Consider the following 226,629-nt stretch of genomic DNA (forward strand, 5'->3'; position numbering starts at 1 on the left):
GATATTCCAGTGGGAATGGAGAAAGGGGTGGGGAGGAGTTCAATTGGTGTTTCAGGCCCTCAAAAGGGTCCTCAGCCCCTCCCTCTCTATTTACTGGGTTTTGGAACCCATGTCCCTTATCTAACAAGTGCGACTTAGTTGATAGCAAGTCCCTCCATCATAAAATGCCAAGTAAGGTTCTACTGCCCTTGATTCAAATAATCAGGGTAACACCACTATTCTTCCTGCCCCAATAACAGAGAAACTGGGGATCCCACAGCAGTCAAAGTGATCATTTGGGCTGCCGGGGGCTCAGGCTAGGCCAGGTGGGTGTGCCTATGCAAACAAGATCAGCCCCTGAAGTTCTTTTCCACAACTCACCAAAATTCACCACCAGATGTCAGGGTAGAGTTCATCCTGACTCTGCTTACACTTCTTTTGTTGTGTGTTTGTACAGCACCTAGCACAATGGGATGTTGTCCCAGGACTGGGACTCTTGGGTGCTACACCAATGCAAATATTCATGTCTTTGGGATAGTAGAGACTGGCCTGGCAGTCCTTGAATACACAGGCAGCATGTGACCCACCGACAGTGGGAGGCTAACCCTGAACCTCACCCCTTCTGCCTGAGGCCCTGCCCCTTCCATACCCCCCACTGGAGCCCAGAGCTCCCCCAGCTCTGGAGTGCTGGGAGGGAGAGTTGCATGGACCCAGCCCCCCACTCCATGCTGGAGTGCTGCGAGGGTGAATCATAGAATATCAGTGTTGGAAGGGACCTCATAAGGTCATCTAGTCCAACCCCCTGCTCAAAGCAGGACCAATCCCCAACTAAATCATCCCAGCCAGGGCTTTGTCAAGGAGATTCCACCACCTCCCTATGTAATCCATCCCAGTGCTTCACCATCCTCCTAGTAAGGTGTGTGGTGTGGCCACAGCCCCAGACCACCAGGAGGGTGCAAAGACCCCCACCAGCCCTGGAGCACCAGGAGGGCAAGGCCCCAGCCAGAGCCAGGGCCACCACACAGGGGGAGCTACAGAGTGGGATCCAGAAAGAGGCCTGGTGGGCGGAGCATGGGTGAGGTCACACCTGCTTGTTTGGAGAGGTACAGCCTCTCCAAGCCCATGATACCTACTGCACATACTTGAATAGCTGACAAAGATACAAGGAAAACCAAATATTTACTGGCAAGCCTGCCTTTCTTTTTAACTTTGATATTCAGCTTTTATTGAAGAAACATATCTGGTGTCGTTGCACAATTATGTAAGCAAAAGAATCCTATTTCTGCTAACAAAAACATATAGACTCATCTTTAGCTTTTATTCTTTCACTCTCCCAGGGATGAGAAAATTGTAATGGGGTCATTTACTTAGGGCCAAAAAAATAAATCCAATGCTCACTTACACCCCAGTAATCGTGACATCAGTAGTGCCTCAGTGAGCAACACATCCCTTAAACTGTAAATGTTTAGTAAAGTTGCATTAGTTTTATTTGTTATTTTAGTGAATTCATGGCACATTCTTACTGTTTGATGATTATAATAGATCTTGATTGAATTATTAAGGAAAACTTTCAAATAAAACATCAAAGAATCCTTTTCTGCTATCAATTTCTTCTACAGTCATGGGATGTATCAATCCTCAGGACTACTGTCCCCATCAGAATACTAACTCCACTAGCTTTATTTCTAAATGTACTGTACAAAAGAATGTTCATCTGACCTAGCCTTTTAGTTTTGTTCTTTTTCTTTCAAGACCATGAAATGAGTATCTCATAAATATGCAAAACTAGATTGCTTTTCTTGCATGTATCTGAAATAAGGTCATCTACTTCTGCCTTGCCTTTCAGTAGTACTTTACAAATTGTGACAAAGCTCTGTCCTTGTCTCCACGGGTCCTGTGTTTCCTGACAGATTTCAGAGGCTCACTGTGACCCTCCACTTAACCTCTCTCTCTCTAGAGAGAAGGGTCACGGTGTACTGACCCATTTTCATCATAAGCCAGCAAGGGAGGTGAGGAGAAGCTATCCTCCCTTGCACAGTCTCTATTGTCTCAGAGACTAGTCAAGGGGGGAGCCCAGGCCCACCCTCTACTCTGGGCTCCAGCCCAGGGACCCTGATAGTATCAGCTATAGTAGCTGACCTTTTAGGAACAGGACACATACAATACCCTGAGCTACTTCCCCACAGCAGCCCCCACTTCCTCAAGCTCCACTTCACCCTTACCTCAGGGCCTCCTTCCTTGTGCCTGATATGGTATGCACAGCTCAGTCTCTCCAACAGCACAACTTCTCACAGCTCCTGGCATGCATGCTCACCTGAGTGACTGGGAGACTTAATTAGTTTCAGCCAGCCCCTGTTTGGCTTCAGGTGTCCCAATCAACCTAACATCCTCCCTGCCTTCCGGAAAGAACTTGATTGCCCCAGGTGTCTTAACTGACCTGGAGCAGTTGCCATTTGCTTATCCTGGTAACAGGGATTTGTTTAACCTGGGGCTAATATCTGTTTCCCACTACTTTTCTATAGCCATCTGGCCTTGCCTCATCACAAAACATTTTCAGCCTCTCAGCACCCCTTTGTATTATGATTCCCATTTTACATATGAGAACACTCAGATACTTCTGAAAATTGAGGAAATGATTTGCCCAAGGTCACTGAGTGAGTCCATGGCAGAATTGGGCATACAGACCAGAATCTCTGACTTCTAGTCCCATATTATAATTATTAGGACACATTTCCTCTTTGTACTACAAATTACTGGTTTTTCTCACTGTGTGCCATCAGAATGGCAGTGGTTCTCTAATTATACCCACATTATAGAATAGTGAGAGTGATCCTCACTTCCACACAAGGCGGAGATCTGACAGTCAAACTAGAATCCAGGTCTCCTGATGGCCAGTCCTGTACTCTATCCATTACCTAATGCTGCTTCCATAGGTTTCAGTGGAGTTGTGCCTCCTTATATCAGGGTGAAAACAAGCCTTAAAAATGCAAATTGAATATTATGCAATAAAAATCAGAGAAAAGTTAATGGCCTTTAATCAAAGACATTCTCATGCTACTCTAAATAAGCAGTTTCAAGATCACAATGTCATCATCTCTCCCACCAAATGGATTTAGAATAAGCAGGTTTTTTTTTCTTTGCTTTGAATTTTATACTTATTTTCAAATTAGATAAAATAGTAGACTCCTACTCCAGTAATAAAATATTCCTTAAAACACAACACTAATATTTAGATGTGATAAATCTAAACTTGTAAAAGAAATTTATATAGCTCCTTGGGGGGTTGGCCCTAATCATGATGAGAGATTGAGGCAAATTCAAAACCAAAAAAAAAAGTGGGGGAGGGGGAAGAGAGAGAGAGACATCACATGATGGTAATTGGAGGGATAAGAAAAGGACTCTCAATTATTCTATAATCACAAGAAATAGATAGTGGATTGTGATAAATTAACTTGACAAATGGGAGAGGCCAGGCTATCAGAAAGAAGAAAGATTAGTTGTAAGAAATAAAATAAAATAAAATAAAAAACATGCTTTCATTCATCATGAAAAATAAAACCAAGAACAGGTACAGGATCACTTTTGCAGAGTGACATACAAAAATGTATAGCTTACTATTAACATGATTGATGAACTTGTAAAATTATATATATAAACTTGTTCCCTTCTTTGCCATCTGCTAGATAATTTGCTCCAGGAATTGGTGTAAATTTTCTAAAGCCTAAGTCTACACTAGAAAATGTTTGCTAGTATAATGATATAGGTACAGCTATACTGGCAAACCCTCCTAGTGTAGATGCAGATTTATAGCAGCAAAAAAGCGTTTTTTTGCCAAAGAAGTTTATACCAGTCCCTGAACAAACTAAGCTATATAGGGAAAAACACTTTTTTTTGCTGGTATAATTGCATCTAGACTTGGGCTTTTACAGTATAAAAATGTGGTAAAACATCCCTAACTAACATTGCCATATTGCCAAAAGTTTTACAGGACCTTCAGAGGTCAGAAGCAGCATTTTTTCCAGCAGAATGGATACATTTGCTTGGCTTTTACATTATTTTATATTAAGAAAATTTGGCAAGGGAGCCCTCTTATTATTGTTACGGGCAATAGTTTAAATGCATCACTTGAAGCTCTCCATTTGGCAGTGTTGAGGAGTCACAAAAAGAAATTAATCCCCTGTAAAAATGCAGTGCTCAAACTTTAAGATGTTTCAAGACATGTTTAGATATTCTGAAAAGTCAAACTTTCTTTTGACTCCTGCTTTGCCCCACCTCTCTACAGCATTGTTTATGTAAAATCTTGAAACAACTTTTCTTTCCTTTGTGATCAGAAATTGTTTACCCCCCCCTCCTTTTTCCTTGTAGATCTTACTGCTGTCCTTATAAAATAGCTAATTTATATTATCAGATGCCCATGGTCATGCAGTGTTTCAAGTATACAATATTAATTATATAATACAAACTGTATCTAGAATTTCAAAAATCTTTGTGTTTCAGTTTGCAACATTTCTGCAAGGCATTTTTTCAAAGAAATGTTCCTGATTTCATTTGCCCAGCAGACCATAAATAATCTTTTTTCTTCTACCACTGAAATACTGACTTTATCTTTTAACCTTCATATTTCTTGGCTGAGCTTTTGGAATCTCTCATGTCAGAAATTTAAAACTATTGTTTCTCTCTCACATGATACGTTGTGCATTTTTGCTGCTGGCTTTTTTGGTTGTTAGTTATTTCAACTAGTCTCAGTCTTCTCAGATCTTGACAAATTATCCCAGTTACATTGATGTGCTTGACAATGTCAGTCCTGCGGCTGAACCATTCATATTTTCATTCCATCAGTTGTCAAGAAGACCATGGTGTCTCATTGTTCATTGGTCTTTCCATTTTTGCTGTTTTGTGGTACAAAAAGATTCCATAGAGACAGGGCCCATGCAAGGAAGTTTTGCTCCCTAGGCAAAACTTCCACCTTACACTCCCCACCCAGCTAACCCCGCCCCCCCACGGCAACTAACTCAGCCCCGCACCCGGGGAGCCCCCCCACAGCAGCTACCCCTCCCAACACCACGACAGCTAATCCCTCTCCACCTCTTCCCCCCACGGCAGCTAACCCTGCCTGAGGAGACCTCCCTCCAGCCCCCCCACGGCAGCTAACCCTGCCTGAGGAGACCTTCCTCCAGCCCCGCCATGGCAGCTAACCCTGCCTGGGAAGACCTCCCCCCACGGAAGCTAACCCTGCCTGGGTTTTCCCCCAGATGTGGAACAATCATTGGCGCAGGGTTGTTAGGATTGGCTGTGTTCTGTTGCTTAGCCTTTTCTAATTCCAGGGCCTTACAGGTTTGTCAGTTTACAGTCCAGGGAGATGATACTGAGTGGCCTGAAGGTGTCTACTATGAAAGGAAAAAAAACGGTGGCGTGGAAGAGGTGAACCTCTCAACCACCCTGGAACATCTGCAGCGACAACAAATCAAGGAGCTGTGCACTAGCTTCGCCCCATTGTTCTCAGCTACCCCAGGACGGACTGAACGGGCATACCACTCCATTAACACAGGTAATGCTCACCCCATTAGAACACCACCCTACTGGGTGTCTCCTCACGCCTAAGCTGCTATAGAACGGAAGATTCAGAACATGCTACAGATGGGTATAATACGCTCATCTACCAGTGCATGGGCATCTCCAGTGGTTCTGGTACCCAAACCAGATGGGGAAATAACGCTTTTGCGTGGACTACCGTAAGCTAAATGCGGTAACTCGTCCAAACAACTCTCCAATGCCACGCACCGATGAGCTATTGGAAAAGTTGGGACGTGCCCAATTCATATCTACAATAGATTTAACCAAGGGGTACTGGCAAGTACCGCTAGAAAAGCCTGCCAAGGAAAGGTCAGCATTCATCACCCATGTGGGGGTGTATGAATTTAATGTACTTCCTTTCGGGCTGCAAAATGCATCCGCCACCTTCCAGAGGCTGGAAGATGTTCTAGTAGCAGGACTGGGTGAATATGCAGTTGCCTACCTCGATGATGTGGCCATTTTTTCTGACACCTGGCCCGAACACCTAGAACACCTGAAAAAGGTCTTTGAGCACATCAGGCAGGCCGGACTAACTGTTAAGGTCAAAAAGTGTCAAATAGGCCAAAACAGAGTAACTTACCTGGAACACCAGGTGGGTCGAGGAACCATAAACCCCCTACAGGCCAAGGTGGATGCTACAGGCCAAGGTGGATGCTATCCAAAAGTGGCCTGTCCCAAAGTCAAAGAAACAGGTTCAATCCTTCTTAGGCTTGGCCGGGTACTACAGGCGATTTGTACCACACTACAGCCAAATCGCTGCCCCACTGACCGACCTAACCAAAAAGACCCAGCCGAATGCAGTTAAGTGGACTGATGAGTGTAAAAAAGCCTTTACCCAACTTAACGAAACGCTCATGTCTGACCCTGTGCTAATGGCCCCGGACTTTGACAAGCCGTTCCTAGTAACCATGGATGCATCTGAGCGTGGTATAGGAGCAGTTCTCATGCAGGAAGGACCGGGTCACAACTTCCATCCTGTCGTGTTTCTCAGCAAGAAACTGTCTAAAAGAGAAAGCCACTGGTCAGTCAGTGAAAAGGAATGCTATGCCATTGTGTACGCCCTGGAAAAGCTACGCCCATATGTTTGGGGACGGCGGTTCCAGCTACAAACTGACCATGCTGCGCTAAAGTGGCTTCATACTGCCAAGGGGAACAACAAAAAACTTCTTCATTGGAGTTTAGCTCTCCAAAATTTTGATTTTAAAATTCAGCACATTTCAGGAGCTTCTAACAAAGTAGCTAATGCACTCTCTCGTGAAAGTTTCCCAGAATCCAGTAGTTAAAAAGTGTTCTTAAAATGTAAAAGTCTGTTAGTTATATACTTAGTGGTATATGTAAAGGTGCATGTATTGTATTAATCTGTTTATTTTAAAGTTCTAGGAGGAAATTGCCGCCAGTGAGGTTCCCCACTGTCTGCGATTTGGGGGGCGTGTCATAAACAGATAGCTAAGGGTTAATGTTCTTTTACCTGTAAAGGGTTAACAAAGGGAACCAAACACCTGACCAGAGGACCAATCAGGAAACAAGACTTTTTCAAATCTGGGTGGAGGGAAGTTTTGGGTGTGAGTCCTTTGTTCTTGGTCTGTTCTCTTTCTGGGCTCTGAGAGTGACCACAGGAATTTCGAGGCTTTCTAATCTTCTGTTTCCAAGTTGTAAGTACAAGGATAGTAAGACAATAGGTTTATATTGTTTTTTTTGTATTTACATGTGTGTAGTTGCTGGAATGTGTTAAATTGTATTCTTTTTGGATAAGGCTGTTTATTCATTTTTTCTTTTAAGCAATTGACCCTGTATATTGTCACCTTGATACAGAGACCATTTTATGTCTTTTTCTTTCTTTTTATATAAAACTTTCTTTTTAAGACCTGTTGGATTTTTTTTTAGTGGGGGCTCAAAGGGATTGAGTCTGCAGCTCACCAGGGAATTGGTGGGAGGAAGAAGACAGGGGGAAAGGGAAAATCTCTTTGCGTTAGATTTACTAAGCCTGACTTTGCATACCTCTGGGTGAGGGGAGAGAGAGATTTGATCTCTCGGTACTTGTGTTTCAAGGACTTGAAGCAGGGAGTATCCTAGGGTCCCCAGGGCGGGGAAATCTGGGATGAGGTAAAGAGGGGGAAGGGAAATGGGTTATTTCCCTTTGTGGTGAGACTCAGGGCATCTGAGTCTTGGGGGTTCCCCAGGGAAGGTTTTGGGGAGACCAGAGTGAGCCAGACACTGGAATTTTTCTGGCTGGTGGCAGTGATATCAGATCCAAGCTGGTAATTAAGTTTGGAGGTTTCATGCTAGCTTCTCATGTTCTGAACTCTAAAGTTCAGATCTGAGTAGGAGAGTTGTGACACCATGGTGTCTCATTGTTCATTGGTCTTTCCATTTTTGCTGTTTTGTGGTACAAAAAGATTCTATAGAGACAGGGCCCATGCAAGGAAGTTTTGCTCCCTAGGCAAAACTTCCACCTTGCACCCCCCACCCAGCTAACACCGCCCCCCCACGGCAACTAACTCAGCCCCGCACCCAGGGAGCCCCCCCACAGCAGCTACCCCTCCCAACACCATGACAGCTAATCCCTCTCCACCCCTTCCCCCCACGGCAGCTAACCCTGCCTGGGGAGACGTCACCCCACGGAAGCTAACCCTGCCTGGGTTTTCCCCCATCCAGCTCACCTCGGCTCCACCTCCTCCACTGAGCATGCTAATTCTCTTCCCCGCCCAGGCGTGTGGTGCCGACTGGAGAAGACTTAGAGCGGGGGCTGTGTGTTCAGTGGAGGAGGCAGAGTGGAGGTGAGCTGGGACAGGAAGCTGTTACCCTGTGCGCCTTCCCCCCCACCCCGTTACTGCGGGCAGCCCTCCCCATGCGCCCCCCCAGCTCACCTCCACTCCACCTCCTCACCTGAGGGGACTTTTAGGTGCCCCCAATCACTAGGCGCCCTAGGCGGCAGCCTAGTTTGCCTAAATGGTTGCACCGGCCCTGCATAGAGATAAGCAAGGTTACATATAAGGCAAAGAAGCTATAACTTTAAAGTATCAGAGGGGTAGCCATGTTAGTCTGGATCTGTAAAAGCAGCAAAGAATCCTGTGGCACCTTATAGACTAACAGAGGTATTGGAGCATGAGCTTTCATGGGTGAATACCCACTTCGGCAGATGCATGTAGTGGAAATTTCCAGAGGCAGGTATAAATATACAAGCAAGAGTGAGTCAGGCTAGAGATAACAAGGTTAGTTCAATCAGGGAGGATGAGGCCCTCTTCTAGCAGTTGAGGTGTGAACACCAAGAGAGGAGAATCTGCTTTTGTAGTTGGCAAGCCATTCACAGTCTTTGTTTAATCCTGAGCTGGTGGTGTCAAATTTGCAGATGAACTGAAGCTCAGCAGTTTCTCTTTGAAGTCTGGTCCTGAAGTTTTTTTGCTGCAGGTTGGCTACCTTTAAATCTGCTATTGTGTATCCAGGGAGATTGAAGTGTTCTCTTACAGGTTTTTGTATATTGCCTTTCCAAATAAATTCCTAACATGCATCTGAGGAAGTGGGTATTCATCCATGAAAACGCATGCTCCAATACGTCTGGTAGTCTATAAGGTGCCACAGGATTCTTTGCTTCTATAACTTTATAGACTCTTTAGACTTTTGGCCACACCAGCTCTTCAAATTTGGCTGTCTAGTTAATGGCTCTCTCTCTGTCAGACACAAACAAGATGATTTGCATGGTTCAATTGACTCAGACATGTGTGCCAGATGGTCAGGTTACTGCAGTGCTGTAGTAGGAAGGCGTTGCACTATTAAAGGTGCATCACTTTGATGAGAGGCTAAAAACTGTGTCCCACTTCAATCAATTTCTAATGGCTGTCTGGTTCTCAATGGCACATTAGTCCCAGGAAACAGTGCCAGCTTTGAGATTCTTGAGCCTCCAGGTCAGCAGCGCACAGAACTAAGTTTTCTAAAACACATTCAGATGCAGATTGATTTACATCTTGTTTTACAGAAGACAGCCTGAAGACAGGACAGGTGGATGTACAGATAGCAGGGAAATGTTTATCAAGGGTGCTCTTAGTGGCAGCCAGAGGCAGTTACTGAAGAATGATGCAAGGCAACGTGAGCAAGCTAAGAAAATGTTTTCTGCACCATTGGAGAAAATCCAAAGAATGCTCACTTTAGTCTGAACATAGGAACAGCCATTACTGGGTCAGACCAGACCATCTAGCCCAGTGTCTTGTTTTCTGACAGTGGCCAATACCAGATGCCCCAGAGGGAATGAACAGAACAGGTAATCATCAGGTGATCCACTGGTGGCCACTGTGACGGGTTAGATTACAGACCCCCCCTTGGGAGTTGGCACCTGCTGTGCCAAGACTACCTCTGCTCCTGCTTTCCCTGCCAGCTCGGGATCCCAGCACCCTGTCTTACTGAGCCAGACACGCCCGTCTGCTCCAACATAGACCCAGAGTCTGAATTACTTGCCCCAAACAGCTGCAGACTTAACTAAAAGCAGCTTACAGAAGTGTTCTTATCTTTAACACTCAGATGCCTAACACCCAATGGGGTCTAAACCCAAATAAATCCATTTTACCCTGTATAAAACTTATACAGGAGAAACTCAAATTGTTCACCCTCTGTAACACTGATAGAGAGATATGCATAGCTGTTTGCACCCCAGATATTAATACATACTCTGGGTTAATTAATAAGTAAAAAGTTATTTTATTAAATACAGAAAGTAGGATTTAAGTGGTTCTAAGTAGTAACAGACAGAACAAAGTAAGTTACCAAGCAAAATAAAATAAAACACGCAAATCTAAGCCTAATTCAGTAATATAATTGACTACAGATAATATCTCACCCTGAAAGATGTTTCAATAAGTTTCTTTCAGAGATTGGATGCCTTCCTAGTCTGGGCACATTCCTTTCCCTTGGTATAGCCTTTGTTCCAGCACAGGTGGTAGCTAGGGGATTCCTCATGATGGCTCTCCTTTTTTGTTCTGTTCATCCATTTATATATCTTTTGCATAAGGCAGGAATCCTTTGTCCTCTCTGGGTTCCCACCCCTCCTTCTCAATGGAAAGACACCAGGTTAAAGATGGATGCCAGTTCAGGTGACATGATCACATGTCACCATAAGACTTCATTACCCATTTGCCAGCACACACGTATACAGGAAGACTTACAGGTAAAACAAAGCCATCTGCAGTCAATTGTCCTGGTTGATGGGAGTCATCAAGATTCCAAACCACCACTAATGGCCCACACTTTGCATAATTACAATAGGCCCTTAGAGTTATATTTCATATTTCTAGTTTCAGATACAAGAGTAGTTCATTTATACAAATAGGATGATTACACTCAGTAGATAAGATTTGTACTGATACCTTACAAGAGACCTTTTGCATGAAACATATTCCAGTTATATTAGCATATTTTCATAAAATCATATAGAGTGCAAAGTCACAAATTTCATCTGCCATTTTGTTGCCCAGTCATGATTAATTTTGTTTAGTTAATTGCATGAGTTAACCATGATTAATTGATAGCCCTATGAAATTGACATCATATTGAGAAGACTGTGGGCGGTTCCTTCAGAACTACTGTTTCAGGCTACCTACAGACATTCCCACGTATGACTTATAGACAGATTTTATTATCTAATTATTTTTTATTCCCTTATTGTGGGCCTGGGAATGTTAGGCCTGGGACCATGACTGAGGAATGTAGTATTATGACTTGAGTCTTAGATTCTGCAATGAATTCCATGCATGTGTAATCTGGAAAATGAGTCTCTGAATAGATTTAGGGAAAACATAATGATGGTAAAGGCTTTATTAACATGAATTTGGACTGGCTGCATTACTACTAGTGTGGTACCACATAAATATATATATATATTTTTAAAAGGGTATAAAATTGATTTTTGTTGCAACAAAATAAAAATAATAAAAAATAGTCATGCGATACACACAACATAGAACAGAAGACACACACATGACATACAGGACAAACTTACAATGAAAAACAAATGGCACCAGAATTCTACCCTTTTGGCCCTGTCATTGGGACGGGTCAGCCTGTTCCTTGTTAACTGTGTGGAGTGTACAAGTATGCAAATGTTCCGATACCTGGTGTCCAGTACCTTTTAGGTGTGTCTCTTTTTGCAGTATCAGCCCTTTCCTTGCCAGCTTCTGTGAGCAGGGCCTGCCTCTGGCTCAAAGCTTAACTTTGCTTTATGTTAGCAAAGTCTTGACCATTACTTTAGTTCAGGCCTTAGGCCTCATACTAGGCCTCTGATACCAAGGTTTATGTCTCAGGATCTTCTCTTAATACATATTCCTCCACCAATAAAGCCAGGGTCACTTAGCACTGAATAGTCCTAATGTACAGGCCTTGGAAGGAGGATGGGCACTCTGTAAATATCTAAGATAGACTGACAGCTAGGGAGAACAAGTAGAAAATTAATAGACTTTAGAACCCACTAAAAGTTACTTAAAATAGTTTTTCCTCTAGATATTGTCACAAACAATATTACATTCTGATATGCTGGCACTTTCCAAGGCTAGAAACAAGTGCTGTGTTTCCACTTGAGAATTTCTCCTTTCTGTTAAATACATCAGTTTCCATATGTTATAAGATCCTGATCCTTAAATAAGTCACTGTCCCAGGAAGGAATATTGTCCCCATTTTGGTTCTCAGACTAGGTCATTTAGGGGATCATTTCTCTGCAGTTTGTTTTGTTTTTAAGATATCAATTGGAAGGTTCTCAGCAGAGCTGGTCAAAACATTTCAAAAAATTTTAACAAGAAAAGGAACAATGTTTTGTGAAACTTTTAATGAAATATCTCCCCATTTTTGAACCAGCTCAAGTTCTTAGTCTGGTCATGAGAGCAGATTACTGGGCAGAGAGGGGCCTAGTTGATAAAATATGCATAGTAAATGCAATTTAATCACATCTCTACCCCATAAGTGTGTGTGAGTGTATGTATAGCATAAGAATGGCCCTACTGAGTCAGACCAAGGGCCCATCTAGCCCAGTATCCTGTTTGCCAACAGTGGCCAATGCTAGATGCCCCAGAGGGAATGGACAGAATAGGTAATCATCAAGTGATCCATCCCCTGTCGCTCATTCACAGCTTCTGTCAAACAGAGACTAAGGACACCATTCCTGCCCATCCTGGCTAATAGCCATTAATGGACCTATCCTCCATGAACTTATCTAGTTCTTTTTTGAAGCCTGTTATGGTCTTGGCCTTCACAACATCCTCTGGCAAGGAGTTCCACAGGCTGACTGCATTGTATGAAGACATACTTTCTTTTATTTGTTTTAAATCTACAGCCTATTAATTTCATTACCGTACTCTGTTAGACATAGTGTGCATGCTACTATGTTACTCAAACATCTTATTGACTTTCTGTATCTTTATGTATGAAATTGCCATGTTTTCCATGTTCTTTACACTCTTTTTTCCTCAATCTAGTTGCTAACATTTGACTTTCACATTATTAGTTTGTTAGTCTCAGCCAGGAAAGTCCACTTCACCTTTTTATCTTAGGTTTTTATTTATTTCTGTACTCTGTACAAAATCCCCAGCTCTAAGCAGATCCTGGAATGCTCATTTTTCAGCAGCTCCTGCCGAGCACTATGTGAAGTAGAAAGTAGACTCTTCTGTTAGACTGGCCTGACACAGAAATAAAGCAGATTTTGTCTGTCTGAAGTGAGCAAACATGGTGGGTAAGTCAAGAACATATCTAAACGTCAACTGCACTCAAGCAGTACCTTGGCAATTACTTTTCCTCAGACCAGAGGGATGCTGGCTCAAGTGCTTACATTTGCATTAAAGGTTTATCTGTTTAAGGGCCTGATCTGACAATGTGCTGAGTGTTCATAGCGCTCACTAAAACTAGCGACTGCAGAATGTGTTCTGTACTTTGCAAAAGTGATATCCTCTCAAGGGACGTAGGGAGCACAATACACCAAGTCTGGTCTCAACAGCTTCTTCTTCATTAACTTGCAAAATGATCCCCAGGGACTAGGCACAACTCCCCTGGAATACATGTTTGTGCAGTATCCTAGAATAACTATCCTGAACCCCCAGAAAACAACATCCCTGCCTGTCAAAATTCAACAAAAATTCCTTGATAGGAAAATCCACAGCTCAGTATAGTAACTAGAACTCTAACTAGAGGTGCAGGGTAGACTATGCAACCTTGTGTTGTAAAAAAAAAAAGGGGGGGGCGGGAATTCTGCCCCAAGTCACTCCCCTACACTCTATCTACCTACAGATTCAAGTGGACAGAGGGGTTTGTGATGTCTCATGGAATGGCTGCAGACTGGAGTAGATGTTCCCAGCGTAACCAAGAGAGGTGGAAGTTCCACTGGCCCCCTAGTACTAAGAGATAGAGTCCCTTGAGAGGTGCCCTCCAGTACCTGCCCTAACAGGAGGTTTTTAAGGTTAGGCTTGACAAAGCCCTGGCTGGGATGATTAAGTTGGGAATTGGTCCTGCTTGAGCAGGGGGTTGGACTAGACGACCTCCTGAGGTCCCTTCCAACCCTGATATTCTATATGTAACCCTTCTGCCCCTCTGAGTTGGCAGCAACAAGGGCCGGGTTCAGTATCCAGGGGTTTAATTTCAATAACACAATGCAAAACAGGCTCGAGCCCCCACCCAGTGACCTGGGACAATTACATACCCCCCCTCCCGGGCTCCTCTAGGAGGCAATACTTCCCCACTTGCAAACATGGAGTGTGAATGTAGCAAAATCCTTTTAATAAAGGAGGGAAACAATGCGGCATCACATTGGAGAAACACCACAAACAGGATTATAATACAAACCATAAGCAAAAAACCCACTTCCAAGTACATTTGGCAATATCCTTTGCCCCTTAGGGTCTTAAGTCCAATCACCCAAAGTCCAACAACCTGAAAGTCTCTGGTTAGTTCCACCCCAGAGTTCAAAAGTTTATCTGCAGAGTTTTAACCCCCCCCCGCCTGGGTGGAAATGGGGGGGGCACACATAGGGTGTTAAGGGGCACCTTATGTGGGCCAGGGCCAACTGCTCCGCCTCTCCGTGGAGTTCTGCTGCAGCCTTCACCACGACCAGCTCCACTACACCAGCTGTGCCACTCCTCCAGCCGACCCGTGAGCCACTCCAGCCGTCCCCACAAACCACTCCACTCCGCTCACTGTTCCATGGGCTGCTCCAACATGCTGCAAACTGCTCCGCTCTGCCAGCGGCTTAGCGATAGCTCTTTAGGCTCCCCCACTAGTTAACACAGCACTCAGTGATCTCAGCTCAATAAGCTTAGCTCTTTTAGTGATTTCAGCTCTTAGTGATTTCAGCTTGTAGTAGGGGAGCCCCGGTGCTGGTGCACCATTGTCCCAACATGAATTCAGCTCAGCAGCCTCTAGATGGACTCCTAATAGAATCAAAATTAGCTCTACTCTTCAACAGTGGAGAGAGGAGGATGTGCAATTGGTGTTCCAGGCCCTCAAAAGGGGCCCATCCCATCAGGTACACACACCAGTCCCCAACCTCCCTGATTTCAATGGGTTTTGGCACCCATGTCCCTTGTCTAGCAAGTGCTACTTAATTGATGTTGAGACATCTGTCATAAAGCAGTCTCATAGCTCCTCATTCACATAATCAGAGTGACAACACTTTATTTCTCCTGCCCCAATAACAAAGAAATTGGGGATCCCAGAGCTGTCAAAATAACCATCCTAGGTGCTGTGGGCTATGCTAGGTGGGGTGGGTGTGCCAATGCAAATACTTAAAATTCCTTTCCACACTCCCCATAACTCACCACCAGATGTCAGGGTAGAGCTCATCCTGACTGATAACATCTGATTCTATGACTCTACCTCCTCCAACTCTGAATGTGGGTGAATTACAGAAACAGAAGCATCTATTGATCCAGAGATGAGGAGTCCTTTGAACCTGACTCAGGTTCCTTGCCTCCTCCTTGGGCACGTGGATGATCTATATAAGCCATCTCACGAGGGAATCTCCTAAGCAAAGTGATAGGAAAGTGGGCCAATAGCTTTTAAGATCATGCCAGGCAACAACTTCGGCATTCCCACAAAATTGTGAATAAAAACGCATATTCCAGGAGACAGAAAGCAAGTACCCTGTTGACAATTGTGATTGTGTTTCATCTCTTTTTGATGTTGACACACTTGTTTCTCCCAGCAAAGTTTCAAGAAACTCCAATATTGTCCACATATCAGCAGTTCCACAGGCGATACACCGTTGTGGCATGAGGGATTGTTCTATAATTACTCAAGAACCAAGATACCCTGGTCTTCAGCAACCCCTCAGTAATGTTCCTGAGTCCTTTCTCAGAGAGTGCTGTTCAGTCCTTTACCAGCTATTCATGGATAGGTGGTAGGGAGCAGATATTATATGTTTGAGCAAAAAGGCCTGGAATTCCTCACTGGTAAAGGCACTAGCATTGTCTGAGACCATGGTCTCAGGCAGTCCCTGTGTGCTAAACGTGAACTGAAGTGCCTCAGTAGTTATAGACAAGGTAGCTACTCTGACTGGCATGGACTTCCATCCACTTGTTGTGGTGGATGCACATTCCAAGGAACAATGACCCAAGAAATGGTCCAGCATAGTTGATGCGTAGTCTGATCCAAGGCCTTCCTGGCTATTCTCATGGTAATAAGTCTGCTACTGGGGGCAATTTTCATAACAATTGGCATGTGGCACAGCCCAGTACCACTTGCGCACTCTCTCTCTCAGCTTGGCTGCCAGATATAACTTCTGTCCAGAGATTTCATTTGGGTTGCCACACAGTGAGCTCCGTGCAGTTCCTCCAGTATTAACTTTCTTGCCTTGGGAGGTATTATGATTCATGATCTCCAGACTAGAGCCCCCACTTTGGAAACTTAGTTCGCCTGTGACAATAAGGATGAATGTCTGAAGATACCATCAACTTGGGCCATCCATGTTGTACAAAATGAGACACTTGGGACAGAACAGGATCTCAGTTAGTCCACTGAGCAATCTGCTTAGCTGTTAGTGGAGCTTCTCCTACTCTGCCTAAAGCTAGAACTATTTCCAGAGATACAAGGGTGTCTTTTGTTACTTTATCCCCCAGAAGCCAATTGAGGCTGTCTGCATTAGCAATTGCCCATCCAGACTTATCGATAAGGTGATACGAGTAGGCTGTTAGCAATAGAGGTTTGGAACGGGTCCCAAATGAGGAGAGATTAAAGAGGCTAGAACTTTTCAGCTTGGAAAAGAGGAGACTAAGGGGGGATATGATAGAGGCATATAAAATCATGAGTGATGTGGAGAAAGTGAATAAGGAAAAGTTATTTACTTGTTCCCATAACATAAGAACTAGGGGCCACCAAATGAAATTAATGGGCAGAAGGTTTAAAACAAATAAAAGGAAGTTCTTCTTCACACAGCGCACAGTCAACTTGCCTGAGGTGGTTGTGAAGGCTAGGACTATAACAGGGTTTAAAAGAGAACTGGATAAATTCATGGAGGTTAAGTACATTAATGGCTATTAGTCAGGATGGGTAAGGAACGGTGTCTCTACCCTCTGTTTGTCAGAGGGTGGTGATGGATGGCAGGAGAGAGATCATTGCCTGTTAGCTTCACTCCTTCTGGGTTACCTGGCATTGGCCACTGTCAGTAGACAGGATGCTGGATGGACCTTTGGTCTGACCCAGTACAACCATTCTTATCTTCTTATGTTACGTTCTAATAATACCCAATTTGCAGGCATGCAGGAGCCAAAGGGGTAAAAGCTTTGGCCTTCCTCAGAAGTGGCTTATGGTCACTTATTATAATGAATAAGAGATGCTGGTGGACTGAAAAGACAATATCCAAGCTTTCCTTGTCTAATGGGGAACACTGTTGTTCTGCAAATGGTAAGGAGTGTGAGGCATAACAAACTGGCCTGCCAGTCCCATCTTCCATTCAATGCAAAATTACTGCGCACACACCTTAGGGTGTAGTGTCAAGTAAGTAACAGGGCACACTTGGGGTCAAAATGCACCAGGAATTTGGCTGACTTCAGAAGCTCTTTGATTTCTTTGAAGGCAATCTCGTAATCCTTACTCCAGTGCCACTCTGCCCCTTTTTTGAGCAAAGCATGAAGGGGGGAAAGCTATGTTAACAGATTTGCAATGAATCATCCATAGTAGTTTTAAAGGCCAAAGTACGCCTGGAGCTCACTCATATTTTCTGGAACCAGGGCTTCTTTGGTGACTTTAAGTCTTCTCTTTTAGTGGTTGCAGTCCTTTCCCTAAAACATAATGTCCTAAATAAACCACCTTCTTGGCCATAAAAACATACTTTCAGCACTTGAGTCACAACCTTACTTCCCTTAACCCTTGTAGGACTTCATCTAGGTTCTGGAGATGGTCTACTGACTGTCGTGTTGCAAGAACATTTTCTAGATATACTACGATATGGAGCAATCCAGCCAATAACCCTTCCATGACCCTTTGGAAGATAAGACAAGCAAAGTAAATTCTGAATGGTAAGCAGGTGTACCAACAGAGTCCCTTACATGTATTGATAGTGACCACAGTTTTCAAGTCTTCATTCAGGACTAACTGTTGGTAAGCACATCTAGTTTGGTAGAACAAGACTCCACCTGCAAGCTTGTTGTAAAGATCTTCTATATAATATGAGAAATGGGATAGTGCTCTAAGTGGGTAGCCTGGTTAGCAGTTTGTTTGTAATTGCCGGTCAGCTTTTACTACAGGTAATCCCAGAGCAGCCCATTCAGAGAACTTCCCTGGCCAGATAATCCCCCGAGTGTCTAAATGCCACAGTTTCTCTTCTACCCTGGCTTGCAGAGCATAAGGAATGGGGTGGCCTTGCAAAATCGAGAGCATGCAGTGGTATCTACCTGTATTTTCACCTGGAGATTCTAGAGCTCTCACAGCTCCTCTATAAATACTTGCTCATGTTTTTCCAAAAGGTCAATGACTGATCTTGTGCTTATGTGATATGAAGGTCCCAGAAGTCTTTTCCAGTCCAAGTTCAAGGTGGAGATTCACTTCCATCCAAAAAGGTTTGGCCCTTTGTCAGCTACTACAAAGAGAGGCAGATGAGCCCTCTGTGGTCCTTGACTTCCACCCTCCCCATTGAAGGATTTGAGTATTGCTTGGGTAAGGGATTAAAGTCAAGCTGGGACATGCATCAGAGGTAATTTTGTAGGTCTCTTGCCTCCAAAACTGTAGCCACTGCCCTGCATCAAGCTCCATTTTCACATTCTGCCCATTCAGCTGAAGCTTGACTAGGATTGGTTCCTTACAGGAGTCAGTCTGATTCAAGATAGCGTATACCTCATCTTACTACTCCTCCTCTGATTCAAAGTACCCAGCTGATGCTTCTTTCACATGGTACATCCTATTCCCCCCTTGTGTTCCAGGTATCCCCATATTATGTGCCTCTAGTTCTGCAGCACCTAGCCAAATGCCCCTTCTTTTACAATAACACTGAATCTTTATGCCTGCACACTGTGTGACAATGATCCCCCTCCCCACATATTGGTAGCATTCTCTATTCCCTTTAGCAATAGTGGGTCACCTTCATAGTGCGGCTCAACTGTCCCTTTCCTATCCTCCAACTTGTTGATTCACTTGGCAGGGATTTGTGAAAGGTTGTGGCTGCCTCTGGTAGCCATCTCTAGTGCCACAGCAATATCCATGGCCATTTGGGGTTTTAGAGTGGGCTTTGCCAGAATCCTTCACTGCATATTTTCATTATTGATGCCAGAGACAATGTAGTTGCACAACATATCCTCCAAACCATTTCCAAATTCCAAACTTTGGGCTGCCAGCTGGCATAGATGTGCCATAAACTGTGAGACAGATTAATAAGGCACTCTGATGCAGGAGTTAGATTTAAACCACAAGACACTAATGGATGGTTTTATAATGATCTGTCACTGCATCAAATGTCACCATTCCGGGACTTCTTGGCTCCAGGAAATCAATAATCAGTTCATAGTTCTCAGCCCACAACTCTGAGGTGGATTTGTTATGTCCATTACGACAATAAGTAACAGCAGATGCATTCTATGTAACATGTCCATGTTTCCTTCTGACTGAGGTTCAAATTCCCCACCCTGCTGTGGCATGCCATTCCCTTGCGTGGCTGAAAAACCCAGAGTCTGCACCTCCACGCTTCCTTGGATTCTCACACTGGTTTTGCAGGACAGCTAGGCCCCTTCTCTCCTCTCAGGAAAACAGCCGTCCCAGGAAGCAGCTTTTCAGGAGCACCACAATCCAGGTAAAGTGCTTTGCACCTGTCAGCCAGTATACTCTCATCACCAATATGTTACAGCTGCTCAGGGGGTGTGCAGGGAGAACACCACACCAGGCCTGGTCTCAACAACTGCTTCTTTATTGATGCACAGAATGACCCATAAGGACCAGGAAAAACTCCCCACTAACTATCCTGAATGCCCAAGATACAAAAAAAAGGCACTCAGCACTTTACAGTACTTGACAATGGGCTAAAATGCCACAGATTACATCAGGTAAGTATTCCATGGGATGAAATATTATAGATCTTAAACAATGAACCATTTTCATTATCTTCTGTCTCTCCTGGTTTCTATGAATATGATCGTGACATTATCCCTACCCAGTGAAGCAGAATTAATCAGGACTCCTGCAACCCCAAACCAATCAGCAGTACCACATTTTACAACACATCATGCATTAGAGTTAATTCTGCTCCCAGCATCTCATTTCCACCCCCTACATGCAATGTCAGGGGTCAGCTGACAGATAGAGGCAGAAGAGTAGTGCCTGTGTGCATGGTGCCCTCACTGACACTAGCTTGTCATAATGAGTGTTGGGTAATCCTAGAGAAGGTTACACTTCTAACAGCTCAGACAAATTATTTTCTTGGAAAGAGGTACATCAGTCAAGGAAATCACATCTCCATCAATGGTCAAGGAACAAGATTTCATACTTGCAGTACATCAGAACTACTATGTTCTAGATTACCTGATCAATAAGGATTTTCTAAGATAGTTAACACTAATTTTTAATTTTGGATTGGGATGGTGATAGAAAAGTCTTTTGTGGGGCTTGTGCAGTTAATCTTAAAATATTCTTTATTCTTCTATTAAAAGTGATGGCAAATCCTTGTTTCATTTTGATCTTTTGACTAAATTTGTAAAGTACAAACAGACCTTGTACTTCTCTCTTCCTATTCCCTTTCCTCATAGATCATCTTGTTCAATTCCCATTAATCAAAAATCTGAAATAAGGTGTTTCATAGGAGTGAAAGGTCTTGCTCTCAGAGAATTAGTTTCATTTCTTCTAACTAGAATTGTATATTCTAATCTTTGAGTCTTAAGGGATCTCACAGTTTCTTTTACATACTCGCAAGGGCTTTTAAAAACATATCTATCACATGATGTAATACAGCTGTAAATGCCTGGTTGCTTCCTTTTCTATAGCTGGTAAAACATTATCTCTGATCATTTCACTACAGCCACTAAGGGACAGGGATAATTCCGCTGTGGTGGTTTCAATAGGAAGCAAGTTACGCCTTTTCTTCCAAAAATCTGAATAAACCAGCAGGTCACCATAACTCCTCCCTTTATTATTATAAGATACAAGAGATTTAATTAGATCATTTAGATATAAATCATCGACCTTAGATTAGATTTAAGGACATTCCAAGTGGCTGCTAATATTTCTTCTTTCTTAATGAAATCGTGCATACACTAACACAGAACATGCAATATAATGAGACAAATCCTCTCCTGTGTTAAGGTGTGCTGGATGCTAGAGATGGGGGAAACCATTATGCAGTTGGTTACAGTTCCCCGATTCTCTCCTTGTGCAACTCCAGACCATTCTTTGGCATATGTCAAAAGACTGTCCACCGGCTAACAACTACAAGAGTACATTGGTGCTTTGGCCATACTCTACCCTACTCCAGCCTCAAACCACACACACACACACACACACACACCCCGCAGAAGATGGAGGCGACACAGGAACCAATTACATTCATTTTATTCTGACTGAAAATTCCTCCAGGGGAGGGGAATTTTCAGATGGCCAGAGGCAGCCACTATCCATCCCTCTTTGTGCTGCCAAGCAATGCAAAGGGGCTAGACTGGAGGAGAGAATGGGGTCCGTTATTTGTCTTGCTTCTATTCAATTCTACACATTAAATGTAATTGCATCTATCTCTTTCTCTTGTAATCTCCATACACAACATGCTCGCATTTATTCCATTGTCTGATAACTTTAACAATCCTACTTCTCAACACAGGGGTCTTTAAAAAACTGAAACAAATTATTTAGAAATGATACCAAAATGAAGTTACTTACTTTTTGGCCCTTTTTATAAATTCTCTCATCTAAATATCGAGTGCATGTTTTATGAAAAAGTAGTGATCCTTGAACTGATTTCTGTGTATGATTAAAAAGTAAACCACTTTATGTTTTTGTTTTGAAAGGGGAAGAAAACAATCCATATGGCTTGCCCACCCTCTCCCCTCAGCATGGTCCCTAAATTCCATTTTCCATTCACTATCTTGACAAGGTCTGATAGAATATGTTTTTATAATCAGGGATTCTTCTGCCCCGCCCCCCTCAATTTGTTCAGCTTGCATCAGTTACTATGGACTACTGGCAACTTTTGTGCACCCTCCACAGCTGCTATTCCAGCTCTACCTAAGGTCCAAACTAAGGGTATGGCTACACTTGCAGCTGTAGAGCGCTGTGAGTTAAACCCGCCTTTGTACAGCTGAGTAGGGAAAGCGCTGCAGTCAGGAGCGGGGCCATGGTTTTTGGCGCCCTAGGCGGGGGTCCTTCCGCGCTCCCGGTTGTTGGCGGCAATTCTGTGGCAGGGGGGTCCTTCCGCTGCTCCTGGTCTTTGGGGCACTTTGGCAGCAGGTCCCGGAGCAAGTGAAGGACCCCTCGCTGCCGAATTGCCGCCGAGGGTGGCAAAATTCCACCCCCTCAAATCCTAGTGCCCTAGGCGACCGCCTAGGTCACCTAAATGGAAGCGCCGGCCCTGGCTGCAGTCTGTCCACACTGACAGCTGCCAGCGCACTGTCGTGGCCACATTTGCAGCTGCATTGGGAGCGGTGCATTATAGGCAGATATCCCAGCATTCAAGTGGCTGCAATGTGCTTTTCAAATGGGGGTGGTGGGGTGGCGTGTGACAGAGAATGGGGGGGAGAGAGTGTGGGTTTTTGGAGTGCTGAGAGTGTGTCAGCATGTTGTCTTGTAAGATCAGACCCCACTCCTTCCCCCGCCTCTCTCTCACTCACTGAAAGCAAACAGCAGCTGTTTCTTTTTTCCCCCTCATAGACCAGATAAGCAGCCGCTCGCCAAAACAGACCCCAACCTCTCTCCCCACCCCCTGCTGCCTCTCTCTTCAAGCAAACTTTAGCTGTTGGCACTCCAAATAGAGCCCCCCACCTGCCTCTCACTCATTCAAAGTAAATAGTAGCTGTGTTTGTTTTTTTGACAAGCAACCCCCGAAATGGAGCTTTGAAAGGGCACTTCCTCCTCTGGAGTTCACAACAAAACAAGAGAGGACACTTCAGTTAAAAGGATTATGGGGAGTTTCCAGAGGTCAATCAGTGCGTAATAACATTACTCCCCATTTACACTGGAGCAGCAGCTTCTCAGCCCACATGCAATAGCTATTATTCCTCTTGGGGAGGTGGAGTACCAGCAGTGCTGTAGCCGCGGAGACACAGCGCTCTACGTGCCTTGCCAGTGTGGATGGGGAGTGAGGTACAGCACTTTGGGAGGCTTTACTGCACTGTAACTCGCAGGTGTAGCCAAGGCCTAAGCTGATAATGTTTAAACAGAGAACATTTGGAAGGTAGGAAAACATGAAGAGTATTTTTAAAAGTAGTATTTCTCTAAGCACATTATTTCCTGCTCTGTGCATGAAGCGTTCATGGGGGGGTACAATTCAAGGCAGTGTACTGCACTCTAATGAAACCTGCGAACACTTAACAGAAAGCACAGAAAAAGTCAAGTGATTAATGAAAAAGTGAGGTGAGGAAAACTTAAAATTTCAATATCTCCAGAAACCAAAGAATGGTGGTTTTGCTTAGCACTGATTATAATGTACTTTCATCAAATTTCCCCTTGCAGCGCTTTCACAAATAGGCCAGCACTTGCCTGAGGTTACTTCCTCACAAGGATTCCTTTATATGGCACAAAATAAGATATTCACATAGGTTAGAGATGCACTGACCACTATTCAAAAAATAAATAGCCTAGTTAGTTCATGGAAATACCAGGCACACAGCTTACTCCTGCTATCAGAGTAGTAAAAGTCACTACTTGGACTTAAGCTGAATATTTTTGTTGGATACACATCAGCTTTAGTTTTCATGTTTTTCAGCAACCAACAGCTTCCTCATGTTCTTTGGAAGAAAAAATATATATATGGTCTATTGTGTTTTGATACTAATGAGACCAGCTCTGATTTCTAGGAGAAATCATGTAATTCTAAAAACTCTGAAGAAAAAATAAATATCATTAGAGTAAGATTCAGAATCCAGACTGAAATGGTTTTACAAGTAATGAGGGGAAAGTTAATGTATTTGTTTGAACAGGATGCTATGTAGACAGACGAGTTTAAACCATTCCCCCCTCTGCTTAAGACTTGTCATGCCGGAATGAATTGGAGACATCAGTTTGCAAACTGATACTTGGAGCTATTTAAAATGAATGACACGCTCTCAACATATTATTTGATGTTATTTTTAAAATCATAGGTTCCAGTCCTGCATCAGGTGTTGTGCCTTTTCCAAGCATTGATGCCAATGGGAGTTGAAAGTGCAAAACACTCATTGGGCCATGCAAGAATAAAATGGCAGTAGTAGCACCTTCTATAGAAAGAACAGAATTTGGCCAATCTGTACACAGATACCAGCTGCTCAGTCTCAGGCACAGTGGATGCTCTCTCTAAGGCATCGGGTGCTAGGCACCATCAGAGACGGGACACTGGACTCGAGACCACAGATCTGACCCAGTATGACAATTCCTACTGTCCCGGTGTTGCAGGGAAGAATTCAGTAACAGTGTCATAGTGGAACAGTAACAAAATCATAGAGGGAAAGTTCCACTGAGCTTTGCATTGAACAGGCCTTCCTTACATTAAAAAAATTCTCTTGCCAAAAATCTCTCACACAACTTGAGTTCTCTGAGAAACCCTCAAGAACTCTGATGTGTTTATGTCCAGATACCACTCACTACAGAAGTGTGGTCTCAGTTATTTATTTTACTTAAAAATGAGCTGGTATAAGGAGACAGACAGTCCTAATCCCAAAGATCTGACAGTGTCAGTGGGGCTCCTGGGGTGGGGATGAGGTGGGCAGTGATGGCACTCTTCCAAGCTCTGCCCACAGAGTAAGCTCCCACAACAGGAGACAGGACTCACAATAGAGATTGTGTTGTTGCTGAAAATATGATCACATGCTCTGTGGGCTCCTTGAGCTCATTTTCCCTTTACTGGGGTCCAGATACACCCATGGGTTCAACTGGACTGCTTGGCTGCCTTGTCGGCAAGGCTTGGATACACAGGCGGCTAGTGAAAATATTCTCTGTGATGGGGGAGAGGGGGAAGATAGGAAGGGGAGGGGAGATCACTGTGTATGTTATGGCCTGGTGTGGAGAAGAGGAAGTTGGAGAGGGAGTTCACCGTGCACTCACCCCAAAGCAGTGGCTCCTGACCTGCTCGGCTGGGCCTGGCTTTCCACTCTGGCTGGTAGCTCTTGCCATTTGCAGATTTGTTGTGGTGAGCTCCACCAGATTGAGGGGTGGCACCCACTAGCCATCTGACCACCCCAAGATGACAAGGAGGGGGCCGGGAGAGGCGAGGGAAAAGATAAACCCCACATAACACTCTAAAGTGAAGATGGGATGCTGATGCCAAGGGGGGCCCTTTGGGGGGCTTCCTGGGGGAGCCATAGGGGACTGGAGCAATTGAAGAAGTGGGGGGTTGGTGCTGCCAGGAATTGAGGGCAGGTTTTAAAAGATGGATGTAATGGGGAGTGGGGCTTGGAGGAATGGTGAGCAGAGGGCAGGGGAGGGCTTGGGGAAGGGTTTTGGCAGCATGATTTATGAGGCATTTATTTGGGAGGTTGGGTGATGAGAGGGGTTTATTTGTGATGTGTATTTATGTGACAGGAGTTGGTGTGGTGGAGAAGTGGGATGGGTGGAGGGCTGTGGCTGACAAAGTTTGGTGACGTTGGGGTTTATTTGGGGAGGGGGAGAAGCTTGGGTGTGTTTATCTGGGGATGAAGTAGAGGGGGCTAAATGGGTGTAAGCGGGGGCTGTGGGAATGGCAGGTTGCGTGGCTATAGCAGAGAGGTTGGATGGGGGGTGGTGGAAGGGCAGGGTCGGGGGTGGGGCTGGGAGCACAGGGAGCTGTGTCCTGGTGGCCACAACTGGCTTCCCCCCCCTTTTGAGCCCCTTCCCCCTCTTCTGTCCTCCGTCTCGCTCATCTCCCTTTCTGGCATCAGCCCCACTGACGGGCACCACCGACAGAACTGGCTTGCTGGGTGCACTCAGGACAGACTCTGCCCCCAGCACGACGCTGGGGCTCTGCAGACTTGCCTTGATGCTGGGCTCAGAGGACTTTCCCCGCTCATCCTGCTGCTGGGCAGCCAGGAGGCGCAGCACGGAGTTGATGGTGGTGCTGCTGGAGGCAGGGCTGCATCTGCAGAGCGGGATTGCACATGCAGGTGGCAGGACCTGAGCCCCCCTCTAGCCCTAGCCTGCCACTCTCTATGCTTGTACATGTCACTGAGCTTCTTCACTTGTTTATGGGGGCCCTCTTGCCCCTCTGGGCTCTGATAGGCTTCTTCTTGATTGGAAGGGGTGGAGAAAAGTGGCAGCTTTCTCAAGTCCATCTAGAGGTGCCAAAATGAGATGCCACTTGCAGTAGATTGTGCAGATTTTCATAGTATAGCTCTCCTTTCTTATGCGCTTTGATGAGCAATGAAAGAGTTATACTTGAAGTGACAGTGTAATTATCACTGGGTATTTAGGTTGCCTGAACCTCAGCTCTGGTGGAATGAACCCTAATCTGTACAGGTGGGTCAAAATGGGTTACCCTGTAACATGTCTTAATATAATCTGGGACCTATTGTGACAGTCTGAGTGGAGATTCGTTAGTCCTTCATTCTGTCAGTATGCATTAGGGAAAAGTTTTGGAGAATTCCTGAATGACTTTGATCAGTCCAGATAGTAAGAAAGAAACTTGATAATATCCAAGGTGTGAAGTTTAGCTCCTCCAAAGTGGAGTGAGGCTTGGGGAAACATACAGCTAAATGGATAATCTGATTAGGATAAAAATCAGAAATTAGTAACCTTAGATAAGGGCATCAAATCACTTAGTCTTTTTGGAATACTATATAAAGTAGTCCCACCATAAGGGTTTAAATCTCTCCTATCATTCTGGCTAAGGTTATGGCCACTAAGAAGGCAGTCTTCATAAATAAGTGGTACAAAGAGCAAACCACCAAAGGGTCAAAAGGAGGCTCCATCAAACTTGTTAAAACAATACTGAGGTCCCAGAAGTGCAGGGTCTCTGCTTCGTGGGAAAACATGAATGAGATCTTTGAGAAATCTAGCCACTGTTGGCTGAGACAACCGTCTGGCCCTCCCAATGGAGGATAGTGATCAGAGACAGGTGCCAGATGCACTCTAAGGGAGCTGATGGAGACGGCCAAATACTTTAAAGTGAGCAGGTAGTCCAGGGATGGCAGCCATCAGTGCTTCCAAGAGAGACAGATGATTCCCCAATGCCCAGATAGAGAGCCTCTTCCATTTAGCAGCACAGGTAAGAGAGGTGGAATCCTTTCTGTTGCAAGCTAGGATATATTGAACTAGTAAAGATCAGGATCTATCAGAAGATGTTAGCTAGCCAGCATCCAGGTTGTGAGGTCAGGGGGTTTGGGTCTGGGTGCAGGATTTGTCCCCTTCAATTGCAAGATGACATCTGGGAGTGTTGAGAGTGTAAGTGGGGGCCATGTTAATAGGTTTATGAGATCAGCAAATTAAAACTGTATGGGCCATGCCATCATTTGAGCTGCAACCTGTTTGATCTTGAGAGAATTAGAGAGTAAGCATACATGAGTCCAGATACCCATGGGATCAGAAACACATCTGACTGGAAGCTGGAACTGGATCCTCCTCTGGAACAGAACCTATGGTGGTTGGACACAAACAGATCTAAACTCAGGCACCCACAACCTGGGAAAGATGTCTTGCAGAATGGAGTCTGAGTGCGGTCCTTTGTGGTTGTCTGAGTATTAATGACTGAGATGGCACCCTAAGGTGTTCTGTAGGCTACAAAGGTGCAGGAGCCCATTGGAGTGACACTGATTGATGCACTTTCTCCAGGGGGATCACTTCCTGATACAGCAACAAGTTCCTCCCTGTTTGCTGATATAGTACATTGCAGTGGTGTGTCCATGAGCAGCTGTACTGTGGCACCTCAAAGAGCCAGGAGGAAAGTTATGCAGAACAGCCCTCAATCAGGATGAGAAAAAAATAGATTTCAGAGAAACACATACCAGGCCAAAAGCGTGATGCTATATATCAGTTCCAGGATTTCTGACTGACAATGCTTATTTAGGGCCTAATATGGGAAGGTGATGAGCATTTCCTACACCAGGAATAGGAAACAACCTCAGCACCCATTGACTTTAATTGGAGTTGAGCAAATACTCAGCAGGAGTAGGCCCAGAAAAGTACAAGGGACAACTTCAATTGATTTAGAATTGTCACAGCTGCATTGGCTTCAATTTACAACAACTGAAGCTCTGCTCTGAATTCATTATGATGGGTGGGAATCTAGAATTTTAATGGATTGCTGTCTTTATGGTATTTTGATTATTTACTCACTTCACCTTTGCCCCTTAAATGGGTCAGTCATTAAAAAAAAAGCACATTTTAGGACAAACAAACATAAAAAGATCTTTTACAGAGAGTCTTCCGGTGAGTGTGACATAGAACAGGACAGCGGACGGTAAGCCATTGTGTATGTTGAGGAAGTCTAAGAATAAAGATTATAGGAAAACAGTCCTACCTTTCTTTACAAGGCCTTGATTTACATCCCTGAAATCTCAAATTTTGCTATTACAATGAAGTCCTGTTGCAGACAGAGCTGGCTTTTTATCACCACTTAAAATCTAATTAATCCGTATTGAAGCACAAAGATTTCTGTTGTTATTTTAGGGTGAGGGGTCATAGAGCCTTCTTTGTTCATCCTCAGACTTGTAATCATCAGGCATTGGGATATAATTTTACCAAGCAAATTGGAAGGTAACAGATCAAATCTTTATCAGAAAGCCTAACTCATGGTTTAGCAGAGTCCTTCATCCTTTACATGAAACATTATATTCATGAAGAACAAAAAAGTGCTTCAGAGTTTTCAAAGGGTTAATATCTAAGCTTATATTCAGGGCACAAAGAACTAAGATCATCATAGCTCCAACCACCAGAAAAGATATCAGCTCTTATAGAGACATTCCTCCTAAAGCTTTTTGGACTGTGCTTTTCTAATGGCTTTAGTCTACAGAACTGTGATGCAATTAAGTGGCATTTTATTCTCTCTGTTGGGATGGGTTCTATCCTGTCTCACTACCTATTTACCTCAGTGGAAAAATCTCAATTTAGAATTAAATGAATTGGAGATCTGGACCATGGGACTCTGGCAAGCTTGTGTTGTCCAAGAGGAAGGGGGAATGCAATGCAAGGATTTTGATTCTTTCTTGGCTTTGCCTCCAGAGCTTAGGATTTCTAGGATTTTGATGTTTGTTTCAAATGGATTAGGACTTTTGGGCCTCGTGCTTTCAGGTTTTGGGTTGGACTGTTTAAAGATCGGTGAAAGACAACAGGAACTAAAGAAACGGCTATTACTGCTTGGAGGAACACTCTTCTGGATATCAGGAATTACAGCCATAGTCCCAGTTTCTTGGGTTGCTCACACTACAGTCCAGGAATTTTGGGATGAGAATATCCCAGATATTGTTCCCAGGTGGGATTTTGGGGAAGCACTATTTGTTGGCTGGTTTGCTGGATTTTGTCTTATACTAGGAGGGTCACTACTTAATTGCACTGTCTGTTCAACTGAAGTCCATCCATCCTCAGCCCATTACACAGTAGCAGAAATGCAAGATCACTGTCAACACTTGGAAACTGAAAATAGTCCTGAAAATCTAGGAGTTTAAGTAGTACAGAAAGTCATCTCTTTCTTTTCAAACTTGAGCGCAAGGCAGAAGCTTGTTCCAGTAATGATTCAAAGGACTCTTTGTTACTTAGCTGACTCACTAAAGTTGTGTGTCTAATTCTTTCTTCCTGTAATTGTTATTTCAAAGAAGTGTCATAGCCCCAGAGGGGCAAAACTGTTAAAACTTTTGTTTCACAGAACATTAAAGCAATCATGACTGCAGAGAAGAAACACTACTTTGTTTTGCTATTAAAGCTGAACTGTAGACCCCCAAAATATATACGGTTGCTTTCTTATATGTTGGTTAAGAGCCAAAAATGTAAGTTTCCTCTTATGAAACCAGTTAAGTGGAATTCAAAGGCTTTGACTCCTTATGGCACCTATCTGATCCAGTAACATTTTCATGATCTAGAGTATTTTCATATCTAAAAATAGCCTAAAAATACTTGTATTCTGGGTATAGACTTTTGCTACAGAGAGGAGGAGATCTCTGTGTAGGAACTGTGTTTCTTTATCCAGAAAAATTGAGAATTCCCAAAACCCTAAAAAGACTTCCAGAGAACTAGATTTTTTTTAAAGCATGTCTAGTTTCTTAAAAACGCTATATGTACTTCATCAGCATCACAGGCCACTGTCCCAAAATAGCGAGTCATTTGTTTTCCCAACCTAATACTGGAAAAAAAAAAGACATAAAAGTTAACGTGGATGTTCTGGCACCTGCATATTTCATATACAAAGAAAAAAATTAGAGCCAGGGGTAGCTGAAAAATACCTAGTTAAAAGAGTTGATCTGCTCATAAGCATTTTCTATTTTATAGAGTATAGGAATTGAGTTTTTAATAATGAATACTTGATCTGCATTCAATGAAAGATTTCTGTTAAACTTTTCTCATATGTAACAGTTCTTGTGCACGTAAATCGTTTGATTTTAAACAAATATACTTCTTAAAACTTGAGAAATACTGCATTTCTTTTACTATATGCAGACAACTTTATTTGTTAAAATATATAAAGTTTGCATGGGCTTATCCAAATACACGGAATGTGAATTATTCAGTTTATGAATTATCATCCTAAATAATTAATTAAAAACATCCAGACCTATTAAAAACTACTTAAGGAAAAGGGTTGGAGTATTGTTACCCAAACAGTGATAGAAAGGGCACTATTATTTAGCGTACGCTTTTCTGTTCAAAGACAAGCTATTTTCTGCAAAGCAAAACCAAGGTAATATGAGCCCAGTTACAGCCACATCTTTGAATTACTGATTTATCATGTTATTTCTCTATACTCAAAACAAATCCACATGGAACCAGATAAAACTAGATCAGTCCAAGTCCTTCTATGAAATAGCATATAAAAGAGGGGGAAGTATTTCACAGCTTACAAAAGTTTATGTTTAGTGCAACAAGCATGAAACAGAAAATGGATCTGTATTAGTTGGTAGAGATATTCCTAAAGCATTTGGACTCTATTATTAAAATGGATTTAGCCCACATAAGTAGGATGTAATTAGCTGGAATTTTATTATTTTTGTTAGAATAAGTTTTAACTGGTGCTAATAATAATTTGTCAGACTGGAAAAAATCTCAATTTGGATTTAACTGATCATGGGACTCTGGCAAACCTGTACTGTTCAAGATGAATCAAGAGGAACACAGTGTAAGGATTTTGATTCTTTATTAGCTTTGCCTAAGAGAGTTCATGATTTTAGTGTCTACATCAAATGGGCTTGGACTGAGTCTTCTGATCTCTAGTTTTTGGACTGCCTGAAAATGGGAGCTTCACAACATGAACTAAAGAAATGACTGTTTATTGCATAAAGGAATACTTTCATGGATATCTGGAATTTGAACCTTGCCCCCAGTTTCTTGCGTTACCCATGTTATAACACAAACATTTTGGAATGAGGCTATCCTGGAGATTGTCCCAGATGGCAATTGGCTGGTTTGGTAGATTCTTTGTGATTTCTTTAAAACTCTACTAGAAGAATCAAACTTTTCAGTTCAGGATTTGTAGGTTTATCTGACACAGATGAACCACCTCATCTACAAGGTGTCAGATTTTTTTTTTTAACTTTGTTATTCACTTTCATCACCAAGTTTGAAAACTGCATCCTTCCTGCAAATCTGGTAAATGATTTTCATGTTCATCGTAGAGAGAAAAAACAATTGAAACTTAACAGTGATTAGACTAATTACTCTGATTGTATCTGCCTATATGACTGTGCAGATCTGGTAAATAAGAAACAAAATCATAATATATGGATGTTTAGTTAAAAAAGTTACCCCACATTTTCATGCGTTGATCAATGTATCTGTCATATAAAAAGAACTTACTATGGATCTAAAGTATGAGTTTTGGATTGCCTGTTATGGAATATAGACCTGATTCTATTATATTAAATGGAAAAAACTCCCAGTCACTTAATTTACCTGAGCAAGCATTTTTCTTTGACTTATGTATTTCCAACACTTAAGCAGCCTAAATATTTTGCATTGGTGGATTTGCTGTGACAAGAAGGTAATGGGCAAGAAAGTTCTAGGTGTCCATTAAAAATGTTTATGCAAGACCTAGTGGGGTAGATCCTCAGGTGGTGCAAGTAGTCATAGCTCCGCTGACTTCAGCAGAGCTATGGCCCTTTACACCATCTGAGGCTCTCTCTCAGTCTCTCTGTTCTCTTATGTGCTGGGGTGACAGACAGCAGAGGTGGGAGGTTAATGTGGTATTTAATGTGGTCCAGAGTTCCAAGCCTATCTTATGTCACATGTAAATATATTTTTGGTACTATCAATTAATATAGACCTCAATTTTCTTTATCACAAAAGCACCACATGCATTGGCACAAACGGTAGCTCATAAGAGCCTCAGGCCTAGAATATATTCCAGGACAATACTGAGCTGTGTCGCCTGCATGTGGAAGTTTGTACTTTGGATGGTTGTGGTCATAGCTATTATACACCACTTTGATGAGCAGTGAATCTACTTGGACATTAACAATGTAGTTTAAGTGAAAAATGATGAGAGCACTTTCATCAGCATGATATGCCGCAATTCTATGAATTAGCAGTGATTGACAGTAACACTACAGTGACTTTCTGAAGTTAACAAAAATGGTAAGGGAACATCTGCTTTTGAAGAGAGCTCAGAGACAGCCCAGAAAGCAAAGAATTCACTAAAATTAAACACTAGTCTACAAAACAGCTTTGTTAACATTTTTTATTTTTTTCAAATCACTGAAACACATTGAAAGTGCAGAGACGAAAGTTAATCTATGTGATGTATTTGCATACTTTTACAGACAAAATTAGAACAGAAACACATTCGGAATATAACCTGATTAAATATTTAGTTCAGTCCTGAGCATTCGATACTTAATACAGTATAAACATAGCAATAGTAAAAAAAAGATTTTAAAATTGTTTGATTTGTATCCTATAATAATTTCTGTGAACTTTGTTCATTTGGCTAAAACAATAATATTGTTTTGTACCTGTAATACTTAATTTTGATATACACAATTGCAATTACATACTGATAACTGAAACACAAGAACTAATTACTACATTTGTTAGCCCCTGTGCAGCGTAAACTCTACTTCTTTAAGAGTAATATTTATAAATTTGAACTTTATGGTTTGTTCATATCCACTTTTAGTTCAGTCTATTGAATGTTTCAGCAGTTTGAATAATTTGAATTAATAAAAACACTCCCCCCCCCCCGCCAAATTGTTAAAACCTGCCTATAAATAAGTTTGTAACACTATGAATGATTTGGAAAGTGAGGAGAAAGAGCTTATACATTTAAATCTGTCTCATTTTAAAAATGAGTGAATTTTGCAAACTAAAGCCATCAGAACATTATAGTTGTGACCACACCCAATCAGAATTTATTTTTTTTATACTCCTCTGAATGTTATTCAACATATAAAGAAACAGCAGCTAGTCTGGCAAGAATTTAGAAAGTTGTAAATATTTCCCACAATAGTTTAACATCAAACATTTTAAATGGCCAGAACTGAACTATATTTAACAGAACATAAATAAGACTGTAAATAAATAAAAAAATAAATCATACGGTACAATTCTACACATCCTACAAACATTTTATATAATCAAACTGAGAAGCTGAAACAGTCAACCTTCATTTCACCTCTACATTAAATGTCAAACTTTTGTTTTTAAAATTTGACCTCACAAGCATGAATCATATCTTCTTGTTTCTAGTAGTCATCGTCTTTTTTTTTTTTTTTTTTTTTTTTAAAAACAACCCAGCAATAAATGGATATCCATGAAGAATTATGCTCAGTCAGTTGGGCTGACTGGCACTTGTTCAAAACTGTGTGGCATCCAGTTATACATTTAAGAGGTTTGAAATAATAAATGTATTTGTGTATCACAAGAAAATCCTTGGTGTGTTTAACAAGATTCTAGGCACAGAATTTTCTTACTTTGAACTCAGAAGACATTTGCAAACATATTGTAGCTATGTTCTCTTCATCTTTCAACAAGACTAATTACTTTCTGGAAAAGTGAAGTACTATGTATAGGTGGCTTGTCAATATAATCTTTAGGTTAAGGACAAAGATTCTATCCACAGAATTAAAAAACAACAACAGCACAACTTTGAATTTAACATTTTTTTCAAAAAACTTCAGAGATTATGTACTGTAAATACAAGTTTAGCTACATCATTTTGGTGGTAAGATCAACCACAAAGTTTTGTTTTACCAAACAGTGTGTTGTAGATGCTTTATTCCAGATCTGATGCAGTAGCATGCTTTCCCAGGGTCTATGACAAGAACACCTACATTTTGTAACAAAAAGGTCTCATCAGATAAGATAAAATTCTATTTTGATAGACATCTTGTTCACATTTACTCCTTAAGCTTGTTCAACTTGAATCATTATTCTGAAAAACAGCTTGTATTTTATTTACTTAAAAAATAATGAGAACTGTAGTACATATCCTACTGAAATATTTGGTTTTCTAGGCCACAGACTTTTCCAGGATGGATTTCTATACCAACAATACTTCTGGTACTTGAGTCAGTGGATTCATTATGAATTTGATCGGTAGTTTTTCCTCTTTTGACAACAGCACAGATTTAATTTTTCCTGAACCTGATCTTTTTTACATACTGCTTGTTGACAAAAGTAGACAACATTTAGGTCAAAAGGTTACATTTCAATGTAAGATTTTGCAGCGCAGTGGTATGACTACTCATATAAACACCTTGGTGTGAATTTGATTCAGCTTCAGTTTCAGAAAGCAGCTGCCCTTTTGGTAGTTTCACTATAAGAGGTTTTAGGGTTACTGGTCTACCCTTCCCTTCCCCCTCCCCACCTTGCAGATGCAAAGTATTGTACAGTGCAACCCAAAGTACTGTACATTCACAAAATGATATTCCTGCACTCAGTACTCCATGTTCTTCCTTCATAGAAATAAAAAGGACAGTCAAGAAATCATTTTCAGAAACAAAATCTCCATGTAGGTGACGGAAATCTAAACAGCACCTGTTACGAGGCAGCCTTGCTGTTTTGGAAAGGAGCTTGCATTCATGGTTAATTTCAAACTATAAAAAAGTCACACGTACAAAAATATTGCATGGCATAACAGCCATCTTCACAGTCTGCTCACGTGAAAATAGTGAAAAGATAAACAATCTTCTGTCGAACGTAATATTTCTCAACACAGTGCGGTTCAACAGGATACACGCTTTCCTTTGTTCCATCTTTACAAAATAAGAGCACACATGCGATACATACAAACTTTACAAAATTAGCATCGGTGTACCAGAATTGTTCTACTTTGGTTTTCTGGTAGTTGTGGTTTGTTTGTTTTTTTGAGCCTTTTAACATACAAGAACTCAGTTCACTGTATTTTACAAATGAACATCTTTATAGTTGGATGTAAAATAGAAGAACTTTAAAAGCAGGAGGCTATAACTACAAAACGTTCATCTACAAAAAATGAGCAAGTGGAAAAATACTCCAATGAAAAATGTAATTATACATCATCTGCTGGTAGGGATGGTATGTTGATCTTTGCTCTTGTGAAGTAAGCTATCTTCTCTCTAGAATCAGAAAATAAGTTTAAGGAAACCTTTAAAGTGATTAGCAGCTAAAATATCACAAGAACTCCAACAGCTTCAGTATATGATGAATAACGTAGGAGACAGCTCTTTAAAATATCAGTTTTATGCAAAAATTTCAAGTACAAATAATTTGTTCTATTGACTAAAATCCTTAGAGTCAGTGCTTTCAAGCTATCCAATAAATATGCTTGCAGAAAATGCTGTTGCCAGAGAAGTCTGGAATGAAGGGCCTATATTATGCAGATTTATCAAAATAGAGAGAAGCTCCAGTGGGAAGAAAAAATGAAGCTTCTCAGTATAGCAGTGGCAGCAACAAAGAACTCGTAATCATAACAGTGAGATCCTGGTAACCATATATCCTAATATGGCATTAAAAGGAGAATAATCACTGCTAAAAAAGCATTTGACATCTGATCCAGACTTTCAGAAAGAAAATTAGTGGAAGGAAAAAAACAGGGCAGGAGTAACAAGCTGCATGAATACCCTCAAAAAGAGGTTGATAGAATTGTCACTATATGTGCCAGTTGCTTCCCCAGACCTATTATCATCACCTCAGTCTTATCTGAATTGCACTTCAGTTAGCTAGCTAGCTAGCTCTCATGCATGTGCCAATCTCATCCAGATACTGAACTGGCTTTCAACAGCATTGCATGGCTTATATGGGAAAGATGCAGAGCTCGATGTCATCAGCATACAGAAAGCACCTCTCCATTAGCCCTCCTGGTAGCCCAATGGACATGATGAAAGAGAGAGGGACAAAACAGAACCTTGAACTCCGCAAGACACTGCCCCTAGAGGATAAAGAGCCACACTACTCTTGGCGAGTATTTGGCAAAGGAAGGAACGGTGGCGCCAAAGAACAGTTACGCCTACCCTTGCTACAGTCTACAGCAAATCTGTAACATTTCATAGTGAACAGTATTGAAAACAGCAGATTTATCAGCACAGGCATCAGGATCTTCACACTTCAGTGTGAGATCATCCACCATTACTACCAACGCCAGTCCAAACCCAAGTTTGTACCAGATTGAAAAGTTTCAAGCACATTTGGACCATCTAGATACTCATAACTGTCTCTATCACCTCCAAAAATGGGAGACTAGACAGCAGGTGACATTTAACCACATTGCGAACGTTACAGATTGGTTTCTTGAGCAAAGATTGCACAACAGCTCCCTGAACAGATACCACCTATATGTCCTGTCTCATAGACTCATAGACTCAGACTCATAGACTCTAGGACTGGAAGGGACCTTGAGAGGTCACCGAGTCCAGTCCCCTGCCCTCATGGCAGGACCAAATACTGTCTAGATCATCCCTAATAGACATTTATCTAACCTACTCTTAAATATCTCCAGAGATGGAGATTCCACAACTTCCCTAGGCAATCTATTCCAGTGTTTAACTACCCTGACAGTTAGGAACTTTTTCCTAATGTCCAACCTAAATCTCCCTTGCTGCAGTTTAAGCCCATTGCTTCTTGTTCTATCATTGGAGGCTAAGGTGAACAAGTTTTCTCCCTCCTCTTGATGACACCTTTTTAGATACCTGAAAACTGCTATCATGTCCCCTCTCAGTCTTCTCTTTTCCAAACTAAACAAACCCAGTTCCTTCAGCCTTCCTTCAAAGGTCATGTTCTCAAGACCTTTAATCATTCTTGTTGCTCTTCTCTGGACCCTCTCCAATTTCTCCACATCTTTCTTGAAATGCGGTGCCCAAAACTGGACACAATACTCCAGTTGAGGCCTAACCAGCGCAGAGTAAAGCGGAAGAATGACTTCTCGTGTCTTGTTTACAACACACCTGTTAATGCATCCCAGAATCACGTTTGCTTTTTTTGCAACAGTATCACACTGTTGACTCATATAAGCTTGTGGGCCCTATGACCCCTAGATCTCTTTCTGCCATACTCCTTCCTAGACAGTCTCTTCCCATTCTGTATGTGTGAACTGATTGTTCCTTCCTAAGTGGAGCACTTTGCATTTATCTTTATTGAACTTCATCCTGTTTACCTCAGCCATTTCTCCAATTTGTCCAGATCATTTTGAATTTTGAACCTGTCTTCCAAAACAGTTGCAATACCTTCCAAGTTTGGTATCGTCTGCAAACTTAATAAGCGTACTTTCTATGCCAACATCTAAATCGTTGATGAAGAGATTGAACAGAGCCGGTCCCAAAACAGACCCCTGCGGAACCCCACTTCCAGCAGGATTGGGAGCATTAATAACTACTCTCTGGGTACGGTTATCCAGCAGTTATGCACCCACCTTATAGTAGCCCCATCTAAATTGTACTTTCCTAGTTATCTATAAGAATATCATGCGAGAACCGTATCAAATGCCTTACTAAAGTCTAGGGTATATCACATCCCACGCTTCTCCCTTATCCACAAGGCTCGTTATCCTATCAAAGAATGCCTATCAGATTAGTTTGACACGATTTGTTCTTTACAAATCCATGCTGGCTATTCCCTATCACCTACCACCTTCCAGTGTTTGCAGATGATTTCTTTAATTACTTGCTCCATTATCTTCCCTGGCACAGAAGTTAAACTAACTGGTCTGTAGTTCCTGGGTTGTTTTATTTCCCTTTTATAGATGGTACTATATTTGCCCTTTTCCAGTCTTCTGGAATCTCCCCCGTCTCCCATGATTTCCCAAAGATAATAGCTAGAGGCTCAGATACCTCCTCTATTAACTCCTTGAGTATTCTAGGATGCATTTCATCAGGCCCTGGTGACGTGCAGGCATCTAACTTTTCTAAGTGATTTTTTACTTGCTCTTTTTTTATTTTTATCTTCTAAACTACCCTCTTCCCATAAGCATTCACTATATTAGACATTCCTTCAGACTTCTCAGTGAAGACCGAAACAAGAAGTCATTAAGCATCTCTGCCATTTCCAAGTCTCCCGTTACTGTTTCCCCCTCCTCACTGAACAGTGGGCCTATTCTGTCCTGTCTGTAGGAGGTGGTTGACAATCTCCACTAGTAATGGACCTGCTACTCTTCTGCTGTCCTTTACCTGCCAAGAATGAAGTGAATTCAAAAAGACAGCAAAACACCTCTAATAGCTCTCACTGAATTAGATTGAACTTGACTCCTGATCCTGCCTCTCATTCACAGTAGCAGGCAGCCAAGCCCAAATCTGCTCAGTTTTATTCACAACATATCCCTCATAACTGGATGAACTTTACCAACTACCCCATGAAGGCAGCTCTGATCAACAAGCTATCTGTTACCCAAACCTAATCTAGTGATTAAGAGGTTTTGGATTATATGGCAGAAGCAAAGAATCTTTCCTTTAAATTCTAATGCCATAGTTATGTGGGAGGTAAAGACTCTTTATGACTCAATATCTCAACATCAGCCTCTGATTTCCATCACTGGAGACTTTGCTATCATCATTCTAACTTCACCCGTGAAAGGTGATCTGTAGACCAAGGCAATCCATGAGGGCAAAGCCAGATAAGATGGTGCATAGGACACGCCTTATAGATCACGGATGATAAATGTTTACAATATTCTTCCAACCCATCAAGAGTGAACTTTCACAGGAATATCTTCCCACAGGGCCTCCTAGAGGTGCTCTACTTTCATTAGTCTTTGAATGGGGACCATTAAAACAGGTCAATCACCTGACAGGACTGGTGCGCCCTAAACTCAAACTGTAAGGGGTTATTTCTCCAGTACACTGAGCCTGGTTTCCAACTGCCTAAGCTTGAGCTCTGGTTCAACACACTAGATCAAGAGTGCAACTATGTGAACTGAGCCAGTAGCTACCAGTTCACATAGTCACATGGCCATCAGGAACTTCAGAGATGATACCAAGGTTTTATCATGCCGATGGATGTTGAAGTCATCGTGTAACTATCAGCCTCAATTCCTCCAACAACCCTATGGTTAGGAGCTTCCATAGTTCATGCCAAGATCTAGGAGAGCAATGGGTTGATAAGCACCCAAAATTAGTCCCAAATTATCTCCATTCCAAGATTCACACACAAGATAAAGACAATATATTTTATCCAGTTCTGCAGTGAGTGACTGCTGTATTCTGAATTGGAGGCAAACAGCATGGCCATATTACCTCCCCGCTCAGTCTCCTTAGGTTGAATCTGTACTGAATAACTGGCTGCTGCATCAAAATGGATCCATCGGTATTATCCTACCAGCTTTTAGTGATGCAAGCAAGATCAAGTACTTCATCCTTAAGTCACCAGAGGTGACACTATTAACCACCAATCTTGCATTTAATAGCATGAGCCTAAGGCTAGAACTACCAACCTCTTAAAAGTTAACTACAGGCAAAACCAACAGAAATGAAATTTACAAGATTTCATTTCTGGTTTATGCTGAACAAATCCCATAAACAATCTCTACCGGCCTTGGTTCTCCCTGCTGGCTGTCAAAAGGGACTCACAAAGACTCACAGCCAGCCATCCAGTTGTGGTGCCAGTTATGAGGATTTCCTGGTCAAATGCATATTGCCTTAACACTCACTATTATGTGTTCTAGATTGATTGGCATCAGGGAGATTTACTAAAATTATGCCAAAGAACCTCTGTTACTTGAAATTCTGCCCTTTCTCCCCCAACTCTGTTATTTAGTCTCTGAAATCACTAAACTGTTACACATCAGAGCCCTAGATTAAGAGAAGATTTAGATTTGACTAATACAGCATTGGCATATTGGCTTACCCTCATCGATAATTCATGTTGCAACACTGCAGCAAATTGACCAATTCTAACTAAAAGGATGTTCTTAAAATGAGAGCTTAGACTGACTAACTTCACAGATTTAGAAGAGCCAGAAGACCAACCAGAACATGCTGTACCTGAACGACTGCACTTGCAATGGCACTTTCTGGCTCTGTTCCCGTAACCGACATACATCCTTGGAAGCTTTTCTCATCAATTTTTCAGCACTTAAACCCTGTTTCTGTTCCTCCTTTGATTGTTCAGCCTGTAGAGGGGAAAAAATTACAACATCCAGCAATTGACAATTTCAAAGAGGCTGTAGGAGGAAGAATGTGGAGTTAAACTCATCAGGCAAAATCTCTTTAACAAGGGAACATAGCACAAAGTTACTGACATCTCAAGTAGAAGTGATGAGCATCACTTCAATAGGGAGGTGGGCATTAATTTAGAAAAGGAAAGAATGCACCAGCACTTCCACTAGCTAGATGCCTGAGACGAGATAAATTATTTCCTGGGTTTATAACAGACTAGGGCCATGCCAGTTTGAACAATACCAGTCATTGCCTGGCCAAGCGTTTAGTTACAAAAGGGAAAGAGAAGGTGCCTTCCTCATATTTAAAATACTTCTGCCCATTTATATTCCTTTACAATGCTCATCTTACCAGCTTCTTAAAAAGAGACTGGCTCGTGACTGGAGCTCAGCCCCTCTAATGTTAACAATTTTAGATCTATTACTTACAAATGATCATTTGTTGTAGTATTGCTAAGGAAAATAGTAGGGCTGTCGATTAATCGCAATTAACTCACACAATTAATCAAAAAAATTAATCACAATTAAAAAATTAATTGGTATTAATCGCCATTTTAATCGTACTGTTAAACGATAGAATACCAATTGAAATTTATTAAATATTTTGGATTTCTTTCTACATTTTCATATATACTGTAGTCAGTGTTGTAATCAAAATCAAAGTTTACATTATTTTTTATTAAAAATATTTGGCACTGTAAAAATGATAAACAAAAGAAACAGTATTTTTCAATTCACCTCCTACAAGTACTGTAGGGCAATTGCTTTGTCATGAAAGTGCAACTTACAAATATAGGTTTTTTTTGTTACATAACTGAACTCAAAACCAAAACAATTGGAAACTTTAGAGCCTACAAGTCCACTCAGTTCTACTTCTTGTTCAGCCAATTGCCAAGACAAACAAGTTTGTTTACATTTACGGGAGATAATTCTGCCCAATTCTTATTTGCAATGTCACCAGAAAGTGAGAACAGGTGTTCACATGGCACTGTTCTAGCCAGCATTGCAAGATATTTACATGCCAGATATGCTAAACATGTGTATGCCTCTTCATGCTTCAGCCACCATTCCAGAGGACATCCTTCCATGCTGAGGATGCTTGTTAAAAAAATAATGCGTTAATTAGATTTGTGACTGAACTTCTTGGGGGAGAATTTTATGTCCCCTGCTCTGTTTTACCAGCATTCTGCCATATATTTCATGTTACAGCAGTCTAGGATGATGACCCAGCACATGTTTGTTTTAAGAACAGTTTCACTGCAGATTTGACAACACACAAAGAAGGTACCAATGTGAAATTTCTAAAAATAGCTACAGCACTTGACCCAAGATTTAAGTATCTGAAGTGCTGTCCAAAATCTGAGAGGGATGAGGTGTGGAGCATGCTTTCAGAAGTCTTAAAAGAGCAATACTCTGATGCAGAATCTAAAGCACCCAAACCACCAAAAAAGAAAATCACGCTTCTGTTGCTGGCATCTGACTCAGATGATAAAAATGAACATACATCAGACCACTCTGCTTTAAATCGTTAACAAGTAGAACTCGTCATCAGCGTGGACACGTCTTCTGGAATGGTGGTTGAAGCAGGAAGGGACACATGAATCTTTAGCGCATCTGGCACGTAAATATCTTACAATGCCGGCTACAACTGTGCCATGTGAACGCCTGTTCTCACTTTCAGGTGACATTGTGAACAGGAAGCGGGCAGCACTATCTCCTGCAAATGTAAACAGACTTGTTTGGCTGAGTGACTGGCTAAACAAGAAGCAGGACTGAGTGGACGTCTAGGTTCTAAAGTTTTACATATTTTTATTTTTGAAACAGTTGTTTTTTGGTGCATAATTCTACATTTCTAAGTTCAACTGTCATGATAAAGAGACTGCACAACAGTACTTGTATTGGGTGAACTGAAAAATACTATTTTTTTCTTACAGTGAAAATACTTGTAATCCAAAATAAATAAGAAGTGAGCACTGTACACTTTGTATTCTATGTTGCAATTGAAATCAATATATTTAAAAATGTAGAAAAATCCAAAAAGTATTAAAATAACCTGTATTTTTTTTTTTTAGATTGCACGATTTATTATGATAATTTTTCTTAATCGCTTCACAGCCATAGAAAATAGTATTTTTGTGTCAGTCACCAAATTGCACCATGGAGTTGGGGTACAGCCATGCAGCATTTTGGAGCAAGTGAGAGCCCATCCCTCTCCCTAGGTTCAGAGCCATGTTCCAGCCTGAGCTACAGCTTCAAAGTGCTGTCTACACAGCTACTTTTAGAGTGTTAGTGTGAACACTGCCAGCCCAAGTCTATCGACACACACCGGGAGGCTCACTTCTGCTTGCTCCAAAATGCTATGAAGACACATCTTGAGTGTATGGGCTACAAAAAGCAGCACACTTGCAACCTATTGAAAATGAACATCACTAATTTGCCTTCAACATCAAAGTCTATTGTACTAACATTTCTTGATATGCTCCTATTTCTTGCACTTCATTTTTTTAAATAGAAGCAATTTTGCAATAATATAAGAGAAAATATCCACTTCAGAACATTAATACTTAACCACATATTTTAAAGGTGAGAGAAGGAAAAACAAAGCATCAAAAATAGCTGTTTTTCCTGTATGTTAACAATCATTACATTAAAAAATTGTTCTACTATACTTGCATTGTGTGTCTGCACCAATGATTATAGAAAAGTTATGACCCCGAATAAAGCTATGGTTTATTAGTATCACTGCTGAAACCACACACCCATCCCTCTGGAAATCCCTCCCTCCCCTCAAAACATCAAGTCAGATTTTAAAATTGAGGTTAATACAGAAATATTTTCCCCATTAGTTCTTGGACATTAGCAAGCACGGTATATAGACAGCAAGAATAGCAATCTGCAACTTATTGCTGGCAATGTAAAGTAACACTTGGAACATTAATATATGTTTTGTCAGTGGCCATCTGTTAAAATGACAAGCATTCCCAGCTAATGTTAACTATTGCAGTATGTAAGCATATACTATTTCAAGTTTTCTACTTTCATTTTCACTTCACATATCTATGATATTTCTGGAAATTGTACCACATTTAAGAGTAAATAGCAGGAAAGGAATGTGCTGCCTCTGATAAATGCAGAAACAAAACATCTACAGTGAGAAAGACAGATCGTTAAAAGAAAATTCTCAGCAGATCTGGAAAAAGCTCTCTCTGGATCAGATCTGCATTTTCAGCACAGGGAAGAAAAGGTCACAGCCACATGGTAATGTTTTTTTTTTTCTATGGTTCAAGAAAGATAAAATAGCCCCAATTCTCTCCCTTCCTGGTAAGATAAGTGTGGGTCTCAGTGTTTCACTTGCTTCTGCAAAACGTTACAAAATCATTTAAATAAAGGATAGAGAGGCATTTATAGAAGTTCTGGTGAACTAAGTAACCTTTTAGTATGGATGTAAGGAGTGATATAGTACAACACGATCATGTCACAGCTTACAGTTTGTAATTATCTGGGGACAGCACTTGAAAGAGTGACTGGTAGGGCTTCTTGTTATTCAAAGCCTTGAATTAACTCACTTCAGTACTTAACAACACCCAAGGAGTCTGTGCTAGCACTACAGGCAGGGGCAACAGACTGGCCACTCTGCCAGACCTGAAACGACCTGTTACATCCCTGCCCACCAACCCATTTATCAAAGTGCTTGCAGCTCCCATTTCAAAACCTGGAAAAATATTGCAGTGAAGAAGTATGTTTTCAGAGCACTTTCAGTAACTGAGCTGCAGGCCCTGTTTCCCCTACCTGAGCAATTCCTACATCAGGTACTGGAGGAGCCATGAGCCTGCACTCTCATGTTTAATTGGGAAGGGGCTGAGTTTGCACCTTCCCTCAATGGAAGCAGCAGGCACATCAGCTGATCATGGATTTCCCAAGGAGGCAGATACCTCAGTAAACAGGCCCTGTGCCTCTGTACTAGCTCCCCAGCCCCTCTCTCCCTCACCTCCAACTTTGTCTGAACCCAAAGCAGTATGGTTTCTGATTGGGATCCCCCACTAACCATTGCTCTTAGAGACCCCTTGTGGCAAGAGGTCATGAGGGAATGTTGCCACCAACAGTAGAACCCACACCCCGTTCTTGTCCCAACCCTGCCCAGGACACACAACCTGGACTCCATGGGGGTAGTGGAAGATGCCACAGAGGCTGCACTTTGCTTTTGCTGATTCTCCCCCATCTTGATCCCCTGGGTTCTTGTACCTTTCATACCCTGCAGGTATGGAGGGGACAAGGACACTCTGAAAAAAGCAATGCAGATCATTTGGCTCTTGCTAACTCGTTTTATTAAAGCTCAGTACAGCATCACCAATCTACCACATCACACACTGTAGGTGAAGGGGTGAGTGAGCCTCAGGACCACTGAGCACAGGAAAGCTCTCCCCTGTCTAAGCGCATGAGTTCCCAAATCATTGTACAGAACAGACCCACATGACGATAGACATTTTCTCTTCTCCCATTACCAACAGAATGGACCATCTCCTCTCCCCATTCATGAATGTGGAGATCATCTCCCTTCACCAGTGTAAGGAGCTGAGACAGTGATTAGGTGAATTTACCTCATGTAAAGCGGTAAGGGCTTAAGTGTACTTAATCAAGCATACACACACACAGGCTAGTAACATATAAGGAGGCGCATAACCAATATAATCAATACAATGAGTTAGGGTTACCTGTAAATAACCCTTTTTGGGAAGAAGTGCAAAACAAAGCCATTTGGCTAACTCAGATTTAACTTACTGTGTATTCTCTTATTCAGCTCTTGAAATGTCCCTGATATTTGGGTAAACAACAAGGATGAAGTTATAATGAAAAGTCACAATGACCCAGCCAAATATAATCAGAATAAACAAGGAAAGTCCCCAAAGTACCAGACAAATACACAAGTTATACAGGTAAACAAGTTATATAATTTAGGGCACAATGCAGAAGGTTATATTTGTTCAAAAAATGTTATTATTATGTAATGAATCAAAGGAGAGGGATATTGATAAAAGTACAGAATCATTTTGGGTATAAAAGACTGTACTGAGACTTTAAGTCTTTGCCTAGGGTGTGTGCAGCCTGTTCACTGGCCTGCCACCCTCAACTGATCACTACGATGTGATACTTTGTACCTATGCTGAAATAAATCTGTTCCTTGGATCCGAACACTGGAATTAGCAGTGGTTTTGACTGTTAGAGCAAGCAGTCATTGTCTGCTTTGCAGACATTTAATATGAGTGTTTAGATCTTTTGGAAAAAAAAAGAATAAAAATGTCTAATTTTTGCTGTTCTTTCCACTTCTCCTTCCCACTTGCTCCATTTTTCTCAGCTGAAAACCTGGTGAACAGCTATCACCCAACTCTCTGCAGACCACTAAAAAGTGCTCTACAGAGCACAGTTTGGCAGCCTCTGAGCAGATTAATGCCCGGGGTGAGTAAGTTTCATAATGATTCAATGCAACAATTCATTTCTGAGCAGCTGTTCTAATTTCTTACACTGAATTGCAGTATGAAAGCGCACAGGATATCAGTTCAAAACTTCTTAAAAATGAGAGACCCTCAAAACAAAAATTTGAATTAACTCTGTCAGGGGATTTTTAAGATCTGAGGTTTTGACTCAGGCCCAACATTTATATTGTTTTTTAATACTGCCTAAAAAGAAACATCTGTGGATGGCAGTTTTGTTTTACTACACAGTCTTTATTTCTGCAACTGTACTTTAAAAAAAATCAGTTCTGCAAGATAACATGTAAAAAGGGTGCTGAAACCAAAGATCTGTCTATGTGGCATTAACCTCATACTACAGATTATCTCCAAATGGAGAGGTTAATTTACCAAACAGGGAAATAGAATGGGCTTTTTTTTTTTTTTTTTTAAAATAATGAAATTTGGAAATCTTTCCCAGAACGGTACAGTAGATCAGAACTTTAGAGGACTATACTCTAGATATGTAAATACTGAGGATGTGATGAGAGCTGTTTTAGGGAACTCATTTTATTTATTATTAAAATATTAAGACACCTAGAACTTATTTTGAAATGCTGGACAATGTTTCTATTTTTTTCTGATCTCGTCTGTCTCCTTAACCCTATTCAAACCAGAAGAAATACATCCTATTGCTGAAGAACTATACAAGGTTCTCTGCATTATGGATGATCACACTAGTCCTGTTGGAGTAGGGGATATACACCCTATATGCGCCGGAGAGGTCTCCACATTGGCTCCAAATAGGTTGCTGTGGTGGGACTGTTGTAGCAAGCCAGAAAGGGACCACTGAGTTTTTGTTTACACTGGTGACTGGGAAATCCCCCAAGCCTTCAGGTTTTGTTTTCACTGAAGATTATCTAAAATTCTCCCACACTTGGACCTAACTATGCTGGGACTTGCAGGCTTTGTAAAGAAATACACTCATGTTGTCTAGACTAGCCTGTTTAGCCTACACAGTGGTAAAGTGGCACTAGCAGCCAGTCTACAACAGCATTCTCAACATTGCTAGCACTGTTGGGGACTGCGTCAGTACTAAAACAACTAACCATAACCACTCAACCCAACCGCAGGAAAGTATCCTACAAGCTCTCAGTATAGACAGCTGTAGGAGGTGCAGAGACTGATTCGTAGCCTGGAACAGAGGCATTAGAAGAGACTGTACCGTAGCATTACAATCTCAATGCAACTTGAGGGTGGATGCCATTCTCCTTAATTCTCCACAGAAGCCTAGGCTTTGCACTGGGAACTTCAGCCACTGGTTCCCTGACACTAGAAATGTAAATTAAGGGACCTTTACAGTACTAACAAATGCAGAGATCTGTACATGGTAATGGGGATAACTATGGATTGGAGTAATCTTTTATTTTTTAATAAGGTAATAGATTCATATTTGTCTACAGTGTGGAGGTAGAAATAAGGTCTGATACTCAATTGCTTAACAATTTTATCTTTTTTCCCTTAAATAATCGAACTCTTCTAGTTACAAAACAAGAAGGAGCTTAAACATACACAAAGAATCCACGTGGATAAAAATAACAAACTTTGCACTGTCAGCACATTTCACCCAAGAATCTCCAAGAATTTTTCCCAATGCGGAGCTCTCCATGCTACTGTGTGTTAGTATTGCATAACCATTTTAGAAAACAAGGAACTGAGGGACAGAGAGGATCTGTGTCTTGCTTACAGAGAGTCTGTGGTAGATCCAGTAATTGATCCAGGCAATGTGAGCCCCTACATTGCTCTAATCAGTAGACTATTTTACATACTATTTCTTACTTATTTTTTAATCTTTTCTGAAATGCATCTACCTCCTGGTGGGTGAAACTCAGCTCTCCCTGGCCAAAGTCAGAAAAAGGGTGTTCTGAAGGACAAACTCAGCTGGGGTGGGGGTCCTGTGGGGCTGCTGCACAACCCCTTCACAGGTATTATTACAGTCTATAGTCTCAAATCATGGCTTCTGTCTCTCTATGCCCTCTTTGTTGAGGTTTCTAGTCAGCTACATCTGTGTAGAGTTTGAGCCAGCTACTCCTGAATAGCAACCCCCCCCCCAACAAAACAAAAACATTGACTTCAATGGGAGGAGGACTGGGATTTAAGATTATTAAACCTTTAAACGGATTTCTATATTGTTTCAGTACACAAACCCAGCCTTCAAATGAAAAAGCGTGTTTCACCTCCAAATTAATTGGCTACTCAATTTGATGTTCAACTTCAGAATAACATTACTTCCAGTGTTCAGCGAATTCTAGGTTTAAATAAATAAATAAATAAATAAATAACTTGATCTTGGATTAATTCTTTAGTAGATGTTTTCCTTAGATTTCCCATGATCCTTTACTCATGTTACATAATTCAGCTTTGTAATTAGTTAAACTTAATACTCCTGTAAATATCTTCTAAAAACATCTAAACAACCAAATCAATCGAAGAACCTATAGTAAAGGGTTTTTAATTGTTTTTGTTTAGTACTACTATGGACCCATTCCATCTATAGACAGGACATTTTTCATTTGTGCTTCCTTCACAACCAGACTGTAACTACTAGGTTTTTAAGCACAGCCCTCCCTGGAAATAAATGAGTGCTTATCATAAAATGATGGAGTTTTGTTCACTATTTATACCTGCTTTTCAGCTTGTTTCAAGAGCTTTTGGAATCGCTCATCCTCCAACACACACTGGGGAAGGTCAGTCTCTCCTCTGGCTTTCATCTCCTCAAGCTTCTGTTTAAGATCGCGCAGTGCCTGAAGTTCATCGTTCAGCCGATTCTGTCGCGTCCGAGATGCCTGGAGGTCCAGCTCCAAGTCAAGAGAAGTGCGTACAGGGGGCTCTTGCGTAGCTCTTCGCATGATCGACTGGCACACAGGCTGAATTGTTCAGGAATGATAATGTAATAAAAAGTAAGACTACATTTAATATACAAAGGCTGAGGTAAGGAGTTGCCAGCTGGGTAAAGAATGTTCACATTTACTTTTTCTGAGTACAAGTTGCCATACCAGATCAGGTCAAAGTCCACAGGGCATCTACTCTGGAACTCTGCTTTTGGCAGCAGAGAGTGCCTAAAGCTTCACAAGATGCTGTAAAACTCCTATAGTTTGCACATTACAGATGCCATATGGCTATGCTAGAATAGCCATGCAAGCACAGCCCCCACTCCCAGGAGTTTTTCTGTCCAGCAGAGCACTACCTCCCTTAATGACATTAGCTATGTTGCCAGAAGCCCTCTCTCATGAAGATAGCTGCATCTACAGTGGGGCTTTTGTTGGCATAACTATGTCGGTCAGGGGTATGGTTTTTTCACTCCCTTGACTGATGCAGCTATGCTGACATAATTTATGTGTAGACCAAAAGCCTTAGTGAAAAATTGCTTTCTGACCTTCACAGCAACACAATGATAAAGTATGAGATTTAATAGTCATTAGCTTTCCTAGCTCTGCATGTGTGTCATTAATAGTCATAAAATTATCTCAGGACTTCTAAAATTCCAGACATAGCATTTAATTCAATGACCTCCTGTAGTAGGCCTCAGTCCAGCAAGGCACTTAAATAAATGTCTAACTTTAAGCACGAGTAGTCCCATTGATTTCAGTAGGACTATTAATTTTCTAAAGTACCTTGCTGATTTGGGAATGCCAGAGATTGACCATAGTCTGTAAACAAGTATTTCCCTTTCAGTGCTTCAAAATTTATTTCCTTTAATTTAATTGAGTTTCCTCACATGATGGTCAGAGTAACCCCACCCCCTGACTTTGCAATCTCTTCTCCCACATCAACTCTGCCATCCTGCTAAGTACAGTCAGCCTTCCTTAGACCCTTTCAATGCTTGTTTTATCTCTGAAGCCTAAAAACCAAAAATGGACACAGCCCCCTAGGTGAGAATGTACATTTCATTTTATGTATTGTCATAATATCCTTTTCTCCTTTAAATCCCTTCATTAGTCACAAAAGTTCTTGGAGGAAATTCATTGAAAAAGAAAACTTAAGTATGGCTGAACCCTTGAAACTATGGGATTTTCCCAACCCTTTCACCAAAACTATGTTTAGGATGAATGTTATCTGTGTGTTCTTTATATATACTGTATATAAACATGCAGAATATATTATTTTATATTTAAATAGTGTGTTGCATTATTGAAGGATCCCGATGACTTTTATACACTGTACAGCATCTCTCTGAAACAACTAACCCTAAATGTGAGAGTGGCAACTATCTGGCGCACATCCTAATAGTTTACCAGAGCAAACCTCTACTCTCACAAGAAATGCCATGGGATCGTTACTATCCAAACACTGGCGAGACAATTTTGTTGCTAAAGGTCTCATTCAAAGGACCTACATATAATTAACGGAACTCTGTTTATCTGCTTTGGAAAGATGATGGGCCGAGTCACAGTTGTGTCAAGATTTGGATCTGGGATCCCAGGAAGTCTCGGTGTTTCAAAGAGATATTGAGATCACTCTAGAGACTCCAGATGCCTAAAATCAAGCTGATGGTTTAAAATGAAACAGAAAAAAGAAGCAGATATGTGGATCACTGCTCAGGTGAGACGGCACTTACCCTTTTAACTCTCAAGCTCCTCCGTTCTGTGGCATTTCTCACAAAGAGAGACTTTTTGGCCAGTGTTGAGCTGTCACTGTCACTTCGATTCAGCTGTCAAAATATGGATATAAACACTCTGATATAAAACAGCGGTATATTTTAATACAAGGCCTGTTCTGTTTTTAAGTTAGAAACATTTAGAAAACCTCAAGGATGTTGATGTGGATCATTCTTGGGATTCAATAAAACCTCTCAGTCAGATAAAATATATGTCCAGGATTAGCATCTTAAAGAACGCAGAGACATTTCCTGCATGAAAGCAATCTGAAGCCATATACTGAAACCTAGGCTATTTAGTGGTATGAAGGATAACATTAGGTAATTTGACTCTATTTTTGTTCTTCAATTTATATTTCCAATCCAGACAATATCAGTGATTCTATAACGTGAATATAAACATCCCCTCCATACACATCAAGACATTTCAGCAGTTTTTACTTGGAAGCAAAATGATGATTCAGCCAGTAGATCGGCAACTTAACTTCTTAGCTGAGACCCCATTTCCCAACATTTTACAAGTCAAGCCCCACTTTCAGTGGAAGGGAATCCTCTACTACCTTATGTACTGTTAAAGGCCCACTCACTTATCAATCTTATATGCCTCCCCTGGGGGAGTTGTGGCCAACACTGGCTTAGCCAATCACATTCTCTTCCTCATAGAGCACATGACAGTCACAGCATAATGATGACACACAGGTGATGGAAGGTTAGTCATGGCTTGAAATTGACTGTTGCATCAGTCATCAATTATGGTGAAATTAAAATAGGATCATTTGCAGTTTACAATATTTTACTGAAAATGCACTGTGGATTGTTTAAAAAGTTTAATTAGCTTAGCACAGGGCATACTGCCAAAGTATTGGCTGTTTTACAGTCCTCTTACTTCCAAGGCTGCGAATAATATTTACTTGCCTGGGGTAGACCCTTATCAACAGAGCTGCACAGGGAAAAGCAAATTACTCTACACGTTCACCTGGCCAACAAGCAACAATCTCAATCTCAGTATTATTTGGATTGAATGTATGTATGTGCAGATCCTCCTACAAGAACATTACTACTTCTCAGAAATCAGTACCACAGACTAAACAACAACAGTGGCTCTTTTCTTAGGCCATGTCTACACTACAGCTGTGCCACTGTAAGGTCCTTCGTGTAGCTGCTGTATGCTGGTAGGAAAGAGCTCTCCTGCTGGGGACATAAAACCACACAACGAACGGCGGTAGCTTTGTCAGTGGGGGAGTGTCTCCTGCCGACAAAGTGCTGTCCACACTGGTGCTTTTTGTCAGGGATGTGTTTTTTTCACACCCCTAACTGACAAAAATTTTGCCAAAAGTGCCGTGTAGACATAGTCTAAGTTACACTATAGAATCATAGAACATCAGGGTTGGAAGGGACCTCATTTAGTCCAACCCCCTGCTCAAAGCAGGACCAATCCCCAGATAGATTTTTGCCCCAAATCCCTAAATGGCCCCCTGAAGGATTGAACTCACAACCCTGGGTTTAGTAGGCCAATGCTCAAACCACTGAGCTATCCCATGACATGACAGATAGTTCTCAAACTGAATATCTATTAAGTATATCAATATATATAGTAGCAGAATTAAAATAAAGCTGGTTTAAAGTCTAATACAGTTATCAGAAAGATTATTAGCACTCTTTTCTGAAGAGCTGAAAAAATTAACATGGACCACAGGAATTTTGCTGCTGAAATTTCAATGACTGACAAAATCAGAGCCCTACAGCATTCTAATGCAGCATTTATGTGAAAAAGAACCACCTTGTGATATCCCTAGAGAGAAATCAGTCTTCTCCCATACAAACTCCGCTGTTAACTCATCAATACTAATGATCAGACATTAGCATCTAAACGTTAGTTAAACACTTTTCAACGGAACAAATGGGATTTTGGTCCCTACCTGTCCTTTGTGTCTTTGAGACTCTCCCCCTACAAACTCTACTGACTATACATACTTCATGAAAGTCACTTTCAAATCATCATCTGAGAAGAGGTGCTTTACTATAAGGGAGTGGACATCAGCTGGAGTGAATTGTCTGTAACTTGAAGTCTTTTAAACCATGATTTGAGGATTTCAGTAACTCTGCAAGAGGCCAAGGGTCTATTACAGGAATGGTGGGGTAAGTTATGTGGCCTGCAATATTCAGGAGGTCAGACTAGATGATCACAATGGCCCCTTCTGGCCTTGAAGTCTATGAGTGAATATCCATCAGATGTTTTCTGCTCAGGACATGCTGCACAGTGGGGGAGGAAGAATGGTCTTGTGGTTCAGGCAGCGGATGCCCAAGGCAGAGCTCAGGGACACAGTTGCAGCAGGGTTTCAGAACTGCATCATGTAGATGCTAACCATACTATCCAATCTGAAATCATGGTAAGCTTCAAAAAGTGATTCAAAACTGACAGCAGCTGAGCCTTTTCCAGGCTATGTTGCTCTCACACTGTACTGCCAATGCAGTGTTTGCTTATTGCGAGCTTTATTCTAGCACATTTTCAACAGATCAAAATTGCCAGATTATTTCAGTGCATTGTGATGTGTGAATTACTGTTCCATTCATACAGTGAAACACACCCCTTTGCAAAGGTCCAACACAAGACATTCATAGATATAGGCCCTCTGCAAAGGGCTGCTTTTCATCCATAGTAATAGTGTTTTGACACAATATACTGAGTTCACTGTAAGCCTGTTCCACTGTGCATCAGTACGTTCTTTTGAAAATCCAAGGAAAGCACAATTTAGACTCTTTCAGGTGAAAAGTGGGTTTTCCCAGAACATGACTCATTGTCACTAATGTGCCATTGCCAAGGAGTTAAACGACTCTTTAGTTAATAGCATCTCATTGAGAGTGTTTTTCCTCTTACCCTACAGATGTACTGATTCCGCTCTCCTGGAGAGAAGGTTTGCGAGCGCACTATCATGCTGTTCCTGACAAAGGGACGCTGTCTAGAGCTCAAGCTGGCTCTGTCCTTGGGTCGGACTGCCATATTCTCATTAACTGCTTCCTCAGTATTAGTCTCTTTATCAACCTGTCAAGAGAAATTTAAAATAAAAAAATACATACATACATACACTCCCCTGCCAGCGACATACCTTGCAAGCACTGCTTTCTACCCTCCCAATACCATTTAAGTTGAAATCCAACACAGAAAACAAAGAATCTTACCCATAACTAGGTGCAGCAGTATTCAATTAAAAAAAAATCAGTAAAGAAGTGTAAGAAAAACCTTGCCAAGTGTTCCCTGTGCCCAATACAATTGCCACTTCCATCTGAAACTTCTACAGCAGGGGCCTCACTAATCTGTAAACCACAATCCGGAAAGTCCGTACTTAGGACAAACATTTGGGTTTGCAGTTTACAGCTGCACCATGAGGTTCTGATGCTGTGCTGGGGGCAGGACTGAGAAGAGTGATGCCACATGCCTAAAGAACTAACGGGGCATTTCATATTGCCCCTGGACTCCCTCTCCGCAGCAAACACCCTGAAACATGGTTACATTGCGGACAGCTGCAGTTCTTCCTTGCCCACCCCACGGCAACTGCTTATCTACCAACCTCACCAATCTGAACTGGGGCTTCCCACTCAACTAATTCATACAATATTCATTAGGTCCTACTTTATTTACTGCTCCCACTGAAGAAAGCATTTAGGTATCTTTTCTCCTTTTTCTACAGCAAAGTTATAGTTCTTTGAAGTTTTCACTTATCTAGTTGTCTATACAGACCGAATGTCTTAAGCAGCATCACAGCAACTGCAGGAGGATTTGGCACTAGTAGGTCACATTTCAATCAGTATTGCAATCAGATACTGCACCGCCACCTGCTGCTAGGCCTCTGACTCACTGCTGAATGCAGGTCTTCTTAACAAGGCTTAGACCACAGCTTTAGGCCACCATTCAGTATACTACTTAAGCATGTGTCTAACTTTAAGCAGGTGAGTTGTCCTAGGCATGTGCTTAACATCAGGCTGAATCAGGGCCGTGATCTGTGCCTGCCAGCCTGGTCCCTCTCCATTTGGCCACTCCCTGAACTAACAGAGAGCTAATTACAATCCCCAGTAAATCACTAGACCAAACATTGAACTTTTCCGAGTTCAGATGGAAGATTTATGTCTAAATTCCCTGCACTAACTTCAAAGATCTTAACTTTTTTTGACAGCACAATCTTTAGAGAAATACGAAAAAAACTAAAGATGAAATCATGACATACATAAGCAAAAAAATAACGTACACATTCATAACCTTAAAGGTACTAAACTCATTTTCTTTCAACTTGAATTTTTTCCTTACTCAGAGACCAAGTAAAGACTGGAGTTTTAAGGTCGCTGTTTTTAAGTTAAAAGCATGCAACATTTTCAACTAGAATGAATGTTAGAAGTTCACACTTGCCTAACTCAAAAATGACCAATCTGATTTTGCTCAAACTTACTATACAAACAACTGCTATAATAAATGTCATGATCATCTTTAAGCTTTCAAACCCAACATACTATTATGGCATACTCCAAGGGAAAGAAGAAAATAAATATTTCATAAGACTAAGTGGTGTCTTCAGACATGCAGTATGCTTTAGGGAAGCACAATCTAAAATATTCACCAGTGTCGGGACTACAGCAGCTAACTGATTGCCAGGGGCATCAGCATGGTCACTTTTTCCCCCACCCTTGTCTTCATCTCTCTCTGCTGTATCAGTGCATAATCTCAAGTTATCTGTATCTCCGCCTTCCTCTGCCAATTTAACTCCATCCTCTTCATCCACAATTTCATCAGACGCCTCTGCTAGCATTTCTAACCTGCAAGAACAAAAGTAACCCAAGTTACCCTTGAACTGACGAGACCCACAGGAGAAAAGTACTGGAATGCCTAAATCCTGCACCTTGTACAAAAGGCGTATTGTTATCAATATATTATCCTGATAAGAACAGGATGATTATAGTATCACCAAATGCTTCCAAATTACTCATGTGAATGCATTTTTAATTATATGCTCCAAGTCAAAATAGAAAACTCTGTTATAATTTACCTTCGAGAACATTTTAACAAAGCACACTAAATTTGACAGCACCATGCTGCTCTGGTGATAACGCACACAACAGAAATTTAATGCTATGAAAAAGCCTTATTAAAGCTTCCTGTACGTGATCACACATTTCTGTATGACAACTACAGAAAAGGCGTACTGGGAAATGCTGTTCCTTAACATACACAACAAGATACAGTAATTTAGCAACAGAACCTGTCCCCACTCATGGAGAAAGTTCACAACCTCTCCAAAACAAAAACCAATGGCACATATCCTGTCTATGACATGCAGCAGCCCCCTCACCCTAAATCCTATTAATCTCTCATTAAAGTTTATGGATTGCAATAAGATGGGACAAGTAGCATTTGTGATATGGCATTTTGGGACACTGTCAGTGAGTCAGGAAGAACTGAGTGGATTACACAGAAGCGGGGGAGGGGAATTAGAACATTCAGTATATTTGGTAAACTTAAGTGAAGAAGATAATGCATTGTCCCTGCAGAGGAACTAATTTTTTTTTCCTGGCAAGTAAAGCACTTTTCCTAGGCCTACAATGAGGGTCAATGTAAAGAACAACTTTACCACTCTTCATCAGCACCCCTGTTCTCCTGCCCCTCCTCTTCCTCCTCCAACTCTTGCTCTACCACTTCCAACTCAGCTGATGTCCTCTCCAGCAGAGCCGAGACAGCATCCTGATGGCGTAAATAAAGAGAATGAAACTAGACACAGTACATTAGGCAAGAAATGACAACGCTTACAAGAGCTGCATTTCCCTGGCATTCCCTTACACCAGGAAAATGTGAGTAAGTGATAATAAAAAGGCCAAGTATGGAAGTTAATGCTGGGGATCAGAATTCCAGACATGCTACATACTAATTAGTTGTGTGAAAACATTCAAAAGGAGATTTAAGTATTCTAATAGGGTGATACCATGAAGTATATTTCTTATCTAACAAGGGGTGATTACAGTATCGCCTAAACAGGAAGAAAAGATTATTTCTTAAAATCGCGTATGTCTCATGCTGTTCTTGTGATGCAAGCACAAAGCAAAAAAGTTTTTTTTCGCTGGAATGATTAAGGTACAATTTGCATAAAAAATATTTTTAAATGCAATGAAAATATTTTAACATGTGAATGCAAAGAACAAAAAACAAAGCTGTTTCCAAAAAACACATGAAAATAAGAAACCAAATTAACTAACAGGGAAGTTAGGGAGACTCTTATTTTAAAACCAATGTAAGGAAGGTCAGAGGAAGGAGAGATTAAAAAACATAGGACCCAATCCTGTAACCCATAGTTAGGCCCTCATTCTACAAACACTTCTGCACATGCTTAATATTTACAACTCCATATGGGACTAGTCAAGTTAGCATGCATGTGAGTGCTTGCAGGATTGGAACCCTAGGCCCTAGTAAAGTTAACAAATGAGAACTGCAGTTTGGCGCATATAACATTAGTGCAACTTCCTCAGTGGGGTGAGGAGTAGGGGGTCAATGCCTTTTTTCTTGCTTTCGCTGGCTTAGCCAACACACACTGCTCACCAAGTCCAACGAGCCTGACAATTGCTTGTAAGGCAGAAACACTGATTCCTCATTTTGTTCCTTGTTCTTTTTGCCAGGAATTTGCTTGCAGGGCAGCAGATTATACCACAGAGTATAGGTCTCATTAGAAAGTGATAAATCTGCAAGGCTGAGCTGAGTTCCAGCCTACATGGAATGACAGATGGAAGGAAAAAGTTAAAATTGGTCATTTTTCCTGTATGAGAGCCGAGTTCTCATTCTACAGTATTTTTCATTGTACAAAGGGCACCACAAACTTGACAAGCATTTCTAGGCGTTTTACAGCTCAGAAAGCATTGTTTTTTCCAGTGATGAAACAGGGTTTAAAGACCAAATGAAAACCTGTGCAAGCTACTCAATATTGCATATACTTTTTTTTTAAATAAAGAAAATACCGAGCTGGGCATTTACCTGTTACCAAAAAATGAGACCCCTGAAAACCCCCAAAATGCTTCTCTGGTATTCTGAAGCACTAAATAATGAACAACTGTTGGAGTCCACTTCAGAGTGCACAGCTTGGGTTCTGGAGAGACAAAGCCACAATACTAATCCTATGGAGGACATTCTGGTTGATCTCAGGCCACTTCTCAGCAGACAAATCACCCACAACCACCAATACTAACTGGAATCTTGCTGGCAGAATCAGCAAAGAAGAATCAGAGTGAATAGTAGAGGAGATTAAGCTACCTTTTCATTCAGGGAAGGGAGATCTTCAGGTGAAGGTTGAGGCTTACTGGTTGGGAACTATGAGAAAATTTGCACTATTGCTGTCAGGGCTATACCCTGGAGATTTAAGTTCTCTGTTCTGTAGCTAAATAGAGGATTTCAGTCTCCATGGCTGTCAGTCTGAGTTTCTGGTTGGCACAGTTCACTGACAGCCCTGACAGGTGTCCCTTCGCGGTGAGGGAGATCCTGGTGCACATCTACCTGGAAGGGATGAAGTGACACCCCTTCTTCTGGCACCTCCAAAACCTCCTGCTGAGGTTCCAGTGCATTTCCCCCCACATCTTTTCCTGTACGCATTCCCCAACTATAACTCCACAAAGTTGCTGGGCCACCTCATCAACCTCCTCCTGGCGCTGGCCAAGATAACCATCCATCGGTCCGGGAGGAGGATGAAGCTCGAGGGGAGGTTCTTCACAAATGTGGGGCCTACTTGTGGACCCTATTTGTCTCATATACCTGTGCAGAGTTCCTTTGGGCAGTGTCCACTGGCTCCTTGGATGACTCCTCAGAGCTATAGCCATTGTTCATGGTTCACAGTTTATATTTTAAAGAGTCTTTGATTATTAATCACTGTGCCTCATACATACCACCACTGCCACTGGGCAACAATATATGATGACAGTGATAACAAATATAAAATATGGAAAGACTTCAAAATAGAACAATGATCTCTCCCCATGACAGCATCCTGGAAGGGAAATTTCCTTTTGTCTTTTTCACATAATGGCAAACTTAATGGTAAATGAAACCAAGTTATTAGTTATCTGATGATGACACAGTTAACCATGTCAGAAGCCAGAACAAATGGATAATGTCCCAGTCTCTAGTATCCTGGATTGTTAATGTCACATATTACAATGAAGTATACTAGTCTCAAAATGTGGAGCTTAATGCAATCTACAGAGTTGTGCAAAAGATTTGCATTCCAGGCAGTGTTTTGTTACAACACAAGTTCGCATCACTTTGTTTTATATATTGTATTTTATACTTTGGAGATCCAATTCTACTCCGACTTGCATCAGAGTTCCAGTGACGTTCAGATGAAATTACTCATGATCTACATCTGTGTGCTATACATCAACTTGTCATTGTGCAATATCATGGCAAGACAGAGCTTTTAAAACTGTCTCCATCCAACATCGTATTGTATACATGTGGAACTGCAGAGAAATGTAATCATCAGTGCTATTGAGACAACTCAGATGTGGTGCTGAATTCTTCTGGGAGCGCTGCAGAATTCTAGAAGCCATATTCATCAGTGGGGAATAAATGTCAAACAAATGGATGCCAAGCAAAGCTAATATAAAAATGCATACCAGGCATTCTTCCCGTCGAGTTTTACTGACAGAACAGACATCTACACGTAATGTCTTCTGCTGCAAAGCTTCTTGGGAAATGGCTACTCTGAATATCTCATTGAATAAAATGGTTTCCATAGCAGGATGGACTTTAGTGCGGAACAGACAGCTGATATCAACTGAGGATGGAAGTACTGCTACCCTAAAATACCTGAAAGGAACAAAATAAAATGATTTACATGTGTAGCAAATAGCACCTAGTATGCAAGCACAATTACAATTTAAGATCATTCTCAAAATCCAAAATTAATGGCTTCTTAACATTTTACCCCGTAATTGTCTCATGCTCAGCTGCAGGTGCACTATGCTTAATACGTGCCAGCTGCCGAGGGGGAAAGTGAATCACTGCAGTCAGCCTTCCATCGTGGAGGGAAACTGATTGCAAAGTCTGAAGGAAAAGTGCATGCCAGGGAAATGGACAGGCAACAATTCAGTTGGGAGGAAGGAGAAAGAGAGGACTGATAAATTTAACTTCCCACCTGTCCCTTGCACAGCCATTTCCCCAAAAGTTATTTCTGTGCCTTGGGAAGGTAATGACAGATGAGGTAGGCATTGCTGACTCTATCCAAATGAATCCTTTGCTTTAGTATTAAGTGAGAGACGCTGAAGATCATGTCACAGAAAGTGGGACACATTATCCTAATGGAAACAAGAAATCCTAGAAAGTTGAAAGATACTTTTGGAGCAGAGAGAGAGTTGGAAAACTGAGAGAGAAAAGTTAAACACTTAGAAATGACTTCAGTAGCATGGTGGAATGCACTGTACCTCATATTTCTGAGAAAAAAAGAAAAATGGAAAACTAGTAAGAGAGACAGAAAACAGCTAGGAAAGATGAGAAGCAGTACTTGACGGAGATTAATATTATGCTAGTATTTAATAATCACACCCCTACTTCCACGTGTAGTTGTAGCCTAAGTTCAACAGTCTCTGTACTCTTATTGACACCCTGGCCAACAGTGTGATTTCCATATTTGAATTCTACCATTGAATTCTATATGCATCAAGTGTACCAAGGATCTTTCCTTAACCCTCATCTTTCATGCACCTTCTCACTTTAGCTAGCTTCATTTTTACCTCACTATCAACCACGTTGGACTTCTCTTCTATACTGAAGTCCTCTAACTACAATTCCCAAGTATCTGCTTTTATTGACTGTGTCAGGTCAAGGATATGTCAGCTTTCTACTGCTGAATACTCTGAAGACTTAAAAGGACACTGACAACTGAATGTCTTAAATTCCAAATTGTGAAAACAAGGTTTCATAAAACCTACCATCAACAGCACACTACAATTCTTTTTTTAAAAAGGGACCAATGAAAACAGGTGTTTTTTCCACAAATGCACATTCTCCGGTGTGTTTCAAAGATGGCAGTACTATGTGAATAAAAGTGAAACTGACTTCATTGATTGCCAAGCTAAGAAAAATGTAAATGGCTCATAAATACAGACAAGTATACTGTATTTCAAAAATAATTTCACTTCTAACAATCTATGGCTTTGTATCAGAAGAAAACAGCTCACATTTTTTAAACTAACAGTATATCTTGGAGTCCTTTCTGTGGAGTAAAAAATTCTTTGCCCCAGGTCTCTGACTTCAACCTTTTACTTCGGTCCCAAGGCCAAAAATATTGGGAATCAACTTGTTTTTCTTACTAAATCTTCAGAACATTGCTAATATTTGTACTTCAGTTGATCTTTAATGCTCTAACTTCGACAGCCTTCTTCATACTGTACATTAGCCATGTCTCATCTCAACTTTCCAATTTCATGGTCTTTCTAAATTCATGCACTACAAATTTAAGGGGGCATAATAATGGTAAACACAACTATTAACTCCATAAAACAGATTGTGTCACATACATCCTTCATGTTCACTGGCCTCCTATTGATCAGTGAACCCAACTCAAAATAGCCTTAAAAATACCAACTCTCCATGGACTGGCTCCATCCTACCTCTAATCATATTAAACCTTGTAACAGCCTGTTGAGATAGTCAAATATTATTGCATCTATTTTGCAGCCTGGAAAATTGAAGCAGTTGTTTGTCCAAAGTCACACAGCAAGTTAATTTACAGATCTAGGTGTAGAACTCAGAGATCTTTAATCCCAGTTCCCTACTCTAGCTACCATAAAATCCATCAATGGCTGTTAGCCAAGATGGTCAGGGATGCAATCCCATGCTCTAGGTGTCCCTAAATCTCTGACTGCCAGGCACTGGGACTGGATGACAGGGAATGGATCACATGATAACTGCCCTGTTTTGTTTATTCGCTCTGGAGCATTTGGCATCAGCCACTGTCAGAAGACAGGATACCGGACTAGATGGATGACTAGTCTGACACAGTATGGCCATTCTTATGTTCACTAAGAACACTCCCTCGTTTCTTTCATTCCTTCCTACATGAGCCATTTTTTAATACTTTCATCAACCTGTTTTCCACTTTTATTGTTTTGATATTTCTATCTATACAGCACAACACAGAGCCTAATTTTTGAGAGGCCCTCAAACATCACTGGTTAGAGGTGATGCGCCTCAGCATTTTTGCTGAGCCACTTAGAGTTTATGAAATTGCCTCTTAAACTTATGACAGGCCTTTGTTTAAAACTAATATACACTATTTTAAAATTATTTACAATTTTACACATACATAAGACCACATATATATACAACCTTCTGAGAGATTGTTGGAAAGATATAGTAACAATGATTTTTTACCTGCTATTTAAAATGATTATAACATTTAATTATACAGTATCTAAAGCAACAGTACCTTCCAAAAGGAATGAGTAAAGCATAATCACAGAAATCGTGCAACGTACACTTCAGCATTACTGCTCAATGATTATTTTACTTACACTCTGGAACCAAAGGGGACAGAGAAGGCATGAAGATTTCTGAGCTGCATTACAATTACCACAAAACTTGAACTGCTTCGGTCATATCTGTTAAGATAAGAAGACAATGTGAGGCAGTTTTGCCACAAGCTTCCCTAAATACGAATAGATGTTTCCCATTTGCTTATTACTTACCTAAGTCCTATTTGCACCTGGGCAGCCTCTAGAATCGTCGTGTCATCTTCACTATATGCAGTATCTTCAGTTTCATTTGGTCTAGATCAGGTAAGTAAATAATTGGATACAAGGGTAAGAAAATCATAGTTAACTTTCAGTTATCATAGAAGAATACAAAAAAAACCCATAAGCCTCCCAAACCCCCATAAGCTTCCCAAATTGAATCACTTATCTGTAGCACAACTAAGAATTTCTGTGTTCGTACTGCAATGGCACAGGTTTTAAGACCAGCCTCTTCAGTGTCTGAATTAGGAAAGGCCTCAGGCCAGCTGTTTAAAGTGGTCAGACTAATAGGTATGAGTGCAATAACGGTGACCAGCTATGCACAGTAGATGGATTCAGGGATATAGAGAAATAACGTCCTGGGAACTAAAGAGATGAAAGAACATTTGGCCACACATGGTATCAGGAGCTTATTTCAAGTCCAGTATCAGAGGGTAGCCGTGTTAGTCTGGATCTGTAAAAGCAGCAAAGAATCCTGTGGCACCTTATAGACTAACAGACGTTTTGGAGCATGACTCTCATGGGTGAATACCCACTTCCTCAGATGCATCTGAGGAAGTGGGTATTCACCCACGAAAGCTCATGCTCCAAAACGTCTGTTAGTCTATAAGGTGCCACAGGATTCTTTGCTGCTTTCAAGTCCAGTCTATCTGGGGGGTTGGGGCGCTGTCCAATGATGAGAATTCTATGCAAAAAATTATAACAAAACCTTTCCTGAAGAACCTGTATTCACAAGTACTAGGAGCACTAGCTCTCCAGCCCTGAGGTTGAATACTACCCTGGCATTAAAAAGAATCACACATACACACTCACAAAATGATTTCCTGATATGGAAATTGATTGGCTGTTTGAGGAAGGACATGGAATTAATGAGATTCATTGATTTTATGGCCAGGAGTGACCATTTTGACTATCTAGTCTAATCTTCCAGATAACACAGGCCAGATACATCACTTACTGATGCAAAGAACAATGCACACATTCAATACAGTGTCAAGACATCATGCTATGATTAGTTTGTGATTGGGACTCCATTCTACATTTATAGCTCTCTTCTCAGCTGTCCAATCACTTCTTGATTGGGGGCAAAAGGGAGGAAAAATACCTACCTACTCTTTCTCCCCACCTTTTGTTGCTGGAAACAAAGGAAGTCTCTCTTTTCTTTCCTTCCTCCATCTCTTGGTGAATGGTAGACAGGAAGGGGATTTCTTCCCTCTTCCATCTGCCCCACCATTCTTAGCTTTTTAGAGGGATAGGAAAGATCCCCACAAATCCTGCCTATTCATATTCTGCTTGCTGCAACTGGGACAAGCAGCATGACGTATGCTCTTGTGACCAAGATGGACTGGGAGCCAACAAATAGTCTCCATGACAGCCACAAACAGCAGCAAAAGTCACCGCACATGACTATAGTCTAGGGCTGTCAAGTAATCATGATAAAAAAAATTAATCGCAATTAATCACACGATTATTCGCGCTGTTAAAAACAGAATACATTTATTTAAATATTTTTTGATGTTTTCTACATTTTCAAATATGTTGATTTCAATGACAACACAGAATACAAAGTGTACAGTGCTCACTTTATTTTTTATTAAAATATTTGCACTGTAAAAAACAAAAGAAATAGTATATTTCAATTCACCTAATACAAGGACTGTAGTGCAATCTCTTTATAATGAAAGTTGAACTTACACATGTAGAATTATGTACAAAAATAGCTGCATTCAAATATAAAACAATGTAAAATTTCAGAACCTACAAGCCCACTCAGTTCTACTTCTTGTTCAGCCAATTGCTCAGACAGACAAACAAGTCTGTTTACATTTGCAGGAGATAACGCTGCTTCTTGTTTACATCACTTGAAAGTGAGAACAGGCATTTGCATGGCATTGTTGTAGTCGGCGTCGCAAGATATTTACATGCCAAATATGCTAAAGATTCATATGTCCCTTCATGCTTCAACCACCATTCCAGAGGATATGCATCTATGCTGATGACGGGTTCTGCTCGATAACAATCCAAAGCAGTGCGGACCGATGCATGTTCATTTTCATCATCTGAATCAGATGCCACCAGCAGAAGGTTGATTCTCTTTTTTGGTGGTTCAGGTTCTGTAGTTTCTGCATCAGAGTGTCGCTCTTTTAAGACTTCTGAAAGCATGCTCCACACCTCGTCCCTCTTAGATTTTGGAAGGCACTGCAGATTCTTAAACTTTGGGTCGAGTGTTGTAGCTATCTTTAGAAATCTGATATTGGAACCTTCTTTGTGTTTTGTCAAATCTGGAGTGAAAATATTCTTAAATCAAACAACATATGCTGGGTCGTCATCTGAGACTACCATAACACAAAATATATGGCAGAATGCGGGTAAAACCATGGAACAGGAGACACACAATTCTCCTCCAAGGAGTTCAGTCAGAAATTTAATTTACCCCACCCCCTGCCTTTTTTTTTTTTTTTTTAAAACAAGCATCATCAGACTGGAAGCACGTCCTCTGGAATGGTGATCAAAGCATGAAGAGGCATATGAATGTTTAGTATATCTGGCACGTAAATTCCCTGCAATGCTGGCTACAAAAGTGCCATGCGAATGCCTGTTCTCACTTTCAGGTAATATTGTAAATAAGAAGCAGGGAGCATTATCTCCCATAAATGTAAACAAACTTGTTTCTCTCAGCAATTGGCTGAATAAGTAGTAGGACTGAGAGGACTTGTAGGTTCTAATGTCTTACATTGTTTTGTTATGGAATGCAGTTAAGTTAAAAAAAATATACATTTGTAAGTTGCACTTTCGACAAAGATTGCACTACAGTATTTGTGTGAGGTAAATTGAAAAATACTATTTCTTCTGTTTGCCATTTTTAGAGCAAATATTTATAATCAAAAGTAACAAAGTGAGCCCTATACACTTTATATTCTGTGTTGTAATTGAAATCAATATATTTGAAAATGTAGAACAAAATATTTACTAAATGTCAATTGGTATTCAATTAACAGTGTGATTAAAACTGATTAACTCAAAAAAATGAATTGTGATTAATCACGTGAGTTAACTGATTAATTGACTGCCCTACTTTAATCACAAGCTGAGAATTACCTGTGTAAGTCTAATTCAACCCAAACCTTGCATTAGACAGGGACCAAGGAAGTAGCAATAAGATTTGATGTGGAATAGGCTTAGTTTAGGCCTTAGAGTTCAGGCTGAAGTACAGATCCACAGCTTTAGGACAGGACTGAGTGGTGTGGATATTCCTGAGATGTTCTGGTAAGATTTTAATTCAAAGTGGTAGAAATCTCACAAGATCTTCTATGCTAGGTTTCATGTGAATGGTTTTGTTTTGTCTTTTTGATTTGAGAAAGTCTGAATCTACTAAAAGTTTTACCAGAACTTAAATGAAGCCCCACTCCCTCTACGACAGAATAATGCAATGGTTCTCAACCGGGGGTCCAGGGCCAGCATTGGACTCTCTGGGGCCCAGGGTAGAAAGCCAAAGCCTCACTGCATGGGGCTGAAGCCCAGACCCTGCACCCCATCATCTGGGGCTGAAGCCGAAGCTTGAGCAATGTAGCTTCATGGGGGCCCCTGTTGCATGGGGTTCCAGGCAGTTGCCTTGGTTGCTACTCGCTAATGGCACACATGGGCTGTGGAGTTTTTACAGTATGCTGGCGGGTGGGGGAGCTCAGAAAGAAAAAGGTTGAGAACCCCTACCATAATGTACCTTCATTTGCCCAGCAAGGAAGGCTATTGTGGCTGCTACTGAAACATTTGAAAGAGGGATAGTAGGTAAGCATCTCATTAAAACACACATCCTGAAGTCCTCAAACCTCTCTCCCCAGGTCTCTTATTATCAGACACATGCAAAAGTTGAGGTGAACACTGAAGATCCTAGAGAATCGCCACAGCCTGGTTTTGTTTGTAATATTCTTAAAATTCTATTATCTGTGCTAAAATTTGTTTATTGTTCTAAGAAGCCTATAGTTTACATATTACATTTCTGCTTAGGACATACTTCTAGCAAGAGAAATGGGAATAGAAAACACTATATTAGAGCAACATGGCCAAATTAAGGTGCCTAAAACAATTTTAATCTAAACCTTAACTATAGTAGCACTGGTGGTCCACTATAATGTGCATGTTTCCTAATTTATAAAAAAGTAAATATTTTGTTAATATACTTTTCTTTATAAATTAAGCTGCAGATGGGTGGATGGGCAGGACAGAAATAAATCTCCTGGGACCAAAGTGCGCTAATGCAGTCAAAAAGTTTCTCAGGGTATGTCTACACTACTTGCCAGATCGGCAGGTAGTGACTGATCTATTGGGGATTGATTTATCATGTCTAGTGTAGACACGATAAAATCGATCCCCGATCACTCTGCCATTGACTCTGGAACTCCACCGCATGCGAGAGGCGGAAGCGGAGTCGACGGGGGAGCAGCAGCGCCTCTGTCCTTACGGCCAGGTAAACTGACTTCAGCTACACGAATGTGTATCTTAGGTCAAGTTCCCCCTCCCTCAGTGTAGACCCAGCCTCAGTTTCTTAAACCTACTGTTTTACAGAAGCTTCATATACACCACTGTCTCCAGCCACAGACTCATCAGACACTGCAGCAGATACACAAGTTGCTTTCTCCTCAAGCAGCTGACTTACTGCTCTTCTTGGTAAGTCGACACCTAAACACGGGAGGAAGAATAAAAATTAATGCTGGACAATTATCAGCAAGGTAACTGCACAGCTTAGAACACTGCCAAGTTGAAAATGATGACTCTGAGCTCAATTTCACCCCACTGAACAGATACAGGATATATTACCATTGTCACATATTTTAGTTCGGGGGTTTACATGTCTAAATTGATGAGCTTGAAAATGTAGGACTATTACTCCCTTTCCAAACACAGGCTTCTCTCACCCTTATTAGTCTTTATCTTGAGCTTTGAACCTACATTTCCAATTTTAAATTCTTACTGTAATAAAATTTCAGCAGCACACAAAACCAGTGCTGATAACTATGCTTTATTAAAAATATGTAAGTGATATAGAAGCTTCAGGATTTCCCTCCTAGAAATGTAAACTCCCATTTGATTTAGCAAAGGAATGCCTAACACTATCATCAAAAACTTCTTATGCTGGAGAACCTTTAGCACCAGCTACTACTTAATTTTAACCTCCAAGTCATATTCATATGCTAGTGTCCTGCAGTGAACACACAGCATTAATTGAAAGCAGCATTTTGCCATGAAATAAGTTGCAGGCCTATGAAGCTTTTTTTTTTTTTTTTTTTTTAAATTTGCAACGGAGTGAGGATGTTGGTATGTGTTATGCACACCTCCTGAGTCATGACTTTACATCTTGTTAAGATGTTAAAAATTTAAGGCTTCAGTTTAGAGGATCGATTGCTACATTTCTGCTTTTATTTGTAGCAGTACGGATGCTTTTTCCTTGATGATGAAGTGCTCCCCCCATGTGAGCGGTGAAGGTGATGACAAGATTTATTGATTACCCCCAGGAATAACCACAGACACCTGAAATTGACTTTGACAAGGACAGAGACTGACTGTGGAAGAACTTCATGGTTATTCCAAGTTGGCTGCTGCCAGCAGGGACTTGTTCAGGAGAGTAAATCTGTATGTACTTCATCTATACAGAAGCGCCTACAAGAGACAAGTACAGAGGCACTTTATCTGCAGAGAAGTTTTGTATTGTAAAAGGTGGCATTGGAAGCACCACCTATAGTTAAGTTCATCTGCTTTCCATTACAGAGCTTTATTTTTAGTTGCTTATAATACTTTGTCAAACTTTAAGCATTTAGGCTGAAATTTTCCATGTAAGGTGTCTGCCTCAGACTGAATTTTTTTTTGAAAGTTTCAGTTAAAACGGTACAGCCATTTCCAAGATTTAAATTAGGGAAAAACAGGTTTTGCCCACATTCAACATATTCTTATAACCATTTCACTGAAGAGCTCTAACACTCTGATGCTTTGGTACATAGACTTGAATTTGGTGTGGTATAGGAGAAGTGCCCTAGGGTCGGGATGTGCCTTTTGCTGCTTTGTAAAAATCCACATAAATTAGACCAAATTATAAGCCTAGTAAAAAAACCCTGCAGTTTGCACATGATCCATAGGAGCTTTTTAAAATGTGACAGCTAAATTCTCAAGTCAGGTCTATCCTTAAAACGCTGTAGTGTCAATGGGAGTTTTCTCCATCGGCATAAGTAACCCAACTCCATGAGACCCAGTAACTATGTTAATGCGAGGGCTTCTCCTGTCGATACAGCACTGTCCACACCCATGGTCAGGTTAGTAGAAATGCTTTGCTTGGAGGTGTGGGGTGGATTTTTCACACCCCTGAGCAACAGCATTATACCAATGTAAATTTTACTTTAGACCTGGCCTCAAACTATTCCATCTGCACCGAGCAAGCTCTATCCCCTAGCTGCAGAGGTGAAAGTAAGCTGGTACGGTCCAGTACAGCATGCCATTAAGAGTGGTACACCGTGCCGGACTGGACTGGCTTCTCTGACGGTAATTTAAAGGGCCCAGGGCTCCAACTGCTGTGGGGAGCCCCGGGCCCTTTAAATCATTGCCAGAGTTCCGGCAGCAGGGCTGAAGCAGGGATATAAATGTCCCGGAGCTCTGGCCCCTGCAGGGAGCCCCGGGCTCTTTTCAGCGCTGCCTGAGCCCCGCTGCTGAAGCTCCGGTGACTTTTTAAGGGGCCCTGGTGCTCCCCGCAGTGGCTGGAGCTTCTGGCCCTTTAAAATCTCTGCCAGAGCCCTGTCACCGCTACCCCAGCGGCAGCAGGGCTCCGGAGGCTATTGAAAGGGCCCGGGGCTCCCCACAGTGGTAGGAGCACTGGGCCCTTTGAATCCTCACCCGAGCCGGGGTCCAGTGGGGATTTAAAGGGCCTGGGCTCCCTACAGCGGCCGGCACCCCTGGCCCTTTAAATTACCACCCGAGCCCTGCTGCCACTACCCCAGCCGCCATTACCCCAGCCCTAGCCTGAGCCCTGCTGCCCCAGGGTAGCGGCAGTAGGGCTCCCATGGTGATTTAAAGGGCCTGGCACTTCATGGTAGCTGGAACCCCAGGCCCTTTAATTCGCCTCTGAGCCCCAGGGCTCCCAGCCACCTCTGCAGCTGGTAGCTCCAGGGTGATTTAAAGGCCTCAGGGCCTTTAAATCTTGAAAGGTCCCACCTCTTCCTGTTGAGGCCACGCCTGCTCAGGACTCCGGCAAACCAGTAAGTCCTTTAAGTTATTTTCGCCCCTGCCTAGCTGCCTAGCAGCTGATCAGACTATGCATGCACCAACCACACAGCTACTTAACAAGTTCCATCCCAGGGCTGAGCAGAATACTTTCTACAATTGCTCCTACCAGGTGCAAGGGTCCTACAGACAATAGCCTCATTCATTACACAATCCTGATTCATTCCCTGAGTACCATTCATCCTGTGCACTGAATGAGGCAGGGGTCCTGTGGAAAAAATTGTACGTGATCATGTAACAAAAGACTATCATAATACAGACATACAAAGAGGCAGTTAATTGTTTCTCGCATTTCCTAACTTTTGAGTGCTTGATTTTGCAACCTTAATGTACTTTTAATGTAGGCTTTTTAATATATTTTTGTTTTATATTTATACACACATGGCACTACATATATTAATAACAGGAAATCTCAGCATAAGGATTAACTTCATTTATAGCTTTTAAAAAAATATAAGTGCTTTTAGAATTAAAGATACAGTGACATTATCAAAAACGAGAGCTACAATTTAGGGTTTTTTTTTTGCTGACCTATATTCCTCTTCTCCATATCATCCCATCAAAACATTTAATGATATATTTCTTCAAATCAGCAAAACCAGGGCCCTGGATTTCTCATTGGCCATAGTATGCCTGGTTTTCACACCTGTCTTTTCATTCACCCTGCCCACTTGGACTTTGTGAACAGCTAGAGTATCGAAAGTTATCATAAAGTTAGTTGTTGAAACTAAGCTGTATTTTTTTTAAATTGGTTGTGACTCATCTGGCCACTGAAGAAGTGGACTGAATCATTCGCCCACCACTTACATCAGATTCTGTGAGGCTTCTAAAGCAAACAGAACACTAAGTTCCATCACACTGAAAAGACAAAGAATAGCAAGAAGTAAAGGTAAAGATAAGCTCTAATTTTGCACTTCACAGATTCAGAACACTTGGGCTTTAGAGTTTGTCCACAAAGGAAAATAGTTGCAAAAAAAGCCAGGTGTGAGTTTAAAGCACCATAAAGCAAGTACATCAACTCCTCACTTAACGTTGTAGTTATGTTCCTGAAAAATGCAACTTTAAGTGAAACAATGTTAAATGAATCCAATTTTCCCATAAGATTTAACGTAAATGCGGGCGGGGGGGAGTCGGCAGTTAGGTTCCAAGGACATTTTTCTGGGGCAGACAAAAGGCATTATATACTGTACAGTACTGTACCGTAGTTGGGAACTGCCCCAGCTTACCTCACACATGCACAGCCCGCTACAGGCAAGGACGCTAGGAAGCACCTTTGCAGCAGCAGTTTCCCCAGAGAAGAACAGGCACTGACTTTGCCGGGGGATGCTCCAGGCCCGCCTCTTCCCTTCCCCGCTCCACCTCCTCTCTGGAGCATGCTGCATCCCCACTCCTTCCCCTCCTCTCCCCCCGAAAGTCCTAAGCGCCGCCAAACACCTGTTTGGTGGCACTTAGAACTTTCTGGGAGGGAGGGGGAGGAGCAGAGACACGGTGCTTCCCCGCTCCTCCCCCTCTCTCCCAGAAAGTCTTAAGTGCTGCCAAACAGCTGTTTGGCGGTGGGGGAAGCACTGGGAGGGAGAGAGAGGAGGTGGAGAAGAGGAATTTGTGCATTGCTCCCTTGTAAAGTCACTGCTCTTCCACAGAATCTTACAAGCAGTGGACAGGGCAGGCAGCCAAACGATGTTATAAGGGAGTATTGCACAACTTTAAACAAGGATGTTCCCTAGTTGAGCAGTGACGTAACTTTGAAACAATGTTAAGCGGGAGGATGTTAAGTGAGGAGTTACTGTAGTGTACTAGCTCCCTCTGGGGACACACTTATTCCACACTAAGAGTGCCAGTGTGTGGGTTAGCTTAGTCCACTAAGTCTGCAATAGCTATTTCTCTGAGTAGACAAGTCCTTAGTCAACTTCTGATATCTCTTTCTGTGCATAACTGAAGGAGACAAAAGGAAGTCCCAAGTGCCTCATGCAATCCCCTGCTGGCTCCCCATGCTATGAACTGGAAAGTATTGAAATTCTTAGCACAATAAAACTGTTGAAAAAGATGCTGCAATATATTCATTTACATAATAGATATTTTAATTCTATCTTTCCTTTAAAAAATTACCTTTTTTTGGGTTGCTTTTTCCAGGTGCTCCTTGCTGGTAAATATAAGCCAAAAATGACTGAGTTTGTCGCCCCATTTATCAAAGTTGAACATATAAATTGGGCACCCCCACATTATGCATCTGGACAACCAAATTAGTACTTAGATGCCCAAATACCTATGTCAGACAATTAAATGCCAATGTAGACCTGAAATGGTTACTTAGGAACCAACTGGATCACTGTGTTGGCTACGTGTTCTTTTAGAAAAACACAAATTATTGAAAAAATTACATCATTATTTTCGTTCACAATAACTCAGCAACTGGGAGATGAAGAATGGTAAGAAAATAGTATTTATAGACCTAACATATGTAACGAAATGGGATTTATGTAACTAACTTCTGAAACTGTATTTGAGGATTCATTGAAAAGAGAAACAGTTAACAGGTAATGCCAAACAATCAGAGCAGTATCTTCTCCTGCAACACTGAATGGGCAGTGACAGCCCTGAAATATGGCAATTCTGACACAGCAACTATTTACTTTTGATCACTAGGGCAAATCCACACACAAAGACTAGTATAACTGGTTGGACGGAAAGCAGGATGTGTGTCCTGAAATTACATCCCCAGAACACAAAGGCCATTGAGCGTATGTTTATTTCTTTCTACCCGGACATCACTAGAAAGGAGGAAGATTTTTTTATTTAAAGGAAAGAGAAGTAGCCTAACATAAATAAATAAAAGACACTTTCTGGCGAGACATTTTGTTGTGCCAGACAAGAGGGTCCGACACAAGGATTTGATCTCTTGCAAGTATATGAATGAAACTGACAATAGCCTGCCTAGGTAGACTTTCAGCAATGTAAACCTTAGGTATGTTGAGGAATCTGTTTATTTTTCTATAATTTATTTTTCTGTATTTCTCAAATAATTAATGAAACTGTTTTTTAAAGAGAAAAATGCTGCCCATTCAAAGATAGCACGCTGTCTTCCAGCTCAGAGGAGACTCACACTGCAGGTGCCCTCACACAGTGGGGCCAGCAAGACACACAGAAGTCTCTAAATCTAAAGGTACTTCTCATGTTCTGGTCTAAAAGGCAAGGATGGAAGGATCCTCTCCCAAGGAAAGTGTGTTGTGAACAACTAAAGCCAAGTCACACAAGACATATAGGGCACGCCCACACTGAGCTGGAGCTGTAATAATGCACATTTATTAGCTTTGATTGAACTAGCATGCTAAAAATAGCAAGGTAGCTGTGGTGAGCTGGGTGGCAAAAGGGTTTACCGGGGTGGGACTTCACTCAGGCCGGCTAACCTATCCCATTGCCCATGTGCACCATCATGGCTACACTGCTATGTACCCAAGCTAGAAATTACACTTCCAGCTCCAAGTGTGGATGTACCCACAGATACTGAGGAATAATTGTTACAGGTGGTTCAGAAAGGGAACAGATGATCTTGTGATTAAGGCCTGGGACTCAAGAGAATCTGGGTTGTGTTCCTAGCTCTGCCACACAGACATTGTATGAACTCAGGCAAGTCACGCAGGACCCAATTTTTAGAAGTGCTGAGAACTCAGTTCTCTCATTGACTTCGAACAGGGCAGCAGGAGCTCAGCACTTTTGAGAATTAGGCTCTTTAATCTCTGTTCCTCAGTTCCTCAATCGCAAAATGGACATAGTATATGACAAGATAAATCCATTATTCCTCCAACCAGAAGCGCCATAAGAAAATCCAGAAAACAAACATGCAGGGACAGCGTAACAATATACGCTTCAACAATTGCAACAAAGCCAGCACTTTAGATTCAGTAGCAATTGGTCACATCTTGGCAACTGGGATTTTAATAATGTTGCAACTGTTACTTAGGGGAACTACAAATATATATTACAGAAGACTGTCAATGAATGAAAGTCTCTCTTACATTGCATGCAGCAAATCTATACGGATGTTTCTTCTTTGCATAGCCTGAATGAGGAAAATATCCTTCCAACGTTCAATAACTGGGAGGTTTTTTGCACCTAAATTGACATAATCCTCCATTTGTTGCCATCCTTAGTGGTATCTCCTCTGCACTTTTTTGCTGATTCAAGAATGGAGACAGCAACACTCTTCTGTGCCTCTACAAAGTTGCCACCATTCCTTGGGCTTAAACTACAAGCATCAGAGAAAGACTCTTTGCCATTACTGTTGGATAGATTCTCCCCACCCCGTTCCCCTTAGTGCGATTATTGCAAAGAAGAAGGAGGGCTAGCTATGGCAGGGCATGAGAGATTTGGCCACTGCTCTACTGTTACTCAGGATTCCTGTCTTTTGACCTGCTAGTTATTGAGAACTGAGGTATTCATACTGAAGTCACTTACAGTTCCACAGGATGCTCATGCAACCTTCCTTTGCCCTTCAGGTAGTGCCCAGATTCCTTGTTATTTCTCACAACTGCACTAGAATAACTTTAAAAAAAAATGTTGGGAACTAAGTAGTAGAGGATCATGCATCACACAGACTTTCAACTTTGACAAAGTCAGTCCACTGGAGCCATTTTGACAAGGATTATTGTTCCACGAGATTTGGCTATCACAACCAGTGCACAAGAGTTCTACAGTTTGATGAAGTCGGAGTGACCATGTTAACCAGATTTCAGAAACTGTTTTTTGAAAAATGAGATGTGTATGAGCTCTTCGCCTAAGTCACAGAGTATGTAGTAACAAGAGCAATAAAAAAAGAAACCAAGGCTGGACAGCAACTTAACATCTTGGCCAGAAGATGGCAGGGCAATATTTTACACAAAGCTAACTCCCTCCCTCCCCCACTGCCTTCCCCCAAATCAGGGTATGAACATCTCTCTCCACTGTAAACTTAAACAAGCAGAGCTCTTCATACAGAACTGAAAAGAAGCATATTAGTACAGGATTCACTAAACAGCCAATACAGTGGTTATTGAATCCCAACTATTAATTAGCTCAGTAGTGCAACTGCATGCTAATTGCCTCTCTCTGTTTTCTGCTCTTTTCATCCTTCTTGGGCAACTTTTAAAAGAAAACACATCTTTCTGGGCCTAAAACCCAAAAGACTTGCAAAGAAGATTATAGATCTTGATGTTTGTAAAAAAAATCCTCAGAGTGTCCATGAGTACAACTAGTATCTGGATGGCTTCAGCCTAGACATTTTTAGAGTGTATTTGCACAGCTCCATTATTTAACCAACAAAAAAAGAATATTTGAATGTCTTCAGTTTAAATTAAGTGAATGGGAGTTGCATCACTGACTTCAATGGGAGAAGAGTTCAACCAATGCTCAGATACTATTTTGGAAAACCAACAACAAATTATATTCTAAGGTAATAAAGAAGACAGTTGACTACCTACTAAAGACCTCATCCTGTAAAGTTCATTGGATTGATTTCAATGTAAGTTGCAGACTCCACACTTTGTAGGACAGAACCCTAAACTAAAAAATGTACATGTTGTTCCTAGTATCTACGATTGCCCACAAGTGCACGTGTAGCCTGCCCAAATTGGTTATTGATCATATGAGAAGCAGCCCTACATTTAAAAGTCAGGACCTTAGTTAATTTTTATCCATTACATAGAGATTTGAGATTACAATTATTTCTTTACCTGCATTTCCTTCACGTAAAGGCGACAAAGGCTGCCTAACACTTTCATTGAGATCTTTATCATCTGTAAGAGCTTGTGATGTTGCTCTGGCTTCAGAGTCCAATGATATTTGGTTCTCACAGAGACTAATGCCTGCAAAATCACCAGGCAATTCACAGTCTTCAAAGTCTGTGATGAGGTGGTGCAGGGGGGATTCTTGGGCAGACACTGAAAATGCACCTTCCAAAACCAAAGGAGACCCTGGTGGGGACAAGGAAGAAAGGGAAGATCTTGAAGACAGTGATGTCACAGATTTGGGTGGCTCAGTCAATTTTGGAGCGTGGCCTGCTGCCAAAGACCCAGAAGAGTCACTGTAACCCAGTCTCCCATGGGAACTGACCACCTCATTTTCATGAATGGTAGTGATAGGCCCAGCAGGAATGTAACCACTCTTTTCTTGCAATATGAAGTCAAGTTTATACTGATAGTCCAAGTCTGTTATTTGATCGCCTTGGTTATAATAGAGCTCTGTGGAGCTGAGGGAGTTTAGTGATCCCCTGCTGGATGTGTTCAGAGACCCCCGACTGGATGCTAGGGATCCTAGGCTGCTCCCTGAAGACACAGATAACGTACTGGCGGAGAGACTGCAAAGAAAAGACAAACAACATTTATGTTATTAATCTACTATAGATCTGATCACCAGCACACAATAGTAAAAGATGAGGTCTGAAGGAGTGCACTCATAGACCACAAAGGAGATGTTATCCCTATAACAGTGCCATGAGGTATTTAAATTATAATCCTGTCAGGGCAGCGAACAGGTCTTTAAAGCCTCTGTACAGTAGGTACAGGAAAAGTCAACAATAATGTAATATCATAAAGTCAGACTTTAAAATAATGAATTACAGGGAAAAATGTCGCTGTGGTTATCTTTCATTGCAACAAATTTTATTTCTGGAAAAAGTACGTTAACTGAAAAAAAATCAGAACAAACTGTTTACATTAATGGTTATGAAGATGTGCATGCAATGAGGCTCTGTTGGTAATAAATGCGGATGTTCGTGCACAGTCAAGCTTATAGATACAGTCATATTAAAAAAAAACCAAGGGTTTTCATTAGGAACAAGAGTTTTTTGGAGACATTCCATGTACTAAATATGGTTGCTAAGCATTTTTTTAATCTAAGCAAGAAGATGCGTTGCTCTCTTAATTATAAAACACGCAAAAATTCATTCTTATACACTTATTAAAGTTATATAGATACAGTAGATTTGCACAGAGAATGCTAGAAGCAACTGCACCTATGTGTCCTGCCACATATATTAAAATGAACTTGTTTCAGTCTCCAGCTAGCAGAAAATCTAAGAATGAAGTACAGACATATTCAGTGCTTCTGCACCACAGCTGAAAACAGATCTTTACTTTTTTCTTGTTAAAACAATGTAAAATGCAGCCGTACCTTTTAAGCTGCAAATGCAAATAAGTAGTTAACTTTGTAGTTTCTTCAAGTTTCTGAACCAACTCTTTTCTTCTCTCTTCCAATTTCAACCTGGAAGAAGAACTATATTCAAGTATATAAAGAAATTATAAAATATACAAGGCACAAAGTAAATACAGAAGAATATTTCATAGATAAGAAACAAAAGCTAATGCCTCCCACTCCTCCTTAAAACCCATTTCCTTCCCCTTGCTTGTCATTGCTAATCAGTTCAGACTCCGCTTGGTCTCGCCCTAGCTTCCAACTACATTGTACAGCCTAAGAATCTAAGCAATTTCGAATAGGGACTGTGTAATGTAAGGCACCACCCAAACCTGAGTCATCATACAAGTAATAAATAGGATCTGTATACACCCGATACTGAGAGAAATGTCATGCAAGCAAAGAGAAAGAAAAAGAACAGGGATAGCGGTTTGGAAAACAGAGCAAAAGCTTCATCTATTGCATTTTAGCAAGCTGTATATTGGCTACTTAGCTTATATAGTTCCAGCAAAAAACGCAAGGAAACTAAACAGGAAAGCAAATATTATTGTAAATTCTGAAAATTTAAGAACTCTGGAGAACAGTATGGGAAAAAACAGAAAAACTCAAGCAAAATCACTAGGGTTTGTCTATGTGGAGACTTAGAAAGTAGCAGGCTAGGGAGTATATCTAACAGCACACCAGCTTTGTGCAGCAACTCGCTGCATGAACACTGCTACTGTATACAGTAAGTTCCGTAGTGCACGTTGACATGCTGTTTGAAACAGGAATCAAGACGAGTCCCTTTGTACATCGGATGCTTCATATATCTGATACCCAAAACAGGATCCAAGTTAACAAGTAGGTTTAGAATTCAGAGATGTTGGATGGTATCCAGGACACACAGTACTGCACCCCAAACATTCTAGTCTTTGCCCGATAGAGTCACAGAAGTTAGAGATGAGATCCCCCCATCATCATTCAACTCATCTTCATCCCAGCGTAGGATTGTTCCCTACTGTACATTTGTCCAGTCTAGCTCTAAAATCCAAGTGGTGAAATGTGTCTGTTTCTTTTGGATGACAATTCAAAAGTCCAATAGATCTGTCAGAAAAAGCTCTTCTGACAGACTCCTGTTCAGATTTTACCTTAGCGTAGTATTTATTGATACCTTCATACATAATGCGAGATACATTGTTATCTCTTGCTGGAGTAACTAATGCCCTTCCCATAGTTGTGGATTATGATGTTCCCCATTAGCCATTGCTCAGTCAAGTTACACACAACATTTCTTTGAATCACAAGTATTAGCCATTTTTAGGTTAGTTTTATGAAGTTTTAGGCTTATTTCAGAAACTTTCCTTTTAGACTCCTCACTCAGTACCCGCAGGAACAAACCAAGGTTCAAATGCAACTGCAGAGTACACATTCAAAGATATGATTTCTGCATGAAAAACAGATTATTATACTCAGAGGGTTCCAGGATTAAGCAAAGCACTTAAGGAGAAGCCTAACTTTAAGCAGATGCTGAGCAGGGATGGCCCCATTCAGTATCTTGATATTGCTGCTGATAGTCTCCCAGGGCTCCCAAGCTAAATCTTTCATTTTTCTGCTGCTTGTTATAATCTATGATTTCAGATTCTTTCCCCATTTCTGCCATTTTGTAATATTTCAGTTTTTTCTGCAGTTATTTAACTATAGTTTCTCCTGTTTCTCTCTCCCCAGCAATGTTAATCTTCTACTAATATTTTTGTGACTTTTTAAAGGTGGCTTTTCACCTTTCCTTGTAGAAGCAGCAACTAGTTAAGGAAGGAGGTGCAAAAATTTGTAACTTCGAGTTACCAGCAACAATGAAGACTAGAGAAAATATGACTTTTGCCCTTATCAGTGTCCCTTACTCATATACGTGTATTTCTGTTAGCAAGGCTGTACCATCAGTTGAAAATGAAATTTCCTCTAGATCAATCTACTGGTACTTCTAAGATTTCTCTAGCTATTATATTTAATGCAGTTCAGTCATTGGAAATAACATTTGATTATTCTGAATCAATGTTAGTGTTAAGTGAAATTACATCTAATTTAGAATGCGATGTCAATTCTGTCGCTAAATCTCAAAGATTTCAGTGATAGGATGGCGGAGTCACAAATACAAGTTGACAGCATAAAATCATTATCAGGAGTATCAGATTGCAATAGAATATAAACTAAAAAACCTGAGGCTTTGGGAAATTGTTTGAAGTCATGCAATATTTATATTTTAGGTATTATTGATATCAAATGGAAATCAACTAACTGACAATGCTTCATATTCATTTAATTCATTTACTGAATTTAATCCTCCTAGTCACTATTCCTAAACTTTTTGATTTCCTATTAAGTCATCTTTAAATATTCCTTGCTACTGGTACCATATGCTCAGTCACTGTTTCACCAATGATGGTAAACAAATCTTGAGACAAGTCTGGAAATCTAAATGGAATATTCTTTAAGTGATAAAGGAAGTCAATAGAGGTTTAATCCATGACCTCAGTGGAGCTAGGATTTCACCCCAAGCCCGATGCAAATAAAGTAAGTCTAGGCAAAATAGTCTTGTTTTAAGACCAGCATTTCTCCATGCTGTATTTCCTGTTGAATTTATAATAGTTTAAAGACAAGAAGGGCTTGGTTAAGGATATTCTGTAGCCTGAGTTACATAAAATGATGGCCAATTTGCGTGGGTAGTAAAGGGAAAGTATTAGCATCCTATTTGAATGATTTGTACTATTTTAAAAATATTTCTTTAGTGATTAGTAATAGATCATGTATTGTTAAAGCTCATATGCCGAAGTGTTAGGTAATTATACATGTGTTTTTCAGACAGTCTGATAGGTTGTACTTTAAAAAACAACAACTTATTTTCAGAAGTTAATTCCACAATCTGTAATTTCTACAAAATATATACATAAAATAAAGACATTTAGATGAGACTTAAAATAGCATTAAGAAAAATATTTTAGGCCTGATCTTCAGCTGCTGTAAACTGATCTAATTCTAGTGAAGTTTACATCAGATGAAGATCTGACCTCCCTTTTTTTTTTTAAACAAAGAACAACAAAAATATTTAGTGTGATTTAAAGGAATGCAACTGAATTATCAGCAGAACTTCTAGAAAACGAGAGAGAATTTGTCTTAGTCCTTTTCTACAACAGAGCAGAAATGTGAAAAAAATATATACTAAACACATCAGCCATTTTCTAGACTTAGGGACAGTTCCTTCACATGAGAAAGTTGTCTAACTGAGTAGGCGAAATCTCAAAATGAAGCAGCTTCACTTCTTCCGCCCTCCCCCCCCCCCCACCTTCTTCTCCCAACATGATCTGGACATGGTTGTAGATGCCAAACACAAGACCACACCTCCATTTTGGAAGCAATATTGGAAGGACAAGAATACAGAAAAACTTCAAATTCACCAGATAACTCCCTCAAAGACCAGACAGTCTACAATTAATCAGGGGACCTTTCCTAGGGCCAAAAAGATAAAGGAACTCACTACCATAAATGGAAATCAAGGAGAAACAACAGGTGGCCCTTTTGAAAGTTCCATAAGTAGGAAAAACAGAATGCTATTTCTGTGCGATAATATGGGAGGCTCCTCAGAGTAGCCAGGATAGACTTTGCCTGTTCTTTTTTGAAACTGATATATGATCTTTACCCACTTTTTTAAATGGTCTGTGAGTACAGCTACTCATGTCAGTTTTACCTACCCTCTCTCAGATATCCCTAGGCTACACTGTGAAACCTGGTTTTACAAAGCGAATCTTTTGGTTCAGACCTCTTTTTCTTACTATTCTTACCAAACTTTGATAGGATCTGCTGCTTTCTAAGATGTTGCTTCATTACAGCAATCACAGCTGACATACTCATTTGAACCAAACAGAAGCCTACCATATTCACTGAAGGTTATAAAAAGACTGCAATGTAGCCACACTGCCATTTGTTGAAGAAAAGATGGGTTTTGTGAACTGGCTGCTCCCACAATCACCGGAGGGGTGATTCTTTTGTCCTCTGGGAAGTAACATTTGGAGGTTTGACCATTAATTAAAGAAGAGTTTAATTCAGGAAAAGGTTCACCTTTGAATCCTTTTACAAAATTTTGAGTACCTCAAGTCAGCACGAGATGCAACAATCAAGTTTAGTGTGAAAAGACCCTATTTACTTTGGAGGCATGGGGTTCAGTTATTAAATTATAAAGGGGTTACAGGTTAAGATTCATTACAATGTTCAAGCAAGCATGAGACACTCTAATCTTCAAGTACCACCTGCTGGTCAGAAGGCAGAATACCAGAACTACTGACAGCCTCGGAAGAGACACAACATTCTGCAATCCTAGTTAGAGGACAGTTTGTGGAGGGACAGAGGGAAAGGCCAGTCCGGAATGGGTCACCAGCCAGCCACACAGTAAACTAGAGTCCTGGAAAATATATCACATCTCTTCTTCACCGTGGAAAAAAATGTAACTTACTCTTTTATTATACTCATTTAAATTAAGAATGTGTCTTTAGTGATAAACATGCAAATTCAGACACAGACTAAGAAATCAACTGCTAGCATAAGAACCAGGATCCAGTTGTTACTTGTTAGCCTACTGATCAAACTCTTCATTTACACTCTTCAATTGTTATAAATGTGATTTTATGATTTTGTTTTTCCTGTTTATTACTTGACCAATGGATGTTGAAGAGCAACATCTCTGGTAACTTAATCAGAGATTACTAACACAGCTGGTTAATTTCTTCCTTGGAAATTTAGTTTCATTCAAACACATCTCTACATCTACAAGGCTCTATCCACTTCTAATTCTCACAGGATTCAGGAACTATTCTTGAGACTATATATATTACTAAACATACCCAACATGCTGGCTCTCTGAGTAATTCCTCTCTGCTATACTTCCTTCCAAATTGCCTTATTTTTCCTGCCCGCCCCTTCCCACAAGTCTCCCTACATCCTATCCTCAAACCTAGCCCAAATCCTTCCCAAACCTAGACTTCTGGAGTGCAACATATATAGTCATTGCCTGCTCCCCCCATTGAGGGGTGAACTGTACAAAGATGACAAAGGTTTAACATTTTAAAGCATCAAATCAAATCTTCCTGTCCAAAAAGTCAAGAGGAATTTTTTTCAGTAGTTTTATAAGGGCTGAGATCACACCTCACCCGCTTCTGTGGATAACTGAAACAAACCACAATTTAAAGCATTAAAAAGGGCGTAAATCAAACCTTGCTTAATCCACCCTTTGCTAATACACAATTTACATAATCTGCACACAGAAATGGGGAGTCTCTTCTCTACTCAATGATTTAGGGCTCAAATCAATCTAGTTCCCATTGCCATTCACTTTAATGGACTCTGAGCAGGATCAGACCTTTGACAGAGTGCTATAGCGAAAGTCTGAATATTGACTTCTTTATTTCTACCAGACATACTACAGTATATTTACTAATGCACGAGAAATGATCCCCAATAAAATTTACATCCACCATTGTTTAACATAAGTCATATTTTGTGACAAAGTTTCCATTGATTTTTTCAAGCTCTTTCATTAGCTGGCAAAACTCAGTATGTTGCAGGGGGTATCTCATTTACTAGTGCAAATTAGTGAAGTTCTGCTGCAACTGTCCTCTGCTTCTGAGCCAAAAGCAGCAAAACTTTTGCATTTTTTGTGTAATAAAACCCACAGTGAGAGGTTTCAGATGTTGCAACAATCAAATAGCCAGAGTTCAAATAGCTTACAGCTATTATCCGAAAGCAGTGAATGATGTATTGCCTTCCTGATGGTATGCGGACATTCCTCAGTTATCCAACATCTGTCATAGGCATTTCATGCTGGTAACAAATGGAGAGCAGCCAATACTGCAGAGCGCATACAGGGTGTGTGTTTTTTCTCATGATACAACAGGATCCTCTGTGTTACTGCCCAGTGGATTAATAATAAATGTAATTTTACGATCTGCACAGAACAGTTACTGAAGGGAAATGGTCCATCAAGGCACAGCACAGACCTGCAATGAGTACAAAGGTTAAACTGCAGATAACAGTACTTAACATTAGCAAAAGATGAAAATGTACCTCTCAGCAAGTGCTTGACTAGGAGTGCTTTTCACAGACAGCAGCTCTTCTTCCAGCCTCTTTCTTTCTGCTTCCAGGTGCGTTAGCTCATCTTGAGTGCGTTTGCGTGGTGTGACAAATTGGAGTTCTTTTAAAAGCTCTTCCTTTTCATTGATCAGCATCAGTTTTTCCTTCTCAATATCCAGTGCCCCAGGCCAGGTCTCACTATCTAATTTAGATAGTTCAATCTTTAAGTTTGCCATGCTAAAACAAAAGATACATGCGTTTGGGTCTGGCATACTGAACAGTGCCAAAGAATAGGGAGTGTAAAATGGAGACAATATTTAGAACCAACAACAAGGGTGGGCAACATGTACATACCAGGGTATAGATTTTGCACAAAAAGTTACGTTTACAATTAATGTTGCTTCACAAAAATGTAGGAATTGTCACACTGCATCAGACCAGTGGGCCATCTAGTCCAGTAGCCCATAACTGTACCAGATGCATCAGAAGGTACAAGGAACCCCATTCCTTGCCAATATGGGGAAGTTTCTTCCAAAACCCAGGCAGCTAATGACTGGCTTATGCCCCAAAACACGATCCCTTATACATTTTTTTTTAATTCATATATGGGGGCATAAAAAATGTGAAGATTTATATATTTAAAATGTGAACTTCTTTCTGCTATAGTCCAAAAGCTGACTTAAAAATACAGTTTACAGCCTGAATGTTTTGAAAACATCAGACTGCTGACACTGTAGAAGCACTGGGTAGATCATGGAACCAAGAGAGGTACCCACTTACCCTAAAGTGCTAGAGGTTGGTTGCATTGCAGTAATAGCATACTTGGACAACTTTGTGACATAATGAGCATGCTATCTGGGCACAAATTCTAGTGGCAAATAGATGACAGACTCAAAGGACGAAGGAAGTCTTATCACCCTGCTGAAAGGTACGGTACCACCAACAGTTGTAAGCAAAAGGAAAGGGAGATAACCTATTTAAAAGTCTGAGTGAATTGTCAAATGTGTTAGACTGCACATCTTCTGCTTATCATCAGAACAGACACAGTATGTCTAAAGGTGGTAGAAGCTTCCCAACATTATCCTGCTAACATGACTCAACCCTGAATAGGAAGGACTACTTCTAGTAGTTCCCTCTCCGTAACCATTCAGTCCTCAACCTCTCTGCTGAAACTAACATGGGCACAAATTTGTATTGTGGCTTTTCAAGACATAGATACAGAAGTCCACTGGGATCTACAAAGACCATCGAACTTACATCACATGGGCCACATAACTACTGGATGGCAACATTCAGTAACTACTAACATGAGCTGGATTTCAATAGGCCACCTAGTTCAAAAGCTGTTTATCCCACCGATTAACATTTCCCGGAGCCATTCAGCACCTCTCCTCTTCTAGACTGGGAGAAGGACAGAGCAAGGGAAGGGTGAGAGAGAAGCTCATTGCAGGACAACTCAGGGTAAGAAGCAGAGAGTGTCTTGTCATTGTTAAACAGATGTGGGTCAGATCCTCAACTGGTTTATCAGTGTAACTACACTGACTTCAATGCCAATTTACACCAGCTGAGGATGTGGCCAACATAATATTTCACAAATAGATTAAATTTGCTATTCACAATCTCTCTGCAGTCAGGAAAGACCCAACATCAGCTGTTCTTTAGCTTCAACCAGAAAAGCCATAAACAACTGCCTCAACATACAGGAAAATTAACAATCAAAATGCTAAATAAGCATGATATTATTAGCATCACCGATCACAAAAAAACAGGTTTCTCAATAACCTGTCCACCCCATTACTTAATTCAGAAATCAGAAGGACAAACTTGGTTGAACCACAAACTGAGATCTTTGAGATTTCCTCCCTACTCCAACATCAATACCAGCAGCTTAAAAAAACCAAAACAAGTCAGTTGCATGATATTTTACAAAACAACAATGAAATCAAAGCTGAACACAGTACTTTAAGCTCAAGTATGAAGTCAGTAACCAACCAACCAGGGAGACTGAAAAAAAATAAACTGTTTAATTTATATGTAAACATTTTTTGGAGCCTCTCAATATATCAATTATTTATATTTAACATTCCGTTAGGGAAGAGAGACTTGCAGGGAAACAACTGGTTGGTTTCACATTGAGAATGGGATGTAGAGACTTATCTCCAGGTCACTGGTTCAAATCTAGCTAACCTTGGTAGTGCCTGATAGTAGATGCTATGGACAGCTGTTCAATGGCTTATGGGATGAGTTGGTGGTCTCAGAGCTTTCTCTGATGTAGCCAGCTATCCACTATCATAATTGGCACCCTTGTTAGCAGTCTCATCAGAGGGGAAAAGGATTAAATGGACATGAAAACTGAATTACCCTCTCACCCTCTGAGGTAGTCGCCACTTAACGAGGTCAAGGCACATTAGAAAGAGCTTCATCACAGTAAGATATCATTGCTCAAGCAGTATCTGCCCTCTGTGAATAAAGATTTCCAAGTTGGGCACAGTTTATGAGCACCAAAATTCACTTGAAACATTGTATACTTGTTTAAAAGTGTTTATCTGCTGTAGTTGAGGCCAGTAAAGCTGACTTTTTGTAGCAACATCTGAGTTTGTCCCACAGGATTTGCTATTTTCCAAGAAAGAAAGAAAGAAAGAATGAACTGCAAGTAGCCTTTTGAAAAAGAAAATATTTTTTGGATACTTTCCAAACTGGGAAATCCATTTGAAAGTGTTTTTTTTCCTTCCTTGGCTTTTTTAATACAAGACAACTGATTCACACATTTGACACTTCAGAAAGAAGGGTCATACTTATTACTTTTATAATAATGATTATGGCTACCATAATCGGCATGAGAGATGCTGTGATATGATTACGCATTGAGGTTGAGGACAAACTGGTTACCTTTGTTCATTATTTCAAGATACAGTAATTTTATCAAAAGCATTCTCTAGTCACTGATAAAACCAGGATGTCCCTTCCCTTAAAAGGAACCTTTAAACGTGTTCTCTCTTTCAGGAAATCTCATTTGCTTCCTATTAGAACTGACATGTCTCCATTAAGTTACAGCCCAAATTCTAAACAGAGATCCATTCAATTAAAATGACATCACTAAAATGTTCTTGTTATAAAGAAGAAATACTTGGAAGTTCAAAGTTAAGGTTTCATAAAAACCTTTAAGTCTGACCCAAATCCCATATGTAAAGAGGGGAGAGCTAGATCTGATAGTCCAGTATTAGGATTCCTATCAACATATACTTTATAGGATGGGTTTGGTAGACCGATGCAGTCAGTGTTTTTGGCCTACGTGGGTAGAGAGAAGACGTGAGATGCCGTGTTTCTTGACACCAAACACATCGTTGAAATGGAGGATGGCCTATGTTTAAATTAACAGTCCCTATGGAAAGGTGCTGTACGTTGGTATCTACAGTACTGGATGCTAGTTGATGTTATTTACATTATGAACTAGAGCCAAAAAACATAGAACTCTTGATAATGAGGTAAGCTCCACAGCCCTGGCTCTTTACATCTTTGCAGACAGTACTGATTTACTGGCAAAACCAAGTTTTATGGTTTATATTGGACATGGTTGAGGTACAGTTTCCCAATAAGATCATTAGTTGTTAGGTGCTTATATGGGGCACAATAAAGGTTGTTTGCGTAATCTCCTGCCTTTTCCTCTTAAAAAAAATAAGTTATGTTTTAATTTCTAGGCCTTCAAATGTCTCCTCTTCCATCCCTGACTGCCAATGTTCTCATGTTCTATTTACAACTTTAATAGTATCTTAGATCTCATTTTTGTCTGGGAATTTCCTTAGTTCTTTAGAAATTGAAACTTCAGTGTGAAAAGCCTCTCTAGGCTTCTGTTTTCCTCTCATTATAGAGACAAAGCCTCTTCACTGATGAGGTCATAAGCTTGGTTTCCGATAAAAGCTTGACTTCGACACATCTATTTTGTGAAGAAGTATCAGAAATAGTATCAACATAGCACAATTGGAACACTAGTTACAAGTGACCTATGCACATATTATGTCTAAATAGGGATAGTAAATCTCTTCCTAGTGCTACATAATATTTTCTGGTAGTCAAAGAGAATCATGTGCAATTGACAGCTTAGGACCACTCTGACCTGCAAAACTCGGTTACATTGGTGTTGTGGCAGCCTTTAATCAAAATTTCATTACTTTTCTGAGCAGTCACTGCAGCATTTTCTTTGAAGGACATCCTACATTGATCAGTTGTGGAGATTTTGATTTCCTTTCTCCCGGGGCAAAGCATTCAAAAGGATACAACTGGTTAATTTATCCAAACTCCCAGGGGAAATTAGATAATTAAGCCAATCAAAGACTACACTGGAACGCGCACTCTGAGAAGAGACAACTCTGTAAAACCAAAAAGCCACTTGTGCCATAGTAAACTGAAGCCCTGATCCTGCAGTACGATCTACATGGGCATAAGGGTTTGCCAGTACTTTGAGAGATTGGAAATTAACACTTCGTTTACTCCACTTCCTTAATCCTATGAACTGCAGTCAAATTATTGTATTTCTGCATTGTATGGCTGTATTTTTTTTCTAAACATGAACTAATATTAAACTAGAATTTGTGCTTTACAATAAGAACAAACCAGTACTCAAGTCGCTGACAGAAATAAGAAAAAGGAAAACAGCCTTGAAAAGAATGGATTGGCTGATATTTGTCCAAAAATACCCTCCACTAGATGTCATGGCAAGCACAAGATGAGTTGTACTGCTGCAGAATGCATTATATGTTGAAACATGTTCCAATTCACAATCTACTTAATTTAACAAAGCAACTAACCCTATTACCTTCTTTTTGCCTCTTCATATTGAAGACTTAGTCTGACTTTTTCAGCTAAATTTGATCTACTTTTCACTCCCATCTGTTGAAAAAAAAAATCACCTTTATTATGGTACAAGACACATCTATAACACAAAGCAAATGCATGTGCTACAGAAATTACTTCAAATGGAAACGTGCCCAGTAGTAGCAATATAGTCTGCCAACTGTTTTTCACTACAAGGTGTAATTAATACACTACTCAAATTCACAATGTAGAGTGATTTTTTCTCATGTTTGTTTTTGTTTTCAACTTCTAAATTGACATTAGGGCCACATTCATATCTGGTGTAAGCAGCTGTGATGCCATTTAAATCCTACTTTGAATCACATTGATTTCTTCAAAAGTTCTGACTTCAATAGAATTCAAAGTAGAATTTCAATGGAACAGCTTTTGCTAAAGACACACCTAAGTTATGCCCCTAGGCCATGTCTACACTTACCAGGAATCCACCCTGCTGCGATCGATGCAGTGGGGTTGATTTAGTGGGTCTAGTGTCTTCAGCCCCCCTTTGTTGCCATCCAGGTCCCCCAGCTGACCCATGGCTTAGACCTTACCATCCACCAGCCTCATGATGGTAAGGTCTAAGGGTTTCGGAGGGCTGTGAGAACGGAGGGGGTTAGCTCCCTGCTGTGCCAGTCATTGGAGTCCCCAAACCACTCCCCTCTTCTGTTCCTTTATCCAGGACCTCCTTTTAAGTCCTTTACCAGGTCATTTATCTGGTCACTGGTTGCTCTCCCTATGGAGTACCTGCACTGAACATCCTCCCTATATTACAAAATAAGTTGCGACATATGGCCTACCATCTTTTCTATTGACCAGAAAAGGTCCATCCTCACACCTGCTGTGAGGAAGGCAAAAAAAACACACTCCACTGAAGCCAATTCTGGTGGTGCGGGAAAAATTCCTTCCCAACCCCCCTTTAAAAGGGGCAACTAGCGTAATGCCCACAGCAGGTCTTAACCCATTCGCTTCCACTAGGGAGTGGGTGTTGGCTTCCTTGCTGCTTGGACATAGAGACTTGCTCCACCCAGGTTTCATACCTTTATGCACATTCCTGGGGAAGGAGGGCGTGAGTCACCGCCACAAGGCACCTTTTGCAACAGTTTCTGACCTTCCTCCCTTCCACCCACCCTCAACCAACCACAAAGCAGAGCTGCCTTCTTTGGGTAAGCCCAGACAACTTTTTCCCTGCCTTTAGTTGTGGTGCGGTCATTTAGCTCACTAACATCAAGGAAAATGCCAATGTTTGACAAACATTTCTGAATGCGAACTCATGACAGGTATCTGGGTTACTGACATACAGAAGTTTTTAACGACAATCACTGAAAGGCTAATTCCACCAACTGGTTTTCAACAGGACAAAAATTAAATTATTAGGTAAATTTTGAAATCCTGTTCTTGAAAGAGATCAGCTTTAAACTTCACCTCTACGTTACTTTGTTTTCACAATATGTTTTAAGATCATACAAATAAATAAGAAATACTATCCAGTTATAGAACTGTTCATCTATATATGTAGGAATTTTTGATAAAAATCAGATTACTATAATAAAGGCTTCATGACAAATTATTTTTTATTTAAATTTTAAATAAAAATTCAGATTAAATTTTTAAGGGGAAACTAAAAACTTACCTGAAACTGGGGTAGATAATTTTCTCTTACAGCTAGTTACACACACAGCAATAAGAGTAAAGATTCCAATCCCATTAACAGCAGTATTCTCCCATCACTCTCCCTTTACTCTTGCCAAAATGAAAAGGACTTACATCACCAGAAATGTCTGTCTGAGACCCGGCATCCAGAGTTTGTCTAGAGAGAGACAACTGAGAGTTTACAGAGCTGGACCTCAAATCTGGTTCAGATCTCCCAATGGTCTGGTCAACATGAAATCGCTCTCTCAACTTTGCAAGGCTCTGAAATCAGAGAATGCTTTACTATTATATCTTTGCACTTCAGGAACATGTCACCACTGCTACATATCAATGTATAGTTTAAGAACTATAGTGTGAAGCTTGTTTCCTCATTCAGCTCCAGATTAGACGTGGGGAGGTATACAGCTGAGTGTCTCTCTTCCTTTGAAATGTCCACTCAGTCTGCATTCAGATGAATGCTAGGACTGCATGAGCCTAGTACCACCAGCCACTGCAAATGTACCAAGACAAGAATCAGGGCCTTGACCTAGTGTCCTCTTTGTACCAGCCAGCACAGCTGGCCAGTTGCAAAGGGGAATGCATGGGAGACCTCTTAAGAAAGCTGTTTCTAAAAGGCATAACAGAGCTCTTCAGGAGCAGAAGGACCACAATATAATCTGAAAAGGATCCCATACATCAATTGTATCTACCACACAGTCTCTCTGAGACATTTAATCAAAAATCTCAAAAGAACAAACATACGTTCAGTTTTCATTTAGCACTAAATTATCTAGGCATCCAAATAGCTCTATTGGTTTATTTATACGCAGAAACACACCTCCATTATACAGCTGCTCAAGATGAAGTATGTGGTCTTTGGGGAAGACACTACATCTTCTCCTGTGCTTGGAATACCCTGAGAACATTTTGGGGACTACTTCAATATAAATAATAAATGGTCTTTTCTGCTTTCATAGATGGAGAAACTGAGGCTTGGAGAGGGTGATTTACTCAAGGTCACACAGCAAGCCGGTGGCAGAAACAAGAATAGAACTACAGTCTCTTGATTCCCAGTCCCAATCTGTGAAATCAAGTTGCTTATATTTGAAAATTACTTTTCAGGCAGCGCCATGAATTAAACAAATGTGTCCACCGAACTTCATGGCACAATATACAGTAAAGTTCAGTGATCAGCTGGATAGGATGAAATAAAGGAAAAAGAGCTCTGCTATCTTTCAATCATTTGTATTCCATATGCAGATGGAAAGTCAACCTTTCCATGTCCTAATATTTTATAAAGAATTGCTGATCCAAGCAAATAGTGTAAGCATTTCAAAATAAACAGGCAGAAAATACTAATTTAATCTTGGACATGGCACTCACAACAGGCTTATTCTTATAATATAAAATCAAATCAATACATGACACATAAATGCACTAGATAAAAAGATAATAAATAAAATGCCTAAGACAAGTAGACTTCTCAGGCAAAGTGAAGGGTACATTATGGCCCTTACGTAATGACAAGAAAGACGCTTTTTTTGTTGTTGTTGTTGTTGTTAAGTGGGTCAACTGACTAGTATTTAGCTATTTATACCAAACCCTGTTTTCAGGAATGGGTACAGTGGAGGTGAGACTCAGGGTGCAATCATTGCTCCATTGAAATCAATAGCAAGACTTCCATTGACTTTAATCTGACCAGGATTTCAGTCAGGGTTCTTAAGTACAGGAGAGAAAATATTTAACATGCATTCTCAATCTCTCTCCTCCTTGGCACTATGGTTTGTATTGTTGATGTTTGGCTCTTTTAAAGCTATGACCACAGGAACTTCTGGTCAAAGCCTAGATATTTATGTTCCCATCCTGACACTGGCAGCAACTTGCTGTGTGACCCTGGGAAAATCATGTAATCTTTAAACATCTCAGTTTCTTCATCTGTAAATTGGTATATTTTGTGTTGCAAAATTCTGAGTTCCTCTGATTAAAGACATTGTACAAGTGAAGAGTAGTTTACAACACTAAATCAGGTTAGGATTTAAAAAAAAAAATTGACAACACCTCAAGATAACAATCAATCAATACAAATACCTGTATTAAATCTTGTTTTTCTCTTTCTCCTGAGCTTATGGCCTTTCTGATAGACTTCAGCTCGCTCAGAATGGCTTTGGCTTCACTCAGTTCATACCCACTCTGACCTCCAGACATTTTTTGATCAATTCTGTAAAAAGACAGATTGGGAATGCTTGACATAAAAGAGAAAATGAAGATCCTTGCTGGTCCATTTCAGGAACAGTTCATTTCGAGAATGGGGGATTAGAGAGACAGCTTCCTTATTAAAATAACTACTTACCTTAACAGACAAAGGGAAAGGAAGTTTTCATTAAAATGTTTATCATGTGAGCCTTGGTTTATGCACTGAAAAAAAAATCTATACATCCCACATCCAGTACCAAGCTCAAGAGTTTCTATAGCTATGTGTACGTACATTAGATAAATTTGGGAAAAAATGCCCAGTGGCATCACCACCAATTCAGCAATATCACTGAATCAATCCTCAGTGCAGACAAGACTCCAGCAGCAAGGTTAATGACTCAACAGCAAAGAGATCAGAAGCTGTTGGAGCCTTCTCTAAAAGGAGGACTCCTGCAGATACTAACATGAATACAGCTGAACTGGTGGTAGCACTGGTGGAAATTTTTTTTATAAATTCTTCTAGTTTTGACATCGCCTTTGGGTGCAACATAAATAAAATGCCAACTCCTGAATATTTAATTGTGGGGAGGGAGGAGAATGAATGTATGGATTCTTACTGCTGTTAATGATCACGGTATAGTCTGAATGTTTTTTTCTTACTTTACATTCTCCTGCTCATCTCCCCCGCATATCCAGGGCGCCTGTGGCACTTTGACAGGTAAGCAGAAACACCACCACCAAGCTTCGCTCAGTGTCCCTCAATCCATCCTATTCTTAGGCATTCAATGGTTAAGAACAGCAGTTCTGTTCACACAGACAATCTCCAGGCTCTCTTTTACTCACAGAATCTCTGGAGAATTAACATCATATTCCAGACAGTAGGTAATTTACAGAGCAAACAATTCTTGGAATATCAATGATTTTAAAAAGGGTTTGTTTTTTTTAAGATGGTTACTCCGTAGAATATAAAGACAAAAGGTATTTCATTTTGTCTTGCCATGTTTACTTCAACAAGTGCCATTTATAAACACATTTCTCCTATCCGGTACTATTTTATTGAATATTTCATAGCATTGTGCAAACTATTACAGTTGTGCCTCGCAGAATTTAAACAAAAACAGGCATCTTCACAAAGATTATCTACTAAAGAATACATTTTATGCAATTGATTTTCTGCTTCTATCATCATCCATCACCTTCATTTGAAGAGATTAATCTTGTGAGTGAGGAATGCATAAACACGTCCAGGATCAGAAGTTATCTTGAGCATCCAGTTCATGCATGGTAATTTACAAGAATACTTATAATAGAGAACTATATTTTTCTCTCTGACTTTGGACATTAAGATCCAGTTTTCAAAAGTAGGTGCTAGAATTGCAGCCATAATTTTTCATGTTCAAGGTTTTGTGCAAGGAACTGCAATTGTACAAGTTAAAAATTACTTAGACAAGTTAGATGTCCTCAAGTCACCAGGGCCTAATGAAGTGCATTCTAGAATACTCAAAGAACTGACTGAGAAGATATCTGAGCCATTAGCGATTATCTTTGAAAAGTCATGGAAGACAGGAGACATTCCAGAAGCCTGGAAAAGGGAAAAAATAGTGCCAGTCTATAAAAAGGGAAAATGGACAATCTGGGGAATTACAGACCAGTCAGCTTGACTTCCGTACCTGGAAAGATAATGGAGCAAATAATAAAGCACTCAATTTGCAAACATCTAGAAGATAATAAGGTGATAGTAACGTGATAGTAACAATCAGCATGGATTTGTCAAGAACAAGTACTGTCAAAGCAACTTGATAGCTTTCTTTGACAGATTAACAAACCCTGCAGATGGGGAGAAGCAGCAGACGTGGCACATCTTGACTTTAGTAAAGCTTTTGATACTGTCTCGCATTACCTTCTCATACACAAACTAGGCAAAAGCAACCTAGAAGGAGCTACTATAAAGTTGGTGCATAACTGGTTGGAAAACCGTTCTCAGAGTTTCACAGTCATGCTGGAAGGGCATAATGAGCAGGGTCCCGCAGGGATCAGTTCTTGATCCAGTTCTGTTCAATATTTTCATCGATAATTTAGCTAATGGCATAGAAAGTACCCTTATAAAGTTTGCAGATGATACCAATCTGGGAGGGTTTACAAGTGCTTTGGATGATAGCATTATAATTCAAAATGATCTGGACAAATGCAAACTCCTCCTCTTAGGAAGAAACCATCAGCTGCACACATACGAAATGGGAAATGTCTGCCTAGGAAGGGGTACTGTGGAAAGGGATCTGGGGGTCATAGTGGACCACAAGCTAAATATGAGTCAACAGAAACATGGTTGCAAAAAAAGAGAACATCCTTCTGGGATTATATTAGCAGGAGTGTTGTAAGCAACACACAAGAAGTAATTCTTCTGCTTTACTCCACACTGATTAGGCCTCAACTGGAGTACTGTGTCCAGTTCTGGGCACCACATTGCAGGAAAGATTGTGGACAAACTGGAGAAAGTCCAGAGAAGAGCAACAAGAATGATTTAAAGGTCTAGAAAACATGACCTATAAGGGAAGATTGGAAAAGAGAAGACAGAGGGGACATGATAACAGTTTTCAAGTACGTAAAATGTTGTTACAAGGAGGAAGGGAAAAATTGTTCTTCTTAACCTCCAAGGATAGAACAAGAAGCAATGGGCTTATGTTGCAGCAAGGGAGGTTTCAGTTTGGCATTAGGAAAAACTTCCTAACTGTGAAGGTGGTTAAGCACTGGAATAAATTGCCTACAGAGGTTGTTGAATCTCCATCATTGGGGATTTTTAAGAGCAAGTTAGACAAATACCTGTCAGGGATGGTCTAGATAATACTTAGTCTTACTATGAGTGCAGGGGGCTGGACTAGATGACCTCTCGAGGTCCCTTCCAGTCCTATGATTCCAAGTAAATTAGCTATTTGTGTGCAGAAATGCAGTCTGCACACACAAATTTAAGTTTTTGCCCCCCATGTGCAAAGGTTTGGTAATGAAAAAAAATCACAATCAGTGCCAACCATTATAAATGCTGGAATAAGGTAGACCATGTTTTCTGAAAGGATTGCCAAAGCCAAATATTCAGTTTTACCTGCAAAAAGGTAAGTGCTGCATGAATTGTTTAATTGATAACTGTATGCATAACACATTCTACATAGAAACTTGGATGTATCTTTTTGAAAATTCTGTTCCGTAGCTGTAAGCAAATGATGAATACCCACAGCAAACCAAACATGACATTTACCTTTTGACTCATTTTTATTGCACAGCAGAAAAATGCTTTTTTTGTCCAGAGCACTTTCACCATAAAACAAAGGCAGTTATCACATCTGAAATTGCAATGGGTGCACATTAGAGAAGTGGAAATATATGTTTGTTTTGGTCCAAACTAGTTATTAGCCCCCATGATCCGAATACAGTTCCACAGCACTGAGACCATAACCCAGTACATATGTTATGGAAGAACAGGCTTTAGAAATAAAGATAAGGGGTTGTAAAACATTTCCACTCAGCACTAGTTTTATACAGACAAAATATACTGGGTTCCAATTTACATCAGAAACTCTTATGAGCAGGGGCACAGTCAGTGCCAGTTGTCACTTGATTTTTCATAAATTACCTCTTTTCTAAGGTCAAATAGCTATAGGACATGCCTATGGTCTAGAGCCATGAATGAGCGGTCAGGTAATAAGCTGCATGCTGCTTAACAGAATGATGTGCCACATTCAAACTGCAACTTCTTTATTCTGTATGTAATTAAGATGGACACGAAGGGTCTCTGACACATAAAATATTCTGTCTTCCTGTTTTAAATTAATGGGATTAGTGCTGTTCAGAAGTGGCTGCCTGAATTTCTACAACAAATGTCCATTGTTTTCCTGTGGTATGCTGTTGACAGTTTCTCAAACATGCTTTGGATTCCTATCAAAATTACTTGCAAGCAAGCTGCTTTAAAACAATACTTCATTGTTGCATTAATATAATGAAGCCAGCGTGCTTGGCTAACCTTTAATCCAGGGACAGTGGCATGAGTTTTTATTACTTTAAGCTTCAGAACTGTGGTTTTTTTTTTTTTGTTTTTTTTTAAGTGTGCCTCCAGTGAAGTTTAATTTATAGTTAAATAAATCCAGGCAATTATCTTTTCCCTTTCCCTCCTCTCATCATATTATAGATTTAAATAATGAATATCTCATTTTTATCCACAATTAAAGAGTTCAAGGGGCTGATATTATGAGCTGCTGCATGCCTTCCACTCCCATTTTGACTTTGGTCTCTATATGCCAACACAAAGGAAAATAATTTAGTTTAGTAATTAAGCTACATCCCCATCCTTAGTTCTCATTGTACTATGATTGAAGCTGTTGCAGCAATAGTTCTGTTCACTTTTTTTTGTTATCAGTTTCCTGAACCAGGAATTTCTTCCGCCTCAGAGAATCAGGTTGTGTAAAAGTGTTCTATTAAACTACACAGGAAGTAGTTTATAGTATGTTTTAGTTAGTACAAGTTAAGACATCTTTGGAGAAAGGCTATCCTTGTGGCTAAGGCACTGCCCAGGGGAGCAGAGAGATTTGGGTTCAAGTCTCAGCTCTGCCAGGTTGTGTGAACTTGAACAAGTCACTCTCTGTGCCTCAGTTCACGATCAGTAAAAGAGGGATAATAATTCTCTTCTCCAGTAACTTTGTAAGTTCTTCAGGACAAAGACTATTATTATGTGACCATACTGTACTCAGAGCCATAGCATCTTGGTTTAGTCAGGATCATTAAGTGTTACCATAATACAAATAATGGTATTAATAAAATGCTGTTCAGACTAGTCAAGAAAAACACGTTTGTTAGCAAGGTGACAACGACAGTATGTCCTGGGTCACAACATGCTGTCAGTTTCTCTAGCAATAGTTCTGAGCAATGCTTAGTCACTTGGGGCCTGATCTGCAGAAGTGAAGCATAGCCGCTAGTGCTCAGAGCCTCTGAAGACCAGGCTGCTAGAGCCTGACTATGCAAGGTGCTGAGCACCCTTAGCTCCCATGGAATTAAATCAACTCCTTGCAGTATGAGACCTTTAGAGCCCATCAGGCAGCTCAGAAGTCGCACTATTTTATTTATTGATGCAATCTATGGCTGAGGCCATGCTAACCTACATATTAACATGTTTTCCAATTACTGCTATACATTTCCATGACTAATACGTACATGGATTGTTTTCCTGTGTATGGTACTAGCCTAGCTATGCCACAATCTGCTCCTAGGTAGTTTATAGAGCATGGTTATGTAACTCCCTTCTCTTCATTTTTGTTCCTATTCTCTGGTGTTCTGCCAAAAACCTTAGCAGCTGTTTCTTCCTGCTCTGAGTTGATACCGAAACATGCCCAGACAAGGTGGCAGTATAGAGCCTTGAGTGACTGCAAACAAGTAGTAGTAATTTAGCACACTAGAGGAAATGCAGGAAGTTAATCTGCTCAGTAGCTGTGTTGAAGCTGGCATGGAAGGCTTCGTTCATAAGAGCAGACTTTCTTGCATGTACATACACCTTTAGCTAGAAGCTGGAAACTCCTGACCAAGCACTAGTGATTTCCAACAGAGGTAAAACTGGCAGACATTCTGAACACCAGTCAGATCCAGCCAAGCACTACATGAAGAAGATAGAACTGCTAGGACAGGGGCAGGCAAACTTTTTGGCCCAAGGGCCACATCTGGGAATAGAAATTGTATGGTGGGCCATGAATACTCAAAAAATTGGGGTTGGGGTGAGGGAGGGGGTGAGGGCTCTAGTTGGGGTGTATATGATCCGGGGTGCGGCCAGAGATGACGAGTTCAGGGTGCGGGAGGGCGCTCCAGGCTGGAGTGAGATATGGGAGGAGGGTGAGGGCTTTGGCTGGGGGTGCGGGCTCTGGGTTGGGACCGAGGGGTTTGGAGGGTGGGAGGGGGGATCAGGACTGTGGCAGAGGTTTGGGGCGTGTGGGAGTGCAGGTTGGGGATGAGAGGTTTGGGGTGCAGGAAGGTGCTCCAGGCAGATATTGAGGGGTTTGGAGGGTGGGACGGGGATCAGGGTTAGGGCAGGGGGGCAGGCTAAGGGGTGCAGACTCCAGGTGGCGCTTACCTCAAGCAGCTCCCAGAAGCAGCAGTATGTCCCTCCTCCGGCTCCTACGCGAAGGTGCGGCTAGGCGGCTCTGCACGTTGTCCCATCTGCAGGCACTGCCCCTGCAGCTCCCACTGGCCGCAGTTCTCAGGGGCAGCACTTGGGGCAGGGGCAGCGTGCAGAGCGGAGCCCCCTGACTGCCCCATGCGTAGAAGCCGGAAGGGGGCCGAGCTGCATGGAGCGGCCCCTGACCCTACTCCCCAGCAGGAGCTCGAGGGCTGGCGGGCCAAATCTGGCCCACGGGCCATAGTTTGCCCACCCCTGTGCTAGGCTGAGTCTGTGGATTGGATCTCAGTACAGTTTTTTGTAATTTTACAGAAGTCTGTGGAATTGAGGCTGGGAAAACATCACAAAGGAGGAATCGTAGATTGGAAGTCCAATGTCTCCGTGAAGCGTATTACGTCACTGAACCAAAGACATCATGTGTACCTAACAGCTACAGTAATAGTCGGTTTTTCTTATCTGAAATTGTGTACATGCTCAGTATTGCGGACGCTGAAACAACTAGTTATGTGGTGAACTGGATGTTTTCTCTTGTTGTCAATATTATACCCAGGATGAGCCCACGTGAAAGCAGAAGTACCAATCCTTGTATTTATTTTATAAAGGTATAAACATATATATTTTAGGATTTAGACCCGTGTAACATTCTTCACTTTAAAGAAAAACAACAAATCACTAGTTAGTGAGGTTAGTCTAGCTAGGGTGAGTTGTAACGGTTGTGTTGTAATGGTTTATATTAGGAATGCTATTCAGTAAAAAGAAATTTGAAATTGCTAATTATGTGCATCTGCCTAACTTAGTAATTAAGCGTGTTATGGCTAAGACTGGTACTGGATTCCCAAGAAGTGAAACTGAATCCTCTTACAATTTCCACTTTTAGTATTTAGAGGTTTCCTACAAAAAATAAAATCCAGCTGTCATCTCTCACAAAGATATGAAATCATAGTCTGTGCAAATACTCTAAAATCAGAGGGAGGAGTTCGGTAGCACAGAATCGGTAAATAAATTGACTTACCTGCCCCTCTATGCAGGTTTTAGTTATAAAAAGGTTACGCAGTAAAAAACGATCCACACTTTCATACTGGTCTGGATAGCGGCCACCATGGATTGGTTGCCATCACAGGAAATACCTTTCTGCTGCAGAACTAGCCTGGCTGATGTTCTGATACTGAAGGGCTCGTCTACACTACCAAATTAAGTCGACTTCAGTCGACGTACAGCCACCGCAATAACTAAAGCAGAGGTTCATGTCCACACTTGCTCCTTCTGTCAGTAGTGCGCGTCCTCACCAGGAGCGCTTCCATTGACTGAAGTGAGACATTGTGGGACAGACAGCTGGAGCCCAGAAGCCCTCTGGCTGACCGCCTCAGCTGTAGGCATGGGGCTCAGGGCGATTCCCCCTTGGCCCCAGCCATTGGCAGGTACTGGCTCATAGCTGGGACACCCCAACCCAACAGCCCGAGCTGTCAGCTGGGTGCCAGGTTCATATCTATGAGCCTGAGCGGGCTGCAATTTCACAGCAAGAAGCCTACCAGTGGTGAAATTGACATTTTTGTCTGTTTTCTGGCTACTATTATTTGACATTTAGACTCCCGCGGGGGCCTCACAGCTGGATATAACAGCTGATATAAGTAACGTCATGTCTACTAGAACACTGTGTCACCCTAACTACATTGATATAAGTGCTACACCTCTCGTGGAGGTAGAGTTATGTCGGTGCAGCGGGCTGCTTACTTTAGTGCAAGCAGCATTGTACTGGAGACACTGACAAAATTAGGTCAATGTAAGGCAGCTTACTTCGACCTAACTCTGTAGCGCAGATAAAGCCTGAGAAGATTCATGATGCAGGGCTCGAAAGTGATCCATTTACAAAGGTGAGATCTCCCTTAACTCTCAAAACTGCAACTCATTTTGAGCTTTTCTCTGCTGTGCACTGTTCACACCTCCTTATAGTAGCAGACCTCTCTCTCCATGCCAGCTGAGGGGGCAGGCAGGATCTAATCGCCCTTCTTATGGGACTTGCAACAAAGCCTCCTTCCTGCACTTTTCCAACACACTTTTGTGTAATGGGCAAGTTACATGTGAGATGAAACTAATTTTACTGCTTTTTTCACTCCCAAAGCAGGTTTGTGGTTTCTATCGATTCTCTGGAGCCTAATAAAAAAAGTTTTAGCCCTTTGGAAACAGTTTATTTTTGGTGGATTCTTTCCAGCCATTTTCTTATTCCTAGTCTTTTCACTACAAATCTGTGCAATCATAATTGTATTTGGTTTAGTCCTAACTAGTGGATTGAATTATTTAAGTCAATTTCAATTATTTTCTTATACTTACTGTTGCAATGTTTCAAAGCCCTGTTCTTTATAAAGCAGTTCTTGCTTCATATGAAAGAGTTCCCTCTTCAGCTTCTTAACCTTTTGTGTGAAATCAAAACAAGAATTAGAAAATTCTTCTTGTTAAATAGTGCAACGCATGGTTTCCAACAGTTAATGCAGTCTCTACATTAGATAAGTAAAATGTGTGTGCTATGTGTGATGCTTTTTAGCACATATCTAAAACAAAGGCATTCTGTTATCCTCTTGATGTCTGTGTGCAATTTACCTCTGTGTTAAAGGGACAACGTCAGATTAAAACACATTTTCTTATTAGCATTGACACTGGGTTACTAAACCTGAGAGAATTTTAAAATGTAATTTACTTTTCACTAGTTAAGCATGCATGATGACTATCAGAGAGACCATGAGATTTTTTTTTAGTTTTTTTTTTTTTTTAGTTTTCTATTATATTTTCACTTGATCATTCCAAGAAGCTCTCAGTTGGCTATATTTCAAGAGAGTCAGAAGAGAAAGTATTCCTATTCTCCTCATGAGTTGTTCCTTTTTATAAAACTAGGATGTTGGCTTGTCTGTTTATCCTGTTTGAAAAACAAAAAGTAAGCACTCAGCCTGGAAAGAACAGAATAGTCAATTTCACTTTTGTTTCTACACAAATCAGTTTCTAGATTCTCAGACAATCACAAGGCTGGTCTGTTTTGGCTACAAATGCATACACACCAACTATCTTTATTTAGGAGGAACATTTGAGGTGAACATTTTTCCTACTCTGACCAAAAAAAATCTCAGTCTCATGGGGATTAAAAGGAGTATTCCTATTTTTTCACCCTAATGTTGCTATTTCAAATGTTGACAGATTGGGCTGCATCATCCAAAAATGTCTGTCAGTGAAAACAAAAAGCTCTGTTGGAACTGTTTTTAAATGTCATGTAAAAACTTACTAAATAAACTAAACCAAACTGTGGAGGCCAGATATAGGACAGTGTCCCTTTAATGTAAGTAATAATTATTTAATACATCACAGATGTCATTGTGGCAGTGACACCCACATGAAATTGTGGAGTCTTGTGATAAATTGCACTTATGAGACCTCTGACAGCCATACTTGCACTCTGCACACTAGCCAATCTCCCCTGGGACTACTTTTAAGTTTTCAAATAACAATTGTTTGAAAATGAAAACCCTGCCAAATATCTCCTATCTTCCCCTGCCATGATGGACGTTAAGCTTCAAAATTACATTTGCCAGAAGTCCAGGATATATAATATTCAGTCTTGTATCAGCGACCAGTTTAAGGTCCAATACACAAATCACAAGGGCTAGAAATCAATGCTGTCTCATTTGGAAAATGGAGACTCTCCCTTTTCCAGTGAAACACACAGCACTTGCTCCCAGCCCTGGAAGGTCATGAGATCGAGGATATTTAAAATTACAACATTATTTTGTATTTATGTAGTTATTTATGTAACTTTAAAACTTTCAAAAACTGTATTCAGTAACATTTCTCTTCTTCTATGAAGTGCATAGTTGACTCAGAAGTGATATACAGAAAAATAACCCATTACATTTTTGCTGCTTAAACATCCTTAATTTTCTTTTCTGTGAAGTATAGCAAATAGGGTCTGATTCAAAACTCATGAAAGTCAATTCTTTCCATTTATTTCAATGGGCTTGTATCAGGGCAAATAGAATACAGGATAGTTTTATATTAAGATTTTATGGCACTCATTAAGTTAGAATGACCTCTACAAGACAATCATGGGTTTAGCATTCATAAGTAGCACAGACATCCTAAACTAATGCAGATACAGTTTTTCTATTCCACCATTGTCTATTCTTTATATATAGCACCACTGGCAAAGTTGCTGCTTTACAAGCAAAATGCAAAAGACAAGGCTCTTACTCCAAGGAGTTTACAATGTGAGGTTAGACCAATGATAAGTCACAAAGAAAGGTACTGGGAAAGTGGTGGCAGACAAAAGCAGTGAGATGCCACCTTCAATGGGTTCACTTCCTTGCCAGGAGAAAATGGTAAAAACCTGGTTGTGTTAATTTCTAGTTAATCAGCAAAATTATATTAAAAATAATTATGGGTTTTGTTACAATAGAGAACTGGAGGGAATATATAAGCAAAAAAGAAATTATATCCCAAAATTAGTATTTTTGAGAACATGTTCACAGAACTGGATGGACATTCCCTACACATTCCCCAAAATAAAATATAAAGTTTACACTCTCTCTCTCAAATCTAAAGTTAGGGTCCTAAATAAAATAGGCCTGATATTTAAAGGCACTGAGTATATGCAGCTCTTACAGTCTTCAAAAGGGCTTCTGGGTGCTCAGCTCTTCTGAAGATTTAGGACCTAAACATTTGGGTGCCTAAATACATCTTGAGGAGCCTAATTTTAGGCATTCAAGTTTGAAATTTTTTGGCTTATGTCTTTTTCCTTAGTAGAAATAAATGGTTTCAAGCATTTGTTGTTTTCAGTAAAATTTCTTATCTAAATATAGGGAGTTGGTCTGACTCATGTTTTTGGAAATACAATTTGTAACTGCTTCCTTTGATAGAAATCAAATTATTTGATGTTAGACATTTAATGTGATAAAGGGAGTTGCTACAGCAAGCCTAATTGTAGATATCCTGACAGAAATGTTACAATCCAATTCACTGACCGTATCAAAGGGACATTAAAGCTCTCATCTGCTACCCACCATCTGACTAGTAAGACATTTTCCTATCTATAAACAAACTGAGAACTAACTAAAATTCCAATCCCCAGGAATGATTTCACTCAAAACTTCCAGTTAAGGGATAGAAAAACCTTAAAACTAACACCATGACATTCATATTTTATCTAATGTAGAGATTAAAACCATCCCCACTTTCCCTAGAACCACAGAACTGCTAGCCCTCCAGACCAAAAATGTAAATTTATAAGTACTTTCAGAGGACACACAGAGATTTCAGTCTGAGGACTGGATCCCCCAGCAACTCACAAGTGTTCCTAAAAATCACCTTCTAAACATCCTCTGCTATAATTCATTTCATTATCCTGAGTGTTACACCAGTGACTTAGGCTCTGTCTACTCTAGCACTTTTGTGCTGCTGTAAGATCTGCAGTGTAGACATAACCTTAGGTGTGCTATCCCAGAAGAATGTGACCTACATGATGAAGCGTGACTTCTGTTTGTTTACTGCACTCTACTTACATTAAGGCATTCTATTCTTGTGCTCCTTGTCCTCTCCTTCAAGGCTTTGTATAATCCCCTTCTGCCCCCACACACCTCTGCACTTGCTTCATCTTACACCCTCTCCCACTGCCCATACTCTTCTCCAGGGGTCAATAATCTTTCAGAAGTGGTGTGCCGAGTCTTCATTTATTCACTCTAATTTAAGGTTTTGCATGCCAGTAATACATTTTAATGTTTTTAGAAGGTCTCTTTCTATAAGTCTATAATACATAACTAAACTATTTGTTGTATGTAAAGTAAATATGTTTTTAAAAATGTTTAAGAAGCTTCATTTAAAATTAAATTAAAATGCAGAGCCCCCCGGACCAGTGGCCAGGACCCAGGCAGTGTGAGTGTCACTGAAAATCAGCTCGCGTGCCGCCTTTGGCACACATGCCATAGGTTGCCTATCCCTGCTCTTCTCTAAGCTTCCTGCCTGACAGTCCTTTTGTCTCTTCTCCTTACTCCATCTACAAGCCATCTTCCATGCCTATGATTTGAACGAACCTTCCTCTTCACATTCAAATCTCTTCTTCAGCTAGGCTTTTCAGTGCTAACCCCTTCTCCCTCCCAGCATTCAAATATTAATAGGGAGAAACAGTCTCTTTGTTAAGCTAAATAAACTGCACTCCTAGAGTATATCACTAATAAGGCATGTTTTCTAATCTTATAAACATTTTTATGACGCTTCTCTAAAACCTCTCCAATTTATCAACATTGTTCTTGAATTGTGGGCACCAGATCTGGACACAGCGGTGGTCCCACCAGTGTCAAATAAAAGAGGTAAAGTAACCTCTATTCCTACTTGAGGTTCCCCGTTTATGCATCCATGGATGACATTAGCTCTCTTTACCACAGTATCGCACTGGGAGCGTGTTCAGCTGATTATCCACCATGACCACCAAATCTTTTTCAGAGTCACTGCTTCCCAACAAACAGTCCCTCATCCTTTAAGTATGGCTCACATTTTTGTTCCCAGATGTATACATTTACATTTAGCCATATTAAAATACACATTGTTTGCTTGCCCCCAGTTTACCAAGCAATTTGTCCTCTTTATTATTTACCAGTACCCCAACTGTTGTCATCTGCAAACTTTATCAGTGATGACTTAATGTTTTCTTACAAGTAATTAAAATATACAGTGTTATACAGTCTAAGGCCAAGAACCAATCCCTGTGGGACCCCACTGGAAACACACTTATTTGATGATGATTTCCTGCTTACAATTACATTTTGAGACCTGTCAGCCAGCCACTCCATTTAATGTGTGCCATGCTAATTTGATATCAAGTTGGTTTTTTTTTTTTTAACTCAAAATGTCATGCAGTATTAAGTCAAAACACCTCACAGAAGTCCAAGTATATTACATCAACACTACTACCTTTATCAACCAAACCTGTGTTCACATCAAAAAAGATCTCCAATTAGTCTGACAGATCTATTTTCCATAAACTCATAGCGACTGACAATTATGTTACCCTCCTCTAATACTCTATCAATCCAGTCCCGTATCAGCTGCTCCATTATCTTGCCTGGAATCATCAGACTGATAGGCCTATAATTACCCAGGTCATCCTATTTAACCTTTTTAAATATTGGTACAACATTAGCTTTCTGCCAGTCTTCTGGAAATAAATATGGTTAAGTTCCTTAGCCATTCCTAAAGGCAGCCATCCACATGTAGAGGCAATCATCTGCCCTCCCCATCACATTTGTTCTTCTCCAATCCCTGGCCTTGTCATTCTGTCAGCCTCTCCTACAGGCTTAAACCCTCTTTCCAGAGGGCTCCCGCCTCTTCAAGGGTTCCTGAAACTTCTTGCTGAAATATGTTCTTTAATCTGCTGGCCAGCCCACTCCCTAAAAATTAAGTAACTGGCAATAATAAAACTGGGTAGGGTAGTGGGAAGGGTGTGCATGACCTGGGAAGCAAATGTACTGCAGTATGGGGTGTGTGTGTGTGTGTGTGTGTGTGTGTGTGTGTGTGTGTGTGTGTGTGTGTGTGTGTGTGTGTGTGTGTGTGTGTGTGTGTGTGTGTGTGTGAGAAAAATGTTAATTTGGAAAAATAAGTTAAACGTGTGACATCATACTACTTCCCAAATATTGGCTGTTGATAACACTAATTGTGATTTTGACTACATATGAAGAGGAGACGTGACTTTGGGGCTGCTGTAAATGCTGGGAATTGTCCAGCAGGGGACGCTGAAAGCTCTACAACCAGCACCCCTTGTGTAGATTCTATGCATACAGAACCTATGTATCCCTAGCATGGATTCAAGCACCAAGCATATGAAGGTGCTGTATTTCCAACCTGAGCAGGTTTTGACAATACAAAAAAATTCAATACCAAATGGAGAACCCAAACTGCCCAAAATGCAGTGTTTGCCACAGTTCACATAGCGGAACTCCCTCGTCCTACTTAGATTTTAAATTTATTCTACACCATTTACCCCCTTATTTAAGGTTAATTCATGAGCGCAAGCTATAAATCAAACTATTTATTTTTCATATTATTAAAAAGATAACCAAATTCAATGCCTATAATATGCAGAAATCTTTTAGTAGCTGTGTACAGAAGCACACTTATGCTCACTACTTTGTATCTGCAGATTAAAACAAGTCCCAAATTATCCTGGTCATTGCAAATCTAAAACCAATTCTGCCATGAGAGCCCCAAAGTTGATTTTAGAAATAAAAGGATCTCATTTTCAATTAAGCACAGGGTGTTGATCCACATACTAGGCACTTTTAAAGGATTTCGCCCTCTTGTCTCCCAGCTTTCGCCTTTAAAAAGGAATCAATCAATTACTGAATTATTTTCTAGGTGAAATTAGTTATGAGACATATTTAAAACAATGAATATTTTTCTCAAAATTAAGTGTGTTCCCATTAAAAATTAATTGGATTGGTTTTTAGGATGATTTGGGTAACAGTTTAATTGAAATGTTTGAGCAGCATTTAGCCAGAATGCTAGTTGGGTTCAATGTCTGAGTGCAAAAGATCTAAATCTGAATCTCTGCTAGCCCACGCTCAGCACACTGCAGTCACAAACCTTATGTGCAGAATTCCAGTGGAACTAAATTAAGCATTCTCACCCTTAATCTTGTAGTGGAGATTTCTGCCTTCAGAATGTCAGGATCATATTTTGTGCTGGATGAGGAGCCTGAGAACACTTATTTAAAAAAAAACAAAAAATTAACTACTTTCAACCATTAATCTTGAAGAGTTCACTTAGCACTAAAACTATGAGGTTAACTTAACAGTGCAAATAAAATGGGCATTACTTTAACGTACACATCTTATTACAGTAAAGTCAGCATGCGTGTGAAAATAATTAATCAATACTCAACAAATTTTCTTCTACATTTGGATGAGTTCAAAAATTTAAGAGAGGAGAAGCTCTTTGTCTAGCATGGAACCCAAGGCAAGTTCCCCTTTCCCCCTGCTTTCAACACCTGGCCACCATTCTTCTAGCTGGGCAGCACAGTTTGTGAGGGAAGGAATCTTCAGAGCTCAAGGAGCTCTCACATCAGATAGGTTTTCTGGAAGGTGGGTTTATTCAGCTGGCTGAGACTAGAGTTGCCAACTTTCCATTTGCAGAAAACTGAATACCCTTGCCATTGTCCTGCTCCACCCTTCCTTGTGGCCCCACCCACTACTCACTCCATTCTCCCCTCCCTCCATCACTTGCTTGCCCTGCCCATCCCTGCTCAGTCCTTCCCCGAGGCCCCCCCCCCGCACTCACTCCATCCCCACCCTCATTTTCACTCAGCTGAGGCAGGGGCTTAGGATGCTGGGGGGGGGGGCTCTAGCTGGGGATGTGGGCTCTGGGGTGGGGCCAGAGATGAAGTGTTCACAGTGTGGAAGGGGGCTCCGGGATGGGGCAGGGGGTTTTGGACCCCCTCATGGGGGCCAGAAATGAGGAGGTAAGGGTGGAGGAAGGGGTTCCAGGCTAGGGCCAAGGGTTTCAGAGTGTAGCAGGGGGCCCAGGGCTGGGGTAGGGGGTTGGGGCATGGGAGGGGGTTTGGGTTCTGGGTAGCGCTTTCCTCAGGTGGCTCCTGGGAAGCTGCAGGTATCTCCCTCTTTCTCCTAGGCAGGGGCACGGCCAGACAGCTCTGCATGCTGTCCCTGCCTGCAGGCATCGCCCTTGCAGTTCCCGTCGGCCCTGGTTCCCAGCTAATGGGAGCTGTGGAGCCAGCGCTCAGGGCGGGGGCAGCATACAGAGTCTCCCTGGCTGCCCCTACACTTAGGAGCCAGAGGGAGATGCTGACAGCTTTCCGGGAGCCGCATGGAGCCTACTGTGGACGGCCAACCGGACTTCTAACAATCCAGTCGAAAACTGGATGTCTGGCAACCCTAGAGCCTGAGGTTCACTGCTCTTCTCTTCAGGAGTTGAGCTTGCTGCTTTTTAAACACTACCCACCCTGGAGTAAGATATTTGGCCAACAACCCAAACACAGATCTCCCAAAAACACTATACTTGGCAAGCAGGTTCCCTCCTTTGTTTTGGGGATTTAAATCAAAATGATCCCACTTATTTTTATTGAACCTCATGCCTTATATCTGCACACATTTTGCAAAAATTAAAATAAACTGTTACCAACAGCAAGCAGCGAAATCTACTGCTCCATCTATCATTGCCACCTATTTACTTACTGAGTACTGGTGGCTGCAAGCCAAAAAGGAACAAGTGATCCTAGATCCTTAGAACACCAACCCACCTAATCTAAATTCCAGCAAACCACATGGAGAAACAGATTTCAGAGCCAAATGCCTGGCCCAAATTTCTGTAGGAGTTCAACTATGTTGGACAGACCAGAGCTCTCTGTAGCAGAACACAGTTGCCTTAAGGGGCAAAAAGTGGAAAGGCTGTCAGAAAAACAGCCAGGGGCTCAAAACATTAGGACTAGTCTTGAATTGCAGAACAAGAGCCATTACAATACACGATCAAAGCAGTTACAGCATACGCATTTCTAATGTACTTACAGCTGGTACGAGAACTTGATTTTTCTTTGTAGGCATCATTCAGACGTACATACTCATCCAGGGCGAGTGCTAGTCTCTGTTCTTTCACCTGGTACAGCTCCTTCTGGGTACTGAGCGCATCCTGTGCTACCATGAGATAGTCTTTTAGCATTCGCTCTTGTTCTTGCCTCCATTGTTTTCGGGGATCTTCTATCTGTGTGGTTTCTTAAAAATATATAGTTTTAAAAGCTTCAATTTAGTTAAATAAATTAAATTTGCCACGTGAATAGACTTCAGTGTGCTAGTCACTTTTAGTGTGTCTACAGTTTTGGTTTTATTTGTAATTCACAGTTCTAGTTTAAGTCTAGACTGTAGGGCTAGTCCCTCCACAAGAAGATAAGTCAGAAGGAAGAAGCTGGAAGCCAATATAAATAGCCTGGATACTCCACAGTTTCTTCAGCTGGTTTAGCTGTCTCAGAGAAATTAAAAGGGATCCAAAATTGTAGTTTTAGTACTACTTGCATTTTTGTAAAGTGTCCATTTTATTACCTTGTTAATTTAAAATGACAACTAAGCTTTGACTAGTAGGCATGTGGAGCAGTTTATTTTTATATAAGCATTTCTTCATTTTAGGGTGAAGACCAACTTTAAAATGAACAATTAATGCACAATAGGTAATACAGTAGTATACAATCTAAAGTTTCTAAACCATTGGTATTGTCTTCTGAACTGATAAAATACTTTAAAATTTTAGGAAAAGCCTTCTACCTGAATTACAGCTAAGGTTCTGTTATAAATAACTAGGTCAATATAAAGCCCTTAAATGAGCACAAACCTCTTGAAATCTAGTTTTTTTTTTGTTGTTTTTTTTTTAAGTTAATTAAAAGCACTTTCAGGTAACAGCATTACACCTGTTCTGGAGTCCCTCTACCATTTTGGTGGTTTTACAATCACATTTTCCTAATGTTTTAAAATGGTTTTCTCCTCATCTCTGCTGAGTGAAAGGTTAAATTATTTTTCTTAATGTGTATTTCTGTTTTCTCTGCCATTAGCAATCTAATGGAGGACTGTGAATCCACACAAACAACGTAAGAAAAAGTGAACCTGACTACACAAAATGCTGTTAAATGCACAAGGTGTAAACACTCTTTAAAGTCATACTCACATGGGCTTGGATATGCAAGATTGTAGAAAGGTTATTATATTGCAAGAAAGAAATGTGATTCACAGGATATAAGACTGCCTTAATGCAGATATGCAAGGGGGCAGAATTACAGCAGCATTGTCAACCTTAATTTTAGCATTTCCTGGCTGCTTAATGCAGTGTTAGTTTGCACCAAGTTATAATAATAAAGGAGAGGAAAGCTGATGTTATCTTCAGTCATCGCCATGGCAAAGCTATCCAATCTGAAACCTAAACGCTGCAATTCTATTATACATACAAGAAGATAATTAAAACTCTTGGCTCACTTCATGATTAAAGCTTAACTGATAAATCTTTAGCTGATAAAAAGGTACAATAACTCCATATCAAGTGACAAAAGGGAATATTCAATAATAAATATTGATCATTTAAAAATATGAATCCCACAGAATACAAGCTGCTCTATTATAATCAAGTGTCCGTTTCACTCCACTTTCTGATACTAACATGCCCCTCACTAAAGACATTTTCCTACATCGCCACCTTCAGGTCCTCTCAGGCTGCAAACCCAAATGCTGGTTGACCAATGGTCCAAAAATCCCAGACTCCCACCCTTTGCAGCCCTTGAAGAACTCCATGGTTGCTGCTCCCTACCGACACCCTTCAACATACCATGTGACATCACAGGGCATGCAATTACCCCATCACTCTATGCTAGGGAACCACAGCTTCACATATACTAACTTGCAAGAACCACAGTTGGTGTATGTGTAGCCATAGCTATGTGCGTGCACTGAAATGGACAGAAATGTTTACTGCCTTTCCAGTTTTAAAGTTCCACACTGTTAATTTATATTGCATTGCCTGTGTTTTTTTGCATATTGTTTTTCCGCCCTGTTTTCCCCCCTCAATAAAGTTCAATTTTGGGAGAATAAAATCATCTTCATTAGTTCTCAATACATACTGTAGAATGCATAGCGGTACTCAAAGCAAACAGTACTTGTAAATGTACATATGGCATGCACCACATAGTTAATGGCTTTAGGACAACACCTGCATTTATAAGTGTACAGCAAACACTACTCAATTCCGAGCAACACCCAAAGCTCCCGGCCTACAGAATACTACTATGGCTGACTGTTAAAGTGTTCTTTCAAAGCCTCCCGCAACCACTTATTTCTGACTTTAAATGCTGCTCCACCTCTGCCCTCCAACCTGGCGGCAGCTTTTCCCCCCTTTGCCTCATAGATACTATGAAAAACACAACAAGCAGCAATAATCACTGGGATATCACTGAGATCCAAACTAGTGAGTGAACGTCACCACCAGTGTCCATTCAATCTATCAAAAGCACATTCATTTTCCATCTGTTGAGCCAGTAGTTGGATCTTTCCTTGGTGCTATGAAGGTGGCCAGCGTACAGATTCACAAGCCAGGGGAGAAAGGGGTTGGCAGGGTCCCCCAGAATCACAACTGGCATTTCCAGTCAGGAAGGAATGTCTGTACCCGCAGCTTTCTGAACAGTCCTTCCTTCTTGAAGATGTGAGCTTCATGCATCTCCTCTGAACAGCCCATGTTGATATTAGTGAAGCATCCTCAGTGATCCACCAGCACTTGCATAATCAAAGAATAATAGCCCTTTCTGTTGATGTACTCTATGGCAAGGTGGGCTGGTGCCAAAACAGAGATGTGATGCAAGTCCATCCACTGTGTCTGGCATATTGTTGAGAGTCTCAGTCCTGCATAGGCAGAGATAATTAATAGCCCTACACACTTGCATGGCAGTGGCTCCCACTGTTGATTTTCCAGTTCCAAAATGCCTTCCCACAAACCAGTAGCAATATGGGTTGGCAAGATTCCAGAGTGCAATCACGATTCGCTTCTCCGCTGTCATTCTGGTATCATGCATTGGAGGGCGGGGGGGAGCTTGGCAGACAGATCCAGGAACGCGACTTTCACATCTGAAAGTTCTGCAGACACTGTTCATCATCTCAAAAACTACATTGTGATGCAATCCCACCAGTCATTTCTATCCCACCACACACTATGAAAATTTCCCCAAAGGCATCGCACTGGACAATGGCGCATGGCACACAGGGATACCTATCCATGGTGTACCGTACTTTGCATCAGCAGAATCACTCTTGATGAGTAGGTGCAGTGCTGACGCAAGCAGCCAAATGTGCACAGATGCCTGAGTGATTCATGGACTTCAGCAGCTGTACACCAGAGTGATTTGTATTGACTGAAGTTTTTAGTGTAAACAGAACCTTAAGCTTCTTCTGTTCCAAGGCAAGATCCCTGGTGATAATAATTATCAATAATACCTGATAGTCTTTCAAATTTTATCTTTTCTGGTGCTAACATTAGGCATACCTGGGAAGGCAGAAAGAAAGTGAGACAGTTCATTAAATAAATTCACAAAAACAACAAGATGCCAAATTAATGAGAGGTTTGAGCATATAATGTTGGTGACTCTTCTCCGAATACAGATACACGACAGTGTAGTGCACTTCTACTGGAAAAGTATACACCAAACAAGCATAGGAGCGAGAGAGAACCCATCACATAAAACTTACGTGCAATACATAAAAGATTAAAGCAGGGCAGCTTTGTTCGAAAGCCAACTGTGAATAATCTCAACAGGGAATCACTCTTTAAACTAACTTTAGCTACACAATCACAAAATCCAGTCACCTGCTCTTTTCCACAGAGACAGCCGACATACACAAAGAAGCCAATCAATACCATTTTCCCCCCTCAGATGGGCAACACATGTCCCCACCAGTGCATTTATTATTGCTATTGTGCTTTAAATCACCTTCACAGCTATTTACACAAAATAACGAGTGCTTCGTTTTCAGAGGTGTTCCTTCTTGTAAAGGAGGATGCAGCAAGGACTCGAATGGGCCAGCGATCAAATAAGATAAATACAGTTGTGTTGTTTTTTGGAAGGATGCAATGATGTAATTGTATTTTAAGAGTGACACTAGTAGCAATGGAGAATAATTTTACAAGATTGGAAGGTCTTGTCTTCAAGCATATTGTAGGTAATTGCGCTATAGGTTTAAGTAACAATTGCTCAATGTGTGGCTCCAAGGCCAGTTGTAGCCCACAGAGTCCTAAAAATTGTAGCCTACAGCCCCGTCCTTGTGACTGCAGGACAAGGACAAAGCTGATCAGCAACAGATTTTTCTTGCTGACAAACTTAATGAAGCAATTTCTTTTTGCCTTTCAAAACTGCATATACAAACCAACATTATGATTATGTGAGTTTATTTTAGAATATGTGCATTCATAAGTGCCCCTCTGCCTTCTGGAAAGTTGTTAATGTGGTCCCTTCTGTGACTTCAGGATTAGGCGACTAGGTACTTATTTATACAGGGAAATTGGTCGGCACAGATATTCTAGAGCGGAAACTCTATTTCACTATAAATGTGATTTTATTTAGAAATAGTTACTCCACTCAAAGCTATTCCAGAATAGCCTTCATGTGTAGATAAGGCTTTAAAATCCCCTCAAGAGATGCTTTTCAAAATAGAGGCTAGTTTTCACTATATGGCCTTTTAGAAATGAGTGAACAACAACTCATTAGATAAAGAAATACATTTAGCAATGTAACTTCACATAAATATATGTTCATGTGAAAATTCAGAGCCACACTACTGATATAACAGTTTACCAGTTTCTACATGGGAGTCCATAGACAGACAAAGTTTATTGCCCTTTCCTGATAATGTAATGCTACAGTTCTGGAAGCAGTGATCATTTGGGTGAGTGAGTAACTCTGCTTTTTCATGCTTTCTAATGTTCACGGGACATTCAAAATTAAGGGTTCATTTATTTCAAAGCGAATTTCACACTGAGATGACCCACAATACCCTTCAAGGGTTTTTGCTTGAATGAGAATTGGTTTTGTCACACCTGACTTCCAGTTGTTAAACTTTTATGTGGGAATATCATCAGGACAGTTAAAGGTATGCCACTAATGGGCTGGATTTCTCAGAAGTGGTAATGGCACAGGGAGCCTTTAATCTCCAAGTCACTAGTTGAAATTCAGCCCAGCATAACAAAAAAAATGCATTTCCATCACATAGCTGTTTAATAGCTTATGTGAAATGAGTTTGGGGGTTTCAGTCCAGCTTCCAGAGGATAAGAGTCTACATCATAAGACACTCCATCACAAACAGCAATCTTGTTGGCTGTGTTAGAGACAAGCACTTAAGGCTATTCCTCCAGGTCAGGATTAAGACAAGTCGGCAAAGAATGGTAGGGAATCCCGCATAGCGTGGGCAGGATCTGTTCTAGTGAAGAGAACTTTAATCCTCACAACTTAAAAAAAGCTTATCATTACCTTTTCCTATCAACACTTTCTGCAGCACCAGAGACCCATCTTTCAAGGTCCAGAACCAGCATGCAGTATGGGCAACAGGCAATAAGGAGCAGCCCTGAGAAAGAGAAGCCACCTACACTCAAGGATGAGAGGAGCTCACACTCATCACACATAAGAGAAGGAGACATAGGATGCTAGCGTCAGGGAATCCCTTCTAGGGGGGACAGAGGCATCCATCTACCGACCTGACTGATGTCTGAACCGGTGTGCTGCCTGCTTGGAGCCCACATCAATGACATTATGGAAAGACTGAGGAGGCTCATTCATCGCTCTGGCAGGTGATCAAAGCCCACTGGCAGGTATGAAAAAAAGATGACTAAGAGCTAGTAGTTGGAGCTGTGTGTGCACGGCGCATGTAAGTAAAGTTACAACAGGGTCATTGGAGCAACAAGAGGGCAATCAGTGGAGGAATTTACTTAACTCTCAGCGGTGCACACATAAATGCAAGGAGTATGCAGAACAGTAAGAACTGGAAGTCCTAATACACAAACCAAACTAAGACAATTGGCACCACAGAGACTTAGTAAAACAATTCACATGCCTGGATTACTGGTGCAGGGGGTACTGCTTATTCAGGAAGGGGATAGACAGGGATAAAAGGAAGCAAGTGTTGCATTATACATCAATAAATACTATTGTTCTGAGGTCCAAAAAGATGCGAGAGGCAGACCAGCTGGTAAAGATAAAAGGTGTTGATGATTGTGTGGGAGGGAGAGAGATAGGGACAGCATCATGGGAGGGGTCTGCTACAAATGGTGGTCAAGGATCAGGCATTTCTAGAACAGAACAGAAATATCTAAAAATACAAGACCTGGTAGTAATGGGAGACTTGAACTAGCTGGACATCTGTTGAAAAAACAATATGGAAAACCAGAAAAAAATCTCCAATATATTCTTAAAATGTATTTGGGACAATTTCTTGTTTCAAAAAGGTGGAGGAAGTAACCAGAGAAAAGTGATTTTAGACTTGATTCTGACTAACAGGAAGGAATTGCTAACAAATCTGAAGGTGGAAGGCAGTTTGGGTGAAAGTGATCATAAAATGACAGATTTCATGATTCTAAGGAAGGAAGGAGTGAGAGCAGCAGAATAAGGACAATGGACATCAAATAAGTTGACTTAAGGAAACTCAGAATTGGTAGGTAAGGGCCTATAGGAAGAAAATCTTTATCATTATTATACAGACACATTCTCTTCATGTGTCAGTATAAAAACGCCTGCATCTGTAATTTTCACTCCATGCATCTGAAGAAGTGTTTTTTTTACCCATGAAAGCTTATGCCCAAGTAAATCTGTTATTTATTTGCCATCAGACTGCTTGTTGTTTTTGTGGTTCTTAGACATGCATGTCCCTGTAGGAGCTCCACTCTAGGTGTGCTTGTGCCCCTCAAGTCCTTGATCAGAAATGTTCTATTAGCAGTGTCCATTTGGCCCACACATACGCTCTATACATCCTCGTGCCGTGCTCTGAAGGTATATAGAGCTGGGCTGGCAAACCACCCTCAGTTCCTTTTTCTATCTGTATATGCAACAAGAACAAGCAGATGCAGAGAGGAAGGAGGGCCCATAGAGACACATCTCAATGTACCAGTTACTGCACAAGGTAAGCAACCTTTTCTTCTTCCAGTAGCATCCCTGTGGTGCTCTGCTCGGCACTAGCGAGGCCTCAGTTGGAGTACTCTTTCCAGTTTTGAGCACCAGACTTTAAGAAAGATGTAGACCAGTGGTCCCCAGACTTTTTTGGTCTTGTCCCACCCTTACCCAGGCCTTGGCTATACTTGCAGGTGTGCAGCGCTAGGAGTTACAGCTGTCTTCGTACAGCTGTGTAGGAAAAGCACTGCAGTGTGGCCACACTGACAGCTACCAGCGCTGTAGTGTGGCCACATTTGCACCATTTGCAGCGCTGTTGGCAGTGCTGCATTATGGGCAGCTATCCCACAGAGCACCTTGTCCCATTTTGGCGCCGTGGGTTGTGGGAAGGGGGCGGAGGGTGCAGGTCATTCTGCTTCCTGTCCCATCGCTCCGTGATGCATCGCTTCACATCCCAGTAATCCCTGTTTTTCCGTCCACGTTTGGCGCCATCTTGACTCTCTCAACAGTTTCTGTGCAGCGCGATTTCTGTGGGAAATGGAGCCCAAACTGCTGAGGAGTATGCTGACGAGTCTCGCCAGCACATCACGTTTGGCAGTTGAGCTATTCCTTATGATCCAAAGTGATGAGTGCGACGATGATAGCGAGTCGCCTGACACGTACGACATGAAATTGCTGCTGGCATTCACGGAAATGTTCAACACCGTGGAAAGCCACTTTTGGGCTCAGGAAACAAACACTGAGTGGTGGGATCAGATCGTCATGGAAGTCTGGGATGACGAGCAGTGGCTGCAGAACTTTCGGATGAGAAAAGCGACTTTCATGGGACTGTGTGCTGAGCTCGTCCCCACCCTGCGGCACAAGGACACGAGATTGAGAGCTGCCCTGCTGGTGGAGAAGCGGGTGGCTATTACAATCTGGAAGCTGGCAACTCCAGACAACTACCGATCGGTCAGGAACCAGTTTGGAGTGGGAAAGTCGACCGTTGGGATCGTTTTGATGCAAGTTTGCAGGGCCATTAATTGCATCCTGCTAAGAACCGTGACTCTGGGAAACGTGCAGAACATTGTGGATGGCTTTGCAGAAATGGGTTTCCCTAACTGTGGAGGGGCAATAGATGGGACGCATATTCCTCTTCTTACCACCCCACCTAGCATCTGAGTACGTTAATCGGAAGGGATATTTCTCTATGGTTCTCCAGGTGCTTGTGGATCACTGTGGGCGTTTCATTGACATTAACACAGGCTGGTCTGGAAAGGTGCATGATGCACGCATCTTTCGGAACACTGGCCTGTTCAGGAAGCTGCAGGCAGGAACTTTTTTCCCAGACCGGAATATTGTAGTAGGGGATGTTGAAATGCCCATTGTGATCCTTGGAGACCCCGCTTACCCGTTAATGCCTTGGCTCATGAAACCATATACAGGGAAGCTTGACAGGAGCAAGGAACGGTTCAACTACAGGCTGAGCCGGTGCCGAACGACTGTGGAGTGTGCTTTTGGCTGTTTAAAAGGGCGCTGGAGATCTCTGTATGGGAAGCTAGACTTGGGGGAAAGCAGCATTCCTGCGATTATATCCGCGTGCTGTACCTTCCATAATATTTGTGACGGGAAGGGTGAAACATTCAGTCAGGCATGGACCTCTGAGGTTCAACGCCTGGAGGCTGAATTTGCACAGCCAGAGAGCAGGGCTACTAGAGAGGCCCAGCACAGGGCTTCAAGGATTAGGGATGCCTTGAGGGAGGAATCTGAGGCTGAAAACTAACAGTAATGTTTGGTGCCTTGCACGGGAGTGAAGTGCAATGGTTACAATGTTAGTAGGAATCTGTTTTTCCTAAGCTGATTTGCAGTGCCTGTTTCTTTCCTGGGCTAAGGTATCTTTTTACTTTCTGCAATAATAAAGACTTTTTTCAAAGTCAAGAGTTCATTTATTGAAAAGAAAATAACTTTATTGACAGACACAACATTTTGGGAACCTAAAAGGGCAGTGGGAGTGCGGTGGGGAACTGTACAGTCACAGGTTTGAATATGTCATGTCTGGAGTGCTGTGCAATGACTGCATAGTGATGGGGGTTGAGTGCAGAGGATAAGGGTCGTAGTTTTCAGGGCTGGTTGGTGAACGTACAGGTGTTGGAGGCAGCTGGTGGTGGTGGTAAGAACCTGGATGCTGGCAGCCAGTGACATTGGGGCACAAGTGAAAGAGCTTTGGCACGGAGAGGGCGGGGGTGGCACGGTAGTGCTCTGCCTGAATGTCTACAAGCGCCTGGATAGAGTCCACTTGCTGCGCCAGGATGCTTATCAGCTGCTTTGTGCTTTTCTTCCTGGCCGCTGAGTTTCTTTGGCAGATCCTGCTTTCCTTTTCCCTCCAGTCCTGCAGTTTTTGATTCTCTCTGGCAGAGTGATCCATAACTGCTTGTAGCAGGGCATCTTTGCTTTTTCGCGGCTTCTTCTGGAGGTTTTGGAGTCTTTCAGCTGTTGATAATACGGGCATCCGAGAAGTCGAGGTTGCTTGTAGAAAGGCAAAAATGACAACAGTTAACAGAGGCAGCATTGTTTATATCTCAGACAGTTATTCGCACACAGTGAAAGAGTTTACCGTCTTCACAATAGCATAATTTTCCCATGACAAAGAGAGCGCACGTAACCCACAGGAGCCCCGGAACGGTGAGTAAGGGGAACTGATTGATTGCTTCTGGACTGTACTGGGGTTTCTGTGCATTGGAGAAAGCAAACAGCTGCAGGGGGCACCTACACTGAACAGTCTCCCAACATTTTCCACAGGAGTTGATCCTGCAAAATATCTCGCTGCTGCGGGTCACCTGGGAAGAGTGGGAGGGTCTTCTACAGCAATGCGGATTCCGCCTGGCCCCTATGCCGCTTGCCTGTGTGCGGCAATGGTTCCACCATCCCTCACGGCACAGTGGCGTGGACGCATTAGCCTGACCACAGTGGCTCTCCCAATAAACTTGCGCAAGTGCACTGCCCACGCTCTGGCTGAAACTTTTGAAGAGATTATCGACACCGATTACCGCGACGTGATAGACCACATCAATGGGCTATTCCACATCTAGGCATGCATGCATGCAGCTCTAACCCTCCCTCCTCTCCCGAAACATTTCCATCCTGAAAATACAAGCTGCTTACCGGGAACCCGCTCCTCTGCTTGTCCTTCACCAAGTACCGGCTGCTGCGACTGGCTACCTTCCTCCTGGCTTGAGAAGAGCTGCTGGCTGCATGCTTCCTGGGACTCCGGGGTGTCTCCCCACCATCCCAGTACCCTCACTCTCGGTTTCCTCCTCCCCCCTCCTCCTTCTCTTCTACCTCCCCCCTCGCTCTGAAGTGTCCATCGTGGTCCTCAGATTGGCGGCGGGGTCACCCCCAAGTATCGTGTCCAGCTCTTTATAAAAATGGCAGGTCATGGGGGCAGCAACAGAGCAGCGGTTTCCCTCACGGTCTTTGCAATAGGCACATCGCAGCTCCTTCACTTTAACCCTGTACTGCAGCGCGTCCCGGTCATGGCCCCTTTCCATCATATCCCTTGATATCTGCCCATAGGTATCGTAATTCCTATGGCTGGAGCGCAGCTGAGACTGCACAGCTTCCTCCCCCCAAACACTGGTGAGGCCCAGCAACTCGCCGTTGCTCCAAGCTGGGGCTTGTTTGGCGCGTGGCAGCATGGTCACCTGGAAAGATTCACTGATTGCACCCTACACCTGGCTGAGCAAACAGGAAGGGGATTTTTAAAATTCCCAGGGCATTTAAAGGGCGGGTCACCTGAGGCCAGGGCAATAAAGTTCGAACTGATGAGCAGAGTGGCTGAACAGGCATTCTGGGATACTTCCGAATACCTCTGGAGGCCAATAACAGTGCTTTTGGTGGCCACACTGGCAGAGCAGTGCTGCATCACCAGCGCTGCAGTCGTTATTCCCCAGGCAGAGGTAGAGTACAGCCAGCACTGTATCCAGGGAGATACAGCGCTGGATCTGCCTTGCAAGTGTGGACGGTGTGTTAGTTGCAGCGCTGTAAAGCCACCACCAGTGCTGCAACTCTCCAGTGCAGCCAAGCCCTCAGTCTGTGCTTCCCTGGAAGTGGAACCACAGCCAGGATTGACGGCTAGGAGCCAGAGCTAGAGCTGAAGCTGGGGCTGCAGAAAGGAGACGGGGTCAAGGCCAGGGCAAGTGCCACAGCTGGGAGCAGGACCAAAGTGAAGCTGTGGGCAGAGCCAAGGCCCCACCATGCCCCCTCAAAATGTTCCTCCCCATCCCCCTAAAGGGGTATGCCCCAGAGTGTGGGAACCAGATGTAGACAAACTGGAGAGTTCAGAGGACAACAACAAACATGACAAAAGGTTTAGAAAACCTGACCTATGAAGAAAGATTAAAAACTGGATATGACTAGTCTTAAGAAAAGACTGAGACAGTCTCTAAATATGTTAAGATCTATTATAAAAGATAGTTATCAACTGTTTTATAGGCCCACTGAAGGTAGGACAAGACACAATGGGTTTAATCTGAAGCAAGGGAGATTTAGGTTAGATAGCAGGAAAAACTCTCTTACTTTAAGAGTAGTTAAGGATATGCCTACACTACTGCAGAGCACTTGCACCACTGCAGCTGCACAGCTGTAGCACGTCAGTGCAGACAGTCCCCATGCCAGCAGGAGGGATTCTCTGTCAGCATAGGTATTCCACCTCTCCAAGAGGCAGTAGCTGGGTCAAAGGGAGAATTCTTCCATCCATTCAGCACTATCTACACTGGGGGTTAGGTCAATGTAGCTATATCTCAAAGGTGTGATTTTTCCACACCCCTGAGAGACATAGTTATATCAATGTAAATTCCTAGCGTAGACTAGGGATAAGTCTGGAATAGGCTTCCTAGGGGGGTAGAATCCCCGTCACTAAAGGTTTTTAAGAACATGTTAGACAAACGCCTGCCAAGGATGATATAAATTTACTTGATCTTGCCTCAGGGCAGAGGGGTGGACCAGATGGCTTGTCAAGGACCCTTCTATCCCTACATTTCTATGATGGCTAGCTGGGGTCACCATCATATTCATTTGTTTTTTGCGAAGAAAGTTATGAAGCCAATTTATGGCACAGGAAATACACCTCTACCCTGATATAATGTGACCCGATATAACATGAATTCAAATATAATACGGTAATGCAGCACTCCGGGGAGCAGGGGGTGGCTGCACGCTCCGGCAGATCAAAGCAAGTTTGATATAATGCGATTTCACCTAAACGGTGTAAAAATTTTTGGCTCCAGAGGACAGCGTTATATTGGGGTAGAGGTATACATAAAATAAAATGTACTAGTGGCACAACTAGACATGAACAAAAATGTATCCCTAGATGTATTTTATTTTTAATAGTTTTTTTCTTGTTCTAAGAAGCAGTCACATGACAGCAGACTTCTCAAGGAATATGTGGGGGAAGGGCCAAAAAACATTGCTTAGATAAAAAGCCCTTTGTCTTACTTTTTAGTGTTAATTTCACTTATTTAATCATGACACAAATGCAGAATCCATAATACTGCAAAATATGTGCTGCAGAGACAAAGTCTGAATGTAGGATCATTGTATACCAACTAAAATTAACCGGACAATTTGTTTTTAGCTTCATTTGCCAAAGTCGCTTGCATGTTGTAAAGTTAATCAATTTTTCTATAACATCTTTATTAAAATCACTGTGCTTCAATTATAAGCTATTTCAGGTGAACAGTTTGTATATTTATTTATTTAACAACAAGAACAACTGGGGATCTTACTTTCTCCAATATTCAAGATCTGTGAGATGCACCATACTTCTATAAAATTCTATAAAATGAAAAGCCAACACTTATGGTTTCTACTGGGAGAATTACACAAACAGAAAGATGCCACGTTTTGCCCAAGAAAATTCCTGACCACTAGAATTATTATACCTCTTATGTACAGTTTTGTTTTTTTACTATAACTTTTGGTGCTAACGCCAAAGTGGGGACAATAGGTTTCATGGCCAACCGCAGTCAAGGTTCAAAATACTTAATCTGGGATAAGAATTTGGGCCAAATAACAATTCAGTGCCAACAAACTAGGACTTTTTAAAATGATGTTAAACTGCTCTTGAAGAAAGTTGTAACCAGAAGGAAAACAGAATATCTTCAGTATATCACATTACATGTGCATGGGAAACAAAATGCTTCATAGGACATGAAGTATTTCAATTTTTCATTAGTTCACTTCAGATATTTATGTTCTTGTTTGTTACAATGTAACTCTGCCAAGTCTTGGTTTAAAAAAAAAAAGTCTTTGTAATTTCCTTTTGTTATTATCTTCAGTAGATGATACTTATTTATTATATAGACTCATAGACTCAGACTCTAGGACTGGAAGGGACCTCGAGAGGTCATCGAGTCCAGTCCCCTGCCTCATGGCAGGACCAAATACTGTCTAGACCATCCCTGATAGACATTTATCTAACCTACTCTTAAATATCTTCAGCGATGGAGATTCCACAACTTCCCTAGGCAATCTATTCCAGTGTTTAACTACCCTGACAGTTAGGAACTTTTTCCTAATGTCCAACCTAAATCTCCCTTGCTGCAGTTTAAGCCCATTGCTTCTTGTTCTATCATTGGAGGCTAAGGTGAGCAAGTTTTCTCCCTCCTCCTGATGACATCCTTTTAGATACCTGAAAACTGCTATCATGTCCCCTCTCAGTCTTCTCTTTTCCAAACTAAACAAACCCAATTCCTTCAGCCTTCCTTCATAGGTCATGTTCTCAAGACCTTTAATCATTCTTGTTGCTCTTCTCTGGACCCTCTCCAATTTCTCCACATCTTTCTTGAAATGCGGTGCCCAGAACTGGACACAATACTCCAGTTGAGGCCTAACCAGCGCAGAGTAAAGCGGAAGAATGACTTCTCGTGTCTTGTTTACAACACACCTGTTAATGCATCCCAGAATCATGTTTGCTTTTTTTGCAACAGTATCACACTGTTGACTCATATTAAGCTTGTGGTCCACTATGACCCCTAGATCTCTTTCTGCCATACTCCTTCCTAGACAGTCTCTTCCCATTCTGTATGTGTGAAACTGATTGTTCCTTCCTAAGTGGAGCACTTTGCATTTATCTTTATTGAACTTCATCCTGTTTACCTCAGACCATTTCTCCAACTTGTCCAGATCATTTTGAATTTTGACCCTGTCCTCCAAAGCAGCTGCAATCCCTCCCAGTTTGGTATCGTCCGCAAACTTAATAAGCGTACTTTCTATGCCAACATCTAAATCGTTGATGAAGATATTGAACAGAACCGGTCCCAAAACAGACCCCTGCGGAACCCCACTTGTTATACCTTTCCAGCAGGATTGGGAGCCATTAACAACTACTCTCTGAGTACGGTTATCCAGCCAGTTATGCACCCACCTTATAGTAGCCCCATCTAAATTGTACTTTCCTAGCTTATCTATAAGAATATCATGCGAGACCGTATCAAATGCCTTACTAAAGTCTAGGTATATCACATCCACCGCTTCTCCCTTATCCACAAGGCTCGTTATCCTATCAAAGAACGCTATCAGATTAGTTTGACACGATTTGTTCTTTACAAATCCATGCTGGCTATTCCCTATCACCTTACCACCTTCCAAGTGTTTGCAGATGATTTCTTTGATTACCTGCTCCATTATCTTCCCTGGCACAGAAGTTAAACTAACTGGTCTGTAGTTTCCTGGGTTGTTTTTATTTCCCTTTTTATAGATGGGCACTATATTTGCCCCCTTCCAGTCTTCTGGAATCTCCCCCGTCTCCCATGATTTCCCAAAGATAATAGCTAGAGGCTCAGATACCTCTTCCATTAACTCCTTGAGTATTCTAGGATGCATTTCATCAGGCCCTGGTGACTTGCAGGCATCTAACTTTTCTAAGTGATTTTTTACTTGCTCTTTCCTTATTTTCTCTTCTAAACCTACCCTTTTCCCGTAAGCATTCACTATACTAGACATTCCTTCAGACTTCTCAGTGAAGACTGAAACAAAGAAGTCATTAAGCATCTCTGCCATTTCCAAGTCTCCCGTTACTGTTACCCCCTCCTCATTGAGCAGTGGGCCTACCCTGTCCTTAGTCTTCCTCTTGCTTCTAATGTATTGATAAAAAGTCTTCTTGTTTCCCTTTATTCCCATAGCTAGTTTGAGTTCATTTTGTGCCTTTGCTTTTCTAATCTTGCCTCTGCATTCCTGTGTTATTTGCCTATATTCATCCTTCGTGATCTGACCTAGTTTCCATTTTTTATATGACGCCTTTTTATTTTGTAGGTCACGCAAGATCTCAAGGGTAAGCCAAGGTGGTCTTTTGCCACATTTTCTATCTTTCCTAACCATCGGAATAACTTTCTTTTGGGCCCTTAATAGCGTCCCTTTGAAAAACTGCCAACTTTCCTCTGTTGTTTTTCCCCTCAGTCTTAATTCCCATGGGACCTTGCCTATCAGCTCTCTGAGCTTACCAAAATCGGCCTTCCTGAAATCCATTGTCTCTATTCTGCTGTACTCCCTTCTACCTTTCCTTAGAATTGCAAATTCTATGATTTCATGATCACTTTCACCCAAGCTTCCTTCTACTTTCAAATTCTCAACAAGTTCCTCCCTATTGGTTAAAATCAAGTCTAGAACAGCTTCCCCCCTAGTAGCTTTTTCAACTTTCTGAAATAAAAAGTTGTCTGCAATGCAGTCCAGGAACTTATTGGATAGTCTGTGCCCCGCGGTGTTATTTTCCCAACATATATCTGGATAGTTGAAGTCCCCCATCACCACCAAATCTTGGGCTTTGGATGATTTTGTTAGTTGTTTGAAAAAAGCCTCATCCACCTCTTCCGCCTGATTAGGTGGCCTGTAGTAGACTCCCAGCACGACATCACCTGTGTTTTTTTACCCCTTTTAGCCTAACCCAGAGACTCTCCACCCTTCCGTCTCCTATGTCCATCTCCACCTCAGTCCAAGTGTGTACATTTTTAATATATAAGGCAACACCTCCTCCCTTTTTCCCCTGTCTATCCTTCCTGAGCAAACTATACCCATCCACACCAACATTCCAGTCGTGTGTATTATCCCACCAAGTTTCAGTAATGCCAATTATAGAATACTAAAACCTTACAATCTACCAGAAGCACAGTGTAACAGTAGACTGGAGAGAGTTGGACATTTTTATTCCAGGAATAGCAATGCTATGGAAGTAATAAATTTTCAGCATCTCCCCTAGTAGATTCAAGTAGAACTGTTGACTTGCTCCAGTGTGAACCACATGCAGCTCTCCTTGGCCAGAGATTTGGCCATTAGCCACGGAGGAGGAATATGGCCGAAGCTGTGTAGGTAGAAGATGAGAGATTTCTAGGGCTCCCAGAAGAAAATACCAGAGAGATGATAGATTGTTGCTTCAGGTGGACGTGAGTACCAAGAGAAAAGTACAGACTCATAGAATTATACAATTCACGTAGGAGAAAAAAATGTCACCTGAAGATTAAGACACTCCAGTAAATTACACAGGGAGGCACGTTCATGTGGCTGGGCAACCCGAACTGGGTCTCTTGCCCCATGACTCTTCTTGCCTGCTGCAGGGGAGTCATGCTTCCTTGATTTCTTTTTGGACATCCGTGATGGGGAGCAGTGCCTGGCTGAGCCCAATGCTGGAGGTGTCCTGCGCACAGAGGCCGAGGTACTTAGTGAGTCTTGGTGAGACTGCTCGGAAACCAAATGAAGAGCAGACTCCATGAGCTGAGCCCGCAAATGACTATCCCACTCCCTCTGAGTCCTGGGCTGAAAGTTTTTACAGATACAGTACTTGTTCTTCAATTGAGGCAGCCGCTATGGAGGTCACTCACAGGCACAGGCCTGTTACAGTCTGCTCAGGGCTTAAACCAGGGAGATCGGAGAATGCTCCACCTGGGGCGAAGTCTGCACTGGGATTCTAACTACTATATACAAACTATTTACAAGGCCCTAAGGCTCTAAGTCAATAGAGACAAAACCGCTAGCCCTTGCTATGCAAGCAAAGTCACTCTGATTAACCACCAGGGTGGTAAGAAGGAACTGAAAGAGCGAATAGGGCCGGATGCGCCTGATATACCAACACATGAGCACAGTATTCAAAGGAGTGCCACAGCTGACCCTATGGATACCGCTAAGGCAAAAATTTCCAATGACTGCACATGTGCAAACCTAGAATGGTATCTACATGAGCAAGCACTTGAACTGGTGCCAACTATCGCAAGATAAAACAAAACAACTTGGCCTTAATAGTATCTAGGAGTTGTAATACTCATTTATAAATTTTACCTTAATTACTATTTATTTTGATATATGAATTTTAAAAAGGGTGTACCCAATTCTATGATTAACATTTCCGGTAGATTTGTTTATCAGACAAAAATACATTAGTATCTTTTTTAAAAATAGTGTGCAAATATTTCTCAACTCAGCTAAACTGACAAAATAAACATCACATGTAACTGAGATGGAAGCCTTAATGAATAGTAGAAAACAACCTCACACCTGCATTAGTTTCGGGTAGATCAGCAATGGTAAAAACATGCTACTAGACAATATTGGACACTACAGTTTACATTCCAAAAGCTTAATGTAAGCAATATTGACATTGTGAAATACTGCACAATTCAAACTTGAGCCACAAAAGAAGATTCCCAACTACACTTTTGAGAAAGGATTCAAAACAAATAGTGTCTCATTTCCATTTGATACATTTGCTCAATGGGTATCTGAAGAAGAAGATAAACAGAGTATGTTACAGAGGCAGTGGGTTTGACAAAACCCTGTGGCCCTTCAAGATCACAGAGTCATAACACATAATATGGTTTCAAAGTTATCTAAAATACAGAAGATGAAGTAGTGGAGTATATCCCTCAATGATAAAAATGTCACACACAAAAATAAATTCACATTCCACTAGTTTTATGGATGGGGAAGTTTATGATTTATAAGGACAGCATGGAGCATTAGATTGCAGAGAAAGTGTTCAGAGCATTTTTCCCTTTGTCCTCTTCATTCTGTTAGGCACCTACAGATAAAACAAGTCTCCTTTCCTCCAGCCATTTTCTTCAACTTCCCATAAACTTAAACTCAAACCAGTCACAGGCATAAGCTGGTGCCAAGGCCTGGAAAAATGTGACAAGAGCTGAGATCCTGTTGCCATGACATTGCAGGTTGAGTTACGGCTGTCAAGCAGTTTAGCCAAACCACCGGGGGCTGAAACTGCATGAAAGAGGCAGCAGGGGGTGGAATGATCAACTCCATTGAGTTTTACGTTCGGAGTGCAAGGGATCGGGAGTAGGGGCACCATCCCTGACTGTCTTCTTCCTCTGTATCTCCCTTCTGCCATACTTTTTTTATTCTCTTATTCCCTATCGATGAATCAGACTAAAAGCAACTCATGCGTTGCACATTCCATGCTTCCAGAGTAGGAGGCAAAAGTGACTCAGACAGAAATACTTTTTGGCATGCAGAGGTGTAACAAATCTGTGTAGGGAATTATGAGAGAAGAGGAAGACATACATTTGATTGGAACTTACATTACACAATATTCTAAGCATGTACAATGGATTGCTTTCCATTCTACTTGTAAGCGATTAACACAACTCTTCCTGGGCTCCACTTCTCTTGTGTTGTGAAAGCTGTCCCAGGCTTGTGGCATTGCATATCACATCGATTATTTATGCATCAAATATTTGTTCTTCTCCAAGCTCAGAGTGGAAGCGATTTTTAAAATATTTGTTATTACTTTTCCAGATTTTAAAAAAAAAAAAAATGTAGTAAGGCTTTTTTTCCCCTCCTTAAAATTTCCTCTCTTTAATATAGTAATGTCCACTACTACAATCAACTACACACAAGCACTGAGATGGTTAAGCACATATTCCAAAGCCAAAAGGTAAAGAAAATATAGTAGATAATCTTTAGCTTTGCATATGGCATAGACATGTCTAGCTACAATCACTTAATCACACACATGAATGTACGGGACAAGGTTATTTGTCAAAATCTAAACATTTTGGAGACTTCGATTTTGACAAAGCTTTTCCAGAAACAAGGCATGGTTCCTGGAGGGCTACCAGGGAGCCTAGGCTTCCAGGGTCCATAGCTCCAGGGGAGCTCTGGGGTCAGGGACTCCAGGGTTTCCAGTGTGTATGGCAGCTCTCCAGGGGGACTGCCCCTCAGGGCCTGGGCTCCATCCCCTTTTGTGGAAAATTCTGAATTTTGTTTTAGCTCCAAATCGAAAAGAAAAATTTTCAAAATATCAAAATTCCCCATGACATGGAATGCCTCTCTCCACCCAACTCTAGTTTTTAGAGAATTATGGAAGAGTTGTGGAAATTATAAATGGGAAAGGAAGAAAATGAAAGGTGGATGAAATACTCTACATCTATTTGAAAGTAAAAGGCACTTGCGGGGAAAAACAGCTATCAAATTCTGAACACAGCAAATAACGTACATTATTTATGTAAGCAAAGATGCACTGAGAAAACGATGTCCTAATTTAAACCATCAAAAGCATGGACACAGAAGCTTTAATCTTTTACACTGTCTATAAACAGATTGGGGAAAGTGGGAACAACATTAAGGACTGGACTACCACTGGGGCTAGACAATGGAGATTTGATCCTCAGAGCAACACAGAATATATTCCTCAGATTCTCCTAATCAAATTCCTCACTTCCCATCCCCCAATTCCTGCTCTCCCAAAATTTAAAATACAAAGCTACTCCAACTTCCCTACCTTTCCCATAGCCCTGTCCCATCAAACAGTGACCAGTCTGACACTGCTTGTTTTACAGTATCAGCCTGACTTCCTCTTGCAAACTCTCTCCCCAGCGCTCGCTCCTGACCCGGGGTCAGCACGGGAAGTGGATTATTTAGGTAGTGCAGGATATGGAGTAAAGGGAAGTTCCAGGCAGCGTGAAAGCAAGGCAGAACTTGCTCGACTCCAGAGTCCCTTCCCAGCGGCCCCAGAAAACCCTAGGCAACTAGCCAGTACCCTGGTGTTAATCATATACCTGGGAATTAACCGGTTTCCTAATCTAACACAAGTTTCAAGGCATTTCAGCATTCAAACCAGACTAAATGATTTTTACGTATTTTGCGCCAATGTGCATGTGCAGAATTCATGTGTCCCATAGAATTATATTTTTTTCTGCAGAAAATATATTCTGCCCCACAAGTGCTGCAGTTCTGCCTTTCACCCACAAGAGCCACTGTGGCGCCAGAACAGCCAACAACATGAATTCAGCAGGCTATTCTGGTGCCACAGCGGCCTTTGGCGGGCAAAAGATGGAACTGCAGCACTTCTGGGGCAGAATGTATATTTTGTGTGTGTGGGGGGGGGGAATTCTGCATGTGTGCAGTGGCACAGAATTCCCCAAGGGGTAGAAGTTCATCACAGCACCTGGCCCATGGAGCCAGGTTAGAACAGAGTGGGGCACATGGGGCTGCTGGGGGGGTCACAGACAGGGGTTCAGAATTGCTAGTGGGGTGACAGCACTGAGTCAAGAGGCTGAATGGGAGTGGGGTGCATGGCCACATGGGAACAGGCAAGGGGGGCTGCAGGGACAAATGGAGATGGCGGAGGAGGCTGCAAGGACCCACTGGGATGGGGGGTCCGGGAATGGAGAAGGTGTGCCTGACTAGGATGACCATATTTCCCCGATGCTCAGTACAGAACACCTGGTAAAATTACTTGCATTCAAGCAAGTTTAACAGCAGTTCAACAGAACTATGCAGTACAAATTAACATCAAGTTGACTGCAAAGAATCCTGTGGACTAACAGACGTTTTGGAGCATGAGCTTTCGTGGGTCAGATGCATCTGATGAAGTGGGTATTCACCCACAAAAGCTCATGCTCCAAAACGTCTGTTAGTCTATAAGGTGCCACAGGATTCTTTGCTGCTTTTACAGATCCAGACTAACACGGCTACCCCTCTGATCCTTGACATCAAGTTGACTGAGCCCCTGTTAAAAAGAATACTGTGTAGTTGGATTCTTTTTATTTACCTTCTTATCTTTAAGGCTTTAGGGTTCACATGGGGAGGAGTGATGCACACCCCTACCCCCACTACACAGGGAGAGGTGACACACTCCCATATACCTCTCTCACATGGGGGGGGGCGGATGACCGACCAACTGGACCCTCTCCGTCCGGTGCTCTCTGCTCTCCATGCCTGGCTGGACCCCCAGGACGGACCCACCTCTCCTGGTACCTGGCACTGCATCTTCCCAAGGCAACATGTGAAGGGGGGCATGCAAGCCCTAAGAACACATTGTGCACCAGGGCCCAGGGAACCTGACTGTAGGGGCTTCTGCAAACTCAATCAGAGAGGTGGCTCAGCAGGGGAGGGTGGGGACAGAGCAGCCCTGTGCTCCCTGGGGGCAGGACCCAGGGTGAGGAGAGAGATGGGTGAAGAGGATGCTAAGCCCCTGCCCAAGGGACTGCTGTGGAACCTGCAGGGTTCGGGCAGAAACAGGCTGGAAATCGCTTTCCCGCCCCCATCGCCACTCCAGAGTTAGCTGAGGGGCAGAGAGGCTTCCCCATGCCAGTGCTATGTAGGGCTTTGGCACATGCAGGACTCGACTCCTCCTGGCCAGCATCCCAGGCTGGAGGGTCTCGCGCCTTCCCAGAGTGCAGGCCCAGCCAGAGGCAGTGGAGGAAGGAAGGAGCCTGCTGGCCAAGCTGTTAGTGAGCTGAGCACTCTGACCGGGGGCTGGTTCCCTGCACAGCACTGGGAGTGTGTGGGTGGGGGGTGGGGGATCTGGAGGAGCAGCAGGGCTAGGAGGGGCAAAGGGGCAAAGCAGGCAGAGGACAGCAAGAGGGGGAGCACATAAAGAGACAATGGGTGGGCAGCAGGGGCAACATGTAACCCTCCGCTGCCTGGTGCCTTCCCGCACACACCAGCGCCGGCCGGAAACGGGAGAGGGAATGGAGCCCTGCTGCTCTAGAGCCGGCACACAGCAGGGGCTGCACTGATGGACCAGCAGGGAGAGCGGCCAGCCCTGCATGCTGCGTCTTCGCTCTGCCACCAGCCTTCTACGCCCACACTCATCGGCGACCCCCGGACGCCCATTCACTACTGGTGGGTGGCTGGTGAGCAGAGATCCAGCCAGAAGTAGGACCTGCCAGTACTGATGGGGGGACAAGGGGAGAGAGAGAAAATACTGGACAATTTCCCCATTTTTAAGAAAAAGTCGGGACATCTGCAGGAGGGCTTAAATACAGGACTGTCCCTTTAAAACTGGACATCTGGTCACCCTATGCCTGACTGAATGGGAGAGGCTTGGGATCAGCCAGGGTCTGCATTGGGAGGCTCCCCAACAATCCTGCCCCTTCCTCCCCTTGTCCCCCCCGCAAAAAACAGTTTCATACTTTTCCACCCACACTCAACAACTCTCCATGCTCCTTCCCTCTCCCTCAGTTCCTCCATTACTCTTGACACTCACAAGACTTTGCACTGCTTTTGACGGGTATAGGAAATACAGTTCTGTTTTGTAAATTAAATGAATTACTCAAAGTTCTGTATTAATATGTAAGGAATCCATTTGTCAAAAAATTACCAGAATCTTTTTTTGGTCTGTTTTGTTACAAACTTGCTGACAGATATTTTGAAATAAATTACCAAAATAATGTAAACTGGATGATTATATTGTGTTATTTTGACAAATAAAATATGCAGATTTCTGCACATTTTAAAATATTGTGCACAGAATTATTATTTTTTTAAACACAGAATTTTTTATTTTTTGGTGCAGAATTTCCCCAGGAATTGGCTTCTACTCAGTTCAGGGAATATGCTTGATACAGTCACTTTAGGAAGAAAGAAGGAAATGAAGACCCTTCTGTTAGGATACCTGAAAAATCACTTAATACCAAAATCTGAGGAGGTAGATGTAGGAAACAAGAGGGAAAATGACCCCACACATATCCATCACTGTTTATGGCAATGTCAGTGTCTAATTTTGGGTGTTAAAAGGACACACAAATTGGAAATCTTATTTCTACCTGAGTTTATTGTACTTATTACAATTGTACATAACATATGAGACCTGGTCTGATAATAACTCAAAAGTTAAGTTGGCATAGCTACACCAGTCAGGGGTGTGCAAAAAAACACAACACACTCACAAGAAAGAAAGACACGGTATGACATATTCCCAACCTGATCTCACCCATTTCAATAATAATGTTTATTAAAATTAAAAAAAAACCACACACTTTGGTGAAAATTGTTGCTATCTAAAAGTATGGAGCATTGGTGGGCAGCCTGCAGGTTGCCGACCACTGGTATGGAATATTTTCTGCTTCTCAATACTTCCTAGCAAGTAGATGTGTGAAGCAGCGCAGACAAAAGTGTAAGCCAGGGTGGCCAACTTGTGACTCTTCAGAAGTTACTATGCGGCTCCTTGTACAGGGACCAACTCCAGGGCTGGAGCTACAGGCACCAACTTTCCAATGTGTCGGGGGGTGCTTACTGCTCAACCCCTGGCTCTGCCACAGGCCCTGCCGCCACTCCACTCCTCCCCTCCGTCTGCCATGCCCTCGTTCCTCCCTCGCCCCTGACCCCCAGAGGCTCCTGCACACCATGAAACAGCTGATCATGAGGTGTGGGGAGGGAGCAGGAGGCGCTGATCAGCGGGGCTGCCAGTTGGTGGGAGGCACTGGGAGCAGGGTCGGGGAGCTGATGAGGGGCTGCTGATGTATTACTGTGGCTCTTTGGCAATGTACATTGGTAAATTCTGGCTCCTTCTCAGGCTCAGGTTGGCAACTCCTGGTCTAAGCCATTGATTTCTGCAGCATTTAAACTGTTCTTTTGAAAATCCCATGAAAATTTTTGTTTAATAAGTGTTCAACACTGACCTAGCACTGTTTCCATTGACATCACTGGGAGCACACGGAGACCAACACTGAGCTCTTTCGAAAATCCCACTGTAAATTTCCTATCCTTTATAGCTGTTAAGGAAACCACCATTACTTGAACTAGTACAATACTGTCTTCTGGGTTGGCAAACACACCATCCCATTGTCTAGACAGGTGCTCACTATCTTGTTGCTGCTTGTTACTACTGTTACTCAGAACCCTGGGGCCAGCTGAGAAACTGACAAGAATCATGTTAAATTAATTTATTTGGGGAAAAGCTGTGAGCAGGTAGAATAGCGGGATGATGCAAGGAAAAACAAAAAACAAAAAGGGTGGATGGGTAGTAGAACAGTGGACAACTCCCTCCTGCCTGCAGAATCAAGGAAGCAAAAGGGGGCAGTATAGGAGAGATTGCACCTTCTCTCAGCTGCTGGGGGATTCACATTTAAAAGACACTTCCTACTCAGAGGCCAATACTTAAAGCAGAACTTCAAAACAAACTCCACAGCCAGCAGCTTGGTAGGAATCCCTGTGACTTTCCCCATTCCCTGTGGAATCTTACCAAGGTATTGCCTCATGGTATTGTCACTAGTGGGTCCTTATCCCCATTTATCACACCTATTAGCTGGAGACCAATTGTACTCTCAACTAGCCAGTGTCTGATTTCTTCTCTCCCCACCCCACCCCATTCATAAAATGCATTTATTTTATGGTATGATACTTGGAGAATGACAAAGACAAAATCCATGATTAGTACAGATGAAAGAATAGAAGATAAAGTAGAACTACAAGTCTAAGACAGACTCAAGAATTCCACTCCGGGCAGTACAGCCCAACTATCTATCGATGATGCAGTAAACAGTAGCAAACAATGGTGGTACTGTTTGCAATTAACCACCTTGTACCGTTGTTTATTTCAAAAGCATCAGAGTAACACATTCCTTCCAGTCAGGTGAATTAAAGTTATAATCTCAACGTTTGGCAAGTTAGACAAATGACCTGCCTCTGACCCTTATCAGAGGCTGCTTACCTCCCAGCGACTCAGACAAAGAGTGCTCTCTTCAGAACACCACCTCATACATGCCACATATTTTGGAGAGCAGTAGATGTTAACTATCATAAAGTGGATAAATTTCACTGAAATTGCAACAAGGTAACATAGATTAATACAACAGAGCTGTACATGTCAGATCTCTCACTTCCAAACAATGGGTAAAAAAAAACAAAAAAACAAGTTTAACTAAACAAAAACCCAACACACCTATCTGCATTCCATTAACATCCATCAAATACACTTACAAAAAAGGGATGTTAGCTAAAAATACTTCTATTCTGTTGCAGTCACAGGAAAATATAAGCATGTACACAACTGAGGAACACACAGTTCTTCTATAACCTGTTATAACTGGCAACTGAGAATATTCATGTCTCAGGAATTCTAACCGTGGCAATTTTAAAGCAAAACCATATACATCTAAGTTCCCATGGAAGTGCAAATTAGCATTTATAAACAACATGGCCTCTGTCCATGTACAGAAACAGATTATAACAAAAAAACATAACTTTTTTTTTTTTTTTTAAAGGTGAAGATTTTTAAATAGTGACTAGTAATTCTGAATGCCTCAATTGTTAATTGGTGTCCAACTTGAAACACCTTAAAAGGGGCATGATTTTCAGAGTGGTGGTATTCAAGCTTTTTGAAAATTAGGCATCCAGAAATCTAAAGCACTCAAAATCTCACTAGTCATGTTTGAAAATCCAAGTTTATAAGCACATCAGCATGAACCTGAAATTCCTGACATGCACCACAAGTTGTGCACTGGGCTGTATAATGGGATTTGTAGTAGTAATACTTTGCATTCCCTCAAAGTATATTTAATTCGGATTCAGTGGCACTGTTTTTTTTTTAAATCATTAAAAATTCCATATTCTGATTTTTTTTAAAATTACATTAACAATCGAAGCCAAAAGTCTTATAGAGAGAGAAATGAATGAGAAAAAGACAAGTTTGCTCCAACAGCGTTGCTCTAGTTTTAGAAACATATTTTTTCCTTCCTTGCTTCTGAAGAGCGGATTTGGTAAAATACTTCCCTACTTTTATAGAAATATATTTATTTAGAAATATTTAAACCATAATAAAAGACAACTGAGAAATCTCTACTCTCTTACTTGGTTTCACAAGATACTTTTAAAATGGCACAATATGCACATTTTAGATGCTAAGGTGCCTTTTTGTGAAAATGCTGAAGGCATCATTCAGTATTGAACAGTTAGGAATGGAAAAGCACAAAAGACAAAAATACTTAAGGGAAAATATTTACCTTAGATTATATATATATTATATATATATATATATATATTTTTTTTTTCAAAGAGTTGTTTAGGATCTAGACACAAAACCCAATGCAACTCTGAGGCCAGGTCCAGACTAGAGCTTTAAATCGATTTTAAGAGCTTTAAATCGATTTTAAGCTGTAACCGTCCACACTTCAGAGTCCATAAAATCGATTTTAAGGGTCCCTAAAATCGATTTTGGAACTCCATCAAAACGAGAGGAGTAACCCCAAAATCGATTTTTTAAAATCGATTTTATGATAGTGTGGACGGCCATCGAAGTTAATGGCCTCCGGGACGTATCCCACAGTGCTCTAGTGGCCGCTCTACACAGGTAAAGGTACTCTTCTGCTGGCCAGGTAAACAGGAAAAGCCCCGGGAACTTTGAAATTCCATTTCCTGCTTGCACAGCGTGGAGCTCTCAGCAGCAGAGAGAACAATGCAGTCTCCTGAAAATAGGAAAAGAGCTCCAGCATGGAGCACACAGGAGTTACAGGATCTGATAGCTGTATGGGGAGAAGAGTCGGTGCTTTCAGAACTGCGCTCGAGCAGAAGAAATGAGAAAACCTTTGAAAAAATTTCTAATGCCATGCGGGAGAGGGGACATACCAGGGACTCGTTACAGTGCCGAGTGAAAGTGAAAGAGCTCAGACAGGCGTATCAGAAGACCAAAGCAGCAAAGGGCAGGTCAGGCTCTGCCCCCAAAACATGCCGGTTCTACGACGAGCTTAACGCAATATTGGGGAACAGCGCAACGACGAACCCCCCCTTGTCTGTTGATTCAGAGGTGGGCGTCGTGATTCCTGCAACTACGGAAGATTTATTTGATGGCGATGATCAGGATGATGAGGACCAAGAGGAGGAGGCTCCAGCAGAGAGCACAGAGCATTTTATCCCCCCAAACAGCCAGGATCTTTTCCTCACCCTTACTGAGGTTCCCTGCCAGCCATCTCAAGGCAGTACTCCAGAAAATGAAGCTGAGGGACCGTCCTCTGGTAAGTGTACTTTTTTTTTACCTTTCCTAAAACACTGACCCATGAGGTGGTTTTTAGAAAAGTCTCCATCCTGCTTGTTGGGGGAACGCGAGAGCAAACCGGGGAAGGAGAGTAGCTTCGCCGCGGTTTGCTCTCCCGTTCCCCGAACCACCCAGCAAACCGCAGGCAAGGAGACCTGCTTGTTCGGGGAAAGCGAGAGCAAAGCAGGGAAGGACAGTAGCTTGATTACCAGTACAATCTACTACAGGGATTACTAGCCATTATTAACTTCCCATTTTCTCCGGACAAGGTCTGTGTGCTTCCCTGACCTGCATCTGAGCAGAACTCTCTGTCCTCAGCCACAAGCAATAAGTATTAAAGGAATCCTAAGGTGACCTTGTGGTAAAGTAAAATGTTCAAGGTTCGGTAACAGGCACAGGTCAGTGAGGAGAAAGACTGTATGAATGGTTGTGTGAAATGTGTCTCATGATTCTTTTATCACTCTTTCCAAACCCCACCCCCCCCCACACAGCTGCACATTTCTCCAGCCTCCCTCTCGCTTCTCATCCACGTGGGGGGGGTATCATAAGAAGACTGAGGAAAAGGAGGACGCGTGAGGACATGTTCACCGAAATTATGGCAGTGACCCGTACAGAGAGAGCTCAGCAGGGAGACTGGAAGCAATTGGTCGCAAAGTACAGGGAGGCTGCCAGTCAACGCGAAGACAGGAGGGACGCCAAAAATGATGTCAGGTGGCAGGAAGATCAGCGCTGGCGAGCAGCAACTCTGGATCTTCTTCGTGATCAGACTGACATCCTCCGTGATATGCTGCAAGAGCTCCGTGGTTTCAGAATGCCCCTACAGTCCGTGTATAACCTCCCTCAGTACTCACCCTGTCCCACACCTTCCAGAACCAGGCGTGTAAGAACGCGTGGGGGAAGGCTCTCTACACCAGCCCCCTCCACTGCTGCGGACACTCCAACCAGAAGGCTTTCATTAGATTGAAAAGCCCTTTGTGTCCTGTTTTTTCCCTCCTCTAATGATCCAAACTTCTCCCATGGCACCTTTGCCTATTTTTACTCTCAGGTCATGCTATTAAGGAAGTGTGACTGTAGTTTGGTAATGAACTGAAGCAAGCAGCTTTGGAAAGCTGCACGGAAGCTAGTTATCAGCATCAGGATTTGACAATTGGGGATATGGGTAATAAAGGGAAAACAAAGAAAGCAGCCATACCGTACCCTGGTCCATGAGAATTCTTGTTCTGTCTACTCTGATGCACTTTCTTCTTTCAAACCTCCCTCCCCCTTCCTCCAAACCTCCCTCGCTCCGTCCCCCATAGAACGCTGAGTTATGAAATTTCAAGCACAGTATTGTAACAACAAGCATGATGCTTGATTGATGAAAGGATCTGATTTTAAATAAAGAACACAATTCTTGTAACACATAGTAGTAACTTTATTTTCAATAAAAAAGCAGTTAAGGAAGGTTGCAGGTCCTGTGCCTAGCAGCAGACGGAAGCAGCTAATGGTGGAGGCAGGTAATAATTGGGAAATACAGAATTATATGTTTTCCAATGGACAGCTCTCGCAAGTAACCTAAGCAAGCAATTGAGGAATGCTGCAGGCAAAGTATCTTGCAGCAGCAACACCGCATAGACGGGGAGGGCAGCAATCAATTGAAAGGAAAATCAGCATTCAAACTGTACCCTGGCCCATGAGGAAGCTACTTTTCAGTGCTTCTCTGATGCGCACAGCATCCTGGTGAGATCTTCTAATTGCCCTGGTGTCCGGCTGCGCATAATCAGCGGCCAGGTGGTTTACCTCAGTCTCCCACCCCGCTATAAAGGCCTCCCCCTTGCTCTCACAGAGATTGTGGAGCACACAGCAAGCAGCAATGACAAAGGGGATATTGGTTTGGCTAAGATCTGAGCGAGTGAGAAGCGTTCGCCATCTCGCCTTAAGCCTGCCAAATGCACATTCTACCACCATTCTGCACTTGCTCAGCCTGTAATTAAACAACTCCTGAGCACTGTCAAGGCTGCCTGTGTATGGCTTCATTAGCCAGGGCATCAAGGGGTAGGCTGGGTCCCCAAGGATAACTATAGGCATTTGGACATCTCCAACTGTTATTCTCTGATCAGGGAAGTAGGTCCCTTGCTGCAGCCGTTTAAACAGTGTAGTGCTCCTGAAGACACGTGCGTCGTGAACCCTTCCTGGCCATCCCACGTGGATGTTGGTGAAACGTCCCTTGTGATCCACCAGGGCTTGCAGAACCATCGAAAAGTACCCCTTGCGGTTAATGTACTGGGCACCCTGGTGTTCCTGTGCCAAAATAGGGATGTGGGTTCCATCTATGGCCCCCCCACAGTTAGGGAATCCCATTGCAGCAAAGCCATCCACAATGGCCTGCACGTTTCCCAGAGTCACAACCTTTCGAAGCAGCAGCTTAATGATTGCTTTGGATACTTCCAGCACAGCAGCCCCCACAGTAGATTTGCCCACTCCAAATTGATTCCCGACTGACCGGTAGCTGTCTGGCGTTGCAAGCTTCCATATGGCTATTGCCACTCGCTTTTCCACTGTGAGGGCTGGTCTCATCCTGGTATTATGCCGCTTCAGGACAGGAGAAAGCGAGTCACAAAGTTCAAAGAAAGTGCTCTTACGCATGCGAAAGTTCCGCAGCCACTGCGAATCGTCCCACACCTGCAGGACTATGCGGTCCCACCAGTCAGTGCTTGTTTCCCGTGCCCAAAAGCGGCGCGGAACGGGTAGAACCTCACCCATAACCGTCAGGAGCTCCAACGTGCAGGGGCCCGGGGTGTCAGAAAACTCGTTCTCCAGTTCGTCATCGCTGTCGTCCCCGCATTCAAGCATTCTCTCTTGCATTTCTGCATCATGGGTCAGCAGTGATAGAACGAGAATGCGTGAATTATTTACAGCATTCGCGATCAAGGACAAGAGCAGACCTGGATCCATGCTTGCTGCAAAATGGCGTTTCCCTCACTGCAGCCAGTAAAAACAGCGCGAACTGACTGTGTGCCGTTTACAGGAAGGGTGGGGGGGGGCTGTACCCAGAACCACCCAGGACGGGGACTTTGATCCCATCATGCACTGGGCTAGTAACCCATAATTCCAAAGGGCAGGGACCCGTGCAGGAACTGTGGGATAGGTACCCAGAGTGCAACGCTCAGGGAAAACATGGACGCCAGGGAACATGGACGCTCAACATCGATGTAAGTAGCCCTAGTGTGGACGCGCAAAATCGATTTTATAAAGCCTGCTTTATAAAATCGATTTTAATAACATCGATTTTACCCTGTAGTGTGGACGTGGGCCGAAAATGTAAGGGGTAGGGGTAACTGTCCAATTATACCAACATACGTCCCTACTGTAAGCATATTGCATGCAGCCTGTGGAGTCACACGAAGGATGAATTACTTCCAATGGCTTTATTTTTTCCCAAAATTACTATAGATAAAATAATTCGCAGTGTAGATCTATTATAAAAGAATGTTGTTCTTAAAACTACAGTATGTCTGTCAGTCCTTGTTTGGAAATTACACTGAGTAAGCACTTCTACCCAACACCAGCTAATCTTCACTGGTTCAAACTGCCATTAGATTGAAGCTGATGTTTCATTCCTCTTCTAAGATTTCCTCTGTTACTGTGAATTACTGAATGTTCAAAAGACTCAAAATGTCCTACATTATGCCTCCAACTGGCAATTATTTGAGTCCGATATCAGAGGTTTATTTAAGAATACTAAGCCTTCTCTACTTACTGTACACATCTGAGCAGTATACTTCTTCCACAGCAGTTCTTAGAAGACTGAGCCTTTTGATTAGTTCTGAGCCAGTATCATTCTCAGAAAAAATACATACTTACAGGAAAGCGTGTTTGCGTTTTTGGGGTGAGGAAGGGACCTGTTTTTTTAAGCAAGGCACTGAACAGGCTTTCTATGAGTTACATGTCTCATAAAAAAATCCTTCCTCACTCCTACTCCTCCTTTAGGAGAAGAAAGTCTAATGCAGCTAAGCCTTCTCATATGATCAATAAAACAGATCAAAAACACTTACTGTTTATGTGATCGATATAGTAGACACCAATCTGAGGATCATATGCAGCTTCCCATCCCCATGGTAGTTCATCACCAACACAATCCGCGAATGACAAAGGCTTTGTTAACCTAAAAACAAATTAGAGTAATGCAATTAAAGCAATGGGCTTTTTCTTGAAAAATACTGGACCTTACCCTATTGTTCATAATTAGAAGCTAAGGATTGCTATAGGAAGGCTAGCAGGAGGAAAGGAGAAGAAAAGTTGCCAAACAACATGGAAAAATAACCTCAAGTTCTTGAATGAGTTTCCTGACTATATTCCTGACTTCTGACTATATTAACTCAAAGTTGGATAAATGATCCCCAAAATTTGCCTAGCCTGAGCACTCTTGATTGAAAAATCTACTGTAATGATATCCTCAAACTCTCCAGTAATTAAACAGCAGCAGCAGCCAACAGCTTGAAAAATCTACCCTCCTACTTGACTCTTGTAAGTGCGAGGACCTATGCTTTCAACCTTGATTTCCAAAGTACCAGTCCTCTGCTTTAATCATAAAATCATCCTTCCTCCCCAGTGTCCACAAAGAAGATTCAGAGAGCTGAAAATAACTTCACATGGTGTACCATATAGGTAATCCTGTTCTAATGGACATATATCCTTGGAAGCATGAGTGGCAATATGAAGTAAGACTACTAAATCTTAGAAGAAATGTCTAAATCAGGGGTTGGCAACCTGTGGCACGTGAGCCAATTGTTAATGGCACGCAGCTGCCTGCTGGGATGCCACATGCCATTAAAAATCCTGCCGACACGGCAAGCTGCAGGGTCCGCGCTCCCGGGCCGGTGCATCCTGCCGAGCGCAGCAAGCTGCCAGCCCCTCCCCTGCCTTCCCCCTCTTTCCCCTGGAGCCCTGCTCTCGAGCGGCAGTGTTTGGCTCTGTGGGGAGGGAGATGCTCCCCGCTCATCCGGAGTCCTGCCACCACGCGTGCAGCACAGCCTCACCCCTCAGAGTGTTGCATTGGAGGGGGAAATCAGGGAGTGGGGGATGGATGGGGCATGGGAGTCCCAGAGTCTGTTAGGGTGGATAGGGGTCAGGGCAGTCAGGATAGGGAGCAAGGAGGGTTCTGGAGGGGCAGTTAGAGCGGGGGTTATCAGGGAACAAGGAGCTGGGGGACTTGGATGAGTCAGGAGTTTGGGGGGGGCTGTCAGGAGGCAGGGCTGTGGAGAGCAGTTGGGGCAGGCAGGGAGCTGGGGGGGGGCACTGTGTGGGTCCAGAGTTCCCGGGGTCGTGTCAGGGGTCGGGGAGCGGTTAGATAGGCATGGGAGTCCCAGGGGTCTTTCTAGGTGTAGGGGTGTGGATAAGGGTTGGGGCAGTTAGGAGACAGGTAGGGGGTAGGATCCTAGGGGGGGCAGTCAGGGGACAAAGGGCAGGGAGGCTTAGATGGGGGTGGGGTCCCAGGAGGAGGTAGTTGGGACAAGATGGGATGGTATCCGAGTTAGATGGGATGGGATTTGAGTTACTGCAGAGAATTATTTCCTGAGTGCTGGCTGGTGAGTCTTGCCCACATGCTCAGGGTTTAGCTGATCGCCATATTTGGGGTCGGGAAGGAATTTTCCTCCGCGGCAGATTGGGAGAGGTCCTGGAGGTTTTTCGCCTTCCTCTGCAACGTGGGGCATGGGTCACTTGCTGGTGGATTCTCTGCAGCTTGAGGTCTTCAAACCACTATTTGAAGACTTCAATAACTCAGACATAGGTTAGGGGTTTGTTATAGAAGTGGATGGGTAAGATTCTGTGGCCTGCTTTGTACAGGAGGTCAGACTAGATGATCATATTGGTCCCTTCTGACCCTAAAGTCTGAGAGTCTATTGGGGGGGGGAGAAGGGGTTGGGGGTTCAGGGGACCAGTCACCCAGCCCTCTGCCCTGAGCACTGACCCTCACTCTCCCACATACAGACACACACACAGACACATATACATATCCCAGGCCCCTGCCCTGAGCCCTGTACCACCCAGCCCTCTGTTGACTCCTTTACCCCCCCATGACCCCAGCCCTGATACCTGCACCCCCCTCACATGCCGCCAGCCCTCTGCCCTGACTCTTGCATCTCCCCCACATCCCTAGCCCCCCCCATGCACCTGGCACATCCCCACCCCTACCCTGAGCACCAAACTGGAGCTCCTGCACCCCCACTCACATTCCCACCTGCATCCCTCACACCAAATGGGAGCTGCCCAGGTAAGTGCCCCACACCTGAACCTCCTGCCCCAACCCTGAGCCCCCTCCCTCATTCTAGCTCCTGGCCAGACCCTACACCCCCAGCCCTGTGCTCGGTCACTCCAACCCTCAGCTCAGTGCAGAGAGGGGAAGAGAATAGGCCAGAACCAGGGAGAAGGTAGGTACCCATTGTATGTGGGAAGGGCTAGGAGCCCAGACTGGCAGCGGGCTGAGTGGGTCCAGCAGCCGGCATCCCGGCTGGCAGGAGCCGGCGGATGGAACCCCTGAGCGACAGTGGGCTGAGCCACTCAGTCCGCTGCCAGTCTGGGGTCCCAGCTGCTGGCCCCACACAGCCCGCTGCCAGTCTGGGGTTCTGGCTGCTGGACCCTTGCCAGCCGGAGTCCCGGCCGCAGGCCACGCTCAGCCCGCTGCCGGCCTAAGGCTATGGCTACACTTGAAACTTCAAAGTGCTGCCGAGGCAGCGCCTCGAAGTGCGTGTGTGGTCCCAGCGCTGCATGTAAAACCACTTCCTCATCGGGTGTAGCTTGCAGCGCTGGGAGCCACGCTCCCAGCGCTGCAGCACTGTTTACACTGACACTTTACAGCGCTGCATCTTGCAGAGCTCAGGGGGGTGTTTTTTTCACACCCCTGAGCGAGAAAGTTGCAGCGCTGTAAAGCGCCACTGTAGCCAAGGCCTAGGTGACCAGAACCCCAGACTAGCAGCGGGCTGAGCAGGCTGGCAGCGTAAGATCAACATTTTAATTTAAATTTTAAATGAAGTTTCTTAAACATTTTGAAAACCTTGTTTATTTTACAATCAACACTAGTTTAGTTATATAGACTAGTAGAGAGATCTTCTAAAAAACATTAAAATATATTACCAGCACGCAAAACCTTAAATTAGAGTGAATAAATGAGGACTCGGCACACCGCTTCTGAAAGGTTGCCGACCCCTGGTCTAAATCATAAGAGTGAGTGTGTGTGCATGCAGCCCACAAAATTAAAAAGTTTCTCGGAAGCTCACAATGCATGCTGCAGTGATGGGGGACACAAGTACACCAATATAAGACTTCTTACTGAAGAATACTGAAGTCAGTATATTGTGTATGTATCAGCAGTCAGAGCAAGGTGACTTTACCAGCCTATCAAAATAAAAAAGGGGGGGGCATGTACTCACAAATGAGATTTTACTGAAACAAGTCACATACCCTTTCCCCATCTCATAGAGGAAATAGGACTTATCTACAGTCATAGGGGCCTGATCCAGTAGCCATTGACTTCAGTGCAAGAATGATCAAGCACAAATAGAGACTACGCCAGTGTTGCTTTTAAAAATTCTTTATTAGTGACAGGTGCAGCTGCACTGGTGCTAACAGCTGCTTAAATGCTAGCATAGGCAGGAGACAAACATTTTTACCACCAGAAATCCTAGGGCAGGCGTGCACAACATGCGACCCGCAGAGGCTCACTGTGCGGCCCGCACCGGGATTCAAAAGGCTCTGAGCTGCCCGCAGCGGCGGGGAGCTCAGAGCTCTTTAAATCTCAGCTGTGGCCGGGATTCAAAAGGCTCTGGGCTGCCCGCAGCGGCGGGGAGCCCAGAGACATTTAAATCTCAGCTGCGGCCCGGATTCAAAAGGGTCTGGGCTGCCCGCAGTGGCGGGGAGCTCAGAGCTCTTTAAATCTCAGCCGCGGCCGCGATTCAAAAGGCTCTGAGCTGCAGGCAGCCGCGAGCTCAGAGCTCTTTAAATCTCAGCCGCAGCTGGGATTCAAAGGGCTCTGGGCTGCCCGCAGCCGCAGAGAGCCCAGAGCCCTTTAAATCTCAGCCGTCAGGGCCAGCTTTAGGCCAATTCAACCAATTCCCCTGCATCAGCCTACCCCTAAGAGGGCCACATGTCCAAGCCCCAGTACGGTGTACCGGCAAAAGCCAGTGCGCTGTAGCAGGGTGGCCCAGCTTCCCCAGGGGGCAATTTAAAAGGCCTGTGGCTCCCAGGCCTTTTAAATTGCCACTACAGCACCACTGCTGGAGCCCTGGGGTAGGGCTGTGGGGCTCTGGGGGCTATTTAAAAAGTCCGGGGTTCCTGTCGCTTCTACCGCCCCAGCCCTTTAAATAGCCAACGGAGCCCCACCATTTCCCCAGGGTTCCCATGGCTATTTAAAGGGCTGGGGCAGTAGAAGAAGGGGAGCTCTGGGCCCTTTAAATACCCCCAGAGCCCTGGGGTAGCGGGGGGGCTCTGGGGGCTATTTAAAGGGCTGGGGCTCCAGCTGCCTCTGCCGCCCCGGTCCTTAAATAGCCGCTGAAGCCACACCGCTTCCCCAGGGCTCCCTCGGCTATTTACAGGGCTGGGGCGGTAGAAGCAGGGGAGCCGCGGGCTCTTTAAATAGCCCCCAGAGCCCTGGGGTAGCGGGGGGGGGGGTGTCTCCAGATGCCTTTGCTGCCCTGGTCCTTTAAATAGCCCCCGGAGCCCCACTACTTCCCATGGGCTCCTGCAGTTATTTACAGGGCTGGGGCAGTGGAAGCAGGGGAGCCCCAGGCCCTTTAAATAGCTCCTGAGCCACAGGCTGCTGCTGCTATCCTGGTGGGGGAGGCAGGAGGAGGAGGCACTCACCATACAGGATGAGCTATACCCCCTGTACCTGCACCAGTTGCCCGCAGCCAACCCCTGCCGCGCCTCCTGCCCTGCCTGCACCAGTTCCTGTCTGCAGCCAGCCCCTCACCCCTAGCCTTGCCTTCAGCCCTGCACCAACCCATCTCCAGCCAGCCCTGCACCCCCTTCCGTCTCCAGCCAACCCCTGCCGCACCCCCCTGCCTGAAGCCAGCCAGTCCTGCACTCCTTTGTCTTCAGCCCTGCCAACCCATGCCACACCCCCCGTGGCCCTGCCTGAAGCCAGCCAGCCCATCCCACACGCCGTCTCCAGCCTGCCCCACACCCCTTGCCCAGCCTGCAGCCAGACCCTACCTCCAGCCACCTCCTCCCCATCTCCAGCCAGCCCCATGTCCACTGGTGCCCTGTAGTTCCCAGGGAAGTAACCCTGCACACCTGCTTCAATGAGGTGGGCAGGGAGCAGCTGGGACCCACATGTGCACCTTAGCACACCCTCAGGGAGTGGCCCAGCTCATTTCTAGTTCAGACACATCTTTTTAAAAAAGAATTTTAGGTAGGGTTAACATACATCTGTACTTTCCCAGACATGTCAGGCTTTTTGGATCTTAAATCGCCATCCAGGAGGAAAATACGGATGTATGGTAACCCTACTGGTACAAAAAATACATACTGTGGCAGAACTTTTTATAGGGAACCGGTTGCTAAGAAATGAAAGGCTTTTTGTTTACATGTTTTTTTTTTCAGTCATCCCTGCCGGGGCCCTGCCGAAAATGTTCGAATCGGGCCCCGCACTTCCTAAAGCTGGCCCTGCCAGCTGCGGACGGGATTCAAAGGCTCGGGCTCCCCACAGCCGTGGGGATCCCAGAGCCCTTTAAATCTCAGCCGCGGCCGGGATTCAAAGGGCTCTGAGCTGCCCGCAGAGATTCTCGGCCGCGGCTGAGATTTAAAGGGCTCAGGGCTCCCCGACGCCATAGGCAGCCCAGAGCCCTTTGAATCCCGGCGGCGGCTCCAGCGGATGCGCTGGGGCTAGGATTTAAAGGGCTCGAGCTCCCCTCAGCAGCATGAGCTCTGGGCCCTTTAAATCCCTGCCCCAGCCCCACAAAGCTCCGGGTTCCCACAGCCGCCGGAGCCCTGGGCCCTTTAATTTGACCGTGAGGGTTCCCAGCCAGCTCTTCAGCTGGGAGCCCCTGGTTGATTTAAAATTAAGTATCAATTCCCCACCCCCAACCTTCCTTTTTGGCCCACAGCTGTTTTGGTGGGGCGGCACTGGGAAAGGAGGGTTTGTTTCTGCCGGGCTGGGCGGTGCTGGGGCAGAGTGTTTCCGCTGGGCGGGGGGGGGGGGGCGGGTTTCGGCCCTCAGCTGTTTTCCTTGGAGTAATGCGGTCCTCACCGCTTTACGAGGTGTGCAGGCCTGTCCTAGGGTTTCATATCACAGTGGTAAGAACAAACATGTGTCTTGAATGCATTAGCCCTTTCAGCCCTTAGAGCAACAGTGAAGCTGCATCCACTGCTAACAGGTAAAAATTGTTAGCGTAGACATGACCAGAATGTGAAAAATGTTCTTCTCAAGATGCAGCAGCCTTGAATCTCCTAATTAGACCCACAGGCCAAGGCCTGAGGAACTCTGTAGGATGCCATCACACCACCAAATCTCCAGTAGGATTACATTTTTAAAGTCTACATCTTCCTCATTCATCACTGACTTCCTTTCCTCTCTGTGCATTGCTTAAATCTTTGCTTCCCTCATTCTTTTCTCCTTTTCAAGCTCCATTCCACATAAAAAAATTGAAGTATTCAATGGTTATCGCTAATCAATAACTGTAGCACGTTCGTTTTTTATTTGATGACTACACAATGACAATCACTTCTAACCAAACTACAACTCTGAACGTTTCTCTGTGGAGATTCCCACATGGTGTATGTGAGTGAGAGAGAGACTCGCACTGCGGATTCTCTTTGGATGGATTTCAATCTAGAATGAGAGAGAGAGAGAGAGAGATATGCATGCATTGTTTTGGGAGGAGGGAATAACCCTTTTTTTAGAATAGTTAACAACAGGTTTTACAGGAACCACTGTTTCTAACAAGGCACAGTGAAACAGACTATAACCATAATAGTTTACATCTGTGTCACATCAGAAAGAGACTGTCTTCCATACTAAGGTTAGTAAAGCCTTCCGATATTATACTTTTATTTCATTTGGAACAAAATGAGTACTGGTTTTCCAGCTGAAAGGATATATTTTGAGAAAAGGAAGGGAATGGAAGGATTTGGGGATTTACTGTCTACATATCAATAAGATTGGAGGATGCATCATAAGGTGACCTTGATGAGAGAAGATCATAGGATACAACAGTAGAACTCCCACAACTGTGCTGACCATGCTCATTTCAACTACATTATGAAGCCTCTAGTGAAGAGTCTACTGTCACTTTTACTATCATTTCACCTTTATAAACTAGATTTGACACACACTCTTATCACAAAAAGCTCACACTGTCCCCAGTGTCCCATTCTCCCCTCTACCTCTCCCCTCCCAATTTATTATTAAATTATTATTATTTCTTACAATTCAGGCCAAGGTAAAATTGTTTTGGTTTTTGGGGCTGTCATAACCTGGTCCCAGATTTGGACCTTAGCGTCCAAAATATGGGGGTTAGCATGAAAACCTCCAAGCTTAGTTACCAGCTTGGACCTGGTACTGCTGCCACCACCCAAAAAATTAGAGTGTTTTGGGGCGCACTGGTCCCCCCGAAACCCTTCCCTGGGGACCCCAAGACCCAAACCCTTGAGTCTCACAACAAAGGGAAATAAATCTTTTCCCTTCCCCCCCTCCAGGTGCTCCTGGAGAGATACACAGAAGCAACCTCCGTGAATCTAAGCAGAGGGACTCCACCCTCCCCGTTCCCAGTCCTGGAGAACAGAATTACCTCCCTCTTCACCCAGAGGGAATGCAAAGTCAAGCTAGTAAATCTAACACACACAGAGTTCCCTCTGACTTCTCCCTCCCACCAATTCCCTGGTGAGTACAGACTCAACTCCCTGGAATTTCCCACTAAAGAAAAACTCCAACAGGTCTTAAAAAGAAAGCTTTATATAAAAAGAAAGAAAAATACATAAAAATGGTCTTTCTGTATTAAGGTGACAAATACAGGGTCAATTGCTTAAAAGAATATTGAATAAACAGCCTTATTTAAACAGAATACAATTTAAAGCACTCCAGCAACTATATTCATGTAAATACAAAAAAAACATAAATCCTATCTGATCTTTTTGTACTTACAACTGGGAAACAGAAGATTAGAAAGCAGGAAATAGAAATTACTCCTCATCTGAGAGAGCATACAGGCAGACAGACAAAGAACTCAGACACACAATTCCCTCCACCCAGAGTTGAAAAAAATCCTGTTTCCTGATTGGTCCTCTGGTCAGGTGGTTCAGATTACTTCTTTCCAGGTGAAAGAGACGTTAACCCTTATCTATCTGTTTATGACAGGGGCAGAGGATGAAATTATAAGGTTATGATAAATTTGGAATGTTTTACGTTTGGTAAAGCTTTTTGTTTTTCTTTTGTAACTCAAACCCAGTTTCATTTTAGGAAGCCAAAACTTTTCATGCAGTTAGATTCTCCTAGGAACTAGAGCACAGGTTTGGTTTCAAAACAACTGATCCACAAACAAAATCATTATAAGAATTATAGGGACTGATTCTTAAAAAAACCTGCAGTCCTAGTTCAACTCTCCCATAAGAACGGCCATACTGGGTCAGACCAATGGGTCCATCTAGCCCAGTATCCTGTGTTCCGACAGTGGCCAATGCCAAGGGCTTCAGCGAGAATGAACTGTTAGAACAGGTAATCAAGTGATCCATTCCCTTTCATCCACTTCCAGCTTCTGGCAAACAGAAGCTAGAGACACTCCGAGCATGGTGTTGCATCCCTGCCCATCTTGGCTAATAGCCATGGATGGACCTATTTGCCATGAACTTATCTAGTTCTTTTTTGAACGCTGTCATGTTTTTGGCCTTCACAACATCCCTTGGCAAAGAGTTTCACAGATTGACTGTGCTTTGCGTGAAGAAGTACTTCCTTTTGTTTGTTTTAAACCTGCTGCCTATTAATTTCGTTGGATGACCTCTAGTTCTTGTTATATGAAGGAGTAAATAGCACTTCCTTATTTACTTTCTCCACGCCAGTCAAGATTTTATAGACTTCTATCATATCCCACCTTAGTCATTTTTCTTCCAAGCTGAAAAGTCCCAGTCTTTTTAATCTCTCCTCATATGGAAGCTGTTCCATACCCCTGATCATTGTAGCTGCCCTTCTTTACACCTTTTCCAATTCCAATATATCTTTTTTGAGATGGGGCAACCAGATCTGTACACAGTATTCAAGATGTGGGCATACCATGGATTTATATATAGGCAATATAAATATTTTCTGTCTTGTTATCTATCCTTTCTTAATGGTTCCTAACATTCTGTTAGCTTTTTCTGACTGCCACTGCACACTGAGTGGATGTTTTCTGAGAATTATCCATGACTCCAAGATCTCTCTCGAGTGGTAACAGCTAATTTAGACCCCATCATTTGGTATGTATAGTTGGTGCAGTTATCAACACAATTTCAAGTGCCATTTTCTTGCCTAGTCACCCAGTTTTGGGAGATCCTTTTGTAACTCTTCGCAGTCTGCTTCAGACTTAACTATCTTCAGTAGTTTTGCATCATATGCAAATTTTGCCACCTCCCTATTTACCCCTTTTCCTGGATCATTTATGAATATGTTGAATAGCACTGGTCCCAATACAGACCTTGAGGGACATCACTATTTACATCTCTCCATTCTGAAAACTGACCATTTATTCCTATCCTTTATTTCCTATCTCTTAACCAGTTTCTGATCCATGATAGGACCTTCCCTTTTATCCCATGACTGCTTACTTTGCTTAAGAGCCTTTGGAGAAGGATCCTGTCCAAGGCTTTCTGAAAGTCTAAGTACACTATATTCACTGGATCACCTTTGCCCATATTTGTTGACCACCTCAAAGAAATCTAATAGATGGGGTGAACCATAATTTCATTTGACAAAAAACATTTAGACTCTTTCTCAACAAATCGTGTTCATCTAAAATGTCTGATAATTCTGTTCTTTACTATAGTTTCAACCAATTTGCCTGGTGTTAAACTTAGGCTTACTGGCCTTTGATTGCCAGAATTGCCCTTGGAACCTATTTTAAAAACTGGTATCATATTAGTTATCCTCCAGTCATCTGGTACAGAAGCTGATTGAAATGATAGGTTACAGACTACAGTTAGTAGTTCTTCAATTTCATATCTGAGCTCCTTCAGAACACTTGGGTGAATACTACCTGGTCAGGGCGGCTTACTACTGTTTAATTGATCAACTTGTTCCAAAAACCTCCTCTCACAACACGTTCCACTTGCCAAAAGAGCTGTTTACATGACTTGGTATTCACCAAGCACTGCTCATTCTCTGATCTGCCTGTTCAGTCTCCAACCACCACTTGCTCTCTTTCAATCACCTGGATCGATCGGTCTTCAGCTGCTGTTAAGACTGCGCCAATCACAACACATCCGACATTCTTCTTGCATTCTTGCCTTTCTTCTCCAAGTTCGTCCAAAATGTTTAAGAATGTCATCTTCCCATCTTCTTGGAGGCCGACCAGGTGGTCTGTTCTGTTCTCGCAGGTACCACTTAGTAATGATTGCGGTCCACCTATTGTCCACTATGTGGCCCGCCCATCGTATCTTATTATATCTGCTTTCCACGACAATATCTTTCACACCGCTGCGTTCTCTAATCATTTCATTTGGGAAACGATCCAGAAAGGAAAATTCCCAACATAGCTTGTTCCATTGCCCTTTCAGCTACTGACCTCTTTCGGGTAGCCTGCTGTATGTACCAGAAACCACTGCCACTCTGGCTGGGTGAATGAGAGCTGAATGCAGCTTTACCTGTGGAAAATATTTTTTGTAATGGTCCAGTGGAGCAGTGTCACAGTATCCTCAAACTGTTATATGGGGAGTCAGCTGTGAAAAGCTGCTCACAGTTTCATTTCAGAGCCTGAGGAAAGCTTGCAGTGAGAGAGGAGACAAAAGTTCTCTTTCAATATCACCCACTAAACTCCCCCTCATGCCCTAGCACTCAGCCTTCATATGACTTCATCCTTCGGCACTGATGACTTCTCATTACTCTCAACCCTCACCTACCTCTCTTCCATCAATATGGTTGTTGATTCTCTCCATTCCTCACTCTCCTCCACCCTTGACTCTTTGCCCCTCTCTCCAATCACAAGGTCCACCCTGCCAATCTTCAGCCCTAGGTCATCTGCAACATCTACTTCCTGTACTCCTATTCTCGCACTGTGGAGTGTCTCTTCCATTACAAATTTGTTCTCCTCTTTCAGTACTGCCATCTTCCTAGCTAAACAATGCTACTTTTCCAACTTAACTGAATCTCACACCCTCCTTCCTGCCACTCACTCCTCAGATGTCCTCCTACCTCCATTTCTCTCTCTCTGCAAACTATCTTGCCTATTTTTTTTTCCCCAAGAGAAAATTGACAAAATCTGATGACTTCCTCCGCCCTTTAGCTTGTATTCCTGTTACCTTCAAAAACTCTTTCCTCTTCCATTGTCACAGGTGGAGAAGTTTCTTGTCTGCCCTTATCCTTTAACCCCTCCACTTACCCCAGTAACCCCAGCTCATCCCTTGATCTCTCTTGCACTCCCCCATCCCCTCCTTCACTCTCCTCCTCAACCTTTCACTCTTCTGATGCTTCCCCCTCAGGACAAACATACTTAAGTTTCTTCCATCTTAAAAGATCCATCCTTGACCATACAAGCCTCTCCAACTACTGCCCCATCTCCCTTTTAACTCCAAGATCACTAAATGCTTTGTTTATAATCACTTTTCAGTTCTTCTCCTCCCATCCTATCCTAGTTTCCTTCCAATCTAGCTTCCACCTCTTGCACTCAACAGAAACCACACTTGCTAGAGTCTGAATCAGTAATCCATCCTTAATCTCCTGACCCGTCAAGATGCCTTAGGCAGTTGATCATGCTCTTCTCGAAATATTGTCCTTCCTTGGCTTCCATGACTGTCTTCTTCTAGTTCTCCTCCCTCCTCTAGTATGTCTATCACAGGATTCCGCTCAGCCCCCCCTTCAGCTTTCTGCGAGGGTTCCGTCCTTAATCCCCTTCCCTTCTCCCTCTACACCTTTTCTCTGTGTAATGCCTTCTGCAAACATAAATTCAGCTACCATCTCTGCCTTTTTACTCCTAATACAACTCCTCCCCCCCCCAAAAAAAAAGTTTGCCATAAATGAACTCATATCCCCTGCTGAATATTAAGTGTCAGGCTTTAAATGTACTATATTGCACAAATTAAATTTCATGTCCATTTCATTTAATTAAGTGAGGGTTCACTGTATGTCTTTACCTTTCCATAAAGTATTGCACTGTCCATTTTGTCCTACAATGCAAATTTTGCTACTACCTTTGTAGATAGATATCCGAGCATTCTGAGAAATGCACATCTCTCTTTACTCAATGCTCTAGCAATTAGCAAGGCAAAGTATGCATATGTTATCACTTAAACTTCACAGAAAGAGCATTTAATAGACTATAACTGCAACAATCCAGTGACAGAATAAGGTCACAGGACCACCCAATTGGAATCTGACTCACTTGACTATGCACTTCCTCACAGTGGTGCGTAATGAGGACAGAGGAAAGGTTTCTATGACATACAAAAGACTATACATTGACACAATACAATGCTAATACATTTTTATTTAGCTTTCTGGTGTTTCTCCATAACAATCTCAAACAGCTTTAATTACGACAAATACTGTGAACAGAAATGTACGATCAGCTTCAACCATTTCAGCCTCTTGTTTTGCACAAGGAAGATATAAAATGTTAAATCCTCTCTTTGTTCCTAAATATTACTGTAGTTAGAAGTTCAGAGAACAGCATGCTAATGGTCCAAGCAGGTCAGAGAACTGTATGCCTACCAGTCCAAGCAGGGTATTTTTGTAATGATTTGCCTCTTATTGATTTTACAGAGCAAAATAAATATAAAGCATGAAATTAAACAGACATGATCCTTCACACTAGGTTGCATAAATTTCTGCTCTCTGCTTCCAGTACCCATGTCCTTTGAACTCAAGTTTATAATGTAAAAATTAAAAGGAAAGGAAATATTGGTCATTCACTGAAATGATTAGCAAAAGTATGTATGAAATGTAAACACAAGTGTGGTATTTCTTGTTTTTTGGCACCAGATTACCATATATTGTCACCTCATACCATAGGAACCTATAAAGTTCTAGACAGAAGGTGCCAAATACTCAAAAGAAAAGACTCTGTACTTGTGAACTCACTGCCTGAAACAGGAAGTAGCTTTCAGTTATTGTACCAGGCAAAAGGATGGTATTAAAAGAAGGGGAGGAAGAAGTTCTATAGGATTCACTAGTACTCTATCTTGAGCTGGATCTTCATGTGCTTGAATCACTTATCTAGTTCTCAAAAGTTACAGTTGGAGTAAATTTGGCAGCACTATGACCACTACTTCTAACTCTCTGCCAGACTCGCTTCCAAAATAGAGATTCAATGAGTTCATTTGATCCATATTTGTCAGAATGTGTTTGCTTCTGATATCATGCAATAAAAGGCGCAACACTCAGGAGGGCTGGGAGAGAGAGAATGTAATTTCCATGACATAGGTCACAGTCAGAAAAGATGACATTCCTGTCACTCTGACTTGCAGTTACTGATACCAGTGTAAGCCAATCATCTAAGCTACTCTGCAAAAATCTCATCTGTTCAGACCATCTGAACCTGTTTGCAATAACCTTGCCTATTAGAATGGCTGTCAATTCTCTTTTGTAATTTTTAAAAAAAGAGATGGCACAATATTTATCACCTGCCTAGCCCTAGAAAATGACAGAATTTGCATTCCCACACCAAACTATTCATTCGTTCTCTCCTTCACTCACACAGTTCTGTAAATCAGCTGGTCCTTGGCATTATTTCCTTGTCCAAATAAGTCATCGTTATCCTTGCTTTTTCTGACAATAACTGGCCAGCAACTACAATGTCTAAACATTGTGAACCTTTTGCACACCTGCAGGCAGTGCTTTAAAAAGGAATCTCCGAAAGCCCCGGCACTGGTACCCACCTCATTGAATGCAAAGACAGGTTGCATAGGTACCCACTGCAAACAACTGAGAAAAGATAGGGACATCCTTTTGGATGGGTCTGTCATAAACAGATAGCTACGGGTTAATGTCTCTTTCACCTATAAAGGGTTAACAAACAGTGACCTGCAAACACCTGACCAGAGGACCAATCAGGAAACAAAATACTTTCAAATCTCGTGGAGCCTTTGTTTGTGGGTTTTGGGTTTGGCTTTGTTCTCTCTGGGTCCTGGACGGGACTAGAGGTGCAACCAGGTTTCTGCCAATCTCCCTGCTACAGTCTCTTATCTATTCAGAACTGTAAGTAAGAAAAGGTGGTCATAGTCTTTTAATTTGTTTTTTTTTTTTCATTTGCATATGTGTACTTGCTGGAAGTAGCTTAAATTGTGTTTCTGCTGGAGAAAGTTTATTTCTATTGTTTATAGTTAAAAGACCCTGTAACTTTTTACCATCTAAAATGCAGAGATAAACCTTTTACTTTGTTCTTTTTTATTAAAAGTTCTGCTTTTAAAACCTGTGTGATTTTTTTTCTCCTAGTTAAGGTTCAAGGGAATTGGTGAGGAGAAGGGAAGGATAAATTTTCTCTTTGTGTTAGATTCACGTAGCTTGAATCTGTACGGCCTCTGGGTGAGGGGGAAGGTAACACTCCTCTCGGTGTGGTGATTCAAGAAGTTGAATCAGGCGATCTCTTAGTGTTCCCGGGGCGGGAAGGAGCTGGGAGGAAGAAGGGAGGGGGAAGGGAATGGTTTATTTCCCTTTGTTGTGAGACTCAAGGAATTTGGGTCTTAGGACCCCCAGGGAAGGTTTTTGGGGGAGACCAGAGTCTATCAGGCACTCTACTCTAAGTCCTGATTGGTGGCAGCCTATCAGATCTAAGCTGGTAATTAAGCTTAGGGGAATTCATGCTAGTACCCATATTTTGGACGCTAAGGTCCAGAATTGGGAATTATACTTGACAGGGTCACTTGGTGGGCAGGAACTCCACAATCAGAGAAGAACAAGCCAAGAATGGCTTGTTGGTGAACCCTGTCCTATCCCAGCAGTGGCTCTAGATGTGGCAGGCTAGGTATCTATGTGTTAATCTTGGCCCTAAGACCAGCATTATTAGATTTGCAAGGTCATTTTGCAGTGCACACTGAATCACTGCCCTAATGTGGTACTCATTTCACATAGGAAAAAAATTTTTTTGTTTGGCTGAGGCTTTTTTGTTTTTTAAAAAATAAAGCGTGCCAGTTATTTTAGCTATGCTAAAGTAAAGTTACTGAGTAGTTCAAGTGAAAAATCACTCAAATTTTTAAAAATGTGAAAATCCTCAGTTATATCAAGTTATGTTGCTGCTGCCCAGAATCACTGGTAATCTTAACTATATTGTTAATTGGAGCTGCTCATGTACATGCACATACAATATAAATAATCTGATTCGGCTTTGAGGCTCAGGTGCTACAATTTGGAAACATACTCAGATGACTATAGTCTTGATGTTCATGCACAGGAGATGACACTACAATATTTGTGGTGCTAGGTGTTCTTTCTGAAAACTGAACTGGACCCTCACATTGGAAGTCTATTGTAGATAGGATACAAATAGTTAAAGGAGGGATGCATGTTTAAAAAGGAAGCAGGTTTATTAGTTCTATAAATAAACACCTCCCGGTTACATTTTATATAGTTTTGTTTTCTTTACAAGGTTTGGAGCATATCCTATTGGTAGCGGCTCAAACTAAATTGTTAGAAACTTTTAACAAATAAACTGAAACTCAGGCTAACTGGACCCTGCTGAGTCCAAGTTGGGAAGTTTTCTAAAATTCTGACGTGGTCCTGGATTATTCCTGCTCTTGTAATAGCTTTGTATGATAAAGCCTTTTTAATACCAAAGGTGCTTACACAAGTCAATGGGTTTGAAGGAAATATATTTCAGGTTTTCTCGTGAAGTGCAATGAAGAAATATACAGACTACTGCCCATATTAAGGGACAAAAGAATAGCGCCCTCATTACTGTAACTGCAGTAGAACCCAGTGTTGTTGAACAAGGCAAGCACACAAAGGTTCTTAAGACTTAATGAAACCAAGTCTCAGTGGTTTTCAGTGATGTCTCCCTGCATCAGTATTAAAAATAGCTTAAGTGCTAATGTAAAAAGGACAAACCAATGCGCCCTCTAATTTTTTACATCCATGTGCAGAATGAATTTTGTTATGTGCACCAATATGGAGGTAATGTTTGGTGGGGGTGGGGCCGAGAGGTTTGGAGTGTGGGAGTGGGCTCAGGGCTGGGGCAGTGTGTTGGGATGCGGCTGGGGATGAGGGATTTGGGGTGCAGGAGGGGGCTCAGGGCTAGGACAGAGGGTTGGGGTACAGGGGGGTGCGGACTGCAGCTGAGGGTGCAGGCTCTGGGGTGTGGCTGGGGATAAGAGGTTTGGGTTGCAGGCTGCCCCGGGGCTGGGAGAGAGGCGCCTCTCCCCACCTGCGTGGCCACACAACTTAAAAAGGGAAGTTCAGACTATGTTCAATCCCATTTTAGAAAATGTGACTGAAGCTGGAAAAAATACTTTTTCCTTTAAAAAAAGTTTTAAACACAGCTCTGAGCCACCTAGTACTGTTGTCACCATCAACTAAAAAAAGTATCAGGGAGCAGAAGCCAGCAAAGCAAGAGATGACTCGTTTCATTCTATTGAATGGATATATTTTCCTAAACTGGGTTTGAAAACAAGCAGCAAGGTTTAGGGAAGGAGCATTTACAGTCTTGGGACAGGATATGTGATGGGATTTTGAAATGGGAGAATTTATCTGCTCTGTTAGCTTTTTACTCAACATAAGTGCCTCTTCTCAGCAATTTAGGCCCCAACTCAGTGCTATGCTGAATGGGGTGGTTTGCTGAATTGGGGTCTTTAGTTCTCATCTAGAGAAGCCTGTTCAGACACTGGTATTGCCATGTGAAATGGCAGTATCGCTGTATTATTGCTTAATGCTGACCCACATAGAACTGCACACATCATACCAGATTGCACACATTCCTGAGCAGTCATAACTGGCAACAGAACTGTCTCTCATTGGAAAGTGGTTTATTCAAAATTTCAATTTCTGTCTACAGTAGAAAATTGTGTCCCATTCCTCCAAATGTTTTTCCAATAACTGATCCGCTTGAGTCAGTTTTGAATAGGATTTAACTGCTAGCATTAATTGGACAAAGCTGTTTTCAGCCTTATTACAGAAAACGTTCTTTCCAAAACTTGCTTAACTCAAAATTTACTCTTAGCCTCATTATTCAAGAAGGTTCTTCAGGCCATGTGTTTTATGGTAGAGAGAATTTTGTGCACTAAACACAAACAAACAAACGAAGTTCCAGTTTCGCATTTGTTATCTCTGCAGAAAAGTATGGCCTCCATTCATTTTAATGGTAGCACACACTAAGCAAGTAGTAATTTTGGAGAAGTCTCTTCATTGATGAAAAACAACAGACTAATGAATGCCTCCCTTTTACAGAAATAAAGAGGAAAGCATTCATTTTTCCCAAGAAGAGACAGTGAAATGTAAAGCAGGTGGCGGAGCAAACCTTGGCAAATACAGTTTTTAACAAAACTAGGTTATACAAATCAAGACTCACACATAAGGGTTTTTTCCTCAAGGACACCCCTAACTCAACAGAGCAGTCACAAAGCAGCTATGGCAAGAAAGCTAATGGTCTTACACTAGCAAAAACTGCTTCAGTAAGAAGGGTGGGTTTTTTGGTGTTCAGACTCAAATGTATCTGCCCAAATTTAAAAAAAGATTAGCTTTTTCTCTACCAATATATTCCCTCCTCTGTCTCCCCCCCTCCCTCAATCTCTATAATGTAGGAAGGGGGAAACTTGTAACACAACTCTTCAGATCCTCTAAAGATCTTGCCAGTCCCCTCCACAAAATATAGGGAAGTGAAAAACTGATATTTCTTTCATGGACAATTGGAGGGAGAGGGGGTGGAGGGAAGGCAGGAAGAGTTAAGACAACACATGAGAATTTAAACTTGAGAGTCTGTTCCTCTTAGAAAGAGGAACAAAGCTTTTACAGTTCACTAATTCATGTCTCTTAAAAGGCTCCCATTAACATTAATCAAAACTATATTGCTTGTGTCATAATTGTGATATTGTTCAAGGGCTCTGCCTAGTCCCCCAGTTACAAAGAGGACTAACCTTAGCTAGCATCCCACTCTTTCCTTTCACACAAGTGCTCAGGAAAAGAGCTGACTGAATGACCGAGACCCGGAAGGGGAAGAATGCTTTTGGTAAGGAAGAGATCCACACCTAGAGGTCAGTAAGACTAGGTTGAACTGCATGTTGGCAAGTTCCTGCTTATGTTATTAGCAGAAAACAAATTTAGTTTAATCATCAACCCTGGAGAAAAGGCCCTGCTGAATGCAGTGGTATTTTCTGCCACATCATTCCATCAGCTCACAATGTTGGAAATATCAAGTAACTAAAAGCAGAAAGAAAGAGGTGAAAGGTACCATTTTCAGTTTTTCATACAGGTATGCTATACTATAAAAAACTGAAGTACTGTAGAGCATGCCACTCTATAGCACCATGTTCAATGCAGAATATTTTGGAAGTGTATTACGGGGCTTTTCGGTGCTATGACAGTTTTCTCCCGCATTTTTCTTTCACACAGCAGTAGGCCCTGCACTAGCATGTAAAACCTTAATATTAGACACATGGAATGTTAAGAATGTCAGATAACCATTCCCTGTGCAGGGATCATTCCACGGCCATAAATCAAATGATATGACCTTTGAGCTTTCCAGAGGAAACTCAGAAGCAGCGGAATTATAAAAAAGTCCATTATGTTGGGTGCTATTACAGGTTATTTTAAAATACAGTTGTGCATGGTGATAAACACAGAAAACTATCATCTTTAAGTACATAAAAGTTTTAAGAAAACATGCTACTAACTTTAATTAGTGCATGTATTATAGTTAAAGTACTTCCATATTTTTTTTAATCCTCTCTTCCTCCCTCCCCCACAACTCTCCTCCCTGTGTTCAGTAACTACCTGTAAACTGAACATGGAAATTTGTCTTACCAATTTTCCTTTCTTCCTTCTGGTTTCAGGCACTGTTTATTACAAGGTTGCTGTTGTGTGCTGGACAGCTATGTTACTGAGAAATAAAGATCACTGAAGTATTGGTTTTAAAGACCTTTACCACAATGGCAGACACAAATGGATTTTGCAAGTAGCATTATTTGAACAGCTTAAGAATGTTAGGCATTTCAAAGGCAAATAAGAGAAAGTCTGTTCCAAAGAGCTTACAATCTTATTTCAGACATGATGCAACAAATAATGGGGAACAAAGTGACATTAGGGTGGGAATACTGCATTAGAGGCTTTAGAAAGGGAAATTATAATAAATGACAAGCTTATTATAGGGATCAAGTCTTTTATCCCAATATTCTGGAAAGTTTGACAGCTTAGAGAGAAAACATTGTACTTTATATGTTTTCAGAAAGTAAATAATAGAAGTGACTTTCCTTACATCTAGAGAACAGATCAGGCTGATATCTACTGCATTATATGCTCTGGCAAATAAGCTGGACCTGCACAACAACTTCAATTGCACAGTAAATGCAGTAATTATGTGTGAAAATTTCTAAAATCTGGTTTTAAAAATTATTGGATTTAAATTTACTGAGCTACTATATTTTAAAGTATAGCATCTTTCCCATGGTTGTATTGTTGACTAGAAAGCAATTTTCTTCCAGCTCAGCCCACGTGTAGCAGAGGAAGGAGTTTCATTGCTCTGAATGATTGCTGGGGAAAAGGAAAAACAAGAGGAACCTGGGTTTTCCAAAGGGAGCACCAGGGCCGCTGTGGGGGTGGGGGTGGAATTTGCTCCAGGCCCCGCAGGGGCCCCCACAAGAGTTTTTCAGGGCTCCTGGAGCAGGGTCCTTCACTCGCTCTGGGGCCCCCAGAAAACTTTCGTGGGGCCCAGGCCCCCAGAGCATCTTCTGCGGCAATTCGGCGGCGGGGGGTCCTTACGTCCTGGGACCTACCGCTGAAGTGCCGGGTCTTCGGCAGCAATTTAGTGGCGGGGGCCCCTCACCGCTGAACACTCCAGGCCCCCTGAATCCTCTGGGTGGCCCTGGGGAGCACCTACAGTTTCAGTAGAATTACTATATGGGAAATCAGATCACTTTTACCCAGGAGCCTAAATTTTAGGCAGCCTGGTTTGAAGACATCCGGCTTTATCTTTGAATTTTTGCCTTTTTTCCCTTTAATGTACTGTTCACATTCTGAACCTTTTTATATACATCCATAGAGCATGTACTGATGTTTAAAACTGGTTTAGACACTGATCCACAGAATATTTAGCCATCAAACATATGGTGCAGGGGAGGAAACGGTGGCTCTGGCAGCAGCAGAAGTTTGGGCAGCCCTTTGTTGGATCAGTGGAAGACGGGTAACGGCTGTTAGAAGACTTTCATCCTCTCTGTTTCACCAAGATAACAGCACTGAAAATTAAAATGCCTGGCCTCCTGGCTGACCTGTGGTGAATATCCCCAGCGAAGGACAAGGTTGTAGACAGAGGAATTTTTTTTTTCTTCCAAGTTTAATTTTGGAATTGGAGAAAAAGTATGTCTGAGTGTACTTTTAACTCAGACAAAGCATCTGAATAGGAACCTGAATTGAAAACTGCCATCATCATACATGAGAGTTAGAACCTTTCACTGTTCCTTTTTCTTCCCTTTTTGCGACTTTATAGACCATTTCTACAATTCACCCTGCTCACCTCAATATCCACAGAAAATGATTTGAAATTTCACGTGCAGAATTCCCTTTCCCCTGAAGTGTCCACTATAGTAAATAATATTTGTAAGTTGAATTTTCAAAAACCACTCACTGTTCATCTAACTCTGCTCTCACTGAAGTCAATGGGAATTTTAACATTGATTTCAATGGAAAGTGACCTAGGTCAATGCCAAGCACTTTTGGAGAATCCCACCCATATTAGCACCTTAGAGAGCTTTACAAACATTTAATTCCAGGAATACTCCTGTGAACTACTGTAATCAAGTATAAACATTTTAAAACAGGTAAGAAAGAACTTAAGTAAACAATCCAAGGTCAGACACGGCCTGAGCAGAGGGCCCCACTGAAGCCAATGGAAGTCTTTGGAACAGACTAACAGCAATTCAGTGGCAGCAGTAGGATTGACTGGGGGGGGGCGGGTGGGGAGATCCTGATTATGTGTCATGCTCCAACATGACACATAAGAAGCATAATCACAACAGTTATATAACTCTTGAGGGTTAGACTAGACGGCCAGTTTCTCTTCCAATCACTTGTTTCCCAACAATTCTTAATACATGTTTCTATACAATGTGGCATACAGCTCAGCTCTCCTGTGCAGCAGAAGGATGGTCTAGATCAGAAGTTCCCAAGGAGTGGTTCAGCAAGTCCTCGCTGATGGTCTTCAGAGACCTGGCAGGTCAGATGGTGCTGGTTCTCCCCATTTCCAGCTGCAAACTGCATTAAAAGACAACTAAAACTACATTATGAATTGCTTACATGGAAAATATAGCTGCCACATGAATTTTGTGCGATTGCAAAGACAGAGTCCATAAGACAGTGAGCTGGAGAGCATCTTTGTATTAAGATGTAACCACAGAAAGTTCAACAACCCTTAGACTAGGTAACCCAAGGGGTTCCTTCAAACTACTTCACCTGCAATTGCATGTAAGAGCAGCAATCTCTAGAGAAACTACACCTTTGCAGAGTCCATCAGACCACCCACTAAAAAGTGAAATGTACTGGAAATATCAGGATGACTTGGGGACTGGGGAAAAACACAGAAAACAGACACAAAAAAGACTTTTACAGTTTAACAAATAACTTCTTATCAAAGATAGTCACTTCACATAAAAGTCTAACAGTAAGCTAAAAATCACTAATATTGAAATCTCAAAGTACTGTAAAACCACACATCTGAAAACTTGTTGTTGTTATAATAATATAAAAGTGTGCCAGTTTAGATTCGTTAACCCCACCTCCACACACACAGAATCAGATTCCTTGAATATTTAAAATTCCATCTTTCAGTGCATTAGTTAAAATGAAAATGCTTTTCTATGTGCAGCCCAAGACCGATCCATAACATTCATACACCATATTAAAAACAGTATTGTTTCTGCTGATTTCGGTACTGAGTCCCTTTAGCACCTCCAATGTTTTTACATTCTTTTGCAATGTTAATTTAATTTAAGTCTTAGATGGGATTTATTCCTATTGGTAATAAAGTTTAAGGCATGAGAAGTATGCAAAATAATACAACAGTAAACATCCAAGTGTTCACTGAAAGTTCAAACACATACATCCTCTCCTTCAAAAGCTTTAACTAATACAGCAAAGCAAGCACTGGTACGCTTAGTGACTAAAAGGAACACTGCACATATTCATTAATTTGTTTAGGCAAGGACAATATATTGAATTACATTTCTCTTACTCATTCCAGCACTTGACCCTACTGTCCAAGCTGATTTAACGATTTGTAGGTCAAATATGTTTTTCTGCTGTTATCAGGATGGAACTCAGAAGGGGGTGGTTATAAGGATTATAAACCCTTTTCTAGTCTCAACATATCAATCACTGATCAAGAGTTCCTCTTTAATGAGCAACATTTGGCAAGACAATTACTCAAAAGTAGGAGCACTTTCCCCAAATTACTCTTGGTTCCCAGATGCTTAACTCTCCCCTGTAAACTTTCATTTCAGGAGCAGAAACAAGTCATCAAACCTGTGAAAACGTTTATATTTCCATCAAGTCAATGTATTTAGAACATAAACATTCCAAATTAAACTTGTATTTTATTGTAGAGAATATATATTACACATACTGAGAAAAACTGGTCCTCAGCTCTTTCAGCCAAGGATACCAACCAGCCTGTCAGACTGAAATGTCCTTTGTACTAGTCAATGTCTGCTCTCTCCACCCAAGCAATTCCATGCACTTTTACTCAGAGCATGGACTACCCCATCCCCCAGTCGCAAAACTGGTTTATGGAGCAACTCAACTCTGTTCCGGGTTAGAGTGTGCACAAATAAATGGGAAGCTGAGGACAGTGCTGCATAATCTATCATAGAGGCTCATCATTGTGGCCAAAAGGGCATGAGCATATTGATCTTTCTAAATCTGTCATGGCATTGGTAACACTACACGGATACCACTGCCTTGAGTCCAACTGCCTGGCAGTCACCACTCATACATTCATTCCTTTTGCATCTTCACTATTCAACTTCTTTCTTTAAGGCTTTGCGAACCCCTAGCTCTCTAGATCCTAGTATATACACAATTCTGGTGCCAACACACTCACATATACAAAGATGCACGATCACATCCTTTTGCTTACAGCTCACTAGTCGCTGATACCACTGGCTTAGAAGGCAAACAAAGCTATTTTTCTTTAAACTGGACTATGAAACATAGTACACCATTACCATCACCAACAGTATATAATAAAATCAGCAGCGCTTCAAATCTTAAAAAAATGGTACAAAAAACATTAATCTTCATAATACCCCTTCCCTCTGCGGTAGGTAATCAATCATCATCACCATTTTACAGATGGAAAAAACAGAAAGCGGTAAAGGCCCACATTTTCAAATTCAGTTGCCTAAAGTTAGGCACCTAGAAACATACGTAGGCATCTAAAAGTAGAGCTTTTCAGTGGGAGCAACTTATTTCAGTGGGAGCAGGGGCACTCAGCATCTCTGAAAGTCAGGTCACTCACTTAGATGCCTAACATTAGTCACCTAAATTTGAAAAATTGGGCAAGTGGCCAAAGACCACTCATTATTTATATTGCAGAAGTATTCAAAACCATTTCTGATGCTTTTCAAACAGAGGAAGACAGTTCCTGCCTCGCAAAATACAGATTTTAAAAAAGCTCATGCAATAAATTTCTGGCCAAGAAGCAAGAAGAGAATTCAGGAATAATCCTGGCTGCCAGGCACATTCTTCCACACATTAAAATTAATAAGTGGGGCTACACTTTGATATCCCTTGTCACATCTGAAATTAAAACTTCAGTATGTAGCAATCAAAAAAGAAAAGAACAGCTGCTGTTTTATACAGAAACATGCTAGGTTGGTTGCAATCTACAGTACTGTGTTTTACATTAGCTCCAAAAAGAGTGATATGGCACTAAACTGTGCAACCCAGGCTCAAATCTCTCAAATAAAATGAGTTTAGTAGATTCAGCTTCAAGGGACATAAGTATAGATTACAACGGATTGTGTTTTTGTTCAGAAGTGCTCAAGGCTGAATCTACACTACAGATCTTATATCAGCATAGTTACTCCAGCATAGCCACCTAGTATAGATGCACCAAACATCGACAGGAGTTCCAGCATAGGAACACCATCTCAAATACTTCTGTTTGCATAGCTCTATCAACTCTGGGGGTTTTGCAGCCAGAGCCATGTCTCTAGGGGGTGTGGTTTGTTCACACCCATGACCAACATAACCACACTGGTATAAATTTTAAGTGTAGACTAGGCTTTAATGTTCAAATAGTACGATCCTAGGGCAGTCAGGATCATTACTCATCTTTACAGCACCAAAAGCGGTACATGGCTGTTTACAATTGGTCAGTGTCTCGCACAGAATGCACTGCTAAAAGGTACAAACAGGGAAAGTACAATACAGGACATTTCTATGCAAACAAGTGCCATACAAGTAATCACAGGGGGAGATTATATCTGAAAAGGATTGAAGTACATTGGCACAGCTGTGCAAGAAACTGTCTGCAAATGGCTCTACCAGACCATTATGCTTATCTGTAACCAGGACCATTAATCTCTCCCATTCATGAACATAATACTTCACCAAAACACATAACTCAAGTGAGTTTTCTAAAAAACAAGTTTATTTGTTTTTAAATAGAGTTGGAGACTAAAATATCCCGTGTTTGCTAGCTTGGAAGTGCTTACCCCCAGGAAAATAAAGTGTATATTAAATATTCATTTACATGAAGTAGCATTGTATGATCAGCTGCCTACAAGACTTGTTAGTGAAAAGAGATCAAGACCTCCAGTGCAATATCCCATGTAGCTCTTTTTTTACTGGGGGGGGGGGAGAGGAGGGGAAGGAGGGCAAGGGGTTAGGATTCTTTTAGGTTTTTTTCCCCCATATTCCCTATTATATACAAACATACTAATTCAAACATTTTCAGATACAATATTTGTCCTATCAGCCAGCCACTTGTCCAATTTTTTTTTTAAATTAGCATTGGAAAAAGTACAGAAAAGGGCAACAAAAATGATTAGGAATATGGAGATTAAAAGGACTGGGACTGTTCATCTTAGAAAAAAGATGACTAGATGGGGACATGACAGAGGTCTGTAAAATCATGAATGGTGTGGAGAAAGTAAATGTTATTTGCCCCTTCACATAATGCAAGAACCAGGCATCACCCTGTGACATTAAAAGGCAGCAGATTTAAAACACAACAAAGTCAGCCTATGGAACTCATTGCCAAGGGGATGCTGTGAAGGCCAAAAACATAACTGGGTTCAAAAAAGAATTAGATAGGTCCATTAACAGCTATTAGCTAATAATGTCAGGGATGCAACTCCATGTACTGGGTGTCTCTGAACCTCTGACTGCCAGAAGCTGGGACTGATCACTAGATAAATTGCCCTGTTTTGTTCATTCCCTCTGAAGACTCTGGTACCGACCACTGTCGCAGTACAGGAGAGTGAGCTAGATGGACCATTGGTCCGATCCAGAACAGCCATTGTTATGTTCTTATCTTTCCCTAATTTTATAGCTGTGCTGTCAAAATTTATAAACTGTTACAGGGCAGACAACACTAGAATCCTGTTATTTATGTAAATAAAATTCAGTGGAAAAAAAAAGCCTTCTATAAATGCTCTTGTCGAAATTATAATCCACAAGAATCACACTCTGCTGTGGAGACATTTTTTTTTTATCTCCTTGAACCTTCACCTGCTTCCAGTGAAGTCAAGAACAGATCCTTTCATGACTTCTAAAATTACAGCTGATGGTTGTGGTTTAGTGGATTTGCTCATAAATAATTATTTTGCATAGCTTGGCCAGAACTGAAACAGTGCCTATTTCATTTAATCTAGGACTAACATCATGTTGAAAATGAACCGCTCTCCAAGCATATCAGCTTCTTACATAATTTGATTCTATATACAAACAAATTGCAAACATTAAGTCTTTACATCACAAACAATCATAGACAAAGTGCAATGGGACACTTTACACTTCCAACAGGCTAGTCAAAAGAAGAGGGCAGAAAGAATCTTGTTTAATGTCTTATTCAAAAGAATAATCCACCATAATAATAAAGAAGTTAATTCATATAGCATCTTTCACTTGTATCAAAATGCTGTGCATAATCTCTAAGGCAATAAGACATATTAAGATAATAACAGAAAGAAACATCTGATAGTTCATCATCCTTGATAGTTCTGCTGAAAAGGATCTGGGGGTTATAATGGATCACAAATGGAACGAGTCAACAACGTGATGCATCTGCGACAAAGACTACTATTCTGGGGTATATTAACAGGAGTGTTCATATGTAGGATATGGGAGGAAATTATTCCACACTACTTGGCATTGGTGATGCCTCAGTACTGGAGTACTGTCCAGTTCTGGGTGTAACACTTCAAAAAGGATGGGGATAAATTGGAGAGAGTCCAGAAGAGAACAAAAATTGTAAAAGGTTTCAAAAACCTGACCTATAAGGAAAAGTTGAAAAACTGGGCAAGTTTAGCCTTGAGAAAATGACAACTAAGGAGGGGAATGGCAATTCTTCAATTATGTTAAGGGCCGTTATAAAGGAGACAGTGACCAACTGTTCTCCATGTCCACCGGAGGTAGAACAAGTAGTAATGGGCTTAAATTACAGATAGACAGATTTAGGCTAGATATGCTTAGAATATTTGTGCTAATAATGACAGTTGTTAATATTTAGGGTACGTCCAGACTACCCGCCATATCGGCAGGTAGCGATCGATTTATTAGGGGGGATTGATATATCGCATCTCGTCTAGATGCGATATATCGATCCCCAAACGTGCTCCCTGTCAACTCCGGAACTCCACCAAAGCAAGTGGCAGTAGCTGAGTTGATGGGGGAACCATGGCCGTCGATCCCGCGCCGTGACAATGGGAGCTAAGTCGAAATATGATACGCAACTTCAGCTATGGGAATACCATAGCTGATGTCGACATATCTTACATCGACACCCTCCCGCCAGAGTAGACCAGGCCTTAGGCTAATTAACCCCAATCTCTCAAAATTATAGAAATTAATTCACAGTGATGAACAGGCTTCCAAGAAGTTTGTGGAATCCCCAATCATTAAGGGTATTTAAAAACAAACAGACTGAAAAACATCTGCCAGGGATGATCTAGATTTACTTGGTCCTGCCACAGTGCGAGAGGCTGGACTTGATGAATTTGAGGTCCCTTCCAGCCCTATGTTTCTATGACTCAATAATTCTAGGAATATGACAGTTTCATCATTGGATACGATCACAAGTTTAGCTGTGGAACATGATTCACTAATCTTCTGTTCCAGACTGGAGAAATATCTATATATGCATGGCATATTTTGGTAACTGTTTGTGTGTCCATTCTAATCTCACTTTTTTCTTTTAAGAGCCTACAAAAATGCAGGGAAATTCAGAGTTAAATCAGCCACTTCTTCCTTTATTGATGCTGTTATGCCTTGGTAACAGAAAAGTAATCATAATCAGCCGCAATATCTGGTCATAACGAAATAAAGTATACTTCAATTCTGGAGTTTTTCCAAAAGCTGCACTGCATCCTCCAAGTAAATGACAAAGAAAAGACATTAACTGAAACATGTAAAAATAAGTACATTAAAAACAGTGAGCTAGCTAAACAGGATGCTGCCTCTTGAGTGTGTGATAATGCAAAGTAGCGCACACACAAAAAATTACAGTCAGAGAATCTTGGAAGTCAAAATTTCAGTGTGCATGTAAAGCAGGTTCTCTAACTAGGGTTCCGTGTTGGTCATGGATTTTGTGACTTCCTGCAACCTCCGTGACTTCTGCAGCACCCAGTGTGGCTGACATGAGAGCACCCCAACCAGCTTGCCCCAAGGCCAGATTCTCAGGCAGCCTTGCAGACAGCCACACTGGCTTCTGCTGGAGCAGCTCTGTAGCTAGCCACTCAGACTTCCCCACAGTTGGCCACATCAGCCGCTGCTGGAGTGGCCCTGGTCCTGGGGCCAGCCACTGCTCTGGTGGCCCTGGGAAGCTTGTCCCAGGGACTATCTGAGCAGCGGCCACTGCAGCTAGTCCTGGGGACCACCAGAGCAGCAATCCTTGAGCCAGCGGGAGCAGCCGCAGCTTGGCAGCTCCCAACAGCAGCAGCCGCCCCCCCGGGGGCGCTTCCCCCTGCAGGTCATGCTGCAGTTCCCTCTTCTCTCCCCTACCCCCAAGCAAGATTCAATCAGGGGTATTTATGGTATAAGTCATGGACAGGTCACGGGCTGTGATTTTTTGTTTCTTGCCCATGACCTGTCCATGACTTTTACTAAAAATACCCGTGATTAAATCGTAGTCTTAGCTATAATATATTTACAAATGAGTTAGTTTAATATTCCTTAACTGAAACTGATGTTTAGGCTAATTATCCCCACAACCCCTCCAAACTATAGACGTTAATTCACAGTGATGAAACTGATTTCCAATGCTTTCCTGTGGCGAAGCATGTGACTTTATTCCCACATTACATGCATCCTGGGTCTGACCATAAACTGCATCCAACTAGAGAGCCTGATGGCAACGTGGCAGGGTAGCTTCTATAAAATACCAGTGTTGCAACCTTTACAGTAAGGCATGGATAGGGCACCTCAAAACCCTAGCTCCCACTGCCTTGTGGGTATTCCTTGGTTGGAATAAAGCTAAGGGACATCACCCTGACAGAAGTGTGTACTCACTGTCGGCAGAAGCTCTAATCTGTTGCTCTCTGGCAGAAGCTACAAACTTTGAGGTACTGAACATTTGGACTTGGTCTGGCCTTAGAACTCTGTCTCAATGATCTAAAGGGCGGATGGTAGATCTAGGGCAGCCTCCACTCCTCCATGCTCTTGACTAGGCACACGCGTCGAAGGTCTTGGTGTGATGGTCGCACAATTCTATAAGGGGCATAAGAAACCTGAGGCAGTTACCAAGACATCTAAGCAGTCGTTTTCAGGAGTGGCCTGCTTGCCTCTTTAAGTAGGCCCTAGAAGAGGCAAGCCAAAAAGAGCCATGCCCCAATCCAATGTATCCTGGCTGAAATGAAATAAAGTTACTTGCATGTTGGAATGTTCGGACTTTGACTCCTGGGTTCAATTCAGATTCTGATGTATGGAAAACAGCAATACTAAACTATGAATTGGTTAAACTTAGAATCGACATTGCTGCATTATTAAAAAAAACTCAGCTCTCAGATACAGTTTCTGTCTAAGAGAATGATTACACCATATTCTGGCGTGGGAAGCCAGCAGGAGAAAGGAGAGAAAAGAGAGTGGGCTTTGCTGTTAGCAACAGCTTACTACCTTCTTGTGAAAGCCCCACTGCTGTATTTATTAGACTCATGACACTTAAAATGTACACTCAGAATGGATTTATCAAGTTATTGTCTATGCATCTACCCTTCAAACTAGCAATGAAGACAAGAACATTTTCTACCATCAGCTTGAAGAAGAGATTGAGAAAACTCATAGAACTTAGACCAAGGCTTCGGGACCCCTCAGGGTGTAACAAGGGTATTACATGGGGGGGGTGGGGTCGTGAGCTGTCAGTCTCCACCCTAAACCCCACTTTGCCTCCAGCATTTATAATGGTGTTAAATATATTTAACAAGTGTTTTTAATTTATAAGGGTGGGGCGGGGGTCGCACTCAGAGGTTTCCTTTGTGAAAGGGGTCACCAGTACAAAAGTTTAAGAACTACTGACTTAAACCATTATAATGGCAACTTGGCAACTTCAATGCAAGAGTTGGATGTAGTTTTGAGAACTGGCATGGTATTCTGGGGAAACACTGCAACGTTTATAGCAAAAACAAAGGTGAAGGAGCTGGTTCTGAGAGATTTTCTGTTTGCGGATAATGCAGCCTTGGTTACCTATAGTGAATCTTCCCTGCAAAATCTCTTGAGTAGATTTTCTGAATCATGCAACAGCCTTGCATTGACAATTAGTTTAAAGACAACTGATCAGGTACCAAGGGGTGGAAGAACCTGTGCCTGATGTCACTCCGGAGTGTAAATCTCTTGGCATTGTCAACACGTTTTGCTATTTGGAATCTTGATCTTCAGACTGAAATGACTAATACACTTGGAAAAGCAGCTAAGAATTTTGGGCTATTACAGAAATGTGCATGGAATCATAGGTGCTGACTCTGTGGGTGCTCCGGGGCTGGAGCACCCACGGGGAAAAATTAGTGGGTGCTCTGCACCCACCGGCAGCCAAGCTACCGCCTCCTCCTTCCCCTCCCAGCGCGCTGCGTCCCCGCTCCTTCCCTTCCTTCCCAGTGCTGCCCACCCCCACCCCCAGCCACCTAACAGCTGTGTGGCAGCACTTAGGACTTTCTGGGAGGGCGGGGGAGGATGGGGATGCAGCGCGTTCAGGGGAGGAGGCGGAGTAGAGGCAGGGCAGGAGTGGGGACTTGGGGAAAGGGGGTGGGAAGGGGGCAGGGCTGGGGTGGGAAAAGACAGGGTGGGGCAGGGACTTTGGGGAAGGGGTGGAATGGGGGTTGGGCAAGGGCGATGCAGGAATGGGAAGAGGCGGGGCGGTCGAGCACCCACCGGGCAGAGGGGAAGTCGGCACCTATGCATGGAATAACAGCAAACTATCAACTAAGGTGAAGATATGAATTTACAAGAGACTTGTGTGCTGTCATCCCTGCTTTATGGTTCAGAAATATGGACTACACACGCTAGGCACATCAGGAGACTGAACAGTTTCCACATGAGAGGACTGCATAAGACAAAAAATCCAAACACAGAGGTGCTGGAGTGTGCAGGACTGACACACTTAGAAATCAACAAGAAGAGGAGGTTGCAATGGCTTGGTCATGTCAGGAGAATGGGAGGAGGCCATATCAACAAGAATATTTTGAATAGCAAGATTCAGGATGGCTCTAGAAAGCGGGGTTGCCCTTTATAGCAGTACCACAACGTGTGCAAAAATTATATGAAGTCATTGATGTTGAATGTAGAAAGCTGGGAGAAGGATATAGAATGCTGTCCAACTTGGAGGGATTATCTGGCCACATGAAGTGGCTCTGATCCGGAGGACAGAAGCAAAGCGAGAAAGAAGAAAACAGCATGCTGTAATCTTGGACTAACTCAGACAACACATGGAACTGTGAAATTTGTAACAAGCTATGTCGCTCTCAAATTAGGCTTCTCAGCCATGAGCGGATTCATCATGCACCCGATTAGGCCTCTGAATACCATGATCCAGTTTGGATTGCCAGTTGCCAGTTATGATGACATCAGCAAACTGAGCCGGTTAGGAAGTATCCTTAAGATTATATCCCTCACTATGGACAGCATTTATTCATTTAAAAGGAGATACTGAAGCAGTGACACATTAGAGCAGTAGTTCCCAAACTGTGGGGCACATCCCCATGGGGGCGCAGAGGAATGTCTGGAAGTGGGGGGCAGGGGCCCCCAGGCCAGTCCCCACAAGGATTTTAATTTAAATACAAGCTACTTTTTTTTTAAATTGACATTTCTCTGAATTTATGTTAATAACCCCATTTAGGGCTAGTAAATAGTCAAGATTAATTTTAATATTAAAATTTAACTATTATTTTTTAATATTACTATGAAAAACTAATTTGGTACAAAATTAGAATTAATCTTCATCTACATCCAAAACACAGTAAGGCTACATCTAACTTTTATCATTAAAACGTCTGTTGCTCAGAGGTGTGAAAAAACCACACCCCAAACAACAAAAGTTTTAATGACGAAAAGCACCAGTGTGGATAATGCTTCTGTCAGTGGGAGATGCTCTCCCACCGATGAAGCAACCACCTCTTGTTGGGGGTGATTTTGTTTTGTCATCAGGAGAGCTCTCTCCTGGTGACAAAGAGCAGCTACACTGCACACTTTACAACAGCACAGCTGTAGCAGCACAGCCGCTCCATTGTAAAGTGTGCAATGTAGACATAGCCTAAGTCTCTTTAGCTTCCTTGATCTTTCAACAGCTTGAGACTCAAAAACTCCCTTGCCTTTCACTGCTCTATCAATATCTTCTCTTGGTACTCCTCCTACCTCTCCAATTGCATCTTCAGAGTCTCATTTGGTGTATATGCCTATATGCCAGCTATCTTCACAGAGCGTTCCTGAAAGCTCCTGCCTTGAAGCCCTGCTCTTCTCTCTGCAAAGACTGTTTCTAGGCGCTCTTACCCTGAAGCATGGCAGTACACACCACCTTTACATAGACACCTGACAAATCTATTTCTTTTCTTGTTTCCCCACCAACCAATCTTGCATCTTATTCTGTCCTTCAGGTGTCTCCTTGTGGATGTGCAGGCTAAACTCAATGTGGCCAGAAAACATGCTTTTGAGCTCACCCCACTTTAAGGATTTTTTTTTTTTTAAGAAGACAAACAACCAGAGGCAGATGGAAACAACCTTTAATTGTTACAAAGCAAAGGTTATATGACAAGGGAAAAGTTCTGAGAACTAACATGCATTTTCTGCTGCAATATAAAGAATGGCAACAGTTTCTCAGTCAGTTACTGTAGCAGATCATTCTACTGGCCATTTGAATTCCTGTGAGTAAAAATGTATGCCAAAAGAGCCAGATCCTGAAAGGACTGAGCACCTCTAGAATGAGACTTGAAGGCACGTAATACTTTGGTCCTCATCCTGTACCACTAAAGTCAATGGAAGCTTTGCCATTACCTTCAATTAGCACAGCAATCATCATTAGTTAGCTAAAGCCAAGTTGAAAAAAAATTAAGTCTATCCATCAGAGGCTTTAGATTTCAGTGGCTTTAAGTTGTACGAGGCTATTCCTTCAAGCCAGAACTTCTCTCTTTACTAAGTTCTAAGACTGTGAACTTTAAAAGTAGTTGCTGATAGCAATGAAAGCTACAATGCTGCCTTATTTTAAACAGATACTTTTACAAAAACATGGTGCCTAAGCAAAAAGCACTGATTGAACAGTAATCTCGCACACTGTACATATCTTCTGTACTGGATGAGGCATGATGCCATTAAAGCAAGTTTCAGAAGACTGAAACACTGCAATTTCACATACTTCTAGAATTTCTTATAAAACTACATTTTTAAAGGATTATTTTGTAAGATCACTGAGTATTTGGCTAAGAGTACAGTTCCCATTCAGTTTGAGCAATGCAAGACCAAAATATGAGCTTGTATACACTGGAAATATGTGATAATACTTGTCTTGGCAAAAGATGATGTCTCCATTTGTCATTTATTATTCTTTTAAGCTAAATAGCAAAGATTTACTTTTATGAGATGCCCCAGATACAGACCTCTATCATCAAATACCCTGTGTAATGTTTCTGTATACATTTTAATGAAAGCATACTACTAGCTACATAAATATTAAGTAGATAGTACAGTAATACAAAATTAACACACTTTAGATAGTATTGCCTTCTCCAGTCTTCTATGCTATATGCCTACTTCCTTTGGAAAATGATTTACTTCATGCTGTATTCAAGCCTTAAAAAGATCAGACTTTACATACTGAAAGACTTGGCTTCAGATTTTCCCCTTGCTGGGGTTAGTCATCCAGGGACAGATTTTCAAAGGTATTTATTTGTTTAAAGATACAGATAAGCATCTATCCCTCATTTAAATTAATTGGAGTTAGGTGCCTAATCTGTTAAGGTACTTTGAAAAAAAAAATCCCACTAGGCACCTGCATCTTTAGATGCCTACATACATTTGAAAATCTGGTTCCCAGAGCCTTATTCTACTCCTGGATATAAAGGAACAATAACTCCAATGGGAGTTGCACACACGTACATGGACACAGAATTTGGCCTAATGAGGGAACAGATTGCCTGCAAACTGGGGGTGGTAGATGAACTTACTTTTTGAGCTCATTCCCAGGGACTCAATGTGGCTATCATTCTATTTTAGAACCTTTGCAAGAGGAGAGGTGCAGGAAAGAGGAGAAACTACAATTATCTACACTCTGACATAATTCTGTTTTCTTTGTTTTAGACTCTGGGGATTCTCTTGCATGTTTAAGAAAAGCAAGAATTTTCTGGCTTGGCATATATAACTAGTGAGAGGGGAGAAAAATAAATCTTAAAGGAATTTTGAAATGTCTTCAAACAGAACAAGGATTGACTTAAAAATCAGTTCGAGAGGGAGATTTCCTTTTCTGTTTTTTTTTTAAGTTAGAAGTTTAAAAGGGAAAAAAAATAGTTTTGAGTGCTCTCTGCAATGAAAATGAACAAACAATTATTTCACCACATGATTCTAAAAGCAATACACACTTGCAAGTTGAAATCACTTACATTTCCAGTTCTCAGTGAACTAAATGTGTTTATTTGTGCCAAGCTGCCCAGCACTTTCATAATTAAACAGAACAAAAGCAGAGCTTTGAAACTAACAGAGAAAGTAGTAGTTTTAGTTGTTTCTTAAAACATGATCTGTGTAACTTCTGAGTTTGTTGACTTTCAGCCTGTGACTTGTGGCCCATGAAGATCTACTTCTGCTTTATTTTTTTGTAAAAATCTGTTCTCAAATACATTTTTAAATAAAAAAAATAGTTGTGCCTTACCTCCACCTTTCTGGACAAATTCAAATGAAAGGGTCTTAAGCTCTACCCCTCACTGATATCACTGCTATATGCCAAGGACACACAAAAGAGCACTCCCCTGTCATTTTCTCTTTCTTTATAAACTGCTACATTGTCTGGGTTAAAGCTGTTCCATTGTCATAAACTGACATTATGAGCAAGGCTCCTGATTTGGTATACGTGCTCCTTTAATAAACAGATATACCACCTTGAAGAACAAGAGAACTCCTCCAATGGCACTGAAGCAGCCACAAGTTCATTGTCATGCGAAGTCTTGACAATTTACTGTACTGCTTATTTCTTGACATCACATCGCTGCAACTCAGCATCTCCACATATTATGCAACACAACCATGAAGTGTGTGAGACATTGTCAGGACATGTTTTGTGCCTCCAGCATTCCAATTACACAGGTAAATAAAAAACCTCCCCTTGTAGGAAGCATGGAGTCCGTAGATACCAGGGAAAATTGCCACATCTACCTTTCATAGTGATGTTGATTGGATTTGGATCAGAGCACAATGAGGAAGTTTATGGTCTTATATAACTGACATTGAGGGGGCTCAAAAACAGTGAACAATGGGCCGAGAGGCTCTTTACCTACTTGTTCTCCTGTGCTGGGCTGCTCTCCCCTCTCCACAACCAGCTGCTGGGAGAAGTGGAAGGAAGCAGTGGTGCTTGGTGACCCTCACTGGCAGCTGAGAACATTAATCTGGTTGGTGGAGCATGGTGACCTGCAGTGGCAGCTGGGGACATTAGCCTGGTGCACTCTCTCTTAACCACACATTCTGAGCACAGCTTCAAAGCACTCACTGAAAAGTCTGTCTGATACCTCCTTGGAGGCCTGGTGGAAGCAGAGGGGATAAGTCTTCCTGCATTCTCTGGTCCCAATAATGTTTGAGCTATCTCAAATGCCCACCAGGCATGCCCTAAGGCATAGTAGAGGTGTGGAAATGGCTGATCTCCAGAGTCTAGAGAAGTGGCGGCAGAATCTAGGGGGACAGGTGAGATTCACTTTATGGAGAATGAATGGTGGCTCCATCTGGTAGCAGAGCAATCCTGCCTGCCTCTTTTTCTTCCTACGGAAAGGGGTCAAAGAAAAGCCAAGCTTGGAATGACCTGCTCAGGAGGAAAATTCTGCCTACTAAAGAGGTCAAACCCCCCACTGAGAAATCTGAAGGGGATTGGAGCAGGAGATCTTGTCCGTCTCTCCCACCCACCCCCACAATCTTCTTCAGCCTTGCTAGCTCCTCAAGCAGCTGCAGAGAGGTACCAGTCCGTCATCATAGCATCTCTGAAGGAGGGAGCAGAATTGAAGAAGAAAAATAAAGTCCCAAAATGCAAAAATAGCCACAGGACAAAGCTGGAATTCAGGTGGCCAAATTCCTAAACCCAACAGTTAGTCTGAAATTTGAAATAAAGTTTTGAATTTTTGTCAGAAAAGTTCTGCAGCAGGGAGTTCTCGTTGAACTTGGCTGTCGCTGTGGAGGCAGAACAAAACTGGCAGGAACTGCCCTCCCCCTAAATTCTCCAGTTGCCAGTAACTGACAAGTCAGATACTGGCCCCAAGCTGCAAGCCAGCTAAAGACCCATCGGAATGTGGACATCAGCACAATGAAAAATTGTGCATTCTACCATACCTAGTCACCTTTAACCACCTCTACGTTTACTCCACAATATTCATACACATGGAATTCCCTGAGAGGGACCACAAAGCCACTACCTTCTTTAATTCCTTCCTGCAGACTCACTTCTTCCATGATCCTACTGTTGTCTACTTATTTAATCTGTCTCATGAATTCATACAGTACTATATATGCAAGTATAACTCCTATGGATCATGGTGGAAGTGCTCCCCAAAAAGCATGTACCCCTTATCAATTAAAAAAACAGTTCAAATGAAAATCTGCTGCCCAGAAGCAGTAACCAGTTTAACAGAATATACAATGAACAACAACATTCCACAAGGAGGAATAGCACAAGATACATCTATTATAAAGATACAGTTATGTTTAAAACAGAAGCATCTCAACGCAATATATCATAACTTGAAATACTTCACATTTTCTAGCTGCAGAATTGAAAATATTCCTATTATTCATCACTGCAAGAGCTTTTTAAAATCTAATTGTGCCATATGAGAAGCAAGGTTCAAAGAGACTACTATAATTGACAGCCTCAGGTCATCTAAATGCATGACAACTTCAAGACAGAACATATCCAAATCAAGTATGCAACTGGCAGTTCACAAATGTCAGTAAGAAATGAAAACCAAATACAAAAGCTTTACTTTAAGTTGAATTCACCAAACTCAGTTAGGAGACCAAACTTCATGTCACAGAACTATTTCTCCAATATTTATTGGTGTCATCCAGACAGAGAGTATGTAGAAAAGTACAGTGATACTAAAAAAATAATAAAAATCTGAGTCAATCTTTCATATTGAACTTGTCACAGGAATAATGAGACTTCATAAAAGACAAGAACCTCTGCAGATCTCTCCTCTCTGAATAGTAATTTTAAAGATGATATTAAAAAACATATCAAGCCCCCAGGTAAAAATCTGGAACCCCAGTGCAGAGTACTCTGTGTCTTGTGACTAGAAGCTAGACTGCTAAGTAATGAAAAGCCAAGACCTTTGCACAAACATAACTTTAGAATCTAAAGGGGAGACAATGAAAACAGCCATTCCACAGGAAAGTCAGTGGTCTGCTTTGTTCACTACCAAACGTATCAGTCTTCCATAGACTGGCTCACCATTGGATATAATTTTTGAGGCTGGGGGATGGAATTAATTTAGCTGCTCTCCACCCTTACTTGTTTAAAACAACTGGATTGTTGGACAGGAACTACTATGATTTATTGAGTACAGCAAGATGCCATTCAGAAGACTTACACTCCGTCTTCTACTCCTGAGCACTTTCAGGAGAGAACTGCTGGACATCAGTCCCTTCCAAGAGTTCTAAGTTTGGAAAAGATAAAATGTCTTTCATGTTATGACTATGCTAATTTAGTATGAAAAAAAGAGGAACACTAGCCTTATTGCTCCACTGTAAATTAATTTAGCATCTAACTGCAGGACTCGAAAGAGACAATCCTCAGTGGCAACAAAAATCTTTGCCAGACAAATGCTATCAACATAAGCAAACTCTAAAGCTTTAATAAAAATATGTACTTGCTAGCGCTTATGGATGGCAACACTTTCAAATGTAGACCAAAAGGTAAACTGATGCACTGTTGTTTTCCTAGATCTTCAGAGAGAAAGGGCCAGTTTCTGTATTGCTCAGAGATTTCCCCAGACTGCCGTACAGTAACACTGCACAGGGTCTTGTCAGGTTTCACAAACTTCTGAATAGAAGAAGTGGGCACCAGTGAAACTAATAAGAATCAGATGAAGTTCACAATGCTGCTCAGGAAAACTCCAAGCAGTAGGACATACAGTGGGGGAAGACAATGACACCCGTCCCCACACAAAGAGAGAGAGAGAGAGAGACTGGGTGAAGTGTAGATTGACAGACACCCCCATAAGATCAGATCATATAGCAAAGAGGACCTCTAACCCTTAGGTCTCCAAGAAATATACTAAAGGTCCAGACAACAGCCTTCAGTGCTCTCAGTAATAAAAATGAATGGTAGCCTGATTGCTTCACCCTTTAGTCTTCAGATTCCTTAGGACAGCATCCTGCCTTGGTCCACCTTGAAGGTGCTGAAAATAGTTATACTTTCAGGAACGACATTAAGAGTATGTCTACACTGCAGTTAAAAACCCATGATTAGCCCAGATCAGCTGGCAGGGGCCAAAGGGCTGTGTAAATGTGGTGTAGGCATGCATGGTGCTGTACAAACAAATAAGAGACAGTCCCTGGCCCAAAACACTTAAAATCTATGACTAGGAGCCTGACAACAGGTGGGAGAATGCGTGCATGAATGTGTGCGCGCAGGGAGATATAATCTTTATATTACAGATGAGTAAATGATTTGTACAAGGTCACAAAAGGAAGTTCATAGTAAAATCAGGAACTGAACCCCAAACTGACTCCCAGTCCAACACCTGCCCACAAGACTATCCTTCCCCTCATCATTCTGCAGATCACTCCCTGCTGAAAAACAATACCAGAGAAATTCTTTTTCCTCTGTCATGGTGCTGATAGGTCACTTGCATGCCAAGGTGGCTAGTCAGAGCCCTGGCAGGTGAAATCACCACTGACAGACAAGCTGCCTACCATGCTTCTTTCACAGATTAACTTTTGAACAGACTGAAAAATGTGGATCACAGTTTACCAGGCTCTCCTGTGCTAGAACAAAGCCCTCTCCAATCACCTACTAGAAGAAAGTGATATTCTCTCTCTCACACACACACACACGCACGCAAGTTCCCTCCCACAGCTGGATACTCTCCAAACTGTTGTGTTTGGGACTCAGCTCATTGGACCCTGTGTGCTCTTTAAGCCTCAAATCCAAGCAGACTCCAGGCACTGTCCCTGTCTATGGTCTCTAGACATTATTCCAAGGGTGTAGATCCTGTTTAGCACCTACTTCTGAGAGCTGGGACCCTGAAGTCCAATTGCTCAGCCCTGATACTAGTGCTGGCCCCTCAGACTTTCCTTTCTGTAGCTTACAATAACCTCCTCCCACCACTCTGAATTTACTGTTTAACTCTTCAGGGACACAAGACATTGAAAGTGGACAGACATTTTGCACAGGACTGTAAACACCATTACTCTATACTGTATACTTGAAAGATACACAGATCTAGACAAAATAAACACACGTTGGCATTTTCCCTGCCATTCTGGAGGAGAGTTTTTGGGCATGGGAATAGTTGTCTAGAGCATCTGAGGGTATGGCTACACTTGCACTTCAAAGTGCTGCCGCGGCAGCGCTTTGAAGTTTCGAGTGTGGTCGCAGCGCTGCACGTACTCCACATCCTCTACGGGTGTACCTTGCAGCGCTGGGAGCCGCACTCCCAGCGCTGCGGCACTGTTTACACTGAGGCTTTACAGCGCTGTATCTTGCAGCGCTCAGGGGGATGTTTTTTTCACACCCCTGAGCGCGAAAGTTGCAGCGCTGTAAAGCGCCAGTGTAGCCATGGCCTCAGATCCTACTCCTGGAGCTCATGACTTTGCTCCAGTCTAGACTCACGGCACCTCCCTCGGCCAACTAGCCTTCTCTCACTTTAGCTGGTTCCCTTGTTTAACCAAACTCCCTGCTATGAAAATATGCCTCTCTCCCGCCCAAAGCTTCCTGACTTTTGCTCTGTAAATCTCCCCCCCACCAACACCTCAACTCTGCTGCTGGGGATTTTCCACTCCCTCTCAGTGCATAATTGAATGCACAAGCTTCTCCCACCTTTAGTCAATCCATTGACCCAAGGTGTTTCCATCTGAACAGTTGACCAGTTAAAGTTTAATGACCAACTATTGTCCCTAGTCTGGCAGACACATGCTACGGCGCATAAGCAAATGGTGGCTGCCACGTCCACATAAAGGCATTCCATGATATAACAACTTCTTAATGTCAATCAGAATTCATACATTGTATATAGACGGATTCCTCAAGTCATCAGTGATCATAACCCATATGTTTCTATACCAGATTTTTTTGACCCAAAATAGGTCAAGTTCCGTCTTGTGAGTCAGCCAGTTCACACACACAAAAGACAAAACAAAACAAAAACAACACACTTCATTTGCAACTTAGCTTGGGCACAGTGGCAAAATATCTTACTTACTTGTACCTTCCTGCCCCACCCATTACCCCGCTGTAAATTGGGGTGATCATCCCCATTTTACAGATGGGCACTAGGACACAAATACTCAATGACTTGCCTACAGTCATATAGGAAGTCTGACAAAGCAGAAGTTTCCCAAATCCTAACCACTAGGCCAACCTTCCTTTCCCTATGGAGAAGATTTTATAATGGCTAGTTAGCTTCCAATCAAGCAAAAGCTTGTTTTGTAGAGAAATTGGTTTTAATAGAGCATCGTAAGCTACATGTATGATTAAAAGAAGTCAAACACTGCAATTTGCAGTTGAAACTTTCACTTGTTCACAGCATGAACTCCGAGAGTCAAATGGATAGTCTTTTTGGCAATCTCTCATTTAAAAAGAGTTTTCCCAGAAAGGTATCCAATATGCCTACAGTGTGTCACCGGCATAAGTGCTATTTTTAATTTTGTTTAAATGCTCTCTCTTATGTGACTTTTCTACTTCTTGGTCCCACCAAGTGCTATGTATGACTTCCTTATCAACTCTGAAGACTAGGATTCTTTGAGCAGTGGCTATGTCTTCAATGTGTTGTGAAATACCAAACACACTGCCAGTGCTCAAAACGATCCAGTGAGAACAGTCCAACAACAGGTGGAGGCACATAACTGCTTGCAGATTTTAATACTGGAAAGCTACAGTGAACATGCTGCTCCCTCACAGCTATCATAGCTCACCAGTGGTGCTGGAATGCTTTTTATAGTGAGGGTGCTGAAAGCCAGCAAAAACTATCCCCATACTTTTTACCTCATGCCACCCCCCCTTTCCCCCCCACAGCTGAGGCAGAGCCAGAAGTCAGAATCCCGCATGCACCCCCTGGCGTGGGACTTGCAGCCAGGCCCCTGTGGGTGCAACTGGGACCCCACGGGCTCAGCCCAGAGCGTGGCAAGAAGCTGAGAGCCTGCGTGTGCAGCCGGCACTCCTCATAAAACCTGTGGGTACTGCAGTACCCCCCACATTCCTAAGTCACGTGCCTATGTAGCTCACCATTATTTAAAGTTGTTTCATTCATACAGAAGAGAAGTGTCTTTTGGGATTCCAACAGTCTCCCTCTCCTAAAGCCCATTTATTCACATTAGAAGTTAGCTAGTGATCAGTTGCCATCATTTTACCCAGGGCACATTGTATACGAAGTCCATCTGGAGATTCCCACTTCCATGGCCTCTTTTAGGTTGCATTTTCTTCTGTACAGTTTCCGGGGATTGTGGCCAGACTGAAATGCTCCCTACATGGTTCACTCTGTTAACCTGTTTAATAGTGATCTGAAACCTTCCCAATGCTCAATTTCAACATGTTATGGCAGATACAATGTTCTCCCAAAATTTCCACCTTACAAAATGTAGTTGGTTGAAGCAATGTAACTGACTCTCTGAGACAGATTTCCAAACAAAAGTTTCTCTTTTGCTCTCATCCTGCCCAAAAGCAGTTTTAAATGGACACCTCCCAACAGATCACTCACTGTTTACTTTTTTTAATCAACTCACAAACAAAATAAAAAGTTAAAGAGAAAATGTTTTTTCAGCCTCAAGCTCTGAAAGTCTTAACAGAATTTCACTTGGGCCATAAACTCCTAAATGAACAATTCCAAATATCACAATTAAGTCTCTTATGCCTACCGTATTTTTTTCCATTCAGGGTCTCAGATTGTGCTATCAGAGAGCATTCCAATGAGAAAAACTGATGATTAATGTCTGTCATATGTTGTTTATCTTCCCCACTCTACGGTTAAACTGTGTTTTCTTAATTTATTAAGATGGTAGACTGTGTTATCTGGGAAGTCAAGGTTGAAGTAGAGCTTTGCATTTGGCTCCAAGAATGGTGAGATTTTAGGTTAATACTTGATCACATAAGAGCTAACTGACTTTTTGCAGACTGACCCAAGTCTGGTAATAGAGCCACTTCCTGAAACATATGCCACATAGACGTACTTTCACCTTATTATAATATCTTCAAGAGAAGTCAGCAAAAAAACCAAACAACTTTTTAACATTAATAACTCCTGAATGTACTAAAGATGACTCTCTCTAATTAAAAACATTTTCTGCTCAAGAGCCATCCTTACTGCACAATGGATATTGTTTCTGGATATCTGATATTTCATTTAGCATCCAAATACCCAGCACAGATACTAGTTGACTGTTATTTCAACAGTACATTCTATGCAAGTACCTTTTCAACACTGTTTTCATTTGGTGTTATTTAAAACCAGTGATTAGCTTTACAACACCTTAGTCTGTCAGTACACAAGTGGCATATTATAATAAATTAAATTTCACACACATCTTAGACACCATTGACACGATTCAACTTCATTTCAGGTCTGTGGCACACTAAGGATGCCCAGGTGCCTAAAAACCTTCAGACAAATCACAAAAGCAGACTTTCTGAATATATCTTATCACTTCTTGGAAGAAGAAAAAAAAAATTCCACTGCAGCTCAGCAAATCCCCTCCCCACTTCTATGGATGTGACAGAATAGCATACCGCACTACTAAAATGAAGTGCTGTTATCTATGATACTGCAAACTCTTTCAAACAGAAAGCCTATTCCCAGGTGGACTGAATTGTTTATGGCATTAGTAATGGGATCTGGAGCAGTCTCTCTAGATCACTGGTTCAAATCCACCTTTCCAACCAAAAGTCACTATCCAACAAATATTTGGAGACCACCATGAAACAAGCAGATAGTTAGGAAAACACCATTACAATTACATCATGGTTGGCAATCTCAGCAGATAGCCTAAGCCCTGATCTATAGCTGAAACTTAGGTTGACGTAGCTATGTGACTCAGGGGTGTGAAAACCACATCTCCTAAGGGTACGACGTTAAGACAACCTAAGCCCGAGTACAGATACCACTAGGTCGACTTAGCTACCTACTGCTTCAGAGGGAGTGGATTTACTACAGCAATAGAAAAATCCCTTTCATTGCTGTAGCAAGTACCTACACTACAGTGATATAGATGCAGCTGTACTGCTGTAGCGCAGGCAGAGGTGGATTAAGATTTATTTGGGCCCCTGCACATCCCACCCCAGCCACGAGTTCCACACTCTGCTCCTCTACTTTCCCCAATGCCTCACAGTCACTGTGGCGCATGCCCCCTTCAGGGGACACAGAGGAATGTTCGGGAGGAGAGCACCACCCAGCCCTGCTCTGACCCCAGTTCCCCTCTGGCCCCAACCCAACCCTACCCCCAGCCCCAGATCTGCTCCTGGTCGTGGCCACACTCCTGGCTCCCGAACGCAGCCCCCAGTCTCAATGCGACCCCCAGCACCTGCTCCTGGCTCTGGCCCCCGCTCCCAGGGGGTGGGGAAGAACCTGGTGGGGGAGGCACAAACAAAAAAAAGTTTGGGAACCCCTGGCCTAGGATAACTAACTATATGTCCAGTTTTGGCCCCGGATGTCCCAACATTTTGGCAAAACTGGGCATTTGTCCCATTTGCTCTTGCCAACTGATCACCTAGGGGTGGGGAGAGGATCTTGGGCCAGCCCTGCACAGGGGAGGAATGGGCTTGAGCAAGTGGCTCAGGCCAGCTCCACACAGAGAGAAGAGGGAGAGGGAGCTTGGACCAGCTCCGGGCAGGGGGAATATGCTCACTCTACCACAGGCTCTGTCTTCTGGTCTGGCCGGGGGATGGGGCCTCAGAGGGAAGAAGAGGAGCAGGACTGAGGGGAGAGGAGGAGCAGGGAGCAAGGGCCAGAGTGCCGGCGCTCCTGCATAGTCATAAAGTGACCGGGGCCCATGCGGTAATCCACTACTGAATGCAGACATATCCTAAGGATTGAATTAGTACATATAGAAGATAAGTCCTTCAGGACAAGATCAAAGCTGTTATCTTTATATCTATTATGGAGGTGAACTTCAATGGCAAAGAAACCCCTACAAAAATGAACATCCAGCATTAAAGTGAAGTTCAGTTTTAGTCATTTTTAAAGTCTGGTATCCAAAAATCTCAAATATTAAAATAAGATTGTTTTAAAGGTAATCTTGTAACAAACAGATTTCTTCCTGGAAGTCAAGATGAGAGGCAAGTGGCATTCTCTTGGTAGGTCCGAAGCCCATTTTCTCAATATGTCTTGGCAGCCCTCCCATTTAGAGGGCCACATGAGAAACATGGCCACTGCTCAACATTAGGGACATCCAATGAGTATGTTCACCAGAAGTTTCTGGTAGGCTTATCAGGGGGAAGAGGAGCTCTCCTAAAATGAACAGCTTCAGCTCATTGCTCAAATCACTGAGCTAGAACAGACAGAAAAGAGAGGCAGGGGAAGGATTGTTGAACAATGGCACATAATACCACTTCCTCTATGGAAGATCAGATTTTTTTTTTTATTTATTTATTTTGCCTAGCCAGATACAGGCCCCTGGATGCAGGTCACACATCTCTGTGACAGCTAATCTAATTCTAGCACCAACTTCTGTTGTTTAAAATGCCTACATTGCTTCAGAGGGCACTTTCCAGAATTAATGAATCAAAACAGAAACTGGGCAGAGTGAAAATAAAAAGAAAAAAAATACACTCTGTTCTCCAAGCCAGGTAAATTCTTCACGCTAAATCTGAGTGTCTGGGAAATGAAACCTTCAATAGTTTGGATGTATTCCCAATGAAGAGGTCAGGCAGGTTCTGAGCAGAAATTTGCAGAAGTCCATGGATCTTTTATATGGATCACAGCACCTAGCAAGCAAAGGAGAACAATGGATAGCAACTAGCAACATAAGTAAGGAAACAGATCCAACAAAAAGTAAGCCATATCACTCCAGATGCTCTGTTTTGCTATACGCAATCCAACTTCTATACTTTGGTAAGCATAACATGATCACCCAGCGAACCTCAAACTTTTGTTCACTAGCAGTATCAAGCTATGAGACCAAAAAAAGGGCAACTAAAATGATTAGGGGTTTGGAGAGGGTCCCATATGAGGAAAGATTAAAGAGGCTAGGCCTCTTCAGCTTGGAAAACAGGAGACTAAGGGGGGATATGATAGAGGTATATAAAATCATGAGTGATGTGGAGAAAGTGGATAAGGAAAGTTATTTACTTATTCCCATAATACAAGAACTAGGGGTCACCAAATGAAATTAATAGGTACCAGGTTTAAAACAAATAAAAGGAAGTTCTTCTTCACACAGCGCACAGTCAACTTGTGGAACTCCTTACCTGAGGAGGTTGTGAAGGCTGGGACTATAACAATGTTTAAAAGAGAACTGGATAAATTTATGGTGGCTAAGTCCATAAATGGCTATTAGCCAGGAAGGATAAGGAATGGTGTCCCTAGCCTCTGTTCATCAGAGGATGGAGATGGATGGCAGGAGAGAGATCACTTGATCATTCTCTGTTAGCTTCACTCCCTCTGGGGCACCTGGCATTGACCACTGTCGGTAGACAGGATACTGGGCTAGATGGACCTTTGGTCTGACCCGGTACGGCCGTTCTTATGTTCTCATGTTCTTAAAAGGGAAAGCACAAAAGAAGAGGTTTAGGAATGATAAACAGAGAACACGCTAAATGGGAAAAAAAAATACCTGAGGTTGAGCAACTTAGAACAAATCATCTGTTTACTATGTGAGCTGCTATGTATTGTGTCTCACTTACCACAATAGTAAACCACAATGTCTGACTAAAACAGCTCAATGCTTAGCTGCTCTGCTGCATCCCATAATTTCTCTAATCATTTGAATACTATGTGAAGAATGTTCTGTAAGCATGTCAGATGATTATTTCTACAACATTCCACCATTCACTAGGACAACTGTAAATGTATAAAGTTCATTTTATATTTTGCAATGCTTGCAATACAGAGGTTAAAAAGGTCTTCACTTCATGCCAGATTGTTACCTAATTCACGTATCTTTGTGTACAGCACAGTCATTTGCTTCAGTTACAGTGGAATGCATTTTACACAGGAAGTGCTTTCCATCCCAATGGATCTAAGCTCACTTCACAAGCCATATAAACATTACTATTGGAGGCAGTCACACTGGGGCAAGAGGAAGTCATTCGATACACTTCACAACAACGTAAGGAGAGGGAGGGAGGGTCGGGGCACTTTTGGTCAAGTACATCAGGGCAAGCCCTTATACTTACCAAGTGCCTTAGTAGTTAAATTTATTAACCTTAATTTGGAATGTTGCTGATTTTGCACTCTATGCGTTTTATGACTTTCAAGCCAACCTTTGTACTTTTGGACAATTTAAGCACTTAGGGTGACCAGATGTCCTGTTTTTAAAGCGACAGTCCCAGTTTTGGGGACTTTTTCTTATATAGGTGCCTATTACCCCCCACCTCCTGTCCCGTTTTTTCACAGTTGCTATCTGGCACTATACGCAGATGTACAGATACTCTTTCTTTAACCTGTGTAGGAGACAATTTGAACATTTGCTTTAATAAAAAAAGTTTAAATCTAACATTCTTGCCGAACAGCCAGGAAGGACCTCAGTTTCTGGATTATCATCTGAGCTCTGCATTCAAACTCAGGAAATTTAACTCATTCGTTTACTTTAGAAAGATGACATCTGATTCAAACCTCTGAAGATGTCTGATCTTTCACCATCAAGCCATTCTCTCGTTAGAGAAAGTAATTTTTTTATACAAAAGTGTCTAATCTGTATAAACAAATAAAATACAATACAAGTTAGGCCTGATCCTGCAAACATTAAAGCATGTGCATAATATACTCACATGACTAGTCTCATTGACTTCTATGAAAGAACTTGCGTGAGTTAAGTTACATACATGCTCAAGTGGCTTGCATGAACGGTCAAAAGAAAATAAAGCCCAGATCCTGCCAACTGTATCCCAAGATGCTTTACAGGATTAATGCAAATACAACAGAGGAGGTACAACCAGAATGGAGTTGAAGAGGACTGATTTTTGGAGTTGTCAGACGTGTTGGATGAGAAACAAAACTGGTCTTGAAAAACACTGACTGCACTATGTTCACAGGCAAGCCTAGGCACCATGGGGTCGTTTGGTTTTTGTCATCTCAGAACCCAATACTGTATTGAGAATAGGCAAAAGCCTGTGCTCTCAACAGGCTCAAAGCCTAAACATTTATTTTCCCCAATTTCTAAATATAAAAACTACAGTAATGTAGTAATTATGAATCCACATCCACTTATTATGTCCTGGAATAAATTACTTCTATAGTCCAAAGCTTCCTCGATGCTCATGAGTCACTGCATTTTTGTCATATCTTTAAAAAAAAAAAAGTTGTAAATCAAGCTACTGGATCTTGTACTAAGTAAGAATATGTAGAAACAAAGAAGAGCCTAGCGTAGAGCACATAATACAATCTGTGGTAGCAAGTGAAATGTTTAAAAATTAGACCAAAACCCAATTGATAACACACATTTAACAAAAAGGAATGACACAAAATTTATGGATTTCTCCTTTAACAACTCTGGGTAACAGCAAACTGTGAACTAAACGGCATGTTTGTTTTCAACAAGGAAGTTTCATAACTCATACATTTCAAATGCAAATGCAGTACACTCCCTCTGTGAGGCTGTGTTCTATGGTTACCAATGGTTTTAAAACTACTTCACTATTTATTCAAAATCTATTAAGTTCATTAGAGTACATCGGGTGTACTCCCTCCATCCCAGAAAGTTATATTTCATCCAGTCCCAACCACTTCACCTTCCCTGCTTAGTAAACCATTTTTCACAAATGAACTTCCTATTAAACCTGTGTAATATGGAAACCAATTCAATATCCCCTGGGTCAAGCCCTATATAATTTTGGCCATGATCATGCAGTCTAATTGGCACAGGCAGACTCCTGATAGCTTTATGGAGGTATACTGCATGCGCCTAGAGGCCCACCTGCACAAGCCACATTGCCAGATCAGGGCCTTACTCTCTTGCTATGATATCAGTATTTGTTTGAAAACCCTGTTTATGAAAAATCAGACTCGCATCTCTTATTGATGTCAACTATCAACAGACATTATACACAGCTATTAATAATTATATTTATACTTCTGAATAGGGTAGTCGATTAATCGGAATTAACTCACGATTAGCTCAAAAAATTAATCATGATTAATAGCAGTTTTAATCACACTGTTAAATAGAATACTAATTGAAATTTATTAAATATTTTGGATGTTTTCTACATTTTCATATATATTATATTGTGTTGTAATTGAAATCAAAGTGCATACTATTTTTGCTTGCAAATATTTGTACTGCAAAAATGAAACAAAAGCAAAAGCATTTTTCAATTCACCTCATACAAGTACGGTAGTACAATCTGTCATGAAAGTGCAACTTACAAATGTAGATTTTTGTTACATAACTGCACTCAAAAACAAAATAATGTAAAGCTTCAGAGCCTACAAGTCCTACTTCTTGTTCAGCCAATTGCTAAGACAAACAAGTTTGTTTACATTTAAGGGGAGATAATGCTGCCCTCTTCTTATTTACAGTGTCACCAGAAAGTGAGAATAGGCATTTACGTGGCACATTTGTAGCCAGCATTGCAAGGTAATTACATGCCAGATATGATAAACATTTGTATGCTGTAATTTAAATCAATATATTTGAAAAATGTAGAAAACATTGAAAAATATTTAAATAAATGAACAGTATTCTATTACTTTTTTTTAATCGTGCAGTTACTTTTTGACAACTTGCCCATAGTCACATAGGAAGTCAGTGGCAGGGCCGGGGACAGAACCCCAACAATCCTCTGCCCTAGCCACTACCTTGCATACAGAAGTGGACACACACCAGCATCTTTTGATTAGTCAACTTTAGCTGTTTTGATCGGAGAAGAGTTGGGTTCTATCATCGTTAAAGATATAAGGGGTAACACTCCTAGGCAAGAGTCACCATAGTATTTCAATTATGGTAAACAAATGCCAATATTTTTAAAAGTATGCATACCACGCACATGGAACAAGACGCAATTTTGTTAAAAAACAAAAAACACTGCTGTTCTGCAATACTGGCTGATGCTATCATAGTATCACATAATATTAGAATTCTGCCTCGCACTTCATTTCACAATCCTGCAGAAGGCAGGATAAGTAGCTGAAGGTCTGATGCCAGGAGTTCAGGGACCTTTAGCATTTTACTGTGGGTTCAATTCCTGCACCAGGCAGGTTTATTTAAAAGAAAAACCCTGCAATCAGACAGAGAAACGAGTTCCCAGACTTCCACTGAAACCAAAGTGAGGGACTAGGGAGTTTCACAGGAAGCACACTACACTGGTTATAAGCAGGAGAGACCCTGCAGGAATGGATGGAACCTAGTTATTTGGGGTAAGAGTAAAGGACGATGGAGTGCTAGCATGTAGACTGAAGCAAGTCAGGAACCACACTAACAGGGTTAGATGCCAAATGATCGGTCTCAGTAGAATGGTTTATAGAAAAGTTGTACAACTTGGTGTGTCAGATGATCTGCTGCATACTCCTCCTCTTCACTACCAGAACAGGAAAGGTCATTTGTACCTTAGTATACAGAAGATTTATTTAATAGACTTACTCTGGTGACTCCACGGTTAAGATCATGTTGATATTTGTACTTAACAGTATTAAAATTCCTATATTTCATAGTTTAATGACTTAGTCTCCAAATTTTACACCACAGCTCTTCAAAAGACAACTGAACTTTCCACCTTTTTTTAGTCAAAGTTAAAATTTACCCTTTTTAAAAGAAATTCAGGCCGTTGCAGTTAAAGAATCATCACCACCACAACCCCCAAGTTTCACATGCAAATACATTTTCATAGCACCTCAGACACATGCGAACAGAAAGTCATTTTATCTGTGATAACATTGTTTAGTTCTGTGATGAGCAGATCCACTAGGTACTTCTGCCCTCTGACGCTGCCCCCATCCAAATAGCTCTCTTGCCTGGGGTCCATACTTGGATCTTCACAAAAGCTCTTGCCTGCACCATACCCCAGCTACCTCTATGCCCATGCCTCCTCTTCCACCTCTAATCACGCCTCCTTCTCAGCCTTCCTGTAACATATGTCTGAGCAGCAGCTCCACTCCTCCTCAAGCAGTTGCAGCTTCAAGTCTCCCCATATCCTGTCCCTTCTATGCCCCCTGCTATTCACAGGATAGCAACCAGGAATCGCCAGAGGAACAGAGAAGAGACAAAAAGATTGGGGCAGGGATCGACTTTTTGTTGTGTTTGTAGCGCACCTGACATAATGGGGTCCTGTCTATGACAAGGCCCCCCTAGGTAATATAAGAAATAATAAAGCTCCTTGTCCCTTCCATGTGGAGAAGGAATAGAGCTTTTAATGTCCAGTGTCTCCAACCCAGAAAAGCAAAATGGCACCACTGAGGATTTGGGGATCCCCAGTAAAAATCCCAGCACCCTCTCCATCCTAGAAGCTAGAAGAAGCATGGAGAACTGGGCTTCTTCTCCACTTCAGTGGTTCACAAGATAACTGTATTTCACACCTACCTCTAACTAGCTGTCTGGTAACTATTTCAAACCCTTGTTTTGGTTATGCAGACAGGATATTTCTAGAGCAGTCTCTAATAGGCAAACACCACAACACGATAAATCTATCACTGCTTTGATAAAGGAATCTGTAAATTCTCTAGAGATACATTTCACCAACTCTACAAGAGGCAAAGAAGAGGAGGGGTAGTTCAGCCCCCGTGCTAATTCATTCCCTGATATTCTGCTGAGATTGTTGACAAGTGTATCTATCAGAGATAATTGTGATAGCAGATTTTATTATATGGAATTCATTTTATGCAAATGACTAGAAGGATATCTGTTAAAGGTGACTGGCAGCCACTACAAGGCTATGCAAAATTTACTGACACTTAACTGCCCAGAAACCAACACAAAACACAAGGAGACCCACTGCCCTGGTGAGAAATCCAGCACTATCCAATTTCTGGAAACTGGAGGGAGCTGAGATTCCTATTTAGCTGCTGTCGCTAAGCCCTCCTTGCAGCTCCACCATTCATGCTAGCCTCCAATGAGGTGTCTAATAAATGTGAAGCCCTTCCAACATCTGTTGGCTGCTGCAGAACAGCAGCATATTTTCACTGTTTCCTTCTCTTCTACTCTAGGCTATTCTACTCTGCCCTTGCCTCAGCCTCTTAACGAATACAAAGGGACTAGGAGGGAAATGTGTGTTCTTCTATCCCTCTCCCACCTCTTACTTTGGTCTTCCTCCCCAATCAACAGCTGGTCTCTGACGCTTTTCATATCTTTCCAAGCTGAGACAGAGTGAAACTGACATGGTTTGTGTTTATTCCACCATTGCCTAATAGGTTCTAAACAGCAGCAGTGGAACTGAGAAAACTGGTTAGTTTTCAGTCTGCTGTAGCTTAGAAAAGCAGCAGTAGTATAGGCAAGGTTGTCAAGTCTGTAGATTTAAATAATAAAAATAGTTCCAGGCTCTTTGCATTCCAGTTTGAATTCAGCTCAGTTCTGCTTCTCTTTACACTCCATACCTTAGAGGTCCTGATTTTTAGCCATCAGTCTCCTCTAGCCAAGTCAACACAGCCCCTGAAGTATTTGGAGGAGGTCGCTGCCAAGCAATGCAAACAAAGCACTCCAAACCCCTTAGCAGCAGAGTCTATTACAGTACCTCTAGCACACTTTCAGCATGCATGGACTTGGAGAGTACGAAAGTCAGGTGCCAAATCATTCTCACCAACAAATATGAGAACCATTAAAGTCAACTGGATTACTCACAACTGAGGTGAGCAAAACTGAGCCCCGGTCCATGAATTGACTCCAGGTCTTCTTCTTTGTAGTGCAGAGTACAATCATTATGTCAGCAGGCCTGATCCATATACTCAGCAACATGGCTTTAAACTGGGAATTTGGGGCAGGGGGAGGAGGGGAGGCCAGGCAAGGATCTTATCCTAGGAGTGCCTAATGTGCTTAGCCAAGATTTGGTACTATATATGTATATAAAAATTGCATATATTCCTATGCAAGCAAGTTTCGCCAAAGCTTTGAAGGATGATCAATATTTTCAATTGCCAGATCAGTTTCCACACAAAAGATGCTTCACACATCTAGTCTTTTCTCTGTTAATAAAGAGGTTCCCAAACTGTGAGCCGAGGAGCACTTGCTGATAGTTCAGACAGTTGCCTAGTCACAAGACGGTGGATCCCCCACTATTCTCATCTGCTGAATCAAGTTCAAAGAAACTAAAAATGTATTACATTTTTTTCCCCAATGTTGCTTTTATCTTTAAGCAATTGCTGTGGTTTCCCCCGGGCTGTTATGGAATTGCAAATGGGAAGGAAGCTGCCCACAAGACAGTATCTTATTAAGATTTAGCCAAAGTTATGAAAGAATTTGAGAATCCTTGTACTAGTGTATTCCACAAGTACATTATGCAACTGTTTTATTTTATTCAGTTCCCTGACGTAAATCATAAATTGAAAATACCTAGCTGAATAGATATAAGTATGTTACAAGTCAGTCTCAGGCTTTCCAGTACATCACCACCACAGTACCTCAGCACTTCATCTTGACAGTTTTAGATACATTCCAAGATCATTAAGAATCCACACATTGCTATATTGATGAAAACCTGGAGGCTCATGTTGTAGTTCTTCTGACAGCTTTCTAATCTGTCCTGTATAGTATATCAACATGCATTTTTCTAATATACTTATATTTTCAACATAATAGAGCCCAGAGTGAGGTAATCACGGGCATTTCAAACAAGTTATTTCTGCTATTCCAAATCTAGTCAGCAATCTAAATATTGATTGCATGTACAGATACTAAAATCTTATAGTGCATGGACAATCAGCCTCTTTTCCATACAGGTAATTCAGTTTCAGTTGAGCCATATCCACTATTTTATGGATTATCTCAAGTGCCTCCTGCAACATACCTCTTTCTGTTTGTTTTGTAACAGTAAGAAACAAGATTGACAAGAGTTAATAGAGTTACTCCAAACACTGTCTCCTACACTGTTTAACAAGGACTTCACTCCATTAGTCCTCATTAAAGAAAATACATCTAGCCTCCGGAGCTTGATTGTGTTTCAAATCCTCTTTCGCACCTTGATTTTTTTTTATTTTTTTTTTTAAGAGAAATTAATTTACAGAAATCCCTGCACGATGAGAGAGAGATACAAAGTGTAATTCTCTTAGTTCATATTTAAAACAAAAACTAAAAACTAAAAACACAACTCTGTAGTAATTGGAGTAAAGACTCAAATGTACTAGGAAACTAATCACACAAATACAAGATAAATATGGCTGAACATTTTAAGGACAATAGAATCCACAAGTGTCAAATGTTTCTTTTGTTTTAAAGTGTTAATTTGTTCAGAAGGCAGTAATATAGATAACTGCAATCATAATTTGACTTTTTATTTGCTTTATGCTATGTACTTGTCATCTGTTTTGTAAACACAAATCTAGAACAAAACTGAACTGAAAACACTAATTTCAAGGAACATTGAAAAACTCTCTATTTTAACTATCAAAAGTCAAAAATATTTACCAAAACTTCTTCAGAAGCCAAATATTTAAACAGATCCAACAAATATCACTGTCCTGTGAACACCACCATGTCACTGACATTTACAATATATTTAAGTTGTTTCAAAGCACAAAGGAAGTCACACAACAGGGTTAACAGTGTTAGAACAGTTAATTCCAATACCATGTACATCAGGAAAGCAGGCCTGACTGTGTATGATGCTTGTCAAAACTTTCACTATGCATCTAACAAGCAGTAAGGCTCTGACACTAGCTAGCTTCATCACAACTGCCTTTTCTAACTTCAGCAGGGAACTATAAACCAAGACCTTCATGGATAATTCATCATGGTTTGTGCCATAAATTTATAATGCCATTTGTAAGTTTCTGATAATTGGATTACAACAGGCTTCATAATAAGGCTATAGCTTGCACTATGCACAAAGTAAATAACCTATATTTAAGAACTTTTTAGGCCACAAATTAAAACAGATCTCAGGTTTAAAAAGTGGCTTATAAAGTAAAAGCCTCTCCAGAACTGAAAGATTTACATAAGATAGTTGGTGCCTTAGAAGGGTTTGAGTTGGTTTTACTCCCTCCCATCCCCAAGTTTTGTCTTTTGTGGTTCTTGTTTAAATATATAGGGATGAAAAACGCAGGGAACATCCCAGTCTCTAGGTGGGGAACTGAAAGGATTTAGCCTGGCTGAGGCCTACTTAATAGATGAGGCCTGTAGAGCTCTTGCAGCCTTAGCTTCTTCACAAAAAGAAATAAGAACTACATTTTGGGCTACAAATATCAGGCATGTTCATGGAGCTTGGAGCAAGGAGACAGGCAGTTTCCTGACCTGAGCTTTCACAGTAAAGCAGACTTAAAATGCCACAGCCCTGCACTTTCACAAACTGAGGGATTCAGACCCAACTATACCATACTTAGGAGTCAACGGGATGCCTAGCATTTGCTTCTGGGGGTTTTCTCAGGAAAGACTGTTATAGAAGTTTGTAGAGGACAGACAAGTACATTCTAACTGCTTTCAATTTTTAAATCTCTTTCTTTCCTGGGATCCATGGGTCCCCAATTCTCAATATCACACTACATGAAGGAAAGATTTAATAAAACTACAACTATATACACACACAGGCTGCATATATTAACCGTAAAGAGCATGAAAGCTAGTTTTTAATAAGATTAAGGATGGGGTTCACCAAACAAAAATCACAAAATAGATACTGTTAAAAAAAAAAAAAAGGTGAAACCAAATCAATGAGAGACAATAAATACTGAACTGCCAAAAGGATCAGGCTGATTTCCTTGATAAACAGGCACTCGCTAGCCAGGCCCCTCTTCCCAGCGTTTGTTAGTGGGGGGAATGCCTCAGTTTCCAAGGCACTCTCCCTTCCCCACTCCTCTTCAGTCCGCTTCCAATCTGAGTGAGCGCAAGACACCCCCCCGCAAGTCCCAACACATCCCCACCACACATAACCCCCACCCTCATCCCCTGCCACAGGGCTGCACCCCTTTGTCTCTCCCATTATATAACGGGGTGGGACCCTCCTGCCCCCCGACCCCAACCCGGAGGCTCCGGCTGCAGCTTCTCAGCTGGGCTCACACTGCGGCTGCCGGGTCCCCCCTACGCCTGCCCTCGCCCTCATCCCCTCCGGGCCTCCCCTCCCTCGGTCCGTGCCCACCTGTCCCGGGGGTCGATCCAGCTGGTCTGCTTGTTGTTGTGGTCAATGTAGAAGACTTTGCCGTCGTAATCCCGCGCCTCCTCCCAGCCATCGGGTAAGGGGAGCTGCCCATTCCCCGCTTTCCTAGGCATGGTCAGGCGCCGGGGGCAGCTGCTCCATAGGGCCAGGAAGAAAGAAGGGAAGCGGGAAAAGCCCCCAGTAGAGCCGAGGGACGGGGAGGGGGGATCCGGAGCCGGGCCTGGGGCGGGGAGCGCAGAGAGTCTCTTGCAATCGCTCAGGAAACCCTCCTCCCCTGCTCGGGTTCAATCCACCATGTCTAGGCTGCCGCCGCCTGCTCCAGCAGCACCAGCGCAGGGGTCCGGGCTGAGCCCAGCCGCTCTCTGGGTTCGGAACGGGGGAGCCCGGCTCAGCCCCGGGCAGCAGTCGCCGCCGCTCATTAGCATGAGATTAACATCCATCTCATCTGCATGCACATTCCTCGCCGCTGCATTCCTCAGCGTTAACCCTGCCGCTGCTGCTGCCCACAGCAAGCGCGGGGGGGGGGGGCGACCCAGGCCTGACAGACCCCGCCGCGGGGGAAGGGGCGACAGGCGCGGCGGGGCCGCCAGCAGCAGGCGAGGGCTGCAGAAAGGGGGAAGGAGAGGGGTAGGCACGAGCTGGAGGGGCTTCCCTGCCCCGGCGCTGCTTCCCAACTGAGCAGCACAAGGGTCGCTGCCCGCCCCCCGGAAAGCCGGCACTTAGCCCTCACCCCCAAGCTAAGGGGGCCCGGGGCTCAGCTGCCTAGCGGGTGGAAGTGGCCCGCTGGGAAGCCTCCCTTACCCCCTGGCTGGTGGAAGGACTATGCCCTCTCTGATCTCTCAGCCCTGGCCCAGGAGCCAGAGGGGCGTGCCTAGCATGCACTGTACGGTACTACAGCTAGTCTGTGCTCCTCAGGGCCAGCAGCCGACAACCCGCTAGTGCCAACCTCCAATAGGCAGAAAATCATGCAGCAGGCTCCCAGAAATCATGAGATGTGACTCTGAAAACAGAATTTAAAAAAAATACATAGACTGGGTTCCTTTTAGTTGACTGCAGGTTCCTGAACCTTGAGGTTCACTCAGCTTTTGTTTTCAAGCTTTTCTCCACAGCCATAAGGGCTAGGGCCTTTCATTTAAACACACCAGTAAATTGAGGTTCTCACCTAGTGAATCGGCTCTAGTAGCTAGGAGTTTAAATAAATTCTCAGATATTACAAAACTGGGCAACATTGCAACCCTGTATCCCTTAATCATCAAGCTTGTACTCTGAATAAGGCCAGGGGCTATGTGGAAGAAACACCATGTGATGATGCAGAGACAACCTTAATCCAGGAATTTCCTGAGTTGTGAGCACTTAGGTTTGCAACCTAAAGTTTTTAAGGTGGTTGGTGATGGTGGTGGTGGGGGAGGTGTTGTATGAAGTTATAAACACAGTATGAGACATTCACTGTTAAAACTCAATATCACCAATTTCTTCTATTTTATAATAAATGTGTGGTAAAGTTACTGCCCCAATACACCCCCTCCTGGCTGCCTAGGACACTGCTGCAACTATTGTCTCAGCTCTGGTCTACACTACGAGTTTGGTCAAATTTAGCAGCGTTAGATCGATTTAACCCTGCACCCATCCACACGACGAAGCCATCGTTGTTGACTTAAAGGGCTCTTAAAATCAATTTCTGTACTCCTCCCTAATGAAGGGATTAGCGATGAAATTGACCCTGCTGGGTCAAATTTGGGGTGTGTGGATGTAATTGGACAGTATTTGCCTCTGGAAACTATCCCGGAGTGCTTCATTGTGACCGCTCTGGACAGTGCTCTCAGCTCAGATGCACTAACCAGGTAGACAGGAAAAGCCCTGCAAACTTTTGAATTTCATTTCCTGTTTGGCCACCGTGGCCAGCTGATCAGCACAGGTGACCATGGAGTCCCAGAATCGCAAAAGAGCTCCAGCATGGACCAAACGGGAGGTACTGGATCTGATCACTGTATGGGGAGATGAATCCATGCTATCAGAACTCCATTCTAACAGACGATATGATTAAGTGCAGCCAGACACCAGGGGGGTTAGAAGAGTGCAGCAGGATGTGCTGTGCATCAGAGAAGCTTTGAAAACCAGTTTCATGACAGGCCAGGCTACGGTGTGAAAGTTCTGTTCATTTCTCCTTGATGAAAACCCACTCCCTTTGTTTACTCTACTTCCCTGTAAGCCAACCACCCTTCCCTCCCCCCTTTGATCTCCACTTGCAGAGGCAATAAAGTCATTGTTTCAAATTCATTAATTAATTCAATCACACAAATGGGGGGATAAATTGCCAAGGTAGCCCAGGAGGTATGGGGAGGAGAGAAGCAACCGGGATGGGGCACCCCTAGAATGGCATGCAGCTCATCATAGAAGCGGGATGATGTCTGTGGCTCTGACCCGGAGCAGCTGTTTGCCTCTCTGGTAGGCTTGCCTGATGTTCCGGGCAGGAATGAATCTTCATTAGATGAAACTTAAAGAAGGGAATGACCTGGAGTCACTCCCATTTATGACCAGGTGCCCCCGACTGACCTCACTGGGGCCAGCCAGGAGCATCCATGCAGAGCCATAACAAGGAATTTTTGCGCCCGAGGCAAGGGCTGGCTCCAGGTTCTTCAGCGGCAATTCAGCAGTGGGTCTCTCAGTCCCTCTCAGAGGGAAGGACCAGCCACCGAATTGCCACTGAAGAATGAATGAAGCGGCGGCAGCAATTCAGTGGTAGGTCCTTCCCTCCGAGAGGGACTGAGGGACCCACCACTGAATTGCTGCCGATCGCAGCTTTTCCCCACCCCTTCCAACCCTACTTGGGTGGTAAAGCTGTGCCCCTCTGCTTTGCGTGCCCGAGGCAAGTGCCTCACTCGCCTTGCCCTTGTTACAGCACTGCACCCATGTCTGCCCAGGAGCTACCAACAGACCTCACTGAGGCTGACCAGGAGGAACCAGGAGACAGCAGCAGATGGTACAATATGGCTGCTAACTGTCTTTGCTAACTTGCAAAGGCAAGGCACTGCTGCTGTGTAGCACTGTAGTACCATGTCTGCCAGCAGTACCCGGGAGACGTATGGTGACAGTGAGCCGAGCGGGCTCTGTGCTTGCTGTAGTATGTCATCTGCACAGGTAACTCAGAAAAAGGTGAGAAACAATTTTTTTGCTGTTTCTTTCAGGGGTGTGGGGGAGGGGGCTGACAATGTGTACCGAGAACCACTCACAACAATGTTTTTGCCTCATCAAACATTGGGAGCTCAACCCAGAATTCCAATGGGCGGCAGAGACTGCAGGAACTGTGGGATAGCTACCCACAGTGCAAAGCTCCAAAAAAAAAAAAATGATGCTAGCCTTGATACTGTGGATGCACTCTGCTGATTTAATGGTCTATAGTAGAGACAAACAATCTACTATCATATCGATTTATAAAAAAACAACATATTAAATTGACCTAATTTTCTAATGTAGACATACCCTCAGTTTCCCCCACTCTTTTACCCTGCTCTGGCTCTTGGAACATCCGATTCAGTGGCTCTCAAGTTTTCCAGACTACTGTACCTCTTTCAGGAGTCTGATTTATCTCACATACGCCTAAGTTTCACCTCTCTTAAAACCACTTGCTTACACAATCAGAGACCAAAATAACAAAAAAAAAAAAGTGTCACGGTACACTATTACTGAAATATTACTTGCATTCTCATTTTTAGCATAGAAGTATAAAATAAATCAATTGGAATATAAATATTGTACTTACATTTCAGTGTATAGCATATAGAAATTCAATGTGATAAATTTCAAAGTAATGCACAATGGAAAAACATAATCCAATTATACATATAAAACGATGGGGTTAAATTAGCTGTTACCACTCAGAAAGAGATCTTGAAGTCATTGTGGATAGTTTTCTGAAAACATCCACTCATTGTGCAGTGGTGGTCAAAAAAGCTAAGGGAATGTTGGGGAATCCTTAAGAAAGTGACAGATCAGACTGAAAATATATTGCCTTATATAAATCCATGGTATGCGTTCCAATCTGTAAAAAAGGTATTAGAATTGACAAAGTTCAGAAAAGGGCAACAAAATTATTAGGGATATGGAATGGCTTTCATATTAGGAGAGATTAATAAAACAGGGACTTTTCAACTTGGAAAAGAGACAGCTAAGGGGGGGATCTCATAGAAGTCTATAAAATCATATCTGGTGTGGAGAAAGTACATAAGGAAGTGTTATTTACTCCTTCTCATAACACAAGACCTAGAGGTCACCAAATGAAATTAATAGGCAGCAGGTTTTAAACAGGGAAGTATTTTTTCACACAACATAGTCAACCTGTGGAACTCCTTGCCAGAGGATGTTGTGAAGGCCAAGACTATAAGAGGGTTAAAAAACAGAACTAAAGTTCATGGAGGACAGGTCCATCAATGGCTTTTAGCCAGAATGGGCAGGGATGGTGTCCCTAGCCTCTGTTTGCCAGAAGCTGGGAATGGGCGACAGGAAATGGATCATTTGATGATTACCTGCTCTGTTAATTCCCTCTGGGGCACCTGGAATTGGCTATTGTCAGAAGACAGGATACAGGGCTAGATGGACCTTTGGTCTGATCCAGTATGTCTGTTCTTATGTGCAGTATGAACAAGTCATTGTCTGTATGAAATTTTAGTTTATACTGACCTCACTAGTGCTTTTTATGTGGAGTGTTGTAAAACTAGGCAAAATATCTAGATGAGTTAATGTACCCTCTGGAAGACCTCTGTGTACCCAAGGGTACACATACCCCTGGTTGAAAACCACTTCCTGTCATACCTGTGCATTATGAGGTTAGAGGATTGTTTTTTTTTAACCTTCATGCTCCGTAATTATACATTCAAACTGTCAAGTTAGTTGCGAGTCTGTCTCTCATTTCCTTCTTCTTCCTTCCCCCGCCCCAATACACTTGCAAGAAAGGGCTGCAATTTTGGCCAGCACTAGGCAGGATGTCAGAAAGCAAACAATGCCATATTTTACAGTTAGGTCTAATCCATTTATTCACTGTAGTCTTTTTTCATATCCCAGCAAATTTCTCTTTGCTCTTGAAGTTGTATATCCACATCCACCATAATAAGGTAACAGTGAAATAAGAGACTAATAAGGCCCTGACTGCAACTGATGTCAAGCAGGAAGACTTCTGCACATGTACAGAACCTGCCTTCAGTGAGAGTCCTGCATAGATTCAGCAATCTGCCCACTCATTGTCAGTTACAGGACTAGAGCCTATTCAAGCAACAGCTATATTTTGTTTTTCATTTAGACCGTTACGTTGAAGTGAGCTGGTCTGTGTGTAAAATTGAGACCTGTTTTCTAGTGATATTGCTGAATACTTCTCCTCTCCATTATAATTTGGACCTCTCAATCACCTGTAGTTTCATTATATTGTAGTTTTATGTGGTCTCCACAGTGACCAAATGCATGTGACATGCCTGGGAAAGGACAAACTGGTTTTCATTTTCACTTTTAAAAATGTTCTTTCCTTTAATAAAGAGATCTAGGACTAGATACACTGAAAAAAAAATCTAGAAAATAGAATCTTGTCTTCTAAAAGTAGCTGCCCACTATTTATTTTTGGCATCAGTGTAGAACTCAGTATAGAAGAAGATATGGTCTTTAACTATGCTTAAAAGCAGGCCTGTTCTGCAACTATTGTAGTTTCTTGCTCTGGTGGGCCATGCACACACCTGGACATTTCATAAGGCCCACTGCCTGCTTCACTACAATACACTAATGCCCAATTCATTAGCATTTTGTCATCATGCTTACACACTTGTGTAAAGCAAAATGATGTAAACAGACAATACTATACATAGAAACAACTTATCTAAATATAAAATCAGTACAGGTGACTTTAAATCTTATTAACATATATAGAATCTGTTGGGCTCACACGAGGTTGTGCTTAGGTTTGTGTAGCCCTTCTGTGTGATAAGGTTGGGCACCACTGTTCTAGTCTAAAGATTCCCAGCAAAGGCAGGCGTGTGATGCAGAAAATCTACAGTACTGAACCAAAATGAACCTCATTTACTTCACCACTCCCCCCGTAGTTAATTTTGACCCCTTGGACAATAATTAAGTGCAGTATTATGATAACCAACAGCTAATGTTTTTGGGTAAAAGCTTTTACCTTATTCAGACAAGATCCATGCTTAAAGTTTATATACACACTTTTGGTTAAACCACTGTAGAAAATACTTAAACTTTCCTCCTTTGCCCCAGCAGATGGAAGTGAGGATTCTCTAATCTAGGGGAATATGTATATCAAGACAAATCCAGAACACCCTGATCTTTTGAATCCTTACAGATACAAACACTCAAGAATTGCTACTCAATAGCAAGAGGTCTTGTTTTACTTTCTTCGACTACTACACCTTAATCATAAATAAAAATATTAGAGCCCAATCTAGCAAAGCACTTCATGTCAGCACTGAGGGGCCAGAGTAGTATAAAGGGACATCAGTGTACATGAGAACTTGGGCCTGTTTATCAATAAGAATTGGAGGTTTTTAAAGGAATATTAGAACTGTAGGCAACAGGGTCCTGCCTGTTCAATCAAGTTTTGCTTTTGCTCCTTGGTAACTCGATTGGTAGAAATCCAGCTCTCTCCAATCTGTTGGCCTGTGTCAGACTAGATGATCACCAGGGTCCCTTCTGACCTTAAAACCAATAACTACAAAGAAGTTTTGCAAATATACCTACATCTCAACTGACACGGTCAGTACAGTATGCCATAGATTGTTCAGCTTAATTGTGCAACACAGCATAGTTTAAAAAACTAGAATATGTCTACACTGTAATTAAACACGATGGGTGACCTGTGCCAGACAACTTGGGGGCTGTTTAATTGTGGTGTAGACATTCAGGCTGACTGAAGCCAGAATGTCTACACCTCAATTAAACAGCCCCTTAGCCCAAGCCAACTGGTATAAACCAACCAGGGGTGTTTAATTGCAGGGTAGACATAACCTTAGAGACACATAAGTGTACATGTGAAGAGATTGTCAAAAAAAGAAGAGCAAACTATTTTAATATCCTGTGACCATGTAATGCTACATTCAGTGCAACATAGGAAAATTAGCTGTTAACCTGAAATTGCACTACATGGGTCAGAACCTGAGCTGGTGTAAGTCAATGTAGCTCTGTTGATTTCAGTGGAGGTGTGCTAATTTATACTAGCAGAGGATCTGACACTATCTTTGTACCATGCCTAGCACACTGGGGCTATGACTTGGTTGAGAAGTCTGGGCATTACTGCAATGTAAATAAGATTAATAGTAACATGAGTGGAGCTACTATTTCCCTCTACTTGGTAGTGTACCTCAGGGAGCTGGAGAAGACTTGGTATTATGCCAACTTGAAAAAACATTGCTATCTGAAAGTTTTGCACCTACTATCTTTACAGGTAAAATATGCCAGGGGTAGGGTCAGATACATAAGGGGTAGCTCCACTATTCCCAATTGTCCACCAGCATAAGATCCCCGAGGAAACGTACACTAGTGGTATAAGTTAAAGCTGCACAGGAGTAACTAACTTATCTTAGCGCCAAGTAGCTCTGGATCAGGGGGTCACAGCCATCTTCCTGCAAACCCCTCCAACTCCACTGTGTTTGGCTAGGATGTGAATGGAGTAGAGAACTGAGCCTCAAATATCCTGACAGAACTTTGATCTTAAAACTTCAGACAATAAATGAGTTTGAAATGACACATTTGTTGTCTGAAGTTTTGGATGCTTGAAGTTCTTGATGACAAATCTGTTTGATCAACAAGGATATTATACAATGGCTTTCCTCAATTACAGTCACTGCAGAATTCTGAAAAATGTAAATACAACATTGTGAAAAGAAGGGGGAGAAATTAGTCTCAAGATTCACAACAACGAATTCAAATTAAAAGGGACCCCATTTTCAAAAAATATATATAGTGTGCTAGTGTTGCTACTGTTAACTTTGACTTAGTGACTCATGTATAATTTCTTGGAATGGAGAATTTTCTTAAAACTAAATGTAGTATTCTGGTTGGATTTATCATGAAGTACGAAGTGTTGACATTTACTTGGAACAAGAGAATAGCTTTGATCATGTCTACTTTTCTCTTCACTCCAAACCCTGTTCTTCCCATTGAAGTTCCACAGGTAAACATAGAGCAAGTTCTACTATTACAGAATTATGCCTTTACAAAAAATAATTATAAAAAGCTCAGGTGTTCTGGATGATTAAATTAAAAATTGGAACATTTCAGGTGTCCTACAAAAAGATATGGAATATCCTGAGATGGCAGAGTCCCAGTAAAATTGGGCTACCGTTCAAGTGTAGATGTGTGAATTTTCAAACTTATACAATAACTTGTCTTCCAATACAAGTTTTTTGTAATGATGAAAGAAATTTTTTTTGTCTTTGCTATAGAAGTTTTGATCATATACATTTGAAAAACAGTGGAATTTTACTATTCTCTTGCACTTATCACTGACAAAAAAAATTAGACCAATAGCTATTTCAACTAAAAATGTTAGAGGCGGAGAGAGAGGAAGGGATAAGAAATCTTACAATAAAACATTGCCTGGAACTTTTAACTATGGAGTTATAAACAGCATCTTAATAATAAAACCTTTTGCTAAAAACCTCAGAAGCACTTGTTACAAATTGTTTAATCATTCAAGGCAGCAAACATCCATGATTCACACTGCTAAATGTTTCTGTGGATAAAGATAATGAGATACAGAGTTGTAGTTTGTTCTGCGAACCAGGGGCTTGATCATAGTCATGTTAGGTTCCAAGGTGGTAGCCTGCAGAAGCTCCTTTGGTATGCAGCCTTGAGGCTATTGCTCCCTTGGAAATGACCACATAATGCAGTCTTTTTGGCATTAAATGGCTGATCATCGGTATTACCTGTCCACCAAGTCTGCCTTTTCTAGGGGCACAGTTGTAGACACCACGTAGATTTATTGCTCAGGGGAATCATATCACTATATTCAGGTCATACCCAGTGAAGGTACCAAATAGTACAATCTCCTTATCTCCTGGCCCAACACAAGCTGGAAGAAGGCCAGCAATAGATAACAGAATGAGGATTTCCATTCATTTATACTTTTAAGCAGGGAACACTGAGGGGACATCTCCTGTTACAGCTCCCTTGGTTTGCCAAAAGTGACAATGTGTCACTCCCAACAGGTATTTGAGCAGGTCCAATTCCATCCAGTATTGCATCAGTACAAGGCCTCTAACCACTGAGGCAAAAAACTCTCTTAGCTGAAAGAGGGAACTAGTATATGTATCTGTAAATTCGACATTTCATCTAACAGAGGGCAGTGGATCAAACATACAGAAAAAGTGAAGGACGTACAAATACAGGCCTTGTGTCTGAAAAGCACTCCGAAAAGCAACTCCAAAAAAATGGCATATTAGTGTTCTATGTTTACGGCCTCTGATTTCCCAGAATTAGTGTATTCGTTTTACAGATAAGATGTTTTCAAACTGCAAACAGCATGTGGGATCTGGGTCAAAAAGGGTTCTCTCCTTCTTGTGCATAACCACCTGTAATAAAGGTCCTGGCAGTCAAATTAAACTTCTGAAATTCCATTGTCTTTCATTTATTCCCACTTTTATAAACCCTACTGCCTTCAATGCGGTGTGTACAGGCATAATTCATTGCACCTGAGTAAACAATTCTGTTCCTTCCTGCATCTCATCAACAGAATCCAGGTTGTCCCCTCTTGACCAAGTTGACTTTGCAGGGTGAATGGCAGTAAAGTAAAAATGTAAATTTTTTTCCACAGAAGTCAGCGTAGATGACTGCATACATCCAGGGAGCAGATCTGTTGAGGGTGACTTTGCGAAATAGCCGTTTTTCAAAGTACCGCCACCTTGAAGGTCTCTACCAAATGAGCAATGCTGTTACATGTCAGGCTTATGGATGCTCAAATATCTTTGACTAATGCCTTATAAATTTGTAACCTCTCACCAGGTGCCATTAGCAGTAGTAAGGTTCTGATTTCAATCCTGCCAGGGGGGATTCTTTCAAGATTTTAAATTAAATGATTGGGGGAAGGGGATAATCTCAATCAAGCCAAACTTGATCCACTCTCAGGCTTTAAGAACTTAAATTTTAAACCGCTCTATCTCCTTTGTGAGTGTTGCTTCCCTACTCACAAATATTTCTAAGCAGTCCTTGGGAACATGAAATCATCAAAACCACTTTTTTGAGAGGAAAAACCATAATCACCATATATTTATATAAAATAAAATTAGAAAAAATTTAGTGTCTGAGGGTTATGGATGACCCAGTAGTCAGTGTCATGCCTGGTTGAGGTTCAGAACTTATTCAGGAAACAACCCCTTCCCTTCTGCCCCAGCCTCTCTTATAAATTCAATTTAGACTCAGGGAAGGTCAAGGAGACAGCTGTCCTCAGACTGACTGTCCCACTCTAGTGAAACCCACAACCCAAACTTCCCCATCTAGTCCCAAAGTCAGCACCATAGGATTCAGAATTTCTCAATAGGAAACAGAGTAGAATACTTAGATAAACCGCTCAAGTTCCCTGTTGAATTTTGGCTCCCACAGCTGCTACTCTGAAAACTGCTTAACCAAAGTCCACTTCTTCTCAGCTCGGGTTGACCCACTTATACATCTCATAATTTCTCCCTGCTTACATAAATATCATCACATGCACTATATTCTATCAGATCAATTTCAAAACACAGAACAAAACTTCAGACATAAAACACTGTACAGGAATGCACTGAAGAAAAAAATTTATGTAGACTGGCAGGCTCAATACTAGCTTTTCTCCCACCCACTTCACCCCCCCTTCTCCTATTGAGGGAGCAGAGAACTTCAAGTCTTCTAGCTCTCAGGTTTACAAATGCATATAGTAATAATTAATAACAGAAACCCATTTGTAGACCTCTGGCTTCTAGAGGGCATGATAATGCTTGAGCAAGTCTGATTTCACTAAGTTTTCCTGACATTCACTAAATTGTGCACTGAGACTTGATCAGTTTTGCATAGTTACAAGTTTTACAAGGAAATGTCACTCCATCTCATTCAATGATGGAAAAGGAGGCAGAGGGAGATTGATATGATAGGGATGGAGAAGTACAGACTGCAATTGCAGGTGAGTAAGTCTGATGGATGGGGGTTAGTGATCCAGAGAAGATTAGTGGGTGAATGTGACTGTTGGAGAAGTGAGGAGGTCTAGATTGTACATGAGTAGTTGGGATATGTGATGGAGGAACGGGTGATGCCAACAGGGGTGTATTTAGAAAAAAATCAGGACCATAATCAGTCAAGTCACCATAAAAAACAAAGCAGTAGCCTCAACCTTATGCAGCATTAATTGTCGCAGTGCAATAACAAATATACTCCTTTCTCAAAGTTATACCTTAACCAACATGTCCCACCCAAAAGACCCCTTTAAAAAACTCCCCTCAAGGCTTCCACTGTTTCCTGAAAGCCAACAACTTTTGATTGTTGATTGAGCACCCAAAGTCCAGGGTCTGACCTCACTGAGAAATCATGCTAACAGCTCTCTTTTATATTGAATTAGCTTAATTGTAGCAGCAGACGATACAGATGAAAGAGTGACAATTGTTCTTTTGAAGTAATCAATCCCAGAGGCCCACCTGCTTGGGGTAAGACAATCTTGTGGAGAGTTGTGGTGAAAGTGTACAGAAAAACATTTTGTTTTGGGGCCATTTTGTAAGTGTGGCTAATGCACTGGATTATTATGGGATTTAAACAGTTAGGATTCCTGAATTGTGCAGGAACCATTAATATCATTCCCATTCTGTGCTTCTCACTCCCAGCACCAAAGCCAGCAGTGTTACAAGCCTTACTGGATCATCATACTACCAGTATTTGTTCAGGTTCAGTTTCTGACTAGTCTGACTCCTGTACGGTGCAGTACATAAAAGTAAACCAGATAAACCACTTGAGCAGTGCTCAGTGCATTCTGGAGTGATAGTGGAAGAACTATTTCACCATTGAGATTATGCCAGGACTGGCACAGTGAAAGATCACAGTGGTTAGCCTACCAAAAAAAAAAAAAAAAAAAAAAAGTGCTTCCAGAACCTGAACAGGTGTTACAACCACTTGTGTGTGGTCATTTAGTGTGTTACAATCATATAAGGAGAACCAGAGTGGTTACCATGCCAAATTTCTCTAGTTTAGATAGTGTTTTATGAAAACTACAAAAATCTGCTTTATCATAGAATATAAGGGTTGGAAGAGACTTCAGGAGGGCATTTAGTCCAATCCCCTGCTCAAAGCAGGGCCAACACCAACTAAATCATCCCAGCCAAGGCTTTGTCAAGCCAGGCCTTAAAAACCTCTAAGAATGGAGATTCCACCACCGTCTTAGGTAACCTATTCCAGTGCTTCCTTTAAATAGGGAAGGAGGACATGGCTTCTAAATACAGTGAGAAAATAAGATAACCTTACCTCAAAATACCAAAAGAAGGAGGAAAAAAAAATCCAGGTACATTTAAAAAGAAAAAAAAAAACAACTTTAAATTACAAAAGAGTAATGGAAGCCTCTTTTAACAGACAAAAGAATTCTATTATGAAACACAGAACAGGTACAAAAACACATTTAGATTTAATAGAAGAAACCATTTCTTTGCCAATGGACAATCTCATCTTTCTGCCAGAAAAGGAAGGTACAGTTTCCTTGCAACAACTGAAACTACTTTACTGTTTCTATCCTGGCTAGCAATAAAGCACTTCCCTTCCCACTGCCACCCCGTGGTGAAAACTGTAAAATCACCAACATCCACAAGTCTATGCCAAACTGTAATTGACGCATTTGTAACCAAAATTCTATATCCCTGGACTACCAGAGAACTGGAAAGTGTTGTTGAATTGCACTGCTCATTTCTTGTTAATTAGGACCAGTATGGATGTCAAAAGACAGCACTTACAATGCCTTACACTTTTCAAAGCATTGTACAAACTTTAATCCTCAAACAAGAAAATAATGAATGTAAAGATTAGCATATAGGGACCAATCAGTCCCTGGGCTGAATCTTCTAGATCACATTGCCTCAGTTCTGTTATTTTACTGTGCTGCTTCAGAGGTACACAGAATACATGATAAATTCTTATCACCAGGAAGAGATTACATTACATGAAAAGTTGCTTTTATGGAGTATTTGAGACTCAGGTAAATGCAGAGTAGGAGTATCATAATTTCCACATGGCCAAGCATATCCTATAAGATGCCTTAAATCCACAGACACAAAACCCTTGCATGCACTCTTTCATGCCTGTGAGGGTTTCTTGGTAGAGATGGATAAATAAAGACAAATTATAGTTCCATATTTGTGAGTTCATTAGATGAAAGGCACTGAGGGAAAAACATTAATTGGATTGGATGACCTGCTAATTATGCTTCACACACACACTGGAGTTTTCTTACAAACATGCAAACTACAGGAGAAATGATTCAGAACCAGGCAAAAACTACAAAAGTCATAGTAGTCAGATAAATGTTTTCAGAATGAAATCTTTGAAGCAGACTGTGACAAAACTCAGAAGTGTTACTAAGTGGAACAGACTCCTCTCACATTTGTAAGTGTATAGCTACTGGACCAATATATGGCACCAATCACAGAGCCATCCTCATCCAAAGTACATGCCACTCCTGAGACTGACACATATTTCCTCTGTATGCAGAGAATGAAAATACTACACAGACAACTGGCTACTGTGGATTCTGATGAACTTAGATATAACGAAAGGTGTAACTTGTCAGCAGATGAATGTTTCAAGTCAGTGCCTCTCCACCTTTTGGTTTAGCTGGACACACCATACAAGAGGTAAAGATTGCATTTACTGGGGAAATCTGTCAGGGAATGTCATAAACAACATTTTCACAAGATTGATTCTTTCCTGTAGATATTCATATCTATTCCTATTAATCCAAAATGCCCCCCGCCTCCCAGCAATGGGAAGAGTTGAAAGACACTAAGAAAACACAGATCTGAGGACCATATTGTAGTTGACTCAGATGCCATCTGCTGAGATTCTGGATATGCTTCAGATACTAAACCATAAGTAGGCAACCTATGGTACGCGTGCCAAAGGCGGCTTAAGAGCTGATTTTCAATGGCACTCACACTGCCTAGCCAGTGGTCTGGGAGGCTCTGCATTTTAATTTAATTTTAAATGAAGCTTCTTAAACATTTAAAAAAACCTTGTTTCCTTTACATATAACTGTTTAGTTATATATTATAGACTTATAGAAAGAGACCTTCTAAAAACATTAAAATGTTTTACTGGCACGCAAAACCTTAAATTAGAGTGAATAAATGAAGACTCGGCACATCACTTCTGAAAGGTTGCAGACCCTTGTACTAAACACTGTGAGTGAACAATCAATACACTTATCCAGAATTCCATCTTACTACTTCAAGCACTGAGGAAAAAAAAAAAAAAGTAATTAAGGTTAGCTGGCCCCATGCCTCTAGCCCTTAAAAGGGCAAGACACCCTGACAAGCAGCTTGTGGACCACCTTTCCTCTCAACACCATTTGTTCTGTGAATACCTGGAGGAGCTGGTACTATGAACTGTGAGTGCTCCATGGACCATAGTTTGAGAACCACTGTATTACAACATTGGTCAGAAACACTATAAAAGTGTTAGCTGAAGTATATTAAGAAAATAAATATTATAAATACTTCAAAATCTTTCCCAGGAAAATATGTACTGATATTTTGGATTACAATAACATATTATAATTACATTGCCTTGACATATATAGGTATACATATATAGACATACATTCCATATTTTGTTATTACCCTTTCCCTTCCCCCCTCTCAAATATTTAAACACAACCTTAACATGGTTTATTTATTTAATCCTTCACATTAATTTTTTTTGGCGGTGGTGGTGGAGGAACAATGTTTTCCTGGGATGGGGGAAGTTTCAGGAGACTAGAAGGAAAGGAAAGCTAAAGGAGATGATGAATTCAAGACACTTCTAGAGGAATCCAAGCCATTTCTAGAGGAATCATTCAGTTCATTCTCAAAGTCTCCAGTTATACAGATGAAATCTTGGTATATGGAGAATCTCAACTGAAAGATGCTGTAGTCCTTCAAATAGTTTTCATTCAGACATGCGATGCAGACAATTTAACCTGAAAACCTGGAAGTGTAACCTCAGTAAAGTCTCCATTAGGTTTTCTCTGCCAGAGGAGTGTAGCGTAACATAAGGTCACAGCGATCAAGTCAACGTCCACAAAGCCTAAAGAAGCTGACTCCTTTTTTAGCATAATTAAGTAGCATGCGCACTATGTCAAAGATTCTATACAGTAATTGCAACTTTATGGGGATTTACAAAGCAAATAAAAAGCCACTTAAAGGCATTTCCAGAAAGCTTTTGATAAACCACCAAGAAATTGATCATGTCTGATATGACAAAGATTTATTTGGATCCAGCTCTGCTTACAGAACTAACGACTGATAACCGTTTGTCACACAGCCTGGTATGGGGAACAGCTAAGAGCACTAATCTTCGATCAGACTGCCAGAATATAGAGCATATACCCTATATTTCACTAAACCAGTAACAAATGTCTGCTTCCAAAATACTGTACAAGTTGTTATGGAGCCACAGACAGTCCCCCTACCCCTCATGTACCACCTAGACAAACTAGACTTTGTGATGATTATTAAAACCAGAAATCACAAATATTAGGTTCTTCCAGTTCCAAAGAATCAAACACCCACCCCATGTGAATACATACTTCAGATCTTACCCAAAAGCCATGCTGGTAGTCAGTCCTTTAGTAAACTAAAGGTTTACTAATATAAAAAAGGAAAAGCATTATTAAGAGGTTAAAATGAATCATATACGTTACAGATGATTTCAGAGTTTGTAGGTCAGGATAATAACAGTGATGTTAAATCTTTCAGTTTGTAATAAGTCTCTATGGTTCATCCCAAACACTGGAGTCCTCAGTCCATTGTTCAAAGCTCTCCTTTGTTAGAAATCATAATCGAGAGATGTGGAGCAGGAAAGAGGAAAAGAAGTGATGTCACAAGTCTCCACTTTTATATCCCCAGCCCATGGGCATGGAAAGTTACTCGCACAAACATGGAGTCTTGGATCACACGTCCTTACATGCCATCGCTGAGCTATGGGACATCCATTGTCTCTGTGCCTTCTGACACATCCTCTGGAGGAGCTCACTGAAGAGTTATTAACACGTGGCTGACTAGCCTTAATGCAAATCTGTCTTGTGGGTGTTATCCGGGAACACAACACATTTGAGATGCAAACACATAGCAAATATTCATAGCTTCAGATACAATGATGATATACAGATTTAAACAGGATAATAATACTTAGCAGCTCATAACTTTTCCAATGATACCTTACGAGGCATACTTTGCCAAATATTTACCACAATTGTGCAACTGTGGTGATGCAATAATGGTGATACTTTAGTGTACACATGCTCATCTTTCTTTCTATACACCGTGTCACACAGTCCATAGGCTTAGGTGCTGCTCACACAAAAAACATGAGACAGACTCCAAAGAAGGGTTGGTTGTCCTACAGAAGCTGAAGGTTGACACTAATGGAACAAAAATTATGCACATGCTGTGAAGGAGAGTTTAGCAGTGTTATGGGCATCTGCACTCTTGTTTGTGCACAAAGCACTGTTGGCCATTGTGACTAATCACCGTCTTTGGTACCCAAGAGCTAGAATTCCTGTACCTATGGAACTATATGTAGTCAAGACTATGACTGCAAGATAACATACAAACACGGAAGAAGATAATCCTCCTAATTGTTTATCATTTCAGTCACTTCATTTCTGCATGGAGGAATATATCAGCTTTTTGGTCTCACATGCCATATACAAAGCATTGACTATTGATGACATTCAATGTGCCTCTAGGGAAGGCAAAGACCCCATAGTATTAATTACTTTCAGCAACTGACTAAAGTGGAAGGTGTTAAATTGAAATCAATCTCATTGACCCAATCATTAGACAGTCTAAGGATCAGCATCCTTCCCCCACTAAGTTACAGGGAGAGAGAGCTGTTGCTCAGGTTACAGTTTTATATGACATCATCATTTACATGCGCCAAAGATTTTGCTAGCAAAGAAATGAAAGCAATGACCTGATAACAGGTACATTATTAAATAACTTTGAGATCCTTTTCCTAGATCATGAATGGAATAAAACAGGGATTTTTTATTTTGCTTCACAATTCACTTTAAACAGAAACCAGAAAAACTGTGGGAGAAGAAAAGAAGAAGCTGTAGGGCATGCATGTTGACTGGAGTAATTGTGTATCAGACTTGCAATTGAGTGCAGCCTATGTTTTTTAAAAGACCAAACAATAATAATATTATGTGGCCACAAAAATGTTAAGACTTTTTCTATGTATATCTTTAAAAGATTGTCAATATTTGCTTCAGTTTTAAATTGAAGCAAGGGAAAGTTATACAAATAATAGAAAGCTGAGAATTTTCAGAACAGGACCTACTGTATCAAATAGCAAAAGCTAGTATATGTCCAATCACCTTCCAAGCTGCAAAAGAAAAAACAGAATACACTGCCATCTAACACATGGGAGGTCAACTGCAAGTCACCATTGCTAATCTTCCTTCTCAAAACTATTAAACAATGGTCCTACAAAGGAGGGGGAGGAGCTCTATCAGATATGTTAATTTTCATCTTCTGTTAATTCTAGAACTTCCAGAGGAAACAAGCTGAATGTAGAACTATTGTAAAAGGCATTTTGTAAAATCGAAGTTAATTTAAAATAGCAAGTGTGTCTCAGAGGAATAAAACCCTTAAGAATTTTATCTTAAAGAAGTATTCTGGTAAATTAAATCCACACAGGTATAGCTTTCACTAAACTATGTCTTTTCCATGTCAAAATAAAAATCCTCAAATCAAAGTGGAAAACTAGATCTCTCGTCTATTGGTTTTTAACTCCATTTACAGAACAGTTATATTTAACATACCAGATCATCCATGACAGAAAGTTTACCATGTCTTGTAGCATTGTATTTAAAAAAATGAATGCCAAATAATAAAAACACACATACAAAGGCAGACAATGCCAAAAGAGGACAAAAATGAGTCCATATGGACAATTATTATACTCATTAATGAGTCAGATGCCTCTCCTGGTTCACTCGAGAAGTTTTTTTTGAGTGGGTGGGTGGGGGACAGTTCTAGCTTCTTCTGATGATTTAAAATCATGTGTATGACCTCCACATTCCAAATGCAGTCTAGCTGGATATAAGGCAACTACTGTCAGGCTCAAAGTATGACAAATCTTCTTAGCCATTTTCTTTTCTTTAGCAGCAAGGGGATGTAATCTAGATAGATGCCCATACAAGATGCTTGATATTTGAGATTAAGGGCAGCTAGGCTCTGAGACAATCTACTTTTATTACTAGTCCCAGGACAATTTTGATCATTTGTGCAGATAGGTTAAAAATAAGATTTTATTGAAAGCAGATATCTAACAGCTAGGTGGGAAGTTAGGAGTTGCTGAAGGAGACTAGGTTAACAGATCATTACCTATCTCTCACAAAAAAAATTTACAGCTTCTTTTCTAACTACTCTCACAAAACCTATCTAGCTAGACTGGTGGCTCTTATTTTATTCTGCTATATATCTATTTTGTGTATAAGAAAACAAAGCATGTAGATGTTGCATGCTATCCAGATACTATATTCTCCATTGCTTTGCACCAGGAGAAATTAAGTACAGATATGCAAAAGGTGGTATAAAATGTAACCAAATCAGAATTTTCCACTTGGTTTACTCTAGTGGGAAGGTTTTACACTCACCTTGCTCAAGTTTAAATGGCTACACATAATGCAAGACAGAAGGAAATGAAGCTCACCATGGTTTCAGGATCTGCACCACAAGATCTTATTCCCAGCATTTTAGAAGAAATATTTTCTACTTTGCCTTCTGTGATGTTTAGAGAGTTTTTACCTCATGAAGTCTTGAGTCGAGTCTGAAGTTTTGGTGGTTTCAGAATTTACATTTTGCAGATTTGCTCCTCATCCAAAAAAAATCAATGACATTGCTTCTTGGGGAACTGTAGTAGATTATACCCCTCCGGCACCCCTTTGGGGAGAGGGTGGGCACTGCTTCTGTTTCAGAGTCCAGAATGCAACCCTCCAGCTGTGCTGCTCAGGTCATCTGCCCCCTTGCTAAGGGTGAAATGTAGGGGAGGGGTATGGTCCAAACAAGAATTCAGGATGCTTCTGCAGCCCACAAAAAGTAGAGTTCAGGGCCTTTTGGAAGCCAAAGAGAAAATCTGAGCCCCTCTCCTTACTGACAGGGATTAGGCAGCCAAGGCACTCAGGCAGTTTCCCCAGTCAGCAATGCCTACTTCCAAGGAAGTTCTGAGATACAGCCCTGCCCCTTCAGAGTGCCACCCAAAACTGAGCAGGGATCTACCCTTTTAAGGACATGCTCCTGTCCAAGCTTGATCACCCTCACTGGTGCAGTTTGGGTTGAGGCTGATCATGTCCAGGGAGCTCTTTAATCCCTTCCTGATTGAGATGGGGGATCTGCTCCACCACAGGTCCATTGTGATTATCTAGTCTGAGCTCCCATATAACAGAAGTTAATCAGCTAGAGCATACCTTTTAGAAAAGCATCTGTCGAGTTCACTTACCATTCAGGCACCTCCTTGTGGCTGCATCTGGGGATTAGCTCCTTTCAAGTCTGATATTCCACCTTCCACTGATTGCTCACACGTTGTTCCCCCTCACTCTTCAGGGCTCTCAGAACTCCCTCTTCATGACTCAGCCCTCCAGCCAGGTGACTGTATTGTCCTCCCTTTCCAGGATATCAAAATCGCCTGCATGAGCTGTCCACATGTATTGCAGACAGTCTTCCTGTGCCACTTCCCCAGCAGCTGGTAGGGGAACCAGGCCCACTAACTAATCCAGGTTCCAGCACTGGAGCCCTACATTCAGCAACTATGGTCTGCTTGCTCCCAGACCCTGTTGCCATTCCCCTGGACTCCTTCCTACTTCTCTTCTCTATCTTCTGGCCCTCCCCCTCTAAGTTTACCTGCCCAAATGGTAGTAACTGTAGACTACTTCCCCTCTTTGACTTTTTGCCAGACTCCAGAGCTCCAAACAAATCTCCCATTTCTCAGGGAGCAACCAGAGATTACTTCCCCTGCAGTCCCCTTCTGTTGTCAACTTCCTCTTTATACCAGCCCAGTCTGCTCCTTCCCTGCTGAACTGAATTTTTCATTGGGTTTTGAGTCCTGGCTCTCCTTCCGGTGCAGCATAAGATAATTGACCTAACTTAAACCTACTCTTCTTTGTGTGGGGTAGATGCTCCATCACAGCATGATTTAAGGATTGCCATTGATGGAGAATACACCACAACCTTTGTTTAATTGTTTCAATAGTTAATTACCCTCAATGTTAAAAATGTGCACCTTATTTCTAGTCTGAAGTTATCTAGCTTCAACTTCCAGCTTTTGGATCTTATTACACCTGTTCAAGAAGTGGGGACCTGCATGATCACTTTTAAGCTTAATTACTAGCTTAAATTTGGTATGCTACCACCAGCCAGAAGTCGGTGTCTGGCACACTTCTGTTCCCCCAAAACCTTCCCTGGGGAACCCAAGACCCAAACCCCTTGGGTCTTAAAACAAGGAGAATTTAACCATCCCCCTCCTTTTCCCTCCAGACTCTCCCCTCCCTGGGTTGCCTTGTGAAGCTTCACACCGATCCAAACTCCTTGGATCTTAAAACAAGGAGAAATTAATCATTTCCCCCTCTTTTCCCCCCACCAATCCCTGGTGAGTTTAGACTCAATCCTTTGGATTCTAAAACAAGGAAAAATCAATCATGTTCTTAAAAAGAAAGCTTTTAATTAAAGAAAGAAAAGGTAAAAATTATCTCTGTAAAATCAGGATGGAAAATGCTTTACAGGGTACTCAGATTCATATAGACTAGAGGGACTGCCCCACCCCCAGCCTGAGATTCAAAGTTACAGCAAACAGAGGTAAAAATCCTTCCAGCAAAAAGACATATTTACCAGTTGAGAAAACAAACATAAGACTAATCTGCCTTGCCTGCTATTACTTACTATTTGGAAACATGAAAGACTGATTCAGAAAGATTGGAGAACCTGGAATGATGTCCCGTTCCTCTCAGTCCCGAGAGCGAACAATGAACCAAACAAAAAGCGCAAACAAAGACTTCCCTTCACCAAGATTTGAAAGTATCTTGTCCCCCTATTGGTCCTCTGGTCAGGTGTCAGCCAGGTTCACTGAGCTTCTTAACCCTTTACAGGTAAAAGAGATATTAACCCTTAGCCACCTGTTTATGACAACACCTTTGTCTGCTAAATTGAAAAGCTCACTGTAACAGATGCAAGACCTTGGAAGTGTGGAAAAAACTAATATATGGTGCTAGATACTACGAGCCCAGGGATTTGTCATAAACTTGTAGTTGTATGTGTTTGTGTGTTTTTCTTCTGGGCTTCTCGTACCTGATATGAACTCCAGGAGGGTATGCCACTGGAGTTGTTTGCCTGTCCTGGAATCTGCTGTAATTATCTAGCCCCATCTCTGATTTTAGTTCTTGGGGAAGGCTATATATATAGTTGTATATGTGTGTGTGACCCTACCCCCAGCCAGCAGTTCATGCACCGCCTATGCATTTTGGCCACAGCATTGCACTAGAAGCTTTCATTCAATTGATTATCCTGGAAAGCAGAGACTGTGGAAAAGACTTTGGGGATTATGATGGATAGAGTCTTCCCTCTTGTAAGCATAGCCTTCCTTCTCAGTTCCTAGATGTATGACTACACATTTAGCTGTAGAAACACTTTTTGTTGGTTTACAGCCAGCTTACAGAGTGAACTGGATTGTTCTGTATTAGTGACCCGTTCTTTTCATTATGCACCACTTTCCCACCCTTTGCCTTCTGCAAACTATTTCAGTGATGATTTTATATTGGTCATTGATAAAAATGTTAGATAGCCTAAGGCCAAGGATCGATTCTTGCAGGATCCTGCTAAAAACACATGCATTCAGTGATGAGTCTGCTTTTGAGATCTGTCAGTTTTTAATCCATTTAATGTGTGCCATATTGATTTATCATTCTAGCCTCTTCATCAAAATGTCATGCAGTACCATGAAGTCAAATGCCTTATAGAAGTTTAAGTTACAACAATACTATTACACTTGTTAATCAAAGTGATCATTAAAAAAAATCTAGTTAGTGTGACAAAATCTATTTTCCATAAACCAACGTTGATTGGCATTAACTATATCATCCACTTTGAATTCTTTATTAATCAAATCCCATCTCAGCTGTTCCATTATTTTGCCCAGGATCGATGTCAGGCTGACAGGTCTATAATTACCCTGGTAATCCAATTTACCTTTTTTAAATATTGGCATAATATTAACTTACTTCCAGACTTCTGGAACTTCTTAATTTTTTAAAAAATGAGCGTTGGAACAAAGTCACGGTTACCGGTCCAGCAAGCTCCTCAGACAGCTCTTTTAAAACTCTTGGATTCATTTTATCTAGACCTACTGATTTAAAAGAGGTCTAATATTCCCCTAGCTACTGATGAAATCGAAGTACTCCTATCATACGCTGATGATGAAATGCATTGTTTGGCTTTTTCCCAAGTGCAGAACAGAAATGTTTATTGAATGCTTTTACCTTCTCTGCATTATTGACAATTCCATCATTTCCATCTAATAATGGAAAATTCCAATGTCGGTGTCAGCATGTGAAAAAGCCAATTTAAACAAACAGACTAAAAATAGCAGGTAGGCAAGTAGAGCTCAGAGAAACAAGGGCTGTCTTTATCAACAAAGTCAATTTTTAAAAGTTGAAATTTCTTTCCATGTTTTTCCACATCAAAGAGAAAATATATCTTTTGATTTAATGAATGCAGCATTGGGAATCAAAGGAATGAGGAATGATTTTTTCCCTGTCACATTTTTTCCCTGGTCTTACAACAACCTTAAATGAAAGTCAAAACCAATCCACTCTTTTCATGAGAACACCATGATGTTTAGTATAATTGTACAAAGAAAATCTGGGCAAGTAGTTCATAAACAATAATAAAAACACCACTCCAGGCACTTTAACTTGTCTGGATTTTCTTTGTAGACATTAATACATTTTATGGTGTTCTCTCATGGACAAGTTGTGATGCTGTAGAAAAAGAAAGATGACCATGCTTATCACCACTGATCTATCAACACTATTGCACAATTGTGAGACACCTTATACAAAGGATGACTTGCAGTGTATCATTGGAAAAGTTGTGATCCTGTTTACATGTATGTATTATTTTATATGAAATTATGAATCTTTGCTCTGTGTTTGTATCTCAAACATTGTGTTCCTGGGTAACTTCCACAAGACAGATTTACATCAAGACCGGTCAGCCATGGTTGACAGGCCATTAAGGAGAATCAGTTATTTCAATGGGCTTCTCCTGAGGTTGCCTCAGAGAGCATTTAGACAACGGATCCCCAGTGACTCAGCAGTTCAGGTAGAACACATGATCCCTGACTCCATGTTTGTGCCAGTAACTTTCCATGCACATGGACTGAAGTAGGGGGTATATAATGGAGACTGTGACATCTCTGTCTCTTTCCTTCTCCACACCTTTGGACTATGATTTCTAACAGGGAAGCTTTGAACAATAGACGGAGGACCCTCAGTCTTTTGGGTGATCCAGAGAGACGTGCCGCAAACTAGGAGATTTAACATCACTCCTATTATCCTGATCTACAAGCTCAGAAATCAACTATAATATATGTAAGCAGTGTCAGGATAAGCTCTACACTGACATCTGGTGGAAAGAATTTCAGAGAGTGTATTTGCATAGGCACGCCTACCCTATCCCAGACTGCCGAGCTGTGGGACTGCTTGGTGACAAATGACTCACCCTCAGTTGGGTGGTACTTGCTAGACAAGGGACATGGGTTCCAAAACCCAGAGAATTGAGAGAGAGACTGGGGGCAGATATCTGTATCTGGTGGTGCAGTCTCCTTGTGGAGCCAGAAGCACCAGTTCTAGTCTCTCCACTGTGGAATATTAGAGTTGATTTTCTTTATTCCCTTAAGAATCTAAATACAGGTTACTGAGCTGAACTCACTTTGGGCTAATGGTGCACTAGCACTGGGGCTTCCCTACTATGAGCTGAAATCACTAAGAGCTGAAAATCACTAAAGAGCTGAAATTACTGAGCTGAAAGCACTGAGTACTGTGCTAACTAGTGGGGAGCCCAAAGCTATACTGTGGAACAGAGCCACTGGCGGAGTGGAGCAGTTTGTGGGGATGGCTGGAGCGGATCACGGGACAGCTGGTGGAGCAGAGCGGCTGGCAGAGCGGAGTAGCTGTGAGACGGGTGGAGCGGCCCACACAGCGAGCAGTTTGCAGGGACAACTGGAGCAGCTCACGGGACAGCTGGTGGAGCAGAGCAGCTGGTGGAGCGGAGCAGTTTGTAAGGACGGCTAGAGGAGCACAGTAGAGTGGCTGGTAAAGCGGAGCAGTTCGTGGAGAAGGCAGGAGCAGAACCCACAGAGAGGCAAGGCAGTTGGCCCCGGACACATAAGGTGCCCCTTTCTGCCCAGGCTGGGTGGGGGGGACCTCTGCAGATAGACTCTCGAACTTTGGGGCTGCACTGACCCAGGACAGAGACTTTTGGGATTGTGGGACTTTTGCGACTGTGGGTGATTTGGGGGGTTGCTGGACTCAAGAGCCCAGGAAAGAGGACACAGCCCAATTTCCTGGGGTGGGTCTTTGCTCACGGTTTGGTCTATGAACTCTAGTTGAGGTGTTTTTCCCAATTTAGTGTTTGTTGTTTATCTCATGTATTAAACCTTTTCTGCTACACCGAGGCTCTGTGCTTGCGAGAGGGGAAGCATTGCCTCTTTGAGGCGCCTGGGGGGGGTGTAAGATTTTCCCAGGTCACTGGGTGGGGGCTCAAGCTGGTTTGGCATTGGGTTATTGAACGGAACCCCTGGATACTGAACTCGGCCCTTGTTGCTGCCAACTCAGAGGGGCAGAAGGGTTACATATATATGATATACTTCAACCATTTAATAACTCTCCTCTTTATTAATAAATCTTTAAAGATGGGTTGCAGCATGGTCTTTGGTAAGATCTGAGGTATATATTAATATAGGGTGGGGTCTGGTTCTTTGGAACTGGAAGAACTTAATATATGGAATTTCTAGTTTTAATAATCACTTATCATAGAAGTCTGGCTAGTCTGAGTGATGCATGAGGGGCTAGAGAGCCTGAAGGGAACTCTCTGTGGCTCCATAACAACACATGCAGTATTTTGGAAGCACGCATTTGTTACTGGTTTGGTGAAGTGTTGTGATAGAACCAGTCTGGGGTATAGGCCCTGTATTCTGGCAATCTGACCTGAGATTGGCGCTGACCTGATTAAGTGGGATTTTTACCCATGAAAGCTTATGCCCAAATAAATCTGTTAATCTTTAAGGTGCCATCGGACTCCTTGTTTTTGAATTAGAGAAATGAGAGTTGCCCTTGGGGTAGGGGCACAGTGAGTGAGCTACTGCAGAGGTGACAGTATGCAGCACACACACTGCGGAGGGTAGCCTGTAGCTATGTACTGAAGAGGTCTCTGTCTGCAAGAAACTTCCTAAAGAAAAAGGTTTGGATTACCTGGCTAAACAAGTTTCTCCTTAAAAAGCTGAGGCTTGTGATTAACACTAAACATCAGCACTAGCTTTTGTGGAGCCCAAAGCAAAGTAGTATGTGCACCTATCCAGTCCTCCTCTCCACATGTGGGTCTGAATCCTGCCATCAGTTTTGCCCCAACAGCCCTTTGCCCATGTGGAGCCCTACTGATGTCAGTGGGGCTGTGCACAGGTGCAGATGTAATGGTGGGAAGCAGGGGATGCTTAGGCAGTATTCTATGTAACTACACTCCCCGTCTTCCTGCACCTCAGCTTAACTTTTTGCTGACGCACAGGCCAAAGTTCTGTCTTTTCAGAAAGCATTCCACAGAGCTAAACCTCCAGGCTTCTTTGATTCCCGTCTATGAGCTCACCAGCAGTGAAAGGGCTGAATTAAATTCTTCCACCGCTTTTTAATCTTGTACCAGCATCACAGCTTTTATACAGCTGTAAACCTTTTTGTTCTCTGTCATTCTTCACTGTGCCTATCCAATGCATCCTTGGTCTTCTGAATTTTCTGCTCTATCAATTATTCTCTGTAAAACTTCTTGGTCAGTGCTGTGAAGACAAGATCATCCGCAAATCTAAAGTTATGCACTGTCTTCCTCCATAAGTCGACTTCTCCTGTTTCATTTCTCAGTGCTACGGCCATTACTGCTTCCAGTACCAAGCTGAACAAATCTGGTGATAATATGCATCTTTGTCTCATTCCTATGATCATCCTGAACCATTCTGTCATCTCCCTGTTAACTCTCACCACACTCAACATGCTATAGATGTTTTCTATTAGCATCCCCAAGAAATTGATCAAGCTATGTCACATTCTGAGATGCAATTCAAATCAGCAAGAGGTTGTATCACTGCTTGTATTATAATGCCCCAAAATGCATCTGTGGCTTTTGGCTCCCTGCCTAGGACGCAGATGCAGCCAGCATGCACTTCATGTTCTGTATGAATCAGGGCTGTACAGCAATCTCTTTGAATCCAACAGCCTGCCAGCAGTTATCACAGACACACTCTTGTCTTTTCCAGACTTGACTGATGTTAGCAGGTGACCCTAACTAAACCCCAGTCCTAAACGTTCTCAAACCTATGTGCACTGCAATGTCCAGCTCTTTCCTGCAACATCTGGAGGAATAAGATCTGTTTGCTCCTTTAAAGAGATAAAAACCACTAGCTTGCAACAAATGCAAAGTTTATCATGTTCTTCATTTGCCCAGGAAGTGATATTGAAGTCCACTTTCTCTGCAGCTTTCTTGATTGTTCATTATCACCAGGCTGCTATTTGGGCAGATATTTAGTAGTGTAAACTGCAGGGCTATTATTAACCTCTATTTATCAGGGTTTTATATATGTTTCTCAATTTCAGAGAGTATGATTTCTTAGTAAAACAAACATTCAATGTATGCAAACACATTGTAAATAGCACTTGAAATTCTGTGAATAGCTTTTAAACAAAAGCTACTAAGACAGTAAATCTACTGATGTTTATTATACAGACTTCCCCTTTGTTTCTGTTACACATATTCACACATAACCTTTCCACATAACATGCTTCAGCCATGGCATCAAAACACGTGGCCCTCTGATAGTCTCTTAAAGTTTTATCAGTCTTTATAGTGTGACCTGGTGTGATAACTGAATCTGCAAGCGTTCCTTAATTCTGAGCTGTAAAAAGTACACGTAAGCTGGCGTGCATCTGCTCCTGAGAGAGGCCATGCCTCCTCTCAGTTTGGTCTGCTACGGCTAGTCTTCTGCACACAAAGAAAAAAAAGGGGGAATTAGCAGTTCTCAATGGGCCCTGGCCTTCAAGCAGGGCAGGGCTATAAACAGTCTGGGCTCTAGTCTGCTACCGGGCAAGGCAGTAGTAGTTTACTCGCCCAGTTGTTAAGCAGGGCGGGACAGCAAACAGTCACGGCTCTGGCCTGCAGTCAGATTGGGCTGGTAGTACACCTCTGTCTATGGAGCTCAGGTAGGGGTGAGCGTGACGCACACTCTATGGAGCTCAGGTAGGGATGCCCAAGGAGGGTGGGATGGCAGGGGGGACACGAGCCCTAACAGTGGCAGCGGGGATCCACCCGCAACACACTGATCCTGTATCAGGCCAGCTCGCAATCAGATTGTTGCCTGGTTTCCCTGGCCGGCTTCCTACCCTCCCCTGCAGTTGTACCTGCGCCCAGGGGTTGTCCTCAGTCCCCCTGGGATAACTGCCAAGAGTAGCAGCAGCAGCAGGCATGGCAGGGCTTTCTGGAAGCTCAGGCTGGTCTCTGGGGCAGCAGCGGTTCTCCTTGGTGTCTCACTCCAGCAGCAGGGAAGAAGCATCTGTCTCCTTCAGAAGCTCTCTGTCAACTGAGCTGCTGGGCCGTCCTTTTATACTTCCCCTTCCTGTTCTCCCCCTCTGCTTCCAGCGTGTGTGGCATAGCCCTCCTGGCGACTTGTGGAGTTACCTCTGTGTCAGAGGGAGGACACGCCGCCTCGCTACAGTACATGAAAGTTCTTAAGATGTCACAATAATCTATAACAAAAAGTTAATGGGAAGAGGTGCAAAAAGGAGACAGACTAAATTATCCCAGACAAAAAAGGCATGCTGATATAACCCAAGGACTGTTAAGAAAAGATCATGTTTGATAAAGAAGAAAAGTGTAAAAGCAGCAAAGAATCCCGTGGCACGTTATAGACTAACAGACGTTTTGGAGCATGAGCTTTCGTGGGTGAATACCCATTTCATCAGATGCGTGTAGTGGAAATTTCCAGGGGCAGGTATATATATATATATATGCAGGCAAACTAGAGATAATGAGGTTAGTTCAATCAGGGAGGATGAGGCCCTGTTCTAGCAGTTGAGGTGTAAAAACAAGGGAGGAAGAAACTAGTTCTGTAATTGGCAAGCCATTCACAGTCTTTGTTTAATTCTGAGCTGATGAGTGTCAAACTTGCAGATGAACTGAAGCTCAGCAGTTTCTCTTTGAAGTCTGGTCCTGAAGGTTTTTTGCTGCAGGATGGCCACCTTAAGGTCTGCTATAGTGTGGCCAGGGAGGTTGAAGTGTTCTCCTACAGGTTTTGTATATTGCCATTCCTAATATCTGAATTTGTGTCCATTTATCCTTTTCTGTAGCGACTGTCCAGTTTGGCCAATGAACATAGCAGAGGTGCATTGCTGGCATATGATGGCGTATATTACATTGTGGACGAGCAGGTGAATGAACCGGTGATGGTGTGGTACTGATCTGGTTAGTCCTGTGATGTGTTGCTGAGTTAGATATGTGGGCAGAGTTGGCATCGAGGTTTGTTGCATGGATTGGTTCCTGAGCCTAGAGTTCCTACTATGGTGCGGTGGTGCAGTTAACTGGTGAGAATATGTGTTCAGGTTGGCAGGTTGCCCTGCGGGCGAGGACGGGCCTGCCACCCGAGACCTGTGAAAGTGTGGGATCATTGGTCCATGATGGGTTTGTAAGGCTCCGGATGTAGCGTTGGGAAAGAGGTTTACGCTGGGGACTGTAAGGGATGGGCCAGTGGAGTGCCTGTTGGGTTCTTTTTTGGGTTTGTCTTGCAGTAGGAGGCTTCTGGGTACACGTCTGGCTCTGTTGATCTGTTCCTTATTTCCTCATGCCCGGTATTGTAGTTTTGAGAAATGCTGGTGGAGATTTTGTAGGTGTTGGTCTCTGTCTGAGGGGTTAGAGCAGATGCGGTTGTACCTCAGTGCTTGGCTGTAGACATGGATCGTGTGATGTGCCCGGGATGGAGGCTGGAGGCATGAAGGTAGCATAGCGGTCGGTAGGTTTTCGGATAGGGTGGTGGTAATGTGACCACTTATTTGCACCGTGGTGTCTAGGAAGTGGACCTCCCATGTAGATTGGTCCAGGCTGAGGTTGATGGTGGGGTGGAAGCTGTTGTTGAAATCATGGTGGAGTTTTTCCAGAGACCCCTCCCATTGGGTTCAGATGATGAAGATGTCATCAATGTAGCGTAGGTAGAGAAAGGGCATGAGAGGACGAGAGCTGAGGAAGCGTTGTTCCAGTCGTCCATAAAAAATATTGGCATATTGTGGGGCCATGCGAGTGCCCATAGCGGTGCCACTGATCTGGAGATATATATTTGTCATCAAATTTGAAATAGTTTGTGTGTGAGGATAAAGGCACAGAGCTCAGCAGCCAGTTGTGCTGTAGCATCATAGCATCATCAGGGATAGTGTTCTGACAGCTTGTATTCCATCTGTGTGTGGATGTTTGTGTAGAGAGTCTCTACATCCATGGTGGCTGGGACGGCGTTTTCTGGAAGGTCCACAATGCGTTGTAGTTTCCTCAGAAATCAGTGGTGTCATGGAGATAGCTGGGAGTGCTGGTGGCATAGGGTCTGAGCAGAGAGTCCACATATCCAGACAGTCCTTCAGTGAGAGTGCCAATGCCTGAGATGATGGGGCGTCCAGGATTTCCGGGTTTGTGGATCTTGGGTAGTAGATAGAATAACCCTGGTCGGGGCTCTAAGGGTATGTTGATTTGTTCCGGTGTTAGTGTAGTGAGTGTCCTGAGTAGATGTTGCAGTTTCTTAGAGTATTCCTCAGTGGGATCTGAGGGAAGTGGCCTGTAGAATTTGGTGTTGGAGAGTTGTCTGGGAGCCTCCTTTTGGTAGTCAGACCTGTTCATGATGACAACAGCACCTCCTTTATCAGTCTCTTTGATGATAATGTCTGGGTGGTTTCTGAGGCTGTGGATGGCATTGCGTTCTGCACGACTTAGGTTATGAGGCAAGCAATGTTGTTTTTCCACAATTTCTGCCTGTGCACGTCTGCGGAAGCATTCAATGTAGAGGTCCAGACTGTCATTTCGACCCTCAGGAGGAGTCCATGTGGAGTTCTTCTTGTGCTGTCGGTGGGAGGGTACCTGTGTATCAGTGCGCTGTTCAGTGTTGTCCTGAAAGTATTCTTTGAGTTGGAGACGGCGAAAGTAGGCTTCCAGATCGCCGCAGAACTGTATCATGTTGGTGGGGGCGGCAGGGCAGAAAGAGAGTCCCCGAGATAGGACAGACTTTTCTTCTGGGCTGAGTGTGTAGTTGGATAGACTGACGATATTGCTAGATGGGTTGTGGGTACCACGGTTGTGGCCCCATGAGGCAGGTAGGAGTTTACAGCTTACAGTCCTTTTTCCTTTGTAGAGAGGTGAAGTGAGTAATGTAGATCTCCTATCTTATTTT

The 226,629-nt window shown here is 42.1% G+C and overlaps 2 protein-coding genes across 2 annotated transcripts; one reads left to right on the forward strand and one right to left on the reverse strand.

The window, feature by feature from the left end:
• Nucleotides 1–29,075: 29,075 nt before the first annotated feature.
• Nucleotides 29,076–29,744, forward strand: LOC115652890 (claudin-22-like). Its single transcript, XM_030565510.1, has one exon. It carries the CDS (start codon nt 29,076–29,078, stop codon nt 29,742–29,744), a length of 669 nt encoding a protein of 222 aa, XP_030421370.1.
• Nucleotides 29,745–34,005: 4,261 nt separating this feature from the next.
• Nucleotides 34,006–196,223, reverse strand: WWC2 (WW and C2 domain containing 2). The gene is made up of 23 exons (XM_030564541.1): nt 195,691–196,223; nt 139,960–140,069; nt 108,587–108,790; nt 106,696–106,772; nt 100,371–100,450; nt 91,790–91,919; nt 89,837–89,983; nt 88,035–88,108; nt 83,216–83,458; nt 77,108–77,197; nt 75,670–76,292; nt 67,255–67,378; nt 62,657–62,737; nt 62,483–62,569; nt 59,585–59,777; nt 57,525–57,689; nt 56,566–56,675; nt 55,558–55,753; nt 53,826–53,990; nt 50,909–51,001; nt 48,975–49,217; nt 40,671–40,798; nt 34,006–35,819 (listed from the first exon to the last, which is right to left on the reverse strand). Exons 1-23 carry the CDS (start codon nt 195,819–195,821, stop codon nt 35,753–35,755), a joined length of 3,561 nt encoding a protein of 1,186 aa, XP_030420401.1. The 5' UTR covers nt 195,822–196,223; the 3' UTR covers nt 34,006–35,752.
• Nucleotides 196,224–226,629: the final 30,406 nt, after the last annotated feature.

Source organism: Gopherus evgoodei, chromosome 5 (genome assembly GCF_007399415.2).
Source record: "Gopherus evgoodei ecotype Sinaloan lineage chromosome 5, rGopEvg1_v1.p, whole genome shotgun sequence".
NCBI lineage: Eukaryota > Metazoa > Chordata > Testudines > Testudinidae > Gopherus > Gopherus evgoodei.

Excerpts from the sequence above, each read along its gene's own strand:
- LOC115652890 (XM_030565510.1), top strand. The coding sequence starts at position 29,076 with ATGGCTTTAGTCTACAGAACTGTGATGCAATTAAGTGGCATTTTATTC.
- WWC2 (XM_030564541.1), bottom strand. The coding sequence starts at position 195,821 with ATGCCTAGGAAAGCGGGGAATGGGCAGCTCCCCTTACCCGATGGCTGG. Across the intron at positions 59,778-62,482 it reads GTCCCCTTTGGTTCCAGAGT|GTATTTTAGGGTAGCAGTAC; the intron begins GTAAGTAAAATA and ends TGTTCCTTTCAG. Across the intron at positions 49,218-50,908 it reads GGAGCTTGAGAGTTAAAAGG|CCTGTGTGCCAGTCGATCAT; the intron begins GTAAGTGCCGTC and ends TGAACAATTCAG.